The sequence below is a fragment of the Ursus americanus genome, chromosome 6, assembly GCF_024610735.1.
Source record: "Ursus americanus isolate L20-20 chromosome 6, mUrsAme1.1.p, whole genome shotgun sequence".
Classification (NCBI taxonomy): domain Eukaryota; kingdom Metazoa; phylum Chordata; class Mammalia; order Carnivora; family Ursidae; genus Ursus; species Ursus americanus.
In genome coordinates this window covers 41,023,408-41,281,282 of record NC_142132.1, presented here as the reverse complement: position 1 = coordinate 41,281,282, position 257,875 = coordinate 41,023,408, and the positions used below count along the sequence as shown (strand labels likewise).

The 257,875-nt window shown below is 47.7% G+C and overlaps 9 protein-coding genes and 1 long non-coding RNA gene across 32 annotated transcripts; 6 read left to right on the top strand and 4 right to left on the bottom strand.

Moving 5' to 3' along the window:
* Window positions 1-5,871: 5,871 nt before the first annotated feature.
* MMRN2 (multimerin 2) lies at window positions 5,872-21,248 on the bottom strand. Of its 4 annotated transcripts, XM_087862964.1 has the most exons (9): window positions 20,984-21,248; window positions 20,397-20,453; window positions 17,328-17,426; window positions 13,283-13,411; window positions 13,082-13,188; window positions 12,900-12,980; window positions 11,995-12,159; window positions 10,110-11,834; window positions 5,872-7,085 (listed from the first exon to the last, which is right to left on the bottom strand). In XM_087862964.1, the coding sequence occupies exons 1-9, from the start codon at window positions 21,145-21,147 to the stop codon at window positions 6,700-6,702; spliced, it is 2,913 nt and encodes a 970-aa protein (XP_087719090.1). In that variant the 5' UTR covers window positions 21,148-21,248; the 3' UTR covers window positions 5,872-6,699. The 4 variants fall into 4 exon arrangements, with proteins under 4 accessions (XP_087719090.1, XP_045639496.2, XP_045639497.2 ...); XM_045783540.2 differs by lacking the exon at window positions 20,397-20,453 and having other exon boundaries at window positions 20,984-21,247; XM_045783541.2 differs by lacking the exon at window positions 17,328-17,426 and having other exon boundaries at window positions 20,984-21,246.
* Window positions 21,249-22,148: 900 nt separating this feature from the next.
* SNCG (synuclein gamma) lies at window positions 22,149-26,658 on the top strand. Its single transcript, XM_045783389.2, has 5 exons — window positions 22,149-22,372; window positions 23,210-23,251; window positions 23,597-23,724; window positions 26,082-26,153; window positions 26,357-26,658. The coding sequence occupies exons 1-5, from the start codon at window positions 22,252-22,254 to the stop codon at window positions 26,375-26,377; spliced, it is 384 nt and encodes a 127-aa protein (XP_045639345.2). The 5' UTR covers window positions 22,149-22,251; the 3' UTR covers window positions 26,378-26,658.
* Window positions 26,659-30,328: 3,670 nt separating this feature from the next.
* On the top strand, window positions 30,329-32,665 carry ADIRF (adipogenesis regulatory factor). The gene is made up of 3 exons (XM_045783642.1): window positions 30,329-30,491; window positions 32,207-32,269; window positions 32,473-32,665. The coding sequence occupies exons 1-3, from the start codon at window positions 30,431-30,433 to the stop codon at window positions 32,574-32,576; spliced, it is 228 nt and encodes a 75-aa protein (XP_045639598.1). The 5' UTR covers window positions 30,329-30,430; the 3' UTR covers window positions 32,577-32,665.
* Window positions 32,666-41,181: 8,516 nt separating this feature from the next.
* Window positions 41,182-44,147, top strand: FAM25A (family with sequence similarity 25 member A). Its single transcript, XM_045783677.2, has 3 exons — window positions 41,182-41,391; window positions 42,718-42,780; window positions 43,963-44,147. The coding sequence occupies exons 1-3, from the start codon at window positions 41,319-41,321 to the stop codon at window positions 44,094-44,096; spliced, it is 270 nt and encodes an 89-aa protein (XP_045639633.1). The 5' UTR covers window positions 41,182-41,318; the 3' UTR covers window positions 44,097-44,147.
* Window positions 44,148-51,744: 7,597 nt separating this feature from the next.
* Window positions 51,745-88,347, bottom strand: GLUD1 (glutamate dehydrogenase 1). The gene is made up of 13 exons (XM_045783640.2): window positions 87,706-88,347; window positions 72,643-72,723; window positions 72,067-72,122; window positions 71,045-71,108; window positions 66,563-66,657; window positions 61,745-61,924; window positions 60,674-60,811; window positions 60,340-60,477; window positions 59,852-59,932; window positions 58,837-58,960; window positions 57,743-57,834; window positions 54,094-54,156; window positions 51,745-53,182 (listed from the first exon to the last, which is right to left on the bottom strand). The coding sequence occupies exons 1-13, from the start codon at window positions 88,157-88,159 to the stop codon at window positions 53,063-53,065; spliced, it is 1,686 nt and encodes a 561-aa protein (XP_045639596.2). The 5' UTR covers window positions 88,160-88,347; the 3' UTR covers window positions 51,745-53,062.
* Window positions 88,348-88,490: 143 nt separating this feature from the next.
* Window positions 88,491-164,492, top strand: SHLD2 (shieldin complex subunit 2). 13 transcript variants are annotated; one of them, XM_045783634.2, is made up of 11 exons: window positions 88,492-88,570; window positions 114,229-114,275; window positions 132,386-132,448; window positions 134,802-136,340; window positions 138,993-139,100; window positions 147,131-147,325; window positions 147,488-147,622; window positions 153,018-153,224; window positions 159,841-160,069; window positions 162,101-162,216; window positions 164,105-164,486. In XM_045783634.2, exons 4-11 carry the CDS (start codon window positions 134,807-134,809, stop codon window positions 164,341-164,343), a joined length of 2,763 nt encoding a protein of 920 aa, XP_045639590.2. In that variant the 5' UTR covers window positions 88,492-88,570; window positions 114,229-114,275; window positions 132,386-132,448; window positions 134,802-134,806; the 3' UTR covers window positions 164,344-164,486. The 13 variants fall into 13 exon arrangements, with proteins under 13 accessions (XP_087719086.1, XP_045639590.2, XP_045639581.2 ...); XM_045783625.2 differs by lacking the exon at window positions 132,386-132,448 and adding an exon at window positions 123,501-123,734; XM_045783636.2 differs by lacking the exon at window positions 132,386-132,448 and adding an exon at window positions 115,854-115,928.
* Window positions 132,901-147,971, bottom strand: LOC123783073 (uncharacterized). 2 transcript variants are annotated; one of them, XR_015724785.1, is made up of 4 exons: window positions 147,881-147,962; window positions 143,598-143,725; window positions 135,925-136,076; window positions 132,901-133,179 (listed from the first exon to the last, which is right to left on the bottom strand). It is a non-coding gene; the product is annotated as an uncharacterized LOC123783073 (long non-coding RNA). The 2 variants fall into 2 exon arrangements; XR_015724784.1 differs by lacking the exon at window positions 132,901-133,179 and adding an exon at window positions 135,295-135,767 and having other exon boundaries at window positions 147,881-147,971.
* Window positions 164,493-165,000: 508 nt separating the features above from the next.
* On the bottom strand, window positions 165,001-186,428 carry LOC123782942 (synaptotagmin-15-like). Of its 7 annotated transcripts, none has more exons than XM_045783450.2 (8): window positions 186,346-186,428; window positions 185,227-185,419; window positions 184,566-184,708; window positions 183,111-183,406; window positions 181,387-181,626; window positions 180,644-180,764; window positions 179,451-179,630; window positions 177,263-178,620 (listed from the first exon to the last, which is right to left on the bottom strand). In XM_045783450.2, exons 1-8 carry the CDS (start codon window positions 186,350-186,352, stop codon window positions 178,478-178,480), a joined length of 1,323 nt encoding a protein of 440 aa, XP_045639406.2. In that variant the 5' UTR covers window positions 186,353-186,428; the 3' UTR covers window positions 177,263-178,477. The 7 variants fall into 7 exon arrangements, 5 of the variants coding, with proteins under 5 accessions (XP_045639406.2, XP_045639407.2, XP_087719089.1 ...); XM_045783451.2 differs by having other exon boundaries at window positions 181,387-181,557; XR_015724782.1 differs by lacking the exons at window positions 184,566-184,708; window positions 185,227-185,419; window positions 186,346-186,428 and adding exons at window positions 165,001-168,564; window positions 168,883-177,070 and having other exon boundaries at window positions 178,090-178,620; window positions 183,111-184,559.
* An 18,838-nt stretch (window positions 186,429-205,266) lies between these two features.
* Window positions 205,267-215,883, top strand: GPRIN2 (G protein regulated inducer of neurite outgrowth 2). Its single transcript, XM_045783440.2, has 2 exons — window positions 205,267-205,425; window positions 211,100-215,883. The coding sequence occupies exon 2, from the start codon at window positions 211,106-211,108 to the stop codon at window positions 212,483-212,485; it is 1,380 nt and encodes a 459-aa protein (XP_045639396.2). The 5' UTR covers window positions 205,267-205,425; window positions 211,100-211,105; the 3' UTR covers window positions 212,486-215,883.
* A 38,129-nt stretch (window positions 215,884-254,012) lies between these two features.
* NPY4R2 (neuropeptide Y receptor Y4-2) lies at window positions 254,013-257,588 on the top strand. Its single transcript, XM_087862492.1, has one exon. The coding sequence runs from the start codon at window positions 254,029-254,031 to the stop codon at window positions 255,154-255,156; it is 1,128 nt and encodes a 375-aa protein (XP_087718618.1). The 5' UTR covers window positions 254,013-254,028; the 3' UTR covers window positions 255,157-257,588.
* Window positions 257,589-257,875: the final 287 nt, after the last annotated feature.

Genomic DNA, 257,875 nt, shown 5'->3' with positions numbered 1-257,875 from the left:
GCCTGATGTGGGGCTCGATCCCATAACCCCGGGATCACGCCCTGAGCCGAAGGCAGACGCTTAACCGCTGTGCCACCCAGGCGCCCCTTAAAGGATTTTTTAAGATGAAAACCAGTCTAAGGTTCTGGGTTAAGTGTGGCCGCATGACGTGGGCAGGGCATTGCTTCCAACTTCCTTCTCTCTGCTAGCACAGCACCTGGTTTCTCATCCTGTATCTGGTTTCTATTACTTACAGTCATGGAATCCATTTATCCCGCTTTGTGAGAAGCTGCAACTTCAGGGCGGGAAGGCAGCTTTCCCTCTGTTCTGCAACAGTGTCCTCTCCCCTCCTGCCCTTAGTCTCACCCCCGATCAGAGCTGTTTCCGGTTGTTCGTCAGTCAGTCAGTCAGTGAACCTTGTGATGCCTCAGGCAGCTGGACCAGCTAAATCTCATAAAAGATTTGGGACTAGCTGAGGTCTCCCCCCAAATATGCATGTTTTGGGATAGCTTGTTATGGTTCTTCACGGGAACCCCTGTCTAGTCCGTGTCAGATGGTTTCTTGAACCAGCAGCATGTAAAGAATGTAAACATGCAGCTTGGTGAAGAACCAGGGATCTCCTGGGCCTGTCAAATACTTGCTAGCTTTCCTTCTGTCTAAAAGGTTGACCCCAAACCTGGATCAATATATTCATTTTTCCTTCCCACCATAATCTGTTACTCTCACCGATTAGTTGGGATGGTGACAATTTCCAAGGTTTCTTTCCTAGTAGTAGTAGTACTAGTAGGGAAGACGTGAAGAAATGAGGACACTGTTCTTCCAGAATCATCGAATCTTGTAGGTAATTTCAGGCAGCTGCTAATTCAGTCATTAAGTCTTCATTCACTTGGAGAACTATCTCCCCGCTGCTGGGGCACGGACCATTTCTGGCACGAAAGTTAGATGCATTCTCCTGGAAAGCCTTGCTTCCGCCCTCGGAGCAGCACAGCCCTGACGAAGCGGACACGGCACACTGAAGGTGGCCAGTCGGTCGTGTAGAAAGAGGCCAGCTAGTGGCAGTGGCACCCTACTGGGCACGGGGAGTTAAAGACTGCGAGCTGGCGGTAAAAGCAGAAATAGGCGAGTCACCCTAACGCTGGAAGTGAGGAGGAGGAGACTTAGTTCAAGTGCAAAGGTACACACGCAACTTAATGTCCGCTAGAAGCAGAGGCTGGGGCTGAAAGGTCCATCCGCAACTGCCCTTGGAAGCGGAGATTGTGATTCTCGTTTTTAGACGGAATACCTGTGGCCTACCTGTTACTCCTCTGAACTGTATCTTCTTGGCCTTTGTCCAATTGTGCTTTTACTCCGAGTGTCCCACGTATGCTCAGAACGAAGTTCAAGGTGATTCTAGATGCCCGGTGCTGCTTCCTCCCTCCATCTCACTTCTCATAACATCCTAAATTTTATGCAGGGAACCGGAAATGTTACCATTATTTGAAAGTCAGGAGTTGGTATAAAATGCTCAGGTTGGAAATATTTTCAGGCTAGAGGAAGGAAGAACTAGGGCCTTTGTTGTTGAGAGGGGAGCCATGTGTAAAGCGAAGCTGAGATCTGGCTGATGACTGAGGCTGGTGAAGCGCACCTGCTGCCCTGGTCTCTCTCGCTCTGCCGCGGGACTCAAATCCACGAAAACGTTGGAAGATGATGAAAAGAAAGAATTGAAAGGCTGTGGCAAACAAAGCTGCAACGGAAGGCATTTCAGTCAAACATTTAAAAATCAAAACTAAGTATTTGATTCTGTCTTCGTTCTTAGCTGGCACTAGCTGGAGATCGACTCTAACCGAAGATACTTGCAGCGTCCCTGTTGCCGGTAAGAAGTCTGACGTGTCTAATTCAGTCCTTTATGATATAACGTATTTTTTCATTCAAGAAACAGAATTTTCGGGGCCCCTGGATGGCACGGTCGGTTGAGCATCTGACTCTTGGTTTCAGCTCAGGTTGTGAGATCGAGCCCCACGTCGGGCTCTGTGCTCCCCACAGTCTGCTTCGGACTCTGTCCCGCTGCCCCCGCCCCCTCCCAACTTGTGCGCGCTCGTGCGAGGGCGCTCGCTCTCTCAAATAAATCCGAAAAACAAAATGGAATTTTCTCTCCGCTGTTTTGAAGTTTAAACTTGCCATGTCTAGATACATTCTTCATGTTAATACTGATTGGGTGCTTTTAAACTTTCCTTGGACGTGGGAGCTTCCACTATTTCTTTATTTCCTCCCTTCCTTTCTTTTACTTTACTCTTCCTAGAACCTCCATTAGACAAATATTAGGTCCCCTGTTTCTTCCATATTTCTTAACGTGTCTGTTGTATGATCCATCTTACCGTTTGCTTTTCAGCCCATCTACTGTTTTTTTTTATCTCAACCAAACTTTATTTATTATTTGGAAATAATTTCAAAATTCTAGAAAAGTGAAGAGTACAAGAATGGCATTAACACTTCACCCAGATTCATCAACTATTACATTTTGCCACAGCTGCCTTGTTGGTCTGTGTGTGTGCACAAGAATCGTAAAGGCTTGATGTTGGCATGTTTGAGCACACACATAACCTTCTCTGAACCACTTGGATTACAGAGCTCGTGTCTCTTTTAAGTATTTCAGGGATATTCCTATTACAAAACCGGTTTTGTGTGCTTTTCAAATTCAGGAAAGTTGACACTGATACCATAACAATCATCAGCAATACCAAAACCTGCGGACCCTCGTCGGTTCTCACACAGTCCGTGAGCGCATTTCCCGGGCCCAGGGTCTGTTGGGGATCTTGCGTTGCATTCGGTTGTCATGTCTCATTCTTTAATCCGAGACAGTTCTCCAGTTTCTGTCTTTTGTGATACATTTTCTAGAGCAAAAGGCCAGAGTTTCTGTGGACACAGTCGTGTCCTTCTCGGGGTATCCCATTGGGAGGCCATGGCATGTGTCCCATTATTAATGATGTCACTGTCAATCCCCTGTTCGAGGTGAAACCTAGTTTCCTTAGTGGAAAGTGGTGGTTTTCCCTTTGTAATTACTATGTTATGGCGATAATTTGAGACTCTGTTCTAGCCATTGGCAATTCTAATGTGAATCAGTGGTTACAAAGTAGTGGTTTTCTACTTGCGTGATTACACCTACATTTATTAACTGGCGTTCTGTAAGGGAGAGGTCTGTCTTCTGTTTATTTCTTATTACCAGTAGGAACACATGGATTCTTCCTCTAGTCAGTGAGTTAGAGTCTATTGGGTCATCATTTGTTTCGATGCTCCGATTGATCCAGACTTGGCCACCAGAAGTTCTTCACGTTGGCTCTTGAGTCCTTTGTCCACGTGCTCATCTTTTCTTGAGCACTTCTTAATTTTGGCACTTAGAAGATGTTCCAAGGTCATCTGGTAGTTTCCCTGCCCCAGCCATGGAGTCCGCCATTTCTCCAAGGCTGTCTGATTCCCTCAGGGAGGATGGTATTTAGAGACCAAGATCTGAGTGGCAAATAAGATTTCCAGTTTCCTGTATTGTTTCTAGAGACTTGTGTAGTCCAAAATCTTCAGTTTTTTGAGTTTGGGATCCTCTTCTTCCTGACCCTGGTTTTCCACAAAGGTCGGGCGCTTTGGCATGGTCGCTCATCTCTGTGTTTGGTGAACCCCTGCTCCCCTCAGTTCTGTGTTCCTTGGCTGCCTGTTTTTATGGGGCAACAGCGGTTTGTTAGAGCAAAAATTAAGTGCTCCGTTCTGCTTGCCTAGGATTCAGGCTTTTCCCCTCCGCGTATTGACCCCCCTCCCCACCGCAGTGAGTTTTGTCATTGCTTGGCCGGCTCTGGGGGAGCTTTCTTCAGAGGAGGGGGGAGGAACGCTGAGCGGGCTAGAGCGGGGCTGGGGGTGCGGGTGTTTTTGAGACAAATGTCACGGGATACCAGCGGAGTGGTGGAGCATGACAGGAAGGGAGAGCTTTCGGAAACAGTCTTTACAGACCATATATATCCTCTCCGCGGTGTTCCTAAAACACAAGTTGTTTCTGAAAGAAAAGCAGAGGTCAGGTGTTACTTTGACATGTTGTGCTGCGTGGGGACACATCTCTGGGTTGACTGCCGCGGGCCTTGGGTTATCCACGTCGCCTGGGAGCTTCCTGCCTCGAGAGTCCGTAACCGCCCCGCCGCTGGGGGCCCAGGACAGACCCGCGCTGCCGGGCTCCGGGCAGAGGCCACCGCTGCTGGCCGCTTAGCACGGGCAGGCGACGGCTGGGACCCACCGCGGCTGCCCCTCGGCTGCTCCTCCTCCACGCATCCCCTCAAGCCTGTTAGGGGCTGAGTTTGAGTTTGGGGTTCCCCTGAAATCGCTCCCATCTCCAACAGTCTCAGATGTTTTGGGTTATGGTTTCCTTTTGCTATTTCATTTTATACTTGATCCTTCTACTTCCCATTTTTCAGAAATTGTGAAAATTTTCTGATCAGCTTATGGCACCCTTTCTTGTTTTTCAGTATTATTTTTGAATCCGTGTTTCCCTCCGATTTGGGAAGTATGGTACCACTCTGTGCTCAGTCCATTGCCTTGTTCTGGGTGCCACAAGTGAAGGGTGTCTTAACATTAGTCTGGGTAACGGGGTCTGTTTGGGGGGCACTGGCAAAGAGTCTGCACCCAGAGATACTAGATGCCTTAGTGGAGATAAGAAACCTGTCGAGTGAACTTTAGAATTGTTAAACGGGTGTCTTCATTATAGAAGTGTTTAAGCAGGAAATTTGCACTTAAACTGGATATTAAGGTTTTATGAAATTGGTTTTGTTGCATGGAAAGCATCCTATTTAAAAGAACCATTGTCTCTAGTTCTCATCCCAGAAACTTCTGGAGCGACTCATCCACGCTGCTAGCGGAGTTTACCAGTTAGCACTTGCATTTATAACCCTGTTAAGGGCACCGGCAGAGGGCATGTGCCCCTTATGGAGATCAATTCGCTCTGCTTAAATGTGCAATGCATTCCAAATGGAAATCTTAGTTGGTAAGACCACACTGTCCTAATATCTCCACTTAGTCGTTAGTACAGCTTGACCAATAAGAGCGAGATGGGGCAGAAGGAAGACACGGCAAGGGCCACGGGCTACCGGCTTTCCAACCTTTGGTCGGGAATGGCCCCAGTACATCATGCCTTGGGTTGGCATTAGTCTTGGCAACTGAGAGCCACGCTGGGCAAGAGGCCCTGGCCAGAGGGAAGGGCAGGAAGGCCAGAGTCAAATCTGTGGTCAAGATAATAAAACACCAAGATACTTAACTGAAAGCTATTAGACTAACCACCTCGTTCTACAGGCGGAAAAAGTTCAGGGGGCGGTGATTTACTGTCAGTGGCAGAGCGGCCCGGCACACTCTTCCTTTTAACGCTAATGTTTTAGCATATGGAGCACACGAAGCTTGGTGAATAAATTCTGAGGGACAACGGTTTGGATTAATGACCCTTAGGAAACAAAGAGAAGGGCTGAGACCCTTGTTAACCCTGACAACCAACTCCTGTCCTTTTTCACCACCCAGTCCAGTCCAATTTAGTTATGCAGAAGAGTATGTTCAACACATCGGATACCTAATGACCAAAACACACACGTTTCCTCACAACTAGACGGCTGCTTTCTCCAGCCTGTTTGCTCTAGGGTCTGTAATGTTTTGAAAATCCTATGTTGATATTGTGGGAACTGTTGCAACTCCAAGTGTTCCTGTCTAATCCAGTATTCACGCCACTGCCTGCTGGGGAGGCTCTGCGTGTGCCATGTAGAACTTACTGGAACTGTGAAGTCAAGTACAGCCTGGAATCAGGGCAGTCACATTTATCCCAAATAGTTGCATTTTGTCCCCTATTTCTACCTCCTTCAGCGAATCCTTTGGCTCTCCATAAATAAACCAGGCAGAGAGTTGAAGGGCATTGCTTTTATTCCAGAGCTGATGGTTCTCGAGGGAGAGTTTGACAATCGTCCTTCACTTCCTCCCTCAGCCTCCTTCCTGGTTCGCGATGCTAATAAGAATGAGGACGGTCATCGGCGAGTGGAGGAAGTAAAAAAAGGCGAAAGCTGTACACATTTGAGTTCATGTTCGGCGTGTCGGCCTTCATCTTGTGGAGGCGAGGAGATAAAGAAGTGAAATTAAGGTTACAGTAAATTCAGGGAAGGACCCAACCTGAGGGAAATATAATACTGTTTCCTTCGGTTAACTCGACGAGGCCGTTGTCCCGTTTCTAACAGAAGTCAAACGGTTCAGTTCTCTCCGACGGCCCTGTAGTGGGTACAGACTGGTTTCCAACAATATCCAAAATGTCACCTCCATTTTAAACACCTTCCTTCTGCAGAGGAACGATTTTCTAGCATAAGATTAGGGAAAGGAAGTGGGAGAATGGTTTAGTTTCCAACCACAGGAGGAGCGACACACCAAAGAAGCTGTAGGACCCAGGGTGCGGCCGAGGGCTGGGCCCACACGCCGTGCTGCCTCAGGAGGCATGCCAAGCTCGGGTTCACACCTCCCCGGGCCGGGTTCTGCCCAGAGAGAAGCATTCCAGTTCTTCTCGCCATTAAGAAAGAGCCAAACCCAGTGCGTCTAGAGGAAGGCCACATATACCGCATCGTCTCTGCAGTTTTCCGGGAAGAACTAGACCAGCGGGATGGGTCTCCAGACCAACCCTGGCCGGAGCTCCAGGCCAAGGAACGCTGGGCGAGTCCACGACGTCTGGTCAAGGGCTGTGCCCGGCGTTCAGGTCTTGAATATCAGGAATCCCCCGAATGTGGTGCCTGGCGGGTTTCTCTTTATGACCGAGCCCTGGGTTAACTCGAACCACACTCTCTCGCCTTTCTGCAGCTCGGCCATCGTGAAGGTCGTGGCCGTGCTTCCACCCCTCCGCTCCTCGGTGGAACTGACGGGGGTCTGATGGTGACCTCCCAACACCAGCTGCCCAGAGCCTGGCCCTGGGCCAAATTCAACGCTCACTGCAAACAGATAGACCCCGCGCTCAGGGGCTCGGAAGTAGCCGTGTTCAGGGAAGTAGCTGCTGCCAATGTTGATGTAAGTAGCGTTGAACTTCACCGCCTGTAGCGCAGCCGTACCTTCTGGAAAGCCAGCATAGAAGGCCACAGGGGAGCCTGGAATAGAGGAGGAAAGTGCTCAGTGACCATCTCTCACTCCCTCAGATGGGAAACGAAACCCTGAGACCTGCCTTTCTCATCTTATTAAAGTAGGAATAGGTCACTATTTCCAGATAACCTAGGTGTTCCCAATAGCAGCTCAGAGAGTGGGAGCCACTGGCCAATACTCACTAGGTCACTAACTGAGAGGAAGGAAAATACAAGTCCGTTGTCTCTTCGAGTGTACATTTTTAAAAAGCACTTTCTCATTGTTCCCTTTTCCTCCCAGCATCCTGAGAGGTAAGTACCCCTCCTCTGAGGACACCTTGAGCCTTGAGTGCTTGACTGGTCGTCCAAAGCTGCGTGGCTTGCCGATGGCAAGATAGGGCAGGAACCTGCATCTCTGACTTGCACACTACTGCCACCTACTGGGGATCTTGAGATACTCAAGGGCAAGAGAGAAAATACTATCTATCCTCCGGGTAATAATGCTAACAGAGGAGAGAATGAAAGAACACCAAAGGATCCTTCCTGCTGGACGTCTGGCACAGGACCTTAGAGAGAGGAGAGCAGGTGGGACCGGACAAGAAGACTCTTCAAGCTGGTCATCTTAGTGTTTTCAAACTGTGGCACAGAGCCCTGGGGTTACAGATGGGGAAACAGGCCCAGAAAGGGAAAGCTGGCTCCAGATGACAGACAATAAATTACCACACTGGGAGCTGTCCTTGGATCTCCTGATTTCTGGTGCTCTTTCTAGGTAAAGACGCATTTTAGCCAGCCACAGGAAGACAAGCGCGACGAAGAGAACACAGGTGGGAGGCCCGCCAGGCCCACACACAGGCATGGAGCCACGGGGAGCCTCCCCGTGAAGAGGGCGAGTGTACAGTGAGGAAAGAGCCAACCCGACTGCCTGGCCAAGACTCTCAGGCGGGGTGGGGACAGAGCCAGGAAGTGGAAAGGGTGAGTCCCATGGGGGGTTCTGGCCATGGCACTGAACTTGGCACAGATGAGGTCATGTTCCCCATGTGCTCCCTCAACTCTCTGTGTGTCTCTCTGTATCGCTCTCTGTGTGTCTCTTCATTGAGACCAAACTCCTCGTTTCTTAGGTTATAAAACCAAGCAAGGCCCTAAAGGAGGGACAATTGGCATTGTGGTTAGTGACTTAATCCCATCTACTGCCCCAGCTCTTGGGCTCCCGGTCCAGCAATAGTCTTGTGAATGTCAAAATTTTGCTCTTCTTTAGTTTTGGAAAATTTTCTGAGAACTGGAGAGGTCAGAATAACTTTCCCATTTTGTAGTAAGTGTGTCACGTCCAAGACCCGCGGCTGGCTCTGCAGTTCCCCCAGCAGCCAGGAGGTGGGGCACTCGCCCAGCCGAAGGGATGGCCGCCCAGCGCGCCCTCTGCTGGTACTTGGCCCTCTCTGCACCCGTTGCCGCGAGCCAGTCAGCCTGCCCCTGAGAGTCCCGCTTTCCAGGCGACCCTCCCGGCCCCTGGGCCCGACCTGCCCCTCAGAAGGCTCGAGGTTTGTGCTTCACTGATTTGCTGGCAGGTAAACTGAGGGTGGGCTTCCCTGCAGGCACAAATTCAAGACCTATGGCCTTTCTACAAGACAAATAAGGGAGAATTTTTATTTTTAAGGAAGAAATGTTTTTGGAATAATAAAATATTGCAATGGTAAACTCAGACACCTAAACCATCAGGCACTTGAGGCCTTGCACCACTCGCAAGAGGAAAAAAGATGGAAGACTTAGTATAGGCAGACAGAGCCTCGGCCCTGAAAATGCTGGGGAAACGGGAAAACGTTGACTGGTTTCTACTAAATGTTATACCTTACGTCAGGTACTTAGTACATGGATCTGTTAGTCTTCATAACAACCCTTCGATGTAGGTAGTGATTCGCCCATTTTACAGAGGAAGAAACCGAGACGAGTAAGTGGTGCTTGAGACTGTGCTCTGTCTACCGCCCCCAGGCACACAGGCCTCCAGGGCCAGGAGGGAGAGCTGGAGGAACAGGGAGAGCTTGGGCTGGGATCCTGGGTCAGACCTCAGACTTCCCACATGCCAGGCTACACCAGGGTATAGACAGCCCGGATAGCGGCCTCGTACCCAGTGCTGTGTCTGGATGAGCAGGTGGCCATAGCCCCGACGCCAGCCTCTCTGGCAGCGGAGGATCACCTGGGGCACGGAGTCCAGTGGTCCCTTTCCCAGGGCCACACTCAGGGAGGGGCCCGGAAGGCTGGCTGCACATCACGTCAGCCTCAGAGCCAGCTGCCCAGGCCCTGGGGCCCCGCAGGGACCAGGCGTCAAGGGCCTTTCTCAGAGAAGAGCCAGCACCCTAGAGACAGCTGGACAGGGTCCAGGGCTCTCTGTGCCACTTACTAGCAGTATGAACGGGACACGTCCCCTGACTGAGCCGCAGGTAGGACGGCAGTGACGATGAGCTGTGGTGCTGTTAGGACGACTCAACATGGCCAAGCCCAAGAAAGGCACTGCAGGGGACCTGCGCGGAGCAGCGAGATGGGCCAACTACGTTAGCACAATGAGCTCCTTTCAGGGCCCAGTGCCCTCCCTGGATTCCCGTCTTGCGGGGTACTGCCCACGGCAGGTGACACCAGCCCCTGTTCCCATAGTTGTATACGGGGGAGCTGATTAAAGACGCATGGGGTGAGGCAGGGTGGACAGGAAGAGCTGAGATGAAGGGACTGTGGCACGCAGAAAAGGGAGGCCTGCCCCCTTCCGCTCTACAGGCCGAGTGGCAGCCAGCCAGCGGGGTATCTGGGAGCCTCAAACATTCCCATGGCAGGCCTCTGCCCGCTCACTGACACTTGGTTCTTGTGAGTTCTACCTGCTTCTACTTCAGGTACCATAGAGGCCCCTGGCCCTGCATGAAAGGCAGATCGGTGCAAAACTGGCCCTGAGTAGTCCTGACCCTTGGTCACCCCGTTCTCTTTCACCTCCCCTCCTCGGAGGCCGAAGAGCTGCTAGCAGACAGCCCTGTCCTCCCAGCCTCCCCCAGCGTCCCCCTGGGCTCAGGAACTCACCTGCCTCCCAAAGCACCGGCCCTTTGCCAGGCTCATCCGCCCAAGTCTCCGCTTGCTTCCTGTCCCTCCTCCGGGGAGCTTCCAGCCCTTTCTGCTTCTTCCCTTTCCTGCTCAGCATGGCCTGCAGCTTCCCCAGGTCCAGGCTGACGTTGGCCGCCACAAGCCCTTGGAAGTTCCCGAAGAGGCTGTGGAAGAGGCGCTGGTGCCGCTCCAAGTCGCGCTCGGTGGCGGCCAGCGCCTCGTGCAGCCCCCCGAGGGAGCCGTTGAGGGACGAGGCCCCCGCAGCCACGCAGCACCGGCCCGCCCGCCGGAGGTCGGCGTCCAGGCGCTCCAGCTCCCGCGCCAGCGCGGCCGGGGAGGGCCCGCCGGCCTCGGCCACCTGCTCCAGGGTCGCCAGCCGCGCGGCCAGCGCGTTCCAGGCGAGCGCCTGCTCCTGCAGCCCGCTGGCGGCGTCCCGCAGGCCGGCGTGGATCTGCTCGTAGCGCAGCGGCAGCGGGTCGGGCGCCTCCTCCGTCATCCGCTCCATCACCTCCTCCCCGAAAAGGGCGGCCAGCACGGCCTCGTGGCGCAGCGCGTCGTCCAGCAGGGCCGTGAAGTAGCTGTGCAGCTGGCCCACCTCTGCCCGCATGTCCCCGTGCGCCGCCCGCAGCGCGCTCGCCTCGTCCGCCAGCGCCCGCAGCTGGCTCCGCAGCCGCGCCCCGTCGGCCCGCGCCCGCTCGCCCTCCGCCCGCTGCGCGTCCACCGCCCGCGACAGCGCCGCCACCGTGCCGCTCAGGGCCTGCAGGGACGAGCCGTCGCGCTGATGCCGCTCGTCCAGGCTCACCTGCGCCTCCTCCAGGGCCCGCGTGGCGTCCCTCTGCCCCTCGCGGATGACGTCCAGGTCGAAGTAGAGCTTCTGGCAGTTGCAGTCCTTGACGTACTTGATGAGGTCGGCGTGGCCGCCCTGCAGCTGCTGGAGGGTGAGGTTGAGCTCCAGCAGCTGCCGCTCCATCTCCTCCTTGTTCTCCTCCATGATCAGCGACTTCTCCATCAGGATCACCCGCAGCTCGCGCAGCGCCGTGTGGTTCACCTGCAGCTCCTCCAGCTGCCGCTCCACCTTGCTGATCTGATCGAAGGTCTCATCGGACTCCGAATACAGCTCCTTGATCTCATCCACGTGCTGCGCCAGCGTGGCCCTCATGTCCGCCAGGGTGCTCTGCAACTCCGCTTCCCTGCGGCCCGCGGCCGTGTGCAGCGCCGACAGGTTCCTCTGCAGCTGGCCCAGCCTGGCCTGCAGGCTCTCCGGCTCCGGCCTGGCGCCTGCCCCTGCCGCTGCTGGGACCAGGCTGCCGTTGGCCCCCACAGGCTCCTGGGCCTTAAGGAACCTCTTCAGCTTGGCGTCCACGTCCACCTCGACCTGGGCGAGGGACTGCTGCAGGGAGAGGTGCTGGGCGTGCATGCGTTCCTCCACGTCCTGCCGCAGCTGCCCCACTCTCTGGGCGTTCTCCTGCACCTTGCTCTCAAATTTGGCCCCAAGGTCCTGGAAGTCAGCCTTGGCCACCGTGCCCTCCTGGACCCCCTTGATGGCCTGTTGGTTGGCCTCCACATCGAGAGACAGGTTTCTCACGGCTTGGGAGAGGCTGTGCAGGCTTTGGTTGAGGGTCCTCCAAATGGGGCTGAAATGCACCTGCAGGAAGGCATCCATGTGGGGCAGTAGCACTTGCTCCAAGGATCTGCCAGGCACCCCTGCAACAGAGACACGCTTTTACCCAAGCCCTGCAGGAGCAGACCCCCCTCCCTGGGCAAGGACTGAGCAGGGGGGGGGGAGTCCTCTGAGATTTGGGCCTTCCTCTCGTCCCCTCGGGTATGAGCAGGCTCTTCTCAGCCCCTGGAGCCTGCCACTCACCAGGCTCTGTCTGATTTGCCTCAATGGTGGCAGCTGTGAGGTTGCTTGCCAGGGCCGTCCAGAGCCCCGGGAGGCCATCTGCCACCTGGTGAATGTCATTCTGGAGATCTCCCAGCAGGCGTTCCTGCTGCTGCATGACGTTGCTGAGCTCTGCAGCTGGGTGGCCTGAAGACACATGAGAGATAAGTGTCGAGGTCTAACTCCCAAGGCCTGGGTGGATCGGGTACAGAGAAGTTAATTTCCAAGTTCAGGTGGAAATATCAGGGAGGTGTGTGCTGATGTCCTCTGAGCAGGAGCTTAGCAGCCTTCAGCTCCAGAAGGGGAAATGCATGGCACCTGAGCCCTCACCCTCATCCCGGCACCCACAGCAGACATGACTAATCAATCACAGCACACTTGCCTCCTCGGCTGTGTGGACATGGCCTCTCCACATCATTTGAGGCAGTCCTTGTCTAAAGGTAGGAGTTCACCGCATGATGAAACTCATTCGTCATCCCAAACATGGCCCAGCCTTGAAAGGCCTCACAAATGGTGCCTCTTAGTGGTTCTGTGCTGACTCTAGACCAAGGATAGATAGTATGATGCATATAGGAGAGCTTCTTCTAGGCCATGGAATCCTGTACCATTCAAGGGGCAGGAAAGGTGCCAGATGAAGCTTTCCTTCCCAGAAAATGGAGTCAAGGAAAAGGGTGTGTGTGCTTCGCCAGCAGGTAGTAATGGAGGGCCCTGTGACTCTGGCCTCCTTGGTGTGGGGGGAGGCAGACACAGAGCCACAGAAGGGCCCCTGCTGATTCTGGGCACAGAGTTTTCCTGAAATGGCACTGCCCTATGAGAAGAGAAAGGCCTGACACGTGGGTTCTTTCTGCCTGCCTGCCCTTCCTGCACCTTCTAGGGAAGAATCATACCAGGTTCAAAGCCGACTGGCCCATCCCAAGGCTCCTGGAGGCCATCACCTAGATCTTCATGCTCAGGGATTGCCGTGGGATCTGCGGAGAGGAGGCAACAATGGTGACCCCACAGGTCAGAGGAACTGCCTGACCTCTAGGGTCAGAGGTTGGAGGGGAGGGAGCCACAGGGGGAGCCCTACCGTGGTGCTGGCAGTCAGGGCCCACAAAGCCTGGGCAGCACCTCCAGGCCACGGAGGCCAGCACCTTCTGCTTGACCTGGTACACCGGCTTCTGTGCCATGCGATACCTGGGGAAAGAGGGGGCCAGCTTAGTGACTCCAGGATGAGTCAGCATAGGCCTCGGATGGACGGCCCGCCTTGCCCCATCCTGCCCCCACTCACATGACTTTGACTTTCTGGCAGTCTGGAGTCCCCTGTGGACATGGCTGCTGCGAGTGGACGAGGAATTTCTCTGTTTTGCAAGCAGCTACAAAGGTGACCAGCCTGGACTTCTGGTACGGGCACCAGTTACTGGAAAAACAAGCCAGAGGAGAGGGCTGCTGAGCCACGCCCAGGTCCCACATGACCCTTCCTAGAGGTCAACAGTGGTGCCAGTGCCCCCCTCCCCCTGCCTCCCTGCCCCACCCAGTGCCCGGGATTCTAGAATCTGTTAGTCCTAGAGGGGAGCACTCTGCACTATTCAGCCCTCAGCTCCAGGACAAAAGCTCCACGAAACCCACCTGCAAGGGCACCTGCTCCACTGCCTTCCAGGAAGCCCCTCGAACTGGGGTCAGCACAGAGAGGCTGAAGAGCGCCCCCAAAATCACACAGCAAAATTACCCACGGAGCCAGGAAGGGCTCCCACTGTTTCTCTTGGTGTCAGGGAGAAATGCTGCTGGGGCTGGAGGGTCCTGGGTTCGAATCCTTCATCCTCGGGCTGTGTGACCTTGAGTGAGGCACTTAGGGAGCTCCCCCTTCCCCATTTCTCAGATGGAGATTATAATACCCTCCTCCAAGTGTGCGGGTGAGTACCAAGGGCCTGGTTCCTGACAAGCGCTCAACGAACACCGCGGCCCTGCCCCGTCACCACTCACATCGTTCCTCACCACAGACCAGGCTGCAGGGAGGGCACCTGCTCCCTGGCTGCTCCCCATTATGGCCATTATGGAAATGGGCTTTCAAATGGTTGTGGGAAAAGGCAGCTGAGCTGAGCAGTCCCTTCTCTGGGAAAGGTCCTACAGGATGGTTTGGGGGTCACGTTCAGCATCCTGAACACCTGAGAGGCAGCCTCTCCCTTTACCAGTGTGTGTGGTTGCAAATCCCAGGAGCAGGGGTGCTCATGGCTGGCACCGCCCCAGCGCACTGATCTGGTGGCAAGCTTGATGGGCTCAGTAGAATAGGTCAGAGGGTCCTTCACCTGCTAATCAGCTCCCAGAACGGAGCTCTCCGGAGTTGCAAGTGGCAATGACCTGCATGGCTCAGTTCGGCTCAGCACCTCTTGGGCATTGGGGGCTGGGCTAAAGCCCAGCGGCACTCAGTGCCAATATGGCGGAACAGGTCTTCCCTCCAGGGTCCCCGGGAAAAGCAGGCAATCTCAGAGGGCGTGGACGGTGCCAGGACCTGGGGAGACTTTCAGAAGGAGGTGCTAATCTGGCACCAAGAGCTGTGGCAGAGGTGTACGGCCCGCTGAAATGCAGGGGAGGGGCTGCAGAGGTAAGGAAAAGCCAGGCTGGGGGGGCCTGAGTGCCAGAGGAGGAGCCGGACCATGTCCTGAAAGCACAGAAAGTTGTGGGGGCTCTGAGCGGGGAAGTGACATGACAGGGCCACCGTGCTGGGTACAGAAAGGACAAGAAGAGGCAAGGCAGAGGTAGGTGGCTGTGTCAGGGATCCAGGTGGAAGATACTGGCAGGGGCCATGGGTGATGGCAGTGGATATGGAGAGAAATGGCCACCCTTGTCAGATATTAGGAGGCAGCACTCAGGGCCTTGAAGATGGAGTGGCTATTGGGCTGGGGTCTTATTCTCTGGAGCTGGCCTCTGTCCTGGGGCTACCAGGCACACAGAGATGGGGGTAGGGCAGGGGGAAGGATTGAGGGGAATTGAGTGACCATATCTGTTTTGAAAGCTGAGACACCTCCCTCCTCAACAAGCCTAATTTCTCACTTGTCTCCCAAAAGCCTGGCAGCCAGCTTTTACCCTCTTGGCAACAGACTGAAAAAGCTTGTCAGGAAAATGACCCCACTCAAGAGGAAAGATCTAAAAAACAATGACATCAGGGCCTCCCCCAGTGAAATAGCCCAGCAGAACATATTATGACAAAAGAGGTCAGAAAGCCCCGTCCGCACACCCAGCTTCCCATCAGCTTCTTAGTCTGTCTACTCTCAAGCAGGCGGACGTCCAAGATGACCCCCGAGAAAAGTCTCTACTACAAAAGAGCGAGGTCAAAAACAAGCAATTGGGAAAAACATCAGCTTGGACGAAACCAACACTGTGCAGAGAAGTCCCTCAAATTTGTATTAATAGCCCCAGATCTATAAGAGAAGTTACTGCATCCAAGAAAGAACAGGAAGCTATTTTAAAAATGGGAGAACAGAGAACGAAAGAACCCTCAGGAATTAAAAATATAACAGTAGAAATGCAAAAGAGACTTAATAGAAATGTTAGAGGGTAAAGTTAAAGAAATTTTCCTAAAAGAAGAGCAAAGAGAGAAAGAGAAAACAGGAGAGGAAAGATCAGAAAAATAGATCCTGGAAATCCGACATCCGAACAATGGGATTCGAGAAAGAGAACAGAGGGAGGAAATCATTGATGGAAAAAAAAATCAAGCAAATATTACAGAAGTGAAGGGCTTGAACCTTCAGATTCAAAGGGCCCACAATATGATGAAAATAAACTCAGTGTCATCATGAAATTTTAGAACTCTGGAAATGAAGATAATTCTATACTTTCTAGAGAGAAAAATCAACACACACACACACATACACACATCAGCACTTAGAATGGCCTTGAACCCCTCAACAGCAACACTAGAAACTCGAACACAGTGGAGAACTGCCTTCAAAATATGGAATGGGGGCACCTGGGTGGCTCAGTCAGTTAAATGTCTGACTCTTGGTTTAGGCTCAGGTCATGATCTCAGGGTTATGAGATCAAGCCCCACATCGGGCTTCATTCTCCGCTCAGAGTCTGCTTGTCCCTCTCCCTCCTGCTCTGCCCCTCCCCCTGCTCGCACTTGCTCTCTCTCTCAAATAAATAAATAAATAAATAAATAAATAAATAAATAAAATCTTTTAAAAAGTACAGAGGAAAATATTTCCAATTTAGAATCCTATACCCAGCTGAACTATCAATCAAAGTGAAGAGAGCAGAATAAAGACAGGGAACAAAGCCAAAGAAACAAAAAAATGAATACAGTTGTTTATTCCAAGGAAGACCAAAAATATGAAGTGTGCAGGGGATGGGGGAGGATTCATAGGTTTTTTTCAAGTCTCCACTCTGAGTAACATACATAGTTGGATAAACGTAAATACTCAAAACGACAATATGGGCGGATGATGGATAGGCAGTGCGTGTGTGTGCACACGCGTGCACGTGCATGCCTTCTTGCACGCCTATGCACGCATGTTGGGCTTGGGGTGTGGAGTGGGAATGAGAGCTGAATCACAGATAATGCTACTTCCCAAGAACTAGCAATATAAACATGTTAGTTAGAGACACAGAGGTAAATGCCAAAGGATTCCCCTAAACAGTTAAAAATCATTGCCTTTGGGGACCGGTGGGGCAGGGGCTTCTGACTGTCTCAACCAACTTTGCAGGTTTGACTCTAAACCAGAGGGTCGGCACAGCTTTCCCATAAAGGGAGAGAGAGTAAATATTTTACATGAGACGGACTACATAATTTGTAGTGTCCAGTGCACAAAGAAAATGCGGGACAACAACAGAGATTAAACCAAGTGAGAGACCCTTCTGTGGGCACGCCCTGTGTGACCGGTCACATGCCCATGGAGCTGGCCCTGATTTTAGGCAAAGAATGTTCACTCAACACGGAAAGAGCAACTGCAAAAGGTCTGGACCCAGAGTTTGGGGATCACAGGTGAGACAGTCAGCTGCACAGGCTGTTCCAGGACCAGAAACTCCAGCCTCCACCCCACCCCCACCTGGGCCGCATGGAAATGCTGGAATATGGGCTCAGGCCTGAGGAAAAGTGTTTCTCTAAACCAGTGGTTCTCAGGGGGTGGCGGTGGGGGGTTAAGGGACTTCCTTCCACTGGGAGGGTGGCCGTGAGACTGGCATCTAGTGGGCAAACACCAAGTATGCCCACTGAACACCTCGGAATGCACACAGCACAGCCCGGCACCCCCCACGGCCAAGAATTAGCCAGTTTCAAATGCCAGTAGTGCCGAGGTTGGGAAATACCCACTCAAAACAAAGTTTTGTTCGTTGCTCACCCTCTGAACTGCTGTGGAGGGTCCAGAAGGCCTGTGCCCAGGCGAGCTGGGTCTGGTCCAGCCTGCCAGGCAGTGACTGGGACTTTCCACCTCGAGCTCCTGGAACGGGAAGCAGTGCTGCCCACCCTTCCTGCCCAGGAACTTTCTCTCCTGATCTGCCCAAAGCTCGGGCTCTAACTATTCTCCCTGCCTATGCTCCCCCTCCCTTGGCAGCCCTATCCCCTTGGCATAGTACAGGCCGCTGGCCCAGAAGCCCTGGGAACATTCCTGACCTTTGCTTTGGTTTCCTCCAGCTCCTGGCAGCCGTGTGCTGGCCCTCTGAGCCTGAGCCCCCAGCCCGGCTCGCAGAAGCGCCCATTGTTCTCACGGAGCCCTCTTTGCACCCTCATCTCCTGGGGCCAGCCTAGAAATGAGTGCGGGGATCCTCCAGCTGGATTTGGGCTGCCCTGGGCCTCTGACACGACCCCCACCTGAGGCTTTGCCCCAGTCAGGAGAGTGTCTGCTGGCCCCTTTGGAGCTTTTAATGGGAGCTCGGAAGCCTGGGCCTCCCCCCTCCCGTCCCCCTGGATTCAGGGTGACCTTGAGCAAGGCCCTTCCCCCCTCCCCAGTCCTGGAAATGTGGAGAAGATTCCCACTTCCGGCCCCTCCCTGGGGATGGAGGGAGGGGCTACGGGGGAGGCGGAGCCAGCCTCTAGCAGGGAAAGGGCTGAGAGCCGGAGCCTCCCGCATTATGGATGTGCTGCTGCCACCGTACACTGGGACACTTAAATGCCAATGAAGCCCACCTCTGGCTGCCCCTTAAGCCTTTCTGGGGAGGAGGATGTATTCTCAGCATCCTTGCTTTCTGGGACCTTGAATGCGGCCTTGAATATGACTACTCCGGGGGAGAATTTTGCAGGGCTTTGTCTTTGAGCTGGAAAGGGGCATTGGCAGAGGACCCTGAGGCCGACTCAATGTCCAGAGTGGGGGTTCCCTGAGTGTGCCCAGGGCCCTGTGCTTCTGACAGCAGGAACAGGTGCAGGAGGTGCAGCCATGGCCATGACCCGTGGCCTGGGCTCCACCCTGCTCCTGTGTGACCTCCAGCCGTCTGCGTGACTCCTCTGGCCACGAGCGCTCAGCTGCAACAAACCACAGACGCTGCTTGCGCGTGGGCCAACGGGAGCTGATGCTGGCGGGCAGGGCCAGCTGGGCAGCTGGGAGCTGCCTCCTACACTACCACCCATCTCGGGGGAGACGGGGCAGCGGGCACCTGGGATTTGCAGCCCAGTGGATGCTCTGACCTGTCACTTAGAAGCTGGGTGACGTCCCCCTCCCTTGAGCCTCACAGCATGGAGACAGCAGAGAGAGCAGCGCTGTAACCTCAATGTGGAGATGGGGCACCTTGCCCAGGGCTCAGCTTGGTCCCCCACGCAGGCTCCGTCCTGCAGGGGGCGCCTGGCTCTGAGGAACCCACATCCTAATCGGGGGCTCAATCCCATCCCACCAAAACCAGGGAGCATCAAAAGAGCCTCCTCCCACGGAGTCCAAACACACATGTTGCTGGGGTCCCAGAGCCGTGGAAAGCACTCAGCCCTGCCCTGCCTCCACCCCGGGACCAAGCATCTGGCACCAAATTGTTCTGTTCGAACTTCTCCTTATAAATAGTCTAATCTGGGCCCATGTCCAGGGCCTACCAGGGCCTACCAGAGACAGGTGTGGGGGCAAAGGCTGGCTGGGAGGCCTGGTTCCGGCGGCCAGGGGCTGAGGGCCCACCAGGCTTGTCCCTGATGCTGCGGGCCCCACCTCCCCTTCCCCCTGTTGCAGGAGGGAGGCTGGAGCAGCATTTCCGCCTCCCCCTTTACAGAGCACGGGAAGCAATCAGCCCGAGGAAGCCGAGCAGCACTTCCTTCCTTTCACACCAGCCCCTCCGGAGGCCTTGACAACCTGAGTGGGGCCTGTGGGGGCCACAGCTTCTGGGGTGTGGGAAGGAGACCCAGCAGGCCTGCTGGGACCCCCTGGATTCCCCTGGGAGCTGGGCATTCCTGGGCTGGGGCGCCCTTCTACGTACATTCGCACATGCTCCGCGCACACTGGGACCGCCGAGGGGGTGGCTGAGTGAGCTCCACGGGGCAGCGCACGAGTCCCTCCCCACAGCCAAGGGGGTGTGGAGAAAGAGGAATGTCTCCTACCTTCTTCTGATCCACCTGGAACCCTGAGCCTCTCTTTTATCAAAAGGAAGCAGGCAGCCCAAAGAAAGGGGCATGGAGCTAGTGGCTTTGGGGAAGGGAGGCTTGGTTCTTGGACCTGAAATCAGAGTTGGGTGGCTGGAGTCCCCCACCAAGAATCACCCGCACCACCCAGCGCCGACCTGGCCCAGTGGCGGGGCAGAGATGGGACCCCTCCTCCCCACTTGGCCAGCCCCTCCCTCCCTGAGAGTCTGCGAGCACTTGCTTATTCTTTCCTCTCCGTGGGCAAATCTGCTTTCGGGAAAGTGTCCAAAAACACATTCACCTTGAAGCGTCAGAGCTGACTAGAACTGTCCCAGGAGAATTCACTCTGTAAGCCAACGTGACGGTGAATCTCAGCGAGCCTAATGGAAGACTCTGGGTGGGTGTAAGCTGACCCCCTCTCACTCTCCAAATCCATATAAACACCCTCACCAAGCCTGGTTTGTGTGTGTGTGTGTGTGTGTGTGTGTGTGTATCTGGGGGGAGGCAGGGGTGCAGCAAGCATACTAGGCACATCTGGGGGTCAGCGCTGCTTCTGAGTGCTCAGGGACCAGAGCATGAGCTCTGAAGTCAGACTTAGATCCTGGTTCTAGATTTCCTTAGCTGTGTGATCTTGGGGCAGCTGCTTAGTCTCTCTGAGCCTCGGGCTCCTCGGCAACACGGGCTGTTGGGAGCACTCGCTGAGATAACACTTGGCAAGGTGACAAGCCTGAGATGGACCCCGTAAAGGACGTGCTGCTCTGACAGTGGAGGCCCTGGAGGAGGAACCCACAGGCGCAGCACTTATCAGCAGGGGGCCCCGGGCCTGGACAAATACAAGACTGGAAAATGGTATCCTGGTTCAGTCCCAAGACCATCCTACCCATTTCCAGAGGGGCACTGAAGCGGAGCTCCCTGGATGCCGTGCTTCCTCCTTGTTCTGGAAATAGAGCAGAGCACCCTGTCTGCTCACTGCCTGTCCCTCAGGGCCAGCCTGAGGACCCACACCATTCCCCCAGGGCACTTAGATAAAAATCCAGTCCCCAGGAGCGTCTGTCTTCTATGACTTATGCTAGGCCAGCCTCACCTAGGCTCAACTGTCAGAGTTTACTTACTTCAAAGAACAGGAGCCACTGCCAGGCCAGCTGGAAATTTCTGGAACTATTGTCCCTCATCACCCCATGCTAAGTGGTTGGTGGCAAGAAATGCTCCTGCCTGACCTCTAGGTCCATTCCCTGCCATGGGCCAGGCAGGGCACTTCCTGTGGCGCCCAGTCCGGGCTGCCTGGGGGTGGCCTCTTGAAGGGAGCCTGGCACCTAGCACCTCATTCAGCCTCCCAGCTGGCCCTGCAGGTAGATAATATTAGGTCATTTCACAGATGGGTAAGTGAAGTCCCAAGAAACCCTGTTCTGGCTGAGCTGGGACTCAGATCCTGTACATGACCTCCCCCAAGGTCGAGGTCCTCCTTACCGTCTGCTGGGGTCCCTGCCGGTGTCCTCAGCCTCTGCCCTCCAGACCCCAGGTGGCCTTGGACTGTGTGGATCCGAGAACCCACTACCTGGGGCCTGGGCTGAGGCCCCCAGCAGCCCCCAGCCCAGGGCCCCCCCCAGGCCAAGCAGCAGTGTCAGGATCATCTCAGCAGTGGGGCAGGCTCAGCCGCAGCAAGTGACTCCACAAACTGCTGGTGAGGGTGACGTCGTCTTCGAGTTAAGTCTCAGAAGGAAAAGAAAGCACAGGGACAACAAAGAGAGGAAGTGGCCTGGGCCAGCCCACCCGGTGAGCCTTGTCCGGCCCCCCCGTCGGCCCCCCTCCACCGTCCCCCACAGAGGCAGCCAACAACTCAGGCCGGTTCCTGTGCCTCAAGAGGACTTAGGTCAGGGACACTGGAGGTGTGGGACACACAGGGAGGTGGCCCCACTGAACACGTCCCCATGGGAGCTAGGAGAAGAGCCCAAGCATGGGGGAGGGGCTGCAGGAAGCGGTCGGTCAGTCTGGGGGAATCTGCTGCCCATCCAGGCCGGTGGCCAGGAAGCGGGGGCCCTTCATGCCTACTCAGCACCTTTCACCCCTGGGCTGTGGGAGCCAGCAGGTGGGCGGAGACTCGGAGAGAGAGAAAGGAGCTGTCCTAGGGTCGCCAGGGCGACCTAGGAGTTGGGAGTTGGGAAAGCCTTGCGTGCTCCTTTGCCCCAGCGGCCCTTGCTGGAGCCCAGGGCTGGGGGCATCCACGGGGCTGGTGAGTCACCAGGCAGCCCAGGCTGGTCTGGGAGGTTGGCCACTGTTGCCTGACAGGCCCACGTGATCCTGACCCCTGCCCTACCTGCCTCCCCTGCCTGACCCCCTCTGTCCCAGATGGATCAGACACAATGGCCCCTGGCCTGAGAGACCCCAGCCGGGCGGCTGATGCAGCCGAGGAATAAGGGCCAGTGATGGATAAGGACGCGTCCCGCCCCCTGCAGACCCCCCTCCCCGGAGGGAGGGCAGAGGGCAGGAGGGGGGGGCTGGGCAGCAGGGGCCCAGGGGAGCCCGACCCCCCTGCCCCACCCCGGAGGAAGGTGAGGGCGGGCCCCCTCCCCCTCCCTCTCCGCCCCGCTGGCCGAGCTCCCAGCAGCCAGCCGCCGCATCATCAATATTTCATGGGCGTCAATAAGAGGCGGCGGGGACGGCGGCTGCAGCAGCATTCTCGCCAGCTCCAGCTCCAGCTCTCTGCAAGAGTCAGCCTCCCTGCCCTGCCCACCACCATGGACGTCTTCAAGAAGGGCTTCTCCATCGCCAAGGAGGGTGTGGTGGGCGCCGTGGAGAAGACCAAGCAGGGGGTGACGGAAGCAGCTGAGAAGACCAAGGAGGGGGTCATGTATGTGGGTGAGTGTGGGTGAAGCAGGGCGTGGCGGGGTGCAGCAGCTGGGAGGCTGGAGGCGGGGTGCCCAGTTTCTCAGGGCCAACCTTATCCCCCAGCCCCAAGGAGGCATTTGGGGTGGGGATGAGGACGCAGCTGTTGAGTCAGGGTCTCCAGGCCCTGGTGCACCCCCATCCCCCTGAACACCACCCTCCAAACCCCCCAGTGTCTGCTTTGACCTCCTCAGGGCCCCAGGGGCTCTGGGGCAGAACAGCAAGAGGGCCCTCAGCCCTCAGACACACCTGTTTGTGCACACACACACACACGCACGCACATGAAAAGTGCATAGTTGCAAGCCAGTGTCCCCCATCCCAGCACCACCTGCAAGCCCCTGGACTCAGATGAGAAGCCACGGAGAGCCTGGAGCCTGAGATGAGCGGGCAGGTGCTCAGCAGCCACGTCCCAGATCCCACCCTGTTAAGAGGGAAGGGGTGGGCAGGGGAGAGGAGTGGAGTCCCAGTGTCTTGTGCAGCCCCACCCCCTCAGCCCCTCGGAAGCCGGTGACTCAGCTCTGTCCTGCTGCTGCTTCCGAGGCCCAGGCCATACCCGGACGGGTCTGGCCCCTACCTCAGGCCTGGTCTCTCTCACCCCTGTCCTGTCCTGTCCTGTCCTGTCCACTTCCCCTCCATCCCCGTCCCCCAGACACAGCCGGAAGCAGCCTTTGAAGGGACTCCCAGGCCCCAGACACTGTCTTCACCCCCTACCGACCCCACAGCTTGTCCAGCTGTTCTGTGTGTGTTTGCCCTGACCACCACCCCCCCAACACCAGGAGGAGTAGGCTGAAGCCTCCATTTCCTCCCCAGGAGCCAAGACCAAGGAGAATGTGGTGCAGAGCGTGACCTCAGGTGAGGAGCTCAGGACCAGGGGATATGAGGGCTGGGACCTCCAGGGGCTGCAACCTGGTACTGAAGACCCGAGCCCAGGGTCCTCCTTACCTCCCAGCTGGGAGCCCAAGCTGTTCGTGGACCCAGACCCCCCCCCCAGACCCCAAGGCTAGACCCAGGGTGGGCCCCCTGATCCCGCCATCGGCATCAGGGCTCCCCTGGAGTCAGAGAAAGGGACAGCCGGGGGCTTCTAGTAGAGCCAGGGGTTTACACGCCCTGGGAAGGGGCTGCTCAGCCTGACTTGGGCAGGCCAGGCCCGTGCGGGGAGGGGCAGGAGGACCAAGGAGAGCCAGAGTCCTCTTGCAGTGGCTGAGAAGACCAAGGAGCAGGCCAACGCTGTGAGTGAGGCCGTGGTCACCAGCGTCAACACAGTGGCAATCAAGACGGTGGAGGAGGCAGAGAACATTGCCATCACCTCTGGAGTGGTTCGAAAGGTGAGACCTGGTCCCCGAGAGGCTCGCTGGGCCGGAGGCATTATTGCCTCATGACATGCAGGGAAGCAGAGCCTTAGGGGCCCAACTGGAAAGTGAGGCTCAAAGCCACGTCCTCTCGATGCTCAGCGTTGGGGAGTTCCCACATTTCACTAGACCCGCGGGCCCCATGAGGTGACAGGCAGCCTCCTGGGCCTTAGACACCAGGCTGGAGCTGCCAAGTCACCGCCCATGGGCCTGGAGGCCAGCCTCCCTGCAGGGCCTGGTGGGCGGCCTTCACCCCCAGGAGGAACAGGGAAGCAGCGCCCCCTTGTGACAAAGCTGTGAGGGTCCTGACCCCGCCCCCCCACCTTCGTGTGTGCGTGCCTCTGCGTGTGTGTGTGTGTGTGTGTGTGTGTGTGTGTGTGTGTGTGTGCCTGCCTGCGCACTCACACCCGTGGGCTGCCGGCTGCAGAGAGCACGGGAGCAATAGGGCACTCCCAGGAGGCGGAGGCCCCCTGGGTGAGCTGTCCCAGCACCCACCACAGAGCAGGCTCTGCCTGAAGCATTTTACACTTATTAACTCATTTAATGGGCACAAAATCCCCGCAGACGGGGTGTGGGAATGAGGCCCAGAGAGGTTAAGTAAGGTGTCCAAGGTCCCAGGGCAGCCTGGGGCAGAGCCTGTGCTCCGACAGATTCTGCATGAGTGCGAGGGAGAGTGGGAGTCTGGCTTATATGGGGGCAGATACAGGCTGCTCCCGGCACCCAGCAATGAGGATCCCCGCTTCGGGGAGTAGGTGGGGGGAAGTGGAGCCACCCAGGCACCCACTTGCAGGACCAACACAGGGTCCCCTTGTCCTTGGAGCAGGCCACTGCTCCCTGTCCTCATTCCCAGCTCTGCCCTTTGCTAGCTGTATGACCTTGGGAAGCTATTCCACCCTGTGGCACCTCCATTACCTCCCCTGTGACATGGAAGGGGGGAGAGTGCTCGTTTCACTGAGATGTATGATCCTGCAGGGAAATCGCCCCCCATGAGACTGTTAACCCTGGATCATGGTGAGCACCCAACAGAAGCAGGCGACTATATCATCATCTGTGCCTCTGGGCAGGACCCATAGGTGCTCCAGGAGACGCCAGGCCCCTCACTCCCCCACCCCACAGTGAAAGAGGCCCTGGGGTGGGGCCAGGCTGCCACTGGGCCTCTGAGAGGGAGCCTGGGCCCTCCTCTCTGGCCTTGAAGGAGGGCTGGTGAGCCCATGGAGCCACCCCAGGTCCTAGGGTGCGGATGGCTGCCCCAAGGGAGACCTTTGCTGGTCACACCTAAAAACCAGTCACAACTCCCCCTCCAATGAACCCTAGAAGGATGCAGCACTGCCTGTCTGACAGCTCTGTCATCCCGCTGGCCTCATGCACCTGCCTTGGGACAGCAGGACTAGGCGGGGAGCCACCTACCCTTGGCCTGGAAGGCCTGCCCCAACTTTGGCGGACACAGTTTGGTGTTCTTTTAAGCCCCAATCCACCAGCATGTCCCAGTGGTCGCATGGAAATGGCGGTCCTGTAGAGGTGGATGCTAGGACTGGGATCCCGGCTGATCATCCAGTCTCATCCTGCCCACAGCTGTCACTCAACCCCCCCACCCCGGGGCAGGCCACCTTAGGCGTGTGTCTGGCTGGGGGTAAGAGAGTGGGAGACAGGAAGTGGGGAGGATTGTATAACCCCTGCTGGCCTCAACCAGACCAGCTTGAGCCCAGAGCCCATCTAGGAGGCAGGGAAAGAGGAAGACGCTACTAGGGATAGGATGGGCCTGGAGCAAGGCGAACTTGATCCCACCAGCCCCATTGCTTTGAGCTCTGAGGCCTTGAGCTGGATACTTGGCCTCCCTGGCCTTAGGGTCGCTGTATGAACAGTGATGGCATACCCCTCCTCCTAGGATTATTTGGGAGCTAAGTCGGATAAGGGTGTATGATCATGTGATTCGGGGACCCTGAGGGTGGGGTCAGGCCTCAGGCTTCAGGGCTATGGCCCTCCCCCACCCCAGTGTGTCCCACCCCACCAGTCCTCCTCAATGCGGAGGCCCAACCTTGGACTGGCCAGAGACTCCGCATTAGCTTGGGGGGTGTAAAGCTGGGCTCCAGGATGCTTGGTGCCCCCAGGAGGCCTTGGCATCATCGGGCAGAGCCCCCACTGTGGGCCCTGACGTGAGGCTCTGTCACTCCCATGGTCAGACTGGTCCTCACACGTCCTTCACCTCCTGCCGTCCACATACAGCAAGGCAAGGAGGGCCTCTGCTCATCTGTGAGGCCAGGGATGAGCCGCGGGAGCCTCTGCACGCTCCACAGCGCCCCACATCCACTTTGCTCCCCTTTGCTCCCTCACAGGAGGACCTGCAGCAGCCTGCCCCCCCGCAGGAGGACACGGCCGCCAAAGCGGAAGAGGAAGCAGCTGAGGAGGTGAGTGCTGGGCTCCCGGAGTACGCTGGCCAAGCCTGCCTCCCTCCCGGGGTCCCAGAGCCCTCAGGGCAGCCTCTTGACCTTCTGGAGCCTCCTCAGCCTGAGTGTGAGGTCCCCTCAGGGCGGAGGGGCGGAGAGGACTCCCAGCTCGGGGTGGCCGCTGAGGGGTGGGCCTGGAGCTGTGTGTGGTCATTCTCCCCCAGGCCAAGAGTGGAGGAGACTAGAGGGATGCAAGTCGGCCATGGAGGCCCCGAGGAACAGCCCTCTGCCTCGGACCCCACCCCCTCCTGGCACGCGGAGTGCCCAGCCCTGGAGCATGACCTGGGTTGCCCATGTTCCCGCGCCCACACCCGGCCACCCGCAGGCCTGCCCTCCTAAGCTGCCTCTGACGCCTTCACCTCCTTCACTCCCTTCCTCGCGGCCTCCGCCCCCTGGCCCTTCTGACCCCACGGATGCTGCTGTGAAATTTTGTTTTTAATGATTCCAAATAAAATTCAAGTCCTCACTCCTGGCCATACGTGCCCATGCTTCCGCTCTGGGCCGCCTCATCCAGGAACAGGAGCTGGGCCAGTCAGCTGGTGGGTCTGGGAAACAGGTTTGGGACCAGGTACCCTTTGGGCAGACCCTGGGCATTTCGGGAACTTTCTGAGAGTAGGCACTCCCTTTAGCGAGCCCACACTGTTGTCTTTTAACATGGGGGAAGCTGCCCTGCTTTTGGCTCCTCCAGACAACCTCCACCCCTCCCTGCAACAGATGGTAACCTTCAAAGATGTGACGTCCAAGCCCCATGGCAAGACCTCTTTGAGTCCTCGTCAGCACAGGAGGACACGACCCCACGGCTCCTCCTGCCTGCCCGCCCCCGCCCCCCACCCGGCCTCAAGCTCCCACAGCCTGGAGCTGGGCTTTCCCGTCCTTCACCAGAAGTCCTGTCAAGTGTCATTAGCAAAGAGGACAGCTGAGATGCAAGAGAGTGAGCCTCCGCCTTGAAAGTAGTAAAAATGAGCTCCTCCCAGGGCTGAGCGCTTTACCTAATCTAATCCTCGGAACAAACTGTTGGTATGATCCCAGTTTCCCCAAGAATGAATTGCAGAACAGAGAGGTTAAATAACCTTCCCAAGGGCACAAAGCAAGGAACCTCGGGGACTGGGCAGAAGCCAAGGTTGCCTGGCTCCAAAGCCACCCAGTTAACTCCCATGCTCTGCTACAGCGCCCCTGACTGTGTGGACTCGGCGGCTTATGGCAGAGGCCACCCCCCCAAGGTTTCAAAATCACCTGGGGAGCAGGCTGGCAGGTGTCCTACAGGAAGGGCAGTTGGCATCATGCCCTGGGGTCTTGTTCAGAGGCGGTAGAGGGATTCCTTTCCCTTTGGAAGCCAGACAGTCTGGGCATCGAAGTGACTTGCCCCAAGCCTCCAGCCCTGGGCGTCAGAGCCAGTCTGGGCATCGAAGTGACTTGCCCCAAGCCTCCAGCCCTGGGCGTCAGAGCCAGAGTTTGAGTCCACACCCGAATTCAGACACTACCGAGAGCACCGCTTTCCCGTCCTGCCTCAGTGGTGGGAAGCAGGGGTCAAGGCCAGCCCTGGGGGCTGGGAACCCCGTCAAGCACAGCTGATCAGGGTTGTACCCCAGCCTGCTGGCCATGGACATCCACTGTGGGGGAGGCAGAAAGGAGCAGGAGGCTGCTGGCCCCCCAGGCCCCCAAATCCTGCCCTGGGAGGAGTGAAGGGTCTGGAAGAGGGCAGTCAGGGGTGTTAATGCTCCTGGGCCTAGAGCTCGCACACAAGCAGGCCTGTGCATGCCCAGGAGGAGTCGACCTGGGGCCTGAGTGTGCCTGAGAGCTCTTTGGACTGTGAGAGAAAGAGAGGAGGAGTCCCATAAGGTGACAGGGGACAGAGGACACCTGGACCCAGCCCCTGTGCACAGTGCATCACCAGCCTCCCAGTGCCCTCTGCCTTTGCCAAAGGAACCTGGAAGGGTCCCTGCTGCTTCACTCCTGCCCTAGACACATTTTCAGGGCCTATTCCTGGGGTCAAATGCCAATCTAGGTTTGCCCTGTCCAGGAAGCCTGTTCCCACCCCATGGCACCTGCACTGCTCTTAGCCTTCAAAATGCCTGTTGGGGTGCCTGGGTGGCTCAGTCGGTTAGGCTAGGTGGTCTGCTCTTGATCTCAGCTCAGGTCTTGATCTCAGGGTCGTGAGTTCAAGCCCTGTGTTGAGCTCCATGATGGGCATGGAGCCGACATTAAAAAAAAAAAAATAGACCCTCTATTACGTGCTCTGGGTTCTTGGGGCTGTGCCTGACTTGCTGACAGGAACAACTGATCTCTCCCTATCCTGAGGAGCCCCAGGTGAATGGCTTCCTGTTGAAGCCCCCACCCCCTGCCCCACTGGTGAGTGTGGGGCATCCTTCAGCCCATTTAACCCTCACAATAGCACTTTAAGGAGATTCTGTCTCCCTGATCCGCCCATCAAGGATGGGGACATTGGGGTTCAGAGAGATGGACTTGCCCTGGGGAGTATTTGAACCCCAGAGTTATGACTGCAGTGCCTGCTGCTTTCGAGCCACTCAGCTGTCTCTAGTATCACCTGCTGGGGCCCAGCTCTGCCTCCCGCAGAGGCTGCGGCCTCCCTGCCTTGTTCTCACGCATTGGGACCGGCACCGGCACCAAACAGCAGTAACAGCCAGCCGTGAGCTGACTGCTGTGGTCAAAAGACCCTTCTGGCCGGAGACTGGTGCTACTGGTGGGAATTTGGGAGGACATGGGCCAGGCTGGGCTCCCCGGAGTCCCTGAGGCAGCAAGAAGGCGACTTCTGCCCACCTTTGTGCTCTGGGCTTGGCCAGGCTTCGGGCCAGAAGGAGCAGGTGTGGCGGCCGCTTGGTTCCTCCATGCTCGGTGTCCCCGCCCCACCCCGTCGGATCTCAGTGCCTGTCTCTTCTACTTGCCCAGGGTTGACCTTATCTCCATTAATCCATTCTCACTGTGTGTGCGTGCGCATGCTTCCAGATACTCCACACAGTGGCTGCTGCTTGGCAGTTTACCCCCCAGCCTCTGCTCCCCCTGCCCCATATAAGGGGCAGGCATGGGCCAGCGGAGTGGACCTGGGTAGGCGGGGTCTTCCCAGGGGTTGAGGCCTGATGAGCCAGGGGGTCATGCCTCTTGGCTCATTTTGCTGTGCTGGGGATCCCTGGCTACCTCACTGGCTCTCAAGCCTCTAAGCCCTCTCCCAGCGCCCCTGGGTCCTCACCACATCCTGTGTGCGCCCCCATCCTGGGAAAGGTGACTTCAGCCATCTGAGGCTCGGCCACTCCCTTCGTCGCTGTGTGGCCTGGGGAGAATCCCTGCCCTCTCTGAACCTTGCCTCCTGCCCAACTCGTAGGGCTCTGATGACCTAAGGTGGCGATCTCCTTGCCTGGGCTGGGTGCACACAGGGGCTCTTTCTGTTGTCCCCCTCCACTTCGGGCTGCTTCCTCCCCAGGGGCACTCGCTAGTGACTCGCCCTCTGTGAGAGGGATTTCCTCCACTCTCTCCCCTCTGCGCCTGCTTGGTCCCAGTGGCCGAGGGACAGGTGGCCAGTCTGCAGTGTCCTGGCCAAGTGTGTGGGGACAGCCTGCTTGACGTTGTCAGGGCTTTAGGGTTTACAGCCCACCGACGCGGATTCGAGTCCCCGCCACGTGAGTTTGGGTGAGCCCTACTGCGCCCTCTGTGCCTCAGTTTCTTCCTATAAACTGCTAATAATACCCATTTCACGAAGTTGTGAAGATTACACAAGAGGCTGTGAAGCTCGAGGGCAGCGCCTGGCACCAGTAAACGCTCGGTAAAAGGCAGCTCTTACTAACGTCAGTTCCAGCCTTGAGATTCTGCCCCGGCGCTGACCCAGCGCCCGCCGGACCCTCAGGGTCAGGGACGAAGGGTCGGGCCGACGGGGAGGGGGGAGGTTTGTGCGCCCCCCTTCTATTCCAGCCCGTCTCTGGACCCCGACCCAAGCCCTCTGCAGCCCCTCACCCGTCTTTAGACCCGGTCGGGACGGCCGCTTTCCCACGGCCGCCCACCGGAGGCCGGGATGTGCTCTCTGGCTGGCGGAGCCTGGAGCAGGGCCGGGTCAGTCCCCGGAGCCCGGCTGCTGGGAAACGCCCCGCGCCCCCCTCTTCCCCGCCCCGCGCTGGGCGGGCCGGCCCTGGGGCGCCTTAAAAACCAGAGCTCGCGCGCCGGTCGCCGCAAGGTGAACAGACCTAACATCGCCGCGGCTCCCCCAGACGACCTCGCAGACCCCCGCAGCCATGGCCAGCAAGGGCTTGCAGGACCTGAAGCAGCAAGTGCAGGGGGCGGCCCAGGAAGCGGGTGAGGACAGCGCGCGACCTGGGGCACAGGCAGGGGCACCCGGCTGGACTCACGGAGCCAGAAGCCCCGGGCTGCGCATCCCGAAAGTCGGTGGGCGGCTCCGGTTCGGGAGGGCCCTCCCCTGAGACGCAGGGACTCGGCTGGACGCCCACCAGTTTAGGGGATGATGCCTTGAGGCAGGTGGGGGAACAGCGGTGCCCCAGGGTTCGGGGCCTGATTTGGGAATTGCCAGGAGCCAATATGAGGAGGCTGAGCGGGCGGGGACCGCCCCACCCCTATCCTGAGCGGCCCCACCTCAGTCCTTACGGGAGGGTGAAGGTCCACCCCGAGAGCGCGCTCCGCACCCTGAGATCCATCTCCGCCCGCTGGGTCTCACAGGCGCACTGGACCGGATGGGATGGTGGAAGCGGCTTCCTGCCCCTGCCCCCTCCCGCGTTGTTTTGAGCCCCCCTACCTCCCCCGCCCCCCCCCCAAATAATCATTTCCTTCTAAGTCCTCACCCAGAGGGACTCCCCACCCTCACCCCAGACGGCAGGTCCCCAGCCTTGTGTCTCCACCTCCAGCTCTTTCCTCCTCAGACCTGAGGTTACACAGTTGGGGTGGGGTAGTGTAGACTGGGGCTAGGGAATTCGAGGAGACCCCTGGGCCCACCAGCTGCAGTTCCTCCAGTCCCAGCTCAGCCTCCCTCAGGACTCCAGCTCCCAATCTGTCCTGCACATATCCCAGTCAACAGACAACACCCTCCTTCACCAGTGCCCCAGGGAACCCCCACAGTTGTTCCCCTGAAACAAAAATGCTACCAGGAAGCCTGTCTAGGGACCTTTCCTTTTGGGCCTCACTTTCCCCATCTCTAAGTTGGGTGCAAAGTCTCATTCTCTGTGGCCCTGACTGGTTCTGTCATATAAGGCCCCAAGGGGGACAGGAAGGTGCGGGGGGGGGGGGGTTGTGAGCCACAGACCCAGGGCCTGCCTTGACCCCCCTACACCTCCGTGGCCCAGGGTCTGAGTAAAGCAGATTTTTTCCTGTTCAGCAGTAAGGATGAGTCAGATCTCTGGAGGCTGGAGCCACTTGCCTGCTCACCCAGCAGGTGGGACCCACTTGAGCCCCTGGAAACTCTCTTCACCACGGGCACCAACTCTGATCCAAAGAACATGGCCGACCTTGGAGGTGTCACCTCCCCTCTCTGGACTTCATCTCCTAATGCCTTAAGTTGCCTACCCAGGGAGGCACTAGCATCATTGCTTGTGTGCCTCTAGGGAGAGGCACAGGAGAGAAGCCGCAGTGAGAGGGCCTCTTGCAGAAGTGAAATCCAGACCACTACAGGTGGAAAGTCAGGCATCTGGGCCAGGTTTCTGCAGGAGACATTGTGAAAGGGGGATAGGGTTCTTCCTGGGCCATGCCCAGGAGCAGCGACAGCCCAGATGCCAGCTCCAGCCTCTGTTGGGATATTTTCTCTGCAATCTTGGAGTTGGGAAGAGAAGCAGGCCAGAGGGGAGGAGCCCAGAGTTATAAATAACTAAGAACACCCTAGAGGCATGGAAAGGGCTCCTGTGCCTTGCTGGCTGGATGGCCTTAGTCAAAGGATTTCGATGGCATTCGCCCCTTGGGCCTGTAGGACAGACTACTCTAGAGAACAGATGGGGGGTAGCAATGGTGGGGCCCCTGTAGTCAGCAGTGTCTCAACAGGGGCTAAAGGCCACATCTCTCTGTTCCAGTGACTGCAGCAGAAGCATCGGCCCAGCAAGTGGTGGATCAGGCCACAGAAGCAGGGCAGAAAGGTCTGGTGGGCTAGTGGGCAGGAGGGTGGGCAGCCCCAGCACACTCCGCACCCTATTCAGCCCTCACCCAGAAACGCCCTTTCCTCCGGAGCCCCTCTATGCACCTTGCTTCCTGGGAATGGAGACCCAGGCCAGGCTAACCCTGAGTAGGGCTCTGGTTCCCAGGGCCTGGCCCTCATCTGCTTTCTCTTTTCCTTCCCCAGCCATGGAGCAGGTGGCCAAGTCCACCCAGGAAACCATCGACAAGACTGCTAACCAGGCTTCTGAGACTTTCTCGGGTCTTGGGAAAAAATTAGGTTTCATGTAATGACATAAGAGAGACATGGATGCCTGCCCTCCAGGCCCTGAGCTCTGGCAGGCTCCTGGCCTGCTGCCTTATTAAAGCACTTGTTCCTACCTTGTGTCCACTTCATGCCTCTCCACAAGCTGGGCCCAGCCCTCTCTGGCCTAGAGCTGAGCCCCAGAAACCCAGTCTGGACATCCAGAGTTCCGGCATTCCAAATTCGGAAAAGCAGACTGACTGTCCGAGAATTCTTTTCCCATGGGTCTCAGCGCGAATCCGGACGCTCCCTTATCTGAGGTTCAACGAGGTATGTGTGCCTCCCGTTCTATTCAGGAACCACCCTGTCCCCCATTCTCAAACCATTCCCCCTTCGGGAATCCCGCCCCCCTCCTAGGAGGAGGGTCTCCAGATGCTTGAGGGGCTCAGCTCAGGGGATGGGGTGGGGCGAGAGGCTCCAAGGGCTGGGGCTTCGGGAACTTCTCCCCGAGACCTGCGCCTGGAGTCTGGGAGCACCGAGGAATCCCAGGGCCGGGCGCCTCCGAGGACCTCGGGTGGCCGGACCTCTCTCGGGGACGACGCGGAGTCGCAGGAGCGGGACTTCAGTCCCCCCTGCGGGGTGTTTGTGCGCCGGCCCCGCCCGGCGGTGAGTCATCCGGCAAGACCGCGAAGGCTAGGACGCGCCCCGAGCAGCCGCGCCCCGCCGGCTGGACTTGACAGCGTTCCGCGCGGCCGCCGGGGAGCCCCGCCCACGACACGCCCCCTGGGGGAGGAGCGGCGGTGCACGCGGGCGTGAAGCGAGGGACCCGGCCGTGTGCGTGCGCGCGCGACCCCGCCCGCGAGCACCGCTTCCCGCTTGGACACAGCAGGTCTTTCCGTTCCCGGACCGAGGCCGGCCTTTAGGTCCCGCAGGGCCGTAGGGGGACTAGACTTCCCGCAAACTTAGTCCCCACCCCTCCAGCACGTGTCCACGCACGCGACACCAGCCCTGGGTACGCTCCGCTCCTGGGTGACTCACAGTTGCCACAGGATAAGGTGCGGCCCTGGCGCCGGGCGCTGGCGGTCCCCTTCCTCCGGACCCCCTGGCACACCGCAGCTGGTGACGCACGCTGCCCCTTCCCCACCTCCGCGTCTTTGCACGCGTTATTCGCTCCACCTGGAAGGATCCTACTCTCTTGGGACGAGGACATAGGTAGCCGAGCCGTTTCCGTTCAAAAATACTGATTACACTTCCCAGTTCTGGGGAGATAAAAGGGAAAAGAGTGGTCTTTCTTTCCCGAGTTACTCAAGGCCGGCTTCCTGAGGGGCTTTCCAGGGCTCTCCAGCAGGGAGCAGCGTCGTTGAGTGGCGTCCGGCCGGGCGGCCCAGGTCTCTCTGTGGGTGCAGCTCTGCTCAAGTGACCTTTCTCTTGTCCCAGCTGGGATCCCTCCCAAGGGTGTGACAGGTCTTTTCCCTCTCACCCTCAGCATCTCCCAGCCTCACCCCAGGGCCAAGCCCGTTCCATTCTTGTTTTCTTGTTTGCTGACTGTACAGAAAAGAAGGCCTCGCCTAATCTGCAAAATGGGCCAAGGCTGCTCCCTCTGGCCCAAAGGGAAGGTTCTCGAAGAGACCTCTGAGTAGTGTGGGGGCGCTTCCAGCATCTCCAGGAACCCCTGCCTCCAGCTCGGTGCCAGGATCAGAGAGACCATCTTGGGCCACAACTGGGGGGGGGGGGGGGCGGGCGAGGGGCTGGATTGGCAGAGCGCTCACATCTTTACTGGTGTTCGCCCTTCTGCTGGTGACTCAGAGAGAAATCCCTATGGGCCCAGCAATCCCTCTTTGAGTGCTCCTCAGGAAATTGCCTTAGGGATGGGTGTGGGACCCAGCTCTGGCTAAAAAGAGGGGAGATCACATCTGAGGGCCAAGGAGCTTCTAGGAAAGATTTGCCATCCTCAAAAAAATGAATGAATGAATGAATGAATGAATGAATGAATGAATGAAAAGAGAGAGAGAGAGAAAAGAAGAAAGAGTCCTTCCTCTTCCACTGGACATTTTTGTGGCTGGAAATGATGCTTGGAACTGTGGCGGCCACTTGTAACCAAAAGAGGAACAAGCTTAAGGAAAAGCCAGCTTGCTGACAAGGGCAGAGCAGAAATATAGAAAGAACCTGGGTCCCAAGTTGCTTTATTCAGTCCCTAAATTAACCAACCCTTCAGCTGCCACATGCTAGCGAGAGGATGGTTTCCCACAGTGTTTGAGCCACTGTGAATGAGGTTTTCTCTTGCAAACAAAAGCTTCAATCCCTGTGTTACCTGAATGCCAACATCCTGCCGGCCTCAACCACCTCCCCAGCCTCCTCTCTCAACACCCTGTCCCTCTGTGCCTCAGCCACATTGACCTTTTTTCATGTCCCTTGACATCATGCTCCTGCTCACCACAGGGTCTTTGCACGTGATGTTTTTTCTACCTGGAATGCTCTCCATCCTCCCCCACAAACCATTCTTGTCTAGAGCTCCTACTCTTTCATCCTTCAGGTTCCAGCTCAGCTCCCCGTCCACCCTCCAATACACACACACACACACACACACACACACTCAGATGGGTATATCAGCCACGACTGATACATTCTCACACCCACTGTACTCCTTTCCCTCAGTTATGTTAATGAGTCCCTTTCCCGTGTGCTTCTCTGCGATGGTTGTCCATGGAGCTACAACCAAGTGCCTTCTACTGATGAGCGCACACCCAGTGCCGAGAGTGGTGCTGGGGAACATCTGCCACATGAACACAGTCGTTCTTGTCCTTTGATTCTCCGACTGGATAACAATGAGTTTGCATATCATCAGATTCACCATGGGTGCCCTTATTGGGTGCAGCCCCTTCCACACTCTTCCTGCCCCATGTAGCCGGTCCTCCCATGGCACTGTGCAAATGCTTGTTTCTGTGTGCCTCTATTCTGTGAGCCCTGGGGGTGGGTGTGGAGGCAGGACCCGGTTGGACTTAGTTTTTCTCCATGTCTGGGACACAGTGGGCATAGCACCAGGGGAGCCCATGGGAGCCTATAGGAGCCCGGGCCTGTCTCCATGAGATTCATGAAGCTAGTTGAGCCCAGACTGGCTGAGGAGGAGAAGGCTGTGGCCACTATACCTGTTGGGTATTGGTCAAGTCTCCAAAGATCAATTCTTCCATTAGCAGTTCCCCCAAATAATTCCTGATTCTCCAGATTCCAGTTCCTCAACTAGCCAAACACAAGGTCACTAGCATTGCATTTTGGTCCCCTTGACTTGTCAGCTCTGATTCCTGTCAAGTTAGAAACTACATAAGAGACAAGGAGCAGAGTTTTCTATTTTGACTCTCTCTCTCTTTTTTTTAAAGATTGACTCTTTTTTTTTTTTTTTAATTTTAGAGAGAAAGGGAGCTTACATGTGCCTAAGCAGGGGGAGGGGTAGAGGAAGAAAGAGTGAGGGAGACAGACAGACTCCCCGCTGAGCACAGAGCCCAGACACGGACACGGGGCTCTGTCCCACGACCCTGAAATCATGACCTGAGCCGAAATCAAGAGTTAGAGTTTTAACTGACTGAGCCACCCAGGTGCCCCTATTTTCCACTTTCAACCCCCTTCTCTTTCTCTCTTTCTTTTTTTGTTGTTATTTCTCACGTTTCTACTTTTTTTTTTTAAGATTTTATTTATTTATTTGACAGAGAGACAGCCAGCGAGAGAGGGAACACAGCAGGGGAGTGGGAGAGGAAGAAGCAGGCTCATAGCGGAGGAGCCTGATGTGGGACCCGATCCAGAAACGCCAGGATCACGCCCTGAGCCGAAGGCAGACGCTTAACGACTGCGCTACTCAGGCGCCCACGTTTATACTTTTTAAATATTTACATTCCATTTCTCTTCTCTGAGCCACACCTTTGTTTTGTCTTAGATCTGCAACTGAAGATATTAAAAGCTCTCTGCCGTTCCTTTTGCTAAAATATTTTTGCTATCTTTTGGCTGGTTGGAGTTACTCCTCTAGAAGGTTCCTCAAGAATGAAATATTTACAGATGAACTGGGAAGACATCTGGGCTGTGAGCTCAGAATTGCTATAGCTGGGCCCCTTGGGTTACTGCAATGGGTCCATGAAGATTCGTTGTATTCTACTTTTGTGTATGGCATTTTCTATTTTTAAAAAAGTGAGAAAGTTAAAATAAACACTTTATTATTCTTATTTAAATATTTTTATTTAGTTAAATAGTTTAAATTTTAATTTAGCTAAATAGGCTAATGTTAATTCCTACCTTCTGCTCATTGTGTTGCGGTTGTTTGAGGCGCAAACATCCATCAGGGGAGGCTGGGTGAGGAAGATACGCAAACTCTATTACTTTTGCAACTCAAATAACATTGAGTTGGAAGAGAGAAACCTACCGTATTCATCGTAAAGCCCTGTAGTCATGACATTGGAGGCTGTTGGGAATCCGAAGTTCAAATCTGAAGTAGAATTTCCCGGGCATCAGTGGGACCTTCTTATGGAGAGGGTCAGGGCCAGGGGTTTACCCAGGCTCACTCAGGAGCCTGCCCTTCTTTCCTATAAGTGTTGGACTCACCTTCATAGCCATGACCCCTCTGCCTCTTAGAACCAAACTGACTTCAAGAAGGTTCTACAGGCAGCCTTCTTTTCCCAGTCGTGGCCTCCAGGGGTTCAGCCCTTGCTTTCCCAAGGGCTCTTTTCTCTCTTGGAAGGTGGTCCTCTTCTGGAGTAACCCCTCTGGAGTTCCTTGGGCTTATTCTGCTTCTTTCTTCACTTCCTCAGGTTCTAAGTTCTGTCCCAAAGGGTTCTGACATGGAGGTTCCTCTCGTTCTGGGAGCGAGTGTTGCTGGCAACGTCTGAGACGCCTGCCACTGGGCCCCTCCCCATCCCCTGCTCTTCTGCACCGGCCTGTCTTCCGCCGTTGGTTCCGCTGGGCTTCTGGATTTGCACAGTTTCCCAGTCTCCTAGTTTCTCTGAAGTTAGGTTTGATGTGTGTGTGTTGGTGATGGGCTGCCTTTGTCCTCCTCCTCCTCCTCCATGTGGTTTCAAGACCGAGAAATGGACTCTTTAGAATGAAGCTGCTGCCTCGTTGCCTGCAGACCCAGCAGTCTGGCGGCTGAGCTGGTGTTCTGTTTACAGGGAATCCATATCCACTCTCCGGCTGCTCCTCCCCGCCCTCGCCCTGGGAACCTGCCCTCGTGAACTGCATCACCAGGGCTCCCACGCCCTCAGCCCCAGTTAGGTTCAGCCAATGGGGGAAACATCGGGAGAGCAGAGAGGGAGAGGAGAGGTATTTATTCCTTGGCAACGTTTGGCAGCGGCTGTGTTCCTCTGCTGCTCCTGTCTGGGGAGCTTCTCCCGAAGCCATGGCTCTCCTCGCCGTCTGTACAGGCTCTCCTTTGCCCCTCCTAGGCCCAGTAGCCACTCTCACTATTACTGGTCCCCGGGCGCCTTGCCATCCTTTACGGGTTCTCTGAAGTCTGCCCACAGCTTTGTGGGCATCAGGTACCCCTTGATGTGCCCTCTGATTTCCACCAGAACCCTGACTGACAGCTGTGGATGTGTCAGTTGACATGCTGAGGAAGTGCTCCTTTGCTAGCCCACAGACCGTCTCCAGGAGTCTGGATTTGGTTCCGTGCGGCTGGGAGGGGTCGGTGTGTGCAGGGTCTGTGGGCTCAGTCTATACCGGGAGCGCAAATCCATGCAGCAGAAGGAGGAGGAGGCAGAAGGAGGACAGGCAACCATAACACTTGACATTCATGACACCCACAGTTCGGATCACACGAGAACTCGTCCTGCTTTAGACACAAGACAGCCCTGAGTATTTGAGTACTTAAAATAAACATTCTTTGTTTTTATTTTTCAGAACTGGTGATTGCTAAGTTGGCAAATTGTTATTTGAAAAATTGGCTCTCCGTGACTTGGTGATGCAGCCTGCTGGTCCTTTGCCAAACTGGGTTGTCGAGCAGATTCCACTCGGAGGATTAGTTGGCTTCTCGGGAGACCTGGTTGTCCTGCCCCAAGGGTTGGGCTTGATCTTCTGACTCAGGACAGGCTCACATAGGTGCCTGTGTTCAAGGGCTGCTCCACGGGGCCCAGTGTGAGCATGGCCTCTTCCAAGATGAGACGGTTCCCACCTGAGTCATCTTCACCTTCATGCAGGCAGTAACGTCATTCCCTGCAGGGGTTGCTGGAGTCCAGCCCTGGTGAGGAGGGTCTTGCACAGGCTGGCCTGAGAGAACGGGGAGCTGGTCACAGCTGGAGCTGGAAGACCAAGGGGGGTGGCCCTGGGCCAGAGCACCAGGGTCTGGGGCCCCAGGCGGCTCCTGGGCTGCTTGGCCTCTCCAGGCCCCTTGCTTTCTCCCAGCTGGTCATTTGGGATCTTTGTCTGGACCCAGTCTTGCCAGGAGAACAGGGGCCCTAATGTGTTGTCACTGGAGTCAGGGTGCTCACACCAGGTCAGTGCATTACAGAGCAGCAGGTCTCATGGGCAGGGAGCGTGATGTGGTAAGGGCAGCAGTAGCCTGACAGTGGAAGAAAAGTGTATCCATGGGGCGCCTGGGTGGCTCAAATGGTTGGGCATCTGCCTTTGGCTCGGGTCATGGTCCCAGGGTCCTGGGATCAAGCCCCGTATCGGGCTCCCTGCTCAGTGTGGAGCCTACTTCTCCCTCTGCTTCAGCCGTTCCCCTTGCTTGTGCTCTCTGGCTCTATCTCTCTGTCAAATAAATAAATAAAACCTTTAAAAAGAAAAAGAAAAGTGTATCCAGAGGTTGTACTGGGCTGGGCTCTGGACTGGTACTGGGACCAGACTCCTGCCAAGGTGCTGAGGCCTAGCAAGGGCCTCTTGAGGGGCTAGTGAGCTCCTGAGGAGAGGGGGAGCAGTATCCTAGGATGGGCACTGGTGGGGAGGGGTCTGTGGGGTCTGGAAGCCATCCCTGGAATGTTGAGTGACACCATCATCCGGTCAGGGGAGCAGGCATAGCAAGGACACCTGTGGGGCTGGGGGACACACACGACCTCAGAGGAAGGGACTTCGATGAGTCCAGGGAAGTCCCTGTGGGTCTCTCAGCCCAATTCCCACCAGCTGTGTCCTGGAAACCCCCCCACGCCCCCAGCAGTGCTGCCAGAGCAGAAGACTCTGGTATTTGGCTGCGATGAGCGGAGACCAGAGTCCTGTGGACCCACTTAAGCTCCAGAAGCCCTTGCGTCATGGCCTCTTTTGAGTCTACAAGGTCACACAGAGCCATCTGTAACCCTTGCAAGAGTAGTATTACTGTATTCTTCCCCTCAAAGAGGGCCTCTTCAAATTGTTTAAGACCCGACCACTCCTGCCAGTGGAGAATGACACGTGTGGTGCTGTGGCCCTGTGACCCAGAGTTTCTGCTGCCACAGCACCCACTCCCGCCTCCCCAGGGGGCTGGCCACAGCTTGGGGCCTCCCAACACCAGTCAGGAATGTGGGAGGGCCTCAGCCCCGTAGCAGCCAGACCGTGAGGGCCCGTGGTCCGGTAAACACTAATTAGGGCTCACCACACCCTCCTGAGCAGCTCTGAGGGCTGAGGGAGCAGGCACGCAGGGAGGCGGCTTCAGACTCCTGCCCTAGGCCTGGATGGCACGAACAGGGACTTGGGCTGACCTATCTTCCGGCCAGTGGGGTCATGCTCCCCAGCCCTCTGCCCCCGCTACTCTTTGGCCAAGCAGCTCCCCCCTAGCACGTCAGTGACAAGGGGGAGGGAATAGAAGTTTACCAAGAGCTTGCACACATGATCCCACCGACTATCAGTGACATGGACAGGAAGGCATGGCTGTCCCCATTTTGTAGATGAGGAAACTGAGGCTCCGGTTGGGCTAGTGACTAAGGGATGCAGCATGTGGCACGTGGCTTGAGGCATCTCTCTCCATCCTGAATAACTAGGGAAGCAGCCTGGCCCCTTAAGCATGCGATGTGTCAGGGGCTGGTGGAGTGGCTTTCTGGAATTCTGGCTACAGCCACCAGACACACCTCCCGTAGTGGTGGTGGGGTCCTCCATCTACTTCTCTAGGACCTCTTGGGGGGCACTGGGCCTCTCCAAGAAGCCAGGCCCCAAGGTGCAGGGATGGCCGGACTCCCCCCTGGGCTGCTTGCTGCTGTGCAGGGCTGTTCAGGTGCTCATGTGTTCCTGTGAGTGAGAAGCAGCTGACTGCAAGCCAGGGAGGACTGGGTTTCTGGATAACTCCGTGTCCTCCTGAGCCTTGGACAAGGTGCCATGATGAGGCCCCCACCCTCCACCCCTCAAATTTCCAGTGAAAGTTGCAGAGATACTGCAGAGCTGAGGTCCTGGGGTCCAGTGGTCCCCACTCCACATGTGCTCCTGGCCTGAGGGGCCATCCAGGTTCCCAAGCCCCCAAATCCGCAAGCCCCTAACTAAGCCACCCTGGGGATCTTCCACCCTCTCATCCCACAAGGCAGTCAGGCCTCCTGCTTTGGGGGAGGGACATGTCCCAGAGCTGACTTCTCTGTCCAGTCTCAGCCCCACTCCCTGTCCCTGACCCTCACAGGGTCCCAGAATACGGGGTGTGAGGGTCTCATATGGCCAGAGGAGCAGTGCTGCAGTCATAGTATTGGGGCGGCCCCACTCAGCCTCTTCCTCCTGCCGCCGCCTACGCTGACTCACCACCTGATCTCCTACTTGGCTGGGGCGGGGGCCTGGGCTCCAGAGCCCAGGCAGGCATCAGAGGCATCTATAAAAGCACGCTGGTCCAGGCTCCGACATCCTGCTTGTTTGCCACCTGTCACCACACGATGCTGGGAGGCCTGGGGAAACTTGCGGCTGAGGGCCTGGCTCACCGCACCGAGAAGGCCACCGAGGAAGCTGGTAAGGACCCCGAGGCTCCTTTCCAGCTGGGCCCCTCTCCTAAGGCTCTGGGGCTGGGGACAGACTCAATTAGGCCTGTTGGACGTTGATGCCAGCAGACTGGAGGTAGGTCTTAGCCCCTTGAGGAACCCTGGCCGATCAGCCCCACAGGGATAGAATGGAAATGAGGGGTATGGAAGCTGAGGAAGGCAGCTTGGGTGGAGACCCTCGCCGGGTCAGGCCCATTTCTGGGGGCCTGTGACTGAGGACACGAGGGACTCCAGCTCAGAGGAGGCCCGTAGGGGCAGGAGAGCCCAGGGGCTTGGGTGAGCCTCGGGTAGCTAGAATCTTTCCCTCTGGAAACCCGGGAGCCCTTCTGCATCAAAACAGCCTATTTTGAATATCCTCTATAGAAAAAGGAAAAATGGATTTTTATTTTTACCATCAGTTTAGAGCTTCAAAGATTTCTTCACTAAGAAACCATCAAGTCTGGTTCTGTTCAAAGTCAGCCCCTGGGGTTTATCCAAAGGACATTTTGAATTTTTTCAAGGTCCTCAGAAACCCTTTATTGTCTGCAGACACCCGCCACTGTTTGCGGCAGGCTAGTCCAGGTCCCACTGGGCATTTTGTGAAACCCAGCTCCGTGTCCATGTCCATGTCCGAGTTGGCTGCTGTGGTTCTGTCTGTCTGGCTGCTGCAGACATGCCTGTCTTTCATCAGCTAACCTGCAGCTGGCATGCCCTGCCCTCTTTCACCTTCCACTGGCCCTGAGCTCAGTCTCGTCCCTAGTCTACAGGTGAGGGAACCAAGCAGCACAGAGACAATCAGAATCAGTTCTTCTGACTCCAGAATCTTCCGGTTCTAGCCACTGCCACCCAAACTTCAGACAGCTCCTAGGTGGTCAGAGAGTTCCCTTCTGCTGGAAGAATTGCTCTGGGGCCTCGGTTTTGCTGTAGGAGGCTTCGGGACTTGGCCTCTTGCTGCAGCCTCCATTGGGCTGAGGCAGGCCAGCAGCACACCTGAGAGGTGCCGGGACCCAGAGCCGGGAGACAGGCCCCACCTTGGCCCCAGGCCCCCGGCTGGCAGGAAGGCCTGCTCGTCCGCATTCCAGGCCTCGCCAGACCAGGCCGAGGGGCATGGAGAGCCCCGTGCCCTTGTCTGGCTCACTCAGCTTGTCTCCCAGCAGCCAGGCCCCACGGGAGTCTCTGAAGTAAGCCAGCCGGGGCCCTTCCCATGGGCTGCCTCGTCCTGCCTGGGGTGGCGTCCAGGATATCCAGAGCGGCCTGGGCCCCGCCTTGAGAAGCTGGCTTGCACTGTGCTCTCACTCTGGGCTTCTCATCTTTTCAGTTCATGCCGTGGAGGGGGTGGTCAAGGAGGTGGTGGAGCACGCTAAGGAGGCTGGAGAGAAAGGTATGGCTGAGGTTGGGGCTGGGGAAGGAGGGAGGGAGGGAAGCTAGACGCTGGGAGCAACCGTTCTCTGCCTACCCAGGTCAAACCCTGACCTTGATGTGGCATCCTTCAGTCGGTATGCAATTATCAACACTCATCTGAGACCACACACCACACTTTGCTAAAGCAAGAGCCATCCAGACAGTCCTTTCTGCGGCATGTTAAGATGGTGTCACGAACGACTGTGTGACAGCAGGCTTGGACAAAAAAACATTTCAGAGATAAAATTCTCTATTCATATAAATATAAATTTACGTAAATGTTTCTATGTGTGTGTGTGCCTTAGTATAGCAATGTAAAAGTACCTCTTTCCTTACAACAAAATAGATTCCAGATGGATTGAGGGCTTATGTATTAAATACATGAAATCATTGGGGCGCCCGGGTGGCTCAGTCATTGAGCGTCTGCCTTCGGCTCGGGTCATGATCCCAGGGTCTGGGGACCGAGCCCCGCATCGGGCACCCTGCTCACGGGGAAGCCTGCTTCTCCCTCTCCTACTCCCCCTGCTTGTGTTCCCTCTCTCATTGTGTGTCTCTCTGTCAAATAAATAAATAAAATCTTAAAAATAAATAAATAAATACATGAAATTGTTAAATTGTTAGAAGAGAAGGTAGTAGATTTGGATAATCTGGGAGAGGAGAAGATCACTTTTTTTTAATGATTTTTTATTATATTATGTTAGTGACCAGAGAAGATCATTTTAAATATGACAGAAAACCTGACAGCCATAAAGGAAATACTAGGTAAATCTGACAACATAAAATTTCTAAATTTTCCATTAAAAAAAGTGATAAGCCGTGCCAAAAGAAAAACCACAAACTGAGGAAAAACATTTGTAAATAGAAACGAACCAATATAAAAATGACCAGACGTTAGAAGCAGGCAGCTGACAGAGAAACGTGGTCTGAGTAGGCAGCGGGCCCTTGAGCGGAGCAAATGCTGTCTCACTCAGAGTTGCAGGGAAATAAATCCGCCCTTGAGTGCATTCCTCCAGGAGCCCTGCTGCCCTCTGTCCCCTCGGGGCTCCTCCAGTAAGACCAGTAAGACCGCCACATCCCGCAGGCCACTCCTGGTGACACTAGCCCTACCAGCTGGACATGTTTACTTAGCTCACTGGACGCTATTCTGCTTTCTTCCCGACAGCCCTTGCCGATGCCTTAAAGAAGGCCCATGATACAGGGGACAAGGTGGTGAAGGAAGTCACGGAGACGGTGACCAACACAGTCACAAATGCTGTCACCCACGCAGCGGAAGGCCTGGGCAAACTGGGACAGTGAGCATGTCCGCCTCCAGAGGGCTTTTCCTGAATCCCAATAAAAAGCTGTGAAATGTGTACACTGAGCCCTGGATTTTTTCCTGTTTGGATGGAAACACTGCCTGCATCCTGAGTGTCCCCTCTGCAGGGGCAGGGGACCCGCGTGTTGGCAGCTTCTAGGAGTCAGTAGGTCCCCATGATTGACCAGTTGTGTTGCTCTCACGTTAAGATTTCTCACGTCGGCATGGAGCTCTGGAAGAATTGCTAGGGTCTGTGCCTCATTTCATAAGTGGTTATTTTCCCAGACTCTACATATAGCTTTCAGACACCTCAAGGATCCCAGGACATCCCAAGGGAGGAACATTATTCGACTCACATGTTCTTTGGGCTTTCCTTGAAATGTTCTTACAGGCCTCCGGGAGGATCACGGACCAACCTGACTGAGAGTGTAGCAGGGCAGGCTTAGGCAGTTTGAGATGCTTCACATTCTGAAAGAGACTTTAGAGAAGCATTTGAGCTGGACAGACGGTCACAGAATCAGGTCAAGTAGTAACTAAATCCACTGCTTATTGGCTGTGGAAGCCACTGTTGGATCTTTCCCCGAGACTTGTCAGGCCTAATTGGCGGCAGTGGCCAAGAGTGCCTGGCCTCCTCGCCTTCCTGCCATGAGGGGTAAGCACCGTAAAGTTAAACATATGTGTAAGCGGCATTTAGCTTAACATGTTGGATTTTAAAAAAGGAAATGATTTGTAAAGAAAAGGTGTCACTTATTATTTTGCTGGAAGTTACCTGTTCTTTGCAGAAATGAGAAGAAAAGGTGTTTTAAGGAGCACGTCAGTTGGTCACCACATTTCTGTCCTTTTTTAAAGTGGCTTCACAAGTCTTGAACAGCCCAGGAATATCCAATGTCCTGGCTTGGAACATTTGCCACTGTCCAGCTAGATCTGGACTCTGTATCTTGGTTTGGTTCCTGAAGACTTTTGAATTCCCCCAGTCTAAACCCTAGCTCAAAAAAAGGAGAGCACTGTGGGTGGCAGAGTAAGCTGGAGCCCTCTTTGGATAGCAATTCCTCTTACCAAGACTTTATTCTTCCGGTGCGCACAGGTACACACAGACGCCTAGAGGGTGAACACAGATTCCTCGTGGCCTGTTTGTAATAGCAAGAATTGGAAACACCCTAGCGTGCCCGGCAGAAATCACTTGGGTGGGAAGTTTTGCTCTGCGTAGTAGGTCTGATGCATAATTTAGAGTTGACACCTCTCATTTCTAGTGTATTGTAAACCATATCGCAGCTTGAAAAATGGGACCGTGCCTAGATGGCCACCAAAAGGGACTGGTTAACAATTTTTGCACGTACATATGAAACGGAATACCCCATGACTGTCAAGAAGAAGGAAGAAAATGTACATACACCATATGGGAACATGTCCAAATAAATTATAAGTATGTCAAATACATATGTAGGAAGAGTTCATTTTTATAACGCAAACTCATACTGGTGGAAGAGAAAAAACTGGCAGCGTGTATACAGCAGACATGTTAGTAGTGTTCATCTCTGTGTCCATGGGAATAGGAGAGATCTTCATTTTCTACGGGACACAGATCCATGATGCTTGAATTTCAGAGAAAACCAACACAGATAGATTTTTAAATGTCGAGGCAGGCACATATTAGCTTATTCAAGATCGTTTGCTGGTGAAGGGCTACTCAAAGTTTACCAGCTTGCAAACCTTGTTGTTACTACTTGGAGACAAGATAAGTGAAGAGCAGAGCATTTAGAAACTTTTACAAAAATTTGACACTGCCTGGACCTCCAGGAGTGTGAGCAGCAGAGATGCTTGTTGAAAGGGATCGAGACCAGCTCTGGGTTGTTGAACTTGCATGGCAAGTTGTATGTGAACTAGTCACATGAGGCAGGACTACATACCATGGTGTATTAGATTAACAAACCAAGAAATTGGTCCGTTGCCACAGAGAGTTGGAGAAGCACTGCCCATGGTTCCTTAACTTCACCTTGCTGGGTGCTGTTCCAGAATAAGTACTTCTAGCTCTCATTTTCTCTTTACTGTGTGTTGTGCAATGAGTGGTCTGACATCAGCCTCAACAAGGTCTAAATGTGTTATAAAAAGCAATAGATGGTGTCGTCCAAGAAATTGGTGGAGCAGGGACCTCCAAAAATTCCCTCCTCCATAAAACTAATGAGAAAACTGGCAAAAACAGTCAGAATCAACTTTTTCCCCCTGAATTCTTAACCAAAGGCTTACAGCAATCCAGGGATCATTTATGTAGAACAAATTAAAAACGAACAAACAAAATCTTGTTAAGAATGGCAAGCTCTGTGATGTTTTTAATTTACCCTATTCTGTGCTCCCCCCCCCAGCCCCTACCTTCTCCAACTCCATTGCAGCCTTGAAAACCAATAGCCTAGCGGTTACTGGAAATAGCTGAATAGGGTTGGAGTTCCTTCAAAGCCTCATTCCCAGAGAACTGTGATTATTTCCCTTGACTGGTAGTTCCTAGGAAGACCGCATTGCCAGGCCGCCTTTATTTGTCGGCAGATAAAGGCAGGAGCTCACCTATTGTAAACAGCTTTTTCTCTGGGGCTGTTTGTTATAACAGGCTATTTTTTAAGCTGATGGCTGCATAAGATGGTCGATAACAGTTTGGGAAATCAATAGGCTAACCAAAGTGAAGAGCTTAAAAGGAAAAACTGGGGAATGAAATGTCCATAGGGACTTTGAAAATTCCAATATATTACTGGGAATCTAGAAGGCCATGCACATGTGGAGGGCTGTGCATGTTCTCATTAAAGACTGGAGAAGGCTCTAAGCTCTCACCTCTAAAAAACCTTGAGGCTCTGTACGAGCAGGAAGCGAAAACTGAAGCAGAGATATAAACTGCCCAGCTGAGTGTTGAAGGTGAGGCCCAACCTGCACAGAGTTCCCTGGCAAAGATGGGAGACCTATTGGTTCTGGATACTTAAAGAAATCTCTGTCCAGTCGTTAGCTACCCACTAAGCTACCTGAGGAGAAACTTCAATGGCAAAACACAACAAAGAAAACAGACTATAGAATTAGCTCAGAAAAGTCACTAAACAAACACTCAACAACAAAAAGCAGCAAGATATCTGGGGGGAGGAGTGTGGAATCTGATTTCAGGGTTGCCACATTATGTTCTTCAACACATCTAGTTTTCAGAAAAAGAAAAAGATATGCAAGGAAAGACATTATGACTCATTTAAAGGGGAAAAATGGAAACTAAGTAAGCCCAATGGAAAGGGGAAACTAATGGAAACCTAAGCAAGCCCAAATAATTGTACTTATCAAAGACTTTATTTTTTCCCCCAAAGACTTTAAATCAATTATTCTAAACATGTTCAAAGAGCCAAAGGAAACCACATCTACAGAATTAAAGTGTAAGATCAATAGCAAATAGAGAGTACACATGAAGGGACAGAAATTATAGAAAAGAATGGAAGATACTCCAGAGTTGAAAGTACAACTGAAATAAAATATTCATTAGAGGGCTCAACAGCAGATGTGAACAGGCACAGGAAAGAATCCGTGAACTTGAAGATATGTCAAATGAGATTATCTAACCTGAGGAACAGAAAGCCAAACAAAAGTACAAAAATAGAGGATTAGAGTCACCTGCGTCACTGTGCACCATGGGGGTACCAGAGGGAGAGGAGAGAAAGGGGCAGGAAGAGTATTTGAAGAAATATTGGTTGAAACAAATTTGATGAAAATCCAAGAAGCTCAATGAACTCCAAGTAGGAAGACTCAAATGGATGCACACCAGGCATATCCGAATCAAACCGTTCAAACTCAAATTCAAAGAGATTCTTGAAACAAAAAATAAGTCATCGCGTAAAAGGGAGTTTCAATGAGATTAACAGGTGACTTCTCATCAGAAACCGCAGAGGCCAGAGGCAGGAGGATCATTTATTCAAAGTGCCGAGAGAGATGGTCAACCAGGAGTTCTAATGTCCAGCAACCACAGCTTTTTCTCCTCACATGGGTACAATCCGCTTAATGCACAGGACCACCCCTCATGCTGCCAACCCTGCGTGTCATCAGGGGAGGTCTGGTGGACCCAGCCCTGGCCTGTCCCAACGTCATGACCTGCTGCAGGGTTGTAAAGCCCCAAATACCGCCAAGTTCCTGCAACTCCCTGAGCGCACTGGTCTGTGCTGGCACTCTGTACTGCTGCAGACGTCCCAGGGAGGGTGTGCTTATAGCAGCACCCGCCTCCACTCTGCTCACAGGATACTTGCTGTGAACAGGTTTCCTCAGAAACTTTGGCCAACTTGCAACTGGACTCCCTGGATAGTTCCTGGGGTTCAACTCTAAGTTAGTGGGGTTTTTTTATTCCTTCATTTATTTTTAATCGAGGTGAAATTTACATAACATACGACTAACCATTTTCAAGTGTACAGTCCAATGGCATTGAACACATTCACAATGTTGTGCAACCATCACTCTTAGTTTTAAAATTTTGTTATAACCTTGGAGTGCTTGGTGGCTCAGTCCGTTGAGCATCTGACTCGTGGTTTCAGCTTGGGCTGTGATCTCATGGTTGTTGGATTGAGCCCTGGGATCAGCTCTGCCTTCAACGGGCTGTTCTGCTTGGGATTCTCTCATCTCTCCCTCTGCCACTCCCTCCACTTGTGCACGTGCACTAATAGAAGGATAAATCTTAAAAAAAAAAAAACCAAAAACACCCACTAGCCAAAAAACCCACTTTGTTACCACCTCAGAAAAACACCCCATACTCCTAAGTAATCACGTCTCACCCCAGTCCCTGGCAACCGTGCTCTGCTTTCCGTAACCGTGAGCACCTATTCTGGGGACGTACAGCATCTAAAAGGACTCGTACAATATGTGACCTGGCGTGTCTGACTTCTTTCACTTACTTAGGTTTTCAAGGTTCATCTAAGTTGTAGCGTGTTATCACCACTCCTTTCCTTTTCATGGCTGAAAAATATCCCATTGCATGTAAATACCACTTTGTTTTTCATCAGTATGATGGGAACTGTGGGGTTTTGTAAAGGTTTTTATCACATTTATAAGTTCTAGTCCTGGCCGAATGTTTTGTTATGAAAAGGTCTCGAACCCTCTCAAGTGCTTTCCCCACATCTATTGAGATGATTGTTTTTTCTTTCCCTTTCTTCTATTAATGGAGTGTATTACAGTGATTCTCTTATGTTGCACCACCCTTGCATTCCTGAGGTTGAGTTCTACCCGGTCATGATGCGTGACACCTATAGTGAGCTGTTGGATTCAGTTTGTTAGTATTTTGCTGAGTAACTTTGTGTCCACAATCATAAGGGATATTGGCATGGTTTTCCTTTTCTTGTGATGTCTTTGTCTGGCTTTGGTATCAGAATAACGCTGGCCTCATAGGAAGTGTTAATTCTTCTTTAAACATTTGTCATTATTCATGAGACCTGTCTGTGTAAACTTGGATTGAGCAATGGTGTCTTAGCTCTAACACCTGAAGCACAGCAACCAAAGAAAAGAGAAACTGGACTCCGTCAGAAAAAAAAAAAAAAAGCAACTCTCGCATTAAAGGACACCATCAAAAAATTGAAAAGACAACACCAACAGAATGAAAGAAAATATTTGCAAATCATATATCTGGAAAGGGTCACATCCAGAATATATAAAGAACTCTTAGAAATGAAACAACAGAAAGATAACCCAATTACAAACGGGAAAGAGGGCACCTGGATGGCTCAGTTGGCTCTGCGTCTGCCTTTGGCTCAGGCCATATCCCAGGGTCCTGGGATGGGGACCTGCATCAGGGTCCCTGCTCCGTGGAAGCCTGCTTCTCCCTCTCCCTCTGCCTGCCACTCCCCCGCTTTGCTGTCAAATAAATAAAATCTTTTAAAAAAATGGGAAAAGGATTTAAATATAATGAACACGTAACATTTAAAGTTGTTAGAAGTGGCTGCCCCTAGGGAGTGGAAAATGGGAAGGTTGGGTGTATAGAGGCATCAGCTGCTGTTCACAACAAGACTCGAAGAACCATTTGGCTGTCTGTCCAGTAATACTCAACAGGGCACTCCTCAACTCCTCAGGGGACATTTGATAATGTGAATACATTTTTGATTGTCGTATCTGACAGAAGCCATTGGCATCTAACAGGTAGAGGCCAGGGATGCTGTTAAACATCCTGCAAAGAAAGCACAGGACAGTCCCCAAGATGAGGAACGACCCGGCCCCAGCTGTCGATAGCATGGAGGTTAAGAAACTGCCTAAAAACCACTGTGTAAGCTTTGAAAATCAACACAAAGGAGCCAATAAAGTTATTTGTGAAAAAAAAATCGTAACACTAGTATTACAAAACAAAACAAAACAAAACAAGTCTTTCACAGGGGTCTCTGTACAAGGCCTGCAGATCTAGTTTCCTTCCTCTGCCACGCTTGGACTGTTTGAATGTACAGCGTGGCTAAGAAAGTCTACTAGGGAGGTTTAGGGAATAATGAATTTACTTGAAGCTGGTGAGTTAAGACACTAAGGTTTTTTAAAAAAAGTAAATCACCAATCCTACTGAGTTGCTAGAAGCACTGCTTAAAAAAAAATAACAACAAACAAAAAACTGCCCCAAACCAAAAACCAGCTTTTACGTCTCACTTCCCTCAACTTTACTTCGGGGAAGCACGACCCATTCTGGCGTAGGGATTTTCGAGGCGACAGTGAAGTTCCTCATGTGCAACCTAAGCCGTCTGTGGGTACTTCGCCAGTAATTCCCTTGAGTATTATACTTAAGTTTTTAAAATTATAAATAGTAAACAAACTAGAAAATTTCAGTGAAGCTGAGGACTAACTGACCAGGATTTTCAAACTCAAACCCCCGGAAACCCAAGTCGACACCAGCACTCTGCTGTCTATATAGGTAGCAAGCACGGTTCAGTTTTTCTAACATTAGTATCAGCAACACACACATCAACGTCTATCTAATCTTAAAAAAAAATAGTACGAATAATCCCAATATAACGCAAAGGCCACCAAAGACTGTCATCCCCCTTACACATGACCTGAATTGACTGCCCCACCCGGTATTGTTCTAAGTATTCTGGGACTTGTTTCCCTATCATCCCCCAACCCCACATTTTAGTGCTCCACTCAGAGGCAAGTAGACTGAAGAGCTTGGGAAGGGCGCACTGGGTCTTTTGTGCCAGGGGGCTTGTTTACCTACTGCCTGACTTGATGCTCAGAACCGCAGAGATGTTCTGGACAGAATAGGGACAGAGTCCAGCTGAAAGCTGAGCTCCAGATTTGGCTGCTAAGGGACTGGTGGAGTCAGGTCTAGGGTCTAGTTCCACTGACCGTGGTTAGTATTCTGCCTTAAGGTGTTATATGCTGTGGCTCAGTTATTAAAAACGAAACCCTAATCAATGAAGTTCCTTCATTAAAGAAGGTACTAAAAATTACTTGGGTCTATCAGCTTTGAGTATTAGAATCTCTTCTCCAAGAATAGCCATTGATACTGTTTAACAGAATGAAACTCGAAAGAACTCAAGAATAAAATCTGGGCAGCTGATAATATAGTAGAAAGAAATGTTACATAGGTGGTTATTTCAAAAACTTTAGAATCCCAACTTAGTTTTATTATTTACTAAAAGAGTTACTATCAAATATAAAAACACAGAAACACAGGAAGCATAAGCTTTGGAAAAGGTAGACTTTTAATAACTGCTTTTATCACCAGGTTAAGTCATGCAGTTACAAAGTAGTTAGAAATTTCTGAAAGGATATTGTTGTTTAAAAAAAAAGAAAAAAAAAAAAGCTCATTCTTACATAAATAATATCTAGTACTTCATTGGGACACTACTGTTTGAAAGGCCCTGGCAAATTAACTCCCAAACAAAACGCTCAACCCAAGGTTGTTTCCAGCCCAGTGGTAATGAAGTGTGCAGTATTCAGGCCTCTCGAAGAGGACACCAAGTCAGGCCGAGTCGGTGCCATTGGCAGGGCTCGGAGCCGCCAGCTAGACTCCAAAGTGGGAGCCCAAGTGGTTTTTTTCTGGGACACTCTACTTGAATTATTGTTCAATTAGACAACACAGTACATCTTCAAAAGAGAACAATTAATTAGCATGATAAGGAGGTTACTGCACTCTTTGGACTATAGGTCATAATTATGGTTAGTAAATTCTGACAGTCTTAACAAAAATAGCCTCCACCATTTGCAGGTATGAAGTTAACTTAATTCTCCATCGGACTTTTTATTTTTGCTGGACAACAATACATGATTGATAAGCTATAAATGATACTGTTTTATATTATAAAAATACTAGCTTTGTTTCATTTATTATGTTTACAGGCATTCACCGCTTGAGTCAAGGTTAGGCTTGGTAAGTGATTAAAGGCAATTTTATTACAGCAGCATGTACTTATTTTATTCTAAGAGAATAAAATGCATAAAGAGAAACAGATTTTATTTTTGTTGCCATCTGTAAAACTGAGTTATTTTGCTGAAGTAAAATACCAGTAACTCACTTGAGGACCATGCCCCCTTCTGAAAATGCCCCCCCGCCCACTGCCCAGAGGCGTCAGAGTTACAGCACGTCTCAGACTCGTCCAGAGCCGAAGCGGTCAGCAACTGGCTGCTCTTGGGCAACAGGTGTGCTCCTGGCCCCAGCTCTGGGCCCAGCTCTGACCGCACTGGGAACAGCCACGGAGCAAAGCAGCACAGACAGACTGAAGAGACCTTTCCTTAACGGCGAAATACCCAAATGGCTCTCTGGCATAGGTAATTTCTACTTTCATATTCGTCAGCTTGTACGTGATCCCCTAACCTTAATTTCTTTTTTCTCAAAAGGGCTGATTTAGACTGGCTTGTTGAGAATGATGTCCATTATCTAGTAAGTCGAGAGAGAGACAGAGAGAGAGAGAGAGATTTCTGTGGTTACATGTAAACTTGTGAAGGGTCTGCAGATGAAGAGGGGAACGGGGCAGTGAGGAGGTCAGCCACACTCCGTCTATGTGAAGGTCACACCAGCTTCATTGTACACCTTGAAGACTTTCTCAATGGCGTTGACATAGGCGGCTGTTCTCAGATCCAAACCCAGGTTGTACTTCATGGCCGTGCGCATGATTTGCTGAAAGGCAGAACACACAGTGAGGACAACCCTGACTCGAGCAGCTGGGCCGTGAACACACGAGGCACACACGGGCCCGGCGTAGGTGAACCTGCCCCCCATCAGTGCAGGACTCGGGCACCGAGCCCCGCTGGGAAGGATGAACTCTCCTGAACTAAGACATGCTCTACTGACCAGGCGGCAGTAAGAAGCTGCCTCAAGTACGAGCTGTCTCTCTGTCCTTCAGACACCCTGTTACTGCAGCGAGCTCGCTGTTGAACTTGGTGATAGTTCTGCAGAACTAGGAATGGGGTGCCGAAAACATTCTGGCGTGAGCGGTGACGGCTACGTAGTCCTGTGAAGATACTTAAGGTTGCGGATTGTATACTTTCCAAGGGCGAATTTATGGCATGTCAACGATATCTCATTAAAAAAAATTAACAGCAAGCACCACCATTAACGTCCGCTTATGCGTTTTCAACTTGAAGCCAGGTGGACAGAATCTGAACTCAAGAGGAAATTAGGAAAACTGGACTCAAATTGCGTTTAAGGTCTTGAAGTAAGGACCAAGCGGTCAAAACACCTCTCACTCGCACCCAGTTCTCTCGTGAGGCAGTTTCCTGCGGCCACACTGCAGCGCTGTACTGAAGGGCGACCAGGCTGGCCGCCTAGCGGTGTCTCGCTAACCGCCACCACCCCCGCCTCATCTGCTATTATTATTGATTTCCAAAAGCCTGGTCAACCTACTGAAGGCCCTGACAACACTGCCCATCACTTGAGCCTGAAAAAGCGCGCAGTTGGCTGCCCAGTCCTGAGGAACATGTACACGGACCGCTCTCTGCCACCACGCATGCTCTGTGGCCGCCGAGAGCACGCGGCTGAGCAGCACGTCGCGTCAGGAGCGGCCACGCAAAGGGCGTCTGCACACGTACCCTGGCAGAACGCTCCATGGTGTAAGCTAAGCCGGAGTGCACGATGTCTTTCTCAGAGGCACCCTGAGGGGAAAAAGAGGAGAAGTTTAACAAAACCACACACAGACACGCTTCATTTATCAGAGCACAAAGGATTCTTCTTCAATCACTGCACAGCCAGACAGGACGGTTTTGTCTTCTGGTAAAGATACATTTAATACCTGTACGATATCTTGATAGCTATTTACATAGTTGTGCTTTAATCACTGTTTGGTTTTCATTGTATTTGACAGCAAACAAATACTCATGAAGTAAGATCACGGTAAAACCATGCACACAGAAAAGTCTGGAGCAAGAGACATGGGGGCGAGCAGGGAGCTCAGCACCAGCCGCCCCTCTGAGAGCAGACGGACCACAGCAGCGCGTGATACCGTTCACTTCCCCAGCCAACAGGGACACTGCACGGGGCCCAGAAGGATCCCGGCTGTGTACTCAGCAGTGCCACCAGTGTGGGAAGCTGGACAGCGCTCAGCAGCAGCTCCTTATTATCCCCTCATTCCACGGAGGAGGGAGCCGACGACCAGGGAAGTTGGCCATGGGTACAGACAGCTATTTTTAGAGCTGGGATATAACCCAGGGCCTTCGACCACCAAGTCAGCTCATCTCCTTCCCATGCCAATTATTTCCATAAGTCAAACTGTTTCAATAGAGTCCTCTATCTACTTATTTTTTGACGCTTTCTAAAATTTTAGGACAATTAACGATCGCCCCCAATCTAGTAAGTCCTACCTAGCGGTCAAATCCAATCCTGCTATGCCAGATGGAAACTTGAAACTGGGTCACCGACCAAAGGGGTTTATGCTGACCTTCGTCTAGTTAGCATTCTCCTCACTTCAGAAGGTGTGTATCTGTAACATCTGTATTAGTTAGAAACATCTGGGTCAAACTTTGTTCTGTCCTATCAAGTTAGGATGAAGAAAAAAAACTTCCTTCACAGGTGGGTTACTGCTCTTTCTCATTCACTCATTCCCTCATGAAACAAGGAGCAGCCACTATGCGCCAGGCACTCTTCTAGGCACTGGGTGCAGAGCAGAAGAAGAAATAATGAAAATTCTCTGTTCTCATGGAGTTTATATTCTAGTGGGGGGGGCAGCCTATACGCGGACTTAAAACCAGAACTCTGAGGGAGACTGACAACAGCTGCTGACCGGCAAAGGAAGAGGAGGACAGAAAAGCGACCACTGAATTGGGCAGTGCTGATGCCACTGGTCACCCGGACAAGAACGGTTTTGGTGGGGTGGTGGGCGTCAGTGAGGGTGAGCACAGGAGAAGAACTGGAGACAGCATACACAATTCTTAAGGACGTCTGCTATGAGCGAAATAAAAATGGCAAGAACCAAGTCTGGAAGGGGAACTGGGATAGAGACTGATTTTTTTAAGACTGAATTCAGCACATTGACAGGAATGACTGCTGATGCGGGACAGGAGGGAAGAGGGGCTCAAGCAGCGCATCTTGGGGGGGGGGTGAGAACAGGCCACTGGGCTTAGATGGGGGCACCCAGAGCTGCTCCAGAACCAGAGGAGAGGCAACAAGAGACAGCGCAGGTGCCAGGAGCCGGGGACTGGGGAAGTGTCCTCTGTGCACAGATCACGGGTCATGTGCTGGCGTGAGGGGCAGAGAGGACGAGAGAAAGTGGAACAGGGAGAGGCCGGAGAACCGCCAGGCAGCGCCAGCCCGCTGCGGACTTGAAGTTCAGGTCAGGAGGAAGCAGTGAGCAGGGCCTCCAGCTCACAGGGGACAGATGTGGAGGGAGCGGACTCAGGTTTCATCTGGGTTCAGGTGTTGGCAAGGGGGTATGCTGACGCAAAACGAGACGGGGGGTGACTTAATGATAGAGCGTGGAGTTTAAATTAGACAAGGAGAGGACTGAAGACATCTGGGGGTGACAGGGGGCAGTGAAAACCGGGGGCGTGGGGTGGTCAACGATGTTGGTCCTGGCAGGACCAGAGCATGGCCGAGGAACTAGAGGGAAGGAGCTGGGGAAAAAAAACCCTTTTTTTAGACTGACACTACAGGACTCCTACAATAAGTCAGTAAGAGGTGAGAAACAGCACTGAAGTCTAACATTTGAAGCACTGAAAGCATCTGGAAAATTGGGAGACCAACGTACTGGGCAAAGATTATTTAAACAAGGATAAAAAGCAAGTTTTCGTGGCTGCCTTCCTAACTGGCTGTCCTCTTTCACACTCCCTCTCCAGGTTTCAGTCGGCAGCTGCATGCCAGGCTGTGCCAGGACACAGGCGGCCACAGGGGGGAGCAGGACGCCCATCTAAGGGCAGCAGCACGTCCCGGCAGCGCAGGGACACGTGTGATGGACGGATGTGTGCGACTCCGGCATGCGGCGGGACCTTCGGGGCTGGGATACTCCAGCAGGGATCGGGTCAGGGCATTGCAGACAGAGGAACCAGAACCGAGAGAGACACGGCTCTGGGAAAGATGAAGGTTCATTTAGGGCAACGGTTAATACCCAGAGTGGCAAAGCACCTTCTCTTCTTCAAAACAAAACCCTAACTTTCCCCCCATGTTGCAATCTAGTCTTACATTACTTTCCATGACTGCATATTTCATACAAAGACATATTTATTATAACTTAGCCATTTCCCGGCCATGTGCATGCAGACTGTTAAACCTAATTTAAAAACCTGACTGTAAACACTGTTCCAATGACATCATCACGCGTGGAGCCATTCCTCTCCTTTACGAAGATTTTCTCAGGATAAATTGGATACATTCCCAGAAGAGATGCTATGATATGTCCACGGGCAGGAGAAGCGTCAGAGCTCTTCAAATTTTCCCAAGAGCTGCACTGACCTGCCTCGTCATCAAAGAAAAGGTACACTGTTTCTCCACAGACACGGTGACCGTGAGAGCCATTAACGGTTTTCGCTAGTTTAATACATTAAAGAAACCTTATTTTAATTTGTATTTCTTTACTGAGACTGAACATTTTTCTTTTCTAGGCCTATTTCCTTTGACTTTGTTTCTCACGTCTCTGCCATTTACTGGGGAAGACGTTCTCTTTGTGACGTGTGAGCGCTCTTACTCCGTCCCGTCAACAGCTCATTCACTCAGATGCCTTTTCTACCTGCTTCCTTTCAGGCTTGTCATAACCACACAGCAATTTCAATTCTTCATATAGTTCAATTTCATGTTTACTTTTGTTTCTATTTTGTGGAAAGCTTTTTTTTTAAAGTTTGTTTATTTATTTTTAAGCAATCCCTATGCCCAACGTGGGGCTCAAACTCACGACCCAGAGACCAAGAGTCACACGTTCTTCCAAACTGAGCCAGCCAGGCGCCCCTCATGTTTACTTTTCATTTCTTTCTGTTTCTCTGAAACTTAAGAGTTAGAATACATAGTAGCTCTTCACAATTATGTTAGAATCACCTGCTGAGTCACCTGCATTACAAAAGTATCAAGACCAGAAGAACTGTTATTTATTTTAAACTGAAATTCTTCCTTCACGTTTCGAATGTAACGAGAGAGCAGCATACGAAGCACACACAGATCCCGTCGTTACCGTCATGCTGCTGACCACCCATCACCCCAGGCCATCTGCCCGAGTCTACAGAGGAGCGGGCTGTGTGTGGCCTGTCACAGCACACTCACCGATATCCTGTCTTGGAACTCTGCTGTGGGTACAACGGGAATAGTTCCACCATGCTTTCCGAATTTTCTTTCCAAGCTCTCTTGAACAGACACTGCAAAAAGCCAAGAGGCGAGGTTAAAATACTGCTAGTAGGAAAAAAAAAAAAAAAAAGTAGAACCAGAAGTAGTCTCAAATATATCCACAACCCAGAAACAACTACAGAGTCTAGAAGCCTTGGGAGCGCCTGGGAGGGTCAGCTGGTTGAGTGTCAGTCTTTGGCTCAGGTCATGATCTCAGAGTCCCAGGATGGAGCCCCACGTCTGACTCCCTGCTCAGCGGGGAGCCTGCTTCTCCCTCTCCCTCTGCCCTCCCCCCTTTCACTCCCTCTATCTTGTTTTCTCTCAAATAAATAAAATCTTAAAAAAAAAAAAAAAAAAAAGAAGCAACACTAATGCCATAAATGGGTTAATCATTTAGAACTCTGCCAAATTGCTATATAAATGTGAATTTAGGTCAGTGCTCTGTTTCCATAACACCCATTACCAGGGTTTTTCCTTGGCTCTGTTAAAAAGAAAATGCTGAGGTAAAAAGAAACGGAAATGGATGGAACACTTCACCCAGATTCTCAGAGTGGGCTGAGTGAGGCTCAGCTGGAGGTCTTGGTCTTACTTCAGCTGGACCAAACTGGACCGTTAACTCTGGAGCCTACTCTGGTCAAAGAAAAACCGCATTCTCATCAGAAGACTCCAAAAATTCTTGACACTAGAAAGGCCTTAACTAAGAGCAACCCGAGATCAGAATGGAGGATTACCAGCAGGAATTCCTGGTTTAAAAGGATACTGCTTCTATTTACTAACTTGTAGATTATGGTAGTGGAACATTACAGCACAGAATAAACATCTGAATAGAAGTATATCTGAGAAGTTAGTAAGTTGACTGCCCATAAAGAAATCGTATATTTTTGGTCCTAAGACTCAAGAGAGAATAATTTCCTATTCTGAGATGAAATGCTCTAGGATTACAAAAAGGAAATTAGTCCTTTTTAAGCAGAAGCTTTTTCCAGCCTTCTAGCTGGCCCCAAAGATGATTTCTGAACAAGGTCTTCAGAACTCACTGAGCAAGTGGTAGTTAGAATCCCTTTCATATTTGAAGGTCAAACGGCCGTAGCTGACATGATTCAGATTCTTCAGCCACTCAAAGTAAGACACGGTCACTCCCCCAGCATTCAAGTAGAGATCCTATACAGAAGACGTGACAGGGAAGACATCAAAGCAATGAGGATGATGGTTTTAGTAAATGCTTTCAATGACCATCAGAGCTTCATTTTAATATCAAAGCAGATTAGGCTTTCAACCTCCCAAATATGTCTTAGATTGTATTAGGAATTTCACACTGAAATTTAACAAACATCCTTTCCAATCCAGGTGAGGTTCTCTCCGTTTTGAAAAAAAAAAAAAAACTTTTTTGTTTATTAACCAAAAAGCATTTGAGCGACTTTGGTTAGAGTGTCTTCTCCACCAAAAAAAGTCTTTTAGACAAAACTGCTGGTCTACCAACTGCTGGACTGTCCGCAGCGTGCCTCACGAGAAGATCAGCATCCCTTCTCCTACTATCTAAGGGCAGTCTGTTTCAGTTAAATTGAAATTTCTTAAGTGCTTTCAACAGAAGTTTAAACGCATCACAAATCCACATTCATCTCCACTTGCAAATCATCTTCTGGTATAGACCCCATGCTTACCCACCCATAACCCAAGCACACATTTTTCCTATGAGCTTTCTGAGTAAAGCAGCAAGGGACATTTGAAATGCACAAGGTTAGAAATTATGGAAAAGCTTAGAGTTTAAGCTAGAACTCATACTTCTAGCACAACAGACATTATTTATAGAACTGGATTCTTACGCAGGCTAAATACTCAAGAGCCTGAAGCTGGAAGGTTCAGGTCCAAGTGGAAACTGACAGGCTTTTTACACTAACCAGCCTTTTACTTTATTTTCTTAAAAGCAAAATACAGATGAAGAATTCATTACAGCTTTGAAAATTTAAGAATGATCCCTTTCTCTCCCCAATTCGTCACAGAAGACAGTTACGATTCCGAGCACATACAAAACCTGGTGAACAGATGACTTACTGGAATCACCATGATGTTCCTCTCCAGGAAGATCTTATCAGCCTCTGGAGTTGTCGGCCCATTGGCACCCTCAGCAATGATCTGCAAGACAGGCAGGACGTACAGAAATGCCAGCAACACCATCGAATCCCTCCACTGGGTGTAAGAGATGTGTTTGTATGGGCAGAACTCTAGTTTAAGTCTAATTAATATGAGTTATTTTGTTCTATAAATAAAGTGTATAAAACTACTTTTCATCTTTCTAATTTCCCTAACTGTTTTTTGGAAGTTTGGTTTAAGAGGAAACACATGGTTTCCTCAGGTGGCAGCACAGCTCTGTGTATATACAAAAAGCCATTTCATTTTACACTTGGGTGAATTGTGTGGTATGTGAATTATAGCCCAATAAAGCAACGAAAGAGAAAAAAGAGGAAAGCCGATTTAGAGCTCTTCTCTCATGCTCAGGGTCATTGCACATTGGTAAGGCCCTGGTTCCATCAGGCTCTCACCTTGGCTTTGACTCTGGGTGCATTGGACTTGGTCAGCTGCTTCTCACTGGCAGCAGGGATCAGGATGTCACAGTCGGCTTCCAAGATGCTCCCTTCATAGGGCTTTGCCTTGGGGAAGCCCAGGATTGATCCATGTTGCTGCAATTGATCGAGAAGTCAGAATTAATGGCTGTACCGCAGTTTCAATGATTATGATTAGCGCCCATGATATGAAGATACAAGCTCTTTGGGCTGCATTTTGAAAAGTAAACAATGGAAATAGATTTTAATAAGACTTATTTCAACTTTATAATATTCAGGGTAGTCAGACTGTTCGGATATTAGGTTAACATACCAATTTGAAGTCTTCCAGTTCCTTTGGGTCAATACCATCTGGATTCCATATGCTCCCATCAGATTCACCAACACCAATACATTTAGCACCAAAACGATGTAAATATCTCATAGAGTGCAGGCCCACATTACCAAATCCCTATAAAGAACAATTATACATGACACAAAAACCCAAATCCTAGACAGATGGTAAGAGTCATATTCTGACCAAGACATATTCTATTAGTTTAGAAGTCATTCTCAGGGGCACCTGGGTGGCACCGCGGTTAAGCGTCTGCCTTCGGCTCGGGGCGTGATCCCGGCGTTATGGGATCGAGCCCTACATCAGGCTCCTCTGCTATGAGCCTGCTTCTTCCTCTCCCACTCCCCCTGCCTGTGTTCCCTCTCTCGCTGGCTGTCTCTATCTCTGTCAAATAAATAAATAAAATCTTTAAAAAAAAAAAAAAGTCATTCTCAAAATCCTTTTGCCACAAGAAACAACGTATAAGAGGCTTCTCTTCAGCAATCAGTTTTTCTTTAAGGATGTGGAGCCCAATCCTCTGATACCTGTGAAGAAGTTTAGTTTGGTGCAGCCTTGTTGGCTTATAAAGGAATGGCGGTAGTGTCAGTCACACTGCACAAGTCCTTAGTCCCTGATGACCAGATGTCTTATGGTTGTAAAAACATTAAAGTCACTAACTGGGAGGAATACGAATTCTAGTCTATTTTAAAGTAGCAGTCAACTTAATTTAGATTCCTCTCAGTAAAATAACCAAACACCAGGCAAATTCTTCCTGCAAGTTGAAATCTGGATCATTGTGCAAACATATCCCCTTGTGAAAAAAATTTCAATTTAAATACTGACCAAAAGAAGTTGGTGATAGCTTTGTATGTATTTGCAAGATACTTAAAGTAGTTCTAGTCACATGAATCATACAAAGATTCAAAGATTAAAGAGTGTATTATTCTGGAAACATCCACTCTAACACTTAAGAGATTTAAAGAATGACATTTTAAAAACTGCAAATCTAAAAACACTGAAAAACCTATTTTATGTTTATCAGTTATTCTTTAAGACAGCGAACATTTTTACCTGAACAACAAACGTTTTATCTCCAAACCCTGGTGTCATTCCTAAAATACTCATGTAAGAAGCTTCGTTGATGAAATTTTCAATCCCATGGAAGACTCCCCGGCCGGTAGCAGAGATCCGCCCATGGATCCCGCCCTGACTGATGGGCTTACCAGTAACACAGGCATGGGCATTAATATCCTGCAAGAGAAAAGTCCAAACTTCACGTTTTTGTTTAACTAATTTGCTCATGAGGACTACATGTGTGCTTATGGGTACACTTTCACCAATAGGGAGAAGCCTCGCTTTTTCAATTTCTGTTCCTAGAAATATATAATAAAACAGACCATATTTTCATGGGGCTCCTGGGTGGCTCAGTCGGTTAAGCATCTGCCTTCGGCTCAGGTCATGATCTCAGGGTCCTGGGATCGAGCCCCACATCGGGATCCCTGCTTCTCTTTCTCCCTCTGCCCCTCCCCCTGCTTGTGCTTGCTTGCTCTCTCTCTCAAATAAATAAAATCTTTAAAAAAAAAATAGACTATATTTTCTAAAGGGAGAAACAAGGTTTTAAGAACTTACATCGTTAGTACAAAAAACAGTATCACAAAAGTAGAGATAGCTCTGCTTACAACTATTATTCCTTCCAAAGTATTTAAGCCCTATTAAGTCGGATACATATCTCACATGTCTCTTAAAAAATTACCATAAAACCTGAGCACGTCACCAAACACAGCCTAGCAGGAAGAGGCATTATGGTAGTCCTGGTCAGACTCAATGTTGTAAAGATACTCTTCCACCAAATTAATCTACAAATTCAATAAAATGCCACTTAAAAGATAATATTCAGCTTCACCTAAAAGAATGGATTAACAAAAGTATTCAAGAAATTAAAACAAAAAAAGATAATATAACTAACGGGTTTGTAGGGCATTCTGGAATGCCCACCAAAATAAAAATACCCATTGATCCAAAGATTCTACTTCTAGGAATTCAAATTTTTTGTGTATTTAGTATGGTTATCATTTGAATTAGGAAAACAAAGAGGTACACGTGGGCGAGACAGAGAGGCTCCTGGAAGCAGCAGTCAGCTCTGGGAGGCAGGGAGAGTAACAGTCTTCACCACCCATCCTCCTGCACTCTGCGAACTGACAGTATATTTTTGTTCAGGAACAACTATCATCAGAAAAAACAAGGGCTTGGGAGAGCTTCCCTTCCAACATACATCAGATATACCATAAACTGTAGCAACCAACAGACTGATGAGTGGGGCAGGAGAAACTACATGGTCCTCATATACATAGGAAATCAACGTAAAAAGAAGAAGTGTTTTAAATTTGTGGATAAAGTACGGACTACTAAACTTGCAGGGCAATCCGCTACGCATGGCAAGCAAGATGGAAGGCTTTACCCCACACCATAGTCCCTACCCTCCAACAGATGTTGTAGCTGGGTGAGTTAAAAAGTAACCTGGTCTTTATCTGTACTGTTTATTTTTAGAGAACTTAGAATTGTATTGGCTCTAGACTGCCAACAACAAAAAAAAGAGTTAAAAAATAAAAGAAAGCAGTCTGGTAAAGTGATTTACAGAAATCAGTAGTTTTCCCACAGTTCCCCTTCATGAATAATTAACACTGAGAACCCAGAATTACGAACCTAGTGCCAAATGCTTTTACACAGTGTAGTGCAAATGCGAATGCTGGAGCTGCTGACAATCCCGTCTGAGGTCGGGCCCGGTGCCAGCCGCCCTCCTCCCCAGCACACCTAACTGTCCCAGCAGCCCCATGACAACACGCCCTCCCTCCAAGGCCTGCACTTCTGGGCAGGATTAGACAAATGGTGAAGCATGTTTAGCTGTACATCTGGAAATTAAGTAAGAAAAACCGTGACTTCCTTACCTTAGGCCCTGATTTTGGATTTCCTATCACTTTAAGAAGGGAAGTATTTTGCCAAGGTTTAGCTGGCTGTGCCTCACAAAACTTTCTTTTGTGGTCACCTCTGGGAATAAGCTATGAATAATGAATACACTGCCTACCACTTTGCACTATGCCGTCTAGTGTCTTGCTTAAACAGAACGAGAGAGCATATCCAGAGCTCATTTAATATCAAAAGCTGACATGGAAAAAGCATCATTTTGGGGAATGGCAGTTAAAACCAAAATTCTTTGAAGCGTCTCATACGGCTCTTGTTTTATTTCAGGGAATTTATGCAATTTACCTGATATAATACTTATGAATACTTATTGTTTTGTGTGTTTTACTAAGGCGTGGGTACTATTCTAAGTGCATTACACTACTATTCAATTAATCCTCATTAGCTGCTATTACTTTTGTCATCTTTCATAACAAGCAGACGGAGGCCCAGAGAGCTGAAGGCACCTGCCACAGGTCACGGAGCTGGTGTGTGAGGGAGCCAGTTCCAAATCCAGGCTCACGCTCCCAACCACAGACTGCAACCTGTCAGGACCTCAGGCTAACGTGTGAGTCCCTCCCACTGCCTGCTGCGGCCCCCTTCCTCCTCTGGGGGGGAATAGTTCTCCTCTTCCCCAAGGCGCATCTTTCCACTAGCCCCCCCCCTTAAAAAAAAAGATTTTATTTATTTACTTGACAGACATAAAGAGACGGGGGCGAATCTCAAGCAGACTCTGCACAGAGCCTGGAGTGTGATGTGGGGCTTGATCTCAAGACCCTGAGATCATGCTCTGAGCCGAAACCAAGAGTCAGATGCTTAACTGAATGCACCACCCAGGCGCCCCTCCACTCGGGCCCTTTAAAGGAGAATTCATGAGGCCTTTACTCCCTTGGAAGGCTCTGCTACCTCTACTGTATCTTTCTCGCATCGTCTCTTGCGGATGAATCTGGGGCCCACAGCCAGTCAACTTGCTACCATCAGCAACAACAACAACAATAATCTTTCTCTTTGGGCAACAGCCACCTTTCAAGTTCTCATTCTGCTGTCCAGTGCCGTTTTTCTCAGTGAAGGCTACTCTTCATGCCCTATTTCCCTCCCTCAACACCTCCCTGCAGCCTGGCTCCCCTTGCAGTCCCACAGAGGATCTAACTGCCCAACTTGTCCTGACCGGAAACCCTCCCTCAACATCACGTGGAGCTCAGTGCTTCTGGTTCTTCTGCAACTGAATGCCTGCCCTGTGTATCACTCTTCAATCTGCGCACTTCTCTCCAGCTCCAGGGCAGGCCAGGATCCCCTCTCTTCTGGGCTCCTGCACGGACTCCTGGCCCCAGCAGTCCCGTTCCCCGCCATACACAGTGAAGCTCAAAATGCCTCACATGTGCTCCCAGCTAGCACCCCACCGGCGCCCTTCTGTTTTCAGGACAAAGACCGAAGTCTTCACTGTCACTCACAGGGGCATGATCTGGTCTGACCCTCTTCTAACTGGCCTCTCTTAGGCTCTACTCTCTTGCTTTCCACTCTGGCTACCACAGTCTTCCCTTAGTCTCAAGTTCACCTCTTCTGCACCCCAGAACTTTACCCAGTGGTTCCTTCGGCCTCCAACAACACTCGAACCCCTGACCCTTCCCCAGTTCATCCTATTTGTCGTTCAGAGTACACACCAGAAGCTTACTCCTTCAAGGAGTTCTTTTCTGACTTCACCTGTGAAGGCTTGGCCAGGCCCTGTTACGCCTTGCCCCAGCATCAGAATTCCCCCTGCTCCCATTTACCCCAACCGCACTGAATACCTTGCTTGTTTGGCAGAGGCACTCTGCATATACATTTTTTTTTAAACTTTTTTTTTTTTTAAGATTTTATTTATTTATTCGACAGAGATAGAGACAGCCAGCGAGAGAGGGAACACAAGCAGGGGGAGTGGGAGAGGAAGAAGCAGGCTCATAGAGGAGGAGCCTGATGTGGGGCTTGACCCCATAACGCCGGGATCACGCCCTGAGCCGAAGGCAGACGCTTAACCGCTGTGCCACCCAGGCGCCCCCTGCATATACATTTTTAATAAATATATTTTCAACTCTCTTTCTCTTCCTACCCCTTAAATGTTTTTCAAGGTTCCATCCGTTCCAAGAATGGATTCCTTCTTGCGTTCTGTATTAGTGGCACTACTTCTGCTTGGTTCCCCAGACTCGAGTCCTCCCGGTTCTTTTCCTTGCTAACGCGCATTTCCTTGCTAACACCAGCGCTCTCCCAGCCCCCACAATCCCTGGGCTCCAGTACAGCCTAACAGCACCAGCCCAGTCTCCCTTGAGAGGGTCAGCACCAGAGCCTCCCCTCTCACTGGCCAACAAAACAAAAAACTAGGGCTTATTTTTGTCTTGGTTCACTTATTTCTTCACTCTTCTATTATGCTTCAAAATAGGCCTCATCTCCAGGCAATCTGACCTCCACACTGTGTCTCCTCCTACCCGCAACCTCCCCCCCCAATCTCCATGTTTAAATACCCATTTTCCAGGTGTAGCCCAGATACCTCATCCAGGAAGTCTTCCTTCAGAGATGTAACTCCATCCTTGTATTACCCCATCTCCATTCCTTATCTGCTTATGTGTCCTAATTCCTCTTTAAATGAAAGCTCTTTGAGGGAAGTCAGAATTGAATGCTTCTTTATTTCCCTTCTAGTGTCTTGCACCATGTCCTGCCCTGCCATTTCTGAGGTCCCATCCCCAGCTTTCGGGACGCGTAGCATGTAAGTGAAAGCTCAGTCCATGTTCACTACATTTATGGTTTGTGACAAGAGAGACAGAAGTAAAATAACATGCAAATCAAGATACAATTAAGGGGGAGGAGGAGAACCCAGCAAATTCTCCGTCCACATACAATCAGTTTGCTATTTCTTATAGATAGCACATGAAGCCCTCAGGGCTTCTGGCGGGTACTCACATAGTGCCCTATGGTGCTGGCATAGGTGTCAGCAATCCAGGACATCTCCCGCTCGCCCGTGCTCATGTCTGGGGCAGGCACGTCAATGCCAGGACCTGGGGGCACAAGGAAAGGGCATCATACCAGCTTTTAAGATCCACTATCTCAAACACACAGATTCTTGTAATTTTCTACAATAACAATGCTACCGTGGTTAGAAAACTTCAGATTTCATCTGGGTAACTACACAAAGTCACAGAAATAATCGTTAAATGTTTCACTACAAAATTTATTCACACGCGGTGTTACGTGGTAATTCCTCCCTCTGGCGTTTCCTTGCTGCATGTTTGGAGTTAGCTTTGCATAACACACATAAGCCACTCAATTGGACTTCTGAATATGTGAGCGTAAGCAAATCAGTGTACTCCTCTTGACCTCAGTTCCTTGAACTGCAATTAAAGAGAACAGTACCATCTTGCCCTACGTAAGCATGCCTGCTGTGGTTAGGGAGTGTCTGTGTATGAGCTAGCACAGAAACATACCGCTTACTGGGGGTGTAAGCCCACCAAGTGGAAAAAGAAAAAACACACATTGCTGAAGCAATTGTGTTAAGCCCCGTAGGACTTTCACCCGTGCTTTGACCTGTTATTCAAAGCTTACTCAATGTACATCAAGTTTTAGGCCTCGGCTCTCAATTCCTCAAATCACACCAAATTAGAAAGTTTGAGGATAGTAAGTTAGTCCACAGGCAGCAACAAATGCACTAATACCGATGGTCACACTGAGATCTCAGGTAAAAATATGTGAAATGATGCCCACTCAAATCTGTCAAGGGAGGAATACACAGAAATATGCCTATGAGAACAGTAAGAATCAAAACAACTTATTTAGTGGGTCAATTAAATAAAATATGCTCTATCTACATAAAGAAATACTATGCAACCATTAAAAAGCCTGTAAGCCTCACCAAAACACCTTATGTGGAAAAAAGCAGGTTTTGTTTAGCATGTAGAGTACGTTCCCATTTACATAAAACTCTCTCTCTCTAGCCCCAGACCCCCGTATAGTATCTGTGTGCCTATTTCCATGTGTATATACAGTATGTGTGCAGAAGTTTGGAAGGATACGGATACCTCACACCCGCTCACTAGGTTTCCATTTCGGCCTTGTTTATAGCTTTCTATATTGTTTCAGTTGCCTAACACAAACTCATTACCTTTATAAACAGAAAAACACAACTTTAAAAATGGTTCAGCTATGAAGTTTCCCAAATAAGGTTCTTTCTAAGGGCTGTACTTGAGTTGTGTATTTTCTTACTTTTTAACCAACTGAGCAAGGTACATTTTATTTTATTTTTTAAAGATTTATTTATTTATTTGAGAGAACGAGCACAAGCAGGGGTGAGGGGGGGAGAGGAGCAGAGGGAGAAGCAGACTCCCTGCTGAGCAGGGACCATGATCTGAGCGGAAGGCAGATGCTTAACCAACTGAGCCACCCAGATGCCCAGAGTAAGGTACGTTTTAATATTTTCCTACACTTTGGGGCCCAGGTCCAAGGTGCTGTGTTTCTCTGCACAGGCTGTGATGCAATGGATACATAACTCGTCTAAGGTAACTTAAAAATGGTCAAGCTTGCTTTTCACACCCCTGCACCCCCCAGCTCATCTCTCATTCTCCTGTGTCCCAGCACACTTTCCCTTAGGCGGCTTCTAAATTTCATGAAGCCTGACTTCCCCAAACCACTCTCCCCCATATAACTCTCCTCTCCTTGGAAGGACTAATGCTCCATCCTAGCCTCACCATCTGACAAAAGGGCTCTACTGTTTCCATTTGCTCACAATGTCCATTCCTTGAGAGCAACAGACTTCAGAGATGTACGTAAAGATTTGTTTGATCATACTGCTTTTCTCCCAAGGTATAAATGACAAATTGCTTCTGAATCCTTCCAGAGGCAACTATGAAAATTTTTTTTGGCAGTAACAAATATCAAGTAAGCTTGCTGCGTCAAATCACAATTCCAACTGGAGAACAGCAATTGGAGGGGGGACACTGGTGAGGGGCAAGTTTGAGGTACAGTTTGTGAATCGGAAATGTACGATAAATTGCTTCTCAAAAACCTCAATTCATCTAGACAGCCTAAGGTGAGACAGCTCTCCCTACCCAAATCCGAAATACTATTAGGCTTAGTGAGTTTTCTCCTCCACACAAAATCCAGGGGTGCTCGGATTAGAAGTAAATCCTGAATTACAGACAAATTCTCAGATACCTTACAGAGAACAAGCCTGGAAGTGCATACTTTGTACAACAGGTACCTAACCCCAGGAGAGCTAAATGCCATCACTCCATCCCGCACTAGCATAAAAAGATGAAGTGGCTCAAGAGCACAGCTGCTTTAACAGACACGAGCACAGGGTGGAGCTGAAACGCCAGTTTTGGTGCATGTGGGGGGGGGATTAAAAAGATGGACACACTGGATTACTGTAAGGGAACTTTACAGTTTACGAAGGTGGTATCTAAACTCACGCAACAGAATGAACACCAATGTTTCACAAATAAAAAAAAAAACAAAAAAAAAAAAACAAGACACAAGCAGAGAGAACACTTCCTAACTCATTCTGAGGCCAGTATTACCCTGATGTCAAGGGCCTCACAAGAAAAGAGTACTACAGACCAATATCCCTTAGAATAGCATTAAAAAAGGTACTTATGAATACACGTAACAGAAGTGATATAAGACTACAGACCATCACTGAAGGAAATGACAAGAGCTGGAAACAAATGGAAGGACATTCAGTGTGGAGGGACTGGAGCACTGGCCAGACTGGTCTGTGGAGCCATGGCAATCCCTGTCAGAGGCGGGGATGACTTCCTGGCAGCAACTGAAAAGCTCCTCCTACGCGCACACAAGGTGAGGGGCCAGGACTCAGCCCCAAGTGGAACTCAAATTCTGAAACTGCGGGAAGAGAAGTCCCCACGTAAGGGACAGGCGACCTCAGCCGCAGAGGTTTGCTAGGACCAGTTCTGTGCCCTGGAGGGAGAGAGAGCACCCCTCCCCCCCATTGCCACGCTACAAAGCTTTCTGAGCCCAGGTGGCAGGTGAGCTGCATTGTGAGTCAATGCGGCTTTTTTGCTTCAGAAAAGAAGCCAAATTGCAGTACTTAAGCTTTCATTGTTTCGATGAATCACTTTCAACCTTTGGAAATCCTGAGGCACTTGTCAATCTGGAGAGAATGAAGCTGGTGATAGTCTAGATATGGGCAGTAAATACTACTGAATTAAGTCTGAAACCACTCACGACTATTAACACGTTGCAATTTAAGCTAAGAGGAAATATGATATAAAAATTATGAAGGCCGTCAGTAGGCCGAACACGGCTGCAGTTCACCAGCCTCGGAGGCTGGAGGCATTTCTGTGACGAAGGCAGTCACTTCCCCAGCGCTGCCCTGTTCAGTGACAGGACAAGTTCACAGCAGTGCTGAGGCGGCCACATGCCAGGAATCCAAATGCCTTTTAAATGATGAACGACAGTCCAAATCTGGTAAAGTTCTCATGTTCCTTATATTTATTTCCGTATATTTCATGCTCTTTTTTTCCTAAGAAGAGGGCAAATTTCAAAATAAGGATATCTTAAGCTCAGAGGAACCTGTCAATGGTGGGGAGAATGTTGGGGAAGAAAAACACAGAGGGAAGAATACAGAAAAAGTAGATTTTTTTCTTTCTTACTTTAGTCAGTCTTCTTTATGTTACAAGGGCAGACATTCTGTTACATACTTTAATGTTATTAAAACAAATTAGAATCCTTCTAGAACAACAGAAGAAATACAGACTCAATTTGCTGGAAAAATTAAAAGATTAAATGACGAATATTCATAATCAGAGCAAAGAATATTCACATCTTACATGAAAGAACACACGACAGAGATGACAGATGATACAAAAACATCAAGCCAATGAAGATCAGCGGCCTCAGAAATGTAGTGTTTAGCCAAAGGGCCTCGTGACAAACATCAGGAGCCCCGGGAATCCTCAAAACCAGCCAGAGAGGGCAGAGTGAGCCACCCCTGTGAGCGACCTCACCTCCCAGCAGGGGCAGCCTGCTTTAGGCTCTAATTCCAAAAGGCATCAGATTTCTCACTGCTTTCACAACAGGATGACTATTGCAAAGGTGATTTTTTTACACATTAAAAAATGTTTATAACACAGGTATTATTTAGTTCCTAAAATCCTTCTGGGACATCACAATAGTGATTATACAAGGAGACGAGGTGGAAGCCATCCATCCCCCTGGTATCCACACTGCATACTGAGAACTTAAACTTTTCTATTAGAGACATATCAAAAACAGGCCCACATACATCCACCACAGTTATCACAGAATCCAGTTTCTCAAAGTAAAGGGGCCATTTCACCCAGGTACATACAGATAAAAACAGGAGTTTAACTTAAGACAAGTTGCTTTTTAGATGTTCCTACTCTATGCACAAGCCTACAAGGTAACACATACCAATGAAGCCCTTCTTTGCCAGTTCCATGGTAAACCTCCTTGTGATCTTTTCCAATTCATTATCCTATAAAGGAAAAAAAGGAAAACAAAACAACAAGGAGACAAATGTTTTGGATAGAAGACCATTGGTGGAGATAAGTAATAGTTGCATCATATTTTCTATTTATAGGACATCTTCATTATCTTCTTGTGTAATCCTTTAACTCATAAAGCAGGCATTTCCAGTTTGAAGAGAAGAGAATGACAGATCAGAAATTAGGTTATACAAATAACAGATAGTAGAACTGGGGCTCAAATCCCAGTTCCTGTTCTCTTTGTATTAATACAGGACCCTATGATTTAAATGGCTAATTTTAAAAAGAATGAAATCACGTATGTATTACGTTTGTAACATGTTAATTCAGTGTTGTAAAGCATAGTAATGGCTAGCTTAAATTAACATGGAATTGATAGGATAAACAATAAAATGTTTACTGAATTAAGATATTTTTCACTAGACCTTGAGATCCCAACATAAAAATCTCAGATCAGGGCACCCTGGTGGGTCAAGTTGGTTAAGGGGCTGCCTCGTCCTGGGATCCAGTCCCATGTTGGGCTCCCTGCTTAGCAAGGAGCCTGCTTTTCCCTCTGCCCCTCCCCCCACTCATTATCTCAATCTCTCTATCTCATATAAATCTTAAAAACAAAAAACAAAAAAACCTCAGATCACAGTAACATGTTAAATGTATATAGAGCATATTATATTTATATTATAGAATATATAACATGGATATAAATGCGTAAGAATACGAAGGTATTAATTACCTTTTAGCCAAGCGTAAAAATGAGAAAGGACATTGATGTTAAGCAGGTGACCTTTATATGGCACCACACTCAGTGAGTTAATTATTTACTTGTTTTTCCATTCCTTTAAAAAGCAATAGAGGCCATTACTCTCATTGGTATGGGGGACACACAGAAACCCCGTAATTTCAAGTCCTTTGGTAGTGCCCCATGTGCACAAATGTCATTTTGATACTTACAGTATAGTTCTTGGGATTGATCTTAACACCAGCCTTGGCACCCCCAAATGGCACATCTGAAAGAGAAGGCTGCAAGTTGTTATTCCATACAAAGGACAAAAAAATTCAAGAGGCAGAAAGTACTAGGCAATATTACAATAATTCAAATATGACACTTTAAGCTTTAATTTCAGAAAATTCAAGAAATAAACCCACATTGATCTCTTCTAAAATGTACCTGAACTAACATTCTAGTGGAACAGAAATGATAAGGCTAGGCAAGTTATGATGCCTATTTAATCAGTGGGCTTTACTACTTCTAAGAGAAAAAATGTATTTAATTTCCTTCTACTATGATTTGGTCTTATTTACAGAGCATGGAAAAGGATTTAAAAAAAGATCTACACTTAAAGAAAATCCAAGTAGTTCCTATAAAAAGTTTTTCATTAAAAAAAAAAGAAAGACTAAATCTTAAGACTGACTGAAAAATGATGTAAGCATTAAACTGTGCAACTTAAATAACATCCTACAAGTAACCTGGTATGTAAACATATTTCCCCAAAGCGTTATCAGGTAGCAACAAAGGAGATCACTTACCAACCACTGCACACTTGTATGTCATCAGAGAAGCCAGAGCCTTCACTTCATCCACACTCACATCAGTGCTGTAGCGGATACCTGCGGGGGGGGGGGGTGAGAAAGAAGGGGACATATTTAGAACATCCTGCCGCATGGTGAAAAGAGAAAGTGCTAGAAACTGAAATGTGCACTTTTTGCATTTACACCTTGGTTATATCCAAGAACACTTAAAGTAGCTTGTGATACAAAGTCAAGGAAAACCTGCTAATTAGACACCTAACAAGGGCTACAGGATGAGACTGAATTTGATTTTTAAGAATTCTGATAGTTAAGAGAAAAAGCCTGGCACCAGAGTGCAGACTTTGCACTCTGGTAGAAGCGGATAAGAGCATCAAGCAGGGTTCCTGGAGATGAAGAGATGAGCCATAGTCCTGTCCTTGAGGGACTTACAGCCCAGTACCATCCAGCAGGAACCATGACTTCGCAAGACATAAACTACCTTCAAATGAATTTTTTTATGCTCTTAGGAAGGCAACTAATTCAGTGAAGGCTTTTTTTCTTTTACTTTTTGGCTTAGGTGATTTAGTAGCTGGGAGTTAAAAAAATTTTGCTTTCTGATAGCAATATAAATAGGACCAAATGGTTAGTCAACAGATTCAACAGATTCAACTTAGTATCAGATGTCTTGAGGTTCTGGCTTCAGACAAGTGTACCCAGAGATCCTCATCTCTTCTCCCTTCACCTACTGCTAGCCTGTCAACCAAGAGATGAGAAGCGGACAGTCATTTCTCAGCCATCCCCTCTGCTCTTTTGGCAAGGATGGGAGGCGGCCAAGTGACAGACGACTGTGTCTTAATGTCTCTGTACACTCAAGTGATTAAGTTTGGTAGTGGGGACGTGGAAAGTGTGTATGCCCACGACTTTGGTTTTGGGGGTCCTGGACACTCACCCTCCTGAGTTTTGCAGCGTGAAGCCACCTATATCCTCTGTAATTCATTGCTTCTGAACCCCAAGGAAGAAGGCCAGAGTGAGGTTGATGTTTGCATGCTATGGGGGCTCCCTGGCACTGTGTGTGTTTGTGAGTGATGAAGGATTCCTGAATGAAGCACGGTCCAGCTTCCACTGAGAGTTACAGTAATGGGGGGGCCTCAGGGACATCTCTTAAAGAAGAATTTTGGGAATAAAACTTTTTCAGGGGCGCCTGGGTGGCTCAGTCGGGGCGCCTGGGTGGCTCAGTTGTTAAGCGTCTGCCTTTGGCTCAGGGCGTGATGCCGCGGCCCTGGGATCGAGCCCCACATCAGGCTCCTCCACTGGGAGCCTGCTTCTTCCTCTCCCACTCCCCCTGCCTGTGTTCCCTCTCTCGCTGGCTGTCTCTCTCTCTGTCAAATAAATAAATAAAATCTTAAAAAAAAAAAACAATCGCGCTTTGCTGAAGCGTTAGCGCAGCCATTTAAAAAAAAACTTTTTCAGATAGAAATATACAATATCTTACAGAAGGGGGAATGAAACATGAGAGACTATGGACTATGAGAAACAAACTGAGGACTTCAGAGGGGAGGGGGGTGGGGGAATGGGATAGACCGGTGATGGGTAGTAAGGAGGGCACGTATTGCATGGTGCACTGGGTGTTATACACAACTAATGAATCATCGAGCCTTACATCGGAAACCGGGGATGTACTGTATGGTGACTAACATAATATAATAAAAAATCATTAAAAAAAAAAAAAAAAGAAATATACAATATCTTATAAACTGGCAGTTTGAGAAAACTTCCCCAGTCATTTTTAAAAGGGGGCTACTTATATATTTCAGAAAACATCTATCTAAACACAAATGATACATCTTAAGAGAATTTCATCTGTTGTATATACGATCATAAAGAGCAAATTCTAAAGCTGAACATGTCTTTGGCCTATCAGATAAATGATTACATTTAGAAAAGTGAGCTCTTAGAAACACATCTTAAATATAATGGGTTCTCAGATTATCTTGGAACAAATTTATGTGTTAGTGAAATCTTAGCGAAATGGCAGTTTTTTTGAAGATCTAGAGGCTATCTCTTGCTATAGAGCTTGCTTACTTTTTCGTTCAGGCCTCTGATAAAACTCTCTTCACTCCAAGAGGCCCTTCCTGACCACATTATTTAACAAACCACCTTCCTCATCCCCACTCTCTAGTCCCCTCTACCTTATTTAAATGTTTTAACATTTAAATGGTAAATGGTTTTCTGTATATTTGTTTACCGTCCGGGCTTCCCCACCTGGGAAGCTAGCACCATGAGGACAGAGGACAGACTTTATTTTGTTCATTGCTTTACTTCTTGGTACCTAATATAGAACATGGCATATGCATGTATTAGGCGCTCAAATACGTGAATAAATATATGAGTATTTCCTGACTAAGGTGTTAAGACAGAAAAGCCACGGTCACTAAAAATTCTGACATGCCTATAAGTTCCAAACAATTCACCAGAAGAGTCTGCATATATTACAAAAGGGCTAGAAACTAGTAAGAGGTAGAAGTACCAGGTCCTGAAAAGTACTCCAGAAAAAAAGACAAAATAAATCTGTAAGTAATATTAAGTCCAAACATTTTCTTTAAAACAAAACATTTTGCTCAAACACTACAACATGTGTTTAAAATCAGTAAAACCGTTACCATGTAACATGTATAGGACTCAGTGAAAACGTGCTAGGCCAGGGACCTGGGCCGCGTGCAGGGTCGGGCCCTTCCTAACCAGGTGAACTGGGCTCAGCAGCAGCTGCCGTGGCGTGTGTGCCTGCTGCCCTGGGGGCCACTGACACTGCGCGCAGGGTTCGAATCAAGCCAGCACAGGGCAGTGCCTGCGTGTGGCCCTGGCTTCCATCTCAGCCACTAACACTGCTATTGTAAGTATTACCAAGTAGTGGCAGGTAAAGAAATTTAGGTTTTAAAAAGTCTAAACTGACAGGAGCTTAAACAAACAACTTAATAAAATTTGATTTCATTACTTCTCAAGATAAATTCATGAAGGTAGTAAAGACAGTCTGCTGGTAAGCATTAGCGTTTCTCCTATTACAAAGCACTTTTTTCATTGCTCTTTTAGAGCCTGTGGAAGCAAGCAGTCACTAAGTTATTTTAACTTCCCTTGCTTTCTTTAAAAAAAAAAAAAAGACCTTAGTTTCAGGGGTACAAGACCACAGAGTGACTGGACAATTCTATACATAATACTATGCTCACAAGGGTAGCTACCATTTTCCTTGCTTTCTTAAGGGAGGGGAAAAGTCATTTTCCCTTATCCAGTGCTTTTAACTAATGCATTCAGTGGGAAACAAAAACAGCTTGGAAGAGTGACAATCACAAATCTGAGAGGGATCCTATTATTCTAGACATGGATGCTAATTAGAAACTGGCCTCCTCCTTGTACAAAAGGGTATAAACAAAATGTCTATTTTACTGCAGAGTCCTGGAATGATATGAGTCAGAAACTGTACATGTATAACAAAAAACATGTTTCTGCTGGACAGAACCCAGGAATTCTTGTTTGTAGAGTGAAATTTTCTTTCCGAGCCACACCCAGTTGGAGAGCTGAGCGGCAAGCCAGAAGAGCAGCAGCTCGATAAATGACCTTTCACAACAGCCTTTTCGGCAGGTTATGAGCCACTGAAGGATTCCAGTGAACTGAGAGGCAAGGGGGGAAGCACTAAGGAGAAGAGCAGAAGAGTTAGGGGGATAAGCCTTGGAGCAGATAAGGTGGGGGGCAGAGGGGGACCCAGGAACCAACGCACATGGTACTGCTGGGCTAAAGAGAAAACAGGCTTTCCTTTAAGCTTTCTAATTAATCAGTGATACACAAATGTTTTTACTTCTGGAAGGCGGCAGACACACTAGCACAGGGTTACTTAAACTGTTAGTCTGGAAAAAACTCTCCAAGTAGGGCCATAAATAAAATACTGAGTACTGTACCAATACTCGAGACAAAAGAGCCCCAGTACACGAGTTCACCCAAACCTAAGGGAAAGCTACTTGCTTTTCTTCTTATGGGACTGGAAACCAAAGGTAATTACTAAACACGTATTGTCACCTAAAAATTCTTACCCACATTCTACTGGATATTAAAGAGTATGATGGTAAAAAAGAAGTCGTTCTCCACTTTATCTGTAAATCCAGTGGATTATGAGATACCAGCACAACTGGGGTGAGCAAGGGACAAAGTGATGTGACATACACTTGATGTGACACTGACTACCTCGAGTTAAGACAGGCCCTACACATTCTACTTCAAAGTTCTAAAAGGGGGAAGACGTAGCATTTCTGAATGCGTCTGATATTTCAAGAATACAGAATTTGAAGACAAAGTTGTTCAGTAAGGCCAAATAACAGGTAATACACACATACGTACAAGAAAACCACCTTCATGTGTTTTAAGCCAAAATGAAACAAGAAGTTATCTTATCTGCAGTCTGAATATTCTCATTTTCTAAAACTATGCCCTTCCTTCTTTTCTGTGGGATGAGAAGTATGGCAGAGAAGGCTAAAGGTGAGCCGGACTGGCAGTGATTGGCTGGGGGCACAAGGATAGAAACCAGAAAGACCCAAAATTTTATTCCAGAAACGGAGAAAAGCAAGTTATGATTTTTTTCTGTCCTGAAGTCCTACAGCACTACCTGTTAGCCTGTGCTGCCACTAGAATTCCTAGTGTTTGGGAAGAGATTAACTGGGTCTCTGAACACAGAGCTGGCAGGTGTCATAATGGAGGTGCATAGTTGCAGTGAAAAGCAGGAATCCTCCATGGCTGGCCAAACTAGAAAGGGAACTGGGTGATTACACAGGTGTGGACCACAGACCCACGTCCTTAGAAACAGGGTCTAAAAATCAAGGACCACATTCTCCCTGGCCCACAGAGTAACTTGTACTTCCAGTTCACCAGAGGAAACTGAAGAAACAGCACCCATGACAACGTTTATTATTTATCAAACCTGGTAGAGGTGGGAGGAAGGGTCGGTGATACAGCTTGGAAATCAGACCTTTCATTCTGTAGAGTAATTAACTCTCCCATACAGTTACTTTGGGCAACCTGGTATCCAGATGTTTCGAAAGAACATTAACCACATATAGACGTCTGCATGCTACACAGCACACACCATTTCTCTGCCTTTTGACTTAATGACCAAAGATACTCCTTGCTATCCTCAAGAGCCTCATGACTGGTGTACAGTACGTTTTTCTAGCAGAAATAAAAATCAAAAGCAAAAATCAGCTGAAGTTGCTATAGTGATGAAGAAACCACACCAGCTCCTTACTCTGAGAAAGACTGAGTGAAAACCACAACTGAGTAGCTTCAATTTTTTTCCTTTTGCTAGCTGACTCAAAACCAAAAACAGACAAAAAAGCTCCTAGCAACTGAGTCACCATTGTTTATGATGAATCATTAACTAAACATTCATGAAAATTCAAAAATTAAAAAAAAATTACTTGGACCAAGATCTTTCAATAGGGCTTGATTTATTAAAAATTCAATTTCCAACTGTATCTTCACACTCTTTAGAAAATCAAGAGTTCTACCACAAGCACAGAACTCACAGGAAAGCAAAAAGACCTTAGAACGTTTAAAATGCACGCACTAACCCTCTTGCCATTTACTCCTGAGAACATCTTTTTTCTCACTTAATACAATTTCTAATGTGCAACAGAATCACATAACTTAATTACAAATGAGGAGAGGAGAGCAAGAAGCAGTGAGGAACCAGCACCCATCAGCAAGTAATGACCACGGAAAATATGGGAAGTCTCAGATAAAAATTCATTCTGCACTACAAGGAGCATTTCGTTCGGAGCAAAGGAAAATCATACCTTTAACTGCTTGACAGTGTCCATGTCTGTGTAAGAAGGCAGGCAAGCCCCATTATCAAAATCTTTAAGTGTTTTGAAGAGACAAACTTAGTAAGTTCTGGGAAGCATATGTTTAACTGATGTTGGAGAAATGAAATGGAAAATATTTCACTTCTTCTTTTCATTAACATTTAAAAGTTATAACACATATGTGAATGTGTTCATCAAAACTTAAACACAGAAAAAAACTGAAATCTCCCCTATCACTATGTAATCCCTGTCTTTTCCTTATGGGTGGCCATTCTTAGTGATTTAAGTATATATATCTGTATCTATATCTCCTCCCAATCCTTTCTCTGCATTTAAATACATACTATCTTTTGAACATACAGCTTTGTCTTGTGCTCAAGTATTGAACTTACTGCCCAATGGATGGGGGAAAGATTATGCATTACGAAGGGGGAATCTTGTTCACTGGTTTCATAGATTGCTTATTCTGAAAATAGCAGTAAACTTAGTCCCACCTTCCCACCAAACAGGTCTTGGAAACGATGCTAGTAAAAGTGTTGAATATAAAATTGAACATTTAGTAGAACGTAACGATAACTTGTTATAAAAAGGTTCAAAGAGTAAAGGATCGAAATTACAGATATCCAGTTTCATATAAATTATGAATAAGTCTAGGTGATATCTGAGATGGATCTTAAGAACAGGAAGAGAATTAGAGGGAGACAGGGAATGGACAGGCACCACACGTAGAGCGACTGTACTTCGCAAGAGTTAAGATCCAGAAAACTTATATGCCTGTATTTCCAATTTTCCTAAGGATCATTTTGCACCTGATCTCATTTTAAAAATCCAGTCCTTTTTCCTAATAACACTTTCCGGGTGCTGATACCACCCTTTTTTCTACCAGTTCCTCAGGCTAGAAATTTGAGTTATCTCATTCTCAGCTCCTCCGCTGCCTAGCCTTCTGGGCCCTCCCAGATTTATCATTATCTACCCAGTAAGCATTAAGGGACAGCTGTTTTGTCTTGCACACTTCTGACACCAAATGTGTGGGTCTTCCAAACCAACAACCAGCTCTTCCATTTTCTGTGGACACCAAATGGTTGTCGCACACAATTTTTTTTTAAAGATTTTATTTATTTATTTGACAGAGAGAGATACAGCCAGCAAGAGAGGGAACACAAGTAGTGGGAGTGGGAGAGGGAGAAGCAGGCCCCCAGCAGAGCAGGGAGCCCAATGCTGGGCTCGATCCCAGGACCCTGGGATCACCAGGGCTGAAGGCAGATGCTTAACGACTGAACCACCCAGGCACCCCTGTCGCACCCAATTCAATTCCAACACTGACTACCTGGAGTTAGTGCAGACCCCACTGATTAAGGGCTTAGTCCCCCAAGACTGGCCTTCATTTTATTTTATTTATTTTTATTTTTTTAAAGATATTATTTATTTATTCGACAGAGAGAGACAGCCAGCGAGAGAGGGAACACAAGCAGGGGGAGTGGGAGAGGAAGAAGCAGGCTCATAGCGGAAGAGCCTGATGTGGGGCTCGATCCCGTAACACCGGGATCACGCCCTGAGCCGAAGGCAGACGCTTAACCGCTGTGCCACCCAGGCGCCCCTGGCCTTCATCTTAATCACAAGTACTGGATGCCCAGAGTACCCATATTTTTGTCCAACTTGGTTACAAACTGGGGGCTCGCACACCTCCCTCCTCAGGTTTGTTAATTTCCTAGAATGGCTCACAGAACTCAAGTCAACACTTTACGTGTGTTTACTGGTTTATTTTAAGGTCCTAAGTATACGAGCTTCTGTCCCTGTGTAACAGGTGCACCATCCTCCTGGCACATGGAGTACTGTACCAGAAAGCTCTCAGAACTTAGGAGTTTAGGGATTTTTACGAAGGCTTCCTCATGTAGTCATGATGGCTATTAACTCAATGTCCAATTCCTTTCACCTCCATGGAGGACACGGGATGGGGCTGAAAGTTCCAAGCTACTCACCATGGCTTAGTCTTTCTGGTGATCAGCTACCATCCTGAAGCTATCCAGGAGCCCACCAAGAGCTGCCTCATTAAAACAAAAGATGCTTCTATCACCCAGGAAATTCCAAGGGATTTAGGAGCTCTGTGTCAGGAACTGGAGTCAAAGACCAAATATTAGGACAAAAGAGCCTCTCAGCACCTCGATCACTCAGGAAATTACAAGGATTTTTAGGAGCTCTGTGTCAGGAGCCAGGCACAGAGACCAAACAAATATTTATCATGTCATGAAACCTCACTTTCCACTATTTACAAACACATAGTCTGTCCCTATGACCCCATCACACAGTCCTGACTCTTGCCTGGGTTGAATCAGTCACCCCCTCTATTTCTCTTTGTCTAAAATCATCTTTCCCCCATCCGACTCCTACCCAGCCCTCCCTGCTTACAGATCAAAACTGTCGGTTCCCTGGTATTTTCTTTGAACTCCTATTGTAGCAACGCACTGCTGAGTGTATGTTCCATCATGTTATTTATTGACCAGTTTTGGGAAGGGAAAATGTAGAAATAGAATACTGAGCTAAAAGCAAAAGGAGAATGACACAGATACCATAAGAGATTTAGGATCCTGTTCTAGTTTGAGGAAATCAACAAAAGACATTTTGAGGGAAAAAAAAGTCAGCTTTGTTTTGTTAAAGCTTTCTTATGGATAGTTCCCCCAGCAAAGAGCATAGTATCTGACAGAGTAGGGAATTAAAAGGCCTGTAATGAACAGGTTAACTATCAGAAATCCCCATGAGCTAAGGAATGCTCCTTAATTAAGCATAAAGTTTAAAGCTCTTGCCTGCAGGGAAAACTAACACATAATGGAAAAATTGATTTATTTGGAATATAATCTATAGCTCATAATGAACACAGTCCTTATTCAGTACACCCCAAATATGGGGACTCTTACCCTGGACTATTATTCCCTTGCTGTTTCTCTTAGTAACAGGTTAAAAAACAAAACAAAAACAAAAACAGAGAGTCCATGTAAATCCTAAGGCTCAAATGTAAAAAAATTTCTTTTTTTAAAGGCCCATGTCCATGTATTTATGATAATGATACATGGCAGAAGGAGTCACATTACTGACAACCTTTGTAATTTTCATTTGTGTCATCTTTCACGTTTTCCTCTAGCCAAGAAGCAATTCAGAAAAGTTAAAAGGTCTGACAGACTTTCTCTGAGAATAATCTGGAGAAATAGCAATTCATGACAAACCTTAACTTCTGACTTTTTAAGGAAGAGACACTCAGAAGAAAGCCATATTAAAACTATTCCTTTGAAAACCCTTAAAGATACATGTTATTAACACTTTGGTAGGGAAAGGAGTTCTGGCCGACATATTAAACTGTTCAGCACCACAGCTCTTCAAACCTTTCAGTGGAAAACTCTCATTAGAATGTTCTTTCATGGCTTACTGGAATAAACGGACCTGTGAAGATATCATATATGAGTGAGTTTTACATGCGCAGATGTTGGAATATGCATTCATTCTCTAGGAAATAGGGAGGCCTTCTAATAACTTTTATTTATTTATTTTTTTTTTAAAGATTTTATTTATTTATTTGACAGAGATACAGACAGCCAGCGAGAGAGGGAACACAAGCAGGGGGAGTGGAAGAGGAAGAAGCAGGCTCCCAGCGGAGGAGCCCGATGTGGGACTCGATCCCAGAACGCCGGGATCACGCCCTGAGCCGAAGGCAGACGCTTAACCGCCGTGCCACCCAGGCGCCCCCTCTAATAACTTTTAACACATTTCAAACGATCCAAAGTGTTAGGAGTCATTGTGCTAAGGGCATGACATGGTTCCCAATCACTGCTTAGGATACAACTTTTCTTTTCTTTTTTTACATGAATAAATCCCAGACGATAATGATTAAGGAGGTGGGTGCTGGAGTCGGAGGACAGGAGTCTGAACGCCAACTCTTGCTACTTCACTGGGGGTATACCTTACCAGAGGAGGTGTTACCCTAGTAAAACCTTGCCTTTCAGCCCTAGTATCCACATTTGAAAATCGGGGACAACAGTGTGTTCATGAGGTTGTTAAGAAGAATAAAAGCGATGATGCGTGAAAAGCTCTTAGCAAAATGCCTGGTGTCCACAGAGAGCTCAACAAATGTTAGCTGTTAGGTTTCCCCTTGCTTTGCCAGTTGACCTGTCGGGAGGCAGGATCTCCCAGGTGCTGCTGCCTTTCAGCGCTCTCCCAGGATGTGGCTCTGCTCTTGGTGACACCTGCCCTGCCTTTAGCAGTAGTGTTTCATACATGAACGCTTCAGTCTTGATAGTGAGTACTGTAATCTACATTAACTTCTGCCTCTGGAAAGGAGAAAACATTGCCTCGCTGGGATAGCTAGGTCAGTTTCAGCTAACAGCTTTGGATGGAAGACTGTTCAGTTATTTCATGGGCAAGACCTGGGCAGAGCCGCTTCATTTTTCATTTGATAACTGTTATCGCTATTTGAATATCTGAATAATATACAGCTATTTTAACAGGAGTTTCTTAGGTACAGCTACCATGGGCTATTTATGAATCAATATTCTTCACTGAGCTGATATTAGAGGTCTAGGTCTATTTTTTTTTTTTTTTTGTATTATGAAAATCTAATCATTATGCAAAATGTATGGGGAAAAACCCCACAACATCCTGGAAGTCCTATGTCAGGCCATTGCCTAGGAATTCTTCAACATACAAAAGCTAATTATTTTGGTCTTTATTGGTGCCTGGCAGAACCCTCAGCACCTTTAACATCATTGGACAAAAACAATTTTCTTAAACAATCTTAATTATTACCAATAGTTATATACCCCATTTCTTCCCTCTGAAAGCCAGAAATTTCATGTTCGATTTTTATTTCTTGTACTTAAAATTTAAAACACTGCCAGTTTTATTGAAGTTTAATATACTGGTACTTGTCCTCCAATTTTTGATGCCCCAATTCCTGCAATGTGTACTTTGCATAATGAGTGGGCAGTGTTTGTGTTTCTGCATATGGGCTTTTTACTGCCAAAGCCAGCCAGCTACGTGGATTCCAACCAAGTGAGGGGAAGACTGAATGACCATCTGATGCACTGGTCTCCACCACTCTCCTAGCTCTTCATTCTCTAGTGTATTTGCAGGAGGGGGTGGATCAGAGGTATTTGGCTTCCATGAAATTCAAAGGCCTCTATGATGGCAACCCAGTTCTGGATTTAATTAAAGAGGGTTAAAAGCAGCAGCAGCAACAAAACCCTCAGGGATGAGGGCTAGGGAGAAGAACACGTTACTAATTGCCTGTCTTTTAACAGAATTTTCAGACTGAGTTAAATCCTAAATTTATCTATGAAGGCTACATTTTATCTTGTGGGAGCAGATGCGGTCACACGCTCACACTTCAAGAATATTAGGGAGTGTGAGAATTTATTCCAAGTCACCCAAGTTTTGATGGCTGTCGATCTGGCACAGCAGAAGTATGTCAGAAACAGGTGGTTTTTTTTTTTTTTTTTTTTTTTTTTGGTGAAGGCAGAGCCTGTATCTTTTTTAAACAGTCTCGGTACTTTCTACAGTCTTCCTCCAAAGTACTACCATTATAGCCCGGCGGACTGATACTACACTGACTCCAATCCTCAGCGGCCTCCACACCCTCCACCCCTGCATCCTGTCCCCAGAGACAAGAACAAAGACCGTCTACCTCCCACTGTTTCTTTTTTGCATTTTGGCTTTTAAAAAACAAGTCGACGGGTTAACACAGTAAATACTTTTTTTTTTTTGGTACTGCTATTTACAGTTAAACAAAAGATTTAGGGTCAGTATCAGACTATTCCATTTACAGTCCATCAACTTTATTTAAATTTTAGAAAGTTCTATGATAGAAGGAAGAAGCAATAATGGAATTTCGGCGTAATGTTCTAATATGAAGAAGGCGGGGGAGAACAAGCTGGGAGAGAAAGTTAAATTGCTCCTACATCAACGAATTGCTATTATCAATCCATACTTCTCCCCCAAAATTGACTTCTATTTATATTTAAAAATTTTTTTAAAGATTTATTTGAGAGAGAGAGAGAGAGAGAGCAAGAGTGGGGGGAGGGGGAGAGGGAGAGAGAGAAATCAGTGCAGACTCTCCACTGAGTGCAGAGCCCAATGTGGGGCTGGATCCCATGACCCTGAGATCACCACCTGAGCTGAAACCAAGAATCAGCTGCTGAACTGACTGAGCCACCCAGGCGCCCCCCAAAACTGACTTTTAAATGATAAACTTCTTTCTGAAAAGGTACTGCACTGGTCTCAGAATTGGTCACAGAACCATGGACCAATAAAACACAGTATTCATTCTGAGAAAGTGGACAGGAACAATCACTGATAATGTTTTCAAACATGTTAAGAAACTTTAAAAAAGACTTCTCAAAGCAGAAATTCCCACAATATTCATCTTTGTTGAAAATATTAAGGCTGCTCTTAAAATTTCCCTTCAGAGCCTATAGCAAACTCTTTTGCAAATCCTTAATAGATGCAAAATCTGATGGCTTCAGTTAAATATACTTTGTGGGGAAAGAAGCAAAAAACCAAAATCTATTATTAAATATTTACTTGGAATAAAGTACATATCAGCCACCCCCCCCCCCAGTTTTAAAACCACCTGTTTCCCTTACACAGATTATAATTAGATTGTTACTTTGTTTCAACCTTGAAAATTGTATTTCGGAAAACTCAGGTAGAAGGTCACTCTTGAGGAAAGATTAGATGCAGAACACAGGGTTATGAGAAGAGCGAAGAGGAGCTGACAAGGCTGTGTGTGTGTGTTTGCAGAAGAACATTGGTAGAGAAGGCAGCTGAGGTGGTCAGAGAAAAGTGTGTTTAAAAAGGGGAAGATTTACTGAAGTCATAGGATTATTCAAAGCAGCCTTAAAAATTTCAATCACCTAATGTATTTTTTATTTCTAAGACCAGAGTGCAACCAAGGAGGTAAACAACTTTTTTGTAAGTAAAAAAAAAAAAAAAAAAAAAGCTTTAAATGTTTAATTGGAGACAAAACGACTGAAAATAAGGTGCTTGTAGAATATACATTCTCTGCAGTCAGATGAAGGTAACAAATGGGAAGAAAGATCCTGAAGTGTTACGAAAGCAAAGCATGTAAGTCCGCATTACTCAAATTTTGCTGATCATCTATTTAGCACACTGTTCATTATGTGAAGCACACCAAAATATTTTTAAGGGCTTTCATGGCTATAGAATCCTGCCCAATCCTATTATCCTATCATCTCCGTTAAGTCTTTCAAATGCCTTAAGATAATACATTTATCACTTTATAGAGGCCAATTTTCTTTCACGTTAGGTTATCTTGCAATGCCTGATTAACTAATTATTAGTTGTCATTCAGTTTCTCTAAGTTTATAAGCTGGGAGTTAATAGCACTTTCAGTACATGCCTTCTGGTAAATGGAATAAATTCTTGAAGAAAGAATTGTATCTTACACTTCAGCACAAGCAAACGCTACAATAACAGTGCCTCAATATGGCTTATGCGATTTGTTGCTAGGTTCAATATTTTGGTGTTAAAACTGCTGTGGCAACAAGAGGAGGAGGACTGACAAACCGTGGTAAATTTTAGTTGCTTTAGTGAGTTTGTGGAGTTGTGATTTATAAAGATAGGAGAGGGCTTGGCATATAAAGAATAGAGGAATATAAAGAACTTAAAGGAAACAAAATCAGATTCTGCAGGAAAACATGTATGATGGTTTACTTGATTATCTTTTAAGAGACTGGAAAATACTGCCAAGAGAATAGTAATATAAACTAGACGGCCATTTTAAAGAAACATTGCAATTTAGTATTTGCTAACTTCTCTTCCTCCAACATCCTTGTTTCCTTTTCTTGGGAGTCTACACTTGTATTCTTGGTTTAGAGAATAAGGGAGTGGTAGGAAGAAAGAAGGTGATGTAGGAGACTGTAACTTTTATATAATTTGGAGGTGCAAAGGGAAATTAGAGGTCAAAGCGGTTCAAACATTAGTTTAAGAGGAAACAGAGCTAGAGGATAATTAAGCTCTAAAGGTATGTCCTAAAAGAGGGTGGGGTCAATGCAAATTTAGCAAGTAAATCATTAAACAGTTTCAGGCAACCTTTGTTCCCAGGTTGGAAATGCGGTTGGAATGCCAGCAGAACTCAAAATTTTTCTAGTAGATTTCTAAAAATTGTCCTTAGAAGTCAGCTAGTATAATAGAACACTGTACCAGGCTCATGGAGACGAAGGTTCCAGCCCAACATCCTCTCTGTGCTTACTAGCCAAGCAACCTCCAGCAAGACGTTAACTCCGTGGGTCCTTTTATTTTTTAATAGAATAAAGTGGTTGTGCCCTTAGGTTATGCTTCAGCACCTTTAAATATGTACTGTGCAGTTTACTGGGGGAAAAATTTTTTAAAGTTTTTATTTGCTCCAAGGAAGCAATCTGTAGATATTCAAAAATTTAACTATAGGGTAACTTGGTGACTACCAAATTGTAAACCACTCAACTCCTTTCTTCAGTACTTTATCTTTTCCCCAAGCTCAAATCTGGTGCTAGCCAGGACCAGTACACACCCCCAGGGCTATTTCATTCTATTGGCTGGCGGGCCGTCCTGCATTCTACACCCTTTAGATTTACTGTCAGGGCGCCCGGTGTTTGTTTCTCGGAGATGTTACGTCGCTCTTGTATTACTTTTTTTTTTTTTTGGTGTGTGCAAAACAGAAGCTGTCAGGACAGAAAAATAACATGATTTAAAAGACCAACGTGTAATTAGTAAGATCATTTGGCCAGTAAAACTGTCGATTTCAAACCTAAAAGGCAATTAACTTTGTATGTTTCTGTATCATTTGTCACTGATGTAAAAGCGAGTGAAAAAAAAACCCGGAAATAATTATTTCCTAGTTTGTGTTCGGGTGAGTCTTAGAAGCTCACAAAAACTTGCAAAAGCACAATCAGATGGGCCGGTCATTCTTCAAGCGCATTTTGTCAGGACCCACCCTGGGTGTCACCTATACTAGGATCGAAAGAAGAGCGGTGCACCATCTATTCTGCATACAGCATCCACATGCAGGGGCCGGGGATGATGGCTCACGGGGCAGAAGCCAGGACCACTACGTGGCGGTTTCGGCAGGAAAAATCACTGTCCGCGCGAGCCTGACACATCCGCGACTGGGGCCGGGGGCAGGGTGTGAGCGGGCCAGTGCCCATCTGGGGTGGGCAGGGCCGCGGGGGAGGGCGCGAGGGGCTCGGCCGGCGCTCACCTCCCTTGCAGGGCGTGCGGTGCTGGCTGTGCTGGGCCCGGTAGCCTTCGATGACCTCCCAGGAGCCGTCGTCGCGCCGGATGGGGAAGGACAGGCTCAGCACATGGTTGCAGGGCTTGATGATCCGCAGGATGCCGCGCACCCGGTTCCGCTTCTGCTCCTCGCTCTCCCGGGTCTTGAGGTCCTCCACCAGCTTGTCCTCCACGATGCTGGCGCCGCGGTCGAAGAAGCCCTCCACCATCTTGAAGAAGTTGGGGTCGTCCTCGCGGTCGGCCGCCGCCTCGCTGTAGTGTCGCCGGGTGGGCGGCGCGAGCCCCGGCTGCGGGGCGGCGGCGGCGGCACTAGGCTGCCCGCGGGCCCGGCCCAGCAGCGCGGCCGAGTCGGCCGCCGCGGAGCCCAAGGCAGCGGGCCCTGCGCGGGACAGCAGCAGCGCTTCGCCCAGGCAGCGGTACATGGCGGCGGGGCGGAGGCCGCGGAGCAGAAGCGCTCACAGAGGCCCGGGGACGGAGGGAGGGAGGAAGGGCCCGGCGCAGACTGTCCTTTTAAGCTGCAGCTTCCTGCCCCCTGGGCTGTCCCCTCCCCTCCGGCGCCCGCCGCCTAACGGGGAGGACGGACTTTGGGGGCCGTGGGCCCCAGTGGCCTGTGAATGGCAGGGCTGGGGGGGGGGGCGGTGCGCGCCGCCCAGGGAGCCGGGCCTCCGCCTTTGCCGCGGCCTCGCCCGGCCTCCCAGGCGGCGGCGTGTGCCTGCAGAGGCGCTCGGGGGCGCGCAGGCGCGGGCGAGCCCAGTGCGCATGCTCACGCCGGCCGTGGGGGAGGGGCGAGGGCTCCGTGGGCTGGCCGGATCTACAGGGAGGCGGTGTCTCAGGTCTGTGCGCGCCCCCGACCTCGACCTGGGGAGGGGTTAAGGTGGGGAGGGGGCCAGCTCAGGAAGGGGGCTTGCCGGGGGAGGGGCTTGTCCGCCTCTTGGGGGCGCTGAGAAGCCTATACCCCGCCCCGCAGGGGTGAAGGTGGTGCGGTCTGGCGGCGGGCCCGGCCGAGTGAGTCACTGGTGTCCCTCCTTTCCGCCCGCACGCCCTCGGGAGGGGCGGCCGCCCTGCACCCCCTTGGCGAGTCTTCTGGTGTCCAAGCGGGGCGGGCGAGGGGCGTCGAGACCGAGAAGCAGCGGTTGAAAGGCGGGGCTGTGGGCTTGGCTCTGCCTTAGGGATGTGCGAAGCACTTAAAGTCATCCGGTGTCAGATTTTTGAGGTGGCTTGCAGGAAATGGAAAGGAGAAAGCCTGGGAGCTGGGGAATCCCTTACCGACTGGCCTTAATCAAAAAATGAAGTTTTCAGTTTTGCTCCATGCAACCACTCGTCAATGTCAAGATAAAAGTTATGTGAATCATTGTAGCTTTCTAACATTTACTGACCGTGCTTCGCCGTTTCAGAAATGTGTTCTTGAAATGGTCTATAAACAAAGACACTCTAGAAATGGAATAATAATACTCCAGCACATCATCAGTAATATGTGTATTAAGTGGTCCAGAATATGGATTTGTAAACTTTAAGCTTCATGAGGGTTAATTCTGTACTTACACATACTTGAAAAATGCTAAAGTCATATGCTTCTTTGGGTAGGTAGGCACATGTTTCAGTCTAATGACTCAGTGTTTGAGAAAAGGTACCAAACAAAGGCCACATTCCCAGCTTCAGGAGTCCCGGTGTACTTTGGTGGTTTTAAAATGGCACCTTTTTGACTTGCAAAACTGCTTTATTTCCTGACACTCACTCATCTATTAGAATATGGAGGAGAATGTTCTTAATTCTTACAATATACTGCGAAGTATAAAGTGGTAACCTAGATCAGTTAAATTACATTCATCTATCTCAGTGTACTCTCAAAGCAAAGAAGATGCAGATTATATTTTATCTTATTTGCTAGATAAATGTATCATTATATTTGTGTGTTGTTTTTCAGTGAAAAATATTCTCTGAACTGAATCCTGAATTTGTCTTTTTGGGTAAAAAAATTAAGGTACCAAATTTCCTTTTCACTTGCTGGTGTTATCATTTTACATTGCAAAAAAATCCCCATGAAAACCAAACCCCAGATACTAAAATTTTAGAGTAAAGTGAATTAGTATAGGTAAAAATATGGACATTTTTTTCTCTTCAGATTAAATTCTTTGGTGTGTTTTGAGGAAAGTGGTTTAAAAGCTTAGCTTTATTGCCCTGTTTATCTCTTTCGTGATAACCATAGCCTTCAGAAAAATAAATGTTTAACTTTGCTTCTTTCTAAGTTTTATTCATCTGAATTCAAAAGTTGTAAAGGCTATGGAAGTAGTGAAGAAATTATTTTTAACTGAAAGTCTCCTATTTATAAATGTCTAACAAAATGACTCCATAAGAACCCAAAAAGTAGATGCTTTTATTTTTTAAATCATTATGTTTTAAAATTATATATAAGTTGTAAAAAATTTCAGATGGTACAGATAAGGGTTTTTTGGGGGGGGGGGTCTGATTTTTTTTTTTTTAAGATTTTACTTATTTATCTGAGAGAGAGAGAGAAAACAGGAGTGGGGAGAGGGGCAGAGGGAGAAGCAGACTCCCAGCTGATCTGGGAGCCCGATGTGGAGCTCGATCCCATGACCCTGGGATGATGACCTGAACTGAAGGCAGCTGATTAACCAACTGGGCCACCCAGGTACCCCCAAATGTTACAGATAAGTCTAAAAAAAAGAGTGAAATTTTCCAAACACTACTCTCCCTCCCCCCATTTAGTAAGTAGTTGGAGTATTTCTTTTTAAACTAAAGTAGGTATTATAATTCCTGATTTAATGGAAGAGAGAACTGAAGCTTATGAAGACCAAGTAAATTGTTGCTGGTCATCTAGCTGGTAAATAGCAGACTGAGATTCAAACCTGTGTATTTGACTCCAAAATTATTCTATTGCTACTATTCCAAGAAATAGTTTAAGTATTCGTTGCATTTAGTTTAAACTCCTGTGATGTAAGGTCTAATGAGTTTCAGCTTTACGTTGATGATTTATTTCATTTTAATTTCCAGTGTAGTTAGCATACAGTGTTATATTAGTTTCAGGTGTACAGTATAGCGATTCAACAATTCTATACATTACATGGATGATTGCTTTATAAAATATAGAGTTATTTTGCAAAGTAAAGTTTATCAGTAATTTCCATTTCAAAAGGAAGCCAGAATTTAACTGAAGGGAATTTTGGTCATTTGATACCATGCAACAAAGACAAATCAGTTTTCTGCCTTTGACATTTATGGGTTTTCCTTAGCTGTTTTAAAATTCCAGGTCATTTCTCTTTGATCCATTGCATGCTTTTATGTCTTCAAGTGCTTTTAAAAATATTTCAGAAGAAGAATTTTAGGATTTAGAAAGACATAGCATAAAAATAGAAGAACACCATAGTCTTTAAAAAAAATGATTTGACAAAGTAATACATATTTTGTACCTTGTATCTGTTTATATTTGTCTTTTCTGGACATTTCATTTAAGTGGAATGATACAATACATGGCCCTTTGTGACTGGCTTCTTTCACTTAGGATAATGTAAAGATTCATCTATGTTGTAGCGTGGATTAGTATTTCATTTCTTTCTATGGCTAAGTAGTATTTATTGTATGGCTCTGTCACGTTTTTTAATCCATTCATCATGGACATTTGAGTTATTTTCACTTTTTGGCTGTTGTGAATAATGCTATTCTGAACATTCTTGTACAAGTTTTTGTGTGGACATACATGTTCAGTCCTCTTGGGTATATACCTAGGAATGGAATTGCTGTTTAACCTTGTGGGAAAAAAAAAAAAGTTTTTTAACCTTGAGAAACTGCCAAACTGTTTTCTACAGAGCTGCACCACCATTTTAATTCTTACCAGCAGTGTATGAGGGATGCCATTTCTCTGCATCCTCCCCAACATATGTTATTGTCTGGGGTGAAGTGGTAGCTTATTTCGGTTTTGATTTGCATTTCCTTGGTGGCTAATGATACTGAACATCTTTTCATGTGCTCATTGACCATTTGTGTATCTTTTCTTGGAGAAATGTCTATTCATTTCCTTTTCCTATTTTTTAAAAAAGATTTTATTTAATTATTTATTTGAGAGAGAGAGAGAGTGAGTGCAGGGAGGAGCAGAGGGAGAGGGACAAGCAGATTCTGTGCTGAGCCTAACGCGGAGTTCGATTTCGAGACCCCCCCCCCCAGATCATGACCTGAGCTGAAATCAAGAGTGGGATGCTTGACTGACTGAGCCACCCAGTGCCCCTCCTTTTCCCATTTCTAAATTGGATTATTTCTTCTCTTTATTGTTGAGTTGTAACAGTTCTTTACATATTCTAATTACAAATCCTTTATCAGATACATGATTTGCAAGTGTTTTCTGCTATTCTGTTGTTGTCTATTCGCTTTTTTGGTGGTATCTTTTGAAGCACAAAAATTTTAAATTTTGATATCCAATTTATAAATGTTTTGTTGCTTGTGCTTTTGGTATCATGTCTAAGAAATCATTGTCTAATTGGAGGTCATGAAGATTTACACATGTGTTTTCTTCTAAGAGTTTTATAGTGTTAGCTTTTACATTTAGTCTTTTTACATTTAGTTCTTTTATGTTTTAGGTCTCAAAATGGATTTTGAGTTGATTTTTGTATCTGGAATGAGGAAGGAATCCAGTTTCTTTCTTCTGCCTGTGGATATCCATTTGTTCAAAAGGCTATTTCTTTTCCCATTTAATTGTTTTCACACTCTTTCGAAAATTAATTGACCTAAATGTGAGGATTTATTTCTGGACTCTAGAGTTCTTTTGCACTTGCTCACATGTCTCTCTTTACGCTAGTACCACGCTACTTTGATTACTGTAGCTCTGTAATAGATTTTGAAATTGGGAAGTGTGAGTCCTCAAACTTTGTTCTTTTTCAAGATTGTTTAGTTATTCTGAGTCCCTTGACTTTTCATATGAATTTTAGGGTCAAGTAGTTAATTTCTACACAGACTCTGGCTGGAATTTTGATTGGAATTGGGTTGAATCAATTTGGGGAGCACCATTTTAATGATACCTCATCTCTGACTCATGAACATAAGATGTTTTTTCATTTGTTTAGGTCTTTAAAAATTGCTCTCAGCAACGTTGTCTTTTCAGAATAGAAGTTCTGTACTTCTTTCATTAGGTGTAATACTGAGGGGTGCTTGGGTGGCTCAGTTGGTTAAGTGTCTAACTCTTGATTTTAGCTCAGGTCATAATGGCAGGTCATGATCTTGGGGTGGTGATATCGAGCCCATGCTGGGCTCTGCACTCAGTGGGGAGTCTGTTTGAGATTCTCTCTCTCTCCCTCTGCCCCTCCCTGCCCTGCTCATGCATGTACACTCTCTTGCTCTCTCTCTCTCAAATAAATAAATAGGTCTTCAAAAACAAGTTTATTACTGAGCCTTTTATTCCTTTTGATGCTATTATAATTGGATTTGTTTCCTTAACTTCCTTCTTTTTTTTTTTTTTTAATGTGTCAAAGGTGACTAACATTTTTTTTTATTAATAATCCTTAACTTCCTTCTTAAGTTCTTCTTTTCACCTTACAGAAATAGAATTGATCATTGTATATTGATCTCTTATGTTTTAACCTTACTGAACTCATTTATTAGTTTTCATAATTATTTTAGTGGATTTCTTAAAATTTTCTATATACAAGATCATCTGCAAAAGGGAGATAGTTTTACTTCTTCCTTTCCAATAGATGTGTTTTATTCTACTGCCTAATGGCTCATTTTTTTTTTTTTTTGGTTATTTGCAGTATTTCATTGTATGTGTGTGCCATAATTATTTTTGCTAGTCCCTCATTGATGGACATATAAATTGCTTCCAATACCTTGAAGTTACAGCAGTGCTACAGTGAATAACCTATGTTACATAGAACATCAGTTTTCAGGCTTTCATCTCAGGATGAGATACTTCTCAAGTATGAGTAGTGAATTTGAACTTAGGAAGAATTTAATAGTGGTCAAATTTTATTTTCCTATAAAGTTGTTTAGTTCTCATTTGACATCATTTGTTACTCAATGTAGACAAGTCAAATATTTAGCTTTTTAAATAAGGGCTTCTAAACAAGGAACTAAGAATCTTGATATTTCTTTTATTAGGTCACCATCTTTCTCATTTTAATAGTTTTTTTAATAGATTTTATTTGTTTTTTTGTTTGCTTGTTTTTTTTTTTAAGATTTTATTTTTTTTTTTTGAGACACAGAGAGACAGATAGTGACAGAGACAGCGAGAGAGAGCACAAGCAGGGAGGAGAGGGAGAAGCGGGTTCCTGCTGAGCAGGGAGCCTGATGTGGGACTCGATCCCAGGACCCTGGGATCATGACCTGAGCTGAAGGCAGACGCTCAACTGACTGAGCCACCCAGGCACCCCTTAATAGATTTTATTTGTGCAACATTTTATTTTATTTATTTATTTTTAAGTACACTCCATGCCCATTTTGGGGCTTGAACTCATGACCTGGAGATCAAGAGTTGCATGCTCTACTTACAGAGCCAGCCAGGCATCTCTATGTTTCGTTTCGTTTCGTTTCTTTTCGTTTCTTTTTCTTTTCTTTTCTCTTCTTTTCTCTTTTCTTTTCTTTCTGTCCTTCTTTTCTTATTTATTTATTTATTTATTTATTTATTTATTTGACAGAGATACGGTGAGAGAGGGAACACAAGCAGGGGGAGTGGGAGAGGGAGAAGCAGGCTTCCTGCTGAGCAGGAAGCCTGATCTGAGACTCAAGTCTCAGGACCCCAGGACCATGACCCCAGCCGAAGGCAGACGCTTAATTGACTGAGCCACCCAGGCACCTGATCCATATGTGTCAGTAGGTTTTAGTTCACAAGAGCTTACTAGTACTTCATTAATCAGCCAGTTGAGTGTGGGGAGAGAGGAGAATCTTGTACTAAGGCAGCACCATACGCAAAGGCCTGAAGGTAAATGAGAACATGACATGAGAGTGTAAGATACCATACACTTTGGTTAAAAGCAATTTGATCATTGTACACAGTTTGGTTTAAACAGAAATTTGGTTGAGGGTTGCCTGGGTGGTTCAGTTGGTTAAGCATCTCGCTCTTGATTTTGGTTCAGGCTGTGATCTCAGGGTCCTGGGATCAGGCCCGCGTTGGGTTCCTTGCTCAGCAGGAAGTCTGGTTGGGATTCTGTCTCTCCCTTGCCCTCTGCCCCCACTTCAAATAAATAAATTAATTAAGAACAAAAATAAAAACAAAAAACAAATAGCAAAATGGTTGAAAAATTAATATCCCCTAGTTCCTTTTTTTGTTTTTCCCCAGTATTGGTAATTTTGGTGCATCATGGATTATTTTTCAAGCCTTTGTGCTGTAATTTTCAGGAAATTTTTTTCTAATAGTTTTGTTTCTGGTTTTCAGAAAAGTTTGTAATTTTCATTTTTTTGTCCCCTTTAGTGAGCACTTTTTTTTTTTTTTTTTTTTTAGTAAGTAAAAAACAAACTATATCCAAGAAAAGGTTCTGGAATTTTCAGGGTTTGTAGCTTTTTCCTTTTAAAAACTATTTTTTCCTAATAAATTACATGTCACTTATATCTACTTGTATAGTTTGGTTAAGTTTTCATTTTACTCTGCTGCTGAATAATGTTCAACAAAGGTTTTTATAAACTCTTGCTTAAGGGTTCTTTCCGTGTTGTGAGTAAATGTGAAAACTCATTGTAGAAACTTTTATCTCTTTAAGCATAGTACGCAGGAAACAAAGGAAGTCTCTTAAAAATTAACTGTACTAAGGTGGGATTCTGAACTCACCTGTGTGTAATTCATTATGTCTCTTTTTCTTTGTTTTTTAATTGAGATCTTTTGTTTTCCTTATATGTAAAATGGATAATGCATTCAATTATTCATCATTCCAGGTGCCTCACCATCCAGCTCCCTTTATTGATCTACGTAAATGACTCTTTATAAAATCAGATCTTTATTCTAGCTTTCACATTTCCTTTTTGGAAATTTTAAAGACTATTTATTTTAGAGAGAAGAGAGCAGTGGGAGGGGCAGAAGGAGAGAGAGAATTTCAAGCAGACTCCCCACTGAGCACGGAGCCCCATGTGGAGCTCGATTTTATGACCTTGAGATCGTGACCTGAGCCAAAGAAAACAAGAGTTGGATACTTAACCAACTGAGGCATCCAAGCACCCCCCCCACTTTTTTGATATTTCAGATCACTTGTGATCTTAATATGGGATTGGAGTTTGAATAGTAAGAAAGTGTAAGCTAAAAATGGAGGCACATTTGTGCGCTCGAAAAGCAAAAAGTACTTTCTTGTTGAAGGTCACGGAAAAGTTGCGAAGAAACTGACTTTATCATGAAGCACGGATGTGAGTGTAATTACATTGAGTCTGGTCTTGGTGAAAGGTAGAACAAAAAACCATGAATGAGGCAGAACGGATCAAGGCAGAGACGCTGGTAGTGGCTGCGGTCAGCTAAGTAGCAGTGGCCTAACTCTCTGATCTTGAAGTGAACAGATATTTGCTAGCTCTATTAGTTGGGATGTTTTGGCCCTTAAGCAACAATATCCAAATAAAAGTGGCTTAGACTAAAGGTACAAACTAAGTGAGATAACTATTATCTAACAATAAGCCTCGAGGCAAGGCTATTCCCGTTGTTGGTATAGGGCTCAGTGATACTATCAGGGAACCGAGAACTTTTCTCTGTTACATTCAGCAAGTTGGTGGTATCTTTCCTCTTTCAGAAGATTGCTACATCAGTTCCAGGGGTCACATCCAGGCACAACTAAGTGCTATGTGGAAGAACAGCAGTTTCCTCCCATATGCATTTCTTTGTTGGTAAAGAAAACCTTCTCCAAAGGCCTGCCAGCCAGCCTCAGCTCTTTTAGGTGGGCCTCAGTAGCTAGGAATGGGTTCTTTGCCGTGCCCCTTGCTGTAAAGGAGTCCGGAAGGAGGGTTTTCTGACGCTTTGAACTTCTAAAATACAGGCGCTTGACAGAAAGGAGAAAGAGCAGGAGGAATAATTGTGAAACCACCCGTGTTTGCTGGATTTGCCACAGAAAATAACTGACCTGCTCTGTGCTCTCTCTTTTTTTAAGATTTTATTTATTTATTTGTCAGAGAGAGAGAGAAAGAGAGAGTGCATAAGCAAGGGGAGCTGCAGGCAGAGGGAGAGGGAGAAGCAGATTCCCTGCTGAGCAAGGAGCCGAGGTAGGACTTGATCCCAGGACCCTGGGATCATGACCTGAGCTACAGGCAGATGCTTAACCCACTGAACCACCCAGGTATCTCTGCTCTGTGTTCTCTTATTGTGATAATATATTCTTTTAGAATAATATAAGCACAGTTTAAGAGGGATGAAACATTCTTAAATATAACGGTGGGAATTATGCTTGTGGTTTCATGTTGTCTACGTCAAGAAATCTACAGAGTCTAGTTCCCTTTGAAACTATCATTACGTTTCATGTTTTCTACTCTGAGACATTTGCTGAGTCTGGTTCCCCTGAGATTTTATATAATGATTGTTTTAAGAATATGCCTTTTTTTGGCGGCGGCGGGGGTCGGCGCATGGGGAGGCGGCACTGACAGCTTATAAGGCAGTATCTACATGCTACGGTGTTTACTCAATTGCCAGACAAGAGAACAGAACAGAAACTGGAAACCCATCCTCAACTTCTGGGGGCAAGTCTGGGAATTATAAAGACATATCAAATGCTCAAATGATTTAGTTGGATCTTCAGATTAAGCTGCCACCAGCAACTTATTGTCAATGGTGTAACACACAGGCAAATGAGTTAAATCAACAGGAGGGCTAATCTGTCTGGTCTTTTTGTTGAAATTAGAAGTTCTTTTGTTTGTGCTAAGGGGAAGTGTGACAGTCTCTCTCATTGGGGTCTCTGTGTTATCGTACCTAGTATCAGAAGCACGGTTTGGTGTAAGACTACTTTTTTTGAGACAGAGCAAGAAGGAGCTTGTGCATGCACAGGGGGGGCTTGGTGGGGGGGTGGAGGGGCGGAGGCAGAGAGAGAATCCCAAGCAGGCTCCATGCCCCCGGGGGAAGGGGGGTGGAGGTGGAGGTGGGGGGTTGGGGGGTGGTCCCATGACCCTGAGACCCCAAACCCTAAAGCAAGAGTCCTACGGGATGGACAGAGCCACCCAGGTGCCCCGACGTAAGACTATTTTGAAGATGCATGGGGCAGATACGTAAAAGTGCCCTTTACATATATTTGCCCTCCACAGTTTTCTTGTCAAAGATAGAATCTTTATAGTTGTATTCCTGGAGGGCCGTCTAAAACCAATGAAACACAAAGGGATTCTTAGATTCTAGAATCACCAGCCAGCCACAGTGAAAGTTCTGATCAGCTATTAAAAAAAAAAAATGAAGTATCAATGAAGAGCAGTATGTCGGTAGGAGGGTACTATTACAGAGAGAGAAGAGGTGTCAGGACTACCAGAACAAGGGCAGTTGTGATGAGAGGCTCAAATTAAAGCAAGTATGTATCCCTACCCTCATGTGTTTTTTCTAGGTCAGATATAAAATGGAATTATTTTTGAATAACAATTATTTGGTATATTTTAATAAGTATTATAAAGAATTATAGACTTTGGCTATCTTCTGTAATTGACATTCTCTCTTGCCTCTTTCATTATACAATACAAACACCAAAAAAAAGGTGAAGGAAACATTAGAGAAGCAATCACAATTGGTTTTAAATTAACCAGAAAAAATTTAAATGGGAAAAAGCTAAAAAACCTGAACCCTGAGAAATTCCAGTTCCTTGCCTCTTATGGTTTTCATTTATTTTAACATTTTCTTAGAGAAAAATTAAAAAGTGTGTGAATGAGAATAGCAGAAAGCCTGCCCCATCAGCCTGCGATGACTGTGCATTTTCAACTACAGGTATTCCTCGCTGACCCAACTCTTGCTGTCTGAGCTCAGAAACAGAACAGATGGGACAACAAGGGATGCTTAGATTTGTTCGTAGTCTATTTCTGCAGACTCATGTTATTTCTAATCCACATTACTATTTTTTCATACTGGTTCTCATTATGGAACATCTACATTTTCCTAATTTTTCTCTATAGTTATCAGTTAAAACAGTTAACTGGCAAAAAATGACTTTGAATTTTATTTTGTTTTATTTTTTTTTAGAGAGAGAGAGCACAAGTGAGGAGGGGGGAGGGGCAGAAGGAAGGGAGGCAGAGAGAGAATCTTAAGCAGGCTCCACACCCAGCATGGATCCTGATGTGGGGCTTGATTTCACACCCTGAGATCATGATATGAGGCAAAATCAAAAGTCAGATGCCCAACTGACTAAGCCACCCAGGCACCCCTGAATTTGAATTTTGAAGAGTAAGATAAGACCTGAAAAATGAGAAATATGAAAGAATAATGCTTAAAAATATATATCTAGGCTCATAGAAGCACTCGATGTATTTAAGATACTGTTGAAAAAAACAATGATTAGATTAGATGTGTTCAGTTTTTCCACTTTTTAAATTTTATTTTTATTTTGAAATAGTTCTATTTATAATAATTTGTTTTGAAATAACTTATCTTTAGAAAGAATTTTAGATGCATAGAAGTGCAAAGATGCTGCAGAGTTCCCTTCACCCATCTTTCCCTAATGATAACATCTTACATAGCCACAATACATGTATCAAAATTAAGAAATTAACATTGGCACAGGTAGATTTTTAACTGTCATTTCAGCCAAATTGTCGTGTTGACCAACATGCTTTTTGCTGAATTACCTGGAGCTCTACCATTGATCTTAATCATGATCACTGCTATGCTCCCAGCTCTTTTTGATGGTCATGTTTGGTACCCTGTGACCTTCATCTCCTGTTCCTCAGGCTACAGATGACTGACTGCCTTTTGGGCAAGTATCCAGCCATGTCCAGTCTAAATGCTGGCCAGAAACCCATGATGTGTCTTGGTCAGAAAAATGGCTTTCCAGTTTTAGTTTTATTTCTAATCCATGTGTCTCTTTATAATATCCTTCGCCCTACTTTCAGAACTGGTCGAAATGTCTTCCATTTAAACCAAAAAAGCCTGATCGGAATGGTCTGTGTTAGGTAACTGTGTCGTGGTTCGCTGTGGCCCGAGTGTGTGTGTCTGTGGGTCTGTTAGGGAGGGAGGGAGAGACAGAAAAAATGGCAAGAGATTAGGTGCAGCAGCTCACCAGATAGTGAGTCTCTTTGTTGGACCGGTTTAATGGCTTTACCAATATCCTCTATTGGATGTTTGTTCTTTGCAATTTTTGAATCTAGAGATGGAGATCTTTTCAGGTTCTAGAACATTTGCAATGTTGTACATTTGCAATTTCAGGTTCTAGAACGTTTACCTCTTCCTATACTGTCTCTAATTCTATCCTCCTTTACTTTATCGTCTGTGTTTCTTATTCTTTTTGTGTTTTCCAACTTTTTATTTTTTTGTGCTTCATTCTATAGGTGCGCAAGGTCAGGCAAGGTGCCACTTAATCCAAGGTTTGCAGTTTCCTGGACCATCAAACAATGCAAATCTTGGTTATAAGACTTTGCACATTGGTTTACTTTCTTTTTTTTTTTTTTAAAGATTTTATTTATTTATTTGACAGAGATAGAGACAGCCAGTGAGAGAGGGAACACAAGCAGGGAGAGTGGGAGAGGAAGAAGCAGGCTCATAGTGGAGGAGCCTGATGTGGGGCTCGATCCCATAACGCCGGGATCACACCCTGAGCCAAAGGCAGACGCTTAACCGCTGTGCCACCCAGGCGCCCCTGCACATTGGTTTACTTTCTAATGACTGTTAACCTGAGGGTGTTGCCCTTTAGAGTTACAGGTTATTGTGGGGACACTCTCTTATTAGGCTCATCATTTTGTGTGGATCCTGTCTTTGAATTATGTTTCTAGTACCCCATGACACCATCAAACAAAAATGTGTATTTTCAAACCTCATGATCAAATGCCCTCAGATCAAAAGCAGCTCCAATGCTAACTTACTCTAGATTCCTGGTTTTCTCTTAATAGCTTCAGTTGGCTAATTCCTTGCTATATTGTTATCTCTTAGTGGCAAAGAATTTGGTTTTTATGTTTCACCTTGTGTTTTTAGATGTTTTCATAAGAAGAGTTGGCATGAATCTAGGTCTTCATTTTGGAAAACTGAAACTTGTATTATTATTCCTATTTAAGTATGTCTAATATTGATCATGATTAACATTAAAAAATACATCCTTTTGTATTCTACTTGGAGTTGCATTAGGTTTATAGATTCATGTAAGGAGAATTGATATCTTACATTATTGTTTAACCATGAAAAGAGTTTGAAGCATCTCCCAATATGTTCAGTCTTTTTTTTTTTTTTTTTTTAATTTTATTTATTTATTTGACAGAGAGACAGCCAGCGAGAGAGGGAACACAAGCAGGGGGAGTGGGAGAGGAAGAAGCAGGCTCCTAGCAGAGGAGGCTGATGCGGGGCTCGATCCCAGAACGCTGGGATCATGCCCTGAGCCAAAGGCAGACGCTTAACGACTGCACCACCCAGGCACCCCCAGACAGTCTCTTTTATTCCTCAGTAAAATTTTTGTAGGCTCAGTTTTATTCCTGTGCACCTAATTTTATTATTATTATTATTATTATTATTATCATCATCATCATCAAAGAAACTCATCTTGATGGTTTGTTGTATTTGTTTCTGTTTTATGTTTCTGTTTTAAGAGGCTTTAGCCTGGAAAAGTTACTCTGTAATTTCATATAACCATTTTCTAAGGCTCTGTAATTGCATTGTTTTAAAAATAGAAATGGAAACTTATTCATGTATGCTCTTTTATTTGACTTTGATTTCCAAATGGAAATATGGTGATTTTACTTCTAATTTTTAAAATTCTTTAATACTTGGATTTGTCAAAAGATTTTAAATTTTATTTTGTCTATCACACTTTACTCTGATTCATTAATTCCTGTAGGAACTATTCATTGACCCCCTATTATTGACCAGACACTGGGGTAGTTGGTGAACAAGACAGGTGAGAACAGAGCTTTTATTCTAGTGGGCATGTGAGGTTTCGAGGAGTGTGCTAGCTGGAAATCATAAGGTGCTGTGCTACTTTATTTAGGTTGTCAGAGAAGGCCTCTTCAAGGAAGAAACATTTAAATTGAAGCTAAAGGTTGTATTGGAGCAACCTGTTTAAAGACCCATGGGAGAACGAGTGAAGGAAACAGCATGTGGAAGATCTCTAATACAGGAAAGACCTTGGCATATTTTGGGAATAGGAGGAAACCAGGGTGATTATGGTTGTCCATGTTTAGTGCAGCATGTTGTCCCTTGGAGAGGTAGATCACGTGACGAGGGCTTTACATTTTACTTGTTGTACAGCTGGAAGCCCAACTGATGTATAACGAAAATTTCCTTCGCTCTGGAGCTTCTTATATCTACTGAGTAGTAGAGGACAATTTTGCCAATTTGGGATAAAGTCAGTAGCTTCTAGTTTAACTTCATTAATTCTGGGTTCACTCAGACCCTTGGGTAAATAATCAGTCCTTTGGAAAAATTGTTTTTCCACATAGCTCTTGCCTTTTTTTTTTCTGGGGTAGAGAGTATTGGTCGAGAAGCCTTATAATTTTTCCTGGCATTGTGGAGGGGGCATCTTGTCTTTGGGCCACTCTTCGTCCTTGTCCATTGCTAAGCTGTACCTTGACTGGCTTAGTCTTGAATGGCATAGTCTGCTCTGCTGCATCTGAGGCTGATGTCCCTGCTACTACCATGACCTCTGGTCAACAGGTCTATGTGTGCTGGACCCACCTTAATTCTGGGCTCTTTTGGGCACACTGGCCCAAGGCAAACTTCTTAATAGTTTCTACACCGTGCTGGTGTGCTTGGGTCTCTGAGGCAACTTTTCAGGAATTGGTCTGGGTATGTCATTGGCTATTAACACTGATATAGTGGTAGGTGCAAGGTTTTGCTAAAATACTTGCAGTTCCCTGGACCATAACTTAGGAAAGGGAAAGATGGTTATCTTCTCTTCTGGGGCTTCCCCACAAACATACTAGAGACTTTTCTCGCCCTTTCTCAGATGGGATAAGAGGCAAGAATTCCAAACTTCTAGCTAACTATTTTCTACCTCATCTTTCTCTCTGTATTCCTTCCCCTCCCCCCCTTTTATGTCCTCTCGATTGTTATGGGAGAACTGCACTTACGCCATCACTTGCCACTTCCTGTATGTGGTAGTTTACAGTATAAACTCTGCCAGCAAAGTTTTCTTGCTTTGGTTTGTGGTATTTAAAGCCAGGGTCTTAGAATTTAAAAAACCCTTAGATATTGCAAGTGAAATTCTTAGCTTTTGAGAGTTATGGTTTCCATGGATTAAGGACCTAAATCTAAAAGCTGAAAGTATAAAACTCTTAGAAAAAATGTAGGTGTAAATATGCATGATCTTATATTAGGCAACAGCTTCTTAAATATGATACCAAAAGCACAAACAAAGAAAAAAATAGATAAATTTGACTTCATCAAAATTCAAAACTTTTATGCATCAGAGGTTACTATCAAGATAGGGAGATATTGAAGTACCAGTATTTTTTCACAGAGAGTGAGTGGGTCCAGAGCTCGGGATAGACTTCTAAGCTAGAGATCTATATTTTGTCATCATCAGTGAGTAAGCAATGTGCGCATGGTAATCCCCGGATGGTTGTGAGAAGAACAAAGAAAGGAGTCCTGAGGGAGTATCAGTCTCTAAGCGTTGAGTAGAGAAAGGAAGGAGTGACCTGAAAGGTTGAAAGAGGAGTATGAATTATCATAGAAACTTCCCCCACTTAACTCTAAGCTCCTTGAGGGCTTGACTGTGCCCTGTTCATCATTTTATCCCCAGTTCTTGTCATAAAGTAGGTGTCCAGTAGATATTGTTAAATGAAAACTGAGAAGTCTTAAGAAATAGTGGTCAACAGTGTCAAATGTCTCAACTATCAACTGACATAAGGACAGAGATCAAGGAGCTGATCGATTGTCTTCAACGGAAGAATGTCAGTGGAGTCTCTGTGGTAGAGATACAGCCAGATTGCTGAGGACAAAGAGTGAACGGTTGCAAGAGAGGGGAGGCAGTGCAGACATTCTTTTCCAGAAGCTTGAAGGATAGCAGGTAGAGCGCATGTTGCGTCAAGATGAGAGAGACATCAGCATAGTGATATGCTTCACAGGCAAGTCAGTAGAAAGGGTGAAGTTGATACAGGAAGAAGGAGGTATGTGAGACTTAACATATTGACTTAACATTATCCTTAGGATTAGAGGGAATGGAGTAAAGATACAGGGTTTGAGTAGGAGTAGGAATATAGTTTGCACTGATGTGGGAATAATGGGAGGAGGGATGGTGTCAACCAAGAAGTGTTTGGGTCGTAGATGAGGAATTTGGGGCCTCGGTACACTTGGTGAATTTTTCCAATGAGGTGGGGGAGATAAAGTCATTAGCTGAGATTATAGGGGAAGGAGATGGTGATTGTAGGGGAGGTTTGAGGAGAAAGGGAGAATTTTGAGAAGGCTATTGGGGGAAATGAGAGGGCTAACTTAGCAGGATTACTTAGAAGAATTGTAATGACACATTTTTCATGGCTCTGGTATATGTAGTTGTGTGAGTGATCTTCCCCCCCACCTCAGGGCTCGGCAACCTGAGTGTCTGAGCAGACAAGTTGAACAAATGGATTGATCTTGGTCTGGGTTTAACAGGCCAGTGTGGCAGAAAGGGAGGCAAGAGTTTCCAGCAGTGGCAGTGTTTGAAGTGATGAGTCATTGAGCCAAAGCTGAACAGGGAACACCTGAAACCAGAAAGTGGCAGTTGGGATATGAAGTGGTTGAGACTGGATGTTGGAATTTAAGATTAAGTTAAATTGAAGCTTAACTAAGAGGAGCAGTTGCTGGTTATGACTGAATGTGAGAGCTGGCTATGGAATGGGTTACTGAAGCAGAGAAAGTGAAGGTTACTGGGGTTGAGCAGATAAGGGAAGTGTAAAGCTAGGGTGTTAACAGGAGTCAGCACCACAGAACGTGAGTTGCTCAGAATGGTTCTAGAGCAAGGGGTGGGAAGATTCTGAACCAGGTTCCAAAGTCTTTGGTGAATGTGGGAGAATGACCCAGAGGACAGTCGATGGAGGAAACAAGGAGAGGGAGGTAGGAACAGGACAGACACCTCAAAAGAGGTACTTTGATATGAGGGTGAAGAACCTCGATAGTGAACAAAGAATGACTTCCATGCTGTATGTTTGCTGAGGGGAGATAGAATGGCTGCACTCAGATTTTAGTTTAGACAAGAAGACTGCTGGAATGGTTTCTCAAGTTGGTTCAAGGTTTTGGGTGTTAGTTTACAGTGGAACAGTGTAAAGGGTTATCAGGAAGTATGGCTAGTGGATTTGTGTGATGGTCAAGGAGGGGAGAGTACATAGCAGAAATGAGATCAGAGTGCAGCGGCAAAGGGGAATTACTTGGAGGGGCTTATGTTTTGGATGATTGTGATAATGATGAAAAACATGGTGGTCTTAGCTGATCTCCAAATTTTTGTTAATTTTGTGGGAAAGTATGTTTATGCTGACAGACTGACATACCGGGTTATGCACAGAGCTAGATGACTTCATTGTTTTCAGGTCTACTTAGCAAGGTTTAGCAATCTGTGGCCTTTGCTCAGCATGTCATAAAGAACTCTAGCGTGGGGCTGTTTTCTTCTTTGGTGAAGGTTAGCCCTGGTGAGGGGATGGCAGGTGGAAGCGATTGGTGCTCACCTGATCTTTTGACCTTGACAAACTTGTGTCTAAGGGGTGGGTAGGTGGGTAGAGATAATCCTGAGTCCAAATTGGGGTGAGAAATCTTAAGTTGTCAGGCCTTTTGAGAGCCTAATGCCAGCTTGAGGGGGAATGTAAAAAGTACCGAGGCCCAAAAGGAGGGAATAGCAGTAAGAATGATTCATGATCTCCTTGATGACTTCAAAATTTAATACTCCTGCAGCAATATTTAAATCAGATTTAAGTTAAAAAATATAACCCAAAATGCTACATATTAAATGTCTATTTTTGGAATTAGAAAATGTGTCCATTTATAAAGTTGCAAGACCACACTCTCAAAGTTTTACCTCTCCCAAAATGCCTTTCTTAAAACAAAATTTTCTACTACATTGCTTTTTGGTATTTTTAAACTATGCTTTCAGACTTCCTTAGGTTAAGGAAGACTTAGAATCATGATGCATGGTGTTTTCACAGAGCCTTGGTATGTGCTCTTGAACACTTACCTGGATAAGCATGGAGTAATGTATAGGTAGAATTGTTGAATCATTATATTGTACACCTGAAACTAGTAGAATACTGAATGTTAATTATACTTCAATTTAAAAAAGCATAACATAAAATAAAATAAGTTAAAAAAAGAAATATTGGTGTGTATGGTTTTACTATGCAAACTGAGAACAATTCTGCTAGCAGAAAATATGATTTCCTTGGATACATAACCATCTCTACCTCTCACAAAATAATAGATAATGTTTGAAAAAAATCATGTCTTAATATTTTCAATCTTTTTTTTTTTTAAGATTGATTTATTTATTTGAGGGAGAGGAAGAGAGAGCAGAGAGCAAGTGAGAGAGAACACAAGTGGCGGGGAGGGGAAGAGCGAGAGGGAAAAGCAGGCTCCCGCTGAGCAGGGAACCCTATGTAGGACTGGATCCCAGGAGCCCAGGATCATGACCTGAGCTGAAGGCAGACGCTTAACCGACTGAGCCATCCAGGCACCCCTTTTTCAATCTTTTTAACCACTAGGCCAGCCCACCTCACATCATTTCTTTTGTCATTTATTAGAACTTTAGCTCAAAGGCTAGGTGGTGGCAAGTAAGAGTTAATGAAAATTTTGGAGAGAAAATATGACCTTTTATTTTTTTGAGTTTTTAAGAAATATTTTAACAGAAAGGCATACTCAGTAAAGAAAACTTGGAAAATACAGGAAAGGAGGAAGAAGGGTCATCTGTGGCTCAAGTCAACCATAGTTGATGTTTTGATGTATTTTTTTTTAATTTAGTTTTTTCTCTTATATTTTGATTATTTGGTGTTTTGTTGGTTTGTTGTTTTATGCTTATACTGTGAACCTACATTTGTAACCTGCTTTTTTCATGTAGCATTATTCATAACCTTTATAACATCATTTGTAATGACTGCATAATAGAACGAATGTACCACTCTGTATTTCATCCTTCCCCTAAAATTAGACTTTTTGTGTACAGTTGACCCTTGAACAATACAAGTTTGAGCTGTACGGGTCCCCTTAATGCGAATTTTTTTCAATAAATACAATATAGAACTGTAAATGTATTTTCTCATTTTTAGGATTTTCTTAATAACATTTTATTTTCTCTAGCCTACTTTATTGTAAGGATATAGTATATAATACATATAACATACAAAGTAGGTCTTAATCAACTATGTAATTGGCTCAACAGTAGACTATCAGTTAAGTCTTCGGGGAGTTAAAATTATACTCAGATTTTTGACTGAGTGGGAGTCGATGCCGCTAACATCCACTTTGTTCAGGGGTCAGCTGTATTTCTAATTTTCTAGAATATTAAACCATGTTACGATATGTGTATTTGCATAAAATTTTATCATGTATTCTTTATTTATTTCCATAGTGTAGGTTCTTGGAAATGGATTTGTTTGATCAAAGGCTATAAGCATTTCTGAAGATCCTAACATATTGCTTAGAAAAATTCTTAATGATATAGGGCGCCTGGGTGGCTCAGTCGTTAAGCGTCTGCCTTCAGCTCAGGGCGTGATCCTGGCGTTATGGGATCGAGCCCCACATCAGGCTCTTCCACTGGGAGCCTGCTTCTTCCTCTTCCACTCCTCCTGCTTGTGTTCCCTCTCTCTCTGGCTGTCTCTCTCTCTGTCAAATAAATAAATAAAATCTTTAAAAAAAAAAAGAAAGAAAAATTCTTAATGATAGGGTAACATAATTGGCACTTCCAGCAATGACTGTAAATTTTACAAATGGGCACAATAAACACCAAATGCAAAAAACACTATCTGAATATCTTCAAATCTATACAGAGGATATGAGACTTACATAGATGGCCATATCTTGATAATGGAAAACATTTTTTTCCTTAGTCAGATGACTCCAGGCCGGGTGATGACTGAACAGGTAACACACAGTATTCTGGATAATTGAATGACAGATCTGATGAGGCAGATGATGTTCGCTTGAAGACAGTGTCAGGTATGGAATAGAAAACACAATGGTGTTTCATTTCAGTACATGTATAGGTTCTGGGCACTGAATTCATGTGCTGGAATCTGTAAGGAGATGCTCTATTATTAAGGATACAACTCAGGAACAGCCAAATGGAAGAGCCATGAAGGGCAGGGTATGGGGGAAGGAGCACTTCCACGCCCACTCTGGACATGTTACCCTTCTAGCACCTTGATGTGTTCAGCAACTGGGAAGCACTAACTGTGTTGTTTTTTAAACAGATTTTATTTTAGTGATGGAATTCTCTATTATTTCTCAGAATATGGTTTTTGTGTTGTGGTTTTTGTTTTAAAGACATTAAGCAGTCTTCTTGATGGTCAGTGAAAAAGTGGGTTCCATCATATGAGTTTGAGAAGAAGCTACGTACCGTATCCCTTTCCCACTAGGTGATTAACCATGAACGTCAACTTTCATCAGCTTAATAAAGGCTCAGGGAAACGACATTACCACTAACAATTTAACGTTTATTGAGTACTTAGTATTTTGAGGCTCTGTTCCAACAATCCCACATGTATCCATCTTCACAACAAGTCTGTCTTCCGCAATTACCTCCTTTTGTTTACAGATGAGAAAATTGAGGTCCACGTTGGTAAAATAACATGCCCAAAGTTAGAAACATGGCTTAGTTGGTGGAAGAGCCAGGACTCCATCCCAGATAGACTGGCTCCCGAGGATTTTCAAGCATTACATTGTACTATTTGTAACTGGAAAGAAGACTGGTTTAGTGTTTAGTGCAGCATTTCTCAAACTGGCTTAACAATGGAAGCTCATTGTCTTCAGTATTTCTATAGGGATTAGTTTTCCATGGAGTTAACTGGGAAGTGTTGCCTTCAGCCAGCCTGCACTGGTGCAGTCTCTTAAACACCATTATTTTAGAATAGAACTCTTTTTTTTTTTTTAAACTTGGTTCTCTGTTGATTATATTCAGTGCTATATTTTTTTTTTTGTTATTTTTTTTTTAAAGATTTTATTTATTTATTCGACAGAGATAGAGACAGCCAGCGAGAGAGGGAACACAAGCAGGGGGAGTGGGAGAGGAAGAAGCAGGCTCATAGTGGAGGAGCCTGATGTGGGGCTCGATCCCATAACGCCCTGAGCCGAAGGCAGACGCTCAACCGCTGTGCCACCCAGGCGCCCCTATTTTTTTGTTAATTTTAAATGTTATTAAAAGACTAGTATTTCGACTTCAAGGCATTTTATGTTTCTTTTATGACCTTCCTAGGAATTTTTAAAAAGTCAACATCACTCTACACTACTTTTGAGGTACTAAAACACTTTATAATCCAAATCACTATTTTACTGTTCTTTCCGTGCTCTTATATTATTATAAATTTTTTAATAAAAATTTCTTTACAAGATAAACTGACAGCTTTTTAGTGCTATGGAACATGACGGTAACTGACATCTTGAGATTGAACCTTGGTTCTGCCTCTTTACAGGCTATGTGACCTTAGAAAAGTCACTTCATTTCTCAAAACTTATGCTTCTTCCTCTAAGAGACAAGGTTAATATCTTGCAGGGTGGCTGTGAGAATCAAATGAGAACATTCATGTAATATCTGGCACATAGAAAGCCCATGACAAATGTTAATTGCTCTCAATTCTATACCATGAATGAATAGCAAAAATAGTTGGAAAAGAAAGGTCAGTTTTAATTTGAACTGCCTCAGTGTTAACGCTGACATCAGCTACATTTCTGATAAAGTGATGTTTTCCTGATACAGGTTGTATGGGAGTTAAAACCAGTTTCCTTCCGGCTTTCCAACTGACATAATAAGCAAAACCTGACTGGGCAAACATAGACCTATTTATTAGATCACTTATTATTAATGTTAAACTAGCTCTGGTGCTGACTTATCCTGTTCTTTTTGAAATTTCACTGTTGTCATTTAAAATCTGCCAGACCTTCAGAAGCTTCACAGAATGCTAAAGGGTTTAATCCATCCTCCAGAATATGCGAAGTTTATTTTCCAAAGTGGTTCTCTACATCCAGCAATATGTTCAAAATCATGCATGTAGGACAGACTTCGCTTCTATTTTTATGTTTGCTACTAGAGGTTTGTTCAGTTTTCCTGGCAGTCAACTTTGGAGTTTAGGGGGCAGTACTTAACACATCTAACCAAAGCATGAGTAATTATTGAAAACAAAGCTATTAAAGGAAAAATCTATGGAGATTTTGCAATTTCCCAATGACTTACTCCTTAAGGAAAAAGAAAATGGGTTTGTTTTGAGCTGTATGTGGGGAGATCTCTAGCATTCTGTCCTAAGTACGTCTTCTAGCCCTGATATCTAGTAAACACTCAGTAAATACTTCCTGATGGACTGAATTTGATTTCTAATCCCAATTTTGTGCCTTTCGACTTCTGTAAACTTGGACCTTCTTGAACCTTCTAAGCTTCAGTTTCCTCTTATGTAAAAAATGAGGTACCAATATTTGTGCCCCAGGATTGTTGTAACAATGGGGTGTTCATGCATTTAAAATAGCCAGCACAGGGATGCCTGGGTGGCTCAGTAGGTTAAGCATCTGCCTTTGGCTCAGGTCATGATCCCAGGGTCCTGGGATCGAGTCCCACAAATTTGGTCCTTGCTCAGCGGGAACCTGCTTCTCTCCCTGCTTGTGCTCTCTCTCTCTGACAAATAAATAAATGAAATCTTAAAAAAAAAAACAAAAAACAACCCAGCCGCACAGCATGTGGCACCATAGTGGGCACACAGTGCATTGTATGTTTTCCCAGACACCTTGCTTTGTTCTTCAATAATATTCTCTTCAAGCACTTCTCAAGAACTTTCTCATTCCCTAAACACTTAGAAGCCATTTTCAAAAGAGAATATGAGTGTCTGCCAATTAAACTGAAAATACATTCCTTTGTAGCCAACACTTGGAATGTTTCAACAAAAATGAGTGTATCCCTGACAGACTTTGGTTTGAATTCTGGCTTTACAACTGACTATGTTATGACCTTAGGTAAGTTACTTAACCGTCTGTAAAGTATCGTGAGGTCGATATGAGTAATAGTATGTATAAAACATCTGGTTCCAGTGCCTGGTTTGTGTAGGTGCTAAGAGATTTATTATTTTAAGTTGAGACTTTTATTTAATCTGATAATTTATGTAATTAATTCATGTATATTAAGGGCCTACTTTATTCAAACCCTGTTAAGAGCAGCCAGGAAGATTGTGAATGAACATTGGGCATATGATTATGTAGGTGACTAAAGTTGGCCTCACCTAGAATCAGGTTTGGCAGAAACCTGATTTTTCCTTTTTTTTTAGATTTTATATATCTATTTAGAGAGAGAAAGTGTGTGCACGTGTGAGCAGGGAGAGGGACAGAGGGGGAGGGAAAGAGGCAATCCCAAGCAGACTCCATGCTGAGTGCGGAGCCCGATGGGGGGCTTGATCTTACAACCCTGAGACCGCGACCTGAGTGGAAACCAAGAGTCAGGTGCTTAACTGACTGAGCCACCCAGGCACCCCCGGAAGTGGCATTTTCTATTGTATCTGAAGTAAAATAAGTTAATCGGCTGCTATTGCATTTGACATGACATTTTTTAAACGTTGCATTTCTCTATTAAATACTAAAATTTAAAAAAAATGAATAATACTCCATCGTATGGATATACCACATTTTATTTATCCACCGGTTAGTTGATGGATGTTTGGGTTGTTTCCACTTTTTGGCTATTGTGCATGATGTTACTATGACCATTTGTGAAAATTTTTGTGTGGACGTATGTTTTCAGTTCTTCCGGGTGTATAGCTAGGGTGGAATTGCTGGGTCACATGGGAACTCTATGTTAACTTTTTTGAGGAACCACCAGATGTTTTCCAAAGGAGCAGCATCACGTTCCGTAGTTTTTAACGTGTATTTCAGGTACTTGAAGATATGAGAGAAAAGTTTATTAAAATGTTAACCTGAGACTATTAGTTCTAATGACAGCCCTTCTGACAAGCCAGATGGAAGTCTCAATTTGCCTATTTGCTTTTCAAAATGAAAACATTAAAATATAAACCCACACCATAGAAATAGTGTCAAAATTTTCATGCCCTCTTGTTCCTCTACTCACCCACTTCTCCTAGAAGTTGGAATATGATTGGAATTGATGATGTTAGCTTTCATATAAGTATAGGTTTCTAAAAGTGATATATTGAGGTTCCTGCTCCACTTTTCCTAAGTGGATTTCATGTTTTATTACATAGGTTACTAATGCCACAACATCGAACATTGCTTTTTTATTTTTATTTTTTTATTTTTAAAAAATTTTATTTATTTATTTGAGAGATGAAGAGAGACAGAGAGAGAGCACAAGCAGGGGGAGGGGCAGAAGGAGAAGAAGCAGACTCCCCACCCAGCAGGGAGCCCGACGCGGGGCTGGATCCCAGGATCCCCTGGGATCATGACCTGAGCCCAAGGCAGACGCTTAACCAACTGAGCCACCCAGGCGTCCCAAACATTGCTCTTTTAACAGAAAACATTCTTGAAACAAAGTTCAACATAGATTTAATTATTTGTGATTAAATTTTCTTGGATATACAAAATTTTTCAAAACTATCACATAGATTTAATTATTTGTGATTAAATTTTCTTGGATATACAAAATTTTTCAAAACTATCACATAAAGACCTCACCTAAAAATCTCGATGTCAAGGATATTGTGTTAATGTAGTAGGTAGTTTAGAGATGCTTTTGTCTCTTTGGCTGATGACATTACCTGTGTCTGCTTCCACTGTTGTCAGTAGTCAGTATCAACTCTTCAACCTCCTCCATTTGTTCTGGCAAATATTTGCATAGCCTTCATAAATTTACAGAAAATGAAATCATTATAAAGAAAGAAGTAAGTTGGTTTTATTGGGGGTATAGAATTTTAGAGCAGAAAGGGTGCTCAAAAGAAATAACATTTATGGAATAATTTCTGATGCTAGATTGGAGCTTAAGTGCTTTTTATGCCATATCTCATTTAAGTTGGCAGTCTATGACTTTTGTGTTTGGAAGAAGAAATGAGATTATCAGTCATTCTGAAAAGCTTGAAGTGAGCTCTCTCTCTCTCTCTCTCTAGGATAAATTAATCTTTATTCCTATGTGGGTACATTATAGAGATTGATTTGTTTTCTTAGAGTGATGAAAAATTAAGGGAGTTCTTTTTAGGTAAATTTCTCTCAGGTTTTAAACTGTGAAAATAAGTATCGTTGTGGACACTAAATATGTTGTTTACTAAATTCTATAGTATTAACCTATGATTTTCAGTTATTTTTACAATTATTTTGGTGCCTAAAATAATTTGTTATTGTGTTGGGTAACTTTATATCTATTTTACTTCTGAAATATCTAAGAATATGTAGCTGCATTTGAGCTAGAGAAATACTAGGTTTTAATCAGATCTTTTTGTCTGAATACCGACTCTTTCAAAAAGTTTTTTAAAAATATTTTTGGGGGACATGGTATTAAGTTTGCAATTGATAAGCTTCTGTACTAATTAGAAGTAGAGCAGAAACTACAAATCAGAAATCTACCTCAAAAAATTAAAAATAGAACTACATATGATCCAGCAGTTCCACTTTTGGGTATATATCTGAAGGAAATGAAATCACTATCTTAAAAGAGTTATCTACATCCCCGTATTCATTGCAGCATTATCTACAATGAAGACATAGTAACAACCTGAGTGTCCATCAGTGGATGAATGGATAAAGAAAATGTGATACACACACATACGCTGGAATATTCAGTCATAAAAAGGAAAGAAATCTTGCTATTTACAAAAATAAAAGATGGATGAAACCTGAAGGCATTATGCTAAGTGAAAGACAAATACTGTATGATCTCACTTATATGGGGAATCTTAAAAAAAAACAAACAAACCCAAAGGCCCAGAAATAGAGAACTTATGGATTAAATTGGGTTTTGGTGATTGCCCAGGGCCTCAACTTTATTTCGTAAGTTTGCTTCTCTGGAAAAATATTTCCCAAGCTTTCTAACAAAGTATCACTGAACTTGGAGAAGATAGCCTGTGCATAAGTTGGAGACTTTGCCTATTTTGAAATGGGGAAATCTTGTCTCAGCATTACTGAGTTAATGTACAGTTGGTACAAAGTTTTCAATTCTAATTGCTGACTTGCTTCGTGAGTGAATGATTGATCATAACCAGCTAGAACGTGTAAGATAAAGCATGGTGACCTGAGTAGTTTTTCTGTACAGTCAATTCTTTAGTGTGATAAGTATTTTTACAAACAATTTTTCTGTTTCTCTTGGATAGTCAGTTTCTCTTTCTCCCTCTTTTTTAGGAGACCTACGTGAAAGGGTTGGGAGCCTTGATGTTTGAGTAGACAAGGTAAGCATTCAAGTAAACTCTTCAGTATTGTGACAATTGAATTGGTTGATTTGATATCAAAAAAGAATTTCAATTATTTAAAGAAGAGTGAATTATTAACTGTGTTAGTAATATTTATATCTACCATCACTGTAAGCACTTCATGTTCATTGTCTGATTTAAGCCTACCAACGGTCCTGTGAGAGATACTGTTACACCTGCTTTAGAGACTAGAAAACTGAAGCCCAGAAACCTACGGATTTCTGCTGTTGACGCCACGCATTTGACAAGAGTTGCGATAGCATGGCAGTAATGTTACTTCTTTCTTGTTCTTTTTTTCCCCCTCAAACTCATCTGTTCTCATTATTTTTTCCTTTGTGGGACAATCTTGTGGGACTTCTTTGCTTCCAGAGGTCAGATGTAGTTGTTAGGGTGGGTTTTCTGCACTCTTTCCCTATCTTCCATATTCTTTTGTGTACGCTTTTTTTCAAGGTTATACAGTTCAGCAAGTTTAGTTTGTCAGGGATTGTTCAAACAGGGATTCTCAGTCCACACCCTCATTCCCCCTTCTCAGAGGTGACTGTTCTCGACTCTCTTTGCTGTTTGGGATTTACCTGTGGTTTCTCAAGTAATATATTTGAATTGATGTTAACTGAGTTTCCAGTTTAGGGCATAACTTGTTTATATGATTTTCTGTGTCCTTATCACTAACTGAACTCAGGAATCTCTATCAGTTGCCCAAAGTTCCTGTTTTCTGTCACATCATTTATTCTGTTAATGTCATCATCTTGAAGAAGTCCCTCCCAGGGCAAAGTGCTGCGGTACCAGGTAGCCTCTGCTTTTCCATAGTGCCCAGCTCTCATTCTAGGGGCTCTGTCTTCCTCTGTGTTGGATCATCTATTTCCTCTCTCCTGTGTTGTCTTCTTTCATGGGTTCCTTCCCTCATTTTGCTCCTTTAGAGCCAGCCTCTCTTGTACAGATACTGAATTATCTTGACTGGACCTCTAATTTCCTTATTTGTTTTTTTTTTCTTATTATCATCTGTTTTATTCTCTATTCTTATATATATAAATATCCCTAAGTTTAATTTCCAAGGTCTCTGTCTTTTTTTAAAAAAAGATTTTATTTATTTATTTGAGAGAGAGAGAAAGTGCACAAGCACAGGCAGAGAGAGAGGAAGAAGCAGACTCCCCGCTGAGCAGGGAGCCCGATGCAGGGCTCAATCCCAGGACTCTGAGATCATGACCTGAGTTGAAGGCAGACACTTAACCGACTGAGCCACCCAGGCACCCAAATTTCCAAGGTCTCTTTTAAAAAGCATTGTATTTTCTTTGTCATGCATGTGCTATCTACTCTTACCTCTCTAAGGATATGAATGATTGGGTTAAAATTTTTTTTAGTTGAAAAGTTTCTTCTGATGGGGTGCCTAGTAGCTCAGTCAGAAGAGTGTGCAACGCTTGATCTCAGGGTCATGAGTTCGAGCCCCACGTTGGGCGTAGAGATTACTTAAAAATAAATTTAAAAAGTTTTTTTCTGTTAACATTGTCTGTGGTTCCTCCAAGTGCTTCTTCTTCTTTTTCTGTTTTTTCCTCTGATTAGTGATCCTGAGCTGTGAAAGGTGCGGTCCTAAAAGTTGATTAGAAGCTTCGAGTGCACCACTGGTACTCATTGACTGTGAGTTCACTGTCGGGTGGCCTGGCTTTGCCATCTAACAGGGAGCACTTGGTATCTGTTTCCGATTTCTTTCAACTTTCTTCTTTCTGAAAAGAAGTGTCTTTTAATCTCCTGCCTGGTGGGTGAGAACTTTTAGCCGGTTCTCTGGGGGCTGAGTAGGGGAGAAAGGCTGAGGATTTCAGCATTCAGTATACACATGTGTTTACTTAATCCCCTGATTTCATTAAGGGCTTCTCCATACAGTGCTCTGTTCCCTCTGTTCAGAAATCCTTTTCAGAGAATAACCCTCTGGTTTTGCCTTGGTGAAAGAGGCATAGTTAACCCAAGCACGTGAAATTTAGGAAGGCATGGAGAGATTAAGCCGTTTCTTAAAGAGCTTTCAACCAACCTGCCTTATTCGGTGTTCCCTACATCCCTGTTTCCTGAGGTACCATGTTACCAATTCCTATGCCTTTTGAGAATTCTGTGGACCAAGTCAGGTTGATTTTTATCTTTCCACCTTCCTGGTTTAAGATTCAGCTTTCCTGGATCTGCTACTAGGTACCACTGTTCCATCTGCTTTCCAGCCTTCAAACTTTTGTTTATGCCTTAAAAATACCTTATGAGCATTTTAGCTCAATTTTGGGAAGGAATGAAATTAAGTATATATGTTCAATCTTTCCATCTTCCCAGAAACTATTGCTAGATTTTTTTTCATTTGCTTAAGCATTTATTTATCTATTCATTTTTTATTGTGGCAAAATACACATAAAGTTTTTAACCATTTTAAAGTGTGCAGTTAAGTAGCATTAAGGTACATCCATGATGTTGTGTACCCATTACCACTGTCTGGTTCCAGAAGTTTTTCATCACCCCTAAAAGGAACCCCGTACCCATTAAGCAGCCATTCCCTACTCCTCCCTCCCTTTTCCCAGGCCCTGGCAACCACTAATCTGCTTTCTGTCTCTCTGGATTTGCCAGATCTGGTGAGACTTTTTTAGACAGGGTAACCAGGCCAGGCTTCTTTGGAGAGAGAGGATATTTGAGCGGAAAGCTTAATGCCTCGGGGGTGTGTGTGGCGTGAACCATCGGAAGTGTTGAATGAATCCTGCTGCTTCTTTCGATGTACAAAGTCACAAGGTTTTGTTATTGTCACCCTGAAAACCAACAGAAGCCAAATAAGAATCATTGTTTAAAAACCCATCAGCGAGTGAAGATACAAGGAAACCTCAATGAACCAAACTCCAGAGAGTAATGAAAGTTTCACAGTAGAGAAGAGACCCATGGCTTCTCTGGGGTAGAACAGCCCAAGGAAGAGGAACCTGCCACACTCTGGGCTGGCGTGTTGTGGCCCCGTGCGGGCGGGCTGGTGTGACAGGCTAGAACCCGGAGAAGCCCCAGTTGCTCCTGCACTAAAGAGCCAAGTGCACCGCCAGCGCTCACCCACAGGTCTCCACTGAATGCTCAGGGGTGATAAGCCACACACCTGGGCCGAGCAAGTCGAGTTGACAGAGACCCTGCATGAGGCACACGGAACTTCCTCCAAGTGCACAGCAACCGCCCGCAGCAAGCAGGGGGCTGAGCAGGGGTGAAGGAGTAGACCTGGAGAGCTGAGAGAAACTCACCAGAAGTGGCCCAGGTTTTCAGTTAGGCAAGGCTGAAGGCAGGCAAAGGCTGGAGAGAACCCCCACCCCCACCCCCACACTCTGCAACTCTATGCTTTCAATTCCCTGGGGCTGAACACAGGGCAGGAGAGGTAAGAGAAACTCCTCTGATTCATTCCAGGCCTTTCCACGATGTAGGAAGCTGCCCTCCGACAGGAAGGCTGGGGAGGAACAGGCTGAGAGAGGTCACCTAGGCTGCAGAAAGCAAGGTGTGGGACTGGAAAGCAAAGAGAATCCCTAGCAAATGAAAAACCTGGCAGTCATGCTTAAAGCAGAGAGAGAGCTCCCAGTTTTTGTCTTTTTTAAAAATAAACTTTATTTTTTGAAACAGCTTTAGTTTTTTAAAAGATTTATTGATTTATTTGAGAGAGAGAGAGCGCAAGTGAGCACAAGGGGGTAGGGAGGGACAGTAGAGGAGGGAGAGAAAGAATCTCAAGTAGACTCCTTGCTGAGCACAGAGCCCATGGAATAGTTCTAGTTTTATAAAAGAATCACAAAGGTAGTACCGAAAGTTCCCCTATGACCCACACTGAGTTTCCCCTATTATGAACACCTCTAATCGTATGACATATTTATTATAAGTAATGAACTAATATCGGTATGGTAATTTTAACTAATGTCCATACTTTATTCATATGTTCTTTGGCTTTACCTAATGTCCTCTTTCTGTTTCAAGGTCCCATCCAGGGTCCCACATTTCACTTAGTGGTCATGTCTCTTTAGGCTCCTCTGGCCTGTGGCAGTTTCTCAGACTTCCCTTGTTTTTAATGGCCTTGACGGTTTTGAGTATTGGTGAGGTGTTTTGTAGAATGTCCCTGTATTAGTATTTGTTTCGTATTTTTCTCATGATTAGGGTGGGGCTTTTGGTTTTGGGGAGGAAGACCACAGAGGCTAATTGCCATTTTCATCACAACATATTAAGGGTCCGTGACTTATCAGTGTTGATGTTGAGCTTGATCTCCTGGTTGAGGTAGTGTGTTTCAAGTTTCTCCGCTGTAAATACTCTTTTTTCTCTCTTTCCATACTGCAGTCTGTGGCAGGAAGTCACTTATCCAAAGCCCACACTTAAGTAGTGGGTACTTATGCTCTCTGTCCTTAAGGGTGGAACATCTCTGTAAATTATTTGGAATTCTCCTGGGTAGGAAATTTGTCTCTTTTTCCCTCATTTATTTATTTAGTCATTTTCTTTCTCTCCTTTCTTTCTTTCTTTCTTTCTTTCTTTCTTTCTTTCTTTCTTTCTTTCTTTCTTTCCTTCTTTCTTTCCTCCTAGATTTTATTTATTTATCTGAGAGAGAGTGAGCATGAGCCAGGGAGGAGCAGGGGGAGAGGGAGAAGCAGACTCCCCACCAAGCAGGGAGCCTGATGTGGGCTTGATCCCGGGACTCCAAGATCATGACCTGAGCCGAAGGCTGCTTAACTGACTGAGCCACCCAGGCACCCCCATTTTCTTTAACAGTATGGACTCATGGGTATTTATTTTATTCTTGAGGTTATAGTCCAGTTACTACTTTATTTATTTTGTTGGTGAAATTGTTCCACCTTTGACCATTGGGAGCTCTTTCAATTGGCTCTTATGCCTCTTTGACATAACCCCATCAATGTGTATGTATGTGTGTGTGTGTGTGAGAGAGAGAGAGAGAGAGAGAGAGTACACTTTCTTACTTTTGGCACTCTGTGATGCTCCAGGTTTATTTGTGTATTTCCTGGCACAGTCCTTCAGTCAGCCATTTCTCCAAGGAGCCCTGGTTCCTTTTATTAGAGAATGGGGAAACCAAGATCTAGGTGTTAGATGTGCTTGTTGCTACTGGAGTGCTGTGCTTGTAGGCCCTCTCAGCTGACAGAGCCAGGGAATATATGTGCATATACTAATCTGTATATATACACATATCTATAAATACTTCTATGTATACCCATCTACATCTATATTAGGCTAAATATGAGTTCATACTGACATGTCCAGCTCAAATCCATTGCCACATAGGTCATTCTAAATTCCTCCCCTTGTTTATCTGTAAACTCTTATTCTCGTAGTGAGAAACCTGGCTCACACCATCTGCCATCTGTTTACTTAATCGTCCAGTCACAGTGTACATATAAAGCACTCCCACGGTTTGAAAGCCCATGGCTTAGCCGTGAAGCACAGGCAGGTCTCTGGAATCCTACCTGGGCTTGGATCCCAGACCCTGCTCCAGGGCAGGTCCTGGTTCCCACCCTCTAAACATTTGAAGCCACTGATAGGCTGCAGCAAACTAAAGCTGCGCCAAAGCCTAGACCCAGATTAACAAGACTGACTCAGCCCCGGTTCCCGCGGCCTGACAGAAGGGTCACGTCTCTTTCTAGAAGTGAAATATTACTTACTTCAATCGTGAATGTATTTTTATACAGAATATCTGGCTTATAATAAATAATTACAAGACACAAGAAAAAGCAAGAAGATGTGACCAAATACCGGGAGAGGAAATCACCAGAAGAGGGAGATCCAGAGGTAATCCAGGTGGTAGAATGATCAGACAAGGACTTAAAGATAACTGTGAAAAAAGAATGCTAGAGGGTCTAATGGTAAATGTAGACAACATGCATGAGCAGGTGGGGATCTTTAGCAGCGTCCTGGAAACTCTACCACAGAACCAAATAGAAATTCTAGAAATCTAACTTTACATCGGAAACCAGGGATGTACTGGATGGTGACTAACATAATATAATAAAAAAAAACATTAAAAAAAAAGACTATATGCTACCTCATTCTGGAATTACTAGCAATAAGATAAGAAAATAAATCAGGTAAAAATTCATAAAATAAAGAGACAAACCAAAATTAAAAAAAAAAGAAATTCTAGAAATGAAAACTACAATATTAGAAGTGAAGATTGGGCTTGCACATGGGTTTAATAGCTTCTTCACATGTCAGAAGATAGGATCAGTGAACGTGGAACCCTGTTGATGGCACATTTCAACGTGACACACGAGAGAGCAGAGAGGAGGGGAGAGGGAGAAAAGAACTCCTCTACCTGTGGGATAATGTCAGTCTAATGTATGTGTACTTGGAGTTTTCAAAAGAGGAGAGAAGTGGCAGAAAACATTCTTGAAGAGACCATGGTCAAGACCTTCTAAAATTGATGAAAAACCTCAATTCACAGAATTGAGAGTTCGGCAAGCCCCAAGTAGGTTAAATACAAAACAAAACAAAACAAAAAGAAACCAACAAATCAGCAACAGCAAAAATCCCAGACCTACGCACACCATAAGCAAACTGTTGAAACTGTAGAGTAGATCTCACAAGCAAGTGATTAAAGACACAGTAAGTACATGGGAATAACAATATGAATTATGGCTAAAGAGTCACCAGAAAGAGCTGGAGGCTTGAAGACAACGCAATGACATCCACAAAAGTGCCGAAGGAAACAAAACAAAACATCCTGTCAGCCTAGAATTCTATCTCGAACAGAAAGTCTACAAAAATCAAGGTAAAACAAAGATATTTTCACACAGATTAAAAAGTGAAAAGAATTTGTCTCTAGCAGATGTGAACTGCTAAGAAATGCTAAAAAATGTTCCACAAGGTAAAGATAAAAGAGACCAGATGGAACCTTGGGTCTGCAGAAAAGAATGAGGAACACCAGGAAGGGTAAATACCTGTACCAGTATTCAGGAAAACTTTCTGGTACCTTCACGTGGAATAGACACATGCAGACTCTCCGGTATTTAAAGCAAAAATATTAACATGTGGGGTTTACAGCTTATATAGAAGTAGAATATAATACCGTGAGAATGCCAGGAGAGGGAAATGGAATTATGCTGTCATAACTTTCACACACTGAATTAGTGCACTTTTGTTTGTGTGTAGACTATGATAACTTCAAGGTGCGTATTTTAATCTCTAGAACAACCACTAAAAAATAACGGTGGTACACTGTTGGTACATCTTCCCGTGTAGGATTAACCGCCTTGAAAATTGCCCTCCTATTGTAAACTGAAAAACGGATTAAAATATATGAAACAGCTGCTTTCAGACATTGGAAAACAGCGCAGGATGGCAATCCTTGAAAGAAATGACATGAGCACTGTAGGTACCCCAGCACACTGCCTGTAGGCACTTTCTAGATTGCAGCACAGAGTAGGGAAACCCAGATAGAGCCCAGGAGAGTTTAGAGAAGCTAAAGCACCTAGAATTTGTGGGATAAAAAACTGGAGCAAAGGTACTACACAGAAATCCATACAACTAGGAGATCTCTGGAGATCTAGAGAAGGGTCCTCTGACCTTTGTTGAATACTCATCTGCATATGCAAAGTATGAAACCCCACAATGCTGGGGAAAGAAAGCCACACTGGATATCGGCACACTAACAATTCCAGGGGCTCACACAGAGCTTGGAATAGCGTGTGTTTCTACTAGGCACTGAGGAGAGACTGGTTCATACAGGGAGATTGGCTGGACATCTTGGAGTGGGGTAAAATTAGCCAGAGACTGAAGCCCCCTTTAAACCCACCCTAACAAAGCTCAGAAGCATGCTTGGAAAGTATCAAATGAATTGTAAGTAATTCAACTGTGTGCCAAAACTGAATCTATCACTCTTTAAATGAATACAGTAGAAACCAACACCCAGCAATTAAAATGTCCGGCATCAAATAATCGAGTGGGAAGAAAACATTTCTACCACTTTTATGTGTCAAAGGACTTGTATCTAGGGGATATAAAGAACTGCAAAAACCCAACAGCAAAATGAGCAAAAGAGGAATTGTCCAGTAACAAAATGAGGAAAAGCGATGACTTTCCAAAGGAGGACATACTACTGGTCAGTAAACACTTGCAAAGGCACTCAGCATCACTTAGTCAGCAGGGGAGTAGCGCAACGTAAACTCACAACATAAGCTCACAACGAGATACCATTTCACACCCTCTAGAATGACTAACAAGAGAAAGACTAAGTATACGTAGCATTGTGGATGATGTGATACAACTGGAACCATACATTGCTGGTGATTGTGCAAAATGCCACAGCTACTTTGGAGAGCCATTTGGCAATTTCTAATGAGATTAAACACATATCTATTCTCTGATTTGTCAGTTATACTCCTAAGTATTTAATGAAGAGAAAGGAAAACATGTCCACAAATTTATGAATTCGAAAGTCTTCATTGCAGCCTTATTCATAAGAGCTAAAAATGAGAAACAACTGAAATGTCTATCTATAGGAAAATGGACAACGTGTGGTGTGTTCTCAGTTCCCAACAACTGATACACCCAGCAACACAGATGAGTCTCAAAACCACTGTGTGAAGTGAAAGAAACTAGACATTAATGAACATAGGGGCACCTGGGTGGCGCAGTCATTAAGCGTCTGCCTTCGGCTCAGGGCGTGATCCCAGCATTCTGGGATTGAGCCCCACATCAGGCTTCTCCACTAGGACCCTGCTTCTTCCTCTCCCACTCCCCCGGCTTGTGTTCCCTCTCTCGCTGGCTGTCTGTCTCTCTGTCAAATAAATAAATAAATAAATAAATAAATAAATAAATAAATAAATCTTAAAAAAAAAAAGAACATATACTATATGGCTTATATGAGGTCCAAGAAAAGGCAAAACGATTCTACACTGATCGAAATCAGAAAATAATTGTAGGTTGGAGAGGGAGGGACAGTGTTGAAGAAAGAACAGGAGGGAACTTCCTGAGGTCCATGCGAATGTGCCATGTCTTGTTTTGGGTGATGGCGACATGGGTGCAGATAGTCGTCCATAGTCATTGACAGGACTCTCAAGACCTGTGCCTATTATCAAATGTTTAATTACAAACATTTTAAATTCAAGAAATTTAAAAACTAGTAAACAGGAGTTAGGGGAAAAATGTTAACGGATGTTATCCTAGGTGCTGGGGTATACTTTAAGATATTATTTTTTATTTTTTTTAAGTATTTTATTTATTTATTTGTCACAGAGAGAGAGAGCACAAGTAGGGAGAGCGGCAGGCAGAAGGAGAAGCAGGCTTCCTGCTGAGCAAGGAGCCCAATGGTGCTGCGATGCGATGCGATGATGCTGGATGGGGACTTAACCCCAGGCCCCTGGGATCATGACCTGAGCCGAAGGCAGATGCTTTAACTGATGAGCCACCCAGGCATCCCACACTTGAAGATATTAAAGGTGAAAGGGAAAAAGTGTAAGGTTAGGTCAGGTAGGTGGCTCTGTCAACTGTACTTTGTTACGTTTACTTTCTGTTTCAACCTACTGAGCAACAGGTTTTAAAATTTGAATACTTAATTTCTTGGAAGCTTAGCATCTCATTGCCAGCTCATTAAAGTGAGAAGTGAGAGAGAGACAAGAGAGAGAGAGAGATGGGGGGGGTGGTAAAGAAGAGGAAGAGAGAGAGAGAGAGAAGGAGAGGGGGAAAGAGGGAGAGAGAAAATGGGTCAGATAGGAAGGAAGCAAGGGATTAAAAGAGATGTTTTCTTAAAAGCCATTTATTATTTACCTCATTAGGAAGTGAACCTTCCCAGCGGAATTCTTTGATAGTGAAGCTTCTTTATACTGAAGTTTTGCTCCTTTCTCACCTCTTTAGATAAGCCAGTGCTCTGTGAGGATACTTGGTGACTCAGAGGCAGGGTTCTAGCTGCACGGACAGGCCAAGACAGAAAAGCAGAAGGCAGTATGGAGCAGTGGTGAGGAGCGTGGGCTCTGACGTTCTATCCTCCAGCCCCTGCTCCGTGACCTCCAGGCTGTGTGACCCAGGCCAAGTGTTCTGATTGGGGAACAGGGAAAGCAGTTAGGAGGCTGTTGCCCATCATCCAGACCATGGTAGTTTGAACCAGGACGGTAGCAGGTGAAGGGGGAGAAAAGTGGCCAAATTCTAAAGGAATCTTAAAGGGAGGGCTACAAGGATTTGATGAGTTAGGAGATGAAGTTAGGAGAAAAAGAAATCAATCAGTGAGAACGCCAAGCTTTTTGGCTTGAGCAACTGGAAGGATGGAGTCCCCGTTGGCCGAGTGTGACGTTTTACAAAGGAATGTCAGGGCTTAAGCTGCAAAGTTTTTTTCTTGTTTGTTTCTCCCTTGATTTGTTTGTATTTCTTTAGGGAATGGGTGGAGATGGTAGCAAACCCGGGGATTGGCAGGCAGCCCCCTGGAACCCAGCTTCTGCTTAGAGATCGTGATTACCCCTCTTCATAAGTACCTGTCTGCAAACCTGACGGCCAGATTCTTTTTTCCCCCTTGGTTGCCAAACACGTTAATTCTCTTCTCTACGTAATGTAATTCTTATCTCTGTTGTGAGATTCTTAAATGCATGTTGTAATTTTTAGATACAATTCAACCTTATTTCTATTAGTATTTCATTATTTAAAAAATTGTATGGGAGGGGCACCTGGGTGGCTCAGTTGGTTAAGCGTCTGCCTTGGGCTCAGCCTTGGGCTCAGGTCATGATCTCAAGGTCCTGGAATGGAGCGTGGAGCTCCTCGCTCAGCGGGGAGCCTGCTTCTCCCTTTTCCTCTGCTCCTCCCCCACGGCTTGGGATCTCTCTGTCTCTCTCTCAAAATAAAGAAATGAAAAATCTTGAAAAAAAAATTGTACAGGAAAACTGAACAGAATGTTTCCTTTCTCCCTTAAATTGTTCCTATTATTATAAAGTTTCTGATAAAAAGTATTAAGAGGCACACTCTTCCCTAATAGAACATTTATTCATGTATTTGTGCGGTTCTTAACTTGGTGACTATATAATGTATCTCTAAACCGAGATGTTTGAAGAGTGGAAAGGGAAACTGACTGACCAGGCCACCAGGATAGCACGCTTAAACTAAGACTCTTCTGGGCAAATCCAAGTGTCTGGTCAATGTATTCTGATGGTAAAAAAGCAGCTAGATCAAGGCTCACTTCCTGTTTAAATGCTGGGACTTTACTGGGAGAAAGGCACATGCCTGCAATAGGGTGTGGGAAGGAGACATTCACATCGTGTTGCATGCAGGACTAAGGCGGCTCACTGCCCTGCACAAACATGAGGTGGCAGTGGGACCATGAAGACATTGCTCACTTGAAAACCCGAGTGTTGGAAAGGAAATCAAGGTCATGCAAGGACTTTTAAGGAATCAGTTGTCTGCTCCTGGGTTTGCCTTAGTAGCTGTTAGTTTAGCCACAAGAATGAGTGGTTATCTTTAAACCTCAACTGCTTTTGTTTTTAGGACAAATACTATATCTTTTATCCTTTCATAGGTTACATAAAGTGTGGCACTGTTCTGCCATTTTTTTTTTAAGATTTTTTATTTATTTATTTGACAGAGATAGAGACAGCCAGCGAGAGAGGGAACACAAGCAGGGGGAGTGGGAGAGGAAGAAACAGGCTCATAGCGGAGGAGCCTGATGTGGGGCTCGATCCCACAATGCCGGGATCACGCCCTGAGCCGAAGGCAGACGCTTAACCGCTGTGCCACCCAGGCGCCCCTGTTCTGCCATTTTAAATGGGAAATTCAGGTACTAGCATGTAGCGGCTATTGGTGATTCTTAAGGATAGAGTTCAGCATGAATGTACATAATACGTGGCTTTATTAGTACTCGGTGTCACTTCTTAGCACAATGATGTAAGATAACAGATTGGACTGATTCAATGAAGTTAAAGCATAAAAGAGCTATTTTTTTTTTTTTTTTTTTTGGCCACCACTTATATCACTTACCATGGAGAACATGTATTTTTCTTACATAGGAGGGGAAATGGTTTCTAACTTCAATATAAATAGTGGTAAACTGAATACTGTGTTTTAAAATATAAAGTACAATCTTTCCGTATATAATTTTTTATAGTTTCCTTGTTTTGTATATATATAGAAAGAGAACATTTTTTATGTGATATTATATGTCTTTATGATTTTTAGTGGCTGTGTAGTTTGCCTTTATATGGCCGTGCCATAACTTATTTAACAGACCTCAAGATACACTTTGTCCTCACTTTTTTTTTTTAAGATTTTACACAATACTGCTATGAATATCATTGTAGCTAAGTCACTGAGAGAGTATATAATGTTTTTTCCTTGAGGTTAAACTCTTACGAGTGTAATTGTGAGGCCAAAGGGATGCAGAATTTTAAGACTTATGATATACATTGCCATATTGCCCTCCAGAAGGGCTTTACTAGTTTAAACCGCTATGGGTAGAAGTCATTTCCCTGAACCCTTGTAACTTTTCAATGAATCTTTGCTAATTTGATAGGTAGCAATGTTATCTCACTAACTTACTAATTTTTCTTTCATCTTATTAGGAGGACACATGTTTTCTTTGTTTTTAAACCATGTGTTTTTCTGTGCTATATACCTGCTTATCTTCTTACCCCATTTTTTTTTTTATTACTTTGTGTGCCCGTGTATGCACGTGCTTGCATACTCCTCATGTAGTAAGGATATTCATCCAAATGTAATTTAAAATTCACTGTTTTTTTCTATTTGGGCGTGTCTAGGGAAATACAAATGAAATATCAGTAAAGTAGCTCAGTACCTTTACTTGTAAAATTATTTTTTTAGGTGCTAACAAAGTTGTGTCAAGCTGGAACTCTCAGCCACAACTCCATGCCACTGTTCAGTTCTTTTGCAAACAACACGATAATACATCTCCCATACCTGGGAATTTACCACCAGAAAATAATTGAAAAGTGATGTTGAATGCCCCAAACCATTTATTGCAGCAAGGGCTATACTAATGACAAGTTAGAAACAAATTAATGAATTGGAGAGTAATGGTTAACTAAATTAGATTCATCATTAGAGTATTATGTGAGCATTAAAAATGATTAGGAAGATTATAGATTGACATAAAAGGGTGGCCCTATAATACCATTGAAGCAGAATACAAAATTATTTCAATTTTATGGTTATAACTATGTAGAAATACACATAAAAAACAAAACCTTGGAGGAAATACCATGGATTGATATTTGTTTGCCTTACCAAGTACGTGTGTGTAGAGTTTCCAAGGTTTGAGACTCACATTTACTGAGGGAGTACCTTGTGCCCATCTCACAACAACACTGTAAGACAGGGCATGATGTTATGCTCAGTTGACAGGTAAAGAAACTTAATTCTCAATTGACATGTAAAGAAATTTAACTTGTTATTATAGTTGTTTTCAGATATCTACAAAAGTACCAAGAATAGTAATGATGAGCCCCGTGTAACTATCACCTAGCTTCTACAATTTCAAGTTTACATTTTTAGTAAGTTGCAGAGTAGAGTTGTAACCCGTATCCAGCCTACTCGGAAACCCATGCTTTTCATCACAACCCTGTCTTGCCTCTTCATTTTGCCATTTAATGCTATTCAATAACTTTATGATGCTTGGTGTTTTTAGTAAAATGGACATGGAGAGGCACTATACCAGTGAGTTTCATAAGGCGGAGAAAGCACTCTCTTTTAACCACATATATTTTGTAATAAGCATTTTTAGTTGCAGTGTTCTGCAAAGACAAAACTTGCTGATACAGTTCATCCTGTTTTATAAATCTTTGACCCATTCATCAGACTCTGACCACTTTAAAGATAAAGGATTATGGTTGTATTGGTCTTTCTGACTGAAGTGGCCTTCTGCAGATTGAGAAATTGGCTAATTATTAACCAGGGTAATGGATATGTACTTGCAAGTTTCATCTGGTATCTTAATGAGCTTTAACCCTCTGAGTACACCCAAAACATATCCTAGAATCATTGCAATTTATCAGCTGTCTATAACTTAACTTTCCAGTCTGTGTATTTTTGCTTTGATAAATATTTTGTGCCCCCCCCATCGTAGTCCCCTGTTCACACACTCACAACTCCTGTCAATTACAGAATTTTGTAGCAGCAGCCTTAGATATAAAGACCTTGAAAAAAATTCCTCTTTTTTGAATTAACAGGACCATACTTTCTAGTCCATTTTTTTGGTATGTATGGGGGAAGTTCCACACTTAACAGGAATGTATATTTAGACAAGTAAAGGCATATTGAAATAATTATCAGGGACAGATAACCTTGTGTTTTATAGAACTGATTCATTTCAGGGCGCCTGGGTAGCGCAGTCGTTAAAGCGTCTGCCTTCAGCTCAGGGCGTGATCCCGGCGTTCCGGGATCGAGTCCCACATCGGGCTCCTCTGCTGGGAGCCTGCTTCTTCCTCTCTCACTCACCTGCTGTGTTCCCTCTCTCGCTGGCTGTCTCTCTGTCACATAAATAAATAAAATCTTTAAAAAAAAAAAAAAAAAAGAACTGATTCATTTCAGACATCTCTTGTCCTGGGAGAGCTTCTCTGAACTCTCAAGATGCCCTGTGTCACCCCTGTGTGCTTCCCCATCTTCCCCTGCCCAAGGGCACGTAGGGCTCTGAATCTTGGGGACCTATGTCCTCAGGGCCTTGTCACCCTAAACCATACTAGAGTTGAGTCCAAGGACTGTGTAATCCCATCTGGATACAGTGTCATTTTGTCAGATTTTCCCTTCAAGAAAGAGGCTACATAGAATATTGCTTTTTTATCTACTGTGATTGTATCAAATATAGCAAGACTAGAAGCATGTCTGATGTTAGGGAGTGTGGTTTGTTAAATATAGATTGGTAAAACATAATTGGATATTTAGTAGTTAAATGAATGAGACGGGATGAAATTCTGCGCAGTTGTGTGCAGTGAAAAGAAGAGGTGGTCTAAGAAGAAAGAGAGAAAGAAGAACCAGAGAGGTAGAGGAAATAGGAAAGCGTAGCATTCTAGAAACGGAGGGAAGAGAGTTTTACAATTAGAGTCGTCTAGTACTATGAGTACTTATTTGACAATTTGGACTTCACTGTTGTCTTAACAGAGGTAAGAAATAAAGTCCGACTGCAGGACATTTAGGAGAAAAGGTTGAGTGAGGTCGCAGAAGCAGTGAGTGTCTTACAGTCTCTGTAAACCTTCTGGAGAGTCCGTATAGCACGTGTGTCTCTTGGGTAAGGAAACTAAATCTGCTTTCCTGGCTCCTGGGCTGGGGTGGTGAGGAAGGGGACTTAGGGGCTGTATTGTACTCCTTTTTCTCCGAATTTATTTAAATTCAGTTTCAAAATTTTGTCATTAACTGTAGTCCAAAGAGCCTATGAAAAATGCAGGTAATGGGCATTTGGTTTGGTTGCCCCTGCCTTCTGCCTGTTAGGGACACCCCTGCATTTAATCCTGTGGCAGCTTAATATCGCTATTTTATAATTATCATTTTATCACTCCCATTAGACTATAAGCTCCTTAAAGCTCCTTGTTGTCATCACTGACTTCCCATTACCTAGCATAATGCCCAGCATATAGTATTAAGTATTTGTTATATGAATGATTGAATGAATAAGCCAACAATTATCTGTCTCTTAAGCACAAAGTAATTCTGATCTGATGCTCTCACAGAATCAAAAAAGAATGCTTTAGGAAAGTGGGATTTATAAACAGCTTCAAAGAGTAAGATAAGGATCGAAAACTGACCTTTGGATTTGGCTATTAAACGGTATCGGTTTTCATAGTAAAAAGCGTTACAGCAAAATGATTGGAGTAAGAGCTGTATTTAAGTGAGTTGAAGAATAAATGGGAGGTAAGAATAAAGAAACAACATAGAAGTTTTTTTTTTTTTAAGATTTTATTTATTTATTTGAGAGAGCGTGCGCAAGAGCGCACAAGCAGGAGGAGCAGCAGAGGGAGAGGGAGAAGCAGGCTCAGCATTAAGCAGGGAGCCAGACACAGGGCTCCATCCCAGGACCCCCGATCATGATGGGAGCTGAAAGCAGACACTTAACTGACAGCCACCCAGGCGCCCCAGAAGTTTGTTTTTTTGTTTTGTTTTTTAAAAATTTGAGATTAAAGGGAAGAAACCATTGGAGAGAAACCCAGAAATTTGATAGAGGGAAGGTCATTATCATAATAGTTTTATGCATTTGATTTGAATGTAAGTATTCTCACCTGCATGCCAGCATATTTTATTTCTTCCTCTTCTGCTTGATTTTAATGCATCTTTACAACTTGAAGGTTTTGACTGTGCTATTTGGGGGCCCCCTAGAGTCCAATTTAATAATGACAGATAAGTAGTAAAATGTTGATTGATCCACTAGACGGGTTTTTCCTTATGCAGGTTATTCTTTCTCTGAGGATTAGATAGGGTGGGATTTGTAGTTATAGTAATTAGTGAGGCTTAGTCCTCTTTTATTTGTCACAACTTGACACCTAAACTTACCGAAATTTTGTTTCCATAGTAATAACTCACTATTATAAACCTTGAAAATTGTGGTATATCTTTGTGTTGGCTGCTAACACATCACTAACTGCCATCGTTGTGCTCAACTCTTACTCTGCAATGTTAGATTGAGGTCCATTGTTCTACAACTATTGGACCATCATATTCAGTTTGGAGATTGTGAAAGAAAAGCCTGAATTACCAAGCAAAAAAGATTTGATTATTATGAAAATAATACATATTCACTATTCATCACAATAAAGCTTTTAAAATATAGAAAAATTTAAAAATCATTCTTAATGTTGCCTCTCAATGTTTTTCTTTCTAGGATTTTTTTATATTATAACATATATCTGAACAATATAAGGAACGCCTCTTTAACCACACCTCATTAAAAAAAACCAAGCATGTTCAGTACAGTTCAAGCCCTTTGTGTACCTTTGCCTATTACATCCCCATTCCTCCCTTCTAAAGGTAATCACAATCCTGAATTTGGCGTTTTATTCTCAGGCATATTTAATAATTCAATATATTATAATTTAATACTGACGGCTTTACTTGTGGTGAACATAGCATAATATATAAACTTGTCGAATCAGAATCACTAAGTTGTACACCTGAAACTAATGTAGTCTTGTGTGTCAACTATACTCAAATTATAAAAATATTTAAAAATTCAATATATTGATGGCCAAAGTTATATATTCTTCAAATTGTTGTTTTCATTTAAAATTGTATTTGTAGGGAGCCTGGGTGACTCAGTTGGTTGAGCGTCTGATTGTTGATGTCAGTTCAGGTCTTGATCTCAGGGTCATGAGTTCAAGCCTGGAACTGGGTTCCATGCTGGGCATGGAGCCTACTTAAAAAGAAATTTTTGTATTTGTAGGATGTATCCATGTTGATATGTAACTCTTGATTACTTCTTTTTGTTGCCATATGGTAATCTTTCTCTGAATATTCCATGATGTATCCATTCTCCCTTTATGGACTTTTAAGTTCTGAATTTCTTTTGTTTAAATAGTCTCCCATGATCATTCTTGTACATGTTTTCTTGTATATATATAAAACCCCCAGGGGCGCCTGGGTGGCACAGTCGTTAAGCGTCTGCCTTTGGCTCAGGGCGTGATCCCGGCATTCTGGGATCAAGCCCCACATCAGGCTCCTCCACTGGGAGCCTGCTTCTTCCTCTCCCACTCCCCCTGCTTGTGTTCCCCCTCTCTCTGGCTGTCTCTCTGTGTGTCAAATAAATAAATAAAATCTTTAAAAAACAAACAAACAAAAACAAACAAACAAAACCCAGAGTTCTCCAGGGAGGAAACTTGGAAGTGGAATTATTTGGTTATGTGGTATGTGCATCTTCAAGCTTACCAAATTGTTCTTCAAAGTGGAATGCTGACTTACTGTTTTACCAGCAGTGTGAGAGTTCCTCAATCCTGGCTATTGTTAGACTGCTTAACTCTGTTTGCAGTCCTGTGGGTATGAACAGTATTTCTTAAGAACAGCAAAGAGAAGACTTGTATTACAGGATATTTAAAGCATGTACGAAAGCAGAGTGAGTGATTAGTGCAGTGAACCTCTATGTGTTTTGTCACCCTGATCAACACATGGCCCTTTTTGTTTTATCTACACCCTCACTCCCTCTCCCCTCCCAGGGTTCTAAAGGAATCTGAGATGTCACCCTGTCTTACCTGTAGACACTCATGCATCTCCAGCAGGTAACTCTTGCATACATAGCCTTGCTAGCATTATTCCACTAAAAAATAATTCCTAGATATTATTAAATTTAGTTTCTCCAGTTGTTTTGTAATATTTTTACATGTGTGTCTTCAAATCAGGATCTAAATAAGGATCATACATTGTAATTGATCTCTGTCTACAGATTCCCTCCGTTTCCCCTTACAACATCTACTTTGTGATGTTAGCAGTCATTAATGATTTTTGCCTAGAAAATCCACGAATTCGTGGGGAGTTGCAAAATGGTGCTATTCTATCATTTCTTTTTTGTTTATCAGCAGGATACCTCTGTAAAGAGAGATTCCTTCTCTTCAAATAGTTGGTCTTCTTGAGATACTGTTAGTAAAGAAAGAGGATAAAATTTCTTTCACTCACCAGCTTTTAAAACAATTACTTAGTTGCCAGTATCCGCCCAAGGAGACCACTCAGTGAATTTGTTTTAGTTCTCTTTATGAACTCATGAGTTTAAACAAATCTGGTGTGTTCCAATCTATTACAGTAATCATTCTAAATGATGTTCAGATTGCTCAGCTTCGGCCAGTGGGGACCTCTGTAAGTAGGCTCCTGAGTTCTTGTGACACCATCCTGGTAGCCTCTGATAGTTTTCTTACTTTCTGGTATGATGAGATGTTTCAGCTTCACCTTGTACATTTCTTGCTCCAGATCTGAAACCAGCCATTTCTCCTAGGAGTTCTGGTCACATGGCCAACATCTGAATAGCATATACCAAAATTCCAGTTTCTCAGTAGGAAAGTAAATGTTCATCACAACATTGTTTACGTAGTTTAGGCAGGGTGAGCCATTCTTATCAAGAAATGGTGGGAATCCTCCTGGAATCAAAATTCCTAGACGCCAGCCTGGGCCCACCTTGCAAGCCAGCCTTTTTAAGGACAGTGAGTACAGAGAGTAAGTAGGAAGATGGGAGAACTAATCATAGCACTGAAAGCTTAAAATTAGGGAATGATGTGCAGTTATGTTAAATGGGAGGGTATGTGGCTCTAAGAATGAATAACTGGGGTAAGGTGGAGAATACAGTCACTGGAGGAAAGAAGGTCAAGGACCCAAGAGGCCAGGGGACTGGAAGGAACACCCACATTGATATTGAAATCACAAGAATTATAAATTGGAGAAATGATTAAATTTGGAGAAGGTGACAATGAGCAAATCCTCAAGGATGATGAGAGTGACTGGAGATCACAGTTGTCATTTCTTGTTGGGTTCCCCCTTTCTGTGTACTTCTAGACTCTTGCACTGCCAGACGGACTTTTCATGATGTGAAAACTTCTTACCTTTTTACAAAGGACCCTGTACTCTGATCAAAAGTCCTTAGTCATGCCATGGTTTTGCCTAACTCTGCCTTTTATAGCCGCTGTTTCTTTTGTTTAAATGCTCTCAGCCGCAGAGCTTGCCTTCCCCAGCAGCTCACTTCCTCAGCGGATGGTCATTTCCTGTTTATAGTCTGTTGGATTTAGTACATTATTTTCAAAGTATTAGTTTACAGTCACTCTTTTCCTCTCCTTTTGGTTTAGGCCAAGAACCTTATCTGTCTCTCTGTCCCTGTAGCACTGTGAAAAAGCTCTCAGCAAGCTCTAGGACCAGTCTAGTTCATAAATTCCTTTCGAAAGTGTTATTATCAAGTAAATAGTGTGTGATTCTTCATTTTTAATCTCAGTAAATATGATGCTTAGTGCCACAGTTAATGTCGAAAAGTTTAAATCACAATGGATTCCTTTTATCCATGTATTACAGAATGACTACTCTTAATCTTTTTATTTGTATTGCGGAGAAGATTGAAAAATACAGAAGGAGTCACTAGTTGTGCTAACAGAAGTCTAAGTTTTTTATTTCCTCTCCCTTCCGGTTTGAGCCTTCTATTTTGGTCTTGGGAATCAGGCTCACAGTTGAAGGAAGGAGGCCCCAAAGCTACTGAGATAATCCCTGGAGTAAAGAAAACGGGAAGTGTAAAGGTGACTATAGTACAATGAAACAAATGCTTTCTTTTTCCTTCTCTACTAACTTGTTATTTAAATGTTTTTAAACATCATTTGATGTTAGTATACTTAGCTTTATTTTTTTAGAGTCTTTTTTCCCCAAGTATCTCATTTGTTTTATTGAAGAGAGTCTTTGTGTGAGGATTTTTGTGGCTATTTTGATTTCTCCTTATGATTTCTTATATATTTATGTATTTTGTAGTTAAATGGAATATCAGCATATAAAACTTTTATTATGTTTTTGAGTCATAGTTTATATGACATTTGCTTTTGGCATATTACTAAGTTACTATCAATATATAAAAAAATCTAGTGACAAAATACTCATTTTAATTTTTTTCAGAAACTATGAGTGGACGACCTCAAGTCCACATTTTTTGGGGTGCTCCAGTTGGTCCATTGAACATGACATTATCACCGGAACCAACTTCTTTAATGTCTCCTGAGAACCCCTGGAAGAAAATTCAGCTTTTATACAACCAACATTCCTTACATCTGAGGGATGAAAAATGCACTCACGAAACTCTTGAAGACTATCAAGTTCTAGAAGCTACCAGCCTTCCAGATCTTCCTAATGCTCACTTCATAACAAACTCTGTGAGTGAACCGGTTCATGTGAAAGAAGACTTTATACGTTGTATTTCTGAAACACAGACTGTAGAATCCCAGGAGAGTCCCCCTTTAGGGTTGAGAGAGAGAACCAGCTCCGATGTGCAAGTATGTGGATTTAAGGGCAAAATTCAGTGTTTAACCGAAAAAGAAAAGTTTCAAAAGCTTTTCAGCGAAAATAAGCAACTTACAGATGAACAGCATAAAGATCAGTCAAATACATGTGGTCAGAACTTCCAGAAAAACTTCTTTCAGTTAGATCCTAAATGTACAGCTACACGAGATTTGGTCCATAGTATGGAACAGACTAATACAGGGCCGGGAGCCGCCGAAACGCGGTCTGTGCCAACAGAGCGTCATGAGGTACAAAACCAGGGCCTGGGGTTCTTTTCCTCTGACACAGAAGATAAGCCAAGGTCCGAAGCCGTTAGAAAGGTCGCAGACCTTAAAATATCTACCGATACCGAATTTCTTAGTATAATGACCTCCAGCCAGGTTGCTTTTTTATCTCAAAGGAAGTCAAAAGGACAGCATTTTATCAAGAAGGGGCCTGTAAACACGGAGAGCGAACCAAAGGCAAGTCATAGGGAAATAAGAATACTTGAAGATGATTCGATTCAGCCTGATGATGATTTTGCAGGAGGATGTGAAAGTGGACAAAACCAAGCACATTCCCTTGAACTCTTTAGTCCTGTTTGTCCTGAAACAAAAAGTAGCGACACTCCCATGAAGTCTGATAAAGGTCTTGAAGAAAATATAGGATCTCAAGCACTTTTCAATTTTGAATATAAACTGCCACCCAGTGATGTATGTATCGAGTCCTATAGCTCAGGAATGCTGTGTTCCCAACTACATACCTTCCATAAGAGTCCTGTGAAAAGAAGTTGGGCCTCTGAAGATAAGTTGGGCCGTTCCAAAGCCCCGTCTAAAGTCCTCCAACCATCCAAGAAAATTAAGTTGGTCTCTGATGCAGGAGATCCTACTGCAGCAATGGACCAGAGGAATGTGTCTACATTTAAGGGGATTAAAAAAACGTCATTAATAAGAAATTGTGATTCTAAAAGTCGGAAGTATAATTGTTTAGTCATGGTATTATCTCCATGTCATGTGAAAGAAATAAGTATAAAATCAGGACCAAATTCCGGCTCTAAAGTGCCTTTAGGAACAATTCTGGTAACTGACCAGTCAGGAATTGAGAAGAAGGTCTCTCTGTGGAGGGCTGCGGCATTCTGGGCACTTACTGTGTTCCCCGGAGATATAATTTTGCTTACAGGTAAGGTCATCATGGGGTAGTGGTAGCTTCAAGCTGTAGGCTTCCCCCACATCCCACTTTAACCCTTTTTACCGTTTGCCTCTGTGGGAGGCAGCATGATCGATCCCTTTCCAGTATCCGGGTTTATCTCCTTACCATCGCCCCATATCCCGTGTCCTTGCCATTTCTGGGCCTTTGCTCTAGACCTTCTTGGTTCTGTCCCTCCTTTCTACTCACCGTGAAGAAGCCTTCCCTGGTTGCTCCTCCCCTTCATTCACTATGTTAGCGTTCAGGTCCTATCATCAGGCTCTTTCTTTGTTTCCTTATGGTTTTGTCTGTGAATGTCTTATTCTTAAGAGTTTTCTTGAGCTGTATTAGCAGACTAACGATGAAAGGACAGCGTTTCTACTACTTAATCCCTACTAATGCTGTGCACATCAGCCTCTTATTGAGGGGACAGATAGAGAATTTCTATTGTGTTTTTAATTGTTAAAATTACACTCTCACATTTGGGAATATGGGAAAGAAAAACTGCTGATATTAAACTAGTCTCATCACCACCGGGAGAGTTTTGGAGTGTCACCTTCCAGTTATCTTCCCTCTGCTCCTTAAAATGTGTACACATACATATGTAATAGTTGATATTCATTGGGAACTTACTTTGTGTTCAGCCCTGTTTTGAACTTTACATGTATATAAATTCATTACAACAACTATATGAAGAAGATACTGATTATCCTGTTATAGGATATTTAGATTATTTCTATGAGGTACCTTAAAAAAAATCAGGTTTTTTTTTCCCTGTTTTGCCTTATTTCCTTAGTAAAAAAGTAATCTAGTTCACCAATTTCTTCGTCTTTTTTTTTTTTTCTAGTTCACCAATCTCTGAATAGGTTTCTTTTGTTTGTGTGGGACAGATGGAAACTTCACAGAAAAAAAAAATCTACTTTTCCATTGTCCTAATTAAGTACTGAAATTATATTTACATAGAAACTTATGGGTAAAACCCCATTAACAGCATCCAGTTGTATATTATTATATCTCTATGTTGGATATCTCATACTATCTATTGACATACACCCCCAAACTGAACGTGTTTCTGCAGCAGGTGTATTCCAGGTCACATTGTGTTCAGTGACATAGCTGACCTTTCGCCATTATACTTGTAGCAATAGCATGAAGAGGTGCTCTAAGTAGGGACTGTCTAGGGAGACTGCTGGCCAGAGTTTGAAGAGCACCTAGCACTTCACTGTGGAAAAGCACAGATTTTCAAGAACAAACAGGAGAGGCTCTAGGGCATATCAGTGAGAGGGAATCAGGAGAGCCAGGAGGCAAGGGCTGGGCCATGAATTCCACTCCACCCTATCACCAGTGATCAGCAAGTCACTAACCCAACCTAGGTTTTATAATCTAGTTTGCCGAAGCCTCTTCTGGAAATTTCTTACTTTTTTCTTTCTGAAGAGCAGGCATCCTGATGGTCAGATTATGAGAAGTCTGGAAAGCTGTTCTAGCTCTTCCTGGCCAGGCAGTGGGGAGCCGCTGAGTGCTTTATAAACCAGTCAATGGATCACATTAATGTTCTTGAGAAATCACTCATTAGCACTGGGGGACGTGGATTGGAGGTGGGAAGGGGACATGTTGGAGAGAGAGGAATGTATGATATAAAACAGTACTGGCAGGGCCGTGGGCAGAGTCAACAGGTGGGAGTTTGGAGACAAAGGTGGGGAGGGAGAGGTGGAAGCTCAGGATGGCTTCACACTGGAATTTACTTGCGAGTTCCAGAGTGCCAATAAATGAGATGGGTCATATGAGAAGAAGAGCAGGTTTGGGGAACCAGTAGGATATCCAGTCAGGAATGTCTGTTTGGCAGTTGTGGATACAATGGGTAAATGGGTTTGAAGCTGGGGAGAGTGTGTGGGTATCAATTTGGAAGTAAGTACTCGGAATGTGTGCATCCTGGTTTTTCCTTCTTATTATCTCAAGAATTTGCTGCTGTTAGGATATCTTTATACTTCTAGCATTTTATGCACTGATAATATCCTGCCTGGGATCAATATGTCTCTGTCTCTTACGGTTTTTGCTCTACTTGGCACTGTTTCTACCTGTGGGTATATTTAGTTCCACTGTCTGATTCTTCTCTAGGCATCTTAGATCATAGAGCTCTCCTATTGGAAAGTGTTCCTTACCTCCAAAATCCTTCACTTTTAATATCTGGAGATGAAAATTGCTTTTGAGTGGAAAAATAATCAAAGTCCTTTAAGAGTGCCTTATATTCATATGTGTTTATAGCAGAAGGGATAAATGCATACTAAAGAGTATTTGCTCTTCTGGGCCGTACTGCTTTGGAGCCATTACTTGGCTTCCTGGCTCTAAATGATTTCCTTTTAATTTCTCAAAATAGACATTAGAACAGTTCTCTTATGTAAACAAAAGCCATTAAACCATGCTTTGTGGAGCAGCGAGCTTCCATTCTGATATTGTTCAAATATACAGAAGCAATTTTGTGATTGCTATTTTATTATTTGGTGTCTTTAGGCAGATCATTTAACCCACTTGAACTTTAGCCGCCTGGCAGTGAGAAACATGTATAATATTTTGGATGATTGCTATGTTAATTACAGTGTGAAGGAATTTACCACATGATCAGAAGAACTTTTTTTCCCTCCTTTCCAGATGTTACTGTTTATGAAGATCACTGGATTGGTGAGACAATACTGCAGTCAACATTTACCAGTCAGTTATTAAATCTTGGGAGCTACTCATCTGTCCAGTCTGAAGAGTGTAAGACACGTTTTTAAATATAATAATTTCTTAGTATTATAAAGTATATACACTTTTCTATATTAGAAAAAGGAGTTAAAATGGTAATTTTACAAAATGTTTTCTAAACAGATTAGCTAGACAGTGTTGGTTTATTTTCTTTAGTAAGAATGAAAATAGAATTTATAAAAATAAACGTATCCATTGTAAATCATAAATATTTTAAGAAATATTGGGGTTCAGATTCCATTTTCTTACTTTATTCTTAGAGTCCACATAGGAGTGGTCCTTAACCTTTTAGGGGGTCATCGCTCTCTTTGAGAAGCTATGGTCCATTTCTCCAGAAAAATGGACTTAGATGGATAGACACAAAATTTTTCAAATAATTCCAAATAGTTCCATGGGCCTCTGAAGTTCTTTTGTGGGATTCCCCAGCCTCTGGTTAGGAACCCTTGAGGTAATGAGGAAAGCATGGGCCTTCCAGTCAGACAGTTGTGGTTTGAATCCTTGTTCTTCAGTCCACCACTGCTAGGAAAGACTATCCTTCTCTGATACCCATTTTCTCTTCTTTAAGATAAGCTATTCAGTGAAGAGCCCACAGCTGTCTTTTTCTCCAAGAAATAAAAGAAAACAGAGTAAGGGAGATAGTATAAACTGGTAATTATAGTCTCTGGAGTCAGGATTTGAATCCTGGCCCTACCGCTTCCACAGTCTATGTCTTTTAGCAAGTTACTTAACCTCATTGTACCCCCGTTTCCTCATCTGTGAAAAGGAAATTAAAATACATATGTAGCTTATAGGTTTGCTGTGAAGATAAATGAGAGAATGAATATGAGATATCAACCTGCATGCAATACATAAGAACAATATAGTAGTATTAATGGGCGAAGTAATAAGCAAAATATATTTGTTAGAAAACTGAGACAGTGTCATGGAAAAATAGCTATCATATATAAAAATACACTGATTATACAAGAGATTAATTGGAATAACAAGAAAGTTGTATGGCATATATGGAAGATACAGCATGGAATTCCAACCCGTGAATAATATCCTCAAAGAAAGGCAGGGTAAGCAGAAGAGAACAACAATGGTGTTTGGGAAGGGTGAGATTTCCCTGTATTCCAGGGAACCTAGTCAAGGGGAAATCAGCACTAACATATTCTCATAAAAAACTAAAACTGAGTTCTTCGTCTGTGCAGTTTATATGTATTAAGTGGTGACATTATTTGAGGCACCGTGCACTGGGGGTACAGTGGTGAGCAGTATCCACCTGGTGCTGGCCTTCGTGACACTGATGTTCGTGTGTGGAAGACAGACAAGGAAGAAACTAAACAGACATGCAAATGTAATATTTGCAGGTGATAATTAATGCTATGAAGGAAACTAACGAAGGGAAAGATGGAGAATATCATAGATCTGGTTGTGAAGGGCTGGTCATGGAACAGAATGAGGGAGTTAGGAGGTTATTGGAATAGTTGAGGTTGCGAGATAATGGGTGGTCAGGGGAAATAATGAGAAATGGATGGATTTGAGATCTAGCTTATACAGACCAGTTACTATAGAAGAAATAGAGACAATTAATAAAGAACTACCATACAATAAAGTAGCTAGGCCCAGACAGTTGCATGGGAGAACTCTACCAAACCTTCAGAGACCAGATAGTTCCAATGCTTTAAAAATTATTCCAGAGTATTGAAGAAGGAAACTTCCTAATTCCTTTTATAAAGCAAATATAACACTGAAACCTAAATCAAATAAAGTCATTACAAATAAAAATACTGACCAGTATTATACATGAGTATTGATGCATGAGGTCTAAACAAAAAGTCTAAATAAAATATTAGTAAACAAAATCTAACACCACATTAAAGAAATATTGATCAAGTGAGACTTTTTCCAGAAATGGAAAGCTGTGTTCAATATTAGAAGATCCATGAGTATTGTATACCATACCATAAAGGAAAAATTATGTAATTATCTCCATAGATGTTGAAAAACCCTTTGACAAAATTTAACATCCATTTACCATAAAAAGCACTCCAGGAAATGGAAATTGAAAGATACTTTCTCCTTCAGTATCAATAAATACAGTATCAATACAGTGTTACAATTACAATAAAATAGATGTATTTAGTCCTAATGCCAGTATCTTATTTAATGGAGAAACACTAGAGGTATTTCCACTAAAATCAGGAGCAAAGTAAAGATGTCCACTATCTCTGCTACTCGTCGTCATTATACTAGAGTTACCAACCAGTGCAACAGGACAAGAAGAGGTATCTGAATGGTTGAAAAAGAATAAAAACTGTATGTACAAGTGCTTTGATAACATATCTGAAAAACTTCAGGGAATCAAAGATAAAATAAATTCAAACAATAAAAGAGTTCACGGGTGTAACAGGAGATGAAAGTTAACGTTAAAAAAGTCAATAGCCTTCATATTCACAGACACTAAGCAGAGGGCATAAGGGTAGGGAAAAACTCATCTGCAAAACCAATAAAGAAGGTACTTCAGAATAAATTTAACAAGAAATTTGCAAAACCTGTGTAAGGAAAAAAATTGTAACTACTCCAGAAAGAAAGAAGGAGATGAACAAAAGGAAACACAGTATTCCCTGGTCATGGATAAGATGACTCAACATTATAATGGTGTCAGTTCTCCATGACTTAATTCATAAATCCAATGCTACCTCAATAAAAAATATTAGGAAGCTGTGCTATGGCATATTCAGCTTGACACTAACATTCATATGGAAAAACAAACGTGCAAGAATAGCTAGGAAAACACTGAAAAAGAAAAAGTATGAGGAACCACGCTTACCAGACAGGCTTTAAACTGTAAAGCCTCTATAATTAAAGCCATGTGATACTGGTGCGTAAATAGACAAGTGGACCAGGGGAACAGAACAGGATGATCACAAGTAGACCCGTATACATATAATTTAGTATGTGACAAAGATGTTATCTGAGATCACTGAGGTGAAGGTTAACTTTTTAATAAATGGTGGTGAGTCAACTAGGCAGTCATTTAGAAAAAAGACAAAATTAGAATAATATCTCACACAAAATAGAAGGATATACTCCAAATAGATTAAGAATCTAGAAAATAAAACCATTAACTCTAGGTGGAAACACAGGTAAATTTCTCTATCATCTTGGTGTAGGGAAAACTTTCTTACTATTCAGAATCCAGAAGCAGTAAAAGAAAAGAAAAAATATAAAAAATTTGACTATAGAGAAATAAAATTTTGCACGACCAGTAGCACCATAAACAAAGTCAAAAGACAACTGGCAAACTTGGACAGAATATTTGCAACATACACCTTAGACAAAAGGCTGATATTCCTAATAAAGAGAGAACTCCTACAAACTGAGCGACAAAGGACCTGATAGAAGAATGGAGAAAAAACACGAGACATTCAAATGAAAGCTACACAGAGATGTAATTTCCCACTACCCGACTGGCAAGAATTAAAAAATATGGGGGCGCCTGGGTGGCACAGCGGTTAAGCGTCTGCCTTCGGCTCAGGGCGTGATCCCGGCGTTATGGGATCAAGCCCCACATCAGGCTCCTCCGCTATGAGCCTGCTTCTTCCTCTCCCACTCCCCCTGCTTGTGTTCCCTCTCTCGCTGGCTGTCTCTATCTCTGTCAAATAAATAAATAAAATCTTAAAAAAAAAAAAGAATTAAAAAATATGACAGCACGTGCTGTTGATGAAGCTGTGGGGAAACAGGCCCTCTTGTACGTTGCTAGCGGGCATGAGAATTGCTGCAGTTCTTCTGGAGGGGTATCTGGTGACCCCTAACAAAATTATGTACGTACTCAGCTTTCAACCCAGCAAGCCTACTGATAGGAACCTATCCTGAAGGTACAACTACAACAGTGTGAGAATACATATGCACAAGGTTATTCAGGGCAGTGTTTATAATTGCAAGACACTGGGAAAAACTGGAACGCCCCTACATAGCAGAAAGGTTGATTACATTGTGGTACATTTCCACGGTGAAATACTACACAGCTGTGAAAGAGAAAGAAAAAGAGTTCTGTGAACTGATAGGAAGTGATTTCGGGGACATACTGTTACCTGAAAAACACAAAGCTCAATGAAGTATATGTAGTATGCTATCTTTTGTGTAAGAAAGAGGGGAGGAATAAAATATATGTGTATCTCTTCATTTGTGCAAAAAAAAATGCAGGAAAGACAAAACAGAAACTAAAGAGATGAGTTACCTACAGAAGCTGGTTGGGAAAAGGGATAGAAAGAAGGAGGGAATGGGAATGGGGTAGCACTGAGGAGAAGGGAGTAACACTTCTCTGAGTGGATCTTTTTGTGTAGCTGTGACTCGCCGAGAATCACGGTGATGCTTCCTATACCCACAGCAAACCATCAAAACCAACTAAAATGTAGCGGAGGGGGAAGCCCCCCCAAAACACCAACACTAACAAATGAACCTAACCATATTACAAATGAATAAAATAACTACACAGGAGGGTGGGGGAAGAAAAGAGCAAACCTTAGTAACTGGAAAACAGCATATGGACTGGATTCCATAAGGCCCCGGCCAAAAGGACAGCATGGCTGCTGCAGTCTGGTTAGTAGAAGTACTTCTCAGAGGGGCGTGGGTTAACAACAGCCTGGAAACTGGAAGCAACGAAAGGGAAAAAGTCAATTTCCAATTTGGGGATTTCTTTAAAAGATGTAAGTGTAATCTTTTATTATGAGTATTTGAAGTTGCTACATCTTGGAGAGTATATTTGCATGGAGCTAAATGAGCTGTAAGTAAAATTCACCATATTTAATAGATGTAAATACAATAGAAGAGTAAGAAACATTTTGAAATCATGAAAATAACATGGTATGCAAATATTTTGTAAGGGATTGGGGAGATAAATGTTGTAGGTAGAGTTGGTTTTAAGACTGATTTACATTCAAGTAAGGCTGATCTGTTTCAGTCATTTCAGAAAAATCTTAGGACCTAATTCTAGATGGAGAATATCACATGGAACCCCTGGGAAGCTTCAGGTTTTTGTAGAACAAAGAGAAAACCCTTGAACTAGTTAGAGAACCTTTAAAAGTTACTTCAAATTCTTTCCCTTTATACTTACCTAAGAATTTATATTGCCCTGTTTTTCACAGCTTGGTAGCTAACGCATATTCTAAGTCTTTTAAATTTGATTTAGGGGAATGGTTATCAGTTGGTACTTTGAGAATATTATAATTGTTTTTCTGAAAGAATGAATCAGTTCGGTTAGGTTATTGTTTTTGTTTTTACAAGTACTTACAGCTCGTGAGAACATTCTCCTGATCAATATCTTGTTCTTTTAGAGAAGACTTCTGGTCTTTTCCTCATTATAGTGAGGTGTTACATGTGACAGGACATAAATTTATCTTAAGTATTATTAAATTGAAGTGATTAAATGTATAAATCAAAGATTAATACAATGTTTTCGTGAAGTAGAGTATTTTAATTGGAATCTAAGTTATTCCATGTTTCTGTATTATAAATCAGGGATAAGTAAATACTTGGATATCAGAGATCTTTGTATTTTCCCCTAAAAGCTCCACATTATAGACAAAAAATGAAGCCCCGAGAAGTTATATACGAGTTCTCAGAATTCATTGTTGACAGAGTCAGAATTGTTCTGAACCCATTTGAATTTTGATTCCACACATGCCGGAAATATTGCGAAAGAGGGATCTGGATGTCTGGTGGATGAATTGGAGCCCCAGATGGAGCTGCTTGGAGTTGGGTTTTGCTGTAATCTAACAGTCCTCTCTTGCTCTCATTCCTCTTTCATGCCATCTGTTCTTTTCTGTTACGCTCCTTGCTTTGTTAGTGATATAACCTTTGCTTCATAAAAGTCATGGAGAAATTGAGTCATCTTCACTGGACTGGATTTCAGGTATCAGGTTCTAAAAACCTTAAAACATTTGTTTTTATCCATGCACTCGGCTGGGCAAGGAATCTTGATGCCATCTTTCATCTTTTCTGTACCCTCTCCATCTCATTGTTTCTTGGAGTCCACCTCTGAACTATTTCACAAATCTGTCACTTCTCGTCCCTTTATGCAGTCTTGCCTGGTTTCCAGCGCTCATCGTCTCTTGCTGGATGGCCACTGGCCTCCTAAGTGTTCTTCCTACTCTCTCTTCTGTGAAAATTGATTCCTCCACATTAAGGGGTCCACGAACTTTGCTGGGAAAGCATTACGTCTTTACTTTCTCTGATAGCTAACCGAAAATGAGCAGCTGCTTCCATTATGCAAGAGGCAACAATCCACAGTAATATTAGCAGTACTTGGGGCTTGGTCACCAATGGAAAGCACATATATTTTCATATCACATATTACAGTTGTCGAAGATAACTTGAATGTCATGCCCATCACTACTTTGAAATTACAGTAGTTGTTATATACTCTATTATGTATTATATATATATTATATTGTTATTTAATGTTAGTTCATTAGGAGGAACAAATTATTTGTTGAAAAATATTTGCTATATTTCCATATAGCAGATTTTGCCATCTTATTTTATGCATTGAAAAATACTATTTTGTAATGAAAATGTTCTAAAATTAGATAATGGTAATAGTTGTGTAACATTGTGAAATACTAAAAAAACACTGACTCATACACTTTATTTAAAAAATTCTTTTTTATTTTCTTTTAAAGTAGGCTCCACACCCAACATGGGGCTTGAACTCACAACCTTGAGATTTAGAGTTGTGTGTTCTACCAACTGAGCCAGCCAGATGCCCCAAATTATACACTCTAAAAGGGTGAATTTTATGCATGTGAATTTGCCTGAGCAGTTGTTTTTGTGTGTTCGTGGGAAGGCTTTCATGTATGTCTTATACCCTAAGCCCAGTGTTTGTTATTGACTGTCTCAAGGTTGATAATTCCTTCAGCGTGGGTCATGACAAGATATGTCTTTGTATCCCTAGCACCTGGCATAATGCCTGGCACGTGGTGGATGGTCTCCTGATGAGTGAATGAATAATGAGACTTTAGTGTAGCATAAGAAATTCATTAGGATGAAAATGTTAATGGGAGAAAGAAACAAGGATCGTTTGTTTTTTTTTCCCTCCTGAAATCAGCAAATAGGCCCAGCCTTCTAAAAAGTACTTAACTGCTTTTTGCTAAGATCTTATTTTGATCAACAATCCACTATATATTCAAATATACCTCCCTTACTTTCAGGGAAATTAAAATTTAATCAGCAAACCTCATCAATCTGCCCATTTAAAATGTGTGCATTTTATTGTATATAAAATATATCTAAAAAATGAGAAAAAATTGAAACAAATAATTAAAAAATAGAGGAAAACATCTAAATGACATAACGACCGAAGAACTAAACAGCTGATCTAACAATCACGAGACATATTACAACGTAGCACATGCTCAAATGCCAGATGAGAGCTGGCGAGAAAAGCTCTCTGCGGGAAGAAGTCACCGGGAGCCTCTGTCGTGGTTGTGTTTCTGGGTAGCGTTTGTATAGGTAGAGAGGATGACAGGGTTGCAGCCAGCGAGAGTGGTGAGGACAGAGGCTTGGGAGTGGGGAAGAGGAAGGCATGTTCAGGGAGTCAGATAGGTGACTCTTAAGTATATGTCGGATGAGAAACATAAAAGTCTCAAGGAAGAATAGCAGCAGTTGGGATGGTCAGGGAAGGTGTGAGCAAATCAGACTGCAGGGATTAGGGAACTGGTTGGGTATAACAGGGTAATTAATGGAGGGGTCAAAAGAAATAACTGAAATACTGGTCTTGGTTAATTGGTAGAAAAATGACATTATTAACAGAATAAAGAAGGGAACAGAGCAAGTTGTTTTGGAGATGGTAAATAATTCTAATTCCTTTGGTTAAAAATCTCAAGCTAATTTTTACACTTAAACATTTAAGGAAAAGTTGCATATTTTAGAAATGAAAGCATACTTTCCATTCAATCACACTTTACAACATAAAATACATTTCTAAGAAAATATTGTGTTGTTAAGAAAATACAATTTTGCCATCTTTCATACATGTGTGTGTTTTTCTTTCTTAGATTCCAATATCATTAATGATGTTGTACTTCAAGACTTACTGGCATATGTGTCTTCCAAACATTCCTATCTCAGAGATCTTCCCCAGAGGCAGCCTCAGAAAATGAACAGTATAGAATTTGTAGATTTGGAGCGGCTGCAGCCAGACATATTAGTCCACGCAGTACTAAGAGTTGTTGATATCACTATACTGACAGGTAAATATTTGGGGCACTGTCTTAATTTTAGGTTATAAAATAATTAAGATAAAAGACTGTGGCAGTGTGTCATTTGGTTATCACTATTACATTTATCACTGGACATTAAAGTAAGGTATCCTGTGTGATAAAGTAATGCCAGCTGAAATATTTCTTTTCCAGAGGCATTATACAGTTACAGAGGACAGAAGCAAAGGAAAGTTATGTTAACAGTGGAACAGGTCCAAGGTCAACATTATGTGCTTGTATTATGGGGTCCTGGAGCAGCCTGGTACCCTCAACTTCAAAGGAAAAAAGGTAAATATACCAAAAAGCATTTAACCTATTTATAGTTAGGTAAATGATTAATGCTTACGAGCCTAAGATGAAGAGCATCTTAAGAGATTAAGATAGACTACATTTGAAATAGTAGGTGATCATAATTGAATATTTATCTTCGAATTTCTTCTGTTATGATTTTATACCTCCTGTTAGCAATTTCATGATCTAAGAGTCCTCTATAATTAATGGTGGCAAAAGAAAAGCTTCCTTTTATTCCCAGGTTTACTACTTTACCTTTTTAGTGAAGATCTTATCTCCTTCAGGAAACGTTCTTTAAAAATTGAAATGTGGAGAAGCTTCTACAATTTTTATTCAGCCAAAGTACTCTGATAAATAAACTTCTCTCTGGTTATAAGGCAGATGTTAGGGGAGCTGCATTAACCCTTTCAAGTCGCAATGTTACTGTTTCATAAATTAGTGTGTTCCAGGTTTTTATACCAGTTGTTTTAAAAGTGTCGACTATTAGCCATCCATAGAATGTTCATGTTTAAAATATGACCCATGACTACATTTTCCTTTAAAACATTAGTTACCAATAAATTATGATGAATTTAATTAAATGGCATTGATGTTTCAACAAAATAGTGTATCTCCATTTCAATACTATATTGTGAGATCCTTTCATTGTAGCAGTCAGAGAGTTCAATTAGTGGCTTATGAGTTCTTTTATCCTGCTGAATTAATCCAGAGATTGATTAGGTGTATGATTCATTCTTTTTTACCTGAAAGAGTTAATGTCCCTTCCCAAACTTCTACCTACAAAATGGTTATCAAAGGATAGGATCTGTCACATCTCTCTCTTAATCATTAATAGCCTATAACCAGGTAAGTCTGACTTTTTACTTTTATGTTAGGATCAAACATTGGCAAATATTTGTTCGATTGAGAAATCTGACAAACACGTGTCCGTGGTAGACTGACCACCGTTATTGACCACTCTATCATAGCCGGGAACATGAGTCTAGTGCATGTGGAACAAAATATAGGTCAGAGGTACTATCCCGTTTGTGACGGAGCTGGAGCAGGCTGCTCTGTGCTTGCTTTGAATATCCTTCTAAAAGTCGTGGTTATTTGGCTAATAGAAGAGACCTTCTAGTTCTCTCTAGACAATTCTGTGGTATTTAGGTTAATATTGGGAATTTGTGAGTCCAGGAATTGAGATATAGTTGTTCTTTGTCCATTCATTCATTCAGCATACTTTATTTATAACCATCACTTTTGGGTTTTGATATCCACCTCAATACCTCAGTTTTCAAAATGGGAAAGTACCAATTTTGAAGGATCATCTAAGTAAGTGATTCTACTTTCAGAAACTGTTAGCATTTTACCTATTCATTTAGTATTTCTTGAGGCGTTCTCTGTATTCACCTCCATTCTGGGAGCTGGTTTTCCTTGTTCCTGAAGATAACAAAACTCACGTTTAGATGATATAATCAGAAATGATCATCAAGTAGTCATTGTTGAATACTGGAGATCACAGAGTTGATGTTTTGGGGAGGAATAATAAGAAATCCCCAATTCACATTCTTTCAAAATATGCATGGGAATTTGTAGCAAGGACTGATCACAGTTTAGGTCCTAATGAGGGTAAACTAGGGCATACACTACACTTCTAGGAATAATTGGGTACATAGAATAAGCTATTCGAACTAAATGCCATTCCAATGCAATATTCTGAAAGTATTTAATAGAAGTCTAACATTTTAAAAATATAACAAATTATAATCCAGTACTCTTGTGACATTACTAATTAAGCACAGAGTAATGCAAATGATCCCAATGTTTGTAATTATACTTAATGCAAAATCATAGTTATGTCTGTATGGAGGTTTGAAATCTATTCACATCCTTTTTTTTTTTTTTTTAAAGATTTTATTTATTTATTTGACAGAGAGAGATAGCCAGCTGGAGAGGGAACACAAGCAGGGGCAGTAGGAGAGGAAGAAGCAGGCTCTCAGCGGAGGAGCCTGATGTGGGGCTCGATCCCAGATCGCCGGGATCACGCCCTGAGCCGAAGGCAGACGCTTAACAACTGAGCCACCCAGGCGCCCCAATCTATTCACATCCTTAATTCATGATTCAAATACAGAAATGTATTAGAAATTGTCTCAATACCAGTCTTCCTCATACCTACTAGTCTAACCTGCACACGACTCCTTTCTGTTACTTGAACTTGCCAATCTTTTTCCTGCCTTGGGATCTTGAGTTTACATGTTTCCTCTGCCTACAGTGCTCTCCCCTCCAGCTTCCTGCATGGACATCTTCATTTCTCAGCTCCAATGTCATACCCTCAGAGGGGCCTCACACACATAAAATCACTATCAGATTCACTCTTTGAGGTCCATTCGTGCCACTTAACACAATCAGGATTCTCCAGCTTAGTTGCTTGCTTTCTAATTAACTAATTTTCTTCATAGATTATAAATTCTGTGAATACAAGCATTCTGTTAAGCTTTTTCGGCACTGTATCCTTATTATACAGCACTGTGCCAACCCTCATAGATGCCTTCTTTGTGAATGAATGAATGAAGAATAAAATACAGATCAGGCAACCACTCAATATGTCCAGTCTTGAAGGAGTAAGAGACTCAAATTTGAGGAGGTAATAACTTTGTTTCAAATGAGAAGAAAAAAAATCACCAGTTTGAAAATGCATGCACACAAAGGTCTGGCAACCCATGGAATGTATTAACAAATTACATTTAAACTTGAGCACAGAGGGCTTTTAGTGAACTGAACTAGAACTCTTCTCTGGTTAACTTAAACAATTAAGGGGCATATATTTGAAGTATATAGGAGTATCTCATCGTACATAGGGCAAGAGTGCTGATGGGCTCAGGGGTACTTGGAACCAGGAGCTGAAAAGCTTTGTGTGTCCTGGGCAGCTTCTTCAGCTGTCTGCTTTAGTCACTTGGTGCAGACTTTCTCTGCTTTTCAACCATATGGAAGGCAGCAGAAGATGCTTACTCTGTAGCTCCTGATTTTACTTTTCCTTTTAAGAGACCAGTCCATTTCCAAATTCCCAGGGAAGAAAATCTGATTACCCAGATTGAATTTGGTTCAATCAACTGGCCTCGGGGACAGGGTGGGAAAGTACAATAGGAATGCCTGAGCTTGTTTCAGAGGGTCAGGAAACAGACGAGAGGGTCATTTGTAGTCTGGGTGGACTAAAGATATGAATGTTCACTATCCTGGAGAGACACATGTGATGTTACTATTTAGCTTAAAAAGTAGATTATAAAATTTCATGTATAATAGGATCCCATTTTAATACAGCAGGTAGGTGAGTATGTGTATACATGAAAAAATTTGGAAATACAGATACTAACATGCTAGCAATGGCTGTGTGTGTGTTTTTTCTTTATGCCTTTAGTTTGAATTTTATGCATGTGTGAATCTGCATTTATTTTTTACATATTTAATAAAAACTTCAAACTTAGTATATAGAGAATAATATAATGAAATACTCATTGTAGTACCCATTATACCCATTATATTAGAACATTGGCCAATCTTATTTAATCTATTGTTACTCTTTTCTTTTACTGTATTAGTATTTTATAGTAAATATATTTTGTTTATAATTAAGAAATAAAGCAAACTTTTTCCTTTTGTAAAAAAAGAGTAGATAAGGTTTGAAATAGCTAGTTAACAATTTGAAAAAAAATAGAATTAAATTTTTATTTCATATTTGTGCCAAAATGAATTCCAGATGCATTAGAAATTCAAGTTTTTAAAAAAAGAAACAGTGAGTAGTAGAAGAAAGTATAAGCAAACTTATTTGGAATCTAAAGACTGGTAGGTTAAACAAATGGCAGCAACAAGAGCTATACGTAAACATCACCATATACCAAATTAAAAGGCAAGTGAAAAACCAGAAAAAAAAATTATTTTGTCAGAAAATAATACAATAACAAAAGACAAATATCTGTAAGGATAAATGGGCAATAGATATGAACAGGAAGTCCCAAAGAAGAAATAAAAATGGCCAATGAATATGTGCAAAAAATTTACTTATTAGTAATTGAAAGTGAACAAATAAAATAAAGACAGTACATGGTTTTTCTCCTGAGAAATTGATAAGAGAACGTTTAGGGGAACAGCCACTCTCATGAACTGTTGGAAATGTAAATTGGTAAAACCTTTCTTTAGGATAACCAACAATGCATATGAAAACCAAATTTGGAATACCTTTGGCCTAATAATTACACTTCTAAGGAATTTATCATGGCTATGCCTAAAGATATAGCTAAAAATATATTTATCACAGTACTGTTTATAATAGTAAGAAATAAAAAATAACCATCACGCCCCCAAATAGGGAATTGCTATAATAATTTTTAAGATTTTGGCATATCTGTGCCAAAGTATTGGGATATTATGCAGTATTTTAAGATAATATAGAATAATACTTAATGACACAAATCCAATTGAAAACATCTGGATATCCACTGAAAGTGTTAATTTAACTGTGTTTATCTGGGGGTGTTGAGATTATGGCTGTTATTTTATTTTATTTATGTATTTATTTAATCTGATTTCTAAGCATGTATTTTATAACAAGACAAGCAAACTATTTTAAAAATAGTGATTGTTTTTAAGCAGTCACTTGGGATATATATGATTTAGCTCTTTCTAATGATGCTCTCTCTATACAGATTTACTGACTTGTTTTAAGATTCTCCATTTTTCATAAAGGGAAAAAACTGTGGAGGCGGTGTGGGGAAGGGGTGTGAATTAGCTTAATGGCCTGAAGCAAGTGGAAACTAAAAGAATGCTGTTATATTTAGAAAACTCAGTGCTAAGAGATCTTTTTGTTTTAGTAGAGTTTAAAGTTGAATTTATTAATATAGAATAGGATTATTTGGCAGGAAGCTCTATGCCACTGCAGTTTAAAGGATTACAGTTATGACTGAGGGAACTAAAAATACATGCAATTATCTCTCAATGCTTTTTTTTTTTTTTGTGCTGGAAAAATTAGCTAAGTAAGAAAATGAAGGGGTTGAAAAATCAGTGAGAGATATTGATTATGGCAGACATATGTCCATTTCTATGCCTAATAGTTTTAAAAACCTTAGCCTGTAGATAACAAAACGGGAATTAGCTACTCTGAAAAGCAGTTGGTTATGATAAATTATGACTGTTTAAGAGATCAAGAAATCTTAAAAATTTTTTTATTAAAATTATCTCCAACATCCTTATACTATTGCCCTAAAACAACGTAATTCACATTTTGTCTTTTAATACCCAAATTCCTTAGAGTGGTAAAAGTTGTATTTAATTGATTTAATCAGATCAATCTATTTAATCTGATTCTGAGCCTAGATTCTTTCCTTTTTGGTGACTTTTTGTTTTTGTTTGTTTGTTTAAGATTATATTTGGGAATTTAAATACCTTTTTGTTCAGCGCAATGACATCCTAGAAAGCCTAGAATTGCATACAACATTTTGGTCATCCTGTGAGTGCCTGTTTGACGATGATAAAAGGGCAATTGCATTTAAAGCAAAATTTCAAAAAAGCATGCCCTCCATTGTGAAGATGTCAGATTTAGCAACACACCTGGAGGATAAGCGTTCAGGTAAGATCTTTATATACGTAAGATATTGCTCATTTTAATATAAGCAAGGGAAGCTATCATTTATGGGAAAAATGTACAATTAAATATGAAAGTGAAATACAGATCACTGTAAATAGCTCAACCAGGTATTTGCATAGCTTCTTAGCTTTCTGCCTACAATCCTTTGTGGTTAAGTTGTAATTATTAGGGATCACTTAAAAATACTTTTTGCATATATGTCCAAGCAGCTTATCACTTAACAAACCAGAAATAGAAAAATGACCCTAACCAGAGTCACTGTTGAGATAAGCATTTATCAAGTTACTAAACTGTTATCTCCACGTGTTGTTAAAATTTAGCATTCATACAGAATCCACGCAGTTTGCTTGCTGCTTTAGTAAAATGTAATAACATACTTCTTGAACTCACAGATCTGTGCGTGTGTATGTATGTACATGAAATTCATCCTCAGAAACATACTACATAGAAGATCGCGTTTGGTGTTGGATTTTATACACATACTAACACGCCTTCCAGGAACTTAATACCATTAAACTAATTTTGAGTGCAGTGGTGAAAGGAATATGCTTTAGGTTCAATATGCCATGCACTTCGGAATGAAGAGAGTAAAATAGTGAAAATAACTAGATAAATTGATACAATTTTAGTGGGAAATGCTTTTCACTAAATTACATTGGTTTCCTAAGAACAGAGATGAGGCTCAAAGTACACTAACTCTAAGTTAAAGGAGTAACAAATTAAACAGCATTTGAAGCTATATTTAAGGTTACTAAATGCCGATAATCAGTAAACGTCAGTGATGATCAATTTTGGAAACTAGCAGAATGTTTTCTGGTGGCTATTATAACAATTGTTTTTAGAGGGGAAATGAGGGTTGAAAAAATAGGATGTATCTGTAGGTTTATTGTTATATAATTTAAGTTTTTTAATGAAGAAAATATTTGGTCAAAATTTTTTCTCAGAGGGGCGCCTGGGTGGCTCAGTTGTTAAGCGTCTGCCTTCGGCTCAGGGCGTGATCCCGGCGTTCTGGGATCGAGCCCCACATCAGGCTCCTCCGCTGAGAGCCTGCTTCTTCCTCTCCCACTCCCCCGGCTTGTGTTCCCTCTCTCTGCTGGCTGTCTCTCTCTCTGTCAACTAGATAAATAAAATCTTTAAAAAAATTTTTTTCTCAGAATTTGTATAAACAAAATTACCATTTTGGTGCTTTTATAGGTTAAATTATTAAGAATAACTCAGGAACTTTGGATTTTGGTACTAAATTTTAATTTTATTCTCCCATTTGCATGAATAATTTTCTGCATTCTTATAGATGGTTTTAGATTTTATTAAACACTAGATGTGGTTTAAGTGAAATAAGGTTATTTTTTACAATTCTAATAAAAAGAATCTGTTCCAAAATGAAATGAGTTGAAACTCCTAAGAGATCACATACTAAGATTCTCAAGTATATTTCTGGGACTTTTTGCTAGCATGCTATGCCCCCTTTTGGTACATCCACAGAAATGGAAAAGTTGTGTCATAAGCAGAGCAGAAAGCACTCAGAGCTTTTCTAATATGGTTCAGAGTGTCAAATTTAAAAAGATTTTTTAACAGAGTTTTTAGGGTATAATTTTCGTACAATAAACCGCCCTTACTTGAAGTATCCACATTCACACTGGTGAGTTTTGACATAAGACCCATGAAACCATTGCCACAGTCGTGAAACCATCACCAGTCTTCCCCTTTGTAATCTCTCTCTTGCCTGTGTACCTGACCTTCTGATCCTTCCAGGCAATCAGTCTGTCACTGGAGATTAGTTTGAATTTTCCATGATTTTATATACATGAAATCATACCTTAAGTACACTGTTTTGTTGGGCATCTTTAATTAAGCAAATTCTTTTGAGACATATCTGTGCTTTTGTGCATATCAGTAGTTCATTCCTTTTTATTCTGTTGTACGAATATGCCATGATTTGCAGTCTGTCCATCTGTTGATGGACACCTGGGCTGTTTCCGGTTCTTGGCTCTTATAAGTAAAGCTTCTATAAACATTCACGTATGAAGCATTACATGGACATAGTCTTCCTTTATTCGTGAATAAGTACCTAGTAGCTGAATAGCTGAAGGGTTATATGGTAGGTGTATGTTGAAGTTTTTAAGAAAATGTCGAACTCTTTTCCAAAGTAGTTGTAGCATTTTACACTTCCGCCAAGCAGTGTATGAAATTTCTGTTTTTCTCACATCCACGTCAGCACTTGGTATAGGCCTTCTTTTGAATTTCTGTAATGATAGGTCATTGTAGTTTTAATTCGCTTTTCCCTGTTGGCTAATGATGTTGAACACCTTTTCACGTACTCAGCTGCCATCCCTATGTCTTCTCTGATGAAGTGTCAACTGAGATCTTTTGCCCATTTAAAAACAAAGGGTTGATTATTTTCTTATTATTGAATTTTGAGAGTCCTTTATATTCTGGGTAAAAATTATTTGTTAGATACAGGCTTTGCAGATATGTTCTCCCAGGCTTACTGGTCTGTTCATTCTTTTAACCAGGCTTTTTGAAGAGCACACGTTTTGAATTTAGATGAACTCCATTTTATCCATTTGTTCTGGTATGAATTATGCTCTTGGTTTCCTATTTAGAAAATCTTTGCCTTACCGAGCATCATAAACATTTATGTCTTATGTGTTATTTTAGAAGTTTTAGAGTTTTAGGGTTCACATTTGGGTCCATGATCTATTTTGAGTTAATTTTTGTATATGGTGTGATGCATGTCTTTTCCTTTTTGCATATGAATATCCAGCTGTTTGAGTCCCATTTGTTGAAAAGATTACTATTTTTCCAGTGAATTGCGTTTACTCCTTTGTCAAAATCAGTTGTTCACACATATGTGCTCTATTTTGGGGCTTTCTCTTCTACTTTATTGATCTATATGTCTGTCTTTACACCAGTACCACTCTGTTTTGATTACTGTAGCTTTTATAATATGCCTTGAAGTCGGAGATTTTTAGCCCTCCAACTTTGTTCTTTTTCAAAGTTGTTTTGGCTGTTCTAGGTACTTTGCATCTCCATTTGAATTTTAGAATCAGTTTGTCGATTTCTAGAAAAAAGCCTGCTGGGATTGTTTTGAAGCTCTGCGTCCATTTGAGGGAGAATTGACATAATATTAAGTTTGCCAACCTAGGAACAAGATACATCTTTTATTTCTCTTAGCTATGTTTTGTAGTTTTCAGAATATAGGGCTTTCATATCTTTCCTCAGACTTCTATTTTCTGTTTTTCTGCTATTAGAATTGGTGCTTTTTAAAATATCAGTTTCAATTGTTTGTTGCTTTTATGTAGAAATAAAATTGATATTTGTATGTTGATCTTGTCTTTTGTAACCTTGCTAAACTCACTAAGCTCAATAGTAACTGTTCGGTAGATTTGAATTTTCTACATGGATGATCATGTTATCTGTAAAGAACGTCAGGGGCGCCTGGGTGGCTTAGTCGTTAAGCGCCTGCCTTCGGCTCAGGGTGTGATCCCGGCGTTATGGGATCAAGCCCCGCATCAGGCTCCTCCGCTGGGAACCTGCTTCCTCTCCCACTCCCCCTGCTTGTGTTCCCTCTCTCTCTGGCTGTCTCTCTCTCTGTCAAATAAATAAATAAATAAATAAAATCTTAAAAAAAAATGTATTTATAAAAAAAAAGAAGAAGAACGTCAGTTTTCTTTCTTCGTTTCCAGCCTGGATGCCCCTTATTTATTTTTCTTGCCCCTTTGCACTTGATGACTTCTCTAATATAATATTGAAAAAAAGTGGTAGGAGTAACGTTTTTACCTTGTTTTTGATCTTAGGGAGAAAACATTCATTCATTATTAAGTGATGTTGGCTTAGGGTTTTCCTGCATGCTTTGTATAAGGCTGATGAAGTTGCCTTTTATTCCTAGTTTGCTGAAAAAACATTTTTTTTTAAATCAGGAATGGGAGTTAGAATTTATCAAATGCTCTTTCTCCATCGATTGAGATGATCATAAATTTTTTCTTTTGCAATCTTTTAATGTAATTACATTGATTGATCTTTGAATGTTAAAACAGCTGTGCATTTATGGGGTAAACCCCACTTGGTCATGATGTGTCCTTTTTATATATTGCTGGATTTAATTTGCTAACATTTGTTAAGAATTTTTTTAAAAGATTTTATTTATTTATTTGACAGAGATAGAGACAGCCAGAGAGAGAGGGAACACAAGCAGGGGGAGTGGGAGAGGAAGAAGCAAGCTCCCAGCGGAGGAGCCTGATGTGGGGCTCGATCCCACAATGCCGGGATCACGCCCTGAGCCGAAGGCAGATGCTTAACCGCTATGCCACTCAGGCGCCCCTGTTAAGAATTTTTATGTCTGTGTTCTTGAAGGATATTTGTGGTGTTTTGTTTTGTTTTTTCTTGTAATAGCTTTTTCTGCTTTTGGAATAGAAATAGAATCATGCTCATGGAATGAGTTGGGATGTAGTTTGTCCTCTTCAGTTTTCTGGAAGAGTTTGTTTAGAATTAGAATGTTTTCTTCCTTACATGTTTGGTAGAATTCCTCAGTGAAGCCCTGTGGGCCTGCAGTTTTCTTTATTGGAAGGTTTTAACTACACACAGGTGGTAGAGAAGCTCCGTTTAACTTGGTGTCATGGAGAAGCCAGTGCTGTTACCTACTGCTTACACAGAGCAGCTACTCCTGGAATTGAAGACGTAGAATTAGATTTCAAAATCAAAAGCACCATCATGAACACTAATAAAATAGGTGCTCACAGCTCTGAAGATCTGGTTTGGGGGTTGAGGCTGGGGGTTGGGAATGTCCTCACAAATGCTGGAGATGGGCTTCCCACTGGTAAACTGGGAAAAACTCTGTGTTGTTACAGTCAGTCCCTGGTAGGCTGTGTTCAAAGAGGGCCTTTTAGCTATTTTTCATTCTCTTATGTTCAGCTCTGAGGGCTGAAATTTGTAGTTTCTGTCATTGTTTATGTGTTTTTAGCCCAGAAATGGAGGGAGCATATGGAAGTACGAGCAACTTTTTCCTAACCTGCTTCATCGTTCAATAAAAGGGGTGAGATAGGGAGCTGAACATGGGAGAATTTCCTCAGAGGGTCTGCCCCCTTACCAAAGCTCCGCGGAAGCTGGATAGGGTGAGGCTGTGCCGGCTCCTTGTCAAGAAACGAAGGTGCTTACTCAGCATCCGGCCCTGCCTGTCAGCAGAATGCCAGGGCCCAGCAGGCTGTAAGCCCCTTGAAAGCAGAGTCCACGTTAATCATGAACTTTTAACTTTTTTATAGAGGTGTGTAGATTTATAAAATGTGTGGAGTGATGTCCACATTCTTCTAAATGATTGAATTCTTTCTTTAATTTCTTAGTGATACAACACGTCTGCGGCAAGGTGTGATGTAGAGCGTGCTGTAGTTTGTTGGGTATGCTTGTAATTCACGTAGGGATACGGGGCATGATTGGAAAAGATGATGAAACAATCTTTGGGGGCCTAAAGACTAAAGCAAGCAGAAGGACTTAGGAATAGGAAAGTCACCATTAGTGGGACTCTTAAAGAGATAACACGAAGAGAGAATAGGAAGCCAGAAGGATGAGTTCCTGACCTGGAGTGTTACCACCTGCTAAAAGGATGAAGAAATGCAAATTCAAAGGCTTAAAGGGGCTTTAAACTGAATCTGGAGAGGAAGGGAGAAGATAAACTCAGATGAACTCACAGACCTCACTAGTATACAATAAGGCAAAGGTAGATTAGAAAAAAAGAATGTCTGGCAGATAAAGATACTCAGCATTTGTTTAACAGGTGAATGCATGAGCCAGTGAGAGTGAATGAACATGCTCGAGGTCCTGGGGAGTCACACACATTTTTTTTTTTTAAGATTTTATTTATTTGACAGAGAGAGAGACAGCCAGCGAGAGATGGAACACAAGCAGGGGGAGTGGGAGAGGAAGAAGCAGGCTCCCAGCAGAGGAGCCTGATGTGGGGCTCACTCCCAGGACCCCGGGATCACGCCCTGAGCCGAAGGCAGACGCTTAATGACTGAGCCACCCAGGCGCCCCAGAGTCACACATTTTGTAAATGAGGACTCTCAGTACTCATGTGCTCTATAACCAATGCCCAGACTGTGGATGGTGATGCGCGGGAAATTGAAAAAAACAAGTTTAAAAAGAGGATAAGCTAGTGGTATGTTAGTTTTGGGTAAAGTAGAGACCGGAAGAATAACTGAGCTGCTCTTTGGCTTTCAGCAATGAGCATGTAAACGAAAGGGAGGACGGGAAGAGAGAGGGTATGGTAGCTAGTTTCAAGTGTTTCGAAGTAATTTCTACTGAAAAAGGGATAGACCTTATTTTGCATGATTCCAGACGACAGGGAGGAAGAAAACACCCACCCGTGCAGCCAAACTAGCCACATAAATCTTCACTCTTCGTTACGGGCAGTGGTAGCTCACCTCTCACTTTCCAGAGTAACATGGAAACCTCAAGCAGGTGAGATTGTCCAGGGAGAGAGTGGAGGAGGGCAGACCAAGAACGAGTCCTCGGATGTATGCTTACTATAAGCGACTCAATCAACCGTGTCATTAACCGCGTTCATAAATTAACGTTATGATTTATACACACTTTTTGTCTCTTGCAGGAGTGATTCTGATCAAAGCCCAGATTTTAGAGCTCGCGATCCCTATCCCAGCAGCTCAGAAGATAGCTCTAAATGCCCGCAGCTCTCTGAGCAGCGTCTTCTCTTCTCTTCCGGACATTGTATATACTGGCTGTGCAAAATGCGGATTGGAACTGGAAACAGACAAGAACAAGATATATAAACAGTGTTACAGCTGCTTGCCATTTACTACGAAGAAGCTATACTACAGGTGAGGCGGCCAAGCAGCCATCGGGATGGAAAAGATTTATTATTATATGACTGGATATGACCGAAAAATTGCATCTATCAATTCTTACTTTTTAATGAGAACTAACTAAAATTAATCCAAGAGAATAACATATTTCACCTGAGTGATAAATGGCTATTTATGAAAGCAAAAATTGTCCAGTAATCATAACAGGGATTTTTAAAAGCAGGAATTGGGAGATTTTATTATCTTCAAACAGCTATATTGGAGATGATTTTTACTTGGTTTATATTTTTAACCAAGATCTAAGTGGCTCATAAGAAACCGATTTCCATACTTTAACATATAATTGGAATGTCAAGGTTAGAACTCTTCTGTGATCTAACCTCACAGTGTGGAAGCTAATAAGATATTCAACTTTTCTGTGCCTCAGATTTCCCAGCTTCACATTATAAATTAAGGATTGCAAATGTTCTTTGGTAAAATTGCAAACCAGCTCAGTGAAAAACACATTTTTCAAATAATAGATGTTCAAAAGCTTGGATAAATTTTTTCTTTTTACCTTGTAAATTGCATGCCTTTATAAAATAGCCATCAGTGTTTTATGCTCTTTTCCTTTTCTAAATACTGCAGTATCTAAAAACTAAATGCGAATGTATTCAGTATGTTATCACAATATATGTTAAGAACATTTACAGAAAAAAAAAAAGAACATTTACAGAAGCTTAATCCATAAACCTTATTTCCCTTTACATATGTGTATTATGAATAAGTAAATAAATTTAGCTCTTACTCTGAAAGTTGCTTGTATGGAAAAGAAAATTAAATTAAGAGCATGGTATATAAGAAATATAGTTAATTAAAATTGATTTCTTATCAATAGTTAAGGCTCCTTACAGAACGTGTGTGTTATTTTATGTCATTCTTAATGGTCCTAATCAATATAATTATTTATTGGACAAAAATGTTACCCAATAAATATCCCTTATGGAGAAGACAGACTTTGAACCTTCAGTCTATAGAATAACTATTCAAGAGAAGAGCTTCACAGATCAGTATCACCTGACTATGTATAACCAGTGTGAGGCATGCAAGGCATGGTTCTGAACTACACCACATTGAAGATGTAGTGCGGATTTTCTGTGTCGCTAGAATGTTGACAGACATGCTAAAGCCAGAGTTGTTTTTGTTTATTTATTTAAAGCCTTTAAATTGTTTTTAGGTTTAGGATTCAGATTATTTGGTTTCCTTAAAAAGAATTTTTTTATTGTTAAAAAGAAAAATCTTGAGATTAAATGACAATTAGTTAATTTTAAAAAGAGGTAATATTACGGTGGTAAAAATGCAAGCTGTAGAGGAAGATGCGAAGCAACAAATTCCTCCCCATCCATCCCTCCACCATTAGTCCTACTTCCCTGCTCGTAGGAGGTTTTCGTATATTCTTCTAGTAACTTATCATGTTCACACAGCACATGTATATCCCTTTCTTTAAAAATACGTAGATAGAATATTATCCATTTTGTTTTATTCATATTGTTTGTTCCGCAGAGTACACTGTGGCCTTCCTTCCCTAATAGCACTTGTAAACCCTTCATCATTCTTTTTAATGGCCACGTAGTATTCCACTGTAGCACACACTGAAAATTATTTATCTAGTTCGCTATTGATCGACACGCAAAACAGCCTGGTTTTGATAGGAAAGAATCCAGTGGGGAAAAATAACCTAGAAATTGCGATTGTGAAATATTGTGATTAGTATCTTTATTTTTATTTCTAAAAATAATTTATACAACAGTATAAAAATATGTTTTTTTATATTAGTATCTGAAATTTTAAAATGAATATGGAATAAATCAAATTTATTAATTTATCATTTGAAACACTAAAAAAAAAGTAGGGCTTTCTTTGTGTTTCAGAAAGTCCTACAGTTGTTTTAGGAGTCAAAATGAATCTGGCATAAAAACCCAGTGCTCTTTGAAATTACATTGTTCTTAAGCGTTTCTTTAATTTGAACATGTTATTGAAGGCCACGTATTATTTACTGTTTTGTAGGCCGGCTGTAATGACCGTGGCTGATGGAATATATAACGTTTGCATCCACGTAGGGTCAAAGCTGATCGAGAAGATTCTTCTCAACATTTCTCCTGACTGGCTCAACAGAGTTGTAGGTAAGAGATCAACACGCCATCGAGAGGTTGGTGGTGGTGAAACCGCTCGTTTCAGGGATGTCGCCAGTGTATTGGAAGAGAAGGAACACTATACTGTAAATTCGGGGTTTTTTCTGTCAATGTAAAAGCAGAGGGATAATTTAGCTTGAGTGGAACAAAGAGGACAAAGTTGGAAGATAAGACTTGCTCTACACCTGCTGTGACAGTCATGCTCTGGTTGCATCTCTGGGGGGTCATGTGGGGTCTTGCCCCTCTCCCAGCAGTAGGGCACCACTGATGGTCTTGATGGGGGAGGTTTCCTGCCCCTCCCCCAGGGATGAGGGATTTTTCTTTTATCTTTCCTCCATGTTCAGCCCTGGGGCAATAGGATTTGCCGACCTTCCTCCAGCAGTTTAAGGCTCTCGTTCCTTCAAGGAGAGGCCCCAGTGGTGTCTTGTGTTTTCCCTTGTGGCAGCTTCTCCCCTTCTCCAGACTTCACCGTAGTTGGGAGCTTTCTTTATGTTCTGCCCTCCGTCCAGGCTTGTGAGCACCTGGTGGGGATGAGAAGAGCCTGCAAGGGTGCAGACTCCGCTTGCCTGAGACACTGGCCCACACTTGGCTTTTCCCACATCATGAAAAATTGTAGCACATTCTTCCTTCTTGCTTGTTGGGTGGACGTGTCTTCTTTCGGAGCTCGCCGCGGTAAACTTGTGCTCCTGCTCCGTCTCCTCTCGTTTCCGTCGGCTTGGCTGCCTCCCTGCCTCGGCTCTTGGAGGCTCCATAAATTGTGATTTTGTAGTGTCTTCAGATTTTCTAGTAATTGCTAAGGTTGGAGCCATGTTCTTTCCAGCTTTCCGCATCCTAACTGCAAGTCTGTCTGTCCTTTTTTATTCACTGTCTTTATTACCTTTCATTCTTTTGGCTGTTTCGTTCCTTCTCTTAGTGTTCTTTGTTGTATTTTCAGTCTTGTCTTTTCACCTTTGGCACAATTCCAGTTAGGCTCCATTTCTCAGAAGAGCACCGTTCTCAGATCAAGTCTATGTGTGCGTTTTGCCCATTTCCGAGTCAAAGTTGTACTTCCTGGCATTAATTAAATTGCAACCCTAAGTGTAAACGTGGGCACCGGTTATAAAGTGGCCATCAGACCATTCAAATTATCACTAATCTTGATTTTCTTTTTTTAACTTATCCAAGTGAAAATACAAAAGATTTAAGTATTGTAAGGGAATTCCCTCACTGCCAAAAATATGCGATTGGCTGCCTGGGAGTCCGTAGACCCGATCCAAGAGGGGCTGGTGGTGTTGGTCAGGGAACGAGGGTAGTTCGAGCGTGGTTGGTAGTGCCTGGCCAGCCTAGCATCGAGCACCCCGCTCAGGAACTGGACTTGATGTCCTAAAAAAAAAATAAATAAAAGGAAGACTATAAGACAAGTGCAAAAATACAGTGACCTATCTATCTGTAATTTCAGTATTTTTATATTATCAAGATTTGATATTCAATAAGTCACCGACTCAGGGTCCTGTTATATAAACTTATCTAGATGACCGATGAGAGCCGTCGACTGGATAAGGAAGACGGCTCTTCTGACATGGACATGCTCTTTTTGTGTCAGGCTTGACTTAGGAAGATGTTCATGTCCGGTCTTTCCTCTGTTGTTTCAAGAAGCCGAGAGCTGTGCCGTGGTAGGAAATAGGCCGTCCGTCTGAGCAGGCTGTCCCCCTCAGCAGGCACTGCGGCTCCTCATTCGAGAGCCTCTCCAGCACCTGTGACTAGACAGAGAGGGGATAGAAAGAGGAATTTCCAGTGGGTGGGGGGCTTGAGAACCAAGGGGGCCAGCGACCCCTCCGCCGTGTGCGTCTCCGGCGTCCGGAGGGGAGCCTGAGAGCGTGCGTGTGTCCGTGTTCCGCAGCGCCTCCGTCGGAGATCACCTACGGCGCGGTGGCCGCAGACGTGCTGCACGCGCTGCTGGCGGGCGGGGCCCGTTGCCTGGTGAAGCTGCAGAGCCTCTTCGTGCTGGATGAGAACAGCTGCCCGCTGCAGCAGGAGTTCTCCCTCCTGGATTTTATCCCCATGGTGGGAAGCCTGTGCCCGGGGCCCTGCTCCGAGAGCGGAGGAGGAAATCCCAGGTCCTTCAAGGAAGACGGCTGAAATGAGTTGCCTTCGGATAGAAATGAATGGCAGGGCTTTACCTGGGGGTTTTAAAATATATGTATGTATTTTGTTAAGAGCATTGTGTTAAATATATAAATTAAAACCTTTTTTCTAGAAACATTCTGTGAGGTTTTCTGTTGTTTGGTCTTTTCCTTTCCTGCGTCTAGAGGAAGGCTCTGGCGATAAAGGCAGGATGTAGCAGTTCCCTGGGAATCACAGGCTCACTCTGTTGGTCCCTGCTCCATTCCAGCGCTCTCTACTAAGGACCCAGGACGCAGACGAAAGCCATTTCTCAGGAGTGGCTTTTCTGCCAGCTCACAAACGCTCAGGGCTTTCCCTTCGTCATGCTTTCTTTCTTTCTTTCTTTCTTTCTTTCTTTCTTTCTTTCTTTCTTTCTTTCTTTCTTTCTTTCTTTCAAGATTTTATTTATTTATTTGACAGAGATAGAAACAGCCAGCGAGAGAGGGAACACAAGCAGGGGTAGTGGGAGAGGAAGAAGCAGGCTCACAGCAGAGGAGCCTGATGTGGGACTCGATCCCATAACGCCGGGATCACGCCCTGAGCCAAAGGCAGACGCTTAACCGCTGTGCCACCCAGGCGCCCCTCGTCCTGCTTTAATAAACCACCAACGTGAAATGATTTCCTCGATTGTAGATGTACGAGGTAATGGGTTAGTTTGTACAAGCCTGTGTTTAGACAAGTTCAAGACAAGCATGTCTTTCTATAAAGAAGCATTGAAAATGCAGGAAACAGATGCTGCTTCAACTCGTTTTATAAAAGATGGAAGAGAGTCATGTTGTTAGTTCATTTCTAGGATCTGAGTGCCTTACTGAATTTGCTTACTAACAAACATTTAGTGATTTGTTCTCTCATTATGATTGTAGAAGAAGCTCCTATCAAATGGTAGTCACTGATGGGGAAGTGTGGAGGGGTGCCTAACCCCGAGGTTTGGAGCATGCCAAGGGTTAATAGGCTAATAATATTGCTTGAAAATCACTAAATTCGTGACGAAATGAACGTTTGTTTTACCATACATGTGCTTTTAAAAATTCTTTTGGTTCATTACAATTGTTTTCTCTAATTCAGGGTTGCTTTTTTTTTTTTTTTTGACTTGGCTTTTTTTTTTTTTTTTAACTTGGCTTTTCTAAAAATGAACCTCAGGAGTTTTGTGATTCTCCCAAAAATAATATGTAAAAATGTGTGTGAGAGAGTGCACACACACAAGTACTTCCTTCTGTGGAGGAGATCAGTCGTTCTCAGCAAATCCTGAGAAGGATCCTTGACCAAAAATGGAGGGAGGGGAGGCAGGAAGAAGTGCTTTACTTGGTGAGTTAATTCCTGGGGAAGGAAGGGATTAAATCAAATGATTGCTGAGGTTGCACCAAGGTGGGTAGAAAAAGAGTTGTCCCCGTGTTGTACTTGGAGAAACAAGATAGTTGGCTCTCCCAGATAATTCATGTGATGGGTGATGCATGTCAAACCCAGAACTGATGTCTTCCAAGCCATGCTCTTTCAAATATAAGCAAATCTGGAATTCTGATATAAAATCTGCCCTATCAGTGTAAGCCCACCAGGAGCACTGTTCTCTTAAACTTGCCCTCCCCACTTTGTACTCAAGATGCAACCTAATCCTTTTATCAACCAAAACACAGACCCCCGAAATAGACGGCTGTTCATACCCTTTTGCGAAGAAGTCTCTAAGCCATTTCAAGTGAGACCAAGAACACCAGGTCACACCAATATCTCTTCACAGTTTTTAATATATAGTATCATAGGTTAACCCATATTTCCAAGAACGCTTTTTTGGGCTGAAAATAACTTCCTTCTGTCCTGAGGAAATTATCATGTATTTAATTTAAACAAATTGCCACAGCTCCCAGGTGTATTCCTTACCCAAGATGTACAGGTAAGTATATTTAACCTACTCCACAGATTTTTATAAAACTCAATTGGGTAGCCTAAGAATGTCAGCCAATCCAGCAGTCCTGTGTCTGGCAGTCCCATGGTAGACACTTCAGGTAAATCTCATTCTTCATCTGACAGTTCAGCTGAGAGGGACAGTTCTCCCATCTTGTTTACAGCTAGTGTTCCATTAATTTAGGTTTACCTGAATATGTGACCACAGGCTGTTACATGGCTTTCCTAGAAGAAAATATCTCTAGTTTCTCAGAACAATATAGAATGAAACAGAAAACGTACCATCCCTATGTCTGATTTTAAATGATGAGTTTCCCTCCTGGAGGGTCTCTATATGGTGCAGTATGGTTCAGAAATCAGAATGATTAGAATAAAGTGTTCGTCTTTCCTGACAGTTTAACCCTGGCCCCTGTTTTAAGGTCAATAGGGGGAGAAATAGGTGAGAGGGGAGGAGGTTTGCCAATTAATTGTTATTCTGTCTTTGGGGTCTTAAACCTGGCTCGTTATCAGGAAGTTAGCTCCGCCCACTGAAGGAATACGTTTGCTCAGAGTGAGCTGTCTGCTTCCAAGTGGAGAAGGAGGTACAGCCTTCCTCCCTTTGCTCCCATGCGGCTCCCTGGGGCTGGAGGAGGACAGGAACTGGCAGTGAGACAACTTCTCCCCAGTCCCTCCCCCGTCCCCCCGGGGCCAGCTCCTGCAGGGATTGGAGCAGGGAGGAAAGCAAGACAGAGGACGGGGGTTTCATGACAAACGAGCTCCCACTGTGGTCCTCTCTTGGGGTGGTCCTGACCACCGGTGCCTTCTGCGCAGCCCGCACCCAACGCTGCTCTTTCTAGAACGTGAGCCGAGTTCTTTGGAGGGCTTCTCCTTCTTACGCAGCATCTGCACGGTTTCTTGTCAGGGGAGATCAAGCTCCCGCCACGTCTCTTCCACCCCTCAACTCCCTCCAGACGTCACCTCTTCTCTTCGTCCTGACTTCTCTCTCTGATTGACTTCACTCCGTGCTCTGCTAAGGACAAGGTAGCAGGTCAGAAAATTCTCGGCATAACCAGACAGCAGACAAGCTGAGGGTTTGTCCTTATTTACATAATGTGTGTAGTGCAATTCAAGTTATGTATCATTGTGATCAGACCGTGTGGAAGAATCTGACCCAAATGGTCTAGTGATTGTCCTGGGTGGGGACCTGGGGCCTGGTTTTACTTTCTCCGTTATGATTGTTTTTATCTGATGGAATTACCAGGAAAATTTCCCTAATTTCTGAAGAATACAAATTCCCTATATTAAAAAGTTTACTTACCAAATATCAAAAAAGGTAATACTGTTTTGATCACAGAAACTAATGCCACCTCGGAGATGCAGATACTTCATGGGGCCGGGAGCCAAGCCCACAACCATACCCCTTCTCTGGGGCGTGTCTATATTTGGTTTGATTCCTTGGCAGAAACCCATTACTCACAGGCAGTAGATACGTGACTCAAGCTGGGCCAATCAGATTGTTTTTCCCGAAGTTAAATTCAGATTTATGCAGAGTAAAATGCACGGATCTTAAATGCACAGGTTGCTGAATTTTGGCAGATAGGTTTCCATCTCTCTAAAAATTTCCGTCATTTCCACTTCCAGTCAATCCCCGCCCATGCCAGGCAACCACTTTTCTGATTTCTATCACCATAGATTAGTTTTATCTACTCTGGAACGTCATCTAAATAAAATTGTGTGGTTTATATTCCTTTGTGACTTGCTTTTTTCACACAACAGTGTTTTTGAGATTCATCCAGATTTTTATGTGACTCGGTAGTTCGTTCCTTTTATTGGTGAGTAATAAGCCAGTGAATGAATATATTACATTATCTCTTTTCCGATCGAAGGTCATTTGGGTTGTTTCCAGTGAACATCTGTTTTGCAAAGTCTTGTTGTGGACCCATGTTTCATTTTGGGGTCTGGGGGGCGATAAATACCTGCGACTGAGGTTGCTGGCTTGTGGGGTAGGTCCTCTATTTCCCTTCATTGAAACTGCTGAGCAGCGCTCCGAAGTTGTGCAGCTTTACGCACAGGCCATGATTGAGGGTCCCCGTTCTGCTTCGCCACTGTTTGGAGGGACCAGTCATTTTCACGTAGCCACTCTACTGGGTGTGAAGCGACAGCTCACGGATTCAGTTTGCGTTTCTCTGATGACGAATGGTGTTGAGCAACTTTTCGTGGCCTTATTTGTTGTCGATGCAGCTCCACTCGTGGCCCGTCTGCTCAGGTCATTTGCTCGTTTATTTTATTGGGTTGTCTTTTTTTACCGATCCCATGTATGTTCTAGATAAAAGCCAGATAGGCGTATTATTAATATTTTTGAAGTGCCTGACAGCATTAGAAATGATGACCACATGATTTCAGAAGAAAAAAAGAATGTGTAGTTGTAGCAAAAAGTCTTAAATAAAATGTCACTATTTTGAATGGCTGGAATGTATACACAGAAAAATAATCTTAGGAAACCAACCAAAAATACATTGGTAGTACATAGAACGTAAATTAATTACACATAACATAAACTTACAAAATTTAAATGTAGTAATATATAACCACACACCAATAATATATGGTTCTAAATATAATAAAAATAATCATGCTTACAGGTAAAACCAAAAACATGAATGGCTTTATGTAGTCCAAGGAAATGATTTGAAAACCCTGAGGGAAATATAAAGAGAAAAGAATCAATGGAACATTGTACTGTGCGCTTGCTGCTTGAAAAGATCCCAGATCAGAGTTGATTCAATATTAACGAAAGTCCCTGATGGATGGCATATACAAGTTGATAAACTGATTTACAAATTAATTGAGAAGAATAAAAAGGAATGTGACTATTCTAAAAACCGTTGAGTTGTACACTCTGCATGGGTGAATTGTATGGTTTGTGAATTATCTTCATAAAGCTGTTAAAAAAAGAATAGGCAGAAAAAATTTTAAAGCTAAAACAAAAAAAGCAAAACAATGAAAAAACCACAGATTTGGTGTTTACAGTATATTAAGTGAAAAATCACTCTAGGAAACAGTATGTAACATATGTCATTCTTGTAAAGACATACATTAAATCAATGGAGGGAGATCAACAAATTTCAACAATGTTCATCCTAAGGAGCTTACAACTGCAGGAAACATTTTACTTAATGAAGCAATGTTTCTGGGAACAGAAATCAGACAAGGATATCCAGTGGCCTCACTGACATCCAATACTTTCCTGATGTTCCTAGCCAGATTAATAAAGCAAAAAATTGAAATTAAAATATAAGGTTTGGAGCCAAGATATAAAACTATGATGGTACATATTGAAAACTCAGAAGAATCTAGAGATAAATGATTAGCATTAGTGAGTGCGGCGTGATTGCTGGGCACAAGGTCAATGTAGGAAGACCCACTTTACGGATACCAGCAGGAATTAGAAGATAAACGATGTAAAAACAAATCCATTCATGATGGTATAAGAAAATGAATGTACAGGGAAAAAGGTAACGAAGATACACAAAGCCTCTTCGCATGCCACTATAGCGCACTGAGTAGAGAAATTAGAGAGGGGCTAAATAAATAGAAGTGTATGGTGTTTTCAGGGATGAGAGGACTCGGTATTTTAAAGACAGGTCCCCCTGAATTGACTTGTAGACTCAAGGCAATTCCAGCCAGAATCACAACAGACTTCTTTTTGGGAGATGGGAGGGACTTAGCAAGCTGATTCTAAAATTTACATGGAAATGCCATGTGCCCAAATAGCCAAGACGTTCTTGAAGAAGAACCAGACTGAGGACTTACCCAAGCAGATGTTGAAATTACAAATGAGTACTTGAGACGTGATGGTATTAGTATAAAAATAGGCAAATTCACTAATGTAGCAGAAGGAGCCCAGGAACAGACCCAAACGTATATGGATGCTTGATTTATTTCCTCGGTGCCGCAGCAGACTAATGGGGAAAAGGATAATTTTTTCAATAGACAGTGCTTGGATAATTCAATATCCAATGGAAAAAAAAGAAACTTGAATCCAATGTTACAACTTATACAAGTGTCTATTTCAAGTAGATTCTAGATATCTAAATGTGAAAGGCAAAATAATAAAGCTTCTTAAAAATAGTATGGAAGAATATCTTCATGATCTCGAGGTATGGAAAGTGTGAGAAGATGGAGGAGGAACAGTAAAGTATCCTCCAAACTGAGAAGGCACTTTGAGACCAGAAAATGAAACAGGCCACTCCATACAGTTTACACAGTTTTATTCAGGGTAACTTACTGACGTGGGATTGGGCAGGTGACAATCCAGAGTGGCATAGTTATTCTCCCCAAAGTCCAGACCTAAGTCCACAAATTTTATAGAGTGAGGGGATGTGCAGAGAGCACTTTGGTGAGGTCAAAGGGTTTAACACCTACCAGACCTTGTGGCCCCAGCTGTGTGCCAGAATGGGAGGTGGGGTGTTTAGAAACTATGTTATCTCTATTAGTTATCTAAACAACTTTAGGGAAGACAAGAACAAGCCTTCCCACATTCCGGTCAGGGCATACATTAACCTCCAAAGGGCTTGGAACGTGTAGCCCCCAGAGAGGTCATTGTCTGGACATGAACAAGACGGAGGGCCAAAGATGGAGTCCGTATTGTCCCGCTCCTACAGAAGGACTTCTTAAAAAGAGGACACAAAAAAATTGCTTCATTTGATTACATTAAAATGAAAAACTTCTGTTTATGAAAAGAAAGCCATAAAAATGGGAGGAAATTAACTGCATATATATTGGTAATAAAAAAACAGAGTGGGAGACAACAGTTGTAATACATCTAATCAGAATGAATTCCTACAAATCAATGAGAAAACCACAACCGGATGGAAAAGCAGGTAAGATCCAGGAACAAGCCCTTCACAAAGGAGGAGACTCCAAATGACCAAGTAACACATAAAACAGGTTCAGCCTCCTTTGCCATCAGGGGAGTATGAAGTAAATCCACAAGGGACACCTCTCCATACTAAGAAGAGTGACTCAAATAAAAAGACGGATGATAACCAAGTGTAGCCAAGGATGTAGAGCAATGGGAACTCACGCACTGCTGGTGAGAATGTGAATTTGGTACATGGACTTTGGAGAACTATTTGGCTTTATCTACTAAATTGGGAGATATGCAAACCCTATGATCCAGCAACTCTACTTCTGGTTTAATATCCCCCCCAATGTATAATGAATCTCAGCACATCATGTGGAGTCAAGGAAGCCAAATACAAAGAGTGCTTCCTTTCCAATTCCCTATATGAACTTTGTGACAACAACAACAAAACCCTATGACATTTAAGGCTGCATGGTTAGGTAGTAAAAGCAAAGAAGGGATTTCCACAAAAGCCAGGTTAGTGGTTATTTTGGTGGGGAGGGAGAGGGGTGTTTGGGAGGCGGCACAAGGGAAGATTCTGGAGAGGCTGGTTTACCAGTTACTAATTTCCTAGAAATCCAAATGCATTCTTAATACGGGCTCTGCGGCGAGTACGCGGGTGAACAGTAGAGGGCGCTGGAGACACATTGCGGGAGGTCGGCGCTTTTCTTGGTGGTTCAGTAGCCGCACATCAGTGGCGAGTGTGAGGACGCCGGATGGCGCTCCGCCCCTGCCACACGCCCCGGACTCACGACCCCTCGGTCACTCTGTGTCCCGGTCTGGCCTGTCAGTCATGTTCCCATGACCCTCCTGACATGGACACCAGAACTTCAGCCCTCCCTCCCGTCCGCGCCAGTGCCCCCACGGCCTAGCTTGCATCATCCGCCTTCTGGAAGTTTGTCTTATCAGGTCAATCAGCAAGCCAATAAAAGCATATTATCAAAAACAAAGGGAAGACAAGAATCAAATCTGGTCATTTGCAGGATTACACTTTATCATCTGTGGAGATAACATAATTTACACAAGCGGCGCGGGGGGGGGGGCGGGTAGGGGAAAAAGTAGGAAGGAAGGAGGGAGGAGGAAGGGAGAGGGAGGAAGGGAGAGGGAGGGAGGGAGGGTGGAGAGATGGGCAGCCCCGTAGGCCGTTAACGGTGCACAAACAGAAACGGCCTGTCGACTAGGCCCTCGAAGGCCTTTAACACAGCCCGCTGTGGGAGTGTGACAGCACTTTGCGTTGCCTAGGGCTGCTTCGAGGTCTCTGGCAATATGTGGCAGTGATACCATTTTGGACATCCGGAATCTGACTGAAATTCCAGCTCCACCACCTCCCGGCTCTGGAGCCCCAGAAATGGCACCCCGGCCCTGATGCTCACTTCCATCCTTTCCGAATGTGGGGGAGCTCCTCCCGGCCTGCTGTGCGGGTTTAGCAAGCTGAGGTATACAGCCCTACGATAGTCCCCAAGGGCTACTTCCTTGCTCCCCATCTTGACAGTCGTCGCACTTTGAGAAACATTCCACTCAAAATAAAGCTTTAAGTGGGGAGGGGAGGAGTGACCTGAGCAAATGATTCCATACTTACAATAGGAAAAAAACAAGAGGCAGATATTACGATCTGTCTTCATAATGGCATACTAAATCCGATTAAGAAATATATCCATTATGTTGAAAGAGCCCGGCTTATGGAATATAATCAGCAAACTACTTCATCCTTTTTTTTTTCCCCAGTGACCCATTCAGACCTGCTCAGCAGGTAGCTTCTCCCTGCCCTTTGGATAAAATCTAGGGCAAGGCCCAGGACTCTTTTGATCATTCTTAGGTAACAAAATTTTCCTGTAACTTCTACTTACAAAAGCAGGCTGTGTTCAGCACTTAAAATGTCCAATCTCATGTAGTCTGGACTTTCAACTTCATTGAAAATTTAAGCTCCCCTTTCACTCCCACCCTCACCCCGGCTCGCACCCTTTGTAGGCTGCAACCGGAGATGGGCACAGAGCACTGTTTTCCTATCTCTCCTACCTCGTGCTTCCACACCTCCCCAAACTTGCTAACAGAGGTTTCTGCTCAACCCAGCAGGGGCAGGGAGGAGGCCCGACCAGGAAGCCGCCTAAGGGGCAGGAGAGGTCCTCCTTGACCAGTACAGTTAGGAGCTGGAGTACTCATGTGGGCACCTCGAGAGCCTCCTTGCTCTGCCGATCTCTTACCTAAGGTTCCCCGACCCCGGTTTGCCCTGGGGTGTGGGACGGACCACAGCAGCATCCCCCTCCCATTTAAAGGTCTTTATTACATTGTCTGAAAATTCTATTTCCCAGACACTCCTATGAACAGAGTTCCAGGTTGAGTTTGCCAAATGCGAGATAATTGGATGAGACTCAACAGCAGAAAGAAGGTAAAAATCATCCTTTTCTGCCTTTGGCTCTGACGCTTAGGCCAGCAGCATGCTCCAGGCTCTCGCAGCAACCTGAGCAAAGAATTCTGCAATGAAAAATCAGAAAAAACGGAATTGGCAAACGGCTGTGCAAGTTCCGGTCACTCACCACTAGAGGGTAGCAGTGGACAGCAGCGGCTTTGAGGCCTGGCTGCTGATGCCCAGGCCTGCGGTCTCGCCATCATGGAGAGCACCTGCACAGCCACGCACCGGGCCCTGGAGGCCCCCATTTCCAGAGCGCATCAGTAAAGCGCACTGAATCACGACCCCCACTCTCCACCCCTCCCTGCAGCTACGTCCACTGCCATGTAGCTTGCAGTTCCTCTTATAAAAAGGCGTAGTTTGCCTCCCTGCCCCTTGATTTTGAACTTGGCCACCCAACATGGCTCAGCCAATGAGATATTAAGTAAACGCCAGAACACAGAGCTGTGCTTGCCCTTCTTCTACCTTCTCCGCGGAAAGAACTTTCCCCTGCCCCCCACCCCTGGGAAGCTGCTGCCCTTTCAGCTTGTGCTCCGAGTGAACAAACGTATGGTGGGCCTGGGGGAGGCCCTGAACCCAGCCAGACCCACTGCTTGAAAGGAACTTGCCTAAGCCAGATGGGCTCACTCGCAGCTGGCCGTAGATGGATGAGAAATAAATGCTCGTTTTAGTACAACACTGAGATATTGTGATTGTTATGCACGATTATTGCAAAAACAGATGACATGAGCAACTTTTCTCTCTTTGGCATCACCAGCCTTCCCACGAATAATGTAATCAAATTCCACGTATAAACCATCGAGATGTGCTTGTTATGCGCCATTACTATAAAAACGGCTAACTGATGGAAGCAAAGTTTCTCCTTTTGGCGTCACCAGCCTTCCCACGAACTGTGTAATCAAATTCCCTGTATAAAATTAGTCTTTGCCGAGAATTCTTTTTTTTTGGGGAATTCTGAGAAAAATGTTACTTTTCTCTGTGGGGTAGAGTGATGTTCATACCGATAACCGAGTAGAAAACCCGAGTAAAATACAGAAAACCTCTTTTTAAGTTACTGGAGAGTTGCCAAATCGACAAGATGATCTCAGAAGAAGGAAAACACAAGGAGATGAGCTGACATTCTGTGAACCACTTCTTCCTTCAGGACATGCATTGATTCTCATTAAGGGGCTGACCTTTTGGGCAGAGGGCCGTGGCTACGAGACAGTAAGGGCAGCAGCACAGTGTCTAGAGTTGGAGAGACAAGAACCTGGAGATTGGGGTTGCCAAAGCAGCTGGGACTGAAGAGGCAAGATGTTGAACAGAAAGGAGATAGAAGAGTAATTCTGACACTGAGGGGCTTTTCCCTCTGAGGCATTTGCTGATTTATGAAGCTGTGAATTAATTTATGCAGAAAGCCTATGAAAGATGGCAGGGCTTGGCTTTCCTTTTCCTTCTTTTCTTTTTTCTTTGACAAAAGCATGACACTAAGGAGATAAAAATTGGAGCTCAGAACCCACCAAGAAAGAAGAGCCTAGTAAACGCACCAGAGCTTCATTTGGTGATCCAAATGGCATCCATGGAAGACTACACCCTAAAAATGGGGGAAACCCAGAGGTGGTTAGAGAGCCTTACAAAAACTGCAACCCAGGGGCACCAGGGTGGCTCATTTGGTGAAGTGTCCCACTCTCGATTTCAGCTCAGGTCATGATCTCAGGGTGTGGGCTCGAGCCCCATGTCGGGCTCCACGCTGAGAGTGGAGCCTACTTCAGATTTCTCTCTCCCTCTCCCTCTGCATCCACCCCCCGCTTGTGCCCTCTCTTTGAAAAAAAACAAAAAACAAAAAAACCCCTGCAACCCAGACTACGGTTAGTTCATTACTAGACTGGCTTAAGGTGACCTCTCCCCATTCTGTCAATCAGACGATATAGTGAGACCCTCTCTGGAGGAATACTTTCTCCTGGAGCTACTCTAATTGATCATAATGGTCAGCTTTGGACAATATATAGTCAAACATTCCGAGTAACAGGACCAAGGGGTAAACATACGCAATAAAACTGACCCACTGATGACACAGATATTGGTGTGATTGACAAAACAGAGACTTTCGTCAGAGAACTGGAATTGATCACAAAGCATCAAATGGAAATTTAGAACCGAAAAATGCAGTCATTGAAATTAAGGACTCAGCATATAGATTAACTAGAATCAGACTTAGCAGAGGAAGATTTAGTAAAATGTAAGAGGGCAGTATAAAAACTGTAAGCTGAAGCACAGAGGTAAGGAGAGTGGGAAATGCAGCACAGTGCATAGGAGTCCTGCGGGAGCTGGTGGGAAGATCTAATGGGTGTGTAATTGGAGTCTCAGAAGAAGAGGAGGGGAAGAAGGGGGCAGAAATCATATCTGAAGAAATATGGGCTATGAATTTTCCAAAACTGATGAAGCTTTATTATTCCCAAGGTGGTAAAATAAAAGGAAAATTGCCTGGAGGTATGCCATACTCAAACGGCTGATAGACAAAGATAAAGAGAAAATATTAAAAGCAGCTAAGAGTGGGAAGGAGAGGGAGACGCATTACTTTCCAAGGAGAAACAATAGCATTGATAACTCACTTGTCAACAGAAATGATCGAAGTGAGAAGACAATGAACACCATTTTAAAACTGTTGACAGAAAAGAAAATGTCAGCTTAGGATTCTGTTTCCACAAAAAAATCCTTTAAAAATGAATTTGAAATAGACATTTCTATTCAAAAACTAAGAAAATTTGCTGTGAGCAGATCTGCGCTAAAAGAAATACTAAAAAGAGTTCTTCAAGTAGGAGGAACATGATCTCAGGTAGAATCCCAGAAATGCAGGAAAGAATGAAAAGCAAAAGAAAGAACAACTCTGTGGGTGAATATAAATGAATAGTGGCTGAACATAGTAATAGTAATGTCTTGCTAGGTGTAAAATATATGTGGAATTGAAATGAGTGATATCAGTACCATTAAAAACTGGAGGTAAGGAGCGACTGACCAAAGGAAATGGAGGGCTATACCATGTTAATGGATTGAAGAGTCAATATTGTAGAGAAATAAAATGGCTCCCAAACTGGTCTATATACTCAATGAAAATCCCATCAAACTCTAGCATTTTTTTGGTGGGGAAGTGGACAAGCTGATTCTAAAATGCTTTGTGGAAATGCAAAGGGCTTGCAAAGTGGAAAGGCAGGGATCACCTGGTGGACAGGATTGAGATAACTTAGGCCAGCTCTCTCTGGCCCATTGGAAGTACTGGTGTATTTTTTGCCCTGACCATGTCTGTAGACATTCCAGCCCAATATAGCAACACCTTCTTCCCCTTCATCGGAGCAGAGAGCCTGCCGGTCTCCTGCCATTGAGATTTTTCAGCTGTGAGTCAGACACACCAGTTCACTCTGTCCTGCAAAGGGGATACTTACCAACTTTTCCAAGTGGCCCTGGAAAGGCCACTGAGAGGCATGGATGTCACCTTGAAACGTGGGGGTGGTTGGAAACAGTTCCAGTTGAGTAGCCTGCTAGACAAACACACAGAGAATGTGTGTGCTGTGATGCCATGAGAAATGACTGGAGCGGGGGCTTTGTTGGAATGTGTGTGTGAAATAAGTGAGAAAAAGCAAACACAAGATCTTCTGTCTGTACGGACCACTGCCAGGTAAAGCTTGTCTTTGTGCATCGACAGAGAACGGAAGTGAAGTCAGAGGCGCAGACCGAGTATAACGATCACTACTTTCTTTTGCTGAAGTCGCTTCACTAAGTAAGAAAAAGACACTGGTTTGAAGTTGGTTGCAGGTGTACAATCACAAGGCATGGACCCTGCAAGTTCAAAAGCATTTGGGTAAAAATACAAGCTGCCCGGGAAGTAACGGTGACAAGCACAATGGCTGCTCATTACCCCGAGTACAATGTCACAGGGAGGTGATGACCATGATTTGTGGGAACTGCCAACTTAGTGAACTTTACACGGACACCTGCCACAACACAGTCATTCTAACGAAATCACTAGGTTTACGGGAAAAGCTCTCGGCCCTGTGGGCTGTGTTCTTGCCATTTCCTGCCCAAAGTGAGTCCCGCGAGATGAACGCTGTCAACCAGGGAGGCCACAGAAACCAGTAGAACACCTGTAAGACCAGGGCTGTGAGGCTTGGGTCCTGGGGAGGACACGCCACGGGCAGGATGTGACATAGCCCTGGGAGGGACCCAACACAGGTGAGGGGCTCCTCACCTGGCACAGGGAGCCGATGCCAAGAACCCATCCACCACTTGGTACCTGGGCAGCTGCTCCCAGTGTCCTTTCCCGGGTCCTGATGCCAGTGAGTCTGATCCCCGAGAGCTTTGTCTCCCGAGCTGAGGGCACGCTACGCTGCCCGGGCGTCCCGGGGCGGTCCCATACCAACGTGCCCAACCCCAACCCGACTTTCAGACTGTGCTGTTTACTGCCGACCAGCGGAAATCAGTGCTTTGGGCCCCCCGGCCCCCCGTGATTCCCCCAGAGCAGTTTGTTTTCTCTGCCAGGTGGAAGGCAGGAAGCACCAACCTGCCGTCAGCTTCCTGGGATCGGGGAGCCGGGTCTCGTTCAGCACAGCTGCCGTGCTATCCCTGAATACAATCCTTCTGAATGCCTGACATTCCGGTCCAGACAGGGGCTGCGCCGACCAGGAGCTGGGATTTGCAGCCCAGGCAGCCCCACGGGTAGAGGAGGATGGGCTGAGTCCGGAGGGTCTCTGCGGCTGGGGAGTGGCAGCCAGCCACGCTGCTAACCTGGCTGGGGCTCTGTCGCCCCCTCCTCTCCGCCGCGCATCAGCAGCACGGGGCCCTGGCGCAGCCTGGCTTGGCGGCCCAGTGACATGCTGGCCGGAGTGTCCAGGCCTGCGGCTGCCGAGCGGACAGCGGGCTCTGGAGGCCAAGCGGAGGTCCGAGGCGAGTCAGGGCTCAGGCGTGGGGCAGAGCGCGTGCCAGCGCTTCACCAGCTCCTTGGGCTTGCTGAGCATCTCGTCCCAGTGCTCCAGCTGTCTGCCTCGGGTGTACATGTAGGGGCCCACCACCACGCGGCCCAGCTGGTGGCTGGCTGTGGGGGAGGGGAAAACGTCATCATTCTCTGGAGCACGGAAACCACCTCACCTGGCAACACCCCCAGAGATCTCTTTCTGTCTCTTACTCCTCCTCTCAAAGGACGTAGCAAGCCCCCTCCCTCTTTAAGCACGAGCTGGCAGCCCCCAAAGGGATCCTGGCTTTGCTCTGGAATTGGAGGAAGTGGGAGAAGGGAGCCCAGGTGGAGAGCCAGCTCTTTGGGGTCACCCCCTCTGCTGCTCACCTTCCTGGTGAGACGTCTTAAGCCAGCCTCACATCAAAGAGCTGAGGGAGAAAGGGGCCCCTCCAGAAAGAAGCCTCTTCCATCAGCCCACAGGATGTTCAGAGGGAATTTTCAGCAGTGTTCTCCCACCAAGTGCCGTGGTGGAGAAAGGCCTGAAGCTCTGGTCCATGAGGCCAGCTGGCCTGATGGCTCTGCTCCCCCAGATGCTGAGAGTGGAACCTCACCCAGGACCCTACACTTTTATTTAGAAGGTATGAAGCGAGGTAGGGCCCACAGCCCCCCACAGCACCAGGTCATTTGGCTGGTGCCCCCAGACTCTGCAGTGCTGTGCTCCCGGAGTGGGTAGCAGAGGCCACCCTTTAACCTCTCCGTACGGTGCCACGGCAGTCAAACCGGAACAAAGCTGGGCGTGAATCCCAGCTCTCCTGCTAGCCAGCCCTGTGTCCTTGGGCAGGTATCTCGGCCTCTCTGAGTTCTAGTTTCCCCAGGCAGAGAACAGAAGCCTCTCTCTGCGGTCCTTACAGCCTGAACGCTCCTCCGTTGCCCATTTCCCTGCCAGCCTGGGGAAGGGGCAGCGGCCTTACTCTCCCCTCCGGCGCTCTGCAGCACTGTCAGGCTGAGGCTGGCCGTGTCCAGCTCCGCGGGGTCGGCCTTGAAGCTGAAAGTCTCGCTGTACACGGGGTTGGCGGAGCCCAGCACAGCCGAAGTCTTCTTGCACTTGACAAACTTGTTGTGGTTCATCAGAGACACTTTGACAAACACACCTAAGGGGCAGTGTGGACCGTGGGCTGGGAGGGCCAGGCAGGGCCCAGCCTCTGGCCTGTGCAGGGCTGGCTGAGAGCACACACGCCCACCCCGGGCGCTGGGACCCCACGACTCCCAGTTGCTGCAGCCAGAGGGCATTACAAGAGGAAACAGGGTTGATTAGCGTATGGGCTTCCGCCCAAGGAAACGCTTGGCTCCCTTCCTTTTCCTTCCTCTGGGCCTCCTGAGTTTACCCACGGCTTGGCGGGCCCTTGTTTCCCAGAGCCTGGCACTGCACGCATGCCCATCCCTCTCGTTGGTGGAGAGGGGGCCCTGCCTGCTGAGTGCCCGGGCTCCCTGGAGCCCCTCAAACACCTTCTCCTTCAGAGGGCCAAGCTTTCTGGGGGTGGGGCTCATGTGGGTCTTGGATCCACAGTGGAAGGTTGAATGACAACTTGCTTACAGGGTGTGGAGACATGCAGGTGGCAGATAGCTACCACCTTGCTTCGGGAAGGGGGCACATAAGGGCAGGACGTTTCGGTGAGCCAGAGCAGGGCCTCCGCTCCTCCAGCTGCTGGGTTCTGGGAAGCCGGAGGAAGCAGGGCACCGCGCTCCCTGCCAGCCTGGAATGCCTCTTCTTCCAGCTGAGCGTCCTGCCTTGTGTACAGGGAGCCCTCCCTGGGGGCGGGGGGGCAAGGGGTCTGGCCCTAGAGGAACTGAAATCCTTCATGGAAGGACAGAGGTGGAGGCGGAAGGACAGCACCGTTCAAGGAGCCAGGACACTGCCTTGGGGAAAGGGAGGGGCGGGCTTGGTCTCAGGGGAGTTAGGGGTCTGGGTGGAAGCCGAGGGGATACAGTCTTGGGTTCAGTGTAAGGAAGTGGCTTCCCACATCACCACTGTCCACAGAGGGGAGTGAGCACTCTGGGGTGGGCCCCATGCAGGTAGAAACTGGAGGGCCAGAGGGAGGGGTCAGACTCCAGCCCCTGGCCCCAGGCTCACAGGACAGGGCCTGCCCTGAGAAGGAAAACTTACTGACGAAACTCATGTCCTCCTGCAGCCGGAGGCCCTTGGCTCGCAGCACGACCACGGTCAGGCGACACAGGCAGTCATTGTAGCTGAGACAGAACTGCAGGTCTCCAAACTCGGAGGGAGGCTGGAGAGGCCCGGGGAAAGCACCCTTGTCACTCAGCAGGCACTGGAGGAACCATGGTACCTTCCCGACAGAGCCTTCCTCCCTCCTCCCAGCAGTCAGCGCTGGTACTGGGTGACACACCCATGATTTCTCCTTTCAGTCCCCTGGCATTTTACGGATGGGGAAACTGAGGTCTGGAGAGCTGAAGGGGCTTGCTGAAGATCACACAGTTGTAAGGGTCAGAGCCGAGGGTTCAAACCTAGGTCTAGGGGATTCCAAAGCCTATTCCAAGCTGCCTGGGTCCTCCCGGGGGTCAGGAGAAGAGAGGGTAAATATTTTCCTTGGCTGGTCCATTTGGGGTGTCACCTTTCACAGGTGTCTGATTTGCATGGGAATTTCAATGTGGATTTTCAAGTTGTTCCAGGTAATCTGGTCTCCAGGGCAAAAGAAACCTCAGGAGGCCTTTCCTTGCCCAGGAGCAGCTCTACCCTGCCCCCCGGTCCCATGCAGCTCCAGCCCTGGCCCATGAGCCCGAGTCACACTTGTTTGGGCTAAAGCTGGCCGGCAGGCGCTGGGCCATACTGCTGGCTGCCCACGGTAGTCTGACACACAGCCATATATGCCTGGTGATCTTGACCTTTACCTCCCCGCTCTCGGCCTCCAGGTCTCTCCAGATGACGTGAGGGCAGTCACCTGCCAGGGTCTCATTTCTCAGGGGAAAGAACACCTGGCCCAGGAGCTGATGCTTCCTCTGCCTGTCCACGTGGTACACGGAGAACCTGAGTACCCTTTGAGTGACGCTCTTGCTGGACACCTGGGAGAGATGAGGGTCTGGGCTGGGGCCCGGGCGTGGAGTCGTGATGGGTGGGTGTGGCACGCTGTTCTGGACACAGGAGCTTTTGGTGAGAGGTGGCTCCGCCAGGCACCTGCACCCCCCAAACCCAGGCATCCTCAGGGGACCGTGCCAGCGGCGGGGCCAGCCCCCGGGGGCCAGGACCAGTGGGAGCGTGTGCCAGAGCCTTGCCCTGCAGAGTGTGGTCCGAGGACCAGCAGCGTCTACCGCTCCCCTGGACCTTATTAGAGATACAGGACATTGGGCCCCACTTCAGGCCCATGAAGGAAATCCACCATTTAACAGGACGTCCAAGTGATTTGCCTGCACAGAAAAGTGTGAGACGTCCGCACCGGAGCCCAGGGAACCTGCCCATCTCTGCCATCTGGTTGGGCACCCCAGATCTCTCTCTGAGACTCAGTCTCCTCCCCTATAAAAGGGGATAATGGTTCTTACTCTCTGAGTTGTAAAACCCCAATCACAGTGTCAGACCTTTGGCAGATGGTCAGTTAACATAGATTTTTTTTCTCTTCCTCGTCTCCTTCCCCTTCCCCCTTAAAGCACAGAGAGGTCAGGATCAAGTTGGGGTGGGGACAGGGCAGGGAAGTGACAAGTAAACAGAAATAAGTCTGTGAGCACGACCTGCGGCCACGCTGCGCAGAGCGGCTACGCGCCTTAGATCTTCATGTCCTGGGAAGAGCAAGGTCACCCGTGAATTCCCGCAGCCTTGACCCTCAGCAGAGGGGCCGGGAGCTGGGCCCCGTGCTAGCTCTCTTTTCGGCTCCAGCTCAGGGCCCAGAAGAAGGCAAGAATTAGGGCTCTGGCCTCAGCAATCACACTCTTCCCGGACGCAGAGCAGCCTCTCCTTACCTTGCGGCCAGCCTGCTGGCCGGCTCTTGAAAATGTTTGTGCAAGGCCTCAAGGCAGCTCTTGATGGCTGGTTTCCCGTAAGGGCCCCCAGTCACCTGCTCAGGCTCCCAGGCCCCTGTGGGCTTGGCTCAGTGCCCTGACAGCCTCTGCACCTCCAGACCCTGAGCCAGCCTGGCCCACGGGGCAGCCAAGTCACCACCTGCTGCACGACGGCTCCTGGGGCCTGCGCTGGCCTCCGACAGGCTAGGTGAGTTCCTGCCCGCACGCCAAGGGGCGTGGGGGTCTCACCATCTGCCTTCCCGGGAATAACCTTGCCAGACACCCCCTAGTGCTCCAGAGCTTTGGACTGCTTCTCCAGAGCCCCGTGGGCCAGAGCCTGGCATTCAGTAGGTGCTCCAAGAATGTGTCTTCTGTTTCCCTCCTTCAGGCAGCCCTGACGGAGGAAGCCCAGGCCTCTACCCCTCACTGCCCTTGTCTCGCCCCTCCCCCACCATCAGCCTCTGGGCACTTGCAGGCCCTGAGCTGGCAGGCAGGGTAAAGCAGAGCTGGCGGCACCAGGGGCTCGGGGGCTGCGGGGCCCTGGCTGTCTCAGGAGGCTGGGGCTCACCTGCACGACGTCTGCTCCTGCCCTGGAGGCCAGACCCTGTCCGGCCCAGAGGTCGTACCTGGAAGATGAAGTGCTCATCGAACTGCGGGTTGGAGGTCTTGCGTCTGGGCTTGGACTGGAGGAAGCGCCGCTCGTCCGGCAGCAGGTGGAGCTTCACCAGGGGGCTGCAGGTCTCCGACGGGGCTTGCAGCCTCCGTGCCTTGAGCAGGCCCACCAGCAGCCGCTCGGCTTCCCGCTGGTATTCCACTGAGAACCACAGCCGCCCCAGGCAGCCGTCGGGGAAGTCAGTCTCACTCTTGTCCTCCAGGAACTTGTATAGCTCCGGGTTGACGGTCCCCACCACACCCGTATTTCCTACAACACAGGGGCGGGTGGTCTGCCAGGCCAGAGGAAGGCAGGCACGTGGGGGACAGCAAGCTCTGGGCTTCACCACCCCTGCCCCCAGCCCATCTCGTCTTGGCTGAGCCTCCAGTAGGCAGTTCACTGGCCCCGTCCGCCCCATGCCCTTCTCCAGACTGAACACAGGCCCTCTCTCTAGTGCAACTCCTCCAGGAAGCCTGCCAGCACTAAGGCATGGCATATCCAGGCCTGCTCCCCGCTGAGGCCCCCAGCAGAGTGCCCAGTATTCATTTAACCCCTGCCCTTGGTCAGGGCCTGCCTGGGGTGGACACAATGCCCAGCACCTGGCCTGGCTCCTGTCCATGGCGTCCAGAGAATGTCTCCGTATTAAAATTTTGCCTCTTTTCTTTCTCTTCAAATTAGAAGGGACTAGCTGATCACTGGGTGATTCCTTGGAAGATAACTTGGGAGGTCTTCAGAGCAAAGGGGTGGGCAGAAAGCTGTGCGCCCGGCTGCTACCATTCTGCCCTCTGGATCAGCCAACCTATCAGCCTGGAACAGAACCCACTGAGCGTTCTGGGTTCCAATCCCAGATCTGTGGCTTATTGCCTCTGTGACCTTGAGCAGGGCACTGTTAACCTTCTGAGCCTCTGTTTATGAATGTACAAAATGGGGTGAGGATCTCTTCCCCCACAGAGGCATGGTGAGGTCTAACTCCACAATGGCACCTGAGGCCATGTCTGGCACAAGCCGGGGGTGTAGCAGGCATTCGGGAGACCCGAGTACCTGGAAAGAGTGGTTGCTGGGCAACTCTTTCCAGGGGAAACCAGAAGACTCTGCCCAGAGCAGTAGGATCCCAAGGGAAATGGCTTTACTGCTGAGGCCCAGCAGAGCCCAGCCAGCAGCACCCCTGCTTCTGTTTCACTCCTGGCGTTCAACCCAGGGGGTGGGGTTACGTCCCAGTTCTGCCCCCAGGAGGCCAATGGTGTGGGCTTTCCCCAGGCATCAGTCCTGGTGGTCTCTGTCCCAAGAACAAGCGGACCTGGTAATGGGGGGCATCACTGGAGGACTGCTGGTCCAGGCTGTTTTCCAGAGCCAGGCCCACGAAAGCAAATAGGTCTGCCCTGGCCAGAACAGACCTTGCCCGCAGGCAGGCTCTGGCAGGAGTACTCACCAAAGCTGCTGCTGGAGGGGTGGGGCAGGAGCTCCGGGCCGAGGCAGGGATCCCGTGGGGCCTGGGCCCGCTCTCCGCTGTGTAGGGATACCCGGTCTCGGTCTTGGAGGGAAGGGGGCACCACGAATGGCACAGCTGGTGGCCTGTCCCGAGGCGGGCAGATGACATACATGTTGGTGGCAAGAGAACGGTGTGGCCTCAGCGCGCTCAGCCCGTAGGGGTTGAGTGCCAGAGGCTGGAGGAAGGAAAGTCAGCAGGAGCCAAGAGGAGGCAAGAGCACCATTTTCTGGACCCACATCAGCGCCCCACCCTGCCCAAGCCAACACCTCTGCCTGTCGGCAGCCAGTGCAGACTTGCAGAAGGAGCACTGCTTCTGGAGTCACTCTGCCTGGACTCTAATGCCTGTTCTGGCATACTAGTTCTGCTCCCTGGACTGGTCACTTAGGTCTTCTGGGTCTATTTCCTTATCTAGAAAATGAGCCTCATAGGGCTTGTCCCATAGCCTGTAGTGATGATTCTGGGCTTTCTTTGTAGCATGGCGATGGCATCGAGGAGGCGCTCCATAAACAGACCTTCCTTTCCCACCCTACTTCAAGGGAAACACCACAGGGAGGGCCCCAAGCAAGGCCAGGAGCTTGCGAGGCCCCACATCCTGCCTCACCTGCTTGTCTGGGTCCTGGCTTGTGGTGGGCGGAGCTTGCCCCCCTGTATGCTGGAGGCAGCGGTGCTCCCCGGCAGCTCCTCATAGGTGAACGTGGCACGAAGCTTCTTCCAGAGCCAGCAGCTCACGCATATCAGCAGCAGTAGCAACAGCAGCCCCCCCGTGAGACCCCCAATTACCAGGGCCACCTGCTCTGGGGGCAGAGACCACCAGGATTGTGATGCCGGGGGAAAGCCTCTCCCCCTCACACCACTGGGCTGCTGGGGGGCAGAGTTTGGGCAGCAACCCCACCCCTTGGGTTGGACCCCCGGGGAGTGACACAGAAGCAGGCTTCCTGTTCCTTTGGAGAGCAGCTGGCCCTGGACTTGAGATTCTGGCTGAAATGAACCATTTTCTTGTGCTCCTGAGTCGACATTAAATCTGTTCTTACCAGAACCTTTATCTACCTTGGGTTCCTGTTCAGGCTGAGGGTAATCCCAAGTGTGGGTATCACGTACTTGAGGAAAGCCCAGGAAGGGACGATGCCCGGGCTTGCTTTCCGAGCCCTATCCTTTTGGGTCCCAGAACCTGCTGAGAGGCTGGACTCATGTCTGAATTCTGTAACTTTCTCTAAAACCCAATCCCCTCCTCAATCCTCCATCAAGATGAGCCCACTTAGGGGAATCAGTTGAAGATGATGGAAGGGAGTGTGGATAAGGAAAGGGGCAGTTGGTGTGAGAAACAGAGACACAAGGACCCTTTGCTGCCTGCACCCCGTCATTGGAGGGGACCTGGCTGGATCCACTCCTGTTCAGGGCCCTCTGAGAGCTCTGAGACGCTCGTTTCCAGGGGCCGGCTGCCCTCCGAGGGCGAAGAAGGTGCCTCCTTCGGGTCACTTGAGGACAAGGGGCTTCTGGGGCTCTGGGGTCTGGACCGAGGGGACTGGTGAGAAGGAGAGACCACCACCCTTCCTGACCCGCAACCGTCTGGGAGAACAGGGTCTCACTCTCAACTTCACCCCCGCCCTGCGCTGGGAGCCACACTCGGAGTGCGGACTGCGTCCCAGCGGGGCAGGAGGGCGAGGCTAAGTGCGACCACGGGTGGCCGAGGGGCCCGGAGGGTGGGGCGCGGGACACTTACCCGCCATGGGACTGCTCGGGCCGGCTGTCGGGACTGGGGCGTACAGGTCTCCGCGCCTCTAGCCGCTGCTGGGCAGGCTTTTAAGGCCCGGCGGGGGCCGTCGGGCGGGCGCGGGGGCGGGCCCTCGTTGCGCCCGGGCCCTGGTGACAGGCGGCGGGGGGCAGGGAGCCAGCCCCCGGACGCCGCAGCTCCGCCCCGGCCAGGCCCGGCTCGCCGCCGCACAGGGGAGCCGCCGGTGCGCGCCCGGAAACTGCAGGGCTCCGGGCTGGGCGGCACGGGGCGCCCAGGGCTTCCCGCAGCTCGGGAGTGGTGGGGTGCGAGGGCGCCAGGCTCCGGGAGGCCAGGGCTAAGGCCTTCGCCGCCGCGTGTGATGGAGGACTCGGCACCGAACCTTCGCGCCCGGCCGCCCCGGCAAGCCACCTGCTGGTCTAGGAGCGCTCCTCCCCCTTCCGCGGCCCCCCGCAGGCTGCGGCTGCGTGCAGCCCCGGGCCCAGCACGAACCCATGCTCTGGGGGCCTGCCTGGCTCCCAGGGCGGACTCTCCGCGCGGGGTCCCGGGTCCCCGCGCCGGGGTGCTGACCGCGGGAGCGCGCGGTGCGGCGCTCAAGGTCTCTCGTCCGCAGTCGCAGCACACAAAATAATGAGGCGTTGGAGAGTCCGGGGTCTGCAGCCGGCCCGCCTGGGTTCCGACGCCGGCTCCCCATAAGCCGGCTGTGCCACTTGCGACAATTTCCTTCAGCACTCTGGGCTCTCTGTCCTCGGTTGGGTTCGTAATAGTACTCCCTCTGGGTGGAAGTATGTAACGGACACGGCTTAGAAGGGTCACTTGGCCTGAAGGTGAGGGGCTGGGGGTGCACAGCGCGTGCCAGCCACTACTGTGGTGATTATGTGGCTCAGGGTGGCGTTGCCTGCGTCCCCTCGACACCCGCAGCCCCTATTATTGTAGTGGTTATTATCAGGCCGCAGGGGCAGGGCCAGTCCTCGTGAACGCAGCCTTGATGGGAGGCTGGAGGAAGGGCGCTCCAGGTCCTCTGCCCGCGCCCACCCGGCGTGCGCCCCCTTGGAGGAGGCACACCCTATTGGGGCAGCGCGCAGCGTCCCTGCGGGGGCGTCTGGTGGGAGCATCTGAGATCTCGAGGCGGCGTCTTGTAGTTGGGGACCGAAAGGAATATAGGTGTGCAGGGAGGGAGGGTCGATCTTGTTTTACAGTCTTGAAAGCCGTGCCCAAAGAGCGAGCCTGGGCCCCGCTCCTGGCTGGCACCTGTGCCTATCACGGTTCGGAGGAGGCTGAGGAGACAAGACGGGGAGCCCAGCAGGCTGTGAGGGTGCAGCTCCGCCCTGCCCGAGCGCTGGTTGACCCGAGGCGGGATCGGTGGTGAACTGAGGTCCCCCTCATTTCTTAGGGACGGGAGGAAGTGTGGCTTTCTTTCGGCCATCAGGTGAGAAGGGGGGGGTCTCTGCATCTCTACCCAGTAGGGCCTCTCTCTCCACTCCACCCCCGAAGCCTGCGAGGAGCCCGGTGGAGGCAGAGCATCTCCTCTACCGGCCCTTCCCCTCCCGCACACCATATTGGCTGGAGTGTCTGGACAACCTCGGCTCTGACCTTTGTTTCTGCGGGGCTGGTGATCTGGTGATATCTCAGAAAAAGGGGTCTGGGTCCCCCTCAAAGCCTCCTCATCTTTCCCCTCAGGTCTGAGTTGAATGTCAATTAGTTTCCTGTTAATTAAAAACAATGTAGTGTCTTACAGTCAGAAGTCAGAAGACTGAAATGGGTCTGCAGGGCTGCCTTCCTTCTGGAGGCTGGGGGAAAAGCCATTTCCCATCTTTCCCCAGCTTCTAGAGGCTGCCTGTAAGTGGCTGCTTTCTTCATCTTCAAAGCCAGCAGCAGCATTTTTTAATCTCTCTGAATCCTTGTCATTTTCTTTATTGATTTTTATTATTTATTTATTTTTAGAGAGAGAGCACGAGCAGGGGGAGGGGCAGAGGGAGAGAAAGAATCTTAAGCAGACTCCCCACTGAGCGCAGAGCCCAACGCAGGGTTTGAGCTCACAACCCTGAGATCACGACCTGACCCGAAATCAAGAGCTGGACACCCAACTGACTGAGCCACCCAGGCGCTCCAATCCTTGTCATTTTCACATCAACTTTTCTGCCTCCCTGTTGTAAGGACCTCTGTGATTAGGTGGGACCTGCCCAGATAATCCAGGATAATTGCCCCATCTCAAGATCTTTACCTAATCACTTCTGCAAGGTCCCCTTTGCCATGTGAGGTAACCCATTCCCAGGTCCCAAACATTAGGATGTGGACATGGTTTGAGCCGCAGTGTCCTGCAGCCGTCTGGGAGGGATGGCTTACCTTCTCCTTCCTCCTGCTGCTTAAAGCTCTCAGTGGGCCCCAAGCTGGGACCAAGCAGCAAGCAAGGCCCACTTAGTCCTTGGGTGGTAACTTTTTAGCTGCCATGACCCCCTCCCTATCTGCCCTGCCTGACCTGACTGCCCCTGATGGCGCATGGCACCCATCCACACCCAGCTATCTCCATGATTGGCTCTAAGCTGCTTGAGTGGGTGCTTCTGGAAAAGGGAATGCCTTATGACCAGTCCAGAAATGTCAGGTCCAGAGCTGCCCAACCACCCCAGCCCCATGCTATGCCTTTCCAAGGCCTCCTGGCTCCTTTCCTGGTTTCCTTTTCTCACTTCCCGCATCCAAGCATGGCCTGCTTCTGCCCGCTCTTCCTCCTCTGTCTAATTCCATCACCACCCAAAACTCCCAGGTCTCTGCCATCTCTAACCTGGAGCACTTCATCAACTTCCTCTCTGCCCTTCAGATTCAACCCTAGACCCCCTCCTCTGCCATGTCTTCCAGGTTCCCCTCCCCATTCTCACTCACCCGGATGCCCCCATCCCCATCCCTCTGCAGCGCTCAGTGCCTGGGACTATCACCCCACCTCATTCTCCCCAGCAGACCGGGACTTCAGGCAGGCAGGGAGCCGTCCCACTATCTGCCTCGGGGGCTGAGCTGTGCTGAATGGTGGGGGAAAGGCTTGCACCCACAGGAGAAGTTGCCCCTGGCTTCTGCCAATGTTGTCCATGCATCGCACACATCCTGGCCCACACTTTGGGGCCCACCAGGAGCCCTTGGCCTTGTCCTGGAGACCAGCTGCTGGGTCTTGCCCTAGTATTGCTGGCTTGGCCTGCGCGCACCTTACACATGCAGCCAGCCCACTGAGTTTTGAATCTTTTTTCCTCCACTGGAAGATGAGAGCAGGTGTCAGGGGGAGCTCACCTTTCAAAGGCTGCTCTTTCTGTTTTGGGCATCATGATGCAGGCTCAGTGTACATGACCTGTTGAACCCTATGTTGTGCCAGCCCTGCAGAACTGGGACCACTCCTTCAGCTGGGGAAACCAACAAAGAAGTTCCACGGATGACCCAGTAAGTGGTGGAGTTAGACCCAGCCCCTGGACCCCCCCCCACTGGCCAGCTGAGGGGCCCCAGCAAGTCCCTCGGAGACGCCTGTGGAGATGACTATGAGCTAGCCGGGGAGTCACGGGCACCGTGGTCAGTCTCCCCTCTGTCCACGGTCCCTCAGGGGCCTTGAGCCCGCTGACCTGGAGCCTGCTTACATAACAGTGGCCTCCAGGTCGAGCTGCAGCCCTGGCCCAGCTTCCTGTTTTCAGATCTTGTACCTCCCTGGGTCTCTGGGAGCTGGGAAATCTGGAAACAGCAGCAGACAGCCTTTCTCTTTTCCCTGGCCAAAAGGAAGTCATATTTCAATTGGCAAAAGCATTCCCAAGGAGGGTTGCAGGAAGTCCAAGTGTTTAAAGGCCTACAAATGCCTGCAGGTGATTAATAATTCAGTGCGATGGATGATTCATGAGAAAGGCCACTTTCAATTAACCTTAAGAATCAGCCCGTCTGAGGAAGTGTCATCTCTCATCACCTAGGAACAGAGAGACCAGAACAGCATAAAGGCCACGCCAAGAAACATGTGGAAGACCATGTTTCTCACCGTTATGTAAATTCCACCCTGGTCAGCCCAGGTCCCTCTCTGTGAGATGGGGAAGGATCCTGTATTTTCTCTGGTTCTGCTAGGTTGGCCTTACTTTCCTACTTTTGAGGAGCTCAGAGGAAGTATCTCTCCTCATCTGGTCAGAAGCTCCCTGCTTGTCCCCTGCTCCGCCATGCTGCCTCCAAATAGGTCCTGTGGGCAACCACTCAGAGTCCCAGGAGGAAGCCCAGAGCCCACGGCTCGTGCCTGCCTCCCAGGAGTTTTCTCTGCTGCCCTGCCTGTCTCTCCCTTCTTCCGGCCCCTGCTTGGCAGCCTTTCTCTCTCTTGGCAGCAATAGCCTGCCTTGTCTTCCTCGGGAACTACTCTCTCCCCTCCTTGCCCTCATGGGAGCTGATGGAAGACCGTCTCTTCCCTTTGCCCGTGTCACCCCTGTTCTGGGGCCTCGCACATGGCCCAGGCCAGGCCACGCCGTGTGCTTCATTCCCTGGCCGCAGTGATGGGTTCAACCCTGGAATTTTTGTGGAATCAATTTTTGTGGACACTCCCTTTTTCTCAGGCCGGGTAGAGCGGAAGCAGCTACATCTGGGGTGGTTGGGGGTGGCTGGGGGCGCTCGTGTGGAGGAGGGTGTGTGAGACAAAGCTGGTACCGGAGCACAGAGCGGGAGCCTCACGATGCTGTCTGACCCCTGGCCCTGCCGTGCCGGCAGCCATCTCTCCCCAGATGGTTCAATAAATTAAATAAAATTTTTTTTTCTCAAGCCAGTATGAGGTAATTTCTGTCACTTGCAATTAAGAGTCTTAATTAATTGTTCACTGAGGCAGGCCATGGATGGGCAGGCCAGCTCTGAAGCTCATTCCTATCTCAGTCAGGTGGGAAGTGAGGGACTCGGACGTGAAGGTGCCCGAGGCCTCCGAGCCAGGAAGTGACTGGCTGGTCTTGACATCAGTTGTTCTAGCTCCGGGTCTCCTGACCCGCCCCTCAGACAGTGCAGAAGTCAGGGATGGAGGCAAGGCTTGTCACTTCTGAGTTGTCCTCTCTGGCCCCACAGCTATCCCCAGGATCGCTGGCCACTCCGGGGCGGTCTTGTCAGCCAGGGCTGTTGTGGCCGGCAGCAGTTAATTTAGCCCTCCGCCCCCACCCCTACCCCGGTGCTCACCCGCGCCCCCTCCAGCTTTGTTGCTCACAGCAGAACCCGGACGTGGTCGGGGCGGCAGTGCGCTGGGGCCCAGGGATGACTCGGACGGTGTGGGCCGTGCGCGGTGCTCTCGGCCCCCCTGCCAGGTTCTGACGGGATTAGGCTTCTTCGCAGCTTCGGGTGGCCATGTGGCAGGGTTCTAGCCAGTGAGACACGCGAGGACGTCTTTCAGCGGGCTGCTGGGAAATGCTTTTAAAAAACTTTTTTCTTTTAATGTATTAAGGTGTTAAATTGATGTTTTGGCTAAGACGCGAAGTTAGCCATCCGACTCCAAAGAGAGGTGACGGGCAGAGACGCGGCTTGTCCAAGGGGACGGCCAACCAGCCGCACAGCTGGCCCACTGGGGGGAAGACAAAGCTGAGCGGGTGGGGGAGAGAGGACTTTGGCAAGGGTTGGAGCTGAGATGGGGATCCCCACCACGGGGGGCAGGGGGAGTAGCCGTAGCTCCCTCAAGCCCGGAGACCCTGAGCCTGAGCAGGACCTCCCTGAGAGCCTGGTTGGTGTCTGCTGGAGTTCGGGAGTTTGGGATTCCCCCGAAGCTCCCTCTCCTGCGGCAGCGATGGGCTCAGGGAGACACAGACCCGGGGACCCACCGGGGCCAATGAGAGGCAACACCAATTTTCCTAACAGTGCTGGGCCAGAGGCCTCCTGGAGGGCTTTGAATCTCACCGGGGAATCTTGCAGGAGAAAAGAGCCTGACTGAGAACAGAATCTACTGGGAGCAGTTAGTGCCCAGCGACTGAGGGAGAGAGTCACTGGGTCCTAGTGACAGCTGAATCAGACCACATCGGAAGCCAGAACACCACCAGACTTTTCACCTAGGTGAGACAACAAATTCCCATTTGTAAAAAGTTTAAAAGTTTCAAATGATACAAGATCGCCACCTGTTTTGAGATCTCTGTGGTCCAGACTTGTAACTCAGTGTTTACCCTGGACTTACTTTTTAGGCATATACCTGTCTTAGCGGTTGTGTGTGTGTTTATAGTTGGACAAATAGTTTATATAACTAGATATTGAGGCCCTAACAAAATACCATCCCTTTAAAAGTAGTCACGTCAAGTACTTTGCTTACATATTATACACTCATTCATTCTTCACAACCACCATCTATAGGAGACGTTTTTCCCGGTTAGGAGTTCTTTTGGCTACAGTGTACAGAAAACCTGACTTAATGTGACTTAAACCATAAGGAGATTTATTTTCATATTTCAGTAACTCTAAGATGCTATTGATTGTAAAATGTACCAGTATCGCGCCACTTTTCTCGCATCAGAAAAAATGCTGTCGAACTATGAAATAGTTCTTTACTGTCTAATCAGCTGTGAGATGTGACTTGATTTTAGAGGTGTTAAATGTAAAAAGCATGTGGGCTTTAGGATCGGCGAAATATGGGATTAAGAAGCAATCTGTAGTGAGAGGGCTTCAGATTTGGTTTGGCAGCTGAAAGTTATCATCCAAGACCCAGGCTCCTCGTGTCTTTCTACTCTTAGCAGGTACGTACCCCTTAAGTTGCAAGATGGTTACTATAGCACCATACGTGATGTCCTCTAGCTCCAAATCCAAAGGCAGGAAAAGAAGGAAGGGAACATATTCCTCACTCACTTCTCTCCTTTCATCAGAATGCTCCTAGCACATTGACTCTTATACACCACTGGCTAGACCCACACACAGCCATGCTGGTTTCAAGGGGGACCAAGAAAGCGGGCATCTAACCTTTTCAGTCTCGCAGTGGGAGGTGAATAAGGGACATGGCTGTCTGTGTCGCAGGATTTTTATTCCCATTTTACAGATGAGGAAACCAAGACTCAAAGAGCCTTAATTATACGTCTTTCGTTATCCACTCAAGGACACATGGCTGGAAATTGGTTAACCCTAGATGTGAAGCCTGCGTTGAGTGATCCAAAGCCCATGTTCTTTCCACTGCACCATGAATCGTCTGTATGTTAAAGACTGAATGTACAATCTTTAACCAAACAAAACTGAAGTTTTGAGAAACTTTAAACAGCAGTGAAGGTAAATAGTAAGGAATGCAAATACCAGACGGCCCTACTATCAGTGGATGAAAGAGATAGGGGTTTATTGTTCTCCTGTAACAAGCAGCCTATGGATTGGCAGCCCTGGACAAGGCAGAGACTCAGGGATTTCATCAAGATCTCAGGCGCCTTCATCCTCTTCCTTTGCCTTCCTTATCGGGTAGCTTCTGTCCTTATGCTCACAGTCTGGCTGCTACATCTCCAGGCATCACATCAGCTTTCCTTCCCAGTGGCTCCCTTCTGCATCTCACTGGTCAGAACAAGGTCATGTGGCTAGTTCTAGTAACAAGGAAGTCTGGAAAGGTACATCTGGCTGGGTGCACTGTCATCCTGGGCAAGACTGTGACTCTTTTAGGAAAGAAGAAGAGAGAGAAATTGGGTAGTGGTTCTCATCAGTGCAGCGTGTGCCTGACTTTCCTCTTTTCATGCAGGAGGAATGAAGCCCCCGTTGGGCTTAGATATGGATGTGTGATTTACTTTGGCCAATGAAATAGGAACAGAAGTGACACGTATCACTTTCTGGTGGAAGCTGTAAGAGTTGGTGCCTAATTCTCCACCTTCTTTTCCATCAAGGTGCTGATTGCAACAGCATGTGTCGAAGAACTTCCAGTTGCCTGGTTCCTGAGAGAGTCAGAGCCCTCTTGCCAGTCTATGATGAGCATGAAGTGAGAGTGAGAATTGGCCTTCGTTCAAGTAAGCCACTGATACTTTCGCGAAGCTCGCAACTGCCGCGTAGTCTGCCCTCTCCTGACACAGGTAGGCAATTAGCAGCCCCCCATTTGGTCCGCAGGCAATGTTATGATCGGACCAGTGAGGAGCCAAGACTTAGGTCTGAATTAGCATAGTGTCCCGATCCCCCAGACTAAGCTGTGAGTGGCCTCATGGTAAGAATTGGGACTCCACGGTTTCCTAGGCATTAGAGAGAGTTGCATATCCAGAGCGGCCATCTGAGCCCACTGAGCCAGCCAGCCACCGGCAGGGGCTCTATCACTTTGTCGAGCTGTAGAAGTACATACAGGGAGGATTTGCCATGTTAGCCCTGTGTCCTTGATTCCTTCTTACAGTAACAGAAACCAGGTTCCCTCTTCCATCAGATGCTCTCTGCCCTGCTCTCCTCTGGTCAAGGGGTGGGTGCGGGATGCATATTAGGCCAATCCTATGCTCTCAGTCGGAAACTTGAATCTAGTGGAATAATCCAGATGAACTGGAAACTGATCGGAATTTATTAACCCCGACGGTGGCACTTGAAGGAGAGCACCCATTAGGTCCTGCTCTCTAGGTTCTTAGAGCTTCACTTGGTACAGGTCCTTCTGGGCTCTCTGGAAGGACCACACAGCACCCAGAGATTCTGGAACTGGACCTGGATGCAGCAACTGATTGAGAATCTAGACCCCGTTTTCTCCTGTGACCGTTGGTGTGAGAGGGTTTGGTGGCATATGGTATGACGGCATTATTTTAGGCGAGGATAATTTCACAAGTATGTTTATGGGAGGAAGGATATGTGTGGATGTTGGCAGCCAAGTGCACATTATAGTGGATACCTTTTGCCTGCCCAGAATTGATTGCTTCTTCTAGTGACAAAACCCATGCATTCTTCCCTAATCCCAGACTACGTGATTAGGCGGGATAACTTCTTAACTCCAGAGTTTGACTTGATCCAGAACTGGTCAGTCAGAGCGTCACATTTCTCAGGCTACAGTGACGGGTTAAGAGCCGAGCAGTGACTCACATTAGTTTACTGTAACTCAAACCTCACATTTAGGGGAACTGTAGGGAGTGATAACAACAATAATAGCTAATACAATAACTTGGTGTTGTTCTCAACTCTTTAAATTCTTTTCCATGGACTTACAGATGTGAGGATATAATCCAGGAGCTGCTGAGGGACAACTATGTATGGGAAGTTTGCCTAAAAGAGATGGAGAGGTGCCAGGTCCTGATGATATCCCTGGCACCTAGATCCAGCCAAACCTGAGTGCCTTGGACTCTTGACTTACAAGAGCCCAAGCAATGTCCTTGGGGTGGTTTAGCCAATTTGAGTTGGGCTTCTGCCTTTCGAAGTCAAAAAAGTACTGGCTAATATAATATTTTTGTGTAGACATGCAAAACACATCAGTAGTGGTATCTGTCATGCCCACAGCCCTAGCAGGGGGGACAACCAGCAGATGGACATGCTTTAGACCATGTGACCATTGGGTGGGAGGAAGCTCCTGACCCAGGTGCTGAATCCAAGAGCTGGCCAGGACCTGTGCTTTCCTTTGGCACTAAAGATGACCTATGTCTATCAGATTTCTCTTGTTTGAACTGGGAGTTGGGAAAAATGGCAAGAGTGAGGCAGCTAGCAGCAGTAGTGAGAATTTGCATTAAGTGATGCCACCAGGAGGAGCTGGGGCCTTGGTGATTCAAGGTATCCAAACAACAGAAACTCTGCTTCAGTAGAGGGCGCTAGTTGGTAGAGAGTGTAGCACAGAGGACCGTCTGGAGGAAGAAGGTGCTCCCAGGCTCCAGGAAGGAAGTGATGCGGCAATGGCTATGTCTGGATATGTCTAGCTAGTTCCTGAGAATTTCCAATTCCAGTTCAAATACACATGCATCCTTATAACAAATCCATGTCTTCCCAAGCAAGCTTCAGGTGGTCTCTGACTTGCCTTGTAAGATGGAACTCAGGTATCTGCCTTCCATGCGCCTCCATAATATTCCCAGTCTTGGCTGAAGACTGTCACCGAGGCCACTTTCGGTAGCAAGGGATGGAAAATTTAACCCAAACTAGTTTACACAAAAAGGGTAATTATTGGCTTCCGCAGTTGAGAAATCAAAGAATGAGACCCGCCTTAGCCTACACGGCATTCAAGCCTCAGATGATGTCCCTGGGACCTTGTTCTCTTCACATCTTCACCTTGTCAGCCTCTGGGCTGGCTCCAGCATCGGGCTTTGTGTAAGATGGTGGCTTCAGTCCACGCATCTCCTTAGGGAAAAGAGTGAGTTTCTTTCTTCGGACTCCCAGAGAAATTCTTTATTGCGTGTCACAGGCTCTAAGTGGGACACATGCTTATCCTGAACAATCTCTGGGGCCGGGGTAAGGTGACTCAAGTGATTGGCCCCGGCCTAGTTGTGTGCTCCTCCCCTGAGACACACCCAAAGCACATGGGCGTAAAGGAAAGGGTGAGTAATCTTTAGAATATAGGTTGAACTGCTGGAAGAGAGACTTCAAATACTGTTGGCGTAAGAACGACAGAAGTTCCTTTCTCTCTCACCTGTCTTCGGGTAAGCAGCCTGAGCCCAGATTCCTTCCTCTCTTGCTTATTCACTGTTCATAGGGATTGTGCATTTGTGTGGCTTGAGACACTGCACTGCCTCTACCAGCCAGCCAGTGGAAACAGAAAAGAGAGAAGAGAAGGGCTCCCTCTACTTCTGGTTAAAGACATTGCCTCTCCCCACTTCAGCCCTACTGGTCCGTTACTTGGCCAAACATAGCTTCCAGGAAATGTAGCTTCCCCTTCCCTCCCCCCCTTGGCTTTCCATGTCCCCAGATAAAAAGCAGAGAATCTTTAAACATATAAGGAGATCATGACCATGAGGGGGCCGTTAGCAGTCTCTACCCCAGTCTATTCCTTGGGTCAACCACACGTCTATGTACCCTATTCTTCAAAGCTTGGAACGCCCTCTCCCTCAGGGTCAGGGCTGGATGTGGTTCTTTATGGCGCAGTGCCCTGTGAACTCGTATGCAAGCTGTCCCACATACCCCATCTACGACAGTCGGTAGGAATAGGATAACACAGTAGGAACCCCTGTCCACATTAAGGAAAAATGGGAACCCCCCCCGAAACCACTGGTTGGCCGCCATCACCAAATCCTGCTGGGCAGAAATTGTGACGATTCCCAGGGTGTGGAGCCAATTCCTTGGATGACAGCCCTTTCTCTAGGACTGTCCCTCCAGGCCCCGGTGGTCCCCTCTTTGTCTACTACCTTCCGTGGCCAAATCCAAAGCTGGCATTGAAGGTGCACCTGTCCCGGGGCGGTACAGTCAGGCAGCCCGCTTCCTGCTGGTGTGGGTTTGGTGGCAAGAGGTTAGTTGCTTTTTCTTTTATGTTTCATTTCAATTCCGTGAGAACATATGGTTTATATTCAGGTGTACCATAGAGTAATTCAACAGCTCCATGCATCACCCCGTGGAGGCTGGGTGTCCCAAGGAGTCAGCCATGAAGGCTTTGTGCTGGCTGGGCTCGGGCTTTCTTTGGTAACACACACATCCCCCAGAATCTTACTTGGCTTTCTGCCTATTTGCTCCCAGCTCTTCTCATGGGCACATATTTCATATTTTAGCCTAAAAACTCTGGTCTTTCATTCAGCAGCCTGTCTGCTATCCCTGATCAACTCCCTCTGAACTTGAAGCCAGCGAAGACATTCAGCTCAGATTGGAAGGCAATATCCTGGGCCTGGTCTTCGCCGTTGAGCTGACCGTCACCGTCGGGGGGAGAACTCTTCGTTGAAAGTGCTTGAGAAAGACTAGTGTCCATAGTCTTGTCTCCTGCCAATGCTACCTCTTCAAAAACGTCTTCTGTACGTGCTTTGGTTTGCAGTACAGAAGCGGTTGGAGTTTTCAGCCCTGAAACACCGCAGACAGAAGGCTTCTGCTGACTTGCTGGCTGTCCCTCTCATCGCTGCCTGCGTGCTGGCGAGAGCTCTCGGCTGGCTCACGGAGGACTTTGCTGAGAGTGGCAAGAAGCAGCCAGAGAACATGAGCATTCTGAAATAGTCACTCACTTTCCTCCAGCTCCAGACGTCTTTGCAGGGTACTGTGGGAAACAGCTTATCAACCGCTTTTGCATGGGACAGCAAGGGTCCCCAGCTCCCCGGCCTGCAATATTTGTGTGTTGAGAACCTATTTTAAGTTTTGTTACCTGTAGTACCTCTCTTGCAGGTACACAATTCTGTATGAATTCCTATATAGGCTTTCCTCCCATAAGAGAGCCCTCACCCCAAATAGCGGCCCAAGTAGACTCTAGGTTATTTTCTCTTTCATTCAAAACTCAGTCATAAATAATCCAGGGCGGCTAGACAACTGTGTAGCCTTGGGATTTAGGCCCCCTCTGTCCTGTTGCTCTGACACCCCTGGGGTCTTGCCCTCATCTGAAGGGTACAGATTGGCTTAACTCCAGTTAACTCGACTGCTGAGAGCAGAAGGCCCCGCCAGCTGGAGTGCATCCTCCTGGCCACCAGCATCCAGAATGCTGTGCCTTTGACTTTCTCTTGCAACTGTAAATCCTAATTAAAACACGTTTTTCCTTGATGATTCTATCTGGGAGGTATTATTGTTGCTCACAAATCTTGCTTGGGCCCCAATATTGCCTAGCAATATTGACTTCATGCCAAGCAGGGGAGAAGGAAAGAACGAGGCACACGCCTTCTGAGCGGCCCAGCTAGAAATTGCATGTATCACTTCTGCTAACACGTCACCGGGCAGAGCCCGGGCACACAGTGTGCCTCACTGCATGGTGTCTGGGAAAGGTGGTCTCTGCTCTGGGCAGGCATGCTCTCAGTGAGGGGAGTTCTAGACCTATAGAAGGGGAGAATGGGTATTGGGGGATAACTGGCAGTCTCTGTATGGGGGTGATCCCCTAAATGAAGGGGGTGGTGTGGATTGTGGGGAGCTAAAAAGGAGCAGGTGTCTACCACAGGGCCTCTCCTCTGTGTGCCCCAGCCCCTTCTATGTCCTTTCATCACTCTGATCTAATTGTCTGTGTGTGTGTCTGTCACTGCTGTCCCTGAATGCCCCATCACACAGGCTCTGAGGTCAAGGCATCTCTGATGCCGCCCGCATTCCCAGCTCCGAGTGTACGGCTGGCACTTAACAGGGACCCAGTAAAATGTCTGTGGATGAAACTGAGGTGGTAATAGGTGATAGGTATTCCTGGATAAACTCCCCCCTCCCTCCCTTCTCTCAGCATCTATTATATAAGGTCCTGGGAAGCCAGTGTCTTTAGTCAGACAAAAAGACACAGCCTTTTCACTCACGGGTCTTAATGGCTGTGAGAGGCGTCTCTCACACTCCTGGGTTTTCTTGTCTGAAAAACAGACACTGTCCAACTTCGTCAAAGCGCTCCCTTCCTTAGGCATTGATGACACACTGACACATTGGAACTTTCAGCGTCTCCTCTTCTGAGCCTCCCAGAGACGCTGCCGCCTGCGGTCATCTGTGCTTTGGGCCAGCTCGGTGTCGCTTTCCCTTTAGTCTGGCAACAGCGTCTTGCCTGGCGACTACTCTCCGTGACCCTGGAGGGGCTGCCAGTCATAGGACAGTGTCCCCACCATCCTGGGAAGAGCACGTGACACAGGCGGGCCAGCCCAAGAGCTCTCTCCCTCTGGCCCCGGGTCGTCAGGCAGGGTCAGTGAGATTCGGTTTGTGGATCGAGAGACGTGAGGATGTAGATTTGGGGCTGCCAGCAACCGTATTTCACAAAAGGAGAGCGTCTATGTGAGAAACTAACCCAGAGGGAATCAGAGGGAAGGAGCAAGTGAGACAGAGTCCTGTCCACATCATTCGAGTTTTTGGCTTTAGCGATTGCCTGAAGCCGGATTCAAAACAGTCCCTCATTTGCCCAACGATACAGTATTAGCGCTCTTATCCAGCGTTCAGGTCCGATAAATGATTGGTTCCGAGGCAAATCAGTTAACTTTACGACAGCCGGGAAGCAATCTGATTCAGAAATTTTCTAGATTGTTATGATTTTCCTCCTAATCTTTTTCGAGTTGCCGTTCCCGCACTTGACTGACAGCAGGTTTTGTGATTCACATTCCAAAGCACTTAACCTAGTCTTCGTAGGAACAGAACTTTCTTTTTCTGTGCATATTCCACCAGTTCATGCACTAGTTAATTAAATTAGATTTAATTGTTCATGTAATTGCATAATTACAACATGTACAGTGGGAGTAAGTAACTTCGATAGAAGCTCGGCTGACTCCTGGTAAGCCTACGACTTAACCGCCAATGGCAGAAGGGCCAGCCAGCTCAGCCGTATCCTCCCGGCCACCAGCATCCAGAATGCTGTGGTCTTCGACTCTCTTTTCCTCTCTTGCAGCTGTGAGTCCTAATTAGAACTTGTTTTTCTTTGATGATTCTTTCCGGGGGATATTATTGCCGGTCACGAATCTCGTTTGGACCCCAATACTGCTTGGCAATCTTCTACTGCATTTCTTTGGCCAACAGAGGCTCTTCCCCTCTCTGCAATGACTATTTCTTTTCGTTTATACTTTTTAGTGAGTGGGGGGTGGGGCAGAAGGAGAGGGAGAGAGAGAATCTTAAACAGACTCCATGCCCAGCACGGAGCCCGACGAAGGGCTCGATCCCACACCCCTGAGATCATGACCTGACCTGAAATCAAGAGTCAGCCACTTAACTGACTGAGCCACCCAGGCACCCCTCTGCAATGACCATTTCAAACCTCCTCTGCTCTCCTCACCCCTCCAACCTTTCCATCTTCTCCTTTCTGTCTCAGCACAACAGCTTGCCTTTTATTTCATGGACAAAAGAGAAAACATCAAACATAAATTTCCAACCTACCTAGGTGCTACCCCTGTCATTTCTTCTTGCTTTCCAGTTACATAGAGAAGCTGCCCCCACTCCTGTTTCACATGTTCTGGACCCCAGCCCATGGGGACTTTACGCCAGCAGTGGTTCCCACTCTTTCCAGCCCTTCATCCACTTCCTGTCTATGGCTCCTTTCCCCCACTGTCAGGTACACTCAATTTGCTACAACATGCAGCGGATCTGTCTGTGTCTGGCCTCTTGGCCTCCGTTCCTCCCTCTGGGAAAAATGTCCTGGGAGGCCGTGGGTCCTCCTAGAGATCTCCTCAGCCAGGTATTCCTCAACTGTCCAAGGACAGAAGGCGTGTGGCCATAACCTACCCAAATAAGCTCCTGCTTCCCTGAGACTTTGAATCTTGAACAGAACACAAAGGAGAAAAAAAACCAGAATCCTTCCTTCTGTGGCAGTGACAGGGAAAGACTGAGGAGTGGCTCCCTCTGCTGAGGTCTGGAGTCTCCTGGCTCCCATCTTGGAGGAGCAAGGTTAGCTCTCCACATCAGCTTCCTTTCTGAGCTTCCCCCAGTCTTCCGACACACTCCCTTCCTGCCTAACTTAACCTGGGTTCTCTGTTGCTTGAAATCAAGGACTCCTAGTCCATGATGCAGCATATTAAAAAGCCAACCAAAAAACCAGAACCAAATGCCCCAAATCTCTCTTGACTCCACGTCCCTTCCCAAGTGACCCCTTTCTTTATTCTTCCCTTTAGAGTCCTGCTTAAAAGAGTTGTGTGTGCATTTGCTGTCTTCGATTCTCCCCTCTGACTCCTCCCTCAGTGCTCTCCTGTGGGTTCTGCCTCCAGCGCCGTGCTAAGGCTGCTTGCCCCAAGCGCCCCGAGTCCCAGCAATGTCCCAGTTTCCCTTTTTCCTTTCTGGCTGCTGCTTCTCAGTCCTTTGCCACCTGGTTGGTTACTCATACTGGGTCCTGGGCTGTCTTTGCTACACTCTCCCTGAAGACCTTATTTATTCCTGTGACTTCAGCGACCCCTGTGCCCATGATGGCCAGACCTTCCGGGAAAGTTCTAGATGTGCAACTCGCCTCTCCACCTGGTGTCCCAGCATGCCCCGACTGAACTCCTGAGCACACCATGCTTGCTCCTCTTCTGGCAGATTCTGAGTCGCAGGAAGTGGCACTTAGCCCATGGGGTCCTAAACCAGAGCTTCCCCCCTCTACTAAAGCAGTCAACAAACCCAACTCCTGCCCCACACCAGGAGGTCCTAGCTTTTAGTTCCAGAACCTCACACAGGAGGAGCTCGATAAATATTTGATCAAATGACTGATAGCGGCAAGAACACTCTGCAGAATACTTTCGCAAACCCCATTTTCCCCACAGCCTGGGAGGTAGGTATAATTACTGTCACTGCGCAGATGAGGAAACCGAAGCCCAGAGACGTGAACAGTTTTCCTGGGCGTGGGATCGCAGAGCAAGTGAATATGCGGGGGCGTGAGGATGGCAACTGATGGTTGACTCTCCACCCTGGCTCGCCCTGGGCAGCCTCCACAGCCAGAGAAGCTTCTCTGCCAAACCACAGTTGGAAGAAGAGGACCAGCTGGCCAAGGTGCCAAGGCCAGGGTGATGCTCAGAGACCCCGGTGGCAGGTCCAGCCAGGCTGCCTCTGCAGGTGGACACCGAACTCCAAGCCGCCTCCCTGAAACATGGCGTTGAGGTTCTCAGAGGGCTCTCATATGACCGGGAGCTGGGAGCCCCTGGGACTGGCACCAACTCTCAGTGTAACCCCAGGTAGCTTATCCCTTCTTGGGGCTCAGTTGACTTCCCTAAAAAGGGAATATGAATAAGATTCCTGAGATGTGAAAGAAGGGGCCCTAATTGCTAGACAGGAACAGGAGTGTGTTAGTGGTCTCAGCAAACAATCTCCCATTTGGCCCCTTTGGGCAGGATGCCCCCGGCAAGCTGTGTGTGGTGGGAGGACAGTGCCTGGGGTCTCCACTTGGACATCCCATTACCCTCCAGTGCTCACCACCCCCTCCATAGCTGTCTGGGCGAGTCCTTGAAGACCCCACTGGAAAGGGGTGCTTAGGGCAGTCTGAGTCTTCCTGAGCAGAACCCCACCCACTCAACCAATGAGTGAACCCCAACTTTAAGCTGTAACTGACCATGGCAGGAGGGGCAGAGGAAGTAGAGCCAAGGCTTCCAGCCAGGCCCTAAGCAGCAGGATCCCAGGCTGGAGGGGGTGGGAACAGGGAGGCAGGGATGCCTGAGTTAAAAGTCAGGTGGGGAAGTGTGAGGTCATGACCTTCAGACCCCAAATGCTGTGTGTGACAGGTATCTCTTGTCTCCTTTGGTCTATGAGATAATCTGATGAGGGGAAGTTCAGAGCTACAGACAGGAATACTAAGGCTGGGGTGGGGGGGGGTGTCCCTGCATGCAGAGAACATACCAGGTGGTGAGGTGGGGGTGGCTGGGTGTGAGGTACCAGCCACACCTGCTGCCTAATGCTGCACACCCCTGCTCTGGGCTAGGTGCCAGGCTAGGGGCTGCGGGAAGGTTGAATGGTGCACATCCCTGCCTGGGCTTTCCACTCTCCACCTTGCTCCAAGGGCTGAGGGGATTTCTGCTGACCCTCTCCTGACGCTCTGGCCTCGGAGCAGGGCTGGGAAAGGCTGGAGAGGTGAGGCTGGGCTTTGAGGTCTTCCCAAACTGGAGGAGGAGCAGAGAGGCATTACCTTCTGGGGGCACTGGACCAAAGGGGTGTAGATCCCTCAACAAAAGGTTAGGCAAGCAAATCAGGGGTTCCCAGATCTAGAGTCAACAGAGAGTCAACACTGGGACCCAGTTCTTAGAGACTGGGGCCCAGAGATGGGACACGTTCTTCTTAGAATGAAGCCTTCGGGATGGGTGGCAGGAACCTCTGGAGAGTTGAAGGGGCCGAGGGCAGGCCCGTGTGAGTGGCTGCCTGTTGCACCTCTGTGAACCCCTAGCCAGGCCAGTGGCTGTCAGAGATTGGGGGATGTAGGGGTAAAGGGGGCCTGACCAGGAATTCCCCAGGGCCTGGACTCTTCCTGGAGTCCTGCTGCAGAAAGGGATTGAGGGAGGGCATTTTGGGGGCTACAGGAAGCAGTGGGATGGGGGTGCCGGCTCAGATGGGGTTGGCTCACCCTCTCACGGTCATTGTGCATGCCAGCTGTTGGGGTCCATGGGGACAGGCTGGTGATTGAATGACCGGGAGTGGGGTTGGACTGGGGGACAAAGGTGGGGATAGGGACATGGGTGGGGGAAAGGGTGGGAGAATACAGGCTTTGGGGTCGGGTCTAGGGACGAAATTCTGGAGATGGTGTCTCCCAGGTTGGGCCTGTGGGGGCCAGGTGGAGGGCTCTGGGGACAAGGCTGGCAGAGTGGAGGGGCCATGGAGGCGAAGCTCAAAGGACCAAGGTCGTCTTGGAGTCTGGGAGAGTGGAGCTGGAAGGATGGGACTGTGGGGTTCAGGGCTTGAAGAACTGGGGCACGTAGGGGCGGAACTATGAGGGACCCGGCCTGGTGTCCGAGGGTGGGTGGCCCTAGAGCAATGGGGTCTTGAGGGTGGGGTCGGAAGCCGGAAATTTGTGAAGGGCGGGTCCAGGATGACGAAGGACATGGGGCGGGGCCGTGAGGAAGGGGGTCGCTGGAGGACCTGTGGACCTCGGTGAGGGGTGTGGTGCTGGACAACGGGGACCGAGGGGGTGGGGCAATGAGGAAGTGGACTTGGGGGCTGGGTCGGGGGCTGGAGCGCTGTGGGGAGCCGAGCCTATAAGACTTGGGGTGGGGGGCAGGTCGGGAAGATGAGTGTCTTGGGGGTTCGCTGGGCAGGCGCGAAAAACGGGGGATCGTGGTGGGGGCGGGGGCCGAAGAGACGGGACAGTGGAGACCTGCCCTGAGGTCGGGAAGGAGGACTGGGGGCTCGAGGGACTGTGGGCAGGGGACAGCGCGGGAGCTGAGGGGCCGTGGGGGCGGGGCGGGCCGGGTCCCGGGGGGCGGGGCCGCGGGGAGGGGGCGGGGCCGGGACGCCGACGCGGGCGGTGGAGCGCGGGGGCGGGCCCAGGTGAGCGGGGCCGCCGCCCCCTGCGCCCCTCCTCCTTCGGCCCCGGAGCCACCCCTGGGCGCCACCCGGACGCTGGCTCCGCGGGCCAGGGGGACGGCGGCGGGCGGAGTCTTCGGCCCGGTCCGGTCCGGCTCCGGCTCCATCTTGGGCCGCTGCGCCGGGCACCTGTGGCGGCCCCAGGAGCAGCGCTTCCGCCGGCCTGCGCGGCCCCGGGCGGGCGAGAGGGTGAGAGGCCGGCTGTGTGCGTGCCCGTGGTTGGGGGGAGGGTGGTGGGATGGGCGGTGACTTCCCTTCCTGCGCCCCAGAACCCCACTCCTCACCTCTTCGTGCGCTCGGACCCCCCGCCTAGTGCTCAGCGGCCCCACGGCTGCATCCCCCCTCCCATCCCTCCTCTCATTGCCTATCCCATCCCCTCTTCCACGGCTCCTGCCCATCCTCCCATTTCCAGCACTCTGCCCTGGACCCTGGGTTCTTCTGCCTCCACCCCCGCTGCTATCGCTGTCCCCTCCCATTCCTCCTCCCTTTTCTACCCCTCCCCCTCCCTCCACCCTTCCCCTTGGCCCCCAGCCCCAAACCTCCCTTCCTTTGCGTTCCTTCTGCCCTCCATCCCTACCCTCTTGCCCCACAGCCTTATCTTCCCTCAGTCTGTGCTTTTGCTCCTGGGAAGATCTGTAACCTAGTGTTGAGGACTTTCTCTCTGAGTCCGGTGGGCTTTGTGTTGAGGGGCGGGAAAGGGACCCCTGCTCTGGGGGAGAGGGTACGGTGTGGTGTTCAGGCCTGTGGCCCCACAGCCAGAGGCGGCCTGTACGTTGGGCGTGCAGAGTGCAGCTGTGGGGATGCTGTTTCCTGAGGCTCCCACAGTAAATGGGCCTGTGCGGCCGCCTCTGATGTGGCCACGGGTGGGGCTCCGGCCCATGCTGGTGCAGGGGTGCTTGGGTGCGCGGGGCCGGGGAGCACGCAGGTAGGCAGCTACCCGGGCTGCCTCGGGTTTGGGGCACCTGGGCCTGGAGTTTACCTTCTCCACCCCAGGTGCCTCCCGGGAAGTATGGGCAAATCATCCTCAGGGGAGGAAGCTCTGGGGCTGGTGGGGGCCTAGGCCTCTCTCTGGGGAGCAGTGCTGGGTCCTTTGGGCCTTTGCCCACAGTTATCCTAGAACCCTTTACTGGTACAGCTTGTGACCTGAGCATTTTGTATTTAAGGCCCCCTCATCCTTCTGTGATGGGCAGATTTTGTCCTCTCCAAACACTCCCCCTTGGTAGCTCAGGAATGCTCCTTGCAGCCTTGCCCATCTTTGGCCTTGAGTGGTCCTGTCAGGCCCCCTTGTGCTGCTGGGATGAATGAGACCACCTGCTGGAGGTTGCCACACCCCCACTATCCAACCAGGGGTTCCTGTGGCGTGTATCCCTACCAGGTCCCTGAGGGGTAAGGTCCATATTTTAACATTGGAGCAGTTTCCCCTCCTGACCACATGGGCTTGCTTTTCCTGTTTCGGTTTTGCTGGAAGCAGAAGTCATCATCCAAATGCCTATCTCTTAACAAGAGGAGATGGCTATGGACGCCACAGGGTGGTCTGAGCAGGGCCTGCCTACAGCGGCTTTGGTAGTCCCGCTGGCCACACTCCCAAAGGCCTGGGCTCCTCTGCGGCGTGATATAGCGGGAGCTAGAATCTCTGACCAAGTCAACCTAGCAGTTCTTCGGTGGGGCCAGTTTGGAAGGTTCTGCAGAACTGGGAGGTTTTACTCAAGGTAACATTGGTTGATTGCTGGTTGTTCTTCCACTTCCTGAGCGGCCGAGCCGAGGCAGCGGGAGAGTCCTGTATTGGCCACGAGACGCGGCTGCCTTGCAACTCTGGCATTAAACGGGGCAGGAGAGAGGACAGTAAGGTGTCATCCAAAGAACACCGGGGGTCTTGGATAGCTCCATGTGCCTGTCATTTATTTTGTGCTAAAACGTCTTTCTAGCGTCTGTTTGGGGTGAACCAAGAGCCTTTTCCGTGGTTTTTAAGGCGGTGCGCGTGCCATTCAAGGCAGTTTGAATACAGACTCCAGGCTTGGGTGCGCGTGCATATGTGATGTACAAGCATGGGCGTGTGTAGCCTCCCAAATTAAGTTTTAAAATAGACTGGAAAGCTTAGTGCGGTGATGGAGACACTGGGGACCTGGGGGTGACTAGGTCCTAGGTTGAGATGAAGACAGTAAGGACTGGGAAGCAAGACGAGGCTCATCTGTGGGGTGCCTCAATGGCTTCCTAAAAGGGCCTTTTGTCCCCCAGTCCTAGTCCCGGTGATACCTGAGCACGGGTCACTCCTGATGGGAGTCGCTGCTCAGACAGCCTCTATGCCATCATATTAGGCTTCACGGCAAGCTTGCAGTGGGCGTGTACTTCTGGTTTGCAGACTGGGCAAACTGAGGTGCAGGGAGCATAGGTGTCCACCTGAGGGCACGTGCACGGGAAGGAGAGGAATCCGGGTTCGAAGCAGACCCTTTGCCCTGCCTGCTCACCCACGGCTCCGAAGCTCATTTGGTCAGCTCCTCTCGCTCCCTGGGAGGCCCCTTTTCTTAGCGATGGGGGAGTGGGAAACCTCCTTTCCCTGGGATAACCTGAGTGACTTTCCTCACAGTACTTCCGTCCTTCAAGGCTGGGAAGGCCAGGCTGTAGGAAAAATAGCTTCTCGGGGTTCAGCTGTGGCCTCTCTGAAATTTCTCAGCTATTCCAGGCCTCGGTTTTTGTCACCTGCCATTTGTGGAGGTGAGGTGAAGAAGGGAAGCAACAGAGAACCACCCGCCCTGGGGTCTCTGTGGTCACTGCTCTCTCTGGGTGATGCCTAGTCTTGGTGAGGCAGCCATGTGGTAAGGGGGCTAACAGCGGGACCCTTGTCACTGGGGGCTTCTCGCTAGCTCCTGGTGGGGTCTGGAGCTCCTGGAGCCTCATCCCACCTGTTTCCTCAGGGGGGCCAGGGCCTGACCTGGCTCTCTCTGGCCCCGCTCCCTAGAAGGGTTTCGGGTCTGTGGGGTTCAGCCAGAGGCTGTGTAGGCTATCCAGATAGGGCTTTCCTGGCGTGCTGGGACCTGCAGCTGGGTGCTTGTCTGCCTGCCGGGGACTCGTGGTGACCACGGCTTCCCCAGCTAGCAGGGACATCTCCTGCCCTCCTGACTCAGGCAGCCTAAGAAACTGCTAAGAAGCGGGTGGGGTGGGGTGGGGGTCCAGGCCTTGTTCCCACTCATTCCCTTGTTCCACGGGCATGTCATGGCCACCACTGCAAGCGTCAGATGCTGTGTTGGGTCCTGGGGCTTCAGCCCAGTCAGGGCAACAGGAAAGTAAGGAGAGGGCCACAGTGCAGGGTGTTAGGTTCCAGGGCAGAGGTCTGTGCCATGCTCAGACACTCCCGGCTTTGATTCCTGGTTTAGCCGCCCGCCAGCTGTGTGCCTATGGGCCAGTCGGGACACCTCTCTGAGCTTTGGCCTCCTCGTCTGTAGAATGAGGTTGATGATGTATCTTACGCGGCTGCTCTGACAGTTACAGTGAAATGAGCCAGTGCGTAGACAGGGTGTGGCACGTGCCCGGCACAGGGTGGGTGACGGGGCACTAGGAGCTGTTCTTTGTTACCCTCATCACTGTGACTGTTACTGGCTTTGTCGCCCTTCTCTGTGTATGCATCCATCTTAGAGCTCCTTGAGGGCAGGGCCTGGGTTCTCGTCCTCCCTTGGCTACTCGTCCTTTTCTTGACACTAGGGACCAGTCTGGCTTTGGCCCCAGGGAGCATCCAGGAGGGGACGCTCCCGTGTAGGCTGGAGCTGTGTCTAGAGCAGCACAGTCCAGTAGGGGAGTCACTAAGCACATGGGGCCTTTACATTTAAATGGCTTACACCGACGTGAAATCAGAAAGCTGGTGTCTCCGTCACGCTAGCCACCCGTCAAGGTCTCAGGAGCCACACGTGGCCAGTGCTGATCGTACTGGGCAGTGCAGAGTAGACTGTCTCCATCCTCATGGACACCATGCTGAACGGGACTCCATAGCAAGGTTTGCACTCTCAGGGGACTGCAGCTCCGGAAGCGTCCTCACTGTTGAACAGCCAGCAGCTGTCTCTGGAGTGCTGGGGCACAAGAAGTTGGTAATGATACAGAAACTGAGTTCCTGAGAGCCCTTCCCTTGTTCCCTTTCAGGTGGCCTTGCTCACCTGGCCAAGGCTGTTGGTTTCTTGGTAGTTCTTATCAGCGCAGGGGTGGAAGGGCAGGACGGGGATTGCCCAAACTGTGCTTCTTCCCCCACCCTGTTTCTCCAGCTGGTCCTGCCTGGCAGGGGGGAGAATCCTCATTCACAGCTTTGGCGGGGGCCAGGCCGACCCAGATGCTCTGACTCCCCCCCACCCCTTACTCCCTCTGGGGCCCTGCCCAGCCTCCAGCCCACTCCTCCCCCGTGTGCCTCCGCCTTGTGCTCATCCTGTTCCTTTTCCCCTAGCTGCTACTCCGTCCTCTCTCTCCAGACCCCACTAACATGGCTGGGTTTCCAGGAGGCCTTTTCTGACCGCACGTGCCAAGTGAGCTCTCCTGGAAATGCCCTCTCTCAGACCCCATTTTTGGCATTCAGCCCTTTCCCCTGTGGCTTTACTGTTGTTTTCTCTTGTTCTCTCAGTCAGTCACGTGGCAGCCGTTCTGAGTGGCAGCCAGTGTCAGGTCAGTGCTGGGTGCTGGGTAGATGGAGGGGCACAGGCCACAGGCCTGCTTTGACAGCTGCAGATTGGGGGGTGGCCCATAGCTGGCCAGGTTGTTCTGTGCAGGCCAGACGGTGCTCAGCCAGAGACGGAGCCAGCCCAGCTTAGGAAAGCTTCTCCGGAAGGAGACGCTGAGGTTGAAGGGGCCAGTACCGACTCTAGGCTGTGGATGAGTCAATGAGCGGGTCTGGAGGGGTCTGTGTGGCTGGAGGAAGGGACAGGAATGGCAGAGAGGGAGGGAGGCAAGGAGAGTGTGGGCCTGCTTGGCAAGAGGGAATTGAAATTTTATGGAGGGCATGTCTGACTGGTGATATTAGACACATTCCCGAAGGCACAGCCAGATCCAAGCTAGCTCCGTGTCTCCCAAGTCCAGAGCCTGGCATGTGGTGGGTGCTCTGGAGATGGCCGTGGAACGAGTGAACGCATGCCGAGCGCATTCTGCGTGTAAAGGGCCGATGCGTGGGGCCTCTCCCTATCCCTGCAGCCGGAGGTGGGAGTCAGGAAAGCCCTTTCCCCTTTACAGCTGCCCAGACTGAGTCCCAGAGACATGACAGCTCAACCAGGCCAGGCCTGAGAGGGTGGGGAAGGGGGTGGGGGGAGAACCCAGGGCCATTCTCAGCATGTCCTCTGTTCATTGTTCCTTCATCCTCCTTTGAGCCCCAGCTCCATACCAAGGAGGCCCGAGTCCAGAGCAAGATGGATAGGGACAGCTTTGGGAGGGACCAGGCTAGTATTTGCCAGTCAAGCTTTACTGGTTATTAAAATATTGCAATACTGCTGTGCTCATTGACTAAGAGCTGTTGTCCCAAAGCCCCCGCCCCCAGAGCTGCCGTCCCACCCCAAGTTCCCAGCAGACTTGGCCTCTCCCCTGGATTCCCCTCTCTCCACAACATGCAGTAGTGAAGACTCCACCGCCGGCGTGGCGGATGGTCTGCAGGGCCCCGTGCCAGGGCTGGTTCTAATCTCCTGGTGCTGGTTATTAGATACTTGTAGTGACATCTTGCAGTATAATGTGTGATGATCTTGGTTTGAAGTGTCTGCTGTCCTGTCACTGTTTTGCTCATGGCTCTGAGCCAGCAGACATGCTGGGGCTGCAGCTGTCCCCCCGGTGTGCCTAGCACTGTGCGAGTCCAGCTCAGGTGCTGCCCGCGATTCAGCTCCATTCCCTCCCCCTGTCTCCCCTGCAGGCCGCCATGAGCACCAGCCGCCCCCAGCCGGGTGCGCAGCCTCCCCGGAGCCCCCGCCCGCAGCCCCTGTCCCGGAGCTCTTCCAGCCTGCTGGGTGAAGGCCGGGGGCAGAGACCAGAGCTCCGCAAGAGTGCCAGCAGCACCGTATGGCAGGCGCAGCCTGGCGAGGCCAGCAGCGGACCGCGGGGCCCAGAGGAAGAGGAACGGCACCCTGAGAGCGTGGAGCAGGCACAGGCCTCCAGCCCCCGGCCCCGGCCCTGCACTGTGGGCCACTGGCGGAGCAGCACTGTGGGCAACGTGTCTACCGCGGGCGGTGGTGATCTGTGTCGCCTGAGGGCCCCTGGTGCCGCTGCCATGCAGAGGAGCCACTCGGACCTGGTCCGTAGCACCCAGACCCGGAGCCACAGTGCTACCCAAAAGGCCAGCCTCAGTTGCTCGGCCCTTGGCAGCTCGCCTGTCCACAGGGCTCGGCTGCAGCCCCGCCGTACTTCCGGCCAGGGCGGCCAAGCCCCTGCAGGCCTAGAAAGGGACCTGGCTCCAGAGGAAGGGGCTTCGAACTCAGCCTGGACACTGGGAGAGAGCCAGGTGAAGGTAACGCCGCTAGACCTGGGCGGGACAGCTCCCCACAGCAGCAGTCCCCAGGCCAGGCCCAAAGCCACTGGGCAGCCGGCCACCACCTCCTGCCACGCCCTGTCCCCGGCAACCCTGCTCTGCGGTATGAGGGAGGTGGGGACCGGTGGCTGCTGCCATGCCCTGCCAGCCCCAGGGATCCTGGCCTTTCCCAAACTAGTGGCATCAGTGAGTGAGTCTGGGCTGCAGGCCCAGCATGGGGTGAAGTTCCAGTGCAGGTTGCCTGGGGGGCTCCCTGGGCATTTCCACTGTTGTGCCCACCACCCTTGGGGTCCCACCGGGTTAGCCACGGAGCCTGGTGCCAGGACCAAGGATGTGTGGACCATGACCTCAGCCAGTGACTTGGCCCCTGTGTTGGCATCCTCTCTGTCAGCCCAGGATGCTGGGGTGCAGGTAGCGCCCATGGCTGTCTGCAAGGCTGTGGCCACCAGCCCACCCCTAGAAGCCCCCGTGGCCCTGCACACATTCCCGGAGGTAACCCTGGGGGCCGGCCTGGAGGAGGCACCCTCCCCCGTGCGGGATGTGCGATGGGATGCTGAGGGCATGACCTGGGAGGTGTATGGAGCTGCAGTGGACCCTGAGGTGCTTGGCGTGGCCATCCAGAAGCATCTGGAGATGCAGTTTGAGCAGCTGCAGCGGGCGCCCACCAGCGAGGACAGCCTGTCGGCGGAGGGGCGGAGGGGGCCGCTGCGAGCCGTCATGCAGTCCCTGCGGCGCCCCAGCTGCTGCGGCTGCTCCGGCGCAGCGCCCGAGTGAAGGGCCATGGCCCTCGGAGCTCTCCTGGGCCCGTGGACTCAGCCCCAGGCCAGGGACATGGGGGGCCCCGTGCTTCTTGGACCTACTGGCAGCCATGGATGTGTGTCTGCCGTTGGCTGACCGCAGGGCACAGGACTGCAGCCTGGGGTCTCCTGCTCCTCGCAGCTGGGCTGGTTTTTAAGGGCTTGATTCCCAAGAGCCACATCTCTGCACATCGAGGCTCTGGACTTTGGGACAGACTTTCAGCACCGTGCAGAAGGGAGATCCTGATTTTTCTGTAAAAATACTCAATGTTTTGTGTAGTCTCTCCTCAGAACTCTGCCATGATTTCCGCCGAGGACTCTTGGTGGCTTTATTTTAAAGCAGTGCTGAGCTATAATGCATTCCTGACATGAAAGTTGGGGCCCCGAGTGACAGGGATGGGCTGGGTCTTTAGGGAAGGGCACGGACGTTGTTGAAGCCCTTCTGTGCCACACACTGTGCTTCTGGAGCGCCCACCTCTTTGCCCCATTTCTGGATGAAACCACAGACATTTGGCAAGGCTGTAGCTGACAGGCCCGCGCTGGCCTGCTGGCGGGGGTGGGCTAAGATTCAAAGCCAAGGCCTGCAGCACGTGGCTGGTCAGTGCAGTGCAGTCACGAACAGGAAGAATTTATTGAGTCACTATTCAGTGCTGGGTTCTGTGGATTCCCTGGGGAATGAGACAGGCTGTCTGCACCCTTGCTGAGCTGACAGCGTGTGGGATGTGGGGGTGTATGTCGGGACCAGGGCACTGAGCATTACAGAAGGGCCAGGTGGGGGTGCTGCTAAGAGCAACCCCCCTTGTTGGTCACTGTTTCAGGGGCTGGTCTCAGGAAGGGGAGAACAGGTGGCTCCTTGGCCCCAAATATATTGGCAGTGCCTGAAATTGTACCACTGTCACCTCATTCCTTTGGCTTAAAGATTTATTGCCAGCTGGTGCGGTCCTTGGAAGGAGGCAAGGGAGAAATGGATGGGAAAAGGGAAGGAGCCTGGCGTGGGAAATGGCCAGAGCTGTGAGGCTGTGGGGAACAGGGAGGCCTGTGGGCCTGTTCCCCCAGCCCTGCCCTGGTGTGCTAACATGGGCCAGGCAGTGGGGGGCCAGGGATCATGGGGTGAGGGAGTCCAGGACACAGGCTTCGCACAGCCTGACTTCATTGCCCAAGGATCTCTCAAGCCCTGTGGAGTTTGGGAGCAGGCTTGTGTCCTCATCCTGGGACTGAGCACCGAAGATCCTAAGCTCCTGGGACAATCCGCCAACCCACCCTTAAGAGGGAGCCAGGTTAGGGTGCTGCTGAGGGTCCCCCGGCTTGGGAGGGTGGAGTCAGGGCCCACATGCAGTCCTGCACATGACCTGGCCCTGTCCACCTCCTGCACTGAGGAATCTGGGACCTGCCAACTGGCTTACCTTTCCCCACCTTAAGGCCCCCGTACTCATGGTGGTGGAAATGACTTCTGGAGCAGCGGGCTGACTTTTTAAAGCGGGTGGCACTCTAACGGGCCGAAAGAGCAAGGTGAGAAAGGCATGCATGCAGTCGGAGTGCCTCCCAAGGCCCCAGGATGGGGCTTTCTTAACCCCAAACATGCCTTTCCCACTCCTTGCTTAAAAATGACAGCACATCAGTACTGCTTCTGAGGGTGGGGCTGGGGCAAAGGGGGGTGATGTGGGCAGGAGGGGACTTCACCTTGTCCCCCTGTTAAAATGCGATCAAGCAGGTTTTCATGCATTCATCGGCTCCGGGCACTGTGCAGCCTGGGGGCCAGGGCCTATCTGTGTGTTCTATAGGGCAGACACAACACACTCGGGAGGGTGACACGTGGGTACCAGGCTGCCCTCATGCCTGGTGCTGCACAGGGGGCTCTGGGAGCCCCACCTGTGGGGACATGAGACAGGTGATGAAATGGAGTGGGGAGGACACCATCACATGGGCCACAGCTGAGCAGGGTCTTGAGGACACAGTGGGGCTTGACAGGTGGACAGTGGGGAAGGGCACATCAGGCTGACGGGACAGCTTGGTCAGAGCCATGGAGGTGCCTGTCCTGCCCATGCCATGGTGTCACTGCAATGCAGGCTGTGTCGGGGTATTTGTTGGGTTGGGACACTGGCAAGGGGATCCCTCATGGTGAGGCTCCTGGTGTGATGGAGGAAAGGGACTTCAGGGCTGCTGTGGAAAGGGTGGTGGGGCCAGATTTCATTTTAGAAGCATCCCTTTGGCTGTCATTGGAGAGATTAGTGTGGAAGAGGTGGGAGGCAGGGGCCCAGGGGGATGTGGGTGTGCAAGCCAAGGAGGGGCCTGTCAAGGGGAAATGGTAGGGGAGCTGGGGCTTGGGTGCACGTGCACACACACGCACATGCACACGCACATACGTCCTGCAGTGGATTTGGAGAGAAGGAGGAGTTCCAGGAGGCTGAGGTTTCCAGTTTGAGCAAAAGGAGGCGAGGCCACCACCTGGGACAAGGGGAGGCAGGTGAAGGGTCACATGCCAGGATATTTGGCTAGGACCAGTGAAACTCTTAAGAGACTTTCGCTGTCATATGCAAATTGCCATGAGTTCATTCTCTGTTCGGCTGATGGGTGCCAAGCGGCTCTGCCGCTTCCAGGCTGCACCTGGTGTGCCGGGATGGAGGGCTGGGCGGGGCCCTGAATGGGAAGGGCTAGCCAAACCTTCCACCCAGTTCATCATGCCCGAGATAAATGTTTGCAGGGTGGTTCTGGAATCCAGGTGTGTCTGGCCTTGGGGCTGTGCATGGCCGGGGGGGGGGGGGGGGGCCCATCACACTCTCCTGGTTAGGCTTGCTGCCCCGGCCGTGGTGCACGGGCCAGACTGCATAGCCTCGGCCGGTGGGCTTACCTAGAGTGACTGCAGCGGCATCCCTGAGTTTGACCTGGAGAAGAAACCCCTCACCCCATCCCCTTGCTGCGGCCCCTCCCCGGCCAGGCCTGACCAGTTCAGGGACTCAAGACATGGACACCAGCTTAGTTTACAGATCTCCCCTCAGATTCCAGATTTCTGACCAGACTCTCTGGGTCCCCTTCAGGCCCCGCTCTGGGAGGTGGTGGATTTCATTACCTGTACATTTGTTTTGAATTTGAAATAAAGTATTGGAGGTCAGAGCTTTGCCAGGGAAGGATCCGTGGTCCCGGCTGGTCTTGTTTTTTTTTCTGGTAGGTTTTGTCCTTTGGAGCATCCTAGATTCTGAGCTCCCTGACCGGCAGGAATCCCCCTCCTCCTTCTCCAGGGACTCCTCCCTTCTGTCCATTGTTCTCTCCTTCCTGGCAGCCTTCTGGGCCCTCAACAGCTGAAGCCCGGCTTCCTGGAGCTTATCACCTCTGGGCGTGGCCAGGACACAGGGCACACATGTCTTGCCAAGCCCCAAGCTTCTGTTACCCTCACAGGGAATCACTAGTCCACCCTGAGGGAGAAGCCACTGCTGCCAGAGTGCAGGCTTCTCCCCACTGGAGCTCACAGTGTGTCCGGTGTGCAGGGGTGGGTGGGTGGGGGTGGAAAAGCCGAGAATGGTCCTGTCACACAGTGACATCACTGCCCGTATCTGCTGGATTGGGTCTCTGTCCCCAGAAGTGCTGCATTCTTATTTCATGGGTGACCCACGGGGCCTTCCCAGGGCAGATCCTGACACTTCGGACCTTGCGGGGGGCGCTACAGCTTAGTGGTCTACAATCCGAGTTTGAATCCTGGATCTCATCCATAGCCACAAGAGCTCGGGCAAGTTACTGACCTTGCTGTCCTCGACTTCCTCACGATGATATGATGACAGTCATGCCTCCTTCTTTGGCTTGCTCTGCGGATTAAATGGAATTACCCACGTAAAGCAGCTGGCACTGAGTTGGGGCGCACCACACGTGCCAGTGTTGTGGGGTGCCACTTCCTTGGGCCTACTTCTGTGGCCACAGGCAGGGGCTAGCTCTTGCCAGGCCACCTTAGCTGTGATCAAGGTCCACATCCCATCGCCGTGGCCATTCCTCATTCAGAGCCCCCTTCAAGATCCTTCACCTTGTGCTCCATACCCTGCTTAGGGGACGTGTGCTCTGGCCATGGCCTGAAACTCTGGTTTCCGGAGCCATGCTGAGGAGACTAGTCTGCGACTGGGCTCCCAGAAGCTGGTGCTAGGATGAGGATTCTAGATTGACTAAGGAAAGGGGAGTGGGGAGTGCAAGGTAAGGAAGGGATAGAAGCCGACAAGGGTGTGAGTTCAGATAGAGTCCTGGCCTTGGCCAGGGGAGGGGAGCCCTGGGGCAGTCTCTACCTCAGGTAAGGGTCACTGGAGCCAGGGGTATGTGGGTGGGGCAGAATTCCGGACCCTCCTGGCTGTGGCAGGCAGGCTAGGAAGCTCCAGGAGCCCTGGAGCAGGTGTCTGCATGGGGTTGTAGGCCCTGTCCCAGGAGAGGGGTGCACAGAAACCAAGGGCGTCTGTGGGGCTTGGGGGCACACCCATGCACAAATGCATTCACGCCCTGGGCAGCCCCTCACCCAGTAGACGTGTGTGGAGTCCCAGGGCTGCAGAGTGCCCAGACCGTGTCTCCTTGAGCTGCTCTGAAGCGGTGGTCTCATTGTGTTCATGCTGAGTGACCTCGGTTATTCAAGTGCCGAGCTCTGCATTTGCCCACACTAAACTCCTTCTCCGTCATCATTCTGGCCTGACCCAGTTTTGTCATCTGAAGCTATGACTAGGCCTTTATCAGTTTCCATCCAACTTGTCAGGCAGAGCAGGGCCACACACAGCCCAAGGCCTGTCACCGAGTCATCCTGTAGGTCAGTACTGGTCCCCAGGTGCCTATGAATCAACAGTCATCATGGGCAAATTCATTTAAGGGGAATTTGTGCAAATCCGGGCCTTCAACATGGGCAGCATTCTTCCGACCCAAGTCCCGGCCCAGGGACCCTCACATCCAAACAAGGACGGAGGGGAGGGGGCTTGACTCGAGTCCTTGTTCTTGGCAGAGTGGGCTCTGGTTCTGGTGATCGCTGCTTCCCTGGCTAAGACCCTATTTCTGTTTAACGAGCTGTTCTAGCAGTTAGATCTGCAGCAAGCTGAGAGTCAGACTACCTTGTAACCCTTTGGGAGATTGGAAACTGGTATCAGTGTTGGCAGGCCTCCCCTCCCCTCTCGGGGGCTTACCTGTGCACTTCCTGGGGGGTGAGTGTGAGGTGGGGAGCCTGGTGCTTGTCACAGCTGGCCTCTAGCTCCTTCCTCCTTGGGCCTTTCCCTCGGGCTGCTCACCCTTTTTTGCTGAGTCGTTCTAAAGCTGGGTGGGAGGTCTCCCTGAGGGACTGGGAGAATGCGGGGCTAGTTTTGTTGCTGTGGTTACACAGAGATAATAAGCCATGGAAAACATTTCAGAAAAGTCGATGTTTGTTAAAGAAACCCAAACCAAATCGAAGTTGTGTTGGCCTATGGGATTGGGGGTGGACAAGTGGGGTCTGACTCTCTTACTCCAAGAGTTGGATAATCACTGCTTTTGCTCCCTTCTACAGAGACTTTCCGTGACTCATTCATCCTCTCTCCCCCTCCAAGCGTGGGGTGGCTCAGCAAGGAGGCAGGTCTGTACCCTGAAATGTGTGCTCCCAAATGGGTGTCCTAGAATTCATATGTCATGTCCCCACTTTGTAAGAGAGAATGTGGGAATCGTAGGAATATGGCAGTCCTCATCTGGGGCTTGGGATTGGTGAGTGTGTCCAATTTTAAGGTATGTGGCTTTTCCCTCACCCAGTCTGTTCTGGCCTGGAACTTTCCATTTCTGAAACTTTCCTGCGAAGAGACATAGCGTCCTCTGAATGTGGCCATGAGAGTGCAGTGCCTCCATGGGTGTCCAGACAGGGCCCAGGGGGAAGCCTCCGCCCTCGGTGTTTGTTCTCTGCACCCCCTGTTTTTCTTGAATCTCAGTTTCTCCCCTTTTCCCTTTTCTGTATCAAGTCCTCTCTGCCTTCTAGAAACCTTGTGTCTCCTCACTGTCCCATTGTCCTTGCCCCCGCTTCCTTCCCCTGTGGCGCCCTATTCCCCCTGCTGCAAACAGCAGTCCTGCTCTTCTTGTGGCCTGTGCCATTTCTCCCCCAGCCATGGCTGAGTCTGGGTCTCAGCATTCCTGACTTTCATGAGTCTGGGCTCTTCCTTCCCACCTGTCCATTCTCTCTGGGTGAAAACCAAATTATTTGAGCTTGTCAAATAGCTTCTGAGCTTCTGAGACTCCCCAGGCTAACCTGGGGTTGCTTTGTCAAGTTTCCATCACTTTTACCGGAAAAGTTATTCATGGTCCTGCTGGGTGAGTGGAGGAAATTTGGTTAGGCTGGATGGCACTCCATCAGTCCTCAGTTTTGGTGGCCCTTATTGGGGCCTGGCTGGGTAGGTCACCTGAGGGGCACACAAGATGTGCAGAGCCCATCTACTTGCTTTGGGTAGGCCATCTCCTCTTTCACATTTTCAGACTCTTCTTGCTTGGCTTGTAGTTAGATTGGGGCATGGCCTGGGCCTCAGTGGGGACACACCATGCTGTCCCATCTCTGTGCCTCTCTCCTGTGTGGGACTGGGCTTGTGTCTAGGAGCCAGGGCTGGGGACAGGGGGAAGGATACTTCTGTCTTTAACACCCAGGAAGATGCCCACTGAAAAAGCCTGAGCAAGGCCCAAGTAGGGAGCCTCACTTGGGGCTGGCATTTTCCATGGCTCACCAGGGAACCGAATTTGGGTGCTGGAGCCCTGCAGGGGAGGAGTGGAGCTGTCCCCTCATCCACGCCCACTGGGCCCCTTACCTGTAGCCTTTTGCTTTACCCTCCCTCTGTCCACTTCTCATTTTTAGCAGTCAAGGGTCTGGGGAGGTGGCAGCCAAGGGTGCCATTTTGTATTCAGGCCTTGTGGCTTTTGTAAGTCCAGCCTGTGTCCCTTGAGGAAGACTGTGTGGTTTGCTTTCTTTCCCCGCAGAGTTGGGGGAATTCAGAGAGAGGGGATAGGGCTTTTCAAGAAATTTCCAATTCCTGACGCCCTTCTTGTCCAATCCCCAGGGTGTGGTTCAGCCTCCTTCCTGGTCACACCCCTGGGCTGGGGAGGGAGTGGGCAGGAACCAGCAGGGCTGTGGTCCCAGCAAGGCTGGGACACACAGCTGGGCACTACCGAAGGCACCAGGAACACTGTCTGAGCCTTGTTGAAGGGCAGACAGCCAGGCTCCACGTGGGATCCTGATTTTATTTGAATTTTTGATATTTTGTCTTTCATTTTTTGCATTAATTCTGATTTTAAAATATTCATGAAAACATTATTTATCTTGACTACTGAGGATTTTTCACCTAGTCCCTGCCTGGTGTCCTCCTATTCTAGGGCCAAGAGGCCCCCTTTCCTCTTCCGGTCCCACACCCTTACTATGGCAGGTGCTGGGCGGCGCAGGGGAGGGGAGGGCTGGTGAGGGAGGGCTGGCTGCCGCGTGGGTCCCGGCGGCCCCGGTGGTGGGGTCGCGCCGGAGGGCTCCAGTGCTGGGAGGGCACCGGGGCGGTGCGGCCCGCGGGAGGAGCTCGGGCTCCCCCTAGTGGTCATGGAGCCGCCCTTCAGAGGCACCTGGGAACGCAGGCTGGGAGCCAATGACCCTGTCCCCTCCCGGAGCAGCCTGGAGCTGCTTCCGGCCTGTGGCGCCCCAGTGCCTGCCGCTCCCTCTCCTCCGCCCTTCCTCGGAACGCTCCAGGACAACCTGAGCAGAAGATTCCCGATGGGAAGATAGAAAGGGAGAAGGTGGAGGGGGTGGAGGGGGTGGAGTCCAGGCGGAGGTGGGGGCTGGTGGGGGGCACCTGCAGCCTTTGGAGGGGAATACAGCCTCATTTTACGTACACCTTTGACTCCAGCTGTGAGTTATACAACCGGAGGGGGCTGGATGTTGGAGCCTTTGTCATTACACCCTAAACTCGGGTGTGTTTTCATTACCCTTCTTTGGCTTGCCTTTGTCTTGAAATTTACCTGGAGTCTCTAAACGGGCTCAGTGGTCCCACCCCAAGACGGTCCTCTTCCTGGGCCATGGGGAGACCAGGTGTAGACAGCCAGGATTGTGCCTTCCCTCAGGGGGCACTGACCCTGTCTGACAGAGGGAGGATGAGGGGCAGTGGGCTGAGAGGGGAGTCTGAGCTGGAGTTGACTGTCAGAGAGGGTCTGGGGTCTAAAGTTCCCTGTGGTGGGGGCTGTCCCGAGAGTCTTTATTCCTGTTATTTCCTGTCTTCACTGACTCTGTGTGGTCTCCAAGGCCGTTGGGCATCCTAGAGGTGATGGTAGCCAAGAGAGAGATTGGAGGGAGAGCCCCATAACTGAAGTGTGGCTGAGGGGTGTGCATGGGACTGAAAGAAAGTAGAGGGCTGGGCTTTCCTCCCTCAGTGGCATGGGGCTGGGGGTTGAAGGGGGGAGGGAGTGGCTGTGTCCTTGACAAGTGTTCTTCTCTCATTCCATGCCCACATGGCCTCTCTGAGGTGGTATCTCCCTTAGGACATTTTTGCCTCCAAGTAACTGAATTATGAACCAAAATTTGTCTAAACAATTAGGATGTTTCATTTCCCACTTAATTCTTAATTTCACCTAAGAATTCACTGGGTCATTTTTAGAGCAGGCTCAGTGGCTCAGTGAAGACATCAGGGATTCAAGTTCTTTCTATCATTCTGCTCCGTCATCTGCAGAGTATTAGTGAGGGCTGTCCTCATGGTCACGAGATGGTTGCTGCACCTCCAGCTATCACATTCTGATAGGAAGGAAGAAGCCAACAATCTGCCACAAGAGGTTATTGGGGCACACAATCAACTGACTGAAAATATCAGCTTTTCGTAGCCTGTCAACGAATGAAGCCCACCACATTCGCACCCTGAAGAAATGGCAGAAGCAGTGACCAGGTTTTGCAAACATCGTCTTTTTCACTTCTCACGATTAGCCCCACTTCGCGATGACAGCTGAGGTTCAGAGAGGTCCGGTAACTTGCCCTGTTTTACGACCAGGACATGAGGGAGCTAGAATTCAAACTCCAATCTGTGTGACTCTAGGCCTGGCTTTTCATTTGACTTTTTGAAAATGAAAGGAAAACGTATTTATAAGAATTTCAAACAATACAGGCCTTGGGTTTTTGCTTTTAAACAGTATATGTTCATGATAAGAATTTCAAATAGTGTAAAGGGTACCGTGGAGATCTGCCTCTTGCCCCTCTTTGTAGTTTCCACTGTAATTTCTGTGAGTCCTTCAGGAAGTTTCCTCTGTAGTCACAAGCTCAGGCTTCTAAATATTTTATACAAATGAGATCAACTTAGATACCATTCTGCACTCATTTTTAAAAATTAATGCATCCTGCTAGTAATATTGCCATATATAGAGTGTACCTCCCTCGTTCTCTTGGGTATGTTGTATTGCATAGAATGCAAAAGTTATTATTATTAATTATTATTCCTGTTCTCTTCTGCTGGACTTTATGTTATTTCTCATGTTTTTTTACTCTTATAACAACCGCATAGAAATAAATTTCCTTGTATGTATTGTTTTGTGACCCTATGTAAGAATATCTGTCAGATGAAGATTTTTTTATCCAATTTTATATACAAAATGTCTATGGTCATTGGCCAATTGCTCTCCAAAAAGATTGCACCAGTAATAAATGAAAATGCTTATTCTCTCACACCCATGCCAAATGTGGGTGTTATTACACTTTAATATTTTGGCCAATTTGATAAATTAAAAAAAAGAGCATATCTTGAAGGTTATTTTGGTTTGCACGTCCTTTGCTGTGAGTAAGGTTGTGTTGACCCAGGCTGCCTGGGTGAGAATTCCTCTTCAGGGCTCTCAAGCTGCGTGATGCTGGGCAAATTGCTCTACCTCCCTGGACCCCAGTTTCTTCCTCTGTAAAACAGCATGGTATTTGCCTTGTTAGTTGGTGTTCGGGATTTAATAGCATCGTACATGTAAATTGCTAGCAGAGTCCCTAGCTCAGAATAAGGGCTAAGTAAATGTTTGCTATTATTATCCCATGTATTTATTGACAATTTGAGTCTGTGTGTGATTTGCCTGTTCGTATCTATTTTCCATTTTCGCTGGATTCTTTCTTCCTTATTAATTTGCTAGAGCTCTTTGTGTATTAATAACATGTTCCTTTTACATATATTATCAGTATTTTTGTTTACATTTTAATAGATTTTGTTTGTTAGAGCAATTTCAGGTTCACAGCTCAATTGAGAAGAAGGTACAGAGATTTACCGTATTATTTTATTTATTTTTTAAAGATATGTTATTTATTTATTTGAGGGAGGGGGAAGGAGAGAGCACACATGAGTGGGGGAGGGGCAGAGGAAGAGGGAGAGGGACAAGCAGACTCCCTGCAGAGCAGAGAGCCTGATGTGGGGATTGATTCCAGCACCCTGAGATCCTGAGCGGAAGTCAGATGCTCAACCGACTGAGCCATCCAGGCACCCCGAGATTTCCCATATTATTAATCAATCCAGTGAATTAATGGATCCATTCATCTATTCATTCAGTAAATGCTTTTTGGTATGTCAAGCTCATGCCTTTTGCAAACAGTAGTCTCAGCTTAAGATACAAGGCCCGTCTTGTTCCCTTCAGCTGGAAAGTCTTTGCTAATACCAGCATCTGAGAGCATTTTATGCGTTGCAGTGTGAAGGAGGCCTGTGCCGGGCAGGGACATGGGCGGGCTGTCCAGGCATATGGCGGGCCCTGCCCTCCTTGAGCAGTGCTGTGGTCACCAAGGTATAAAGACGTCTGCCCTGGTCTGCTTGCTGCCCTCCAGCTGCACCCACCTGACTGATAATCCCCGACACCACATGCAGGCCCAGACACGGTGTGTACAGCCGAGGTTTATGAGAGGCATTTACAGAGCAAGGAGGACCTGAGAGACACAGGGAGAGAAAGAGAATTAGAGAGAAGGAAGAGCGAGAGCAGAGACAGCGAAGAGGAGAAAAGATGTAGGATGACCAACTTTCCTGGTTTTCCTGATTTTAGCCTCCAAGACCCGGGGTCCAGAGACCCCCACAGGCTCAGGAAAAGGAAACTGGCTCGGCCACCCTCAAGGAGGAGCAATGTGGGAGAGACGGAATGAGGAACGGAGAGCAAAGAGGCAGACACAGAAATATGGCAGACTCCCCTGCTGGGCCTCCTGTAACCGCCCACCACAGACTGAGTGTTTAAACAGCAGACACGTACTATCTCACAGTTCTGGAAATGAGAGCCCCAAGATGAAGGTGTCGGCTGGGTCGGTTCCTTCCAGGGACCATGAGGGAAGGATATGTTCCAGTCCTCTGTCCTTGGCTTGTAGAGGCTCTTTTTCCTGTGTCCTCACATCCTCTCCCCTCCGTGCATGTCTGCCTCAGAGTCCAAATTTCCCCGGCTTGTAAAGACACAAGTCAAATTGGATTAGAGGCCACTCTAATGACCTCGCTTTAACTTGATTTTCTCTGTAAAGATCCTGTCTCATCTAAGGGCACATTCTGAGGAACTGGGGGCTAGGACTTCAACAGAAGAATTTGGAGGACACAGTTCAACTCGTAACTGATGGGAAGTCAGAGAGAGACACCCAGAGGCCAGGGACACAGATGGAGGTAGAGTGAGAGGAGTTGTAGGCGGGAAGGAGGGGGGCAGGTGACTGTGAGGGGACTGAGGACCAGGAGTGGACACACACCACATCCAGTTTCTTCTCCTCACAGCTGGCTTCTGTCCATAAACTAGTTCTCTCCCAGTTACGTCCCGCCTCCACTCTTCATCCCAGCCCAGGCCCCCCCAGAGCCTTGGTCATCTCATTGCAGATCCCACGTGTGGTATGGTCCCACCTGCAGTTCCCAAATGCCGTGAGTAGAGGTCCCTTCAGAGCCCCAGTACCACCTCTGTTTCTCTGCAGTGTCTCTGAGCCCATGGGCTATGGCATGACTCCCTGCACGGCCAGCTTTGGCACGCACACCTTTCCCTACGGGGTGCTGCCAGGGACTACCTCTCTCCGTAGGCCACCGGACTCAGACTCTTATTCTTCTCAGTGCATTTGTGATTCAACATTCCTGTCATTGCCTGCCTCCCATCTTCAGACCTAGCTGGGTTATTGGTGATGCAATCTTATTTGCTGGCATTCGCTTATCAGCTGATTTGTAATACAAAAAAAAAAAAATCATTCCAACCTGTAGACCTTGCTCAACTTCTCTGGCTTTGTTTACAGACTTTGCAAAGTGCTGGTCATGCTTATGGTCAGTTTCTGAAATATTAGATGCGAAATATTAGGTCTGGTCTAACACCAAGCCTTAGTGCTGAGTTTCATCCCATTCAGCCTGGATCTTGGTAATGATAGATGGATTCTCTGAATCCAGCCAAAGTTTCTCTGCTAGCCCCTCCCTCTTCATTATTGCTGTTTGCTCTCCCAACCACTCAGTTCATCCATGGGTACTCCCATCCATCTACTTACGTACCCATTACCCATCATTCACCATCGTCCCATCCAACAGTTATCCGTCCGTCCATCCAACCATCCATCCAACCACCCATCCGTTATCTCTCTACCCATTAGTCTATCACAATCCATCCATTAGTCATCCACCTCCCTACTTACCCATTATTCATCATTCACCACAATCCAGACATTCATCTATTTACCTTTGTCACTTAACAACCCATCCCCATCTAACTACCATCATTGCGGATGGATATCCATTCACCTACGTCCCCATCCACTATCCATCATTGACTCTCCTCCCACCATCTAGCTATCCACCCATCCGTCCATGCATGCTGTCCCATTTGTCCCAACTCTCCATCTATCCATTTAGCAAGTATGCTCTGTATTTTGGTACTATGACAAGGAAGGTCTTAGGTCTTGAAAACCAGAGATAAGAAATAAACTTTTTCTATCCTTAGAGCTCTCACTCTAAGGTGGGGGGGTGTGTGTGGTGGAATGAAAACAAAATGAAACAGTACTCCAAAGTACTACAACAGCAGTAAGTCCAGTGGGATACTGTGGGAACCCAGAGGGAAAAAAACCCACTAAATTTCTGAAGCTATTGGGGAAAGTTTCAGAGGAGGTGACATTTGACCAGGACATTGAAGGATGAATAGGAGTTGGTCATAGAGAAAATGAATGGGTGGTGGTTGGAGGGGTGCGTCAGGGAGGGAGAGGACACATTCCTGGCTGAGGAACTGCATGTGCAGAGGTGAGGATGATTTGGAGGATTCTGGGGAGCAGGGAGATGTTTAGTGGGGCTAGGGGTGCAGCAGGTGGGATAAGGAGTCTCTGGAGCTGAAGCTTCGGAGGTAGACAGGGGCCAGATAAGGAGTGTCCTGGATGCCAGGTTTTATTCTGTTGGACATGGGGAGTCATTGAAGGCTATGAAGAAGGGAGGAACACAGTCAGGTTTGGGCTTTGGAGTGCTCATTCTGGCAGCGGGGTGGAAAAAGGGCCAGCCCGAGAGGTGGAGGTGCCGGTGTCCACAGGAGTTGGCCGCTAGGAGGCTCAGCCCTTGGTGGGCGGCAGGTCCCAGCGAGGCAGAGGCTGGCTCCGGGGGAGCTGGGGTCCTGTCAGGGAAGTGAGTCAGTGACTTCGGCCTCAGATGGAGTCCTGGGGCCCAGTGAGAGCTGACTGTGGGTGGGGAGGGTTCTGCTGGCGGGACAGAGGTGGCTGGCAGTGCTTCCGTCAGTGTGACAAAGGACATCCTTGGGTGGGGCCTCCGTGGGCTTCTGCAGAACTGCTGCTGCGGCCAAGAGGTTGCCCAGGCAGGGTCTCAGGCAGCAAGAGCCCAGCCTCCCCATGGCTGAACTTCGGGGTCCCAGGCGCAGGCTTATGTCCTGTTGCTTGGCACATGGAGGTGGCAGGACTGCACACAGGGGGACTGTTCACAGGGGTCTGGTGTCTGGATTCGAGCGGCTGTGAGCCCACGCCACGGCCAGCTCAGTCCTCTCCCTGGCGAGTTAGTCTGGGGTTCCCCCTCGGTCTGCTGCTGCCTCTGACCCCACTCGAGGGTGGGTCTTCTCATCCTCTGACATCAAGGCCTCTTGAGTCTGTGGTCTGGGGTGTGGGGTGGGGTGAATGTGGGGCGCAAGCATCCTTGTGTCAGCATGTTGCCTGAGGGGCTCCCCCGGCCTCTCTCGTGCAATGGTGGAGGGGGCTGCAGTGCCTTCTCTTTTGTGACCTTGGGTGGAGGGCTTCCTCCTCTCCCCTCGCTCAGTCATGCTCTTGTCCTCTTGTCACCGTCTGCTTTCTGACTCCCTTGCCACAAAGCAGATTCCAGACCATTCACTTCCATCCGCAGGGGCCAGCCCGGGGTGTGGTCCAGGTCTGGAGTGGTGATCCCCTGGAACAGCCCCTTGGGTACTGCAGAATCCGTTGTCCCCAGCCTGGCCCCAGGGTCCTGTATCTGCTGGGTGGGGAGCTCTGAGGTACCTCTTGAGGGCTGGATACATTCTGGTGGGACCTGATACCAGGGCAGTGGCAGAGCTGGATGCAAGGAGACCTGGGTCCCCAGCTTTGTGCCTGCCCTGCTAGAAGAATTTGTGTAAACATCGTTCTAATAGCCCTACAAGGCAGCACCGTGCAGGGCTGGGGGCATAGGCTCTGGAGCCTGATTGACCTGGGATTGGATCCTACTCGTACGATTTCTATTTTAGATAAAGGGACACTGAGCCCCCAAAGGTGAAGCAAGCTGCCCAAGGTGACATGCCAGTTAGCAGGGCTGGGTTCAAAGCCAAGCTCTCAGTCTTTGGCAAAGTTTTACTTTACCCCTGCTGCCGCTGATGGCTCTGGACTCTGCTACTCCCAGGGTGTGGCCGGGCTTGGTTTTGGGTTTCCAGAAGCCAGGAAAGCAGGTTCAGGCCAGAACACCCCTTGAGGGTGAGGCTTTCAGGCCTTGATGGACGCTCTCAGGCCCAGAACACCCAGAAGATGGGGCCTGGGAGCCAAGATGGGGTCCACGCTGACTGCTGGAAAGCACAGCCCAGGGCTGTGGTGCTGAGGCAGGCGTCCTGTGTGGGATTAGGGGCGGCGGGTCCTTAATGAGGCAGCCCATGCTTGCTCGGCATTTTGGTACCTCCTCTATTCTTGGGTATGATATTCACTGAGGAGGCCAAGTGCCTATGGGTGGCCTATTGGGGTGCATGGGGACTGGTTTCAGGCAGGCTGGCTGGACTTGGGCTGGGCAGGGTGTCAAGGGAACTCCTGGAAGGTTCTCCAGACAGTGGTTTTGAGAGCAACAGGTATTAACATGCCTGGCAAGTGGAAGTCTCTTGGTGCATGATGGCTTCTTCCTCCGTTCCCTCCTAGGAGCGTGTGGGTGAGGAGGGGCAGCAGGGGAAAGGCTGGTGCAGAGGACACCGTGCAAAGACATTCCTGGCACGAGAGGATGGCAAGCTAGGACCCCTTCCCCATCTTTAAGGCTTCCTGACTCAGAACTTCTGGTAGGCTGAGTAATGGCTCCCTGTAGGTCTCCAGGTCCTCAGCCCCGGGCCCCGTGAATATGCTGTCTTACACGGCCAAGGGACATTGCAGACGAGATTCAGTTAAAGATCTTGCAATGGGGAGATTATCCTGGATGATCTGCGGGCGGCTGTGCCCGTGACTGACCACTCGCAGGGGTAAGACATGTGGTGTGAACAGAGGTTTGGGAGACATGGAAGGGGGCACCTTGCCAGCTTGGGGTTGGGTCTGCTGGCACTTGGTTTATGAGGTTAATCATTTAGGTGAAGGAAGAGAGAAATAGAAGGCACGAAAAGGGGGCATCTCATTTTAATGCAAACAGCACCCGGGACAAGGACAGCTAACATTTGCCATGAAAAGACTGCCAGGCCAGGTGAGATGTCCAAGTGGGATGTCCAGGTGAGATATCCAGGTGGCATGTTCGGGTGGGAGGCCCAGGTGACGCAGGTGTGATGGTCACAGCCCCAAGATTAAGAGGAATGTCCAGACTCCTGCGGGCCGTAGCAACCTCCCGCCAGCTGGGAATGTCCAGGATAATTGAGATCCCAGAGAGGGAATCTCTGTGTAAACATATTTTATGGCTTATCCATGGTACCCTGGCTACAGATGTGGCACTCAGGGATAAAGGGAAGCTGCTGGTGTTTGAAGCCTTGGGTGACTTCCAGAGAAGAGGACAAGGTGACAAGTCTCACATGACAAACATTGAAATGTGTCTCTACTCTGACAATGCCAGGGAGGTTCTGACCACATGGAAAGCAGGTCTCGGTCCTGCTGATGAAAGGGTGCTTTTAGGAGGAGACAGAAGCTTGTAGATTGAAGAGACAGGCTGGAGAGGGTTCCAAAGAGAGAGCCTAGGAAGTGCAAAGGCTCAGGGCCGGTGGGAGCACAGCGTGTTGGTGGTGTGGGCAGGCGGGAGAAAGGGGGCCCGGGTGGTCTGCTGGGCACCTGGTGGGGGGGGATGGATGCTGGAAGATGGGGCCAGGGTGGGAGGCAGGCCACGAAGAGGGTATTGCTCTGGGCACCAGCGGCTGGACAATTAGGGAGTATGGCTCAGTCGTCCTGCTGGAGAGGCCAGCCTCTTCTGCCAGAGCCCAGGGCCCGGCATGCAGGGGTGGGCTGCCTTCCCCTGAGGCCTCAATGGAAGGTAGTTGCCCTGGCCGTAGGCTGGGCATCCCGTGCCAGGAGAGACTTGTGCTTTTGTCAAGAGGACCTCTTGGGCAGGGCTTGTGGGGGCTGTTAGAGAAAACCAGGGCTGGACAGTAGTTAAAAAAATAGATTTTATTTAGAGCTATTGCAATTGGGGAAAAGAGATCTTAGTATAGAGAAGTGAGCTCAGTTCCAAACACAGTATGGACAAGTGGGATTTACCTCCAAGGAGCAGGGTGGGGGTCAGTGGATGGAAAGTTACAGAGAGGAAGCCTCAGGGGTAGGGGAGCTCCTCTAAAACCAACTTGACAGGATTCTGCCGAGGGCAGGCCAGGGAGAGCAGATACCAAGGGCCGGACATCTTGAATTTGATCAGATACTGAGAGTGATCAGATATCAAGGGTGGGGGATTCCCACCGAGCCGACTCAGCAAGACTCTTTGAGCAACTGGGCAGTGCAGGCCGGACAAGGACAGATGGACAAGGACAAGGAGACACTCAGGCCCTGAGGGCTTAGGGGAGCCTGACTAGAGTTTGGTCAAGGACAGAGGCTGTAAGGGCCCAGCCTGGGCAGTTCTCCCGCCCTAGAGCGGACATAGGTTGGGAGCCAGTTACCTTCTCCATAGGTGGGATCTGGGGGAGCCTGGTCACTCTGGGGGCAGTTAGGGAGAAGTCCAGAACCTTCTTGGAGCACGTGCCCCCAGAGTTCCAGTCAGGGGAGAAAGAAGGGCTCCTGAAGGGGAGCCTGTGGACAGGAGTGGTCCTCACTCTCCTGCCCTGCCGGAGTTTGCTCCTCACCCATGCAAGCGCCGGGAATCAACCCAGGCTAGTTCCTGAGCCGACAAAGCTCACCTATTGCAATGCGTTTTCCCAAGGGCATCACCCTCCGTGCTTTGACTGGTGGTGTGTGTGGGGCAAAGAGAGTTTTGATCGTGCATTTGTGCTTTTCTTGGTTTGTTCAACGAGCGATGCCGAGGTGTGCCTTGGAACCAAGTGCGGTTCCCCTTTCTTAGGAAGTCATAGGCGGGTGGGGGAGGGGTGCGCGAACGACGAAGGCTCACCAAAGCTATTAGCCCTGAGCTCTGCGGATGCCAGTCACTCTTAGCAAACACAGAGCACATTGCAGCAGCTTAATACCACCTTAGGAGAGCTTTTGCTGTTCTCCTTGTCCGGATGAAACCTTTGAGGTTCAGCGAGGTGAAGTCACGTGACTATGACTGCCTCGCTCACTGGCGGCTGAATCAGGATTCCAACTCCGAGCTCTCTGACTGCGAAGGCCACCCTTGCAGCACCGACCTCCCCATGCTAGAGCCTGAAAACAGCAGTTGTGGTATCCAGGAGTTCTCCAGGGACCCATGGGATGGGCAGCCCATGCAGAGGACCTGAGCAAAGCACACAGGTGGAGATATGTGGCCTGGGCTGGGGGCGGGGGCTGAATGGGTGAGTCGGGGTGGAGGCTGGGAGGCCGGGAGGCCCGTCGGGGCCTCTCTAGTTGTCCTAGGTCTTGGTGCAAAACCAGGGCCTGGAGCTGAACACGAGCCTTAGGTCGCCATAGCAGTGCCACACCATCATTTAAAACCCCTGGCTTGCAGTCCTCGGCATCAGCGTCAGGGAGAGGGAGGAAGAGCGCAGCAATGCTGAAGGCCGCGCAGCTGTCTGACAGCTGTGTCCTTGCGCAGGTGACGTGCTCTCTACCGCTTCGAGTTCCTCCTGTGTGAAGACGTGGCAGTGAAGGGGGATAACAGACATAAAGCACTGTATCCATCAGACCTCTTTGCGTTCAAGCCATGGAAACGTTGATGAATTGAAGGACGAATTTCGCTCACAGAGGCAGCGGGGAGATGGGGGAGCTGGGCCTTGGCCCAAGGTCGGAACCCAGGCACCTGCAGAAGGGAACCTGGGGCAACAGCCTCATTCATGAGCGGTCTGGTCAGGAAGTAGAGACGCTAGAAGGAATGGCTGGAGGAACGCCAACCCCTTCCAGCCCTGATTCTCTGACCCAGATCCAGAGTCCAGGGGGAGCATGTGACAGGCCATTTCCTGATGAGAGCTGGGCTGGAAGCTGCCTTAGGAGCCAGGAGACTGGAGATAACGGGCAGAAACAGGGTGTGGTTGGCAAGGGAAAGTGGACACAATGTCCACTGTGGGCGGAGGGTCAGGCACTTTATCTCAACTCACTCTTCTCCTCCTCTCTCGTCTCCTTCCTCATCTTCCCGCTTCTCCTTCCCCTTCCCTTTCTCTCACTTCTCTCCCCCAGTCCCCGGAATGGTGGGTTCTCATCCACTTTCATCTAGACCGTAGCAGCTGCCCTACCTCCCATGTCTCCCCTCTGGCAGCTTACCCACACCCCCCAGTTTTATTTCTAAGATGTAACTATTGTCTTGTTACTTCCCCACTAAACAGGCTCCAACGGCTTCTCCACAAAGCAGGCCACATTTCAGAATTCTGAATCATGTCTGCTTTTCTGCTGTCAGTCACTTTACCCCACACTACTCCTCTCTTACCCCACCATTTTTCCAGTATTCTAAGTGCTGGTGTTCTCTCTTGCTGAAATGCACCAGCCCCATCCTAGAGAGCTCTGCTTATTTTTCAGATCCATCCCAAATGGATGTGGGGCCACATGTATTACAGAAAAATGTCATACAAATGACAACTGACCAATGACACAGCCATGTTAGGTACAGATGTGAAGATCTGGGCAGCTAAGCCAGATATCATTGCACACCTGGGACCGAGGGCCTGCCCAAGATGCTGTGCTAGGTGATGGAGGGAGGTCGCAGGTGGGCAGAAGGGCTGCCTCCTCTGTGCAATTCTGGGGTTTGGCCTCATGGTGTCGCCATTAGGCCTCTGGTGCTTTCACAAATTACAGGTTTTTTCTTGTCTTCCTGCCTTAGGGCAAATGACCTGGTTAAGGAAGCTGTGTGGACGCCCCCCCCCCCCATCCTGTGTGGACCTCATGCTGTCTCCCTAGCCAGGGACTGACAGGCACTCCTGGTCTTCACATCTTCTCCCCTGACGTGCTTCTAATACGTCCATTGCACGGGTCACAACTGCTTTGGCCATGGCTCGGAGTAGGGACCTTTACAGCAACCTGCCTTCTCTTCTCAGCCACCTCTGAGTCCCCCGCACAGTTAGGGCTTTTGTCTTCTGGGGTCTGACAGCATGAGCAGTGAGGCCATGGATTTATTGGCTCTGGGCTCTGATATGGGCAGGACTGCGAGCCAAAGGCACCTTATTTGTGGTGGGGACATCAGCAACTGGGAAAGGAGCTGGAACAAACTGGAACTGCTCCTTGGGGTTAAGGCTTGAAAACCCCCCACTCTAGATCACCTTCTCCTTCTTGTCTGTAGCATCGGGACACTGGTCACAAGACTCTGGCTCCATGTCTGTTTGGATTATAGGCAGCAGGTAGTCAGGTGGTCTGGTGTCTGGTTTCTAGAAGGTGCTTAATAAACTTGTAGCAATTAATACTTGAATAACCAATAGGTGAGTAAGTCAGTGTTGGGAGAAGCTGGTGTCTGCGTCTCAGTGCATGGCCAGGGCGTGGGGAAAGGAGAGTCACTACAGTGGAGTCTGGGAAGTGGCCATGGACAAGCTCACGGCCCCGCTCCCGTTGGCTGGGCAGGCCTGCTGTCAATGTGGAAGGCGGGCCAGCGGGCCTGGGGGCCGTGTGAGAGAGCTGCGTGCCGGCCGGGGGGAGCCCACTCGGACCGTGCTCAGCGCTCAGGGGGGTGTGAGGACCAGCTTTCCCAGGAGATCTTTCTGGCTTCCCTGCCTGGAGAGTGGCTGGGCCCATAGAGGTACACGTTCGTTCTCTATAAATATGTGATTAGCGAGGAGTTATTAATAGGAGAATAACCTTAAAGCAGCATGATCAAATATTGAAACAGCACTTTACGGCTTCCAAAGTGCTTCACGTTTGTTATCTCATCGAATCCCTGTAACATCCCCAGAGAATATTGTTTGCGTAATCATTTCATAGGCTGGGATAAGCTAGGTTTGGAGAATTGGAACGAGTCACCTGAGATCTCTGGGCTCCTGGGGGCAGAGCCAGGGCTCTGCGCGGCAGCCTCTGGCCGTTGTCCTGTGCTCTTCCCGGCCTCTGCCCTCCGGCTTGTCCAGGCAGAGATGGGGCTGCCACTGACCTTTGCTCCCCAGAAACAGGGTTTACTGAGGAACTGAAGAATGCGTACAACACAGCACAGTTGGCTACGTGTCATGTGTTCCTAGGTACGAGCGGGGCTTCCCTGCCCGCCTCCACAGAGAGGGCAGGAAGTGGAGTACACGAAGGCCGAGAACAGACTGATGTGTGCGGGGGTGAGGCGGACCCTTTCAGGGAGGCCAGGAGGAGACGAGAGATGGTCCAGTCCCTGCTTCCACCTCCACGTCCGGATACAGCACTGAAGGCTGTATTGCTAGCATTTCCTACTTAGGCTTCAATTTTCTTCTTTTCCTGTATGTGTGACCTGTGGGCCTGCGAGGGAGGCTAAAGACTCCTGCTTTGTCATGCCTGAAGACCCAGACTCTCGTTTCAGTTGATCTCTTCCTGAGGCCTGAGCCCTGGCATTTAGAGTTTTCCACTGTTTTAAGAAAAACAGGGGAAAAGAAATAAAGCATGTGAATAATGGCCAAATACGGCTGTACGCGCATGGAAGTCTTTGGTCTGGATCAGCTGGGCCACACAGAACCCCACACATCTCCCCACAGCTGGGAGTGAAAGTCTGAGTCGGGCCCATGCAGGACCACGTACCAGCTAGACTCAAGGGCGGGTTGTTTGAACGTGGAATGCGTGGAAGTTGATGACAGCTTCTGTTTCCAAAACATCTATTCATAAAATAATCAATTGACCTATTTGTGAACGACTTATTCAGCAAATATTTATTGTGTGCCTGGTCACTTGGAAATGACTAAGAGGAGCCCTCACCCACAAGGAGCTCACCACCACGGGGGAGAAATCAGGCAGGGTGGAAAGTTCTGGGCGGTGATTGAAGCTCACCCATGTGGATCGATGGGAGCAGTCTCCTCGGGACCTTCCCAAGGCTGCGGTTTCTGAGCGAGGGGCTGTATTTCAGTGTTTTGATACTCGTCATTCTGAAAGTCAGACTGGGCTTCCTCTGGTTCATCTAATTGAGTGGAGTTTTACCTGCAGAGAAAATGCTACTTAATAGCGGAAACGAGAGGCATTGAGAAGCCTTTGTGCGGCGGGGCGGGCTGGGCTTGGGAGGAGGCAGGAGGCAGCAGGGGCGGGAGGAAGGCTCAGGAGAAGCCCCGGGCCAGCAGCCGAGCCACCCTCCGCCGTGGTGACAGAATATGGCAGACGCTATGTATTCCTGGGGTTTGTTTAGGACAGAAGGAAGCTCTCATCTGTCCATCCCGACTGAGCTGCAGAACGGGATAAGTCCCTTTTGACTGCAGGTTTGAACACCATGGAATTTCATTTGACAGACATGTCAACTGCTCTTTAGCTGTAATTCTTTCCAACCGCTGCCCTCCCCCCCCACCGACCTGCACAAATGTGCTTGCCAGCTGCCGCCAGCCTTGGCCCCGTTCCCACAGGGCCTCCTGCCCCTCTCCTGGGGCACTCAGCACCTTCTAGAGCGAACAGTTCGTTACGAGGTCTCTGCCTTCAGACAACAAGTCCTCTGGGGGTCCCTCTGCTCCTCTCGGAGTGCTCAGTACCAGGCGCAGAGCCTGGGCAGGAGCGCCAGGACAGGAGCACGCAGCCACCTTGCCAAGGGCGGGAGGGAAAAGAACAAGGGAGCAGCCCAGGAGCTGGGAGATCCACGCTTGTAGCTGGGAGCGAAGCGCTCGGTCTTTCCTCTGCACGCCCTGAAGTCCCTCCCGGCACCCTGCTCCTCCTCACGGCCACAGGCGGAGATGCTGGCTCTTCCCAAAGCACTTGCCCTGCCAGGTGGGAGGAGAGAACGCCAGCTGCGCCCCTGGAGCGGGGAGGGTGCTTCTGCTGTTTGCAGGGGTGCGGGCAGCATGCGGTTGCACACTATTGGTGCTGTTGGCCAAGCGGGGACCCCAAGTGCCAGAGCTCCAGGGTGTCACTGACTGATGGTGCTTGGACACGTCACTTCTGTTCACGGAGTCTGTTTCCACCTGTAAAATGGGGGTAATCGCATCAACTCCCAGGATGACGTGAAGAATAAATGAGAGAGACAATGTAAAGTGCTTGGCACATTACAGACACTCGCAAAACGGAGGCTGTCATTCTGTATCCCCGGCCTGACCCCCTAGAGGAGACACCACAGATGGACGACACCTGAGGGTGACCAGCCCTGTGGTTCTCTGTGGTCTTATTATGGGATGTTGAACAGAGGGCAGAGAGAGTGGAGAGAGCGTTCCACCAGGAATCAGAAGAGGCCTGAGGCTTGAGTCTGGGTTCTGTCCCATTGTAGCTGTGTGACTCTGAGCAAGTGAGTTACCCTCTCTGAACCTTAGTATTTTTTTCTAAATTGTTTAATATGGAGTGTGTGAGATGCTCTAAGAGTGGGGAGAGTGAGCTCCAGAATAAAGGCAAGATGTTACCATTATGCTCCTGATAGGACATTTCTGCCGGTGGTGAGTGTGCAGCTCGCAGGGGATGGGTGGGCTCCGCATGCCGGTGTGCATGGCCTGGCGTCCTAGTGAAGCCGATTCTCACGAGCTGTTCTCACTGCCTCTGTCTCACCCCTTATCAACACGGCACCAAATATTTACCGAGGTCTGGCTGGCGGTACAAATGCTGGTCTAAACATTATTACGGGGAGGGGATGAGATTGAAACAGAGGCCTCCTAGACTCATTACCTGTGTCCCCAGGTATAATTCTGTCATGTCGCCTCTGATGGCCCGGACCACATGGGGACTCCCTGAATGGTAAGAGATGGGATCTGGTGAGCAGAAGAGAGCACAACCCCCCTGTGTGCAGTGGAGGAGTGCTGGGGGGCAGGACGGGCTCTTGGGGTGCTCCCACTGGAGGACACTCACGGAGCAACAGCAGGCAGGCTGCCCGTGAACCAGACGTGGGATTGCTGTCTCTGGCCTCCATCCCTGAACAGCAGGCAGTAGAGGGAGGTGGGAGCATGCGGGCAGCCCCTGGGGGAGGGGGAGCACCGCCGCCCAGAAGGCTAACTACCGCACATCCAGTCTGGCAACGCTCCCCACACGCCCTGGCCCTAGAGCCGCCTTCACTGCCTCCAGGCAACAAAACCAGTAATGCTCGCTGCAGGCCCATAGTCGAAGTCTAAGATGGGCCTTCCAACAAGACCCTCTACACGTTTGTGGAAAAAAGTGAGAACTGAATAGAGACGCCAAGGATATCGAGTTAAATGAGCAAACAGGAGATCAAAAAAAAAAAAAAAAAAAGGGGGGCACCTGGGTGGCACAGCGGTTAAGCATCTGCCTTTGGCTCAGGGTGTGATCCCAGCATTCTGGGATCGAGCCCCACATCAGGCTCCTCCGCTATGAGCCTGCTTCTTCCTCTCCCACTCCCCCTGCTTGTGTTCCCTCTCTCGCTGGCTGTCTCTGTCTCTGTCGAATAAATAAATAAAATCTTAAAAAAAAAAAAGAAACTCTTAAGAGGGACGAAGTTATCAAATCCATTAAACGAGAACAAGCAATTTTATTTTAAAAATTAAAATAAAATAGGGGTGCCTGGGTGGCTTGGTGGGTTAAGTGTCTGACTCTTGACCTTAGCTCAGGTCTTGATCTCAGGGTGCTGAGTTCAAGGCCTGTGTTGGGCTCCATGCAAGGAGCCTACTTAAAAAAAATTCTAATAAAATAATGAGGTTTTGGCAATGAAAAATATGATTGTCAAAATACATTTTAAAAAACTAGAGGGATGGGATTACTAGCCACAGTAACACAAGTGGAGGGGGTCGTGAGTGAGCTGGAAGAACGAGGCAGGGAATACTTCCAGAACTCAGTGCAAACATCATCTAAAGACTGTCAGCAATCTACCGAATTCCAGCCTCCCCTTACCCAGGGCACAGGTGGGACCATGGTTCCCAATCGCAGCCCCCAGTGGATGTGGCCACGTGACTGAATTCTGTCCAGTGAAAGCAAGAGGAGGGACTGGGTCCCCTCCAGACTGAGGGCCTTCCCCTTTTCTCTATTCCCTCCTAGGGGCGGGAAGGAAGAAATCATCAAGTAGAAAATGGAAGAAAATATCAAAGAGGTGAAGAAAGGCAAGACTAAATTTAAGGGCCCGTGGGGTGTCAAGCAGGATGAAAGGAAAGAAAAAGAAAGAGAAATCCTGGCTTAAATCCTTGCTATGATGTTTCGAAACACCAAGGAGAGAGAGAAAATCCTAAGAAGGGGAGGGAATTAATAAATAAACTTAGGAAATGAGGATTAAACTAACATCGGTTTTCTCACTTGGCAACACTGAATACAAAAGACAATGGAACAGTATTTTTGAAGTTCTGGGGGATAACTGCTGTGAACTGACAAGGTTATACAGAGCCCATCTGTAAGTCAAGTGCAAGGGCACAGTAAAGAGAGCTGAGGGCAGGTAGCTCTGTTTACCACTGTCCTATTACCTGCGAATCTTATTTGAAAGAATTGCCGGAAGATGTATTTCAGCAAAACGAAATGTGAATCCAAGAAAGAGTTGTGTGTTACAAGAAATATATGAATGAAGATACCAGTAAAAACCTAACCATTCCAAATAATCGATGGTATTGTCAATATACTGTATCGATTGTATAATTTTATAATATTTTATATATATTATATTATATTTATATTATATATATTTTATAATATTGTATAATATTATAAGAACCTGGAACAAAGATTCTAAATAACCTCAACATTGGGGGAAGTGATGAAAAAGATAGAAACATGTTAAAAATGGAAATAAGAATCCCCCTTTCTCAAAAAGGGAAAAAATATGAAATCAGAAATACAAGTCTCTTTTTTAAATTTAAATTCAATTAGCCAACATATAGTACATCATTAGTTTTTGATGTAGTGTTTAATGATTCGTTGGTTGCCTATTACAAGTCTCTTTTGAAGAGAGGAGTCACATTTAATTAGGGGGAAACTATGAAACATATCACTTGGACCTAAAGTTGCTTCGTTTATCCAGGTAACACATGTAAGTTGCCTTCTCCGTGCTACTGTGAAAATGGAAAGATGTAGTATATTTATGACTCTGTGAACTAAAACATAAAATCGATTTGCTGACAAATCTGATGGATGTCAAGGTCTCAAGTAAAATGAAATTTTATTCTGCTCCAACTTATCACAAGTCACGGGTCCTCCCTGCTGTGTTTCCTGAGACTCAATATAAAGATACAACAATTATCTTTGTTATAAAGCTGTCCTTTATTACCCAGTTGTTTTTCCACAGAAACATGTCTTTACTCATCAAAAGTGTAATTTCTTAACTTACAAATGTGTCTGCACATCAAGGCTTTTGAAACATGGTTTCCTCAATTTTGTAAAACATCCCCAGCAGCGAAGGAGACAGTGGTACTCAAAAACTGTACGCATTACTCCAGCTGTAACTGACTCACGTCCTTTCCTTCCTTCCACTTTGGAATTGAATTTTTTGGTTTCTGACAGTGTTTTACTGGGAGTTGAAATCGTTTATTCTGCCAGTTCTCCCTGCTGTGTCTATTTAATATAAACTTGAGCTAAAAACATACGCTAAAGGAAAAACATGGTGTCCATGTCAAATGTTGGCAAGGATGTGGCTGGATGCCTCGTACGTTGCTGGTGGGGATGTGAAATGGTACAGCCACTCTGGAAAACAGGTTGGCACTTTCCTTTCTTTCTCTTTTTTCTTTTTTTAAAGATTTTATTTATTTATTTGAGAGAGAGTGATGGAGAGCATGACTGGGGTGGAGGGGCAGAGGGAGAGGGAGAAGCAGGCTCTCCGGAAAGCAGAGAGCCTGACGCGGGGCTCGACCCCAGGATCCCAGAATCATGACCTGAGCTGAAGGCAGACACATAACCACCGACTGAGCCACCCAGACGCCCCAGGTTGGCAGTTTCTTAAAAAACAAACAAACAAACAAACAAACAAACAAACAAGCTAAACTCGGAACTGCTATTTGGACCAGGAATTGTACTCCTGTATATTCATCGCAGAAATGAAAACTTATTTTCACCCCAAAATTGTACACGAATGTTTATAGCGGCTTTATTTATACTAACCCCAAACTACTATTGGCACCAACTGGGACGTCCTTCAACAAGTCACTGGTTAAGTATGGGGTCCATGCGTGCTGTGGGATACTTCTCAGCGATAACAAGTATGGCTCCATGCAGCAACTTGGGTGATTCCTCAGAGAATTATGCTGAGTGAAAAAGGCAATCCCAAAAGCTTACCTACTGCGTGATTCCATTTACATAACATTCTTGAAAGGACACAGTCATAGGCATGGGGAACTATTAGTAGTTGTCAGAGGTTAAGGAGATGGTGGGAGCAGAGGGTGGGAAGCAAGCACGTGTGGTTACCCTTGTGATGGAAATGTTCTGTGCCTTGACTACTTCAATGTGATGTTCTGGTTGTGGAATATACTGTAGGTTTGCAAGACGTTACCATGAGGGATAGAGATAAAGTGCACAGGGGATCTCTGTATTGGGTCTTAGAACTGCATGTGACTGAACAACGATCTTAGATAAAAATTTTTCTTTTTCTTTTATTTTTTTTAAAAGATTTTATTTACTCATTTGTGTGTGTGTGTGTGTGTGTGTGAGAGAGAGAGAGAGAGAGAGTGTGCACAAGCAGGGGGAGCATCAGGCAGAGGGAGAAGCAGGCTCTCCACTGAGCAGGGAGCCCAGGGAGGGACTCAATCCCAGGACCCTGGGATCATGACCTGAGCCAAAGGCAGACACTTAACCGACTGAGCCACGCAGGCATCCCTCAAATAAAAGTTTCAATTAAAAATGTGCTTCTGAGAATTTCTATACATACAATCCAATTCAGAATTTTGTTTCTCTTTGGTATTAAGGTTCTCTTCTTGTTTGGGACAGGACATAAATTATTGTTCAAATATATTTTACTCTTCTCACCCACATCTAGTAGGAAGAGTACAGTTTCTGGTCCTATTCATGTTGGTGGTGGCTCTGTGTTGTGTTCTGGCTTTGGGGTGGGCGGAATGCAGTTCCTTGTCCCGTGACTTTGTGCTCAGCCATGCAGCTTGCTGTGGCCAATGGATGTTAGTAAATGTGATTCACATAGGGCTGGAAATGAGCTTGCATAGCCGGGCTTATCCTCTTGCACTTCTGCCGTCTCCGTGAGTAATGCTTTTGAACTTGCCCTTCAGCTGGGGTTCCAGAATGAACACAGGTAGAGGAGCCTAAACCTCAGGGAGGAGCCAAGTCCTGTTGGACCTGTGGCTCAAGGCAGAGCTGGCCCATGGAGCCCAGCGTAGGTCAGCTCAACCCCAGGTGACCTGTAGTTGTTTGCATGTCACTGTTTGTGTGCCATTTTGTGGTTATTTGTTACTCAGCAAGAGCTGACCCATACATCCTTGTTTCAGGTAAACATGCTAGGACAGTGCAGCTAAGCACAATTTGAGATGAAACATAAAATAGAGTGAGTTCTTCCTCCAAGGCATATGGCAGTCTGGTGGGTATTTTACCTACAATTCCATCTGCACCCATTTTGGGAGTTACTGGATCAAAACTCCTTTTATAACATGTCTCGGGGAGCTGAACTCTATATCCAGCATCCAGCACATGTAGAACTTAAAAATATTTGTTCAATGACTGTGGACTGCTTGAATGAATCCCAGGGGGTCCCAGAAGGTCCCAGAAGGCAGGATCAGGGTTTGGGGGAATGGATGCAAACAGTGTGGTCTGGACTGCTTTGGTATTTCTCCTTTGTCTTCCACAGAGGGGCAGGTGATGCACTGAGTAGCCGAAGCCAGGGACTATAGGTCTCTGGGGGAATGATGCCACTTTGTCCTTGTCATTCTCTTACTCCTTACTAAGGAGGAAAAATGCTGTCCTCAGCTGGTCAGCTTCCAGATCATGGACTGTGCTGGGGAAACAGCTTAAGTGACAGGTGGCAACTGTGCCCCCTTCCTCCTTTCTTTCTGGCTGGTCGGCATGCTTTGCATTGCCTTTCTTTGAGGTGGAGTAGAGAAGGAGTGAACCATTGGTAAGGAGGGGCAGGGAAAAGGCACCGGAAGTCAAGCTTAACCTGGAGAGAGGCAGGGGCAGGGAGCCAGGGAAAGGCCAGCTGTCTGGGGTGGGAGGCAGGAAAGGTGGCTGCCAGCTGACATCCCTTATCTTCCTTTCCTGTGGCCAGAGAGTAGCTTATTTTACAGCCCAGCCTCTTTATGGCCTCGGAAGGGAACAAAGACAAACAAAGAACAAGTGATCCTTCAGGGTCTGGGGTTCCGCCTCCCACAGCAGATGTGCTTTCTTCTGAAGCCCTGCCTGCTACCCGGGGGGCTTCGTGGAAGACCAGACCCTTAGGGGCTGCCTGACCTGGAGGTCCCTCCTTCATATCTCCCTCTCATGTGGCTTCGAAAAAGACTTTGAATACATCCTGAGCCTTTCAACCTTCATGTCCTCACCAGCTTGTCATGAGCTTGAACCAGTCTTGGCTCCATTTTACAGATGATGACACTGAGGCTGGGGTGGTGGTTACCAAGCTTCTTTATCCTCTGTGCTGTGGATGCTATTTCATTTCTTTTATTTATTCTTTTCTTTAATAATTATAATTGTTCTTCTTTAATAGAAAGAAACGGGCTATATTCCTATTGTTTAGATAAATGATGTTGACACCCCCCTGCACCCCGATTATTTCTAGAGGTTGCAACTTTCAATTTTTATTTCTGTTTTATTCCAAGAAGGTGAAAAATCTTATTATTATTTAAAATTATATAAACAATCGCAAACTTACAGGAAAGTTACAAGTGAGTATAGAGAAGATTTTTAAAAATTTCTGAACATTGATAGCATGTCCCTCACTTTGGGCTAGTTTGATGTTTCCTCGGGATTGGGTTCATTTTTATGCCCCTTTGGCAGAAATATGACAGAAGCAATGATGTGCTCTTCTTGCGTCCTATCATGGGTCCGTGATTTCAATTTGTAGCATTAGTGATGGTGTTTGCTTTGAAGTGTGGTGTCTTCTAGGCTTCTCCAGTGAAAAGTGACTAATTTTCTCTTTGTAATCAGTAACCATTTTATGGTGAGGTACACTGAAGCCATGTAAATATCCTGTTGTTCATCAAACTTTCACTTTATTCATTCAATTATTTATATTGGAGTGGACTCACAGGTTTCTATTTTATTCAATGGGCTAGTATCTATTACTATCATTATTTATTTTAATACTCCCACTGTTCCAGATTTGGCCAGGAAGAGTCCCTTCCAGCTGGATTCTGGGTCTTTTTAACATGCTCCATTGTTCTTAGAGCACCCTGTTACTTTCTAGCCTCCAAAGATCTTTCAGGCGTGTCTCGTATGTTCCCTGTCCTTTGGATTCTTTTTTTTTTTTTTTAAGATTTTATTCATTTGACAGAGAGAGAGACAGCCAGCGAGAGAGGGAACACAAGCAGGGGGAGTGGGAGAGGAAGAAGCAGGCTCATAGCAGAGGAGCCTGATGTGGGGCTCGATCCCACAACGCCAGGATCACGCCCTGAGCCGAAGGCAGACGCTTAACCTCTGTGCCACCCAGGCGCCCCCCTTTGGATTCTTTTAATGGCATTTAGAAGCCACGTTTGGGTGCTAGGAGTACTCACTGTTGCTGGTGTCACTACTCCGAGGCTCTCTCAGTGGACAGAGTAAGGAGATGCATGCGTGTGTGTATCTCACAAGTACATTCATATGTATTTATGTACAGATCTTCCTTAACTTACAATGGGATTGTGTCCTGATACACCTGTTGTGCTTTAAAAATAATGTACATTGAAAATGCATTTAGTACGCCTAACCTAACGAACATCGTAGCTTCGCTCAGCTTAACTTAAACATGCTCAGAACACGTACGTTCATCTACAGTTATGCAAAATCATCTAACACAAAGCCCATTTTATAATAAAGTGATGACTATTATGTAATTTATTGAATACTGGACTGAAAGTGAGAACAGAATGGTTGAATGGGTATCCGTTGTTCGGCTTCGTGATTGTGTGGCCAACTGGGAGCTGCCCACCACCCAGCATTACGAGAGAGTATGGTACCACATATTGCCAGCCCAGGACAAGATCAAAATTCAGAATTTGAAGTACTGTTTTTACTGAATGTATACGGCTTTCACACCCTCATAAAGTTGAAAAATTGTTGAAGTCAAACCAATGTAAGTGGGGGACCATGTATCTATTGAAAACTGTGAGTTCACACAATACCTTCAATTCTGATTTAAAACCACAGGACTCATTCTTCCCCCCACTTCATTTTTAAATTTTTTAAAAAAAGATTTTATTTATTTATTAGAGAGAGAGCACAAGTAGGGGGAGCAGCAGGCAGAAGTAGGCTCTCCACTGAGCAAGAAGCCTGAGTAGGGGCTCGTTCCCAGAACCCCGGGATCATGACCCAAGCCCAAGGCAGCCGCTTAACCGACTGAGGCACCCAGGAGCCCCCTTTTATCCCCTTCTGTGTTTGTAAATACCTTCTCCATTGATGAGAAAACTGGCTCCAATTACCTTTAATATATTTGCTTTACTTGGTTCCCATGCGTGGAGCCAGTCTCCAACAGCAGAACTCCCTTCCACCAGCACGTTCCTCTACTCTGGCTCTGGCCCTCCACCTCGGCTGTCCTCTTCTCTCACACGGATACCCTCTTCATTGTGTTTGAGCTCTAACACCCTGTGTTGGGCTGCCAATTCCCCACCTCCTCACACGGACTGTCTTTGTCCTGTTCTGATGCTAATGCCAGCCCCCCCACTCCCCACGGGGTGCTGTTCTCCATGTGCTTGGCTCTGACAGCGCTGGGCTGCTGGGGTTGCTACCCTATCCTGTGCAGATGTACTCTTGCCCCGCTGGATTCTAACACCTGCTGGTTTGCCCCCTGTGGTGACATCTTCTCACTCAGCTTGGGCTCCAACTCCCTGTTCTTGGCTACCAGCCGCCCTCACCCTGGCCTCACCCTCATCAGACACCATCTTGCTCAGCTCTGCCTAATGGCTTTTGGACTATATTGTTCCCTGCGCCACGGAGGCATTTGGAACTAATTCTGGATCTGGATCTGGATATGCAGAAGGGAAGGGAATGGGAGAGGAACAGCATAAATGCTTCAAAACTTTTCATTTTGTGCAGCACCCAGTAGATCTTTTCAATCGACATCTCTGGGAAAGTTTCTTTTATTATTGCGAATTCCTTGTGCTGGGTACTTTCTGCTTGCACTCCACCCAGATCCATTCTCCACCATTGTTCCGGCCTTCTTTATGCACAGAGAGGCTGGATAATTCTTTGCTGGTTGGGTTCCAGGTGGCTTTGGTCAATGGCAGGAACCCACAGGAGACTGGAAGTGGATGGAGAGAAGCTGGTACACTTCTATCCTACTTCCCTTCGTTTCAGTGCTGAGTCTCTGGCAACAGCGGCATGCCTCCAGACTCTAGCAGCTCATCGGGTGGCCCTTCCTCCACAGTCCCCTGCCTCTGATGACACGATTTCTCCCCCTCCCCCACTCCTTTAGCTGTAGGGTGGTACTGCTCTGCCAGTCTCTGGGTGCCTTACCGTTTCTCGTCTTTCCCCTTACCCCTGCCCACTCCTTCATATGTTACCTTTCAATTAGTGTCTCTTCATTTGACTATCTGGGGGTGAATTCTGTTTCCTGCTTAGTCTATGACTGATATGCTCCCTTTCATTTTCTTGGCTTTCCCTTCCTGGAAATTGTATTGATTGGGAAATGGATCATTTGCATTAATCATCTATGTCTCTTGTTTTTGCTCTTAAGTTTTCCATCTTTTTGTGTTTTGGCTCCACATGATGGGACATTTCCCTACTTTGTTTCCCCTCCATCCGTTCCAATAAAATGTTTTTCAACTTCAGTAATCATTTTTTAATTTTCAAGGGTTCTTTCCTGCTTTCTAGGTCTCTCGTTTCCTAGCCATCCGCTCTTGTTTTACAAATAGAGCAACTTCTTTAATCTCTCTGAGGATTAATGAACACAGCTGGTCTCTTAAAGTTCTTTTTTTTGTTTTCTTCTAAAGTTCTTTTCTAGTCCCCGAGTTACTTCAGTTTCATGTGGGATCAGTTATTTTGTTTATTTATCTTGATCTGTCTCCTTTGTGCTGTTGATTTTCTAAATGTATGGGACTCTTTGGTTCTCTGTTCATAGGCATGGGAAAATAAGCTGATTTTCCTGGATAGCTAACATGGCTTTCTTTTGCTATGGCTCTTTCAGGAGCAAAGCAGGACAGCTGCCCAGGAGCTCTCCGTGTGGGGGACACACTCACCAGCTTCCCTTTAGAATGAGCGTGTGGCGGAGCAGGGGCATTTCACAGACGGCTGGTTGTATGGGCTTGGTCCCCAAGAATGAGTAGGAGTTTTCCAAGTGAAGAGTGAGCTCAGTGAATCCAGACTGTGGAAGCAACATCTATACAAACCTGGATATGTGAAATGCAATGATATTCCCTAAGAATGTAGAGTTTGAGTGGAGAAGGAGTCTGGGCGAGCCACCCTAGAAGGGTTTAAGGAGGAACAGACTGACTTGAGAAGTTCACCATGATGGAGCGTGGGGCCCGTTAAGACTATGCTGGACTAATTCAGATGGGAGTGTGGGTCTGGACAGGTTTCAAACTAGAATTGCTGGAGCCTGCTCATTAGCTTTTGGGAGGAGGGGTGGTGCTCGGTGTGTGGAGGGGGAGTGGATGAGCACAGGGGGACCAGGAGCAGTAACAGCAGCCACAGATCTCTAGGGCATGTTTCCTGTGCTAGGAGCCATTCACACCCATCTCATTTCTGCTTACGACAGCCCTCGAAGTGGATTTTCTCATTAGCTCCATTTCACAGAAGAGAATTTGAGGCTTGGAGAGTTGGCCCCTGTGCCCAGCTCTTGACCGCTCACCACACTGGCTCTTAAGGTGGTGACAGTAACAGTGAAACGGGCCTGATTTCAAATCTCAGCACATTGCCAGCAAGAGGGTGGGTGGCCTGTATCCCTCCTTCCTGACCCTCAGCTTTCTCTTCAGCCCAAGGAGACGTTGCAGTGGACCAAGGGGTCAAGCTGCAAGCAATTGAGGTCCGAACACACCTGGGGGATTAGTGCTTGCCTTTAGCTCCAAGGTGATTCACGTGGAACATGCCTAAGGGAGTGGGAAGTGAGGCCCATCACCAGGCTGTTAAGGAGGCTCAATGTCTAGGAGGTTCCGACAAAAAGCCAGCCATTTTTATGGTGCAGGGAGAACTCCACTGAGCCCCTTCCCCAGAGACTGCGGAATGTAGCCTGCCTGTCTGGCAGGCCCTCCCAGACTGGGGTCCTGGCCCCAGAATCCCACGAGAGGGGAGGGGAAGTACAGTGCCCATTTTCTTGCTTGTGGCCCCTGCTTTCTTGGTGGGGTGGGGAGCTTCCGATGCTCCTGCTGTGCTGGGTGCCCAGCTCTGCTGCCGCCAGAGGGTGCTGTTTCCCTCCCCAGCAGAGGCAGCCATCTACATCCCCGCCTGGCCATCTCCAATTCAGGAGACTGAGACAAGTCATTCTACTTCCTAGGGCCTCAGTTTTCTCACTGAGAAATGGGATGATCGCACTTCACCGGGTGGCATGAGGATGGAGTACGAGCAGGTGCTTCTTTCACTGGCTGGAGAGGAGCCAGCGCTCGGCTGCCTGAATTTTCCTTGTCATCTCAGCTCCTTGGCTATTCTCTGACCCATGGGGGCTAGGGCTCGGACTCCAGAGCCCTGGGCAGTGCTTCTCAAATGTGCACATGTGGCAGCCTGCCTGGAAGGGCTCCCCAGCAAGGCCTCAGAGGCTACAGGCAGCCCAGGCCGACACATCTGCCCCATGAGGAGGAGGGGACAGCATGTTGAGTTCTTGCCTGCACAGAGAACAGGTGTCTGTAGAGCTCCCTGCCAGTTGAGTGGTTTCTGGATAGGAAACAGTTTCCACTTTAGACTCCAGGAAGCCACAATGACGATTAGGTCCCGTTAAATGCATACCTTCCTTCCTTTGTCAGGAGCTGCCTCTGTATGTGGACCCATGCTGGAGTTTGGGGGGCAGAGGAGACACTGGTGCCCTGGAGACGGGGAATGGGGAGACAAGGATGCTTGGGCGCCTGCCTCTGCCACCGAGTGCGGAGAGCTGCAGGAACGCATCCTACAGGAGGGCTGTTGGAAGGCACCTGTGAGCAGAGGCATGGGTTTGGCACGCCGGATCTGAGTGTTTCTTAGCCTAGTGACTTTGGGGGAGTTGCTCAATCTCAGAGTCTCACTTGGCTTCATCAGTAAAGTAGAAATAAAAATGCCTACTTTCTGGAACTGTTGTGATGCTCGAATAAGGTCCTGTTTGTAGAGTCCACACGTGCCATACATGGCAGCTACCATTCTAGAAGGGGACAGTGCTCGCAGCTCCAGGGCCACTTCCATGGATGAATGGTGTGCCTGGGGGTTACCTGGTGTGTGGGAGGGGCGCATGGGAGGTGTGTGCCATATTACAGGAGAGTTGTTCCTGTCCCAAATTTAGGATGTTCCCTTGAAGCAGATGTCACTCCCAGGAGGTCCTCCAAGCACATACTTAATTTTACCATGTGGCCTCCTCCGGGAAGAAAATGGTAAGTTAGTGTGTTTACAGTAACAGCAGTAACAGCTCTTGCAACGAATTCTGTTCCATTTCAGCCAAGTCCTGTGTCACCTGGGCTCTGATGGAGAAGTGTTTTCTCTATTAATTCTCTTTGCAACAACCTGGAGATCCTTCCAGCACCTCTAAGTCCCTCCTCACTGTCCCACCCGTGCCTCTGGAAGCCTCCTTGCTAACATTCTCCAGCGGCACTGCCTCCGGCGCTCTCCAGGGGCCAAAGGCCTCCAGCCTCAGAGCCTGTGCCCTTGCTGTGCCCTCGGCCTGGACCACTCGTCTAGAGCTGACCTATTTCCCCACTCACTCTGAGGTACCTCATTTACTTGTTCCTTGTTTGTCCTCCCTCCCAGGACCGGGAGCCCCAGGATGACACAGGAGGGGGATTCTATCTTGTACGGCTGTGTGTGCCCAGCCGGAGAGCCGGGCTCACAGGAGCCCTGCAGTTCATATTCGTGAACCAGTTTATGAAAGGCCCATTTCACGGATGAGGGCGCCGAGGCCCAGGCAGGGAGAGCAGAGCAGTTGCGGCGTGCGGGGCCTGCCCGGCGTGGGGGGAGGCCGGCGTGCGGGCTGGCGCGGCAGGGCGGGCGGTGGGGCTCGCGGGCGCGGCTCCCGGAGCAGCCGTCCTCGTGGGCGGGCGCCGGCGGCGGACCAGGCGGGCGCGGGAGCGGCGGGCGGCGCAGGACCCAGGCGAGCGGGCCGGCGGGCGGACGGGCAGGGCGGCTGGGCTCCGCTCGCACAGAGCGCCGCGGCTGCCGGAGCGGGTAGGCGGGCGCGGGCCCCGCGACGGGCCGGTGGGTGCAGGGGGCGGAGGGGCCCGGGGTCCTCCGGGAAGCCTCGCGCGCCCGCCTGCCGGGGGGGGGGGGGGCTGGGGAGGGGGCGCCGGGTGGGCTTCAAGTGAGCCCAGGGCTCGGAGCCGCATGGCCGGGGTCGGGGGTGGAGGGCGGGGCGGGGGGGGGGCAGCCCCAGGCCCCTGGTGTGGACTCGGGCTCCCGCAGCCGCGGTGTCCTCACCTGAAGCGTGGGTGGCCCGCTGCCTCACCCTGTGCGGTGTGAGGAGAGGAAGTGAGGGGTGCCCCGCAAGTGCCTGGGCGCCTGGGGCGTCAGGAGACCGGGGGCTGCTTGCTGACATTTCAGGAAACAGAACAGACGTCCTTTCCCATTCTTCCTTCATCGGGAGACTGGTCTTATTTGTATTAGCTCTTAGTTTTCCAGTGACTGATAGGGGACGCAGGCTGCGGGAAGACCGCTCCCAGAGGTTCAGATGTTCCCACCTTGTCTTGACAGCTGCCTGGGAACTAAATTCGGACTCACCATTTTACTGCCCCTGTACGATAATCTCCTGTCCCCCTTCCGGAATCACCACCCCTGGGGTGTACCCGGAGGACCCGAGCTCTGGTCCTCCACACTGGGCATCTCTGAGGTATGCAGTGGGGAGTCAGGGACAGTCTTGGTATGACGTCCCCTGCGAGGGGAGGAGGCAATCTCCCAGAAAGGTCTGAAATGCTCACTGGGACCCCAGCTCAGCAACCCTGGGGAGGGGATGTGATCACTCCAAGGTGATCATTGCCCTGCTGGAGGCTTCGAGGGACTGACCCTTAGGGACCGGTCCTTGCTCAGTCATAGCCCTTCGAGCCTGGGTCTCCTCCTTGGGCGAGCTGTGCTCTTGTGCTCTGCTGTGGGGGGCGCGGAGAGGCCTCTGAGGCTCCAGATTGTGTGAGGAAGGAGGCAACTCTAAGAGTGTCGTTACATTAGGGACCCCCAGCCCAGGTCTGCTTGGGAAGGACGAGGTGGGGCTTCTGCTCCAGGCGAGGTGGGGCTTCTGAGCCAGCATGCTGGGACCGCGGGCCAAAGCACGCCTCCTGACCAACACAGGCCCCTGGGGTACCTTCTCATTTGGCTGAGCCACTTTCCAGCACCCCCGGGGTGCTCACTGGGACCCTGGGCTCCGTCAGGCTTTGTCAGGGACCTTGGATATTCATCTCCAACCCTGCTTCTGCCCCTCTGTTGCCGCACGTCAGCTTGTGTCTTGCTCAAGCCTGGGCTCCACTTCCCTTTTCAAACTCTGTGTCTCAGGTCCCAGTGCAGGGGTTTCAGAGTCAGACTGCTGGGGCTTCAAATCCCATCACTTACTAGCCTTGGGACCTAAGTCAGGTCCCTTCCTCTAACTGGGTCTCAGCGTCCCCCCCTTGAAAATGGAGCAGATACGAGATTGAACCACATGAATTTGCTGTCTATGCAGGGCAGCAGTGGTTGGATATTGGCAATTCCATGTGGTTCAGCCTAGTGATGTCTTCCTCGCAGGGCTGTGGTGTGGATTAATGCTCAGTGGGGTATCAGGTGCCCAGAGCTCTGTGGCAGCTAATGTCCCTTCTGCCCTCTGTCTCCCAGGAATGCGTGTGTTCTCAGGGTGAGGCAAGACCCCTCCCTCCTTGGGCTCTCTCCTCTTAAGACTGGGCTCCCTCCTCTTAAGACTGGGCTCCCTCTGCCCTCTCCTGCCTGCCCTTCCAAATTCCCCACCCTGAAACCCTGGCTGCACCAGGCTCAGATCCTGTCTCTTCCCAGTTACAGCCTCTCGGGCTGTTTGGGCGTCTCCAGGGATGTCCAGGGACAAAATCAAAACAGTCTTGTCTGTCCGCATGCTGGCTGCCACTACCTTCTCCTACTACGTCTGTGTCCCCCAGAATCCTGGGGTCTCATCTATCGACGGGGCAGCATGAGGCCTGTCATGAGTGTCTCTCGGGCTAGTCACTGGCCTGTGGATGGCGTAGTCTTCGGCTCTGTATGGCAAGCAGTGGGAGTGTGGCCCTTTCCAGCCCTGGACAGAGATGGGTACTCCGCCATGGGGCAGGGCTCAGAGCAGGATCGCTCTGCAGCAGGGCTGGTGCCCTTTGGAGGCTGGGCACTGGGCAAAGGATTGGAGTAGGTGATTGGCGCCAGCTCTGTGCCCTCCTGCAGGACTTCCTAAAGAGGCTTTGGGTCAGAGCTGGAGTCAGATGCACTCAGAGGCCTGGGCATGGGTTCGAATGATCACTGTGGCCAGGTCCTCATGGTGGAAGAGAGCGAGGTCCCTTTGGGTGGGGTTGATGTGATGCGTGGGAAGAGAAGGGAACTAACGTTCGATGATCACTTACTCTGTGCCAGGCTGGTCTTGTTACAAAATGGGCAGCTCAACTTCCTAGGAGGTGGCAAAGAGAGTTCCTGAACAGGACCTGGTCCCCTGAATTGTGTTGTCTAAAGAACTAAGATGGAGACTGAACCTGAAAGAGTCTAAGGGAGGGAGAGCTCCAGGGTCCTACCATTTGGACTCCTTTCTTCCCCATTTCATCCCCTGACCTAGGAGGGAACCAGGCCCTCCTGTAAGATAAGTATTGTTTCCTCCGCCCCAAAGCTGAGGGAACTGAGGCTCAGAAAGTTTCAGTGACTCTCCCAAAGGCCCCCTGCTGATAGGTGGCAGGGCTGGAATTTGAACCCATGACAAGTACATGGCCTACTGGCCTCCCTGAGATCCTGATGTTTCTCTGCTGTTTTCCCAGATGCCAGTGATAGCTCTGTATAACAAAGGATACTGTTCTTGACTCCAGGGGCCCTCAGACAACTGGGGAGACAGGGCTACAGCCTGCTCCCCACCCCCCCCACCCTGGCCCAGCAGCAAAGTGACCCACTCCTCTCAACCACATGGTCTCACTCTGACCATTCTTAACCCTGAACTCTGAAGTCCCAGTTGGTGGAGTTGTGGCTGGATCATGATAACTTTTCATGAGGCTCTGGTGGCATCTAAGTCCTATCTCCTTCCTCACTTGATTCCGCTCGGGAGCACCTCCCCCAAGAGATCCTCTGTTCCAGCCCTGGACAGAGATGGGTGCTCCGCCATGGGGATTACCTGTCAGCATGTTCTGTAAAAGAAATCCAGCTTTCCTGCTGACCTGGGGCTCTTGGATTTGGGACATTGCACCCTGCCGCTGGAGTAAGCTTCTGGGAGTCCTCAGTCCTGGTGCACAGAGGGCCTTTCTGGGGTGGGGGCTCATGGAGTCTCCTCCTGGTGGGCCCATCCCAGCCTCCGCAGAAACACGCAGAGGCCCGCTGACAGTTCTGTTCCTTTTCTGGTCCCGTCCCCCATGCTCACTTTCCTGCCTTGTTGCTCTCCCAGTCCCAGCACTTCCCTCCTCTGCCTGTTCCCACCAGCTGCTGGGAAGGGCTGATTTGTATTGAGGCTTTCATGTGTCTAGTCAACAGTGACAAGTGTGGGTTGTCCTGGGCCACACGTGCCCATCCCTTGTGTTAGCTCTTTATGGCTTCTCTAAGAAGGGGGGCTGCAAGCCAGGCAGATGCCCAGTGCGGTCTTCTTAGGCCCTCCCTTTCCTCCTGTCCTGGACCTCTTCCTCAGTCTATTCTCTACATCGGAATGATCTTTCTACAATGGACTTGGGCTTTTTGGCCAGCTTTTGGCGGCTCCCCCAGCTTTCCTGCTCTGGCCCACCTCTCCAGTCTCATGGCTCACCACTGCCTTCCACCTATGCTGGGCTCCGGTTATTCTCAACTGCCTGCCGTTCTCTGAGGAGGCTCTGCTCTTCCCTGCCTCCCTATCTTTGCTCATGCTGTTCCCTGCACCTTAAATTCCCTCCTCTATCTGGTCCACTGGATGGTTGACTTCTCTTCAGCTTTGGGGCCCTGCCTCAATGTCACGTCTTCTCTCATCTTCCTGCTTCCTCTCCGATCTCCCAGCTCACAGGCATTGCATTCATACTGGTTTTGGCCATGGCAATATAGCCTTGAGGTTCACCTGCATTCCTGGGGGCAGTTCCTCTGGTCTGGGAGGGACATGGCTGTATGTCGTCTTTGCCCTTGTTTCTGGCATGGGGCTCTGCGCATGTTTATCGAGTGAATGAAGACGTGAGGATTTTCTGGAGCCCTCCCCACCCACGAACTCTGCTCTGATCATGCTGTCCTTGGCTGGTTTGCAGCCACTGGCATTACTCCCCACCATCGACCCAGCCCTGGCTGATGGTCAACCAGAGCCTGGGGTGTCTGTCCCATTAGCTGCTTCTGGGCACAGTGCACCCACCACAGTTCTGTGCAGCTTTGGCTGCTTTTGGACTCCACATTCTGGGCCTTGCATTTGGCCTTGCTCTATTTCATTTTGTCAGGTTCTATTCCAAACAGTCCTTTCTGCCAGAAGACTGTGTTGCCAGAAAAATCCTCCTGCCTCTGAGATTCAGTAGCCAAAATAATCAGACTGTAAACTGTCACTTGAATTCATGACTTGATCCTGTAAATGGCCAAATGTAGCTCATCTTTAGAAGCCAAATTAAATGCACGGTGAGTGACTTTCAGGGCACTAGACATATAGATTTTACTGATCTCTGGTTCGTTTTGGCCACACTCTGTAAAAACTGCTTTTAAATTAGCACTTGGTCAGGAAGAACACATGTGTGTTCACGAATGGGCCTGACCATTTTGCGGGACTTTGAGAACATCTGGAGTAGGGTCTTGCTCGGTCAATAGTATATCTCCCAACGGGACTTGAGCACAGACATGAGAATCATCGGGGCCACTTGTCAAGATACAGGTGCCTGGGCCCCATCCCGGGCTCGCTTAACTGCATCTCATGGTGAAGGGCTCTGCAGTCTGCACTGTCGACATGCCCCTGGAAGGGTTCCGATGCTTCCTGAGGGTTGGGGACTGCCCGCGGGATTCTGACAGCTAGAGACCCCGTGAGGAAGGTGTATCCCAGTGGTGAGTGGAGTGAGCTGGTAGCTCGCTAAGTCAGAATATCTGTCACTGGCATTACCACCTGGACATTCTGGAGTCCAAATTCCAGTTTAGTCTTAGCAGAGGGTCCTGTGGAAGGACCTGAGCACAAGATCGCATTTGCTGTCATCTCTATTTGGATAAAATGTGACAAGGGGATTTCTGCCCGTCCTCCCTCAGGAGTTCTGTCTTTGTACTCTGCATACAAAACTCTAGTTTCTTTATCATTAAAACAGCCTGGAAGCCTGAGGTCAGAGGGAATGTGTATGACAAGTTCTGGCATCAGACCAGGGTTCGCATCTGAGCCCTGTGACCAAAGAGCTGTGTCACCGTGGGCAAGCTGCTTTACCTTTCTCAGTCTTAGGTCCTCCTGGTCCCAGCAGCTTCAGGATGGCAGAAGCCATGAACCTCTCCACCTAGCCCCCACCTCTCCCTGGATTCCACACAGGACGCAGGATCCCTGAGTACCATTTGTCTGCTTGCTTTGTAGGCATCGTCACCGAATCTTCTGGAATCTTCTCACATGCACCATGAACGTCTCTCACCTCTTGGCCTTGCTGCTCCCAGGAACCCCACAGGGTCAAAACAGGAGCAGGTCCAGGAGCATTCAGTACAACTTCTCTGACCACTGCCAGGATTCTGTAGACCTGATGGTCTTCATTGTCACCTCTTACAGCATCGAGACTGTTGTGGGGGTCCTGGGCAACCTCTGCCTCATATGCGTGACCATCCGGCAGAAGGAGAAGGCCAATGTGACCAACCTGCTCATCGCCAACCTGGCTTTCTCCGACTTCCTCATGTGCCTCATCTGCCAGCCGCTCACGGCCATATACACCCTTATGGACTACTGGGTCTTCGGTGAGGCCGTTTGCAAGGTGTCGGCCTTCATCCAGTGTATGTCAGTGACGGTCTCCATCCTTTCGCTCGTCCTTGTGGCCCTGGAGAGGCATCAGCTCATCATCAACCCAACAGGCTGGAAGCCCAGCGTCTCCCAGGCCTACCTGGGGATTGTGGTCATCTGGCTCATCGCCTGCTTCCTCTCCCTGCCCTTCCTGGTCAACAGCGTCCTAGAGAAGGTCTTTCACAGGAACCACTCCAAGGCTGTGGAGTTTCTGGCCGATAAGGTGGTCTGTACTGAGTCGTGGCCGCTGCCCCACCACCGCATTGTCTACACCACCTCCCTGCTGCTCTTCCAGTACTGCATGCCGTTGGCCTTCATCCTGGTCTGCTACGTGCGCATCTACCGGCACCTGCGGAAGCGGAAGCGGGTGTTCCGCAAGGGCACCTACAGCTCGCGGGCGTGGCTGATGAAGCGGATCAATGGGATCCTCATGGCCATGGTGGTTGCCTTCGCCGTGCTCTGGCTGCCCCTGCATGTGTTCAACAGCCTGGAGGACTGGTACCACGAGGCCATCCCCATCTGTTCTGGCAACCTCATCTTCCTGGTGTGCCACCTGCTTGCCATGGCATCCACCTGTGTCAACCCTTTCATCTACGGCTTTCTCAACACCAACTTCAAGAAGGAGGTCAAGGCCCTGGTGCTGACATGTCAGCAGAGTGCCCCTGTGGAAGAGTCTGAGCATCTGCCCCTGTCCACAGTGCACACAGAGGTCTCCAAAGGGTCCCTGAGGCTCAGTGGCAGGTCTAACCCCATTTAGCCCGGCCTAGGGTTTCTCCCTGCCATGTTCACTGCCAGGCTCTTTCCCTTAGCGAAGTGGGCCAATTGCATCATGACTGGCATCGTTACTGGCAGTCTGGTGGCACTCCGTCATTACTGGCTTTCTGGAGCCCAGGGAGGCTGGCAAGAGCCTATTTTTGCACCCATTTGCCTTGAGAAGCCTGACATTCAGGTGGTCGTGCCAGTTGTTCCTGGGAGAATTCTGAGTCTGGATTCTGCCGCTGACAGCATGCCTTGAAGCCTGAGCGGGTGCCGGAACCAGAGATGGTCTGCTTGTGGCCGGCAGGGTTCATTCTGGTACTTCCCCATCAGACGCTCAGCCTGGGGACGCAAGGGTTTCACCTCTGCCAGTGAGATTGTGAGGTCACTGTGGGGTGAGGGAAGGAGCATGTGGGGTCAGAGCTCTGGACCTTGGTCAACCCCTCACCTCTGGGACAGGTGATGTTGGCGGACAGGCACTGTGAGTGGTAGAGAAGTCCATGAAGGCGAGAGAGGGGGATTACTGTTATATGATTAGCACGTCGCATTGCAGAGCATGGATCCTGGGAACCTTGGGTCCTTGTGCTCCTCTGCTGGAAGAAGGGCAGACCCCGGGAATCCCGGGATTCACATCCTGCTCCGTCTTTCTCTTTCACTGCCTCTGCCACCTGAGGCGGAAATAAGGCTACAAGTATCTCCCCTTGATAAGCACCTCGAAGGGGCATCTGCATTGTCATAGAGCAGATGTTGGCTGTCCATGGATAGCCATGGTCCAGCATGGGAAGGGCTCAGGCTGCTGTAGCCACACTCTCACCTCCCCTTCCTAGCCTGCAGGACTTCCCTTGACAAGGCAGCAGGCCAGGAACTCTGTGACCCTTCCCAGCATGACCCACTGCCAAGGCCGACAGCACTCAAGGCTGGGACTCCAGCCTCCTTCGTTCCACACTCTGACCACTGAGCTGACTTGCTCTAGGTGATGTGCACTGTTGTTCCAAAGCCTCGCCAAGCCTTCCGGAGAGGGAGGGGCAGGGGATTCTTTAGTTTGGCTTAATGGGACACTGGATGAAAGGAGTAGAGGTCCCCCTTCCTCCAGCCCACCAGGGAAAATGGAGAAAGGGCTACAATGAACAGGAATGTCTCACCCATGGAGGTCACGCTCCAGTCTTCTGGCTGCTGACCCAGACCCAAGGCTTTATCTTTGTGTGGGCCAGACAGACAGGTCAAGATTGCCTCTGGGCCACTTTTGATGGGATGCCCGGGTCTGGCTCTTGCCTGCTCAGACCCACCCACCCTGGGGCAGAGTGGGCACTGGCTAGACCCATCACGGCCTCCTGGGGCAGGATATTCAGGTGCCCAGAGCACCCAAGGAATCTCACTGGAAGGCAACGAGGACTGCTGTTTGCAGGATATCTGGCAGAGGGCCAGACAACAGGAGATTGAACAGCCACGTCTGCCTGTGTCTCTGACCTGGCCCCTGGCCAAGAACTTGTGCAGCCGACACCCAAGTCAAGCGCTCTTTGAGCCACCAGCTCCCTTCCTGGAGCTGTTTGTTTTGTCCCAGCTTTTGGTCCCAGCTCTCATTCTGTTCCTTTGGTGACCTTTACCCTGGCTTTTGGGAGAGATCTTGAGCCACTTACTGGGTGCAGCTTGTGCTGGCCCTCTGGTGCCATCTGCTGCTGGCTGCTCCAGGGAAGCACCTGCCAGCCCAGCCCGGACCCATGGCTCATCCCGGTGCCCTGTCATTGCCCAAGCTTCCCAAAGCATTTGGGGGCCTCAGGCCTCTCCAGAGCCCATGCAGTTGCCTGGAGTTGATGCCTCATTGCCCATCTCAGGGGGGATGCTTGGGGACAAGGATGCTGTAGGATGCCCAACGCTTGAGGACGGGGGGACCGGGCTGGGCATCTGGCAAAGGTGCTTGGCATTAGGAGTTTAGGTAGTGGGTGAAAGCTGCTTCTGTGCTCCCCTCACCTTACTTGGGTGGACACAACGTGCCCAGGTGGCTGTCTCCTGCTCACAGTTCCTAATGCCCCTTGGAGTTGTCTGGCTCCCCAGCACCCTGGGATCTTGCTGTGGGAAGTACGTTCAGAAGACCAGCAGCCTCGGCATCACCTGGAACTTGGTAGACGTGCAGGATCTCTAGTCCCGCTTGAGACCTATTGAATCAGAATCCGCATTTGATCAAAATCTCCAAGTTGATGGTGTACACGTTCGAGCGTAAGAGGCTCTGCTCTAGGAAACAGAGTGACCTGAAGCCTGGAGCCACTCGGCGAGTTGGACACTCTGGGATCTCGAAGAGAGCTCTAGGAATCCTAGTTCGGGAGCTTAGGCTTTACAATGGTATTGCTGAAAAGGGAGGTTGTTTGGCTCTGGTTGTTTGTCTCATCTGCATGTGGACATAATTCTTGTGACGCCTTTTCACTCCTTCAATAAATATTTACTGAATGAACAGTTTGTGCAGTTACATTCTTAGTGATTGTGTATTCTGCTCGATTTCACTTGAAACTATCGTCAACAGTTTTCCATGATGCTGTGTATCATTTTTGACAGCTGATTTTGGATTTAGCAAATGGGCCACTGAAAGCCGGTACCTCTGAGCAAGCTCCTGGGTCCCAGAGAATGGGCGTGTCCCTGACTGTAGTGGGAGGAGCCCATCTTCCCAGAGGAGCACTGGGGCGGGAACTGGAGCCGTCCACCCACCAAGACCGCCTGGGGACCCTTCG

Coding starts and splice junctions, on each gene's coding strand:
- MMRN2 (XM_087862964.1), bottom strand. CDS start 21,147: ATGATCCTGACACTGCTGCTTGGCCTGGGGGGGGCCCTGGGCTGGGGG. Junction 20,454..20,983: donor GGCAGGGACCCCAGCAGACG/GTAAGGAGGACC, acceptor CTCTATTTCCAG/AACAAGGAGGAAGCACGGCA. Junction 11,835..11,994: donor GGCAAATCAGACAGAGCCTG/GTGAGTGGCAGG, acceptor TCTCTGTTGCAG/GGGTGCCTGGCAGATCCTTG.
- SNCG (XM_045783389.2), top strand. CDS start 22,252: ATGGACGTCTTCAAGAAGGGCTTCTCCATCGCCAAGGAGGGTGTGGTG. Junction 23,725..26,081: donor CCTCTGGAGTGGTTCGAAAG/GTGAGACCTGGT, acceptor GCTCCCTCACAG/GAGGACCTGCAGCAGCCTGC. Junction 26,154..26,356: donor AAGAGGAAGCAGCTGAGGAG/GTGAGTGCTGGG, acceptor ATTCTCCCCCAG/GCCAAGAGTGGAGGAGACTA.
- ADIRF (XM_045783642.1), top strand. CDS start 30,431: ATGGCCAGCAAGGGCTTGCAGGACCTGAAGCAGCAAGTGCAGGGGGCG. Junction 30,492..32,206: donor GGGGGCGGCCCAGGAAGCGG/GTGAGGACAGCG, acceptor TCTCTGTTCCAG/TGACTGCAGCAGAAGCATCG. Junction 32,270..32,472: donor CACAGAAGCAGGGCAGAAAG/GTCTGGTGGGCT, acceptor TTCCTTCCCCAG/CCATGGAGCAGGTGGCCAAG.
- FAM25A (XM_045783677.2), top strand. CDS start 41,319: ATGCTGGGAGGCCTGGGGAAACTTGCGGCTGAGGGCCTGGCTCACCGC. Junction 41,392..42,717: donor GAAGGCCACCGAGGAAGCTG/GTAAGGACCCCG, acceptor TCATCTTTTCAG/TTCATGCCGTGGAGGGGGTG. Junction 42,781..43,962: donor TAAGGAGGCTGGAGAGAAAG/GTATGGCTGAGG, acceptor TCTTCCCGACAG/CCCTTGCCGATGCCTTAAAG.
- GLUD1 (XM_045783640.2), bottom strand. CDS start 88,159: ATGTACCGCTGCCTGGGCGAAGCGCTGCTGCTGTCCCGCGCAGGGCCC. Junction 72,123..72,642: donor ATACAAGTGTGCAGTGGTTG/GTAAGTGATCTC, acceptor CTTCTCTTTCAG/ATGTGCCATTTGGGGGTGCC. Junction 71,109..72,066: donor TCAATCCCAAGAACTATACT/GTAAGTATCAAA, acceptor TTTCCTTTATAG/GATAATGAATTGGAAAAGAT.
- SHLD2 (XM_045783625.2), top strand. CDS start 123,665: ATGAGCCACCCAGGCATCCCACACTTGAAGATATTAAAGGTGAAAGGG. Junction 147,623..153,017: donor TCAACTTCAAAGGAAAAAAG/GTAAATATACCA, acceptor TGTTTGTTTAAG/ATTATATTTGGGAATTTAAA. Junction 153,225..159,840: donor CCTGGAGGATAAGCGTTCAG/GTAAGATCTTTA, acceptor TGTCTCTTGCAG/GAGTGATTCTGATCAAAGCC.
- LOC123782942 (XM_045783449.2), bottom strand. CDS start 183,755: ATGGACAGGAGCCAGGCCAGGTGCTGGGCATTGTGTCCACCCCAGGCA. Junction 181,627..183,110: donor ATGAGCACTTCATCTTCCAG/GTACGACCTCTG, acceptor TCCTGTGTCCAG/AACAGCGTGCCACACCCACC. Junction 179,631..180,643: donor GGAGGACATGAGTTTCGTCA/GTAAGTTTTCCT, acceptor ACTGCCCCTTAG/GTGTGTTTGTCAAAGTGTCT.
- GPRIN2 (XM_045783440.2), top strand. CDS start 211,106: ATGAGCACCAGCCGCCCCCAGCCGGGTGCGCAGCCTCCCCGGAGCCCC.
- NPY4R2 (XM_087862492.1), top strand. CDS start 254,029: ATGAACGTCTCTCACCTCTTGGCCTTGCTGCTCCCAGGAACCCCACAG.